Source organism: Pleurodeles waltl, chromosome 2_1, assembly GCF_031143425.1.
Source record: "Pleurodeles waltl isolate 20211129_DDA chromosome 2_1, aPleWal1.hap1.20221129, whole genome shotgun sequence".
Lineage (NCBI taxonomy): Eukaryota > Metazoa > Chordata > Amphibia > Caudata > Salamandridae > Pleurodeles > Pleurodeles waltl.
Genome location: NC_090438.1, coordinates 285,021,767 through 285,310,124, shown reverse-complemented (window position 1 = coordinate 285,310,124; position 288,358 = coordinate 285,021,767). Strand labels below are relative to the sequence as shown.

Here is a 288,358-nt window from a genome sequence, read left to right as displayed (position 1 = left end):
AAGCTGCTGGGCAGCATTTATCATATGACTAATAAGTTGCCAGTCTGCATGTGTCATAGCTTCCAACGATAGGGGGTGGACACCCAATATAACAGTGGTATAAGTATGAGGGATCAGATACCCCACTACTCCCTTAATGTGCCCCAAGATCTCCTTCCAATACATAGCTATAAGGGAACAGGACCTTTAAATATGACAAAAGTCTCCTCTCTCAGTTCCACACCTCCAGCAAAAGGGAGACATAGAAGGAGATATTTTGCGAATGCAGGGTGGCGTTTAGTACCACTGAACCATCAGCTTATAGGCTTTCTCCCATTGAGGGATACGGAGTGTTCTGGGGATATTATACCACTGTGTCTCCTACTGCTTGGCTGAGATGCTCTATGAGGTGCTATTCTGCCAACTAGCTTGGTAGGTTTGTGTGTTAAGGGGCGTAGAGTGCTGCAGAACTCAGTACATGTTCGATATCAGACCCCTAGAGCCAGTATAGGTCCTAGCAAGCTTTTCAAAGAGAGTGTAGTCCTAGGTGGCCCCTTGATGATTAGTGGGGCGTAGTTCCCAGTGGCACAATTGATAGTACGTCAGCTGTGTCGATTCAGGGAGGTTGAAGTACACCTTGCAGTGGTCGAAGGACTTGATTGTACCACCACAAATAGATCCCTTAGTATTCTACATACCCGGTTTCCCAGCTAGGAAATGCGTGGTGGCCCAGTGCTGGGGTGAACTCAGGGATACGGGCAACTGGAGGGTTAGGGGAGGGGAAAGTAGTAAGGCCTCTCTGGAATGCTGTCTTATCCCACATCTCCACTACTGTAAGTAGGCACTACATGGTTGAGCTTGCTTAGGGATCCAAGCTAGATGCCAGAGGGGGCGACAGGCCACTGCCCAGTCCATATGAAACCATTGTTTGTCACTCTTGCGAATGACCCATTCAGAGATAAAACGTAGATGGGCTGTCCATTAGTATTTTAGAAGGTTAGGGCATGCCAGGCCACCCCTATCCCTGGGCTTCATGAGCAGGGAATGAGGCAGTCTAGGTAACTTACCCCCCAGATAAAAACATGTATGTCTCCTTGTAGCTGCAGGATGTCGTCTTGCAGGATGGATGTGGGCAATGACTGAAAGAGGTAAAGAACCCCGGGGAATGTTCATTTTTATGACACTGATGCAGCCCAGCCAAGATACATATATATAGAGGTTTCCAGAGGCTCAAATTGTCCAATATGGACCGCTGAAGGGCCGACTACTTCTATTGCGTCCAAGTAGTCAGATGGGGTGTGAGATCAAGACCCTAGTACTTAATCATGCGTGAGCATACAGAAACTGTGCTAACCCTTGAAATGGAGTGAGAGCCTGCTGGGGTGTGGTGAGGTTGAGCGCAAAAGATTTAGTCATGTTGATTTTGAACCCCGAGACTCCTTTGAAGGCGGATAAGCTGTCAAAGATCACTGGCAGGGGGGTCGCTTGTTGGGTGATTGTGAGTAAGAGGTCATCTGCAAAGAGACCGATCTTGTGGGTTCAGCTGTGAAAAAGGATGCCATCTATGCCAGCTGGACAGTGATAGCCAGGGGCACAACCACTAAGGCAAAAAGGAAGGGTGATAGCGGGCACCCCTGTGGATGGGGATGTGTACTGACCATTAACACTAACAGAAGCCATTGTTGCTACAGAGGAGGCCATGATCTTGGCGATCTTACCTGGCCCCAGCCCAATCTTGCCCAGGACTGCTCGCAGAAATGATCATCTCACTTGGTCAAATACCTTCTCCGCGTCGAGCGACAGAAGGCACGCCAGAATGCTATGGCACTGGGATTTTCCACAAGCGAATATTATCCGCGCCCTGCCTGTTACAAATAAATCCCGCCTGGCCAGGTAGGGACCGCTTCAACCCAGTGGCCTTGAGTTTTGTAAAAAAAAATTCACCAGTGTTCAGGAGCACAATGGGATGATAGGAGGAGCAGCATGTGGGGTCTTTCCTGGGTTGGGTACGAGCGCAATCTCAGCTGTCGCCATGGTAGAAGTGAAGTCGGTGGCCTGAGTAAAGGAGTTAAAGAGCGCCAAGAAGTGGTCCTGCAAGTTAGGGAGAAACAGCCGCTAGAAGGTGACAGGGAGTCCATCAGGCCCCGGTGCTTCACCAAGGGGAAGGCCCAAAACTGCCTGGTGCAATTCCTCCAGAGTGATGGGAGCATCAATGAGTTCTGCGTGTTTAGGATTGATGGGATCCTAATCACAGTCCTGCAGGTAAGCGGTTATCAGGCTCTGGCAAATGTAATCTTGTGTTTATAGGGTCTGATGGTAATCATGGAATGCCCTTTGCTTGTGGCGTTCAGTGGTAATCCAAGTCACAGAGCCAGTCTGGAGTTTGGCTATGTGTGTCTTGGCTTGGTGCTGGTGGAGTCGATGAGCAAGCAGCATTCCCACATGTTTCCCCCCTCATAATATTTTTGCATCAGGGCTAAGAGAGAGCTCTTGACCTTGTTAGTCCTATGCACCCTTAACTGGCCATGCAGAATTGCCAGCTGGTGCTTGTTGCAGTTGCATCTAGTTGGGGCCACATAATCTTGCTTCTCCAGGGCCTTGATCTCGGCCGACAAGCCTACCTCTACCAGCCTAGCGCCCTGGCAATAACAATAATAGAAATCCCGCCCGTATGGTCACTTTGAACCCGTCCAAGAGTATGTGAAGAGGAGTATCTGGCAGACCATTGAGTTCAAAATAGTCCACAATGCCCTTACGGATGTCTGCCACATCTAACGGATCCCAAAGGAGGTGTGGGGGAAGTGCCAGCGTGGCAGCACTTTGGGGAAGCTCCAGCTCCACATGGGCTTGAGCAGAGATGGAAATATCCAATATGGCTGCAGTGTCAAAGGGCCTGATTTAGAGTTTGGAGGATGGGTTACTATGGCACAAATGTGATGGATATCTCGTTCACTGAATTACAATCTCTGTAGGCTATAATGGGAACCTAAAATGACTGACAGGATATCTCCCTCCACCACACTCTAAATCTGGCCCTAAGGGCCAGATGTACCACCATTTTATTTTGCTAGTTTCTTATTGCATTTTTTGCGACTCTCAATTAGAGATGTGCAAAATAAATTGTAATAATGTGTTTCAGACACAATTAGCAATTCCCAATGGGGCTGCAAATGACCTACCTCATCAATGTTCATGAGGTAGGTCGTATTATGCGAACCATTGGGAATGGCCAGCACTCACAGGGATGGGGGCATGCTGGGGACAGCAGACCACCATGTCTGTGACTGCTTTTTCAATAAAGCAGTTTTTAAAAAACAAAATGCAGCCCTTTTTCCTTAAAGATAAACGGGATGCATTTCAAAAAGAAAAACGAAAATGTTTATTTTTATTTTTTCAGAGTAGACAGTGGTCCTTGGGACCACTGACTGCTCTGAAAAAATATTTTCACTACCATTCACAGAGGGGAAGGGGTCCTGTAGAAACCCCTTCCCATTTGCCAATCGGTTAACACAAATTAGAAATTGGTGTTAACAGCAATTGTTTTGTGATCGCAATTCATAGTCACAAAATGATCATACATACCACTGGGACTCGCAATTAGGAAGGAATGCCCTCAGGACGCCGCTTTCTAAATGTGAGTCGCAATCCCTATTTTGCGAGTCAGTCGCTACATACCGACTCGCAAAATAGGGATGGTACATCGTAACAGGCCATTTTTCAGTTGCAAACGGTGATTTTTGCCTTTTGCAACTGTAAGCTGGCATCCTACATCGCCCTAAGGTCCATATTTATACTTTATTAGCGCTGCATTTGTGTAATTTTTTTACACAAAAGCGGAGCAAACTTACAAAATACAATTATATTTTGCAAGTTTGCTCCGTTTTTGTGTCAAAAAATGACGCAAATGTGGCGCTAAAAAAGTATGAATATGGGCCTAAGGGCCTGATGTAGGAAACATTGTGCATGTCGCAAACAGTGAAAATCACTGTTTGCGACGTGCAAAATGCACTTTGCAATGCACAAAACCCGTTTTGCGATTCGGTAACCTGGTTACTGAATCGCAAAAACTGGTGTGCGAGTCGCAATTGGGAAGGGGTGTCCCCTTCCTAATTGCGAGTCGCAGTGCAATGCAGGATTGCTTTGTGACCGCGAACGTGGTAGCAAAGGAATCGCAGTTCGTACCCATTTCTAATGGGTGCTAACCCATTCGCAAAAGGGGAGAGGACCCCAATGGGACCCCTTCCCCTTTGTGAATGGCCTTAAAAACATTTTTCCAGAGCAGGCAGTAGTCCTATGGACCACTGTCTGCTCTTAAAAAATGAAACGAAAACGTTTTTAGTTTTGTAATGCATCTCGTTTTCCTTTAAAAAAAATGGGCTGCATTACAAAAAAAATAAAAACTGCTTTATTTAAAAGCAGTCGCAGACCTGGTGGTCTGCTGTCTCCAGCAGGCCACCATCCCTGTGAGTGCTGCGATTCTCAAGAGGGTCGCAAATTGCGACCTACCTCATGAATATTCACGAGGTGGGCATTTGCGACCCCCTTGCGAGTCGCAAACAGTGTCAGGGACACTGTTGTGCATAAGGTTTGGCGACTCGCAAATTGCGAGTCGCTCTGGCTCACAATTTGCGAGTGGCAAAACCCAACGTACCTACATCTGGCCCTAAGTCTCTAAGTCGGGAGTGAGTGAGGAAGAAGTAGGCAATGCATGAATATGTGGCATACAGGTGCGAGTAGAATGGATAGCCACACACCTCCGGATATCTGTAGCACCATGCGTCTATCAATCCCAAATCCAAGATATCACTTTTAGTTGAGCAGACATTGCCCCTGTACCTGATATGAACAGCCTTCTTTCTCCTTAACCACCTTCAGGACATTAGTGCCATACCCTGCCTTGCACAAGATGCCAACTTCCAGAGTTTTAGTGGAAGCATATGTCCAATAGCATTGCAGATACTTCGGGTGAGCCTTGTGGCAGGTATCCACCCCCAAGAGGTGAGTCTCCTGAAGGAGAATGACATCTGTGTCTTGCTGTAAGAGGGACCGCCAGACTTGCTTGCTCTTGCTAGGTGAGTTTAACCCCCGGACATTTGAGGAAAGTAACTTAGTGTGCAAGACTGCCCCCATACATCAAAGGAGGTTGTGGCATGGGCAGTACCCAGAACTGACAGGAAACGTGGCAGGGAGTCGGGTGTAGGAAGTCAGGGGACAGAAGCGTGGGATTCCGTATGCTATCCCACCAAGAAGTGCTGGACCTGGAAAAAAGGGAGAAAATAACATAACCAACCTATCATGAGTCAACGTGCCTCAGCAGAGTCCTCTGCGTTCCGCTGAGATGAGCATGTTGATGCACAGATCCTGATAGAGGTGCCAGCCCCTGAGGTGGGAAGTGGGGTAGGTGGGTGGCAGGGAAGTAATCTTGTAGCTGCAGAGTGTAAAGTTGGAAGCAGCCCAAGATCCCCACAGGCCATCTAGTTCAAAAGATAGGGCCACACAGACCACCAGGCCCACCACATCTGAGATGATGACAGGCCACCCCATAGGTGCAGAGTCGCTGTCGGATCATGGGGGCCCAGCAAAGGAGTCAGTGAGAGAGGGGGTCCCTTTCTACATCTTGTAGGTGGGTAATGATGTCCCACTTGGCCTCTTGAGATCAGATTCTTTTTTTGCAGCGTGGCATGTTGGTGGTCCTGTACCATACTCCAGACAGGCCATTGGATGTCCCTGGGGGTCCTGCAGGGTGGCAAGGATCCCCCTTCAGTTGGATCATCTATGATCCCCAGCAATCGCTTGGCGTTGGTCAAGGAGCACATAGACCTCCATTTCCCCTCCCAGGAGAACAAGAAGGTGAAAGGGTGCTACCGTTGATGGCCAATGTTCAGTTCCCTCAATCAATCAACAATCAATTTGAAGTCATGCCTCTTACGCAGTGTGACTAGGGAGAGGTCCTGAATAGTATGGCCTCTAAATACCAAGTTCACTTTGCCCCTGGCAGGTCGCATAATAGATTCCTTCTCTGTAAAAAAGTGGACCTGTGTCAGGATATCTGGAGTTGAATTAGGTCGACCAGCCATGGGCGCTACCTGATGTGCCCTGTTGAGGGCCGGAGGTGAGGCATCATCATACCCCCTGGATAGCATGTAGAAGGTTGGCGGTGAAAGCCATGATATCATTACCGTCTGGTCCTCTGGGTATGCCTCGTATATAGATGCTGTTCTGGCAAGATAGGCCTTCTTGGCCGGTAGTACGACCTGTGTATACTCGAGTGCTGCCACTCTACACCAGAGCATCCTGATCTTCCGTGCACGCATGTAATGTCCACTCTAGGTCATCCACTTGGCCAACAATTTCAGAAACTTCTCTGTGAATGTCCTAAATGCACTACTTAAAGTCCATCCTAAACAAACCTATTTCAGAGAGTTTCTCCTTAAGAAAGTGGTCCCTATAGTCCTGGGATATAGACACCAGTGCTGAGCCGCCAGACGCTGCCGAGGACATGCTTTCCACAGGGGCTCCCTCAGCCGCAGACGGTTTGCTCCATAGCGAGACCACAGAAGGCTCCTTGGTGGATTTGAGGTGCTGCATAATGTACTGCTGAGATCTCTCAGGAGCTGGGTCCCATGTGCAAGGCCTATGCAGTGTCTGCAAACTGCGACAACCCAGATGGTGAATGCAGGGCCAATGTAGAAGTGCGTGACATGTCCCTAATCCAGGGACTCCAATGGGGGAGACCAAATCCAGGGCAGAAGGGGCCGTACTTCCCCCAGCCCCGTGCAAGTAGACCAACAATGGGCGGGGGGCGGGCAGGTAGATAAGGCAACAAAGAGTCAGTGGTCTTAGGGCATTCTCAATAGTCAAAGTAGCTTTTGAGTAGGGGTGTGCTTACAGCCCCTGGCCCTAATCTCCCTCTGCACCAAGTCATCAGCATTGTTCCCCTTGACAAGAGCCCCATTCTGCCTCCAGGCTGCTGCCCTGTTCCAGATGTGGCAGCGCGGCAACAGCGACTCCACAGGGGTTGGCTCACAATCCACTTGCAGACCCCCTGTGTGCACTGCACAGCATTCTCCTCAGGCCCACTGAGCCCCACAGGACTCACAGTTCAATGCCCCTGGGCAGTTGGATGTCCCCAGATGGTGACTCCACTGGGCCCCCGAGTCTCACAACAGTACCAATGGAGTGGGCCACTAATAAAGAGCTCCAGGTCTACATGTATGTCTGTGAGGCCTAGCAGGTCAGCAGTGGGCTAGTTGTGGGGCCCCAAAGGGCCTCCCCAGCAGAACAGGCATAGTACCAGCAGGGAGGGAAGGGACGTGAAGGTGAGCCCTCCCTGCTACAGCCGTACCTTGTGGGCCCGGTGTTGCAGTGTGTGGCCCTGCATCCAATAAGGCTCCTGGGGTGCTCTGTTCAGAGCCCCCCTGGGCAACTACAGTGTGACCGGCGATGACAGATGGCGCCACCCACAGGTCTTCTAAAGCAATCCAACAGGCCTTGGCAGCAAGGCACAAATCAAAATGGCGGCCCGACATGGCAAGCCAGTGCCACAGGTATCTGTGCTTAGCTGCGGGACAGCAGGCCATTGACTTTCTGGGTGGCTCCAGGAGGTCATCCCAGCAGGGCAGGCACAACCTCAATAGGCAGGAGCAGGTGATGAAGACAGGCACGCCTCACTGCCACTGCACACCCTGGGTATGATGATGTAAGGCGATGTCCCTCTCAGAAACCCTTTGGCCACATTCGCTGTTGAAGAGCCCCCAGGTCAGGACAGGCCTCCCCTATCACTTTCGTTGACTGGCTGATCAAACGGCAGCCTCACTGGGTGCATGAGGAGTACTGTGCAGCAAGGCAGGATGGCTACGTCGTCCTGGGCCATCAATCCTAGGCAACAACTGCCATCTCCCAGGCTCGGACTGCCATCATCAGCCGCTTCACATAGTCGCTGGAGCCGTCCCTGGGTGATTGCTGCAAGAGTGGTGGCCAGGGGCCTAGGAGTCACTGTGTAGGCCCACGGGGAACTGGAGCTGGATTTGCTGGAGTTGGATCTGGAGCTGAGGTAAGATGCGTTTCACTCCAGTCCCGTCCTGGCCACACACCCCACTCATTTTTCTAAACTTTCCTCTGCTCTCTGTTTAACTTGCCCTTGGCCCACATCAGGTAGGTCAGGTATGCTGCAAAGTGCAGGAGTAGTGACTCTGCGCTGGTTGTATGTGTGCCTATGAAGGGTACAGTACAGAGATAGAGCGGTACTGTGTAGTACATGTGAGATAAGTGCATTTGCTGAATGTATGCATGCCTGTGTCGAATACATGACATGAAAGATGTAGAGCTGTGCAGTGTGTGCGTAGTGAAAGCATATGCTGGGTGTATGTGTGTTTGAGTGAAGTACAAGACATAAAGGATAAAGTATTGTACAGTGCGCACCCAGTGAGTGTGTGTGCTGGCAGTGTGTATGTTTGTAAATAAAACACACTGGTTAAATATAGAATAGCTTTAGCGCTGAACAGTGCGTACAGATTGAGTATGTGTACTGAATGCATGTGTACATGTAATGGTACAATGCATGGAGCTACTAATGCTGGACAGTATGTATACTGTAAATGTACATTATATGGAGGGCCTGTGGTTCCATTTTGGGATGCCCTGGTCTGCCTGGTGAAGCCATGAGGAGAAGAATCCCCCCAGACAGAGTTGTGTATTGCTGCATTCATGTGAGCTGGGTGGGGCGCTCACTGGAGGGAAAAAGAAGAGACTCCCTTTACACTTCAAAGGACTGCTCTTTTATTCAGTGAGAGATGACAAGGAAGGGGCCTGGACACATCTCAGGAAGAGAGAGATAGGGCTGGTAAAGGAATCATAAAGTGTAGAGCTGGGGTTTGGGATTAACCTTTCGATGCACATATCACTGTGGCTGACATCCAGGAGTGAACTCTGATCCCTCCTATGAGTGGTGTTGTGGAACAATCATCTTTGTAGTCTTGTCTGCTGTGACAGACATCTTTCCTGAGGAAAGAAGAAAGAGAGAAGTGTCCACTTCATTAAAAGAAGAACCCCAACATAAAACTTCAAAGACTCAGACAGTAAATCACATTTGGTGTCTGGAAAAGGACTATACGAAGGGAGGGTTGAATCCACCAAAATATGTAGCAGCCAGATGGGCTGTGCGAGAAGGGGAAGCTCTGCAAGACTTCTGCGTGTGGCCAGGACTGGGGGCAAAGGCCTGCTAGTTCCCCTCCTGGGTGAGGAGACATCCCCCAGGACACCAAGATCACCTGGCCTGGAGCACTATCGTCTGCCTGATTGCCAAGTCAGTGAGGGAGAGGGGAGCATTGGAGGAGGCGAGGTCCAGTAAGGAGCCCTGCACAAGGCTTCCCTGAGTGAGGTGTGAGGCTGTGCACCAATCGGGCCATTGCCCGTGTGCAGAATTGGCTCTGCGGCCTCCATATGCCAGGAGCTCTGCTGCGCAGCATTAGCCCTGTATTATGGGGGTGGGGGGGGTCACTGGTGAACTGATCTTGGGCCAGAAGTACAGGATTTGTGACTGCCAAAATCGATGACCCTCTTATGCCAAGGCTTCAGGTCCTTACTGGGACGGATGGAATACTGCTGTGACCAGCGGGTTGAACCCACACGCTATGATCTGTAGCTGATGAATTACCCGAGGTTCACGGAGACATCACTGAGGGCATCATACACTTATTGGAGCTCTGGTCAGGAGCCAGAGGATCATGCTAGCACTCTCCCTTCTTCTAAGGGCTAGGGGGAAGAACAGCTTACCTTTGTGTCTGTAGGAGCAGCTCTGATCACTAGAACGAACCGGCAGTGCTCCTAAACAGAGAGAGACTGTGCCGCCAGTTGCTGCCATGTCCATTGTGAGCAGCCCAACTTTGCTGTACAGAATCTGGACACGTGAGCAGCCATTGTGAGGGCACTTGCTGCACTGCTGAACACTGCCATACTGCTGGACTCTACTTCCTTAGGTCTGATGTCCAGCTCTCTGAGATTTAGCTCATGGGCCATTCTCCTTTCTTCCTTGGCTAGTTTCTCCCTTGCCTAGGCTCTCTCTCAGCCTTCTTTTCCTAGACCTTTATGGCCAGTTTCTTTTCCTCCATCTTCAGTTTAGACATCTGCAGGCTAAACTCCCTTTCATCTGCCCTGTCTACCAGCTCCTCTGGGACAGGCCTTGTGAGGATACACTGCTTTCTACTCTGAGGGGGATTTCCAATTCAGGAGACAAGTTATGCCCCTCCCCTATATGCTGCACTTCAAGACCTGTTTCCAAGTCTTCTACTTGCTCCTTTGCATCATCCGCTCCCTGTGGGTTGTCCTCTACTGCCGCCAGTGATTGATGAATTTCTGCTCAGGGCCTCAGAGACCTCCGGTGCTCAGGTGTTTTGGTGTTCATCTTGGTTGGAAGTCTCCTCTCCTTACAGAATTCCTTGAGCGTAACCACAGTGGAGCTATCCAAGTTGGCAAGCTCAAATTCCATCCTTGTAGGTGTAGCCAGAGGCACAAACAGTCAGGTAAAGTGAGGGTAGCTTTGGAAAAATCAAAAAGGGCAATCAAGGAGAATTTAAAAGAACTCAAATGGTGCCAAATAAATGACCTGGGATTTTAGTGTTTACACAATTTCGCTGTAGCGCACAGCACATACACAAGTCCTGGATCTCACTGCTAAACATCAATGTAGGAAATTGGGTTACCGGGTGAGGGAGTGGAACCCTACTCAAGCAGAAACCATAATTCCTGTCAGGGTGAAGTCACAAGCAAACCTTAAATTAACCTGTGCTTAACCATCTGGTAGCTTTGCACAAAAACAGTCAGGCTTAACTTAGAGGCAATGTGTAAGTATTTATGCAGCATTTCAAGCAGTAATAACATGAGAACACAACACAAGAGAAAATCCACACCAAAAGTAGAGTACATTTTAATAAATTATTTGAGCCCAAACTACAGAAATCCAATTAGTAGGACCAGAGATATGCAATTTAAAAAGTTTAGGTAAAAATGGTGTCTAGAAGCACAAAGGGCCAACTGTGGTTATCTGGTCACGCCTGACCAGAACAAAGCCATGAGTTCAGGCCAAACATGATAGAGTGCAGGCCGGATAAATTGACCAAGCTAGGCCAGCTGAACAAAGTAACTTAAGTCCAGGTTGCGGAGCGGTGTGAGATCCCAAGTCGCGCATGCGTCACGCAGCACAAGTTTTGACAAAGCCGTGGGTTACGATGCAAGGTTCTGCATTGAGGATGCGTTGCACAGCAGTGGTTCCAAGGAGCTGAGGGGTTGTGATATGTGGTTAAGGTAGAGTCACGCAGTGGCATTTCAGAAGAGGTACAGGGTCCTGTGTTGGGAATACAGAGCTGTTAGGCGATGAGTTGCGCTGCATCAGGTCTGCTAGGACCCCAGCTAGGCTGTCAGAGCAACTTCAGGCCCACTTCCAAGGGTCCAGGGCTGGAGTGCCACCTCTTGAGGGTAAGACTAACAGCAGACAGACTCCAGATGCTGGGTTCAAGCCTTTTCTATCCCTGAAGCTCTGATCAGGATGCCAGCAAACTAGCCCTTGGAGTCATTCTGGGGTCCTGGGTGCAAGTTGAAGCTCCAGTCCCTTTCAGTCAGGCAGCAGAACAGCAGAGTAGCAAGGCAGTAGAGTAGAAGTCCTTCTTGCAGCAGAGCAGCACAGCAGTCCTTCTGAGTCTTCCACACGTCCAGAAGTGTAATGAAGAGTTGGGTCTGAGGTCCACTATTTATTCTTGGTGCCAGCTTTGAAGTAGGAGACATTTCTGGAGGATTCTACCCTCAGAGGTGCTTGGGTACCTTCCTGCCCTGGTCCTTGCTTGTCTGAGCGCACAAAAGAATAGCGCCAGGCCCTTTGTGAGTGTGCTGAGGCAGAGCCTTTGTGATGTGCAAATGTGGTAGGTGACAGCTCTGTCCCTATCAAGTCAGAGATGGCCCATCTAGCCAACACCTATTCCCCCTTTGTCTCACTGTCTGGGGGCAATACCCAAAGACCAACTTCCAGCTACACATAGGCCCTCATTACAACTTTGGCGGGCAGCAAGCGCCGCCAGCCAAGTTGTATCTGCTGCACGGCCGCCAATGCGGCCGCACTCCTGCGGTGGCCATTTTGAGATCCCCGCTGGGCAGGCGGCCGCAACACGGGAGCCGGCTCCAAATGGAGCCGGCGGTGTTGCGGCGGTGCGACGGGTGCAGTTGCACCGGTCGCTCTTTTCACTGTCTGCTATGCAGACAGTGAAAAGCTCCATGGGGCTGTGGCAGGGGGCCCCGCGATTCCCCTTTCCGCCAGCCTTTTCATGGCAGTTCATACCGCCATGAAAAGGCTGGCAGGAGGGGGACACGTAATCTCCTGGGCAGCCTGGGGGATTACAACCGCCGGGACCAAAGTGGCAGGAAACCGCCCGTCCCGGCGGTGCGACCCACCCCCAACCGGTTGGCGGTGCTTCCGACGAAACAGCCCTGTGGGTCTTTGACTGCCAGGGTTGTAATGAGGGCCATAGTCTTGTGACCCAGTATACAGACTGCAGGCAACAGATGGTTAGGACAGAAAATGACAACTTTTTAAATGTGGCATTTTCAGAATTGTGAGTTAAAATTCGACATCACTGTTAAAGAGGCTTTTAAAGAACACTTCTTTAGACATCAAACTCAAAATTCCTACTTGCTCCTAATTGAAAGTTATCACTTATTACATGTAATGAGGTAACCCAATGTTATCCTATGGGAGAGGCAGGCCTTGCAGTAGTGAAAAACGAAATTAAGAGTTTTTCAGTACCAGGACATGTGAAAGTTAAAAGTACATGTCCATGTCAAACTTTTTAAATACACTGCATCCTGGCCTATGGGCTGTTTAGGGCCTACCCCAGGGGTGACATATGTATTAAAAGGAAGGATTGGACCTGGCAACAAGTTTATTTTGCCAGGTCATAATGACAGTTTAAAACTGCACACACGGGCTGCAATGGCTGGCCTGAGACATGTTTCAAAAGGCTACTTAAGCACAATAAGTAATGCAGGCCCACTAGCAGCATTTAATTTACATGCCCTGAATACATGTAGTACCATTTTACTAGGGACTTACAAGTAAAGTAAACGTGCCCATTGGGTGTAGGCCAATGTTACCATGTTTTAGGGAGAGAGCACAATCACATTTACTTTAAGACTGGTTAGCAGTGGTAACATGTGCAGAGTCCTAAGGCCAGCAAAAACAAGATCAGCAAAAATAGGAGTTTGGAAGGTAAAAAATTGGAGGGTCCAACAGATGAGGTTGAAAGGGCTATTGTTTGTAGCAGTATAAATTGTGCAGTTGACAAAGCTTGCTTTCAAAGAATTTAAAAAGTCTGCTTATCCCAAAAGGTAACCAATGAGAAACAAGGCCAATCCAATTGAAAACATGTTTTCAGACTAAAAGAGTTAGGAGAAGCATGTTAGACAGGACCAGGAATCTCTTTTTCTTTGTATATGGTCTTGGTTGGAGTGCTGTGTTCTGTACCACAGGTTGCAGGTTCTGATGTGCAGATAGACAATATACTTTGGATTGGCTAAAAGATTTGAAGAGGCATACATGTATCCAACAATATATTTATTTAACATTAAGATGTGTTACGCTAATGCATTTCAGTTACAAGATTTTATATTACTTTATTGGTTGTAATTGCCATTGTGTATACAAGTCAGAAATATATACCCTATGGCAGTGTTTTCCAAACTGAGCGGGCGAGGGAAGATTTTTGGTGAGTCACAAAAGTCAAAGCAATAAATAAAGATGCCTTTACATTCTGTATTTATCTTGTCACATTTTCTGTGCTTCAAAGGCAGATGTCAAATGTCAAGCTATGTCTTCTGACAAATTGCTACTCATTTTTTAACATGGGGATTGGTGTTTAGAAACTCCTCTCATTTTGCAGTCAGAAAAGGAAAGTGAATTATGTGACAATCTCACTGAGGTACAGGAAATGTGAAGGAAAAGACTGAAGGATGCTAATTTACACTTCACGTGGTAATTTTATAATATAAATCTCCAGACTCTGATATAGATTTAATCTTGTGTTTGTTCATGTTGCTTGGCTGAAAGGGCTGCCATTGCTTATCCCATGCAGAAGCTATTGCGAACTTTCTCAGTCCTTTCTTCTATGTTGAATACACTATCAGCTTTAAATCTGCTCATTTTATCCTACTAGCCAACTATCTCAAACATCTGGGGCGCTTATCAATTCCCAAGCCACTGCAATCTGTCTTTTGGCCAACAATAAAGCTCGATTTATGAACTTTCTGCTCTCTGCCTTTGTCTTAGGGTGTGGAAATAGAGCTAGCAGACACGTTATCGACTTGGATAAGTCAGTTCTGCTGCTAATTTCAGGTTGGATGTGTGTGAAATTTGACAACCATCGTGTGAGGACCAGACATGTCCAGACCATATTTGAAATAATCCGGCCCCTGTGGCTCTACAGCGGGTAAACAAGAATCACTGGACAGGTAAATGTTGTCCACTTCCTTGAGAATATGATGGATCCTGTCTAATACATAGATTTTTGTATTTAGAGATATTCTACTGTTTTAACACCAGAGGAGGCACAGTTACTGATCTGTGATCTGTTTTCGACGTGTGTTTTCAAGGTATTTCATACAGTTTCATTTTAAAGCTGCTTTGTGCTCAGTGAATTCCATTGCAATCGCCAAAAGCGCCACTTGAAACCCGCCTTTAGGCGGGTGCTGTGATATGTAATTAATACCTGTTTGACTTGTCTTCCGCGTCGCCTTGTGTACTGCTTTTCTGAGCACGTGATGTAATATGCAAACTGACCTGCTTTCTCTCGCCATCCGGCCTTATCTACCTGCTGCTGTCTTACCTCGAGCACCGAACATTCCTTCCAGATGCCTTCGCTGTCAGAGGCGGTTCAAGGACAGGACAAAGTGGGCAATTGCCCTGGGAAAGAGAACTTTCTATCTGATATCTGTGTATTTCTCTATCTCGCCATTGAATGGATTAGTCAATACTGTTTGGCATTTCATTGTGGTGGACGAGTTAGCAGAAATTGAGTAATAACATACAAAGCAGTTCCGGACAAGGGAAGTAAACCTTTTCCGGTGCCTGCGAAATCCTTAACATGAAACTGTTTGCTATACGTACAGCCAGAATGTTATTCTAAACCCTCTAACCCACCCACCTGAATGCACGATCTGCGATACTCCAAAGTGTGCACGGGAGACTATAAAATATCTCTCATTCGTTCATTCATAATGAGTACACGGGTGGCAGCTCTGTACCTTTATCGGAGCTTCTATATTAAAGATCACAACTAGTAAATCTATCGTAATACCTATTTACATATGTTCATATAAAGTTCACAATATTTGTTTTTCACACTTGGAATAATGAAAGTCAATTGCTTGCATTATTTTATGTCATATCCAGGTTGGTCTGGTTGTCTTGGTTTTCTACATATGTACGCAGACAACAAAAACAAATAGTTTGTAGTACCAATATAAAAATGTGTGGCAATGCCTCTCGCCAGATAAAGTTTGTGTAAAAAAACGTGTGTGAAATAATTGTTTTTTTGCTAAACGTATGCATGTTAAAAAATCAAAAATAAAGATGAAACCATACACATGTACCCTGCACAGCTTTAGTCCAAAGGGTTAAAGATGTAAAGAACATTTCACTTTGTGCAATTTTCAATTTTTGAGAGACCATATTGAAGTGCAGTCACAGCTTGGCGACCTTAAGTGAGGGATCCCCTAAGTATGACTTGCTCGCATCCCTCACTGTCTCCGGTCTTCACAAAGTCTCCTGAAGATACTGGGAACTCGCTCACTAGCGCTCCTCATAGTCAGCCCAGCTTTCTTCTGAACCGTAGTTCTCCCTCCCCTGCTCTCAGTATTCGATTAGCATCACAGCCGCCCCCCCCTCTGGCAGTGCTTCTGTCCTGCCCCGATCTTATCTTGCAACACTAACCATGACAACACACTCGCAGTTTGCTTGAGAGTGATTTTTATTGGCCAGGAAGAGAGATCAGTGTGTTAACCGCCTGTTGCTGAGACTTAGGGGGTCATTTCGACCCCTGGCGGTCATGGGGGACCGCGGAAGCACCGCCAACAGGCTGGCGGTGCTTCCTGGGCTATTCTGACCGCGGCGGTAAAGCTGCGGTCAGAAAAGGGGAACCGGCGGTTTCCCGCCGGTTTTCCCCTGGCCCAGGGAATCCTCCATGGCGGCGCTGCTTGCAGATGGGGATTCCGACCCCCTTCCCGCCACCCTGTTTCTGGCGGTTCTTACTGCCAGGAACAGGATGGCGGGAACGGGTGTCGTGGTGCCCCTGGGGGCCCCTGCACTGCCCATGCCACTGGCATGGGCAGTGCAGGGGCCCCCTAACAGGGCCCCACAAAGATTTTCACTGTCTGCTTAGCAGACAGTGAAAATCGCGACGTGTGCCACTGCACCCGTCGCACCCCTGCAACTCCGCCGGCTCCATTCGGAGCCGGCATCCTTGTTGCAGGGCTTTCCCGCTGGGCCGGTGGGCGGGCTTTTGGCAGTCGCCCGCCGGCCCAGCGGGAAAGCCAGAATGGCCGCCGCGGTCTCCTGACCGCAGAGCGGTAATTCGGCGGTAACCGCATGGCAGGCCGCGACCGCCGCCCGCCGCGGTCACAATGACCGCCTTAGTCAGCGGTTTCAGTTCTAATGTGTCAAGTTAGTCTTTCATCCTCCACAGGTCAATAGCTTGAGCACTAGTGAGATGAGATAAAAATACATCTTAACACTGCAAGCATGTGGCACTCTGAGCTATATAAGTATACTGATATTTGTATTAAAATCTTACATAACTTACATGAAATATAGTTTTGAAGGTAGATAATATTACCCAGGCTCATGCACAGAAATAGTGAAGAAACTATTTTATATGTTTGTAATTGAATAGTCCCTCAAAAAGTCAACACTTTTTACATGAAATATAACTTCGGGCAATTATTAAATATTTAGTTTGTGATCCTACAAACATTTGTTTGGCAGGGGAGGAGGTTTTGTGCTGCCCCATAACATTGATTTTCAGGGTGATCTTGATAATCAAAGTGATATTACTTTTAAGGAAAAACATTTTTTTACAATTGTGATTCCATATTAGTATTTGATGCTGTTATCTGTCACATATAACTTCTGTTTCAATCTTTCATTAGGGTTATTTTTCAAAATGGTGTATCACTGAAAAAAGATCTCTAATGCAGAACCCACATTTAGGATAACCACCAATACAGATATAGAGTCATTATTAATTTATTCATAAACGGTAGAGAACACCAGGTAAACCCTGTGGAAGTGAAGGAAGAGCTACCTTACTTCAGGACCACAAATGAACAGGTATGCCTTTGTCCTTGCATTGGAACCTCAGCTTGCCAGGAAGCCAGATCTAAGCTTGTACATCAAAGCCTACGGCTGCAGAGCCAATGGAGGAGGACTGATGCAGGGCATGCGCACTGGTCCAAGAAGTGCCTAGTAGCTCCAGCTTTAAACTTCCTCATTTTTATGTTTTGCATCATACTTATCTCCTTTAAGCTAAAGCAGAATATACCCGTCTAGATCGGACGAGTGTTCGAGGTGTGGCATGGAGGGAGCAGACATCTTGCACATGCTCTGAAGTTGTCCTAACCTAGTGCAGTACTGGTGTGACATAGTTCAGCATTTAAGAGATGCATTGAGGGTTATGGTGGGGGTCTCCATGAAGCCCCACCACCTTGGTGTTACTCCTCACCCTAAAATTGGAAAAGATCAGTACAGATTTGCACTCTTGAGGTTCGTACTGGCAAAACGATGAGTTGCAAGCTGGTAGATGTCCATGGCTGGACCGACCCCTCAAGAATTGATTAGAGACATGGCTAGACGGGCGCTGGCTGAGGAGAGACGCATACAGAAGAGGCCTCTCTGGAACACCAGAACACACAGTCCTTAAACCCATGGCAATTGTAGATCACTATAGCACTATATGCAAGTGTGTGTGACCCATCTTGAGCACAAGGGGCCGTGTCGCCATTGTAGCATCTTCCCCAGTCCAGGTACATTCAAATGAATACACCACAGACGGAGCTCTGTATCATACGTCCTTATTCCTCAACATACTATCGCACTCTGCACACAGTGCATCATAACTTTCATAACCATACCTTAATACCTCCCATCAGATTACATAATTCCTGTCTAGAGTCCACCCAGGACCATGAGAGTCCTAGTGCCCATAATATCAAAGACACTACATTTCCCCCTTCGTTAAATAAAAAGTACAAACAACATTAGCATCATATTTCCTCATGCAGTCACCAAGGCACCCACACTGGTCTGCCAGTTCAGGTGGTTTGAGGTAGTTGAGATGCACTGTCATTGTGCATCGATGACATATGCTTAGATGTGTGATCTGGACATTCAGACAGGGTTGCCTCGCATGTGACCTTAGGAGGTGAAGAACATTGAGGTAAGTGTTTAAAGTGTTATAAGTCCTGTGTGTTGGATTTTCCAGGACGATGCACTGTCACAATGTGTCCTTTGCACCTCACGACCCTCGGAGGGTCAACAGCATATGATCATCTGTTTTCTGTTTGCGTTTCTGTTTAACCAGTATCCAGTTCTCTTTCTTAAAGACTTTTTCCTGGGAGTGTTGGCGCTGATTGGCATATGCTTTCATTTTGCACTTATGAGAACTATCTGTGACACAAAAGTTATCAGCATTCATTGATCCCTATGATGTCCATTGTGGTGGTTTGGTTCCCAGGGCTGGCCCAAATTGTAAGGTAGCAGGGTTCTCACCAGATGTAGAGTGAGGAGTTGATCGATAGGCATGAAGAGCTAGGCACAGAGCTTGGTTTAGATCGATTATCTACATCAATGCTCGCTGAATTACTCTCTTGAGGGTGCCCATAAATTGTTCAACAACACCACTGGCACGGGGTCAAGGAGGTGTGCTCTTTTGATGCTTGACATTAAATCGAACAAGAAACTCCTTGAATTATTTGCTGTTGAAATCTGCTGCAAAGATATCATTAAGTCGCTTGATGACTTTAGCATGGGTTGTTGATGTTAAGTCTTCCACCAAACGAAAACACAAGTGTCATCAATGACTACTGTGAGATGATGTCCATTTTCTAGAGGCCCAAAGAAGTCAACTGCAATTGTCTCGCAGGCGTGAGCAGGAACGTCAGATATTGTCAATGGATGCTGCGTCGACTGTCGTGGTTGGACTGTCGCTCCTTAGAGAGACTGCTGGTTAAGGGGTGACAGCACTTTTGTTTGTGGGAGACTGAGTCACTCCTACAACAAGTCACAACTGTCGGCTAAGCCCTCCCATTTCACAAGCAGTGCCTAACCGAAACTCAGACAGTAAAGGTGATTTCTGGCAACCTTACACATGGACTCTAGATGTGACTTCTCAAAGGAGTCATGGTGGAACGGAAGTTGCCCTTTTCTTGCGTTAGCAATAAATCTCATACACACATAGGCAATGAAGGGGATGCAGGAGAGTTTTCAATATATTTATTGAAAAGACTGCAATGTACAGTAAAATGTATGAATTGCAATGATTAGGATAACGAGCACTAATAAAAGTAAAATCGTGAAGATGAGACTTCTGAATATGAAAACCCCGACCATATAGCAATGAACCTAAGATATGACATCCCTAACAAAGGAAGCCTAACCTCTACCCTAATGAGAGCTAGGTGTGATAACCCCTAATTTGCCAGTACCATGTCCATAAGAAGCACCCCAGTGGCCCTCTTTACCTTGGATTGAGGTCTCTAGGTTAGACTCTGTGGAAAAGGCTGAGTTCTGCAGCAAGGTGACATGCAGCATACATGGCATCTGGAAGAAACCCCGCTAATGACCTTGTCTGTGTGAGGTGTATTTATACGGCTCATGTAGGAACCCTGACGCAGGTATGTATCTAAAAAACTGATTATGTATGCCAACTTGTGTCCACAATTACATAAACAATGTCTACAAGTGGGCATTATGTTCCTGTCAAATGTAAGAAAGAAAGGGACATGATGACAGTACCTACGTACATCATTGATAATGACTCCTTATCAGAATGGCACTGATAACAAAAAGCAAAACATTTCTTAAAAAATGTAAGCAGTTGTAAAGTGCTAAAAGACATAATGAAATAATCAGGATAAAAAAGAGCGTGCTAAGTAGGAAAAAGGTTACTAGGTAAAAAGGGCAAGAGGACTTCAAGACGATGACTAAGCTGTCTCCTGTGCCCAGTGGGGAACTAAAATGGATTCCTGAATTGCCGGAACAAGGATGCTAACTCACTAGCGAGGGTGCACGAGTCCAAATCTAAAAAATCTCTGAACTGAAAGCCTAAAATCTAGTTAATATCTAAGCTAAAAACATACAAAGGAGATATAGGGCCCCATTATGTCTCTGGTGGTTTTCAGACCGCCAGGGTCACGGTGGTGGTCTGACCGCCGCCAAAGCGGTGGTCCGACAACTTTGACGGTGGTCTGACCTCCACATTATGACTGAGGTGGTTACGCCACAGTCTAACCCCCAGCACCACCAGTTTCCCTCCAAAGGAAGGACTGACGGTCTGATTCCTTCAGGGCAGTGCGGCAAGTAAAGGGATCGAGACGGAGTGCAGGGGGCCCCATGGAGGCATGGAGCCGCTTCGCACTGTTCACTGTCTGCTTTACAGACAGCACCCTATGCACCACAGCATTGCGGCCGGCTCAATTATGAGTTGGCTTCAATGTTGTGGGCTGTTTTCCGCTGAGCCAGAGGGGGGAAACGCACTGACCCAGTGGGAGACTCCTAATTGGGCCCGTGGGAAGCCGGCAGCAGTCGTGGCCACCTGACTGTTGGAGTTTGGCAGACAGCCTTTTCCGTCTGCCAGACAGCCTTTTCCGTCTGCCAGACTTGTAATGACACCCATAATTTCAACTATGGCAAGCAAGGCAGGCCAAACATGAGCCAAATTAATAAGGCAATTTGGTTTCACATTTTATATTTTTGAAAAAAGTCAATGGTCGAATTTCAACAATATGTGTGGTCCTTTAGAAAGCCTCCAAAGTAATCAAACGTGAGAGCGTCCAGGAAGGACACCAAATTGGCAGATGAAAAACCAATCACAGGATTGGCAGAAGGATCCACGGAGCAGAAGTGCGCAGAAGCCTCAGATGAATGATCACCCACATAGGCGGCACTGTCCAGTGTGCCATACATCAAAGGAGCCAAGTAGTTCACAAACGGTGTCTCACAAATCAACCTCAGTCTCATGGGGCACGACCGTGAATGAACCATCATGGGGAACATTAACAGTTCCTTGTCCACAGGAGGCACTGGCTGTACAGCCAGACACACCATCGGCATGCATTCAAAGAGGCACCAGATGCAATGAAAGACAGGTTGCACGCACCCCAATACTGGCCAGAATGATAATGACCAATCATGTTCCAGTTCTTCCAGCAACGGAGTGCAAAAGTACTGCATCATGCGGTCATGACACAGCTGGGCTGGTGGTAGCTCCATTTCTCTGTTTAGCTGAGAAAGAAAAACTACTGCATATCAGGATAAGCAGTAGCAGTATTCTGCAAATCAGAGCCAAAGTTATAGGGAATCTGCCAAACACACTTGAAAAGAATGGAAAGCTGAAGAATGACTCCGAAGACGGTCTGGAAGGTGGAAGCAAATCCGAAACCAACCGCTTTAAAAAGTGTACAATCCCTGCTGTGCTTGAGGCATTAAAAATCCAGAAGATGAGCCCTCCAAAGTGCTTGGGGAAGTTGATAATTAATAAATATTGTATCTCGGGTGATGATCTCGTTATTTTGAGATTGTATGTCTCCTTGGCCCATGTCAACGCCACTTGTTTTTTAAACAATAGCGCATTTAGTCTGATCAACTTGTCAAAATTTACATTAGCAGTAGCAATGTGGGGCACATGTCTGCCACCCTTATCTCTTGTGTGTGGGGTGGAAATAAAACATGGTCGCAACAAGTTACCTTTTGAGAAACTGAAATTGCGTAGGCAATTCCGGCCTCATTCCACATTAACTCTGATTGCTCAGAACCACATAACTTCCATTCGAAAGCGTATGAAATGCTGGTCGAATCAAAGGGATGGGAGTACCCTTCAGAAAGCGTTCCAAATTCGTGACCTCTGCATTGCAAAAGCCGCGAAGTGACACCTGCTTGCAAATCATTGAATGACTAATAGTAGTCTCATTTTCGCTTCTGTTCAGAAAGACCTCTTCTTCGCCATTCATATATTTGGACTTAAAAGGCAACTCCCACTCTTCCTTAATATGGCTACCTCCTAGCCACTCATATCTGCCCACAGCAGAATGTGTGAACTGAAAAGTGTAAATCGGCACATTTATAACCCCCATCTACTAACCATCCTATTGATGGTGTTTCTGCTACAGTAAAAGGCAGCTTTTCTAACTTTTCAATGTTAAGCATGGTGTAACTTGCTTCATTTTTAGCCATTATCTGCTGCTCCCTGGACAAATTAAAAGCAGCAAACAATTCACTACTGTTTATGTATTTCCAAGGGATGAGGCCATTTTTCAGAATCTGCAATGTTCAACCCAACTGCATGATGGAACACAACTGACTTTGCCCGTGTTGTAAAACGGACATGTTATTCTGAATTATGTCAATCGCAGATGACACTATATTATTGAGTGTATATATTCAGTTGGACAGTGTGTTCATACCATTATCGACAACAGCTAAAGCCTTTTCCACATTTTGCTTATCTATCTGCCTTAAATGTGCAGCCGCTTCCATTTGAGAAATTTTCCAGATCTCATTGTATATGGCATACAGGAATCATTTAGAGCGGGATTTTCTTGGACCTAGCATGAAGTCCTGGATGTCTGCTTCCTGTGATAGGAGACTAATATGTTTTTTAACTGCTGCTAAAGTGTTAGTGTGTAATCATTGTGGGCACAGTTTGCCCACACTGTATGTAGTAACTATACCAGAGTGTTGACCCAAGACATAGTGACGGTCTGGCTGGCTAATCTTGAAACTCCCTGAGGAAATAACAAAACGTGCCTGACATCCATTTGTGTCCAAGGCCCTCAATAACCACCCGCCGGGACTTGAAAGTGTGGAATTAAAGGTATCATTCTGGACCCAAGCATCCAGTTCTTCTTTGGTGACATTTAAGTATTTTTGCCAGTTGGTGAATTTCGTAGGTGTGGGGCTACTGGGCGCATTCATCTCTTTTATTTTTGCTAAACCTAAGCAGGATGTTTATTGAACTGTGTCATTTAAAAATATAATTTATACAGGAAAAAGGCATGCTCTAAACAAAGCCTCCCTACTCTGAATTCACCAATCGTGTGTTCCCCATATACTTTTCACATCACTAGTGTTCTTCCAGTATTCATAACCTTCAATGGCAAGCGGGGAAACAAAGGAATCTGAATAGATTAATTTAGTGTTGGTTAGCAAAAGTTTCCACATTTTAGAAGGAGGTAATTTAAAATACTATGACTCTGCATTTGTAGTGTCATGCCCAGAGAAATATGTGAATTTATCTGCATATGTCTGATGGAGTTGAACAATGTTCACATTGTGTGCAACTAAATAATGCTCTAGGTCTGTTAGCTCGGTACAGAAAGTAATGGCCCTAGTGATGATACCAGCACATTTCCCTATAATTCGCTATGTTCATTTACATATCTTCACTTTCAAATACAGTGCAATCCTGCAGTTCAGACAGCATAGAATCAACTGTTTAAACATCCCAGTCCTCGGAAACAACACTAGGTGTAATCAGTCATTGAACTCTTAAAAGGAATTTGGATAACCTCAGTAGGCCTATATATATATAGCAAATGGTTCTATCTCCCAAACAACCCCGTCAGGAATTGCTACTGCTGAAATGTTAACAAGTTACAAGTCTCATTGGACTTTTTATGAGGAGAGATATGGTGTTAAAAACTTAATCCACTGGCTCAACAGCAGAATGTTCAGGAAGATAATGACCATTTATCAGGAGAAATAAACAGTCACAAAACCAATCCATAACAGAAAGGCAAGCAATGTCAGTAGTATCCAGAGATAAAATCATGGATAGAGCAAATAGGTAGACCATATAGCTATTCTTAAGCCATATGTACAGCTTACATGTCTTTGAAAAAGTTTCAGTTGCAGATGTAAATTAAGTTGAAGAAACGTCATCAAGGTTGATGAAGTAACCAGAAGCAGTATGTGCAAACACAGGAGCTGGTGCAGGCCTGGTGAATGGATCCATTTCCCGTGGAGGTTCATAGTAGACGATGTTGTCAGTTTGTGTTGCTTGGAGTAATAAACAGCCACATCTTGGACAGTTGTTGTTGGTGAAGTGGTAACACGAATTAGCAGATGCTCATTCTCTACCCCCCCCCATGCTCAAGGAGGCACTTGTAGCATTGTTGTACATGCTGGTATATTCAGAAGTGTTGTTTATTCTTTGAAGGGGTATATCCTGTTAGGTAGTGAGAGGGGACCAGGAACTACCCAAGGGACCTGTAGGTCTATTGTGCAGGATTGGCCACATGGTGTAATTTGATGTTGGCAATAGAGACAAATCTGTTCACTTTCGAACCTGTCAGTCGTGATATAATGATAGTTCGGGTGCCTTGAATTCCCAGGACTGGAACCGGTGCTCTGTAAGATGGGCCAAATTCCTTCTTCACAGCAATCTTCTCACGACCCGATCCCCAACTTTAGGAAACCTGCCTGTAGATATTGTTGGTAAATCCCTTATTCCTTATGTGGTGGCACTGGTGGATGAATTGTCATCACAAAAATGTTAAAGCTCCTGTAAGACAGTGACACATTCATTTATGTCAAATGGTGGGTCTGCAGCCACAATACCAGGGCCATCTAGATTTGGGACATATATAGTTATCCCAAAGAGGCCCTCATAAGGAGTGTGTCCCCTGAAGGACCATCTTGGCAGATTGTTCAGTGGTCTCTGGACCTCAGATAAGTGATGAAGCCAACTGCAGCCTGAACCTAATACCTTGCTGTTAAGGACTGCTTTAGGTCAGGATTCCTCCTCTCCACAACAGAATTACCCTCGCGATGATATGGGGAAGTGTATTGGAGTTCAACACCCATCATCCACATGATGTCCCTGAATGCCCTAGAGGCAAACGCCTCTGGTCCGACTGGAATGCTGCAACAGCATATGTAACAATAAAGACCAGCAAGTCGTTAATACCAGTTTGAGTGCCCGCTGACCGCTGTGGCCATACCCACTAGAATCTAGAACAAGAATCAACAGTAACTAAAATGTATTTGTATGCACCATCAGGTTGTAAGGGACCACAATGGTCCAGGTACACACATTCTAGTGGCCTATTGGACACTAAGAGGGATGTCTATGGTGGGCGTTTGATGTTGGAGCCCTTTAATTGCTGGCAAATGTCACAGCAAAGGACATATTGCTTGGTCTGTTTGTATAGATTGGTCACCAGAAGCATTTCTGTAAAAGTGACATTGTGGCCATCACACCAGCATGAGCAGATGCCACCCCCTCATGCGCTGCTTTGATGAGATCTAATCTCTGTTCTTGGTTCGGGATCACTTTATCTCCCACCTCAGGAATTGTTGCAAAGGCAATATTATGTGTACTGATATGGCAGGAATATTTTGCAGGATATGCTTTAGAAGAGGCTTGCCCTCAGCCAAAGCTTTCATGGCAGCCTGAATCTTATTATCCAATCTCGTATGAGAACGAGTCACTGCAGCAACAGAAGCCATAGCTACTATGGATTTGGCAGCTTCATCAGCCAAAGTATTTCCTACAACATGTACTCCTACATGTTGATGGCCCAGTGTATGTACTACATCAGCATCTGGTACCTTTTCCTTTAGATCAGCTACCCTCCGGCACAGAGTTCCCCCAACAGAGTTCTGAGTTTTAAGGAGAGCTGTGATAAACCCTAATCTGCCAGTACCATGTCCATAAGTAGCGCCCCCACTCCTTGTTACCTTGGAATGAGGTCTCTAGGTGAGACTCTGAGTTCTGCAGCAAGGTGACGTTCAGCATAGATGGCATCTGGAAGGACCCATCTAGTGACCTTGTCCATGTGAGGTGCATTTATACGGCTCATGTAGGATCCCTGACACAGGTGTGTACCTAAACAACAGATTATGTACGCAGACTTGTGCCCATAATTACATAAACAATGTCTAATAAGTGTGCATTATGTTCCTGTCAAATGTAAGAAAGAAAGGGACATGATAAGATGACCTACGTGCATCACTGATAATGACACCTTCTCAGAATGGCACTGATAATGAAAAGCAAAACATTTCTTATAAAATGTGAGCAGTTGCAAAGTGCTAAAAGAAATAATGAAATAAATAGGATAAAAAAGAGCGTGCTAAGTAGGTAAAAGGATACTAGGTAAAAAGTCAAACAGAGCGTGCTAAGTAGGTAAAAGGTTACTAGGTTAAAAGGGCAATAGGCATGCAAGCTGATGGCTAAAATGGATTCACCACAACCTGGGGGGATAAACAATTATGGTGGCATGCTTTTAGCTCTCTCTCAACTCATTCATATAGGCGAGGGAAACACACTCGGTCTGTTAGAGCTCTTTTGGTGGCTACAATGCCACAATGTCCTTTATGGGATAGCTCAATGACTTGCTGTCTCTGGCTCTCAGGAATGACAATTCTTGAGCCTCTCAATATGATACCATCTCAGGTGATGGATAGCTCATGCTGTACATTTCTGAATTTTTGTAATTCAACATCATCAGCAAAATATTGAATACATGTCTTCCAGGGTTGCATTGTAATGGGGTCTTTGAGGATGAGTATGTCTTTATCTAATTTGGTAACAGCAATAATCAGTTCAATGGATAGAGTTGCTGGCGTTCTCGACCTCACAATGAAGTTGTGATACTCTTCAGCCTCTTTGGATGTCGAACTGTGGCAATATAGCGGCACTCGTAAAAAGTAGTCTGCAGAGTTTTTGTCTTTCCTCAGATTGTGCACAACCACATAGTCATACTCTTGTATTCTCAACCCCCACCTCTCGATGTAAGGGGGCATCTTAGCTTTCGTGTTTCTAAAGAGTGAGCAATTCCCGGTGGTCTCTGTAATAGTGAAACATTTTCCATATAAAAATACATGCAAATGTTCACAGTCCCACACTATGACCATACTTGCCTTCTCCGGTTGAGAGTAGGCATGTTCTGTTCTGACAGGCTTCTATTGCCATAGGCCACAATGTGTCTCAGGGCATTCGGATGGCAATGTGGTAAGCAGGGATTGCCCCAGCCCCACCAGGCTCGCATCTACTGTGATCTCAGTATGTAACTTGGGGTCAAAATAGGCCATTTCAGTTGCATGGTCAATCTCATGTTTTTTATTCTTTGAAACTGTGATCGCTTTCAGGAGTCCACTGAAATGGGACTTTACGCTTTGTTAAGTCTCTCAATGGGACCCTCACTGTAGCAAAGTCACAAATGTACCTTGAGCAATAACTGTCTATGCCTAAGAAGGATCGTAGCATGGTTGCATCATGTGGGGGTATGTAGATGACAGTTTTTGCACCTTACTTGGGTCAGGATTAATTCCCCATCAGAGAATATGTGCCCAAAAAATGTAAGTTTGGTTTTGTGAAACTCACACTTTACCGCATTCAAAGTGAGACCTGCATCAGCAAGTAATTGGTACACTTGCGCAAGAGCCTTACCATGCTCCTTTTATGTTGCCCCAAATACCAGTATGTCATCACTGTAATTGAACACAGGAGTAACAGGTTGAATAAGTCGTTGAATAACATCCTGAAATATCTCCGCAGCTGAATTTACTCCAAAACCCAGTCTATTGTATCTGAACAAACCAACATGAGCCGAAAAAATAGTAATGTACCTACAGCTCTTTTCCAGGTTGGGTTGATGGTATCCCCAGATCTGGACGACAGATGATTTTGGCTCCATTCAGCTGCATGATCATATCTGCTATATGGGGACCAGGATGTCTCTCTCTCTCGATTGTTTTGTTGGCCTGGTGCATAGCAACATAAATGCGCACTGCACCTCCACTGTCCTCTTTTGGCACAACTATGGGTGACACCCATGGCATAGGACCGGTGGAGTGTTCAATGATGTCATTCTTCAGCAGTGTTTCTATTTCTTTCTTATTGGCTGTTTGTAAATCAAAAGCGACTCTGTGGTGTCGTTGGGCAACAGGGCGAATGTCCTCATTAATATGAAACAACAATGGGAAGGGACTCCCAATTTCAGCCTGAGTATGGATGTTGTAGTTGAGAAATATTAGTCCCATGTCAGCAGCAGTGGCAAATCTAAGATGCACTAGATGAATTTCCCAGAAGAACATGAACTAGTGCTTGCACTGACGTTGGTCTGTGTCACAAGGTTGCTGTAAATGACCCTTGACTCTGTAAAACGGTTGAGAAGCACGTGTATAACTTTGTGTTTGACAGAGCAAGGTGTGGCACAGCAGAAAGGCTGTTGAATTTTTCTACTGGCATTATGTTAATCAACGCACCACTGTCTATAACAAAGGTTATGGGACAACTGTTCACCTTTAATGTAATTTTAAGACAGTGTCCAAATTATTTTTGTCGCTTCATTTGGTGATTCTCTTTTGACCTTTGATCTTCTATGCAAGTAGCTAATCCTACATATGCATGTCGCTCCTTAGTTGATATCAACGCACATCCGTCTTCTTTGCTAGTGCTTGACAACAACATTCAAGAGCCTTAATATGATGAATTTCATCAATTTGAATGATCAACTGTGTTTGGTTTCTACTTGTCATAACTGATGTTGTCTTTTTGCATTGTGGGTATGGCAAGAATTCTTTTGGAACCTTCTGGTGTCCATTTTTAGGTTGAGCATAGCAGTGCACAAGCGCTACTTTCCAATGTGTTGTAATCTATTCTGTGGGCTTTAACCACGCCCATCTCCTGCCCATCACTTTCATTCATTCCTGGGCCAGCCTTTCAAAATTCCCTTCATTTAATTGGAAAATGCTTTATGTTTGTCCCACCTTGAGGTTGTTTTGTTATGCCTTGCAGACTGGCCCTAATACATGGATCAGTTCACTTCTGTCCATTTAATTAATTTCAGGTGCATTACTTTTTTCTTTTGATTCGTCTCACACTGCTGTCTTCCAGCACCTTCCCCCTGTGTTCCCTGTTCATGTCTGCCTGTCCCCACCACTCTTACCACGCAGTGATCCGAGGCTGGAATGACTGTCGGGAGAAACAGGAAGGAGGTGTACTGAAACTGTAATATTTTTACATTGTAGGAGCATTTGTTTGGCACACTTCTATGTACATACATGTTTTCCTGGTAAGCGCTGTATGGACTGTACTCATGCAATTGCTGGGTAATACTCCCTACCAGCTGTATGTGCTGGGCCCACATAGCTTTACTTCCCAAATAGTTTTACATTAGCATGATCATTTTTGTAACACTAATTTTCCTACTAAGCGTAGAATCTTGTTCCCCACATTGTTTGATGTTGGCTTGTGAATCTTTCCTTGCATGTGCATGCCACTAGTAATTTTACACTGACACTAAAATCTTTATTTGTACGTGTTTTCTTTACTGCTCCATAAATGCGAAGGCGCACAAATAGTTCTTTGTAAGTGCTGCATGCACCTTGCCAGGTCGTTTTGTGTTGGCATGCACACTTTTCCTTGCATGCACTTCATGCACTGTGCCAGGTAGTTTTCTGTTGGCAAGCACATCTTTCCTTGAATGTGCTGTTTAGGAAGCTGGCCTCTTGTGTGGTTAGCACCTATGGTGTTATCACCTTATACCAGGTCCAGGTATCCCCTATTGGTGAAGTGTTGGCAGTGCCTAGGAAGCCAGGGCTTTCTAGAGGGAGCTGTGGATGAGCAGCCAAGACTTATCTATGAGACATGCAAACCTTATGCAATACCAAAATAGTGACACAGCACTTACACACATGAAAGAACCACACAGTTTTACAAAAATAAAGGTACTTTATTAGGGTTACACAAATACTAGAATACTCAATAGGAAGTCCCCCAACTGGAGGTAAGTAAACACACTATTATATGGACACTAGCAATCAGTAAATAGCATAGAAAGCAATATGCATTGGTAAAAGCAATAGCAAATAGTCAGGGCCCTGGGGAGGGCCAAACCATATACTAAAAAAGTGTAATGTGAAAGGCAGTCCCTCACCCAAGGAGGTGGAATCAGTAAAAGGGAGCTGGAGGAACTAGAACCCCCAAGAGGTGAGTACCAGAGTGACCCCCAGCAACCAGGAGAGCAGAGGTAAGTACCTGGTATTCCCCAAAACCAAAAGGAGAACTTTGGAAAAGGACTATGCAAGACTCAACCAAGACTGGGAGAACCCAAAGGTGGATCCTAACAGAAGAGGGCCTGCAAAGGAAGAGGACCAAGTCCAGTTCGTGATGGAGTGTCTGGTTGTGGCAGGAGTCACTACCCACCCTTCTGTGCATGCAGGACCAGGTCGATGGTGGACAAAGAAGGTTAGCAGTGCAACACAGGAGTGATGCAAGTGATGTCCCACGACGGCAGTCAAGATGCAATTGGTTAATGGTGCTGGAAAACCACCAACAAGCCTTGGCAAATGCAAGAGAGAGAGAAGAAGGTTTGCAAGGCTGAAGAGGACTAGCAAGACCCAGGGGACTCGAACCAAGGAGGGGAATCCGGGGTGACCCTCAGCAGCTGGGAGAGTCACAAGAAGAGGAGGCAGCCCCCACAGGCAACCTACTGACAGGAGGCACAGGAGTCGCAGTAAGGCCTACTCAGCACGCATGAAGAGGAATCCCACGTCTCTGGAGCAGCAGGCAGAAGGCTGTGCTTTGCAGGAAGGAGTGCTGGGGTCTGAGGCTACACAGAGCCTGAAGACCCCTTGTAGGAGGAACAAACAAGCCTTGGTGGCTGCAAGATTCGCAGTGCACAGGAGTACTGTCCTGCAAGGAGAGGCAAGGGCTTACCTTCTCCCAAGTTGGACAGCTGGTAGAGAGGACTAAGGGGACCACTCAAGACCACCACCTGTGATGCAGGATCCACACAGTTCCGGAGGAGAGAAGATCCACGCAGCCGGTCATTGTAGTATTTGGTGCCTGCAGATGCAGAGGATTGACTCTTTTACTCCAAGGGAGATTCCTTCTTAAATCTTGTGCAGGCTGAAGGCTCACCGCCCTCAGGGGATGCACAGCCGGGGAAATGTTGCAGTTGCTGGAAAGAGCCGGAAAAACAATGTTGCAGATTGGAGTCGTCACTGTAGTTGCAGATTGTCGGATCCTGGAGGGTCCTGTTGCAGACCCAGTGGTGAGAAGATGATGTAAATGATGCAGAGGAGTCCTGCTGGAATCTTGTACGTCAAATCTGAGGACCCACCCAAGAGGGAGACCCTAAATCGCCCAGGAAGGAGGATTAGTCACCTAGCAGGGTGACCACCTATCAGGAGGGGGCTGTGATGTCACCTACCTTTCCTGGCCACTCAGATTCTCTCAGGGGCCTCTGCCCACATTGGATTCAAGATGGCAGAATCAAGTGGCTACCTGGAGGAGCACTGGGCATTAACTCTAGGGTGGTGATGGACAGGGGAGTAGTCACTCCCCTTTCCTTTATCCAGTTTTGAGCCAGAGTAGGGACCTGGGGTCCCAGGACTGGTGCAAACTGGTTTATGCAAGGAGGGCACCAAATGTGCTCTTCAAAGCATACCAGTGTCTTGGGGAGCTACCCCTCCCAAGCCATGTAACACCTATTTCCAAGGTAGAGGGTGTTACCCCCTCTCCCACGGGAAATCCTTTATTCTGCCTTCCTCTGCCTGAGCTGTTCAAGCAGCAGGAGGGCAGAAACCTGTCTGAGGGGTGGCAACAGTGCGAGCTGCCTGGAAAACCCCAGAAGATTGGTAAGGGCAATGCTGGGGGTCCTCTAAGAAGTCCCCAGAGTGTAGAAATCATGCAACCAATACTGGCAACGGTATCCGGGTATGATTCTGACATGTTTGATACCAAACCTGTGCCCAGTACACAGGTAAAATGGCTTCCCCGCACTTACGAAGTCCAGTGTAATGGAGCTGGAGTTCATAGGGGCACCTCTGCTCATGCAGGGGTGCCCTTACACACAGGTATCTGCACCGGCAGGGCCTACAATAGGAGTGACTTACAGTGACCTGTGCAGGGACCTGTAGTGAAAGGATGCATGCACCTTTTCACGCAGGCTGCAATGGCAGGCCTGCAGATACATTTTGCATGGGCTCCCATGGGTGGCACAATACATGCTGCAGCCCACAGGGAACCACTAGTGCCCCAATGCCCTGGGTACCTAAGTACCATATACTAGGGACTTATATGGGGGCACCAGTATGCCAATTGTGGGGTGTGCAAAGTCCTGAACAACCAAATTTAGAGGGAGAGAGCACAATCACTGGAATCCTGGTTAGCAGGATCCCAGTAAAAATAGTCAAAGTATACTGACAGCAGGCACAAAGTGGGGGTAACCATGCCAAAAAGAGGGTACTCTCCTACATGCTGTATACACGATACCAGGTAGTCAGCTGATTCTCTCCGTCACTGACAAACCTACAGCAACTTTCACAACGCGATGAAGGCAGCCACCTCCTGGATGAAGGACAGCTCGCTCGCAATGAACCGTCAAATCAACAGCGCCTCATCCTCCTGCTTGTGAAGATTTTCAAGTGGATCCCCGCAAAGTCCAGGAGAATGGTCACCCAGGCGCTCGTCGCCAGCAAGCTCGACTATGGCAACGCATTCTACACTGGTACCAACCACAAACTCCAAAAGATATTGCAGGGGATCCAGAAACCTCAGCCAGACTTATCCAGAACATTTCCGCCTCAACCACATCTCTGGTCACCTGAGAGACCATCACTAGCTCCGGATCTACAAAGGAAACCCCTTCAAGCTCCTCATGCAGGCATACTGGGCCCTCCATAACATAAGACCTGCATACCTCAGCCACTGGCTATCCTTCTACACCCCCTGAGACATCTCTGCTCCACCCACCTGGCCCTAGCCACTATCCCAAGGTTTTGCAAAACAATGGCTGGAGGAAGATCCTTCTCCTACCTCGCTGCACAGACCTGGAACTCTCGACCGCTACATCTCAGGCAATTACCCTCACTGCCTCAATTCAGGAATGACCTCAAGACCTGGGTCTTCGACTGAACTGCACATTCCCCCCCCCCAGCGCATTGAGACCCTAACGGGTGATTAGCTGCACTCTACAAGATCTACTGATTGATTGTTGGCATCTACAGCCTGCGAGGGCAGCTCGGAGGAGAGCCCAAGGAAGAGCCTGCTGGAGAGGCAGCGAGCGGTGATGGAGGGTAGGAAAGTGGCCTCTCTGCTGACCGCAGCAAACAACGAGTCTCAGCAGAGCCACCTCCTCCTCAAGCTCTCTGCTCTGGCGAGGGACCGATCTGCTCCTCCTCGCTGATGCTGAGGAACCAGCATGGGCAGAGCTGCCAATCACTGCTGACGTCACTGCTGGTGCCAGCCTTCAAGCGGAAGGGCGGGGGGATCAGTTACTGTCCGTCAGCAGTAGATAGTGACAGTCACATTTAGAAAATATAACATTTTGTTTGTATTTGTATAGCGCATTTTAATTCCAAATGGAATCGCAGCAGTGAAGACTTGTGTTTTATGTTCTCAGCGATGCAGATTTTATCAATCTCAGGAGGATAAAAATCTCAGAGGATACATACTTCTGACAATGATGGCGGGAGAAGATTCCTGCAGTGGAAGCATTAGTCACTCACTACCTGATTTTGGAAGGGAAGGCAGGTCACACAATCTGCCTTATTACAAGTGCGCTCCATCCAAATGCATTATATCCTACTAAAAATGCACTTGTGATGATATTTTTGTGATGGAGCACTTGTCCACCAACCTGTAAATCAGGTTAAGTTACCGAACCACAGCTGGATAATACATAACTTTTGAACATGGGTATGTGATCGTAAATAAACCATATAGAGATAAAACACACTCAGTGATAGCTGATCCGGATATGATATATTGTAGGGGATTATGAAGAGAAGAAAAAAAGATATGTCTTGGTAAAGTGAGCTGAACACAACCACAAGTTCAAGTAAGTTGAATTTATTTAATGACGTATTTATGTAAATAATCACCCCAGAGCACACAGACTTCCAACCGTCTCCATCCCGGTTGCCGCTCGTCCCTTGAGTCCGTTCCAAAACAGAACATTAACAATCCCTCCACGAGAGCTTACAGAATAGAAAGACTATTAAGAATAAACCTTACATTATCATAAAATAAACAATACATTAACACTAACGAATAGTACGAACACTACACTTGGCCTAAAGTTTTTTTATACAGTTTCCGCAAAAGTGCTTAAAGGCTCAGGCTTACCAATGCATAACTCTGGGCATTCGTGTTGAAAACCAAGTTGCAATCGTAAACCCTACGATGTGATGCATTTTTTTCTATTTACTAACCCCATTTTTCGAGTCAGAAAGGCCTTTCTTAATTGCAAAATGGGTTTTGCGAACCATTTCAAATCACAATTAATAAGGGGTGTGAAAAAGGCATACCATTCTAAATGTGAGTTGCAATGAAACGTATGAAAATTGAGGTAACTACTCATTGATCTGTTACCAACACCTCAAATGTCAAGCTACGAGAACAGATGTTGCCTAAATTATATTTAAATTAGGATACTAAATGGCAACATTTTCATTTTTTGCTGCAGGTAGAGGAAGAAGGTAAATGGAAGTGCTTTTGTTATATACAGGCCCACTGGAATTATGTGGCAGGAAAGGACCAAATTATAAGGCAGGGTTGACCAATTAATGTGGCAAGAAAAGTACAATTATGCATTTACTTCGCCAATAGCTCTAACTCTTGCCAATGTGAGACCTATTTCATTGCAAATGTTGTTTCTTCTTGTTGTGACACATTTGGTTTCTATTTCGCTTTGCAGACCGTTATGAAGTGGTTTTCTTTCCCGCAGCCTTAGCATGTCTGTCCTATAGCTGGACATTTACATTCATGGGGAAATGAAAAGCCAGATTGGAAGCATAACTTTTTCTTTTTCGGAGATGTCAACTTGTGTGCATCTGTTTTGCACTTTTGCTTGCTTTTCATGATCAACGCTGATTCATTATGCACTGTTCATTCTTCCATATCAGCAGCTTTTCCAGATGCTCATTCTTCTGCCCTTGCAACCACTAGCATTTGCTCTAACCTGAGTGGCTCTCTCAACATGCATCTTTTGAAGGAGTTTAAAAGGCAGCCATCAGTAACTCTTAGGCGCATGGCTACTTCAGCATTAAAGTTACACAATTTACAATGTTTGAGAACTGCAGCAAATCGCTCGACAAATTCATCCAGCGTTTCTCCAATATGGTTGTGCTTGGTTGAAAATGTACCTCTCGTTGTCAACATTTGGCATTGGATTGAACTCTGGATCCAGCACTTCTTTTATGTTTTGGTATGATGTTGCATCAGCTTGTGAGACATTCTTTAGTACTTCTTTCACTCCATCACCGGCAAGGTTTTTCAAATATTTAATTATTTTCTTATCTTCTTCTTCTCCTAGTGCATCCATGAAGTCATCGAATGTCTTGATCCATACAGTCCATCTGGCACCAATTTTCTGTTTCTTTACTATGTCAAACAAAGATGGTGGCTTCAGGAATGTAGCAGCGTCCCACTTTGTGCTCCCTTTTGTCACCATTGAGAGCATGTGCTGTTCAGGCAGCGTTCTTCTTGCAAAACAGGACTTGCAACCTCTTCACGCAACACCCTGCTGCTTGGGTCTTGTCATCTCGTCTGATTCGAGGTTGTGTGGTGCTTTCATCACCTGTGCTGGTAAGTTTGGTTCTGTTTTTCGTATTTGCTTTGACTACCTTCAGCATTAGCTTTGTATTCATGATGGCTCTTTGTTATGGCGCAAAGCAGTATCTATTTTTTCAGCCTTACCAGTGGATTTTGGTGGGATTTTAGAATGTTCTCTACAAGGCCTTCAACTTCTTCGATGGTTGTGTATGGGCTGGAGTTGGGCTTTGACTCCACATTTGCCAATTGTAGACCGCTTTTCATCATTCTGGGGTGCACGTGGCACCCACAAGCATTTTAAGGCACCTTTGAAAACTCTCAGGGAGAACAGCTTTTGTTTTGGGGCACGTATCCCCTACTCATCGCCAGTTGTAGTGTCTTCCCCAGCCCGGGAGCATACAAATGAATACGCCACCCACTGAACACTGTAATAGGTATCTTTATTCCTCAACATACTATTGCGCTTTGCACGCATTGCTTCATAACTTTCATAACCACACCTTAACACCTCCCATCAGATTTTATAATTCCTGTCAAGTGTCCACCCAGGACGGCAAGGGTCCTAGTGTGCATGATATCAGACACTACAGCTATATCTGTGTCAAGACCTGACGAGGGGAAGTATCATATGTTACTACTATTTTTTTCCCTCTTTATTGTATGGCAAAATGTGAAGTGGGGGTGAATTTTGTGATTGCTGATAGGACCCCAGCGCTAGATGTATGTAAAAATTAGTACATAGTCAGAGACGTGGCTTCAGGGGGTATTTGGGGTGTTACACCCCCCTCATGAATGTATTTTCTGGTAAATAATTAGGTACATGTGCTTTCAGTTGGGTGTGGTGAGATGCCTGTTGGATTTCACCAGGAATTTTTGCATAAGCAGAGACAAAAACGCACATACTCTCTCTGTCCTTTGAAAGTCTTCACAAATGTTGGTTGTGTTACAAAACATTGTGTTTTCTCTCACTTAGTACCCCTCCCAATCCACACTTGTTCCCCTTTTCACTGCCCCTTAAACCCTTCTTTTGCACCCTGCTTTTCGTATAATCTTTTTTAATATTACATGCGAACGTGATTGTTGAAAAATCTGAAGCTCAAACCCCCCCTAATCTTGCTGACCAAGCTGCGCCCCTGTACATAGTGTCTAAATATGACAATAGTTTTGTATGCGCCCTGTTAATGAAGATTGTTGTGATACGACTACCTTTTCCTCTAGTGTTGCAAGGTAGTCTCTTTCTAGCCTTGTTACCCCCACTTTTGGCCTTTTTGTGAGTATATGTCAGGGTGTTTTTACTGTCTCAATGGGATCCTGCTAGCCAGGGCCCAGTGCTCAAAGTGAAAACCCTATGTTGTCAGTATGTTTGATATGTGTCACTGGGATCCTGCTAGCCAGGACCCCAGTGCTCATACGTTTGTGGCATATATGTGTTCCCTGTGTGGTGCCTAAGTGTATCACTGAGGCTCTGCTAACCAGAACCTCAGTGTTTATGCTCTCTCTGCTTTTTAAATTGTCACTGCAGGCTAGTGACTAATTTTACCAATTCTGATTGGCACACTGGAACACCCTTATAATTCCCTAGTATATGGTACCTAGGTACCCAGGGTATTGGGGTTCCAGGAGATCCCTAAGGGCTGCAGCATTTCTTTTGCCACCCATAGGGAGCTCAGACAATTCTTACACAGGACTGCCACTGCAGCCTGAGTGAAATAACGTCCACGTTATTTCACAGCCATTTTACACTGCACTTAAGTAACTTATGAGTCACCTGTATGTCTAACCCTCACTTAGTGAAGGCTAGGTGCAAAGTTACTTAGTGTGAGGGCACCCTGGCACTAGCCAAGGTGCCCCCACATTGTTCAGGGCAATTTCCCCGGACTTTGTGAGTGCGGGGACACCAATACACGTGTGCACTACATATAGGTCAAAACCTATATGTAGCGTCACAATGGTAACTCCGAACATGGCCATGTAACATGTCTGGGATCATGGAATTGTCACCCCAATACCATTCTGGTACTGGGGGGACAATTCCATGCATCCCCGGGGCTCCAGCATAGAGCCCGGGTACTGCCAAACTAACTTTCCGGGGTTTTCTCTGCAGACAGGTTTCTGCCCCCTGGGGCCTGGGCAGTCCCAGGAAGGCAGAACAAAGGATTTCCTCTGAGAGAGGGTGTTACATCCTCTCCCTTTGGAAATAGGTGTGAAGGGCCTGAGAGGAGTAGCCTCTCCTGGCCTCTGGAAATGCATTGAAGGGCATAGATGTGCCCTCCTTGCATAAGCCAGTCTACACCGGTTCAGGGATCCCCCCCCTGCTCTGGCGCGAAACTGGGAAAAGGAAAGGGGAGTGAGCACTCCCCTGACCAGCACCTCCCAGGGGAGATGCCCAGAGCTCCTCCAGTGTGAAACCCAGACCTCTGCCATCTTGGATGCAGAGGTGTGAGGGCACAATGGACACCTCTGAGTGGCCAGTGCCAGCAGGTGACGTCAGAGACCCCTCCTGATAGGTGCTTACCTTTCTCTGTAGCCAATCCTCCTCTGTGGGCTATTTAGGGTGTCTCCTGTGGGTATCTCATCAGATAACGAATGCAAGAGCTCACCAGAGTTACTCTGCACTTCCCTCTTCGACTTCTACCAAGGATCGACTGCTGACTGCTCCAGGACGCCTGCAAAACCGCAACAAAGCAGCAAGAAGACTACCAGCAATATTGTAGCACCTCATCCTGCAGGCTTTCTCGACTGTTTTCTGGTGGTGCATGGTCTGAGGGCTGTCTGCCTTCACCCTGCACTGGAAGCCAAGAAGAAATCTCCTGTGGGTCGACGGAATCTTCCCCCTGCCAACGCAGGCACCAAACGTCTGCATCACCGGTCCTCTGGGTCCCCTCTCATCTTGACGAGCGCGGTCCCTGGAACACAGGAGCTGGATCCAAGTGTCCCAGACAGTCCAGTGGCCCTTCTGTCCAAATTTGGTGTAGGTAAGTCCTTGCCTCCCCACGCCAGACAGTAATCCTGTGTACTGCGTGAACTGCAGCTGCTCGGGCTTCTGTGCACTTTTGCAAGACTTCCTTCGTGCACAGCCTAGCCCAGGTCCCCAGCACTCTGTCCGGCATTGCCCAACTCGCTGAGTTGGACTCCCACTTCGTGGGACCCTCTTTTTTGTGCTGAGTCGACTGTCATGTTCGGATCTTCTGAATGCATGTTCAGGTGCGTCTGCGGGTGCTGCCTGCTTCTGCGTGGGCTCTCCGTATTGCTGAGCGCCCCCTCTGTCTCCTCCTCCAAGGGGCGACCTTCTGGTCCTTCCTGGGCCCTGGCAGCACCCAAAACCATCAACCGCGACTCCTGCAGCTAGCAAGGCTTGTTTGCGGTCGTTCTGCGTGGAAACAACTCTGCATCCTCCAGCACGCCGTGGGCCATCTTCTGACCAAAGGAGAAGTTCCTGGCACCTTCCGTTGTTGCAGAATCTTCGGCTTCTTCCACCTGGAGGCAGCCCTTTTGCACCTTCATGCAGGGTTTAGTGGGCTTCTGCCCCCCCGGACACTTGTGTGACTCTTGGACTTGGTCCCCTTCATTTATAGGTCCTCAGGACCAGGAATCCGTCTTCAGTGCTTTGCAGTCAGTTGTTGTCCTTGCAGAACCCCCTATCTCGACTTTACTGTCTTTCTGTGGTAGTAGGGTAACTTTACTCCTACTTTTCAGGGTCTTGGCTGGGGTATCTTGGACACCCTTAGTGTTTTCTTACACTCCCAGCGACCCTCTACACACTACACTAGGCCTGGGGTCCATTTCTGGTTCGCATTCCACTTTTGGAATATATGGTTTGTGTTGCCCCTAGGCCTATTGTCTCCTATTGCATTCTATTGTGTTCTACAGTGTTTGCACTACTTTTCTAACTGTTTACTTGCCTAATTTTGGTTTGTGTGTATATTTTGTGTATATTACTTACCTCCTAAGGGAGTATATCCTCTGAGATACTTTTGGGATATTGTCCCAAAAATAAAGTACCTCTATTTTCAGTAACTCTGAGTACTGTGTTTTCTTATGATATAGTGCTAAGTGATATAAGTGGTATAGTAGGAGCTTTGCATGTCTCCTAGTTCAGCCTAAACTGCTCTGTTATAGTTACCTCTATCAGCCTAAACTGCTAGAACACTTCTAATCTACTAATAAGGGATAACTGGACCTGGCACAAGGTGTGAGTACCACAAAGTACCCACTATAAGCCAGGCCAGCCTCCTACATCTAGTTCAACAAGCTGTTGCAAAAAGAAAATTAAGATTTGTTTAAAAATAGAGCTCCAGCAACAACATTCTTTTCCGTATCGCTTCAGCGCTGCGATCGGTAAAAAATACCCTGCAGTCAACTTCATCGGAGGTAGATACTTTCAGGCCAAGGATGCCCTTTCAGGAGGCACAAGCCCACAAAGTGCTTGTCTGCGCTATTTTTACAAACATGGGCAGTATCTTCACTTGCTTCGTGATGCTTGTGATACCCCTACCAGTCCTGACAACCTGTTCCTTCTCCACTCTTAACCCCTTCTGTGCCGCGGACGTAGTGGTTACGTCCCGCGGCACAGTGCTGCTGTGCCGAGGACGTAACCACTACGTCCTCGGCACACAGCCCAGAGGGAGCGCTCTCGCTCCCTCTGTGTGCTTCCCCCCACCCCCCCAAAGTCAGGGATGGAAGGGGAAGCCCTTCCCCTTCCACCCCCGACCCCCCCCACCCCCCCATAATGACGTCAGCGCGCGATCGCGCGCTGACTTCATTATGGGGATTTCGCCGCACAGGAAGCCATTTGCTTCCTGTGCGGCGAACGGAGAAGAGGTGAGTTCCTCTTCCCGGTGGGTGGGGGGTTTGGGCTAAAGAGGCACCGGGGGAAAGGAAAGGCTTTTCCTTTCCCCCGGTGTCTCTTTGAGCATTCCTGCTGCCCGATCGCATTGCGATCGGGCAGCAGGAATGCCCACTAGACACCAGGGATTTTTTTTTTTTATTGTTGTTACCTGTTTTTGGCATGCGGGGAGCGGCCCCTTGGGCAAGGGTCGCTCCCCTTGTGGGGGCAATTTGTTACGGCCATTTCTGCCCCCCTTGGGGGCAGATTGGCCTACTTTTTAGGCGGATCTGCCCCCAAGGGGGGCAGAAACCACTGGATCACCAGGGATTTTTATTTTCTGTGCATTTATGTTGGGGGGGGGTGCCCCCTTGGGCAAGGGGTGCCCCCCCCAAGGGGGCAGAGAACTGTTGGCCTTTTCTGCCCCCCTTGGGGGCATATCGGCCTATTTTTTTTAGGTCCATCTGCCCCCAAGGGGGGCAGAAGCCACTTAGGCACCAGGGATTGTGTGTGTAGTGAATGGGGGGGCGCCCCCTTGGGCAAGGGTCGCTCCCCTGTGGGGGGCATGTCCTTTAGGGCCATTTCTGCCCCCCTTGAGGGAAGATTGGCTACTTTTTAGCCAGATCTGCCCCCAAGGGGGGCAGAAAACACTAGATCACCAGGGTTTTTTATTTTTATGTGTATTTATGTGGGGGGGGTGCCCCCTTGGGCAAGGGGCGCCCCCCCCAAGGGGGCAGAGAACTGTTGGCCTTTTCTACCCCCCTTGGGGGCAAATCGGCCTATTTTTTTTAGGTCCATCTGCCCCCAAGGGGGGCAGAAGCCACTTAGGCACCAGGGATTGTGTGTGTAGTGGATGGGGGGGCGCCCCCTTGGGCAAGGGTCGCTCCTCTTTGGGGGGCATGTCTTTTAGGGCCATTTCTGCCCCCCTTGAGGGCAGATCAGCCTATTATTTTTAGGCTGATCTGCCCCCAAAGGGGGCAGAAACCACTAGAACGCCAGGGATGTTTTTTTATGTGTTTATTTTTGTGTGGGGGCGTCCCCTTGTGCACGGGCGCCCCCCCAAGGGGGGCATTGACCTGTTGGCCATTTCTGCCCCCCCTGGGGGCAGATGGGCCTATTTTTCTAGACCCACCTGCCCCCAAGGGGGGCAGAAGCCACGTAGACACCAGGGATAGTGTGTGTGTGTGTGTGTGTTAGTGGATGGGGGGGGGCTTGGGCAAGGGTCGCCCCCCACTTTGGGGGCACATGTACCCAGGCCATTTCTGCACCCCTTGGAGACAGATCAGCCTATTATTTTTAGGCTGATCTGCCCCCAAGGGGGGCAGAAACCACTAGAACGCCAGGGATTTTTTTTTATGTGTTTATTTTTGTGTGGGGGCGTCCCCTTGGGCACGGGCGCCCCCCCAAGGGGGGCATTGACCTGTTGGCCATTTCTGCCCCCCCTGGGGGCAGATGGGCCTATTTTTCTAGAACCACCTGCCCCCAAGGGGGGCAGAAGCCACGTAGACACCAGGGATAGTGTGTGTGTGTGTTAGTGGATGGGGGGGGGCTTGGGCAAGGGTCGCCCCCCACTTTGGGGGCACATGTACCCAGGCCATTTCTGCACCCCTTGGAGACAGATCAGCCTATTATTTTTAGGCTGATCTGCCCCCAAGGGGGGCAGAAACCACTAGAACGCCAGGGAATTTTTTTTTATTTGTTTATTTTTGTGGGGGGGGCGTCCCCTTGGTCACGGGGCGCCCCCCCAAGGGGGGCATTGACCTGTTGGCCATTTCTACACCCCCTGGGGGCAGATGGGCCTATTTTCTTAGGCCCACCTGCCCCCAAGGGGGCAGAAGCCACTTAGGCACCAGGGATAGTGTGTGTGTGTGTGTGTGTTAGTGGATGGGGGGGGGCTTGGGCAAGGGTCGCCCCCCACTTTGGGGGCACATGTACCCAGGCCATTTCTGCACCCCTTGGAGACAGATCAGCCTATTATTTTTAGGCTGATCTGCCCCCAAGGGGGGCAGAAACCACTAGAACGCCAGGGATTTTTTTTGATGTGTTTATTTTTGTGTGGGGGCGTCCCCTTGGGCACGGGCGCCCCCCCAAGGGGGGCATTGACCTGTTGGCCATTTCTGCCCCCCCTGGGGGCAGATGGGCCTATTTTTCTAGAACCACCTGCCCCCAAGGGGGGCAGAAGCCACGTAGACACCAGGGATAGTGTGTGTGTGTGTTAGTGGATGGGGGGGGGGCTTGGGCAAGGGTCGCCCCCCACTTTGGGGGCACATGTACCCAGGCCATTTCTGCACCCCTTGGAGACAGATCAGCCTATTATTTTTAGGCTGATCTGCCCCCAAGGGGGGCAGAAACCACTAGAACGCCAGGGAATTTTTTTTTATTTGTTTATTTTTGTGGGGGGGGCGTCCCCTTGGTCACGGGGCGCCCCCCCAAGGGGGGCATTGACCTGTTGGCCATTTCTACACCCCCTGGGGGCAGATGGGCCTATTTTCTTAGGCCCACCTGCCCCCAAGGGGGCAGAAGCCACTTAGGCACCAGGGATAGTGTTGTGTGTGTTTTTTTTGTTTGAGGGCTGTCCCCTTTGGCAAGGGTCGCTCTCCATGGGGACACAGTACTAAAGGTATTTTTTGGCTTCCTTGGGGCAGACAGGCCTATTTTTTTAGTAGGCCCATCTGCCCCTATGGCAGAATCCACTTAGGCACCAATTTCTAAAATGTTTGATGGTGGGGTGTTTGTCAACTGAAGAAGTCTTTGCATTTGTGATAAAAAATGTTTTCCTCCTTTTTGTTCTAGTTCAAAGCTTTTGCTTTATTTGCTGTGGCTCCTTGCGGTTTTGGCGGTGGTTGACCTGCAGTTTGCACAGTTGCATGTTTTAGGTAAGTAAAAACAATTTACTCCAAAGGAGTATTGTTGCCATGCATGAATGACATGTTTGTAGGGGGTGTACTAAATGCAGGATTGTGTGTGAAATTGTCCTTAGGTTTGTGCACAATGATATTTGTTTTGTCTTATTTCTAATTTGCCTTTCTTTCTTTCTTTTTAGTGGGATATCATTGGTGATTGCTGTGTAGTTGCTGGTGAATCAAGCTTTTTCAGGCAAGTGAGCGGTATAGTTTTTGAGTTTGTAACTCTTACTAACAAAGCTACACTTTGTTACTTGTCTTACACAGTGCTGGTTGTTGGTGGTGAATTTGTCCAGTTAATTTTAGCAGGAGAGATCATGGCTAGCCGCAGGATGACCGCTCAGCAGGTGGTTGGTATGCTTTTTGAGTCACAGTCTGATCATGACTATGAGACGGACTCTGCATCTGAGGCAGAGGAGGAAGTCAGAGATTCTGGCAGTGATGTTTCTGTTGGAGGGGAATCTTCTGATGATGAAGCCACACTCAGTGCAGATGAAGGTTCTGTTTTAGAGGAGGACATTGATGTGCCAATAGTGCAGCAACCTGGGGCTGAAAGGTTTCCCGTTAGAAGACCTGATGTCTGGGTTGCCCCAAACATGGAGCAGCCAGAGTTGCCTGCCTTTACTGGTCTCCCGGGGTGTAACGCCAATACAGAGAACTTTATGCCTATCAATTTCTTTGAGTTATTCATGGATGATGTGTTTTTGGAAGAGATTGTTGAGCAGACTAATTTGTATGCGGAGCAGCATTTGAGGGACAACGCTGCTAGACTTAGGCCACACTCTAGAGCTGCCCAGTGGATTCCCACAAATTTGGAGGAGCTAAAAAAGTTTTTGGGTTTGACTTTTTTGATGGGGTTGATAAGGAAGCCGTCACTGGCTTCTTATTGGTCTACTAGTCCCTTGATGGCAACAGCTATATTTCCAGCTACCATGAGTCGTAATCGGTATTTGCTTCTTCTTAGGATGCTGCATTTTGTTGACAATGCATTAGCCTTGCCACGAGATCACCCAGATTCTGACCGTCTTTTTAAGATTAGGCCTGTCCTTGATCATTTTGTAGATCGGTTTTCGGAGGTCTATGTTCCAGGCAAAGAGATAAGTGTGGACGAGTCTTTGGTCCTCTTCAAGGGTCGTTTGGTTTTTAGGCAGTACATTCCTAGCAAAAGGGCACGATATGGAATTAAATTGTATATGCTGTCTGAAAGTAGGACAGGATATGTGTATAGTTTCCGTGTGTACACTGGTAGGGATTCCAATATTGACCCCCCTGGTTGTCCTCCCACTTTTGGAGTTACTGAGAAAATAGTGTGGGATCTTGGTAGACGACTGTTCAACAAAGGTCACCATTTGTATGTAGATAACTTCTACACTGGTGTGCAGTTGTTCAAGGAATTGTTTAGAGTGGACACAGTTGCTTGTGGCACAATCCGTTCTAACCGGAAAGGCTATCCAAGGGAGCTTGTCTGTAAAAAACTTGAGAGGGGACAGTGCTGTGCCTTGCGGAACGAGGAGCTGCTAGCTTTGAAATTTTCAGACAAGAGGGATGTCTACATGCTAAGTACCATCCATGATGAGAGTACTTCCCCTGTGACTGTTTGAGGCCAGGTTGCTGAAGTGCGCAAACCTGTGTGCATTTTAGATTATAATAAGCACATGGGAGGTGTAGATAGAGTTGACCAGAGGTTGGAACCTTATACTGCTATTCGTAAGTCTTATGTTTGGTATAAGAAGTTAGCACTTCACCTCTTCCACTTAGCAACCTTCAATGCTTTTATTGTGTTTAGGGATAGGTCTCCAGACTCAAAGATGACATTTGTGAAATTTCAGGAGTCAGTGATAGAGAGCCTTATTGTGGTGGAACAGGCCAGAGTTCCTAGAGAAGCAGTGGTGGAGGATGTGGCTAGATTGAAAGATCGCCACTTTGCTGAGCACATTCCTCCCACACCCAAAAAAGACTTTCCAGCTAAGAAATGTAGAGTGTGTTTTCGAAGAGGTATCCGGAGGGAGTCTCGAATGTACTGCCCAGATTGTCCTTCAAAGCCTGGGCTGTGTGTCGGTGCTTGTTTTAAGAATTACCACACCCAGAAGAATTTCTGGGAACAACCATGAGTGTAAACTCATGTCTGTTTTGTATTTTCATGTGTTTAGTTTCATGGTTAGCATTTCTGTCATGTTGTTAGTTAGAGCTTTTGTGTTTGTTGTTTTGTAATTCTTTCTACTTAGTTAGGGGTTCCTCTGTTTAAAAAAAATAAAAAAAATATGATGCCATTGTGTGTGGAGTGGGGCTTGGCTGAGACTGTACATATTGACTTGATGTTGGCTACTGCAACACACTGCCAGCCAAACACCAGTCCACACACTCCCATCAGCTGGTGTGATTGTTGTATCAGGCATGTGGGCGTATGTAAGTGATGGGCCCTTGAGTGGCGCTGTCTGTCGATGTGAGTGTTGTAATGTGCTGGGCCCGTGGCTGGCGGTGTGAATGGCCTTGTGTGTGTCATGTATGAAAGTTGTGTGAATGGACTGTAAAGCGGTTGGTGCCTTGTCGCGGCTTTACAGCTCACGAGCTGTGAGTCATTGGTTCAGTTTTTTGCCTTTCAGTTACTAACAGTGCTTTTCATTTTTGTGAAAGCTCTTGTTAGTAAAATTTGATCCACTGAACCATCACTCACCCTCGTGCCAAATCCAACCAGTATGTGTGGTAAAAATGACCAAACCTGCTCCGCTGTAATCAGGCGTCGCAGCACACCTATGACACGCTAGGTGCCTCAGGTGGGACCCCGATGATGAAGCATGCCACCAACTTGGTTGGTGGGTGAGGGGTCTTTTTCACATAACCTAAGTGTGTTTCTTTTCAAAATTTTAGTGTTTGGCACATCACGGACGTATGTGGGCACATCAAAACGATATATTACAAAACTACCTGTGTTTGGGGGGGGAGAGGGCACCTATGTTTTTGGTCCTGTGTGCGGCCTTCATCTAGGGAAACCTACCAAACCCAGACATTTTTTAAAACTAGACACCCCAAGGAGTCTAGGGAGGAGTGGCTTGCGTGGATCCCCCAACATTTTCTTACCCAGACTCCTCTGTAAACCTCAAAATGTGCTTAAAAAAAGCATATTTTCCTGACTTTTCTTCGTACGATCACCACTCCAGCACAAAATTCCTACTCCCCAGTGTTCCCCTCAGTCTCCCAAATAAAATGACACCTCACGTATGTGGGTCCCCAAAGCAGAGTCAGTCTAAAGATGTATAAAAGAATATGTCCTTATAAACTCGCAGTACTATCCCCTGTATCTCTACAAGTTTTGGGCCTTATTCTGTTGGAGGCACCTGGCCCACCCACACAACTGAGGTATCATTTTTATCAGGAGACTTGGGGGAACGCTGGGTGGAAGGAAATTTGTGGCTCCACTCAGATTCCAGAACTTTCTGTCACCGAAATGTGTGAAAAATGCGTTTTTTTAGCCAAAATTTGAGGTTTGGAAAGGATTCTGGGTAACAGAACCTGGTCAGAGCCCCTCAAGTCACCCCATCTTGGATTCCCCTAGGTCTCTAGTTTTCAGAAATGCACAGGTTTGGTAGGTTTCCCTAGGTGCTGGCTGAGCTACAGGCCAAACACTACAGGTAGGCACTGTTTTCAATGAAAAAATGTGATGTGTCCACGCTGCGCTTTGGGGCGTTTCCTGTCGCGGGCGCTAGGCCTACCCACACAAGTGAGGTATCATTTTTATCGGGAGACGTGGGGGAACGCTGGGTGGAAGGAAATTTGTGGCCCCTCTCAGATTCCAGAACTTTCTGCCACAGAAATGTGAGGAACATGTGTTTTTTTAGCCAAATTTTGAGGTTTGCAAAGGATTCTGGGTAACAGAACCTGGTCCGAGCCACACAAATCACCCCATCTTGGATTCCCCTAGGTCTCTAGTTTTCAGAAATGCACAGGTTTGGTAGGTTTCCCTAGGTGGCGGCTGAGCTACAGGCCAAAATCTACAGGTAGGCACTTTGCTAAAAACAGGTCTGTTTTCTGTGATGTGTCCACGTTGCGCTTTGGGGCGTTTCCTTTCGCGGGCGCTAGGCCTACCCACACAAGTGAGGTATCATTTTTATCGGGAGACGTGGGGGAACGCTGGGTGGAAGGAAATTTGTGGCTCCTCTCAGATTCCAGAACTTTCTGCCACAGAAATGTGTGGAACATGTGTTTTTTTAGCCAATTTTTGAGCTTTGCAAAGGATTCTGGGTAACAGAACCTGGTCCGAGCCCCGCCAGTCACCCCTCCTTGGATTCCCCTAGGTCTCTAGTTTTCAGAAATGTACAGGTTTGGTAGGTTTCCCTAGGTGCCGGCTGAGCTAGAGGCCAAAATCTACAGGTAGTCACTTCGCAAAAAACACCTCTGTTTTCTTCCAAAATGTTGGTGGTGTCCACGTTGCGCTTTGGGGCGTTTCCTGTCGCGGGCGCTAGGCCTACCCACGCAAGTGAGGTATCATTTTTATCGGGAGACTTGGGGGAACGCTGGGTGGAAGGAAATTTGTGGCTCCTCCCAGATTCCAGAACTTTCTGCCACAGAAATGTGAGGAACATGTGTTTTTTTAGCCAATTTTTGAGCTTTGCAAAGGATTCTGGGTAACAGAACCTGGTCCGAGCCCCGCCAGTCACCCCTCCTTGGATTCCCCTAGGTCTCTAGTTTTCAGAAATGTACAGGTTTGGTAGGTTTCCCTAGGTGCCGGCTGAGCTAGAGGCCAAAATCTACAGGTAGTCACTTCGCAAAAAACACCTCTGTTTTCTTCCAAAATTTTGGTGGTGTCCACGTTGCGCTTTGGGGCGTTTCCTGTCGCGGGCGCTAGGCCTACCCACGCAAGTGAGGTATCATTTTTATCGGGAGACTTGGGGGAACGCTGGGTGGAAGGAAATTTGTGGCTCCTCCCAGATTCCAGAACTTTCTGCCACAGAAATGTGAGGAACATGTGTTTTTTTAGCCAATTTTTGAGCTTTGCAAAGGATTCTGGGTAACAGAACCTGGTCCGAGCCCCGCCAGTCACCCCTCCTTGGATTCCCCTAGGTCTCTAGTTTTCAGAAATGCACAGGTTTGGTAGGTTTCCCTAGGTGGCGGCTGAGCTAGAGGCCAAAATCTACAGGTAGGCACTTTGCTAAAAACAGGTCTGTTTTCTGTGATGTGTCCACGTTGCGCTTTGGGGCGTTTCCTGTCGCGGGCGCTAGGCCTACCCACACAAGTGAGGTATCATTTTTATCGGGAGACGTGGGGGAACGCTGGGTGGAAGGAAATTTGTGGCTCCTCTCGGATTCCAGAACTTTCTGCCACAGAAATGTGAGGAACATGTGTTTTTTTAGCCAATTTTTGAGCTTTGCAAAGGATTCTGGGTAACAGAACCTGGTCCGAGCCCCGCCAGTCACCCCTCCTTGGATTCCCCTAGGTCTCTAGTTTTCAGAAATGTACAGGTTTGGTAGGTTTCCCTAGGTGCCGGCTGAGCTAGAGGCCAAAATCTATAGGTAGTCACTTCGCAAAAAACACCTCTGTTTTCTTCCAAAATTTTGGTGGTGTCCACGTTGCGCTTTGGGGCGTTTCCTGTCGCGGGCGCTAGGCCTACCCACGCAAGTGAGGTATCATTTTTATCGGGAGACTTGGGGGAACGCTGGGTGGAAGGAAATTTGTGGCTCCTCCCAGATTCCAGAACTTTCTGCCACAGAAATGTGAGGAACATGTGTTTTTTTAGCCAATTTTTGAGCTTTGCAAAGGATTCTGGGTAACAGAACCTGGTCCGAGCCCCGCCAGTCACCCCTCCTTGGATTCCCCTAGGTCTCTAGTTTTCAGAAATGCACAGGTTTGGTAGGTTTCCCTAGGTGGCGGCTGAGCTAGAGGCCAAAATCTACAGGTAGGCACTTTGCTAAAAACAGGTCTGTTTTCTGTGATGTGTCCACGTTGCGCTTTGGGGCGTTTCCTGTCGCGGGCGCTAGGCCTACCCACACAAGTGAGGTATCATTTTTATCGGGAGACGTGGGGGAACGCTGGGTGGAAGGAAATTTGTGGCTCCTCTCGGATTCCAGAACTTTCTGCCACAGAAATGTGAGGAACATGTGTTTTTTTAGCCAATTTTTGAGCTTTGCAAAGGATTCTGGGTAACAGAACCTGGTCCGAGCCCCGCCAGTCACCCCTCCTTGGATTCCCCTAGGTCTCTAGTTTTCAGAAATGTACAGGTTTGGTAGGTTTCCCTAGGTGCCGGCTGAGCTAGAGGCCAAAATCTACAGGTAGTCACTTCGCAAAAAACACCTCTGTTTTCTTCCAAAATTTTGGTGGTGTCCACGTTGCGCTTTGGGGCGTTTCCTGTCGCGGGCGCTAGGCCTACCCACGCAAGTGAGGTATCATTTTTATCGGGAGACTTGGGGGAACGCTGGGTGGAAGGAAATTTGTGGCTCCTCCCAGATTCCAGAACTTTCTGCCACAGAAATGTGAGGAACATGTGTTTTTTTAGCCAATTTTTGAGCTTTGCAAAGGATTCTGGGTAACAGAACCTGGTCCGAGCCCCGCCAGTCACCCCTCCTTGGATTCCCCTAGGTCTCTAGTTTTCAGAAATGCACAGGTTTGGTAGGTTTCCCTAGGTGGCGGCTGAGCTAGAGGCCAAAATCTACAGGTAGGCACTTTGCTAAAAACAGGTCTGTTTTCTGTGATGTGTCCACGTTGCACTTTGGGGCGTTTCCTGTCGCGGGCGCTAGGCCTACCCACACAAGTGAGGTATCATTTTTATCGGGAGACGTGGGGGAACGCTGGGTGGAAGGAAATTTGTGGCTCCTCTCGGATTCCAGAACTTTCTGCCACAGAAATGTGAGGAACATGTGTTTTTTTAGCCAATTTTTGAGCTTTGCAAAGGATTCTGGGTAACAGAACCTGGTCCGAGCCCCGCCAGTCACCCCTCCTTGGATTCCCCTAGGTCTCTAGTTTTCAGAAATGTACAGGTTTGGTAGGTTTCCCTAGGTGCCGGCTGAGCTAGAGGCCAAAATCTACAGGTAGTCACTTCGCAAAAAACACCTCTGTTTTCTTCCAAAATTTTGGTGGTGTCCACGTTGCGCTTTGGGGCGTTTCCTGTCGCGGGCGCTAGGCCTACCCACGCAAGTGAGGTATCATTTTTATCGGGAGACTTGGGGGAACGCTGGGTGGAAGGAAATTTGTGGCTCCTCCCAGATTCCAGAACTTTCTGCCACAGAAATGTGAGGAACATGTGTTTTTTTAGCCAATTTTTGAGCTTTGCAAAGGATTCTGGGTAACAGAACCTGGTCCGAGCCCCGCCAGTCACCCCTCCTTGGATTCCCCTAGGTCTCTAGTTTTCAGAAATGCACAGGTTTGGTAGGTTTCCCTAGGTGGCGGCTGAGCTAGAGGCCAAAATCTACAGGTAGGCACTTTGCTAAAAACAGGTCTGTTTTCTGTGATGTGTCCACGTTGCGCTTTGGGGCGTTTCCTGTCGCGGGCGCTAGGCCTACCCACACAAGTGAGGTATCATTTTTATCGGGAGACGTGGGGGAACGCTGGGTGGAAGGAAATTTGTGGCTCCTCTCGGATTCCAGAACTTTCTGCCACAGAAATGTGAGGAACATGTGTTTTTTTAGCCAATTTTTGAGCTTTGCAAAGGATTCTGGGTAACAGAACCTGGTCCGAGCCCCACCAGTCACCCCTCCTTGGATTCCCCTAGGTCTCTAGTTTTCAGAAATGTACAGGTTTGGTAGGTTTCCCTAGGTGCCGGCTGAGCTAGAGGCCAAAATCTACAGGTAGTCACTTCGCAAAAAACACCTCTGTTTTCTTCCAAAATTTTGGTGGTGTCCACGTTGCGCTTTGGGGCGTTTCCTGTCGCGGGCGCTAGGCCTACCCACGCAAGTGAGGTATCATTTTTATCGGGAGACTTGGGGGAACGCTGGGTGGAAGGAAATTTGTGGCTCCTCCCAGATTCCAGAACTTTCTGCCACAGAAATGTGAGGAACATGTGTTTTTTTAGCCAATTTTTGAGCTTTGCAAAGGATTCTGGGTAACAGAACCTGGTCCGAGCCCCGCCAGTCACCTCTCCTTGGATTCCCCTAGGTCTCTAGTTTTCAGAAATGCACAGGTTTGGTAGGTTTCCCTAGGTGGCGGCTGAGCTAGTGGCCAAAATCTACAGGTAGGCACTTTGCTAAAAACAGGTCTGTTTTCTGTGATGTGTCCACGTTGCGCTTTGGGGCGTTTCCTGTCACGGGGGCTAGGCCTACCCACACAAGTGAGGTATCATTTTTATCGGGAGACGTGGGGGAACGCTGGGTGGAAGGACATTTGTGGCTCCTCTCAGATTCCAGCACTTTCTGCCACAGAAATGTGAGGAACATGTGTTTTTTTAGCCAATTTTTGAGCTTTGCAAAGGATTCTGGGTAACAGAACCTGGTCCGAGCCCCGCCAGTCACCCCTCCTTGGATTCCCCTAGGTCTCTAGTTTTCAGAAATGTACAGGTTTGGTAGGTTTCCCTAGGTGCCGGCTGAGCTAGAGGCCAAAATCTACAGGTAGTCACTTCGCAAAAAACACCTGTTTTCTTCCAAAATTTTGGTGGTGTCCACGTTGCGCTTTGGGGCGTTTCCTGTCGCGGGCGCTAGGCCTACCCACGCAAGTGAGGTATCATTTTTATCGGGAGACTTGGGGGAACGCTGGGTGGAAGGAAATTTGTGGCTCCTCCCAGATTCCAGAACTTTCTGCCACAGAAATGTGAGGAACATGTGTTTTTTTAGCCAATTTTTGAGCTTTGCAAAGGATTCTGGGTAACAGAACCTGGTCCGAGCCCCGCCAGTCACCCCTCCTTGGATTCCCCTAGGTCTCTAGTTTTCAGAAATGCACAGGTTTGGTAGGTTTCCCTAGGTGGCGGCTGAGCTAGAGGCCAAAATCTACAGGTAGGCACTTTGCTAAAAACAGGTCTGTTTTCTGTGATGTGTCCACGTTGCGCTTTGGGGCGTTTCCTGTCGCGGGCGCTAGGCCTACCCACACAAGTGAGGTATCATTTTTATCGGGAGACGTGGGGGAACGCTGGGTGGAAGGACATTTGTGGCTCCTCTCAGATTCCAGCACTTTCTGCCACAGAAATGTGAGGAACATGTGTTTTTTTAGCCAATTTTTGAGCTTTGCAAAGGATTCTGGGTAACAGAACCTGGTCCGAGCCACACAAATCACCCCATCTTGGATTCCCCTAGGTCTCTAGTTTTCAGAAATGCACAGGTTTGGTAGGTTTCCCTAGGTGGCGGCTGAGCTAGAGGCCAAAATCTACAGGTAGGCACTTTGCTAAAAACAGGTCTGTTTTCTGTGATGTGTCCACATTGCGCTTTGGGGTGTTTCCTGTCGCGGGCGCTAGGCCTACCCACACAAGTGAGGTATCATTTTTATCGGGAGACGTGGGGGAACGCTGGGTGGAAGGACATTTGTGGCTCCTCTCAGATTCCAGAACTTTCTGCCACAGAAATGTGAGGAACATGTGTTTTTTTAGCCAAATTTTGAGGTTTGCAAAGGATTCTGGGTAACAGAACCTGGTCCGAGCCACACAAATCACCCCATCTTGGATTCCCCTAGGTCTCTAGTTTTCAGAAATGCACAGGTTTGGTAGGTTTCCCTAGGTGGCGGCTGAGCTAGAGGCCAAAATCTACAGGTAGGCACTTTGCTAAAAACAGGTCTGTTTTCTGTGATGTGTCCACATTGCGCTTTGGGGCGTTTCCTGTCGCGGGCGCTAGGCCTACCCACACAAGTGAGGTATCATTTTTATCGGGAGACTTGGGGGAACATAGAATAGCAAAACAAGTGTTATTGCCCCTTGTCTTTCTCTACATTTTTCCCTTCCAAATGTAAGACAGTGTGTAAAAAAGACGTCTATTTGAGAAATGCCCTGTAATTCACATGCTAGTATGGGCACCCCGGAATTCAGAGATGTGCAAATAACCACTGCTTCTCAACACCTTATCTTGTGCCCATTTTGGAAATACAAAGGTTTTCTTGATAGCTATTTTTTACTCTTTATATTTCAGCAAATGAATTGCTGTATACCCGGCATAGAATGAAAACCCACTGCAGGGTGCAGGTCATTTATTGGCTCTGGGTACCTAGAGTTCTTGATGAACCTACAAGCCCTATATATCCCCGCAACCAGAAGAGTCCAGCAGACGTAACGGTATATTGCTTTCGAAAATCTGACATTGCAGGAAAAAGTTACAGAGTAAAACTTAGAGAAAAATTGATGTTTTTTTCACCTCAATTTCAATATTTTTCTTTTTCAGTTGCTATTTTCTGTAGGAAACCCTTGTAGGATCTACACAAATTACCCCTTGCTGAATTCAGAATTTTGTCTACTTTTCAGAAATGTTGCGGTTTATGGGATCCAGCGTTGGTTTCATGCCCATTTCTGTCACTGACTGGAAGGAGGCTGAAAGCACAAAAAATCGTAAAAATGGGGTATGTCCCAGTAAAATGCCAAAATTGGGTTGAAAAATTGGGTTTTCTGATTCAAGTCTGCCTGTTCCTGAAAGCTGGGAAGCTGGTGATTTTATCACCGCAAACCCTTTGTTGATGCCCTTTTCAGGGAAAAAACCACAAGCCTTCTTCTGCAGCCCATTTTTCCAATTTTTTTTAAAAAAATGAAATTTTCACTGTTTTTTGGCTAATTTCTTGGCCTCCTTCTGGGGAACCCACAAAGTCTGGGTACCTCTAGAATCCCTAGGATGTTGGAAAAAAAGGACGCAAATTTGGCATGGGTAGCTTATGTGAACAAAAAGTTACGAGGGCCTAAGCGCGAACTGCTCCAAATAGCCAAAAAAAGGCTCGGCACAGGAGGGGGAAAAGGCCTGGCAGCGAAGGGGTTAAGCAGTGGCACTTGGTCTGCTCGCCCTTGTTGTGCCCTCCGTGCAGCTGAATGGCTGTAGCGCCTGGCCTCCACCCCGCGAGACCTGCAGCTGTTTGTACGAGGTACGCAAGCTGCGTAAAGTGCGCGGCGGTGGGTGTAGCGGCTCCGCCGGCCGCCGGGGGCGCTGTGCTGACTCCTCTGAGTCCTCTTCCGCTCTTCCTCCAGACCCGTGCTCCCGTCCTCCCCGGAAGCTCCAGGCCCGGGATTCCCTGTTCGCCGCTCCCAGGATCCTGCGGAACAGGAAGCCGCGCAGAGCGCAGACATGGCGCTGAGCGGCGGAGCTGTCAGCCGCGGCCCGCCTCTCGGGCTTGCCCTGCTGTGGCTGGGCGTGTTGTGCCCGCCATGCAGCGCCCAGGACAGCGCTATGGAGGAGATAGTGACCGAGAAGGAGGCGGAAGCCAGCCACCGGCAGGACAGCGCCAGCCTGCTCATCTTCATCCTGCTGCTCACCCTCACCATCCTCACCATCTGGCTCTTCAAACATCGCAGGTTCAGGTTCCTGCACGAGACCGGCCTGGCCATGATCTATGGTTAGTAATCCTCTTAATGCCCGTGTATGTCTATTAAGTGCCCCCCCCCCCCCCCCACCGCACTGTTGTTAGTATGTGGTCATCAGCCAGTGTGTGCCGATATAGAACTACGTAGTACCCTTGACGTGAATATGGGCACCGTCGCAGTGTGTGCCGATACAGGATCCTGCAGTATCCACCCGCCCCAAATGTTTTCCAGTGTGTGGCCTTGAAAGTTGCTACGGGGGGGGGGGGGGGCGGCACTTTATAAGAACTGCCACACCGGTCAGGGTATGAGCTATGTTTACTGGGAAAGTGGAAACCAGTGTGGGAATTATTGTTAACATCCATTTTTTATATGCCACGTATATTGTATGCGCCCTATTAATGTCACAGTATAGTCCATGACTGTCATCCCAATGCTTGTTTTTATGAATGTTATGGTCTGTGGTTATTGACCCTCCCCCGGGCTTTACAGGTTGATATATATTCATTGCTATCTATGTTTGTGAGCTATGGCCAGTAGCAACTAATCAATGCTGATGTATGTTGTATGGTTGGTGCCCTCCATATGTCTGCCCCTGAATGCTGAATAGTAACTGTTCCCCCCACAAGTGAGCTTCTGGCTGGCATGTTTGGGTTCCCCTCAACTGTATGACACATGACCTATACTCATAAGTGTGCACTCACTAGTGTGTTCCTGTATATGTTATATTGCCAATGTTACACAAATGAGTGCCTCAGTGTAATGCACGGTTAGGCCCGACAACTGCTTTATTGGCAGTGTCCTCAAATGTGTCTTAGGGTGTGTGATTATTGTTTAGTACCCACAAACGTGACAGTACATGATCTGTGCACCTTAGCAACAATTGTGTGCAGGTAAATACTATATCACATGTGCACTATAGTTACTATATGCCACATGAATGGGACCTTCTCCAAAATGTGCAAGTCTTTCATCTATGGTTATGGCCTTCCCCATTGTTTTCCAGTATACTATTAGGATCTCCCGATGTGTTGCTGTCTGACAGATGGTTACACTCACCCTCCACCCCCACCTTAGTTAGCCCCAGGGTAGGATATATTTATTAATACTGTCTGCATCAACCGTTTTATACCCCTTTGCTGTGGTCAGCGCCAGTGGCTCTTCTTCAGTGTGTGCTTGCTCATTAGTACTTGCGATGTAGTCCTTATCTCTGAGGCACTTTGTGATCTTTGTTCAGATTGTGTACCAGCTTCGCAAAGCATTCCAGAGTATGGTGTATGGCTATGGCCTATCCTCCTTTCTGTCTGAGTGTCAGTATTGCTTCAGGAAAAGTACTGTCTGTGCTTAACATTATCTGTACTATAGTATGTATCTGTCTTGCTGCCCTCTTTGCCATTGTGCTATCTGTTTCCAGCCCTGGAATGATCATCTCTCCCTTGTAGTAGTCTCTGTGTGCTAGCGAGCCATATAGTATAAATCCTTTACATACATACTCGGTTCCATTTTACCATCTGTGGTGAGTATCTGTGCTGTCCTCCCTATCTGCGTGCTTTTACTATTTCCTTAGTTGGCTGTCTGTGTTGCTAACTTCCTGTACCATGGTTCTGTTGCACCAAATGTCACTTGACCGTACGGATGCTGAAGAGTGGTTTTACAATAAGTAAGTCGGATTGTTTCACATTCTCTCCAATTTCTACTATTAGACCAGTGCTTAATTTGTAAATAAAAACATGCTGGAGCCCAAAGCTCTCATGTGAAACACATGGCTGATGCAATTAAATGTGCGAGCACAAAATACTGAGACGGCGTAATCCTAAAATCATCTGGGCCTCTTTAAACCATTTACAGCCACTCCCTGCCCCTTCAGCTCGCTCTTGCAGCTTCATCCTTTTGTGGTGCTTTTTCACCCTTCCCTTCCTCTGTCTTTCCAATATGTGTCTTTTGCTTGAGGTAAATGCCTGATGTAGAAAAATAAGTGCCAGCCCCCCAGAATAAGTGCCGGTGTTCCCCACCGGCAACAATTAAGCACTGTATTAGACACTTAAGACATTGTGGTTATGCTCCGACTGAGACCTAACTTGCCTTCTCTTTGAAATCTCTTCTTGTGAAAGGAAGTTGATCGGAAATGCCAGGTGTTACTTAAAGAAAATAACTGTGTTCAAAATTGGCCCTATTGTGCCGTCCACAAGGTTGGCCTGTATAACATGCCTTCAGGCCTACCCTGTGTAGGTTGACTGCAGCAGGCTTTAGACCTGCTGCCAAACTGGTTAAAATAACCCCTTTTGACAGGCTTGAAACCCTGCTTTCAAATATGAAGTCACTCCTAAGTACACTATGTTGCCCAAATGTAGGGTGCCTGATTTTTAAAAGTGCGATATGTGCAAAATAAAATTTGGCATGTTCATCCAGTGTCTAGACCCAAAAGCTATTTTTACTGGCAGAACAGTTGCTGAATCCTAGGAAATGTCAAAGTACAGAAAAGTTTTCAATCTGTAACTTTTCACAGAAAACAGCCACAATAGTCATTCAAACCTTACTTATACTATTTTATGACAATTCCAATTTAATGGAAAAGTTATATTTTTAATCAATATTTACAAAAAGTAACTTTCGGTAAATTACCTTTTACCTACCTGAACGCTCAGTAGGCTAATTAGTCTACTGACATGTGGTCTGCCAGTGCTTGACCTTTAAATAGGGTGTGAAAGCTGCTACCAGAGCAGGGGCAATAGCTTGGGTGTTGGAGGTGGTTTTCTTCACTTGCAGGGTGGACAGGTCAGGTGTACCTAGGAACTTCATTAACTTGGAAAGAAGCAAAGTGAGTCCTGCAATTTCACATATAAATGTCACATGAGACACGGGGGAAGGCAATCCTTTGTTCCCAAAGCCTCCATCAGCCAAAACCTAGAGGGAGGTACGCTTCACACAAAATTATTTGTAGTGGACACACCTCTGGGTGGAGACACAAGCTCTGCACCACTGACGAAGGGTCTCCCCATCTTGAATTTTAGGAGTAGGTTCCACTGTGGGATGGTTTGCAGGAGGGCAAACAGAAAATGCTGAATAAATGGGTAGGATAATCCTGGGAACTTTTACCTTATTGGGTAGAGAAGAGCTAGAAGTCAACCCCACCCTCTGGCTACTGCCAGTCATAAATGTGGCACCTCATTGAACCCTCCTCAAAATACTTTCCACAGCTGAGGAAGATCAGAAAATGACTAAACCCTGCTTGCCCTGAACTGAGAGGAGGTCTGTAGGACTGTTACATGGGGCCAGAAGTAGCAAAGGGTTTTTCCCATTCTGTGTCAATGGGAAAATGTGTTCGTACATAGCCTATGGTTCCTACTAGGTTAGTAGGACTGTGTATATAGTAACAAGAACTTCAGAATATAGAGACTTACTCTACATATATAATCAGTAATTGTTTGGTTCAGCTAGCTCCTAGCACAACATCTAAACCCCTAAACTGACCAGGATGATAGGTGTTTTTGGTAACCTCGAACATGACACTCAGATTCCCAATGAATCTGTGGAAACAGATCTAACCCTTTCGTTTGATCACTCTTGCTTGCCCAGACTAAACACAAAAAAGATTTGAAAATGCATTTTCAACCTTTTATTGAAACAATTGCATTCTTGCAAAGAAAACATCTGCGATTTTTAGAATAAGCATTGTTAGAATGGTAAACAATTCAACCGTGTTAATTGTTAATAAAGTTGTCTCACTCCTTTCTGTATCTAATACTATACTAAAGAGCACAACAGAAGAAACCTACCAGATCAGTTGGGGTAGTCTAACCCCCATCCCTCAGCCTTACGGGTTAGGAAGCTGGTCTAAGTGTACAGACTATTTTCTTTTGCAGGATGGAGATCGGAATAAGCAGGGCTGTAGCTCAGTCTTAGTTCACAACGGTTCCATTATCATCTGGTGTGAAGTGCTCCTCTCAACGAGTATATCACCAATGCTGTTTATATAGTAAAACACACTCCCTATTGATTTGTGACGGAGGTGCAGAACAGCCACTTTGGTTTGTCTATCTAAAACAGGTTGTCTCCTAATGAGAACAGAAAAGGAAAACAAGGGCATCGCGTTCTGATTGTATTTTCCAGGAATTAATGTCCCGACTACAGGGCGGCAGTGCCTACAAGGAACAAATGTATGTACAGCACACTCTTGTGTTAGCAGAAAAGTATGTGAAAAGTCACTATTAGAAAGAGGTGTTAAGCTAGAAATGAAAATCTAATATGGACACCTAGCACGGACCATGCAACAACTGGACCTGCTCCCTTCTATAACCAGTACAAAGAAGTAGATTCCAAAGGTCAGTTGGGTCAGCTCCGGCATTGCTACAGGGACACAGCAAGTTGAAGAACCCTTTTTTTCCTGTGCTATACCAAGCCCTGTAGTTCTAAGAGCCCCCCTGAACCCTGGGAACCTTAGGTGAAGAGCTCAGGAAAAAGGGCCTTTTCCACTGTAAGGTTTTGTGACTTAGAAAAATTCTGACTTCCAGCTGCCATGGAAGCTGGACCAACCACCAGAGCTGATCCGTCAGACAGTACTTAGTTGGACTGATGGTACAGGTTTGTTTTGCTTTGAATGTCTCTGCAGCTACAAATCCATTTCAGCGGGCTCGCGGCAAGAAGGTATCGACTCTGAGGAGCCCTCTTCAGAGATATAGCCCACCGGCTTGTGCAACAGGAGAAATCTCAACTCCTTTTCAAAGACTAGGCCGCAGGTAGAAATCATGACTGAGCAAAGGCTCTGAAGGTATCTAACCAATGCGTCAGTGGGCATGAGTATGAAATTTGACTTTTCCAGCTGGACACTTTTCTGCCAGAATCAACAGCTTTATTGGAAGCTTGCTTAGTACCTATCCAACTTCATAGAGTCCTTCTGTACGCATCCTGCTGCCTTGCCTCACTGAGAGATTTTAACTTCCATTATGCAGACTAAGTCCGGAGGTAAAATCCTTGACCAGGCCGTCTTACTTGGTGTGTCTAACTTCATGATCCACTGCGGTCAACCTCAAGGTGCACCTGTGTCCTGGTCTACTGCGAACGTAGACTATAGTTAGTACTTCTTTTGCTCTGTTTTCACTTAAACTTTTAATAACTTATTGTTTTTTACTCCCCATGTTGGAGTCTTGTCGTTTTGGTGTCATTTTCTTTATTAAAATGCAGTCCATTTTTGTAATTCAGTTTAGGATTTATTTTCAGTGATTTAGTGGTTTGACTTTAATACTGTTTTGGTGCTACATTTATACTATACACATTGCCTTAAGTTAAGCTTATCTTCTCTGTGCCATAGCTACCAGTGGGTTGAGCTCAGGTTGATTTAATTACTTTTGTGGTTCACTCAGAAGAATTAGTATTACTATTCCTTGAGGGAATCACCCACCCCAAATAATAATCCCTCTTTGTTACGAAGGCATAATCATGATATTCATTCCCAGTAGTGTGTAAAAGGTCCAGTGATGTGAAAGTCTACATTTGTAGTATTCCACACCTGGCTGCATCACTCCATACCTTGAAACATATCAAATAGATATATCATCCTAAAATCTAACACCTCCTCTAAGACCCTGCCCACTTATGCCATTCATCCTTCTGGTCCTTGTATGTTAATTCACTTCTTTGTGTTACCAGTGATAAGTAACCTTTCTTTCCTCCCATGAAGCTACATCCTAATGCCATCTCTACCCTCATTCCACCTAAACTTTCCAGTATTTTTTGATCCCCTCAAGGTTATCAACTCCCCATTAGAGATAGCCTTGCTCTCCAGCAAAGTGGCCAGACCACCTGAAAAGCACTTTAAACGAAGCAAGTTCAACTAACATTGAATCTCCTAACCACTGCCTCGGCCACACATTTTGCTAACTCATTATAACAATGATGGAACTACTTAGGAACAGAAAATCCCAAACACTGCCCATTACAGCACAGAAACGAAGGCACCAACTCGAAAAATGATTACACAGTAGACACCACCCCATTTTGTAACCTTTAAAATTCTTAGGCGGATTGTGGGTCAGTGAGTATCAAGGAATCTGAGGAAGGCTTCTGTGCAAAACAGCCTTATAACTGCCCCCTAACCACCCACTAAAGCCTCTGACTGATCCATTCTCTCGGTATTTGACTTCACCCACCACCCTCAGTGGCTGCGTGGGGCTGTCACTTCCTCCCCAAAAACTTCTTCTTCCAACCTCCATCACGTCTTGTTTGGTTTATTGGCACGTGAACAAACTTGTCATTGGTATGTGAATACAGAGGTGATTGCCTGTTTGCTTAAGACTGCTCCATTGTATGCTTTGTCCTTTCTCACGTGGTGAAAGTACTAAGAAAGGATATAACACAGCAATGTGTGCTTGAGTTCCAGTTTTGTTTATTCTTCTTAATTGAAATGTCCTTCAGACCAAATGATGAAGCACATACTGCTGCAATTTGTCGAGACATCGACATTATTATACATTTAAAGTGACATAACTTTGATATCTGAAAAAGGGTATCAAGAGCATGCATCAAATCGTGCTTGCAAATAATGTAATGCGTATATGTTGATCTATGGAACAGTTAGTATTTTTGGAATTTTATGTTTAGGAAATGGATTTTGTAATGCAGAAATTCCACCAGGATTACCAAATTGCATAATTCTCAAGGGTTACCCTTGGAGTTCCTTAGCATTTCTGGGTGTGTCACCATACATAAATGTGTAGGTATTCACATAGGTTTTGGAGTTAGTTCCTCACCAAAAAACATACAAGAATTTGGTTCCCAGATAGCAGTGGAACCACTCATATTTATTGAGGCTGCAAAGAAAAGAGTTTCTCTATGTGTTAACAATAGTTGAACCGTAAAGGAAAGAAAGTTATAGGTGCTAATGCGTTTAACCAGGCTCACTTACATGAGATTGTCTTCTTCAGGTCATAACTGTTTCTGATTGCCATTTGGATTCTCTTCTACAGTGTCTACTGTTTAAAAAATATTTTGACAAACCTTTCCCACATCAACATTTGCTGTTTCGACCTTACTAGGAAGTGGATTACACTTGTGTTCTGCATCACGATGATTCAGGTGCTCATCTCCCCATTGAGTCGCTTAAAGTAGACCAATCCAGCATTGTTATGCATATATTGTTGTGGTTCTGAAAGCTACAGTGGGTACCCAGTTGTAGCAAAAGTTGCCATTGTTCCTTGCAACCAGTTTATGTGATCTTCTCCCCCGTATGAAACAACTCCTTGGATGCAGGAGATTTAAATATTTTGTCTATGATGAAATTGAAAATAAACAAAACTACCCTTCAAGCCATCTTGCATGATTTAAAGCATTGATGCTCAAAGTACTGCCTGGGGGCCGCAGGCGGCCCTTTTGACCATTTCATGTGCCACCCTGGTCAACAGAAGCAATGGGCTGCTGTTAACTCGACACACCATTAACATTAAAAAGGTGTTGGATAAACAGGCAAGCATTTATTTAAAGGTTAATTGGTGTAACAGAAAGGAAATAACTAGGGAGCCATGCATCACTTAACTTTTACCTTGCTGTTTAAACATATTCTGCAGCAAAAGTGTAAAAATATGACGGTCTCTTCAAAATTCAAAACGTGTGTTTAACTAATATAGAGAACCTTTTACCCTTAGTACAATTGATATATCAGTGCATTAAGAAGAATTAGTTTAAAAGTGAATTTAGAAACATTAATTCTCCCCCTGACAACAATGCCAGGAGTGAACTAAAGAGACCAGCTAGTAAATGTTATTTGCACACTTTGGGTGGCCTGGGATTCTAATATACCTGAACAACATTACAGTTCTTAAATTAAACACAGGAGAAGGTTTTGTACAGCACACATCCGGAAGTCTTGTATTTCGAGGTCCTCTTATGTGTGATAATGAAGGGAAACTGAAATAATATGATTGCCAAGGATCACAGAACTTGGTAAAGTGGGGAAGCTGTGATTAATCCTAGGTTTTCAGATTTTACATTGTTCAATTCAGCCACTAGATGTATACGCTTTGCTTCCCTCACACCAACCTTACCACCCCCCAACTCCCTTGCATGACCACCACTCCAATGACAATAATGTGGCCCTCGGGCACATCACAGACCAAATATTTTTGGCCCGTGGGAAAATGTTTGTGAATACCCATGATTTAAAGTTTAATTCTAGTTGTCTGTCACATATTCAAAGCTTTACTTGTGTAAATCAGTTCAGTAACTCCTCTTACCTATGTTACTGCTGTCTAAGTTTTGTAGGGATTAACCTTTTTCTAAGGATTAAATGTCATATGTTTGAGGAAGTCCTTCCTTCCAACTAGTTTTTTTTTCCCGCAAAAAAGTCAGTAATGCTTAATTCCTATCTGTGGACTTGTACTATTCTAGCAGCGTGCACGACTCCTGCGAAAACCTCTGTCATTATTTCCCATAATACATTACACTTTATTGTCAACACTACATTTCTCCAGTTCAAAAATAAATGAGTTGGTAAATTCATTGTTGTTTCTGAAGAGAGAGCTTTTGTGGCTGAATGCTAGATTGAGGACAATATTTCCAAATCTTTGTTGGTTTGAAAAAGGATCTTGCAACCCTCATAATTTAATTTATGTTGTTTTTAGTAAATTAAGTAAAAATAGTCACAAAAGTATAGTTAAAATGTTCGATTAACCTGAGGCTGTTAGTTCACATTTTGTTTATCTACAAGGTCTCTCAGCCATCCTGAAGTAACGGTAATGCAGTGTTCCAGCCCAACAGATTTTTTTGTGTATGGTCCCAAAGGTGCCTTATGTGTAGCTGCAAATCTCTTTATTGCGTTTAAGCAATGATAGGGTCTTTCTGGTTTCAAGTACCACTGATCCATACCTATCTCTTCTGTTTCTAACAGATTAAAGACGTAAAATATCCATTGCCACCTATTAAAGGGCTGGCATATTGCTTTAAATGAATGTCCGCTTCTAGCTTCACATATACAACCTAACCTAGTGCAGTGCCTAAGAGTTGTCCTCCACCCTATACTGTTTTATTAGCTATATATTTTCTGGATTAACTTTTCTTTCCTCTTCATTTGTGATTCTCGCCACTGCAGACACCAGTGTCCCTGATGGAAATTTAGATTTGACTGCATGCCGTATTGATATGACTTGGGGCATCTGCAAATAGTAGCACACGCCTTTATTCTGAAGGTAATTCATATTTGTTGAATATTTAAATGTCATCTTGGTAAAACTGGTTGCATCTCAGCTTCACTTTAATTTGTTCCATGATCTCTGGCAGATGAGACAGGACCTCTGCCCAGGAGAACAATAGAGACCCCTGCGGCAGATGGGGGCATCAATCAGCCCATGTCTGAGCTATGGGAGGCTAAGAGGCCTCTCATCGCATTCTGCATGCCACAACATCATCTTGAGTTATGACAGAAGCTCTACCTTTTGGACTGTTTCCCTGTGCACTGCATCTCCTCACAGTTAAACGGAGCCAGTTTTTTTCCAGCCACTTGGCTTATAGTCCTGATTGATGACAACTGCAACTGTTTGATCAAACGGCCCTTACATTGCATTAAATGAAAGTGACACATTTCTGTGGAAGGTCTCTATTCGTTTTTTTTGTTTGTTTGTTATGGTTGGACCCAGTACAGTAAGTGACATCGAACACGACTCAACAATAATTTGCAACATGGTTTACAAGTTTGGGTTTTACCGTCTGCAGATTATTTATTGATTCCAGATAAAATAAATGTTCTATCTTACATCAGTAAAAGTACACCTCTTGTTTAAATAAGGCCCTGCAGCCATGGAAGATTTTGGACGAAGCTTAACAACGTGTAACTTGTTTTATTTATGCAGTACATTACAGAATACATTATTTCATTGCCATCACAAGTCAGACACCCTATGAATTGGCATATATCTCAGATGGAAATCTCTCAGGTTATTTTTTTTTGCCTGTTCAGTTTAATTATTTATTGTGCGTAACCATTTTTTTCTACACGTACTGCTCCCCTTTCAACTTTTTACTGTCTTTATTCTGCCCTGGTACAACACTTTTTTTCCCTGCTGTGGTATTCTAATCTTCATGCTTCTGCTACCGGTTAATGTCTTGTAGTGATCCTGATGATATGGCTGAATACTTTCTTACATGTTTGATTCCAGCACTAGCAGTGTAAGTTTATATTTCAGTTGTCACATTTCCTGTCTGAGGGAACTGGACTTAGTTCAGCTGAGTCTGACATAGTAACGAGAAAAATCTGGTTTCCCCAGTCATGAATTGTTTCATTAGACTGGTAAGCTAACTCCTTGAGAAGAGCTTCTTCATCTCGTGGCGTGTTGTCAGTCTGTGTTCTGGAAAGTTCTGGGTCGCCTGGTAGTGACTTCCTATAGTCTTTCTCCACCTATTTAATCACAACAGTATTTTTTGTATCACCTACTTTTGGCTTTTGGTATAAAAATGGCAAGAGAAGATCAAGGCAGATAATCCAGAAATCAATGAGTGTTTCAGCAGGATCACATCCAAAGAGTACTGCAGATAAAACTCTCTCCCTTCCTTATGACCTTGTGCAGCCGCTATTAAACATTTTAGAAAGCTCAACTGCACCAGACAGTAGGATTGATTTAGCATGCAACTCGAATGCAATAGCGATTAAAACTGTAGAACAATATCTTAATTGCACAGAAAACAGCCCTTTGACCTCATTGATAGTAAAAATAGTGTAATGAGTTCCCTGATATTTTCTTTTTTATGTTCTTCTGTGGTGCATTCTCTATAATGCTTTGTTATAACATACTCCCCTTGGGAAGCTCTATCCGCTCGGCAGAATAAACAGTCCGTTCTTGAAGAGCTTCACCTATCTGGCTTTGAATGGTACTTTAAGTATTGCATAGTTCAACAGATTTACAGTGAGCTTCAGCAGTCCCCGTTAAATACAAACAGAGTGTGTGTGTGTGCTTAATGGCAAGCAAGGGCTAGGAAGGTGCTTCGTAATGAGCCACTGACCCAGCATTCCTTTGTATTGCCCATCCTGAATGGGCATGTCTCCACTTTTATTCTTGACCAACACTTATGGCATCATGTTTAGATTTGCAAAAAGAATCAGGAGACCTCAGTCTTTTACTTTTCACCTATGTTGAACATTTATCCACTAGAAGTGAACATAATCTTTTGGAGACCCTTGTACAGTTGAGTGTCTCAAGTATCCATTCTGTGTTGTGCCAGTATGGGGTGCCCCAGTTCTTCTCTGCCTTTAGTGAACAAATCCACTTGTTTTTCATGCGAGTTTCTTGACCTTCAGGAGATGCTTTGGTCTGGTCTCTGTGAACCATTTACACGTTTTGGGCTAACTGACTTGAATTTGAAGACGCCTCTTTTCCTGTCCTCAGCCATAGTTGGTTTGTAGTTTTGCAAACAACCCAGTTATTTGCACAACCAACTTTCCCCACACTGTCCATGTATCAAACATTCCCCACAATGTCCATACATACGTGATCTAAGGCATACTGCATTTTCTGTTTTTACCAAGATTTCACCTTGGGTATTATAGACAAGAAATTATCCTGTGACCCCTCTTGGAGTCGAAGGTGACTATAAATTACCTCTAGCACTGTTTCTTAGGGAAATATAGACGGCTGCCTGAATCGGCCCTAAGAAGGGTATACAGTGCTTAAGTACTTTCTCCTTTAATTTATGCACAACCACCTTGTATTCGTCTTCCAAATTAAATTCCATCACAAAAAAAGACTAATGTGGGTGTAAGCTCTGGGCCTGTGGAAATCTTTTCCCTTAGAGACATTTGGGCATGAATTGTATCTAGGAGAAATTTTGCAATGACATGCACACTTTTCTTGAAATTTAGGCCCTTATGCATCAACACATCTCATGGATCTGAGGAACTATGAAACAAAGATATCAGTGAAACTGCTTAATTTCTGTGGCTGTTGTACAGGAAATAAGTTCACAGTCATGTATACGTTAGCAGTTGTGTAAGAATTGGGGACTTCCTTTAGACTTTGGTGGGTGCAGGACACCTGGTTAAATGTGGTGTGTTTCCTATCCACCATGCTCTATTTAGATTTCAGGAAAGCACCAGATTTTTGATGGCAGTGCCTCTGCTGGCTTCACTGGTGGAAGCCTTGGACCAACCACCTGTCTGCCAGTGGGCTGCATGTCTGTGTAAGGAAGAATGTCTGCCCTATTGGGGCAGTCTTTCCACCCCACCTTTTTAGGTTTTGCTTGCACTGGGGTTGCGCTGTGCATGTGAAATCTCTTGTACTAAAAAAAGAAAAAGAAAACAAAAAATCTTAAAGGGGCTTAGAACCCACCCAATACTTACCTGAATGTACCATTCCTTGATTTCAATGTTGATTTAATTTTCATTCTTCTGATTGGCCAGCATGTCGTCTGCACCTCATCTTCTTTTGACTTCTTGCTCCGCTATGCTGTCCTTGCCATTGAGTGGGGCTGGATGTGTGAGTCCTATCACAATTCTGCTGGTTTCTTCATGTCTCATGCTGACTCGGTTAACATCTGGCAAGTGTATCAAGTAAATGACTAACCATTCCTTGTTGGTTGGTGCATTCTAACAAGTATGCCTGGAAATAACTTCACAATTTTGATTGAAAAACTGGCAACCAGTCAGTTATGCATTTTTCCACCTGAGAGAGCATATTGTTATTGCAAGCTTTTCAGAACTGATCTATACCAAGTTAGAGCTTTAGCTTTTGCAACATAAATGGAAAAAAAAAATCAAATCAAAAATAGATACATATGTAGACGGTCTTCGCATCAGCCCCCTTCATCCATTGTTTTGTTCAGCTGTCACTAATATTTTGCTTCTGCTCACCACAGCATAGGTCAGAGTATCAGTTTTTATTGATCAGTTAATTAAAAGCATTACAAATAAAGTAAGAGAAACACTGTGAGTTTAAAATTAATTTAAACAAACAAAAAAAAGAAAAAATGGCCAGTAAAAAAAAGTCTATGTATTGTCTCCATTTGCAACACGGGGGTGCTTACACACGGTTAGAACCCTCGTGTGCCTCGCTATCTGTTCCAGCTGCCTGAGTTAGCAGCCTCCGGAGAACTGTCACATATTTTGCACATCTTGCCAAAGCCCAGGGCGCGGAATGTGTAAAACAAAGGTTGGATACCTTTATACAAAATTGTGCTCCCTGAGCCCGTGCTACTGGAATTATTAGCTGTCTTCTTTCCGCTGCTAATTTGAGACAGCAGCACAGAAGGTGTAGCCAGCTTTCTTGATGGTAAGAACAGAGTCTACAGGCCCTCTTTTGCCTCTGTGCAGGTCAAGAAGGATTAAAGTCCTTAATTGGGAGGACTAATGTTCGCATATACAGGATTTGATGCATTTATTGCTTCTAGGAGGTGAGGTTGAGGGGCTCCGACCAAATAGGAATCGTTTAACACAGGTACTATTATAGGGGTTTTAATTATACATATGCCGGACTCCCGTGAGAGTTCCTTTGCCCTTTTATTTATTGATGTTTTCCAAACACTGTAGGCCCCTGTCTCTAACAGCTGAATGGAATCACTAGTTTCGAAAGTCTTCTGTGCTTTACTTAGTTGTGTGCGCCACGGGTTGCCAGGAGTCTCGAAAATCATTCTCAAGTGATGAGCAATAGTTCAAGATTATGGCTTGACAGTATCTGCTGTGACTTTAGGCCCATTTCCAATCCGAGCCTGGTGCGACGTGTATACTTTAGTTGCTGAATTTTCTTTAAGTATGCTCTGCAGTGGGCGTGTTCTGTGGTAGATTCTAAGTACCCCAGGAATGCCAGGTAGCCATATTACAGAGCGGGGAGTAATGTTGCCTTTGTTACTGTCAGTATTGGTGCAGCTGAAGCGCTTCTGAGTTGATTATTCAATTTGGCGAGCCCGTACGAGATGACAGCAGCTTTATGTCTAATTGCTTTTTTCTGTGCCCCTGCCGTGTTGTTTTCTGTAAACCACATCCCCAAGTAGTTATATTTCCTGGCTGTGCGGATGATCTGACTTCCCAGTTGCCAGGTTGTGAGTTTTTTGTTCTTGTACCTGCCAAATATAAGGACTTTAGTCTTTTCTTGGTTCACCTGCAACTGATTAGCCTTGTTGAAAGTGTTCAGGGCGTTTAGGGCTCGTCCAGTTTTTGTACAGTCCATTATCACGATATCATCCGCATACTTAATGATTTAGATTCTTTTAGGGCAGAACCAAACTACTAGCTTTCAGATATTTTTCCAAATCTGCAGTATACAAGTTAAACAGTAGTGGGGCCAAGACACATCCCTGCTTTAGTCCTCTGTTAGTTTCTATTTTCCTCAGTAATGACCCTGTAAGGACCCGGACCCAAGTACTGGAGCACAATGAAATGATGGCTTTTAAGAGATGTATTGGAATGCCCCATGATGACAGCTTCTTCCACAGGGTTTCACGGTCAACCCTGTCGAAAGGCCGAACTGTAGCCAACAAAGCAGCAAAATAGCGGCTGATGGCTGGCGTTAACTTCCTGGTACTGTAAGTATGCAAGTGCCACGATGTTGTCAACTGTTGAGGCCCCGATCTGAAGCCAGACTGAAAGAATGGCTGATTTGGCACTGTTCTACCCAGGCTTACAGTTGGTCCAACAGCAGTCGTGCGTCCATTTTTTGCCTCCACATCCAGGAGAACAATTAATTGATAATTTGCAGCTAGTGAGCAGTCCCCCTTTCTATAAATTAAGCGCAGTATAGAACCGCTCCAGGACTCCGGGACTGTGGTCAGATGGCACACGTTGTTAAAAATTTGTGACCGCTTCTCTGCCCAGTCTGATGGGGCACATTTGAATAGAGAAGCTGGTAGACCGTTAGGTCGTGGTGCTCCATCCTTCCTGGTCCTTTTTATGAAGTTCTCTGTCATTATAAAGGAAAAGGTAGACATAACCGTGGGAGAGGAATTATTGCTTTGGGTGCACTGAACGCTGTTGCTGGTGATGTCTGTCTGATTCTAGCTCAGTGGTTATATACAAAGTTGTAACACGTGAGGCCCATGCTGACTCTGGTACACCGTTGTCTCTTGCCTCATGGCCATTTCTTAGCTTATTTACGTAGTCCCAGAAGCAGCCATGATTTGGGTCTTTTAGGAACTGGAATAAGGTGCCCCATTCCTTCCCATCTTTTTCCCCCTTGTGCTCCCACATCAGTTTCTTGAAGGATCTTCTGCTGTTTGATACCTGTGCTGCAGTGTCTGGTGTGGGCTTTTGCTTGTGCCTGTGTAGGGCTCTGCGGAATGCCTGCCTTGTTTTAAGCACATTTTTGTCCATTTGTATTGATGTGTTTCTTTGGATCGAATGAGTTATTTGTGCACACCGGGAGTTGCCCAACAACAGTGTGTGTAGATCACCCACCGACTTCAGCCACCATTCAAGGTTCACGTTTGATTCCTGGGGCAAGGTTCTTAGCCATAGGATTACTTTAGATTAATCTTCTGGTCTCCATTTGATTCTTCTTACCAGGTGTACTTGCTCTGTGCCCGTTGAGGCCCCTACCGCTGCATGCTGCTCGGCTGCTTGAACTTGTAATTCAATTGTGCATTTCAAGGGATTGCGGTCGCTCTCCTCCCGCTCTGTGTTTTCGAAGTGGCTAAGTCTCTGCTTAAGCTTTTCCGAGAGGTACAGATAATCCAGGGTTGAGCCTCCCTTAAATGACGTAGGATGGAGGCACCCATTCCGATTATTCCCTTGCTCCTGTCTGGCTGACGATAGGCTAAAAGTTGTGAAGACATTTTGGACATTTTTGTCCAAAGGGCGGTCTGCTGTTTTTGCATCAAGCCTGTGTACATTGAAATTACCCATCATAACAATTTCGTGACCAGGGTGACTGGAGATGACTGTTTCCAAATTATTCAGGAGTTCAAGGATTGTTTACTGCCTTGGATTTCCTTGGGGCATTTATGTAGCAGTTAATTAGTATGAGATCCACATTTTGTTGGCCAATGTTCACACCACTGATTGTGATTACTTGGGCCATTTTGCTATTAATAGTAAGCTCAGTGGTTACCAGGCGGACCGCATATTTAATAAAGATGGATAATCCACCAGAAGGTCGACCAAAAATTGTGGGACACGTGGCTGACTGGAAAATTTCATAATAGCCTGGCAGTAGAAAAGGAGCACATTCCCAGGTTTCTTGCATACAGATAATGTCATTAAGGTTAAGGTAAGACATGGCCTCGCCATATATACTGATACTCCGGAGGCCTGCCACATTCCATGACAGAAATTACAGTGATTTCGGTGATCCTAAAGAGTGGTACTCTGTGGTCCCCTTAGTGCTAGGACCAGTACCTTGGTTCTTCCCGGTCCCTTTGCTTGCTTTGCAGGAATGTTTGGGTGACCATATGAACCTCTCTTCTGTTCTGCGCACAGACTATGGTTATGGTCTGCGGGGTCTCAATTGTATGGGTCCCATGATTCTGCCCCCCCCTCCCCCCCCCCCCCCCAACCTGAACCTCTTAGAACAGATTTCTTTTGAATGGGAGCAGTATTTAAGAGGATGAACAGATATTTATCGAGCTGGGGGGGATATATAGTTCAGTGCCCCAATCTGCGAAAGACTCCCTTGCGTCCCAGATTGCGGCCCTCTGTGCTGCATTTTTCATAGTTGTTTTTGTGATCTCGTTTGTTGCATTCAGAGCAGGGGGCTCAAACCTAACCCATTCCATGTCATCCGAGGTGATGTGCCTAACAGATGGAAATTGAGTAAATGGATGCAATAAGTTCCTCTAATTAGGATATCTATATGACCTTTTTGAGGTATATTGAGGGATGAACACCAGGTCCAGAGAGTCTTGCTCCACTGGGTCTGGTATAGACTATCTTACTGTCAGTGCTTCCGAACTGACCCAGTGAATGGAATCTTTATCAGTGGAGACTTGATGAATTGCGTTTACCACTGAACGGAGGACCTGCTCTCTAGCCCCCAAAAGGTAGATAGTGCCTGCTGTCTCTACAAGCTGAGATGGTTGTGCCCTCCTTGATAGTTGTTCTATAAGCTATATAGAGTGGAGTGCTCCCTTGCCCTTTCCTTACTGGAACAAGCTATTGTAGTCCTTTCTTAGATTGTTTGCGGGCAGGGCCTTGCATATGAATTCTTAGGTCCTTGGAGGGGTTCTGAGCCACTGGGCTAGTTAGTGAGGCGGTTGGGCTGCTTTTGCCTCTAGCTGAAGTCACGCATGACCCAATAGCTTCTCCTGCATCATGGTCCCTAAGGGCCAGCATTGTTGGCGCTACTATTTGATCTTGTGGTTGAACCGGTGTCAGTGGTTCCTGGTGAGGCAGGTATGGATGTTTGTGCCCAAGATGTGGCTTTCCCTTCCCTACGTTGAGGAGCCGTCGTCAGTTCCACCACATGATCTTGTTGCTGGGCTGTTGATAAAGTACGAGCCTGAAATATTGGAAAATACTTTGCAGTTCCAGTAGCTTCCGATACTTCTGACACGTTTATTTTATGCCTTTTGGCTGATCTCATTTGGCACCTTTTTGTTTTTTGGCTTGCTTTTTTTGTTTCTTCCTTGCTCTCCTTGTAAAGGCTGTGGGTAGATCATGGATGGGCTTGACGGGGGAAGTGCGTGAGATCATAGTTTCACCGACAAATGTAATTATGCCTTCGGCATTAGTTTCCAGTTTTTCGCACATGCAGTACTTAGTGTGTCTGTCTGGGCTGCGGAAGCTGACTGGAAATGAGCCGTCAGCCTCGGGAACTAGTTGCGATGGACTACTCAAATTTGCTCTTGCTGTGACGGTATTTTGACCTTTTGTGAGGGCTGGTTGGGCGAATTGACACCTTTGGGAAGGCAAGGTGGCTGTTGTAGCTTTCTTAGTTCTTGGTGTCTCCTGGACGACTTCGACTAGCTCACGCAGAATGTTTGGTAGGGCGCATAACTTTTCAAGGATCGGAAAGCAAGAACATTGAGCTCCCTTCATTGCAGAGATTCTCCATATTTGTTACCTTTGTTCTAATTTCAAGTAGATGTGTGCCTAGGGACTGAAACAAGTCCAGTTGCAGCTCCATCTTGTTTGACTGACAAAGAAGCGCCCTAGCCATAATATCCTGGGAGGCTCTGATGTCCGCCAGCTCTTGTGCGTTTGTGAAATACTCTGGAGTAGTTCTGGCTGATGGACCACCTCCAGTCTCAACCATGTCGGAGTGTTTCTTTGCTGTTACAGTTGTAGTAAGACAGAATGTTCTGTTGATCTGCTCCTCTAAGTTGTTGAGGAACTGCTTGGACAGTGTCCCTAGCTCCTGGTCTGTGAGACTGCCCTGGGTGTAGTTGGCAATTTTTTTTGGTTTACCACAGGGTGAGGATGATAGCTGTGGGGCATTCGCTGCCTCTGTCAGCTCCGATTGTACCAGGAACCACTCAAGTTTTCTGACTACTTGGGCGATTGTAGTCAGTTTTTGTGTTTCGCGGCCAATCGCAGAGGAAGGGCTTGTTGAAATGCTGATTGGCCATGTCTGCTGTGGTAATGAGGTCTTTGTTCAACAGCGTTGATGTTACGTCCCCTGGGGAATTGTGATACTGAGTGGTGCTGTCTGCTGTAGTGGAGAGGACACTGTTCAAGGATGGCAATAATGCAGCTGACCAGCTGTTGACGCAGGACATGAGAGGGATCTATGGGCACTGTTCTTCCCCACCCACCCCCCCACCCCGTTTAAATATCTCTGCTGAGTTCGTGCCATGTGCATGGATTTTCTCCTCTTTGATAGACTGGCTGTCTGATTCCTCCTCTGCCTAGTACGGCCGTACGTATGCTCTTCCCCACTCTGGACTCCCTGTTGCTGTTCTACAGAGGAATACGACTATAGAGTCCTTTCCTTCGATTCGGACCTGTGTTTGCAACTGGGGGTGTGGGGTGACTCCTCTTCTTCGAGCGCCCTATCTGCCATTGGATTAATGGATCGCCCCCCTGGTACGTTTTGTTTGCAGGGTCAAGCAGTCCCCATCCTCTGCCGACGCGTGTTGTATTTCCTTTTTTGCATCGCCCTCGGGGGCTGCAAGGGCCGCAGGGGCTGCTGTGGAGCTTAATGCACTTTGTAAACTTGGGGACCCTCCCCACTCCTTACGTGCTGCGGGCGTCACTGCAGTGGACCCACTGACCGATCTTCTGACTCGTCCCACTGTGCGTGTTGCTTCTGGTGCACGGAGTGCTTTGCCCAATGTGGCTTAATGTTCTGGGTGCCGCCTCTCCTCCACGCCCGTAGACTGTAGCTAGCACTGGGTGACCGGGTTGGACAATGGAGGCAGTGGAGGGGCACGAGCACGCCGCCTAGAGCGCTGGGAATGCTTGATGCAACAGTCCAGCTGATGGTGAAGCAAGGGAAGGACAAGGTGAGGCAGGTAATGGAGGAGTTGCAAAGAGCATACGTCAGTGGGTCAACCCTCTTTAGCCATTGCTCTCATGTACTGTGAGTAATGGTATTTTCCTGATCATATGTGAATGTCTCCCTATACAAACGTACACTTAGGTGCCAGGGTTTCTGAGCCAGTACTTAGCAAATGCTTTTGTCCTTCTGTTCTTTATCCTTTTTTGTAGGTCTGGCTTAAAAGCGTAGTTGTGTTTTTCTTTTTTTTTTTTTTTCTTTAACCTTGTGAGGTCAATAGCAAAAATAGCTTTAAGAAGCAATACTGAGATATGGCATTTGGCTCAGCTCACATGTTGAGCTCCCTTCCTACAGCATTTGATTGACAAGTGATGCTTTCTTCAGTGGAAAGAGGTGTTGTATTGCACTTTATGCCTTGTAAATCTTGTTCTCAGCCTGAGTTGATTATGTTAACAAGCTAAATTTGCATTTTTCACGTGCTGTTGGTGAGATCTGTTCATTATTAAAAGGTACGACCAAGGCAGTAGGCCTCACCCATTTATTTTAAAAGCATATGCTAAACCCAATATGCCTGTAAGGGTGGATTGTTGTTTCATGGTGGTAAAGCCTCTGACAAGACCTGGGGGTACACTATTTACATTGTGATGATGCTTGCTAGACCCTTGTAGCATAGGTTGTTTTGCAAATTGTACATGTTTGTAGTATTGTGTATACTATTTATCTGTGTGTGTATTAAAGTACTTTATGGATTTGATATGGCAGTGTTGGCTCTCTGCTAGGCTTCTGTAATCAAAAGTTCATAAAAAAGACAAAAACATACAAATAGAGGTACTTTTGATCATGTCTCTTCAGACATTGGTCTTCTTGAGTATCATTCACATTTTTTTTTTCATGCATGACAGCATGTAGCCTGGGGGCAATAGATCAGCCCTCTTCAGCAATTGGCTGTATTTCTGGTGAGTGATGGCATTTAATTGGATCACTTGTGACTATTCACCTGAAATTAAGTATTCTTCAGTGCCGTGGTTGGTGGGCCTCTCCTTTTAATTTTCGTTGTTCTCTTTTTATAGGCTTCCTTCCATTATTTTTCTTCCCCATCTTTCATTACTTCATTAGCATGCTTTGCAGCTTCCCAGGTAGGGCTACTGAACTGTTCACTTGCCACTCTTTTCATCTGCAGTCTGCCTCATCCTATGCAGGAACCACTTCTAAGCTAGACATCCATCTTGGAATAGTATTGTCTATAGAATATAATTAACCATTAAAGGTAATGGTCACATTTCTTCTAAGTGTGGCAGCCATGTTGAAAGTTTAAAGCACTGATACACTATGCACAATAACACTACATGATGATGACTGACCACTGCTGTGTTTAATTTTTTTACTTATGTTTTCTTTGCAAGTACATACCTGCTACATTTTACCACTTTTAATGGTCAAACTCCCACCCTTAACTTCATATCATAAGTCTGTTGCCATTTTTTCCAATTTTTTTTTGTTTTACATTTTATAGGTCATCTTTGGAGGACTACGTGGTACTCTTTGCCTGCTCCTCCAGCACGTAGTAAGGGTATTGTGGAACAATGGTAGGAAGGGAAGCAGGAACTATCGTCTGTGAATGTTTTTGCAGTTTTAGATTACATTTTCAGGATCTCCTGGTCAGTGCCATCAGAAGCTACTCTTATATTGCTCACTGGACGAGTACATCCCATTTGCTATTCTTTAAACTACACTATCTATTGTGCTATCACTCTTTATAATTTGTGTTACTAATTTTCCTACTAATTTACTATTTTTAATAATGTACTCATACACTTTTATTAGTGCACTTTACTTTTAACAAATATTAAAAATTACATTGGACTGGAGGGAAAAAAGTTAACTATGCGAATACAATAATTGCGAGGTAATTAAAATATTAGTATAATTATTGTAGCAGTTAAAGTTCAAAGGGCATTAATTTGGAAACAGAAACGATTTTATCAGCCATTTTATCTGGATCACGTCTGATCAGTAAGCCAGGTGTATATTGGGTTTGAAGTTATCTTGTTTGACAAACATCTGATAAAGATCAGTCAGCATAATTTGCACTTTGAATGCTTCATCAAAGCTTTTGTATGGTGTTCGTTAGTCATCTTGTTAAATTTGCCTGTGTAATTTTTTTAGAGTTTTTAACAGGTACCATACATAAAGTCATGTGTACGGTCATCATGAAAAGTCAAGCCTCAGACCATGAAGTACTGTCACAACAGCATAACAATTGCAATGCTAATTTCTGTAGGTTTATCTTTTACAAATATACGCATCTTCTCCAAAGCACTAGAAAAAGCCCATTGTAAGATAAGAAGGAAGGGGGTAACCAAACTAAAAGCAGCATGGCAAAGCAGATACTTCTGGCTGACATTGTGATTACAAACAGGCAAGCACTCTGAAGAGCAGCTGTGGTCTGGTGACAGGAAAGAACTACTGCCAGGCATGTTCATCATGTGAACAGCAGCCAAGGTGCAGGGGAAAGGAGCAGTCAATTGCACTTGCTTTAAGCAGTATGCCTGTGTCACAGAAGGAACATACAATTCAAAATACAAAGGTATGGAATTGATTAAAATATCTACTTGTGTATGGGCGAGGTTGCTTCATAAATCTACGTGTCCTGTAAAAAAAAAAAAAAAACAATTGTCTCTTCGGTGCTAGGGGACTTAACAAATACTTCACAAATATTTTCTATGATTAGGTTTCCTGGCCTACTTCTGTAAATTCTTATGAATTCACGGAAGCCCAAAATCTGCTCTAATGCAATGACCTATACCATGGTTGACCTTTTCTGACTTTCTTTAAGAATTGGGCCCCTAATTATGCCTGGCGTTAACCCAGGCATCTTGTTTTTATAAAAATGTTCTCTATCAGCTAACTTTACTGTGAGTGACCGCATTCTGCTTTTACATAAGGAGCATATCGGCACACAAAGAAGTGTTATTCAGTTTCAGGACTACCGTGGCAATGTGAGCTTCAGAAAACTAAAAAATATTTTGCTTTTTGCCAATGTTTGTTAAAATAGTGAGGGCCCTGCAGCTCTCACAACAGTAAAGGTTTACAAAACGCATGTCAAAAGGAGTCACGCATTGGCAAAACCAAAGGGCTGACCTCCAATGTCAGACATACTGGCTTAGCCAATGCTTGTTTATTTTCATGTTTCCCATAATCTTGTTGAACCAATTATACTAATTTCCCTTCATGAATATTGTTTGGAAATACTAGCATGCGTCAACACATTTTACTGAATGATACTTCATAGAAATGGTACCTAAAATTTCACAGTAGTTTTAGCAAAGCATTGTTTTACTAGTTGCATTTATTCTGTGAACATTGTGTTTTCAGAACAAAGAATCATCAATCTTGCTTTCAAGCTTCTGTAAATATTTGCATCTAGTTGGAGAACATTCAGGGAGCATTATACATAGTCTCATATTGTTAAACTTTGCAAAAGTGTGTACACTCTTTTATACTGGAGCCACTGTCAGTAGTACAGTCTGAGCTTACATTATTTCCTTAGAGCGCTCAAACTAGTAATAAAGGCTTTGCATTAATGAACCATAAATAGAAGTGTGAACAGCATTGATGTGGACACAAATATTAACTTAATTTCATAAAACACCCTTCCCCGATCCATAATGTGGTATTGTAAACTGTCAGCCAAAGGTTTTGTGCTGTAGGGGTTTGGGCCTACTGGTCACAAGGCCAAAATAATCATAAAAACTTGTTGTCCTTGACCCCAAACAATATGTGTTGGACATTGAGCTGAAATAAGAGAGGATTAATTTGCATGCAATGCATGCATTATGCACAGAATTGGACGTTATGTAATTTTAACCAGTATGTATAAAACACCTGGGGTATCTTGGCTCTAGTAATCCCTTAGAGAAAAACAGACATTGAGATCATAAAGCCTTAAGGGTGCAACTCAGACAATAAGTTAAGAGAACAACAATCAAAGACTGCTAGCTCAAACAATTTTACATAGGCATAACTCCTAAATATTTGTATTTTATGATCACATTGGAGCTACAACAGACATAAATGCATACCTTTAAATGGACTTTTTAAGTCTCTTTGGCGGCTGGCGTGCACAGGTGTGATAAATACATTATTCCCATTCTATTAAATACGTGTTCTAAGTTTTTCTAGGTTTGCAATTGGAGCTTTATATATTTAGTCCTTATGATTTTGTGTTCTTCTATCCGATTCTTTCGCTCTGGGTAGTTCTTCCACCTCCATGGATTTCTTCATTTCTTGTGCACTCTGAAGAAGTTGGTGTCCGCATTGTGGTGGTTTCACTGAAACCAGATGCTTTCTGAATTGGTTTTTGAAAATCACAGTATTGTTGGAGTTTATTGGAATTATATGCAGCATGTTATAGTTTATTAACCAGAGCTTTATACAAATGGACACTATATGCAAGGAAGACCGTGGTTTACTGTGATTTTTAGATGAAATAATGAAGACTTATGAGGTTATATTGAAGTGGAAAGGACGCTGAGACAAGTTTAATATCTGTGTTAGTTTTTGTTTACATGTAATATGTGGCTGGTCTTCGACCCCAGTGTTTGATGTTTTAAGTAGCACATTTGGAGTGACGCCATGACTCATATGAATGAAGTATGTCTGTGATATGATTGCATGTGAGTATTGATTTTTAGTGCACGTAGGTTTGGTGTGAACTGCTTAGAGAGTGTCATCTTAAACACAGTTTGTCTTTATTTTCTATGTGTTAAAAAAAAAAAAACCTCTATAAAACTATATGTGTAATTTGAGATGTATGTTCTGATAAAGTGAGACTTTGAAACATTTTCATGAATTAATAAATATGTTTTTCTTAAAAAGTCCAGTTATACCTATGTAAAATTGTTTGAGCGGGCAGTCTTTGATTGTTGTTCTGTTTGCGTTTCCCGGATTCTGACGCTCTGCATTCTTCTGTTTCTTATGCAACACATGTGTTCTTTAAAAGCTACGTTTTTAAACTATACCTAAACTTTTTCAGTTCAGTAATGGAACTGAAATGTGATGGAAGGTAATTCCAGGCACACGGGGCAAGTACCTTTACGGACCCCAGGTACAGTGCTACTTCTGATTCTTGATGTGCAAAATCTCGGCACCCGCCGAGAGATTAGCTGCGGAAGAGCTTAGTTCACTCCTTGGAGCATATCTCGCCACTTGACTAGTCAAGTAGTCCGGAACCATTCCATGCAAGGCCTTGAAGACTAGACAGCAGGTTTTAAACAGAGTGTGCTGTTTCAATGGTAACCAGTGGACCTGTTTCAGAAGGGGTAAGGAGTGTGTTCTGCGAGAGTTGATAAACACTAGCCTGGCTGCTGCATTTTGAAGTAGTTGTAATCTTTCTATGTTGCAGTTCGGAAGGCTAGGATAAGATACCATTTCCATGGTCTTGTGTACCGCTAATGGCTGCTGCCATGATGGTCTTCATTGCTTCAGTAGAAAGAAACTAGCAGAATTTTGAGACCACAGCATTTATTTGCAGTATTATTAAGGGTTGTTGGCATACTACTATTCCTAGACTTTTTGCTGCTGACTTAGGTACCAGTATTGGTCCCATCTCACTGGGCCAGTAGTGGTTGGGCCAAGACATAGAACTGCCATTAACCCCTTCGCTGCCAGGCCTTTTCCCCCTCAGGTGCCAAGCCTTTTTTTGGCTGTTTGGGGCAGTTCGCGCTTAGGCCCTCATAACATTTTCTCCACATAAGCTACCCACGCCAAATTTGCTTCCTTTTTTTCAACATTCGAGAGGTACATAGACTTTGTGGGTTTCCTTGAAGGAGACCAAGAAATTAGCCAAAATACAGCGGAAATTCCGTTTGATTTTTTTTTTTTTAAATGAGGAAAAATGGCTGCAGAAGGCGGCTTGTGTTTTGTTTTTTTTTTTCCCCGAAAATGGCATCAACAAAGGATTTGCTGTGCTAAAATCACCATCTTCCCAGCTTTCAGGAACAGGCAGACTTGAATCAGAAAACCCAATTTTTCAACACAGTTTTGCCATTTTACTGGGACATACCCCATTTTTACTATTTGTCCTTTCAGCCTCCTTCCAGTTAGTGACAGAAATGGGTGTGAAACCATTAAACCATTGCTGGATCCCAGAAAGCTACACATTTCTAAAAAGTAGACAAAATTCTGAATTCAGCAAGGGGTAATTTGTGTAGATCCTACAAGGGTTTCCTACAGAAAGTAACAGCTGAAATAAAACAATATTGAAATTGAGGTGAACAAAACAACAATTTCTCTCCACGTTTCACTCTAACTTTTTCCTGCGATGTCAGATGTTTGAAAGCAATATACTGTTACGTCTGCTGGACTCTTCTGGTTGCGGGGATGTATAGGGCTTGTAGGTTCATCAAGAACCCTATGTACCCAGAGCCAATAAATGATCTGCACTTTGCAATGGGTTTTTATTCTATACCGGGTGTACAGCAATTCATTTGAAAAATTGGTATCAAGAAAACATTTGTATTTCCAAAATGGGCACAAGATAAGCTGTTAATAAGCAGTGGTTATTTGCACTTCTCTCGATTCCGGGGTGCCCATACTCACATGTGAATTACAGGGCATTTCTCAAATAGATGTCTTTTTTACATTTGGAAGGAAAAAATGTAGAGAAAGACAAGGGGCAATAACAATTGTTTTGCTATTCTGTGTTCCCCCAAGTCTCCCGATTAAAAATGGTACCTCACTTGTCTCACTTGGGTAGGCCTAATGCTCGCGACAGGAAACGCAACATGGACACATCACATTTTTACATTGAAATCTAACGTGTTTTTTGTAAAGTCCAAGCTGTAGATGTTGGCCTTTAACTCAACCTTCCAAACCTGTGCATTTTTTAAAACTAGACACCTAGGGGAATCCAAGATGGGGTGACTTGTGGAGGTCTTGCCAGGTTCTGTTACCTAAAATCCTTTGCAAACCTCAACATTTGGCCAAAAAAACACATTTTCCTCACATTTTGGTGACAGAAAGTTCTGGAATCTGGGAGGAGGCACAAAGTTCCTTCCACCCAGCGTTCCCCCAAGCCGCCTGATAAAAATGGTACCTCACTTGGTTAGGTAGGAATTGTGCTTGCGACAGGAAATGCCCCAAAACACTATCTTAACACATCAAAATTATCAAATACAAAACAACCTCTTTTTGCAGGGGGGGGGGGGATAGGGGGAGGCACCTGTGTTTCTGGTCCCTGTCTCCGCAGCCATTCAGGGAAACTTTACAAACCCAGACATTTTTCAAAACTAGACAACCGTGGGAATCCAGGGAGGTGTGACTTGCTTGGATCCCCCAGTGTTTTCTTACCCGGAATCCTCAGCAAAAGCTCAAATTTAGCTAAAAAATCACATTTTCTCCACATTTCTGTGTGGGATCACTGCACTGGCAAAAATTTCCTAACACCCAACATTCCCCTCAGTCTCCTGGTAAAAATGATACCTCACTTGTGTAGGTGGGCCAAGTGCCCGTCACAGTGAAGAGCCAAAGACATGTTGAAACTGAGGGGGAACCAAAGCGGGTCTAAAAGGGCAGTTGGAAAAAAACATTTTTAGGCTGACAAGTGGGGCAGAATTGTTATCGATATAGATGAGACAATGCTGGGTGGTAGGAATTTTGTGGGTTCCTGCAGATTTCGGAAGGTTCCATCCCAAAAATTGCGAAAAAATGTGTGATTTCCAGCAAAGTTGGGGGTTTGCAGGGCATTGTGGGTAAAAACAAATGGTGCGGGTGCATGTGAAACACACCACCCTAGAATCATCCAGATGCTTAGTTTTCAGATGTGTCTAGGTCTTGTGAATTTTTCTACATGGCAGCGTCCCAAAATCCAAAAAGTGCAGCCCTCACCATTCCAAGTGGGATGATTTTGAGAGTTAGCCAAGCTCTCATGGCCCAAATGTAAAACCAAAATAATCAAATGTCCTCTTGCTTGCCGTGGGATAAGATGTGTTAGTGTGCGGGGGAGAGCTGAAAGACTGTTACCCCCTTTAGTTGGGTGGGGGCACCCCACATTTTGTTTTTTTAAATTCCCTGGCATCTAGTAGACTTTCTGTCCCCACGGGTGTGGATTGGGGGTAATTACCCTATCTGTCCACTGGTGGGCAAAACAACTGTGGCCCCATTTTTTTGGGGTGGGAGTATGGCCATACCCCCACCCTCTCATTTTGGAAAACAAAATCTTCCCTGGTGGGCTTTCTGCCCCCCTTGGGGACAGATGGGCCTTCCAAATATAGGCCGGTCTGCTCCCAAGGGGGGCAGATATGGCCAACAGTAATGTGCCCCCATGGGGAGCAACCCTTGCCCGAGGGGTTCCCCCCCCCCAAACAAAACACCCACCAATCACTGGTGCTTAGTGGTTTCTGCCCTAATAAAAATAGGCTGATCTGCCCCCAAGGGGGGGGGGGGCAGAAATGTCCTAACTACAATTTGCCCCCAATGGGAGCGACCGTTGTGTGCAATCGACACAAAACATTTAAAAATCCCTGGTGTCTAGTGGTTTCTGCTCCCTTTGGGGGCAGATTGGCTTAATAAAAATAGGCCGATCAGTCCCCAAGGGGGGGCAGAAATGTCCTAACTACAATTTGCCCCCCATGGGAGCGACCCTTGCCTAAGGGATCCCTCCCCATTTATAAAACCTGGAGGCAGATTGGCCTCATAAAAATAGGCTGTTCTGCCCCCTGGGGGAGGAGGGGGCAGAAATGGCCTAAAAAGAATTTGGTCCCCTGGGAAACGTCCCTTGCCCAAGGGCGTTCCCCTCCTGTCAATAACATACAAAAAAAAAAAAAAATCCCTTGTGTCTAGTGGGCATTTCTGCTGCCTGATCGCATCAGCAGAAATGCTGAGAAAGGCATCAAAGGAAAGGCATTTCCTTTCCTCTAATGTCTTTCTCTACCCCTCCACATGATGGGAGGAGAAATGCAAAAGCATTTCTCCTCCGATCCGCGCTGGAGAGGGGCAGGCCTCTGATGAGGTCAGCGCGCGATCGCACGCTGACATCATCAGACGCCACAGAGGGGCAGAGGGGCAGGGGTGGAAGGGGAAGCGATTCCCCTTCCATCCCTGCAGTTGTGGCGGCGAGGCTCATGGGGGGACCGCTATGAGCCATTCCAAGGACGTAGCGGTTACGTCCTTGGTGCCTCAGCGCCGCAGGCAAGGACGTAACGGTTATGTGCTTGGTGGCGAATGGGTTAAACACTATTTACATTTTCTCTGCTTTCAGTTTTAGAAATTTGCTCTTCTTCCAACGACTAATAAAGCACATCATGTCATGAAATAGAGTCTGAGATGTAGTTTGGTCCTTCAGACATAGTAAGATCTGAGAGTTGTCATTCTAATTAAGAATCTGACACCCTCTATTAATCAGTTCCTTTATCAAGGTTCAATTGTAAATGTTCACTAGATGAGGAGAAAGGTATGAGCCTTGTTGTACTCCACAATCAGCTTTAAAACCCCTGCTGCTCTAAATGAAGTTAATTGTACTGCCTGTGTTCTGTTATATATTGTTGCGTTCTGGTATTACAAAAAGTGGTATGACAGAGTGTAATGTTTAATGTAAAGTAATCCTTTGTGCACCCCAATGAAGGGCAAACGCTACACACAGATAGCCCACAAGATTACAGTTTGACTGAAACAATCTTTTGGCCTGGTCTAGTATGTGATTGACAGTATCTCATGCCACTGACTGAACTACTCTGAGCCAAAGCAGCGAATGACTTAAAGAGGCTGACTCAAAGCTCAGGCAGTGTATATTATAGTTTATATTTTTGGAAAAACAAAAGGTCTTGGTCTACACCATACCTATAGTGCTGACATTTCATTTTATAAAATGCAGGAGGGAATAAGGGCAAATCTGATTAAAATGTCTGGTGCCACATCGGTTATGAAACTGCAAAATATCTCCCATTCGGAAGTTTACTTTGAAAATGTGTCTGCATCTGAGAAAGATTGTCACAACTAACAGCACTGTCAACACTGATTTAAAGTGTTCACTCAAACCTGTCATTCAAGGGTGTGACCAGGATCTTTAGTTCTGCTGTCTGCTTGATAACCTGTCAGTGGCATAACTGCTCTGTTCAACCTCTGAGGATTACTGGAAGTCTGCTCAGTTGGCATGGGACCGATGCTTTGTGTGGATTGTGAGTATTGTAATGAGTAAATGTGGTGATTAGTCCTGATTGACTGAAAAATACATATAGGCGTTTTTTTCAGAGAAACATGTTGCATGATGCCTCCAATCCTAGGATGTGCTGATAATGAAACATCTTGCCATGGTGTCACCAGTGAGATGCAATTCTTTGAGAAAAATTCACAAGTTTTCAAGCTGCATGAGTGCGGTTACAGACGTGGTTCACACCTTTTGGCTTCAATCAAAGCGGCAGCAGTTCCAATGTAACTCTTTGTAAAATTGGTCACCGTTGTTCAGAGGGTGTAACCTGAAGGCCCCCCTTTTCTTTTTCCAGAGACTGGCGTCTTTATTTTTTCCTCCGCTCTCTCCTGCTCTCTCTCTCTCTCTTTTTTTAGGCCAAGGAGAGGGTGCTTTGGTTATTTGATCCTCACCCCCTGTTTTGGGGACCTGACGCTTACCAGGCTATAGTCTTCTTCTCAGCCTGCATACTGGCTGTTAGAAATGGGTCTCTAGTTGGCAGTGATAGGGTGCACCTGTCCAAGTAGGGTCAGGCATATCTCAGAGGCAGTGTGTAAAGTATTTGTACACACACACACGGTAACACAGCGAAAGACGACACCAGTTTAGAATAATAGCCAATATTTATCTGAGTAAAACACAACCAAAACGACAAAAATACAATATACACAAGCAAAAATACGAATTTACAAAGATTAAACTTCAATATAGTGCTTAGAAACACCATAGCTCCAACTGGGGCTATCACAATGTCTTGACAGAGGCATTCCCAACAGTCCGACGCCACTTGCAAGGGAGTGCAGGCCGGTCACATTGTCACACAGACCCCAGGTACAGTACCTTTTGAAAACAATGAAACAAAGAGGTTGCACGGAGTTGGGGAGGTGAGGTGTTGCTGGAGCCGTGGGTTCATTACTGCGTCCGGGGAGGTGAGGCATCTGTTTTTTACTGCTAGGCAGGGGAGGTGATACGTTGGTTCCTTATGGTTGAAGTGGCGGTGGCGATGTGTCGATCCCTCAAGATCCAGCGGGGTCGATGAATCTAGCAGGTCAAGTTGTGAGGCGTAGACCTCGCGGTGTCGTGATTACACCACAGGGCCACATGTGCTGCGTCGGAATCGGGTGTCCCAGGCGTCTGGGACACGGCACTCAGGACTCACACTGTGGCTGGACTTCGGAGGCGCTTCAGCGGTGTTGTGCTTGCGACGTGGTCGCAGTCGTTGCACTCAGCAGGGACCACAGCTCCGGTGCAGGCAGTGGCTTGGAGTTGGTTAGCGGCGCTGGTTTTGAAGTCTCTCTGGAGTCAATGAGCTTGTTTCTTCTTGCTTACACCAGAACTCACTCAGAAGGGCCCAGGACCTTGATTTGGCTCCACTTTGCGAGTCAGGACTCTCAGCAGGAAAGCCCAGGTGCTGGCAGATGAAGTCATTGATGTCCCTGAGACTTCTAACAGGAGGCAAGCTCAGTCCAAAACTTTGGAGAAACCTTTAGTAGCAGGATGTAGAAAGCATAGTCCAGTCCTTTCACTCCCAGGACACAAGCAACAGGCCAGCACAGCAAAGCAAGAGGCAGAGTGACAGTCCCTCCTGCAGCATCTAGCTCTTTTCCTGGCAGAATGTCCTCAGTCGAGAAGGCTCATAAAGTTGTTGTCTCAGAAGCTAGTACTTACACTCATTTCTGCCTTTGAAGTAGACAAAAATCAAAGGAAACTCTTTGTAGTGCACAAAACCCTGCCTTTCGTGCCCTGGCTCCAGACACATTCCAGGGGGTTGAAGACTGCTTTGTATGAGGACATCCCAATTGTGGGGCAAGTGTCTGCTCCTCCCACTACTCTAGCCCATGAAGCCATTCAGGGTATGCAGGGCACACATTAGCTCCCTTTGCATGACTGTCTAGAGTGAATTCACAAACAGCCCAACTGTCATCCTGACCCAGACGTGCATTCCACAGACAGGCAGAGGCACAAAATGGTCAAGAAAAAAAAATGTTTGCTTTCTAAAAGTGACATTTTCAAGCTTATAACTTAAAAAACAACTTCACCAAAACATGTATTATTAAATTGTGAGTTCAGAGACTCCAAACTCCGTATCTCTATCTCCTCACAATGGAAAATTACACTTAAAACGTATTTCAAGGCAATCCCCATTGTAACCTATGGGAGAGATAGGCCTTGCAATAGTGAAACCCGAATTTAGCAGCATTTCACTATCAGGACATGTAAAACGCACCAGTACATGTCCTACCCTTTAAACCTACTGCACCCTGTCTCTGGGGCTTCCTTGAGTCTAACTTAGGGGTGACGTCCATGTAGTAAAAGGGAAGGTTTGGGCCTGGCAAGTGGGTGCTCTTGCCATTTTGAACTGGCATTTCAAAACTGCACACACAAACACTGCAGTGGCAGGTCTGAGATATGTTTACAGGGCAACTCATTTGGGTAGCACAATCAGTGCTGCAGGCCTTTTAGTAGCATTTGATGTACAGGTCCTGGCACACATAGTGCACTTTACTAGGGACTCACTAGTAAATCCAATATACCACTCTTGGAGAAACCAATCGCCAATACCAGTTTACACTGGGAGAACTTGGACTTAAGCACTAGTGAGCAGTGGTAAAGTGCCCAGAGTCCTAAAGCCAACAGAAGCAGGTCAGAAACAAATAGGAGGAAGAAGGCAAAATGTTTATGGATAACCATGCAAAAAGGGCCATTTCCAACACTCGCACAACAGGAACCCATGCACATACTGCTTCTTTTGGAGAGTCTAAAATGATGCTCAGTTAATGTAAAAATACATTTGCGGTTTAATTGACACAGTTTGATGTAAATAGATGTCCCTACATTTGAGCCCAGACACACGTTTTAGCTATCAACATTAATTCATTAAGTCAAAACATATACGTGAATCCTGTTGTTGCAATAGTAATTGAACCCAAGAAACATACTTTAGGGTGTTTCCTATGAGTACATTTGAAAAGGCAAAAGTGTAAGGGATTTGTTACTGAAAGGTTGAGGTTCAAAAGGATTGTGGGCTGTCACTAGGCAAATAGACTGATTTTAAGCCTGGGATGGTTTGACCCCACTCAGTAGGAAGGCAGCTACATTGTGAAAAGGAATTATGCCTCAGGTGGTGGTTTTTCAACACTTGCTGTAATGATTAGGTCCAGTATAACTTCAAATTTACAAATACAGTTGTGAACCCTGAAGCACACCTTGTGAAATTAGAATTTACGAAGAGAGGACTCGTCCCATTTTTAATGAATAGGGTACCATGAATTTAAAATCAAGAAATGCGAACAGTAAGCAGATCCCGTGTTATTGGACACCAGGACGCTCCACTGGATTAAGTAGCGGAATCCAATTGTAGTAAGCTAAGAGATAGGACAAGTCTAAGGTAATACAGCTCTTCTTGTCTACCGCATAATGTATAGCATGAGTTGTACTAAAATTCCTGGTGAGTAGGAATTGAGAGTACAGTGCATGTCCATGCCTGCAGGCTGTATAAATGACAATATTTTGTTTGGCAGAATATAGAACACTATACAGGGAGTGCAGAATTATTAGGCAAGTTGTATTTTTGAGGATTAATTTTATTATTGAACAACAACCATGTTCTCAATGAACCCAAAAAACTCATCAATATCAAAGCTGAATATTTTTGGAAGTAGTTTTTAGTTTGTTTTTAGTTTTAGCTATGTTAGGGGGATATCTGTGTGTGCAGGTGACTATTACTGTGCATAATTATTAGGCAACTTAACAAAAAAAAATATATACCCATTTCAATTATTTATTATTACCAGTGAAACCAATATAACATCTCAACATTCACAAATATACATTTCTGACATTCAAAAACAAAACAAAAACAAATCAGTGACCAATATAGCCACCTTTCTTTGCAAGGACACTCAAAAGCCTGCCATCCATGGATTCTGTCAGTGTTTTGATCTGTTCACCATCAACATTGCGTGCAGCAGCAACCACAGCCTCCCAGACACTGTTCAGAGAGGTGTACTGTTTTCCCTCCTTGTAAATCTCACATTTGATGATGGACCACAGGTTCTCAATGGGGTTCAGATCAGGTGAACAAGGAGGCCATGTCATTAGATTTCCTTCTTTTATACCCTTTCTTGCCAGCCACGCTGTGGAGTACTTGGACGCGTGTGATGGAGCATTGTCCTGCATGAAAATCATGTTTTTCTTGAAGGATGCAGACTTCTTCCTGTACCACTGCTTGAAGAAGGTGTCTTCCAGGAACTGGCAGTAGGACTGGGAGTTGAGCTTGACTCCATCCTCAACCCGAAAAGGCCCCACAAGCTCATCTTTGATGATACCAGCCCAAACCAGTACTCCACCTCCACCTTGCTGGCGTCTGAGTCGGACTGGAGCTCTCTGCCCTTTACCAATCCAGCCACGGGCCCATCCATCTGGCCCATCAAGACTCACTCTCATTTCATCAGTCCATAAAACCTTAGAAAAATCAGTCTTGAGATATTTCTTGGCCCAGTCTTGACGTTTCAGCTTGTGTGTCTTGTTCAGTGGTGGTCGTCTTTCAGCCTTTCTTACCTTGGCCATGTCTCTGAGTATTGCACACCTTGTGCTTTTGGGCACTCCAGTGATGTTGCAGCTCTGAAATATGGCCAAACTGGTGGCAAGTGGCATCGTGGCAGCTGCACGCTTGACTTTTCTCAGTTCATGGGCAGTTATTTTGCGCCTTGGTTTTTCCACACGCTTCTTGCGACCCTGTTGACTATTTTGAATGAAACGCTTGATTGTTCGATGATCACGCTTCAGAAGCTTTGCAATTTTAAGAGTGCTGCATCCCTCTGCAAGATATCTCACTATTTTTGACTTTTCTGAGCCTGTCAAGTCCTTCTTTTGACCCATTTTGCCAAAGGAAAGGAAGTTGCCTAATAATTATGCACACCTGATATAGGGTGTTGATGTCATTAGACCACACCCCTTCTCATTACAGAGATGCACATCACCTAATATGCTTAATTGGTAGTAGGCTTTCAAGCCTATACAGCTTGGAGTAAGACAACATGCATAAAGAGGATGATGTGGTCAAAATACTCATTTGCCTAATAATTCTGCACTCCCTGTACGTTTCCCAGCAAGAGCTGGAAATGGCAGTTTACTCTTTTCATCTGCTTTCAGTGCTTGAAAGAAACGCAAAACATATAATGTCTTTTTTTGGACTATAAATGAGCAAGGTATGTTACCCATTTTGGGCTGTGATGGCTGCCAAGGAGAGAAATTATTGGATTTTTGCTTGTCACTTCTCAAACAGTTTATTAGTTTGGCCATCACTGAGTAATGTCCGCTGAAATACCAGAGGTGCAGTCGTACAGGTACCTGGTTTTGATCATAGGTCTTTGTGCTGCCTTAGTCTGAGCAGAATCTTTTGGGGTCCAGAATAAGTGGATGCAGTCTCCAAACCCTCCTTATTGTCCTGGTAGAGCAGCATCTCACGCCTAACTAGCTAGGTTGAATTTTTGTCGTATCTCATAGTGTGTAACAAAAAACCTATATACTAAATGCCTCTGACTAATGAGCTTGCTGTCCTCCTCCTGACTAACCCATAGCCATTACAAGATCCTGGAGACTGAGGTGCTGATCCCCAAGTTGCATACATCACACTAATTCTACAAAAACATATCGAAACACTATTTGCCATTCATTCTACAACTGCCCTTTCTGTGGCTATGGATGTAGGAGGCTGGCCTGGTTTGTAGTGGGTATATATGGTACTTACACCTTATACCAGGTCCAGTTATCCCTTATTAGTGAAATGTAGGCAGTGTTTTTAGAAGCCAGGCTCTCTAGAGGTAACTGTGGATGAGTAGCCAAGGCTTATCTATGAGACATGTAAAGCTCATGCAATACCTCTGTAGTCACACAGGTCAGAATCTGGCACTGGCTCATGTGACATTCTGCAAAACTTACACTACATGGTACAATCCCATTCTCGGTAAAAGTCCTCCTCACCGCTAGGGCCCAGATTCCCACTATTACTGTCCCAATCTTTCAATGACTTTACGCAGGTATAGGCTCGTGTTCAGTTAGTTGTATGTTAACATTATTTTAAGGATGCAGCTCAGTTTAAAAGTTTATAGCTCCTTTAGTATCAAACAGTTGTTAGAGGACGCAGCAGATTGGCCTGCATGCATTTGTGTTTCTTATCCAGTTGCACAGGATAAGCCCCATGGTGTACGGACAAGTTGCACTCGACGGTCCCGAAAGTGTGGCAGATGCGGTTACACCCTCCCCTTTTGCAGTATGCAGCGTTGCAAGCAAGGTTTGGGGAGGCAGACTCCGCAGCAAGGCCAAGCACAGCAGTGATCGCCCTGCAGGAGGTACTCAGGGTAGACAGTTGCAGCCACCAGGCCAAATCTTCTTGTAGTGATATTTAGGATATACGAGCAGTGACAGCCCCTTTACATAGGGATGCATATGTGCACTTCTCTCTTCCCCCATTTGTAGATTGTTTCAGGGTTGGGTTGCATAGAAGAATAAAGATAAGACAGTATTGTACTTTTATAGAATGGAACTCACACTTTCGAGTTACAGCGAAGTGTCTCAAAGGAAGGTAGCTGATAGATGCTTGTTCATTTTACTCGAGCTCCCAGCTGCCTTATGGTAGAACACCTGATCATGCTGTGAAAGTGGGACCAACGTATCAAACTTTAATTTCCAACCACCACTTTCACCTGTAGTGTCTCTCCAGCATTCAAACAGTAAATTACAGTTGCTCCCTGCATAGTATAATAAAAGGAAAGGTTAATAAAATAAGTTAGAGTCCCCTTAAATGGCCCCACCTCTGCCTCAGATATTATTATATCTGTTTTAGAACAAATACATATTTCTCCTTCATTCATAAATTAGCGTGGTTCAAGCACTTAATAATGTTAAGTCTGGCTCTGCTAATACATTTTCCACACAGGCAGATGTGATTGTCGTCATGCACATTTGAAGTTGCCGGTGGGGCTGCTTGAGAAAGTGTGTGAATGGACTATGACTGCAACAGTTTATTTGCCCTCTACAAATGAGACAGCCTGAAAACTACGCTGTATAGAATGAAACATTTAACTGCCTAAATTCTTTTTTGTTGGCTGTGGTTCTTGTGGAATAACTGTATCTACCCCAGGGTAAGTCTCAAATTCCCGTGAGCTGCCTCAGCTACTTGTGACAGGTACAGAAAGGTTTCAGAGTGTCCCACATAGCATGATGGTTTTCATCTAGGGTGATGGTGCTGATCTGGCATTGATCCGAATCCTCACTGATGGTTGTGGTGCCATCTCTTTATAGACTGCAGTATGGATCAATTTATCTTGGCTTATTGTTGTCTGATTGCACGTTCCTTTGATTTACAAAATAGGTGCAGTCATAACCTTGCCAGTTCTTGCATGGTTGTGTTTGGATTCTTCAAATGTTTTTTTTCCTTTGAGGCCATTCCACTTGTAAGGTCTGTGATGTTGGGGGTGATTACTTTTTGGAAATTCTTCGGAACATTGTGCTGGCTAGCTCAGTAAGTTGGAAACTGTAACCAGCATGCCAACTTCATTATTTCAATGAATTTCTTGGATTGTTTGAACTCAGTGACTGTAGAGTGCAAGGGCTTTTGTGGGGCTATGAAGATGATTTGGACTTGTTTACTGTGGACACCCTTGTATTTACTGTATTTTAGACTCCTAGCTATCAGGTTCTTACAGTACTGTTTACTCATGGGAAGGATGTATTTAAACTTGTTGAGATTTGCTCATATACAGAATATGCTGAATGGCTGCTTGCCTTGTTACTGTGAATATAATTCTACCATTTTGCCATTTTCACCTTTTTGAGCCTGCGCTTGTGTACGTTGCGAGAACCGTGTAATTCTATTTATTGATGTTTATGTGATGCTACTGATGTTCCATTTTGAGGCAAAAATGGTGAGCTGTTCTTCCAAACATCAACACTAAGAACAGGTTATCACAGATGTGTTCCTTCAGTAAGGCTGAATAGCATTTTCTTTTCAGGGCGCTCCTCTCTAGTGCAATTCCTTTGAATTTCATTCCAGTGGCCTGGGTTCAAGAACAAGGGGTGATTTAGTTTACTTACAGGTTAGTACGTCAAGGAAATTTCGTTTGTCATCTGAAATGTTGCTTTTCTTTTGGCTTTGTCCGAAATTTCAGGAGACCAGGTGTCGCTGGAATAATCAGGGGTAGTTGCAGTGAGTCAGGTTTGTAGTGAAATTAGGTTCCTAGGTTACTGCACTTGTTATGACCCATCTTGCTATGTATACATCAGAGCAATAAATGTATCTAGACCAGATTACTGAAAATCGTGTATTTCTTTTGTCATCTTCGGCTGGTTCAAAGCAAAGCAGCAAGTTTGGGCTATGAGACAAAAGACAGATCGCAATGTCTGTTTAGCCTCCGCTGTTAGCAAATGGGCCAGGATATCCAGTCTGACATTTCCCTGCTGTCTTCACTCAGGAACCTGCTGTTGTGTCGTCCTTAAATCCATTAAATCAGAAATGTGTTTTATAGCAGCGTTCATAAATCCCACGCATGCACTCAGACGTGGAGTTCGATCTCGGGCAGTGCAGAGAGCTCTGCTCTTTAACTACCATTTTAAGCGCAGGCAAAACCTAACATCCACCCAGTTATTATCTAAACTTTTAAAACCCTCTTGTTGACACAGTGCGGTACACATTGTTCCATTAATGAGCTGGGTGGCCCTCTGTTTCACACCTTTTGAGGATTTAATGCACTTCATTTCTTACCCAACTGTGCCTTCCACGCCAGACATGTCATGGCCATGATTAACTTTACTTGCAGTCATTTCAGAAACATCTTAATTTCCAGAAATGTGTTGGGGCGTATAAACAGTATAAACTGTGGTGTAATTTTCTGAACGCAGATGGAATAACTTCCAGAATTGTTTTCAATTCCCCGGAGGGGGAGGAATAGCCAGTAACCCCGGTTTGTGAGATGCTTTTCTTTTTGGAGGGCTCCCTGCATTGCTGGCAGTAAGGCAGTGTATGCCACTTCAGTCTGATGTTTTTAGTGATAAGCAGTGTGTTTAAAAATATTATAAAGTAGCATCTGCTTAAAAGTCAGGCTCTCAGCTTGTGTTGACCCATGCTTTCTTGCGAAATTACCAAGCATATCCCAGTTATCAATATCCTATACGTTTGTTTATACATATGTTGTATTTCAATTAACATTATTAAAAAAATAAAAAAGGTTTCAAACCCCATCTGTTTTTAGTAACACCATGGTATTTTGTGTGCCTCTTTTCGTTGTTGCTTCCTTCATGCGAAAATAATAAATATCGTTTTATCACTGTTCCTTGATTCTGAGTGCCTTAGCATAGGGCAACTATGGCACCATTGTAAGTCTAGACAAAAATAATTGAATCTTACTAATATGTCCAGCATAGCCTACCTAACGTGGTTGGGTCTTCCTAAAGTTATCCCTTCATCTCACGTATATTACCCTATAGCTAGAAGTAGTAAACAAGCGCTGGCAAAGCCAGTAAATCTGGACTCTACAAGGCCGACCTGTTGGGTTTGCCAATGTTTTTTGCCAATCGCGTTGAAATACATCCACGAGGACACGTGCATGGCTGAAAAAATTACAAAGACCTTGTAGCTGTTGATGTGCACTCATGCCAAGTGACACTTGAGTACTCGGGCATCATTTGGGCACGCATCGTAACACATAGTAGCCATTTTTAATGTACGGTTCCCACATGACCGGACTCCCATGTTATAACGATAAAAATAACTGGAGAAGGAAAAGTTAAAACCAAGTGTGCTTGAAGCCAGGCCACAGTACAAACAAAAATAAATAAATGTAAGTATTAAAAACATTTGCCACAGGGAGCAGGAAATGGGGTGAGAGGGAGTGCGGTGAGTGTCAGTCTGTTTGGGGGAGGAAGAGGATAAAGTAGGGGGTGAGTTGCAGAGCAAGAAAACACTTATGCTTCCAAGGGACAGACTCCTGCACCTGGGGAAAAAAGGTGAAATCGGGAGCAGACAACTGAGACAGAGAACAAAGCAATCCAATCATGAACAAAGCCCACACTGCGTATGTTATGTATCGGAAACAGTTGGTTTTGTAGAAGACAGTTATAGTTGTCTGCAGTTGAGACCTAAAACAATCATTGGTAAGCCAGTGGGTCTCACCTTTCCAAATTACTGGCTTTGCTAGTGCATTTTGCTGATGAACACCAGTATCTGCAAAAAAAAGAAAAAAAAAAGAAACCTATGAAAAAGCGTGATGATTTGTATGTTCGCATGTGTCAAGTTGTGTATGCATCAGTGCACTACAGCAGTCCAGCGTGAGGAAGTGTGTACATGTGTCATCAGATATGGACACGTGTACGGCATGATGCACCACCATTTTCTTTATTTTTTTATTTACAATTCCAGGGTGGTGGATGCCAACCCTTGGGTGGTTTAAAAATAAAAAGCAATTTAAACTGGTTTAGGGATGAATTTGCTAAAAGGAGCAGCTCAGCAGCAATTGACTTCAGGGTCTCACAACATTTAAAATGGAACATTTTTTTTAAAGAACGCAATAGGAGTGGAGAGGGGTGCAGTGGAAGAGTGTTTGCAGCAGAAATCAATTTGGGGGCGATACAGTAGGAAGCAGGGAGGGAGGAGTGGAGGTGCTTGAGGGGGGGGGAAATACAAAAACTACGGAGTGGTGGCAGAAGTGGTGAGCAAGCTGTAGGTCAGGGAAGGAGGGAACATCGTGGAACATGTGGGGCAGGTACTTGAAGGGGTAAGCAGTACACGAGGAGGGAGCAAGAAAACCTTTGCACTCTGATGAAATACTAAAAGAAAAAAAAACGACAAAAGTGGTTTTCTGAATGTTAGCAGTAGAAGGATGCAAGCCATCCAGTTAAAAGAATGGTATAGAGGGACAAAAACAAGAAGAGGTTTGAAAGCCATTAAATAAGAAGCAAGCCAACATCTGATCGTCAGTGATTGCTAAGCAGTAGGCTGGCCCAAAGACTCCTGAAGGTTTGCTTTAAACTACAATAGTTCTTAGGTCTTGAGACGTAGGAAAGAAAGATTATCACTGCAGATCAAGCAATTAATTTGGTTTTGAATCAAATGGTGTGATGTCTCACAGAGAAGGATCTTGAAATGAAAAGAAGTTGATTGGAAGCTATGTTGTGGTAATAGGCCTACTGCAAGGCTTTCTTTTTTCCCATCTTAATTGAAATGTTTGGGGTGTAAAGCTGCAAAGATAATTTCTTGAGGCACCATCATTGTGCATTTTCAGTATCTTCTAAAAAAGTTTCAGAAAAGTGCCTGTCCTGGAGCACCGGGGACACAGATAAACACTCGACTGTAATGTGGAATTGAGGATTCACATTTTATGTATGTATAGTGGTATGCCTAGTGTCAGGCAAATATTAATATTTCCTTTATTTCCTTAATAGTATTTATATTAAAGAACGTAAAGTATGGATTTTTTTTATGCGTGGAACAAAAAAAGTTACTGCGCCATTGTAAAATATTTTCCTATATTTTGTAAAGTTGTTGCATAAATATCCCATTTTTTTGCATAGCTGTTAACTTTGTTACTAATTTGAAGTAAATATATGTTACAGTGCAGCTTTATGAATCTAATTGGACTTAATATCACTGTTGATGTTTTTATAAATACTACTTTTAGTGAACATCAAAGAACTGAAGTGTCATGCTGCTATTACTCAGTTTTCAGAGTGGAAAGCAAAGCCTCTTTTTCACAAGTGCTGAGTTAACTTGTTGCTCCTTTTCATGTTAGTCCTGTAAAGATCTCTAGATGGTTTAGATGCTTGTGTTTCTCAAAAGCGTTTAAATTATGTAGTCAGTTAATTATGTGGACAAGATGTTTTAATTTCTTAATAATTATTAAATCTACAGATGTTCAGTTTGTTTAGCAAATTAAGCCCCACGTACCTCTTGTGATCTTATTTGTCCCGAAAAATTAAAAGCATATTGGACTTTGCATGCATCTTCAGTTCTTTCAGATGTAAATGTAACAAGAACATTCAAATAGTAGCTGGTACCCATCTACATTAATAGTCCTCTTCAGGCTTAAAACCCTTTTGATTTCAGTGTCCAGTGAAACAGGCCAGCTGTTCTAATGTAGTCTGAATTGGGTTAAAGTAATTCTTTTGTTTCTCTTCGATGTGGCCGAGTTCTTCAGTACTCTAAGATATTAGGCCATTTGGAATTTTTGGCTGTGGAGGTGCAGTTCTCCCTGGTTGCAATCAGTTGGCTTATGGGTGTCTTATCAAACTGGAGACAGAGGGTAAAATTGGGTACCAACCTAGTCGCTACTATATATCAGACTTGTGATGACCCACAGTGCTATCTCTTATTCCCAGTGATTTTTAATTAACATTCAACTTTTATTCGCAATTGTGGGAAAATGAGCTAGCAAACAATGGTATGCTGACAACACACGTGTATTATGGTCGGCACAAACTCTGACATATCCAACTGTCTTGCGGCAGGTCGGAATTGGATGGTTACAGTTCAGTGGTAAGAGGACAACAAATATTTCTGCCATTTGCATTAGTGTAGCAATCTTATGGTGGTATTCCCTTCTGCCATTATGAGATAGTTTAAACCACTAGGGCTATTGGTTTTCAAGGATCAGTGTCCCTGGTTCTTACAGCTAATTGACTTCCATCAGTAAGGCAGAAGGAAGACTAAAATATATGCTTTCTTCATAGATGATGCCTATATATGCCCCTGTATATACAAAATGGCACCAAATCAAACCCTAACAAGCATTGGCATGGCCAACAGATCTTGCCTTTGGGACCTTATAAGTATTTAGCCATGCAGTACATTGCATTGGCAGATGGAATGTACCATAGCTGACATTGTGCAACCACTGGTGACCACCTAGAAGGGTCACCCAAACATATCAAAAGTGTTCAGACAGTCATAGTGTAATATGGATGTTACATTGGCATGAATCTTGTTCATAATTACACTGAGAGATCAATAAAACATCTACAGTCATCATGTAAACCCAATAAAAACCTCAAACATAAACTTTGTGTTTGTGCATTCCTTCATATACTTGGCATTATACTGTAATGCTCAGAACAGCCCCTAGAGGGCTCCGCAATTAAAATAGCATTTGGAAGAAACATGTAACCATATAGTCTGCCCAGAGAGGGCATAACCACTTGAAAACATATGGCAGAAAACACTGCAGTGTAACCATATATTCAGCCCATAGAGTGTGTAATCCATTATATATTTCCAGGCCTAACAGGCCTAATAGAATATTATTACAAACCAGGCCCTTAAAACACAAACTACCCCCAGCTGTAAAACAAACGTTCCAGCCATGAGACAGCTTAAAAAGACACTGAAGGGTGGGAGAGGTTATTATCTTGGGGTCCCAGAAATGACTTAGACAGAAAGAACACATTGTGCTGATGATGGTCCCATTGTTTTAGGAAAACCACATGGTGAGTTATGGGCAAAAATGTTTTGTAAAAGGAATGCCTCGCAAAGCATTATGGAGCGTGTTTCCGAGTGCAGCGAATATTGTAGTATCTTGACTGTAATTCTCAACACAGCCCCTATAGGACAGCACAATAAAAATAGCATTCGGAAGAAGCATGGTCATGTAACCATATAGTCAGGTCCTAGAGGGCACAACCAATTGAAAACTTAATGGCAGAAAGTAATGCAGTTTAACCATATATTTAGCCCCTAAAGGGCGTAGTGCATTTTCAGGCCTATCAGGCCTACTGGAATATTATTACCAACAAGGTCCTTAAAACACAAACTACTCCCAGCTGTAAAACAAACGTTCCAGCCTCAAGAAAGCTTAAAAAGACATTGAATGGTGGGAGAGGTTATTATTTTGGGCCCCCCAACCTAATGTGGGGATCCAAAGATGACCTAGACAGAATGCGCACATCATGCTGAACGCTTTGACTTTGGTCCCAGTGTGCTAGGACCACCACAGGTTGAGTTATGGACAAAAATGTTTGGTAAGAGAAATGCCCCGCAAAGGATTATGGGGAGAGTTTCCCTGAGTGCAGTGAATATTGTATCGGCACTCGAGCTGTGCAGGGAGAGCTGTGTTGAGGATTTCTGTATTTTTTCCTATTTAAAATGCACCAGTTTGTATATCAAATATGCCAATTGGGGATAAAAATCATAATCACAATTATATAGGGAGCACTAGCACTCTAGCACTGGTCAGCAGTGATAAAGTGCCCAGAGTATCAAAACCAGCAAAAACGAAATCCAGCAGACAGTCAAAGATACAGGAAGCAGAGGCATAAAGAAATGTGAAACCACGCCAAGGGTGCCAGGTCTAACTGTGTGTGATATCAGCCGCCCAGTTTCAGCTAATGCAAGATTTTACATTAACAATTGAACACCATTAAATTGATTGAGTGGTTAGCAAACAAGGGGTGTGAACTGTTGACATGTTGCTGGGCAAGGATGTGTGTTTGCACCATTACTATGTAATCTACATATTTCAAACATCCTTTCAGTGATATAAGAGGCCAAACCATCTTTGTAAAAATCATATTCCTCATCTTATGTTGAATTTCACTGTCTTTGACTGCTTTTCCTATTTACGGTCCAGAGAATAATTTCGAGCTCAGCCTCAGGAAAACCATTCTATGAGTTTTGGGCGAAATGTGACAGATTGATGTAATGCATGCTTAATATAAATCCATAATTGTGGTTTAAATTATTAATGGACCACTTGGATGCTTTTCTGGTGGTTTCTAGCAATTTTTGAGAGGGATGTCTTCTGTAGAAAGAGTACTCTTGTAGCTCAAAGCAGCTCCACTTGAATGGATTCAGTCAAGCTGAGTTCCTGTTCTTGCACGTAGCTGTCCAGGCATTCGTCATGGTAGTTTGTGAAATGACAAACGTTAAATCCAGCATCCTGTTAGGTAAATTAAGGAACATTTTCATTGCAAATGCTAGTGGTGTAATCATGTGTTTTTAGATAAGTCCAATGAATCGCTTAAAACCTTCTGAGTGAACTTAATGATGACTTCTATGTCAAAACGAACACATCAGGGACCACTGAAAATGATGGGTAATTTGGTTTGACGAGTGTAATTACAAGATGAACCAAATACCTACATGAAGGATGTACACTAATTACTTGAGTGGCTGTGGTATTCAAGTCCCTGTATGTATTTTGAAGGCCCAGAAACCTGACAGTAGCTTAGTATGTCCGGGTATGCAAAGTTTCCTGTGTTGAATGTGGTGTTTGCCTTGTCGGACAATATGGAGGAGCACAGGATGTGTGGAATATTCCCCTCAGAAACAAAGCTATACAAGTAGATGAGATAGCTGTCACCATTGTGACAGAGTAGTAACCCCGCCGACAAACTCTAAATCAGGCCTTTAGCCTTCAAATTTGTTTTTGGATATGTACCTTAAACCTCAAATCAGCACAGTACTTATGAATAGGCAAATCAACTAAGAAACATTATTCCCATGTTGCCCAAACATGAAGCCTTAGTGGTAGAAGCAGAAGTCTACTTGGCTTGTAATAGAGCCTATTGTTCAGCTGTAGTCAGACTACAGGTGGTGCAAGTGCCACTGTCTGTTTGACTTGTCTACTCAAGGGAGATACCTCCACTGGTTAGTAGTAAAGAACAAAATAAAGTTCCCCTGACCAACTTACAAGTTTGAAGAGAGGAATGGCACAAGAGATTTATGATCATTGTGTAGTTTCACATGAGTCAGTGCACCACTTCACTTGCAGGAATCGCTCATTGTGACATTTGTCATGGCTTTCCATCAGTCTCGCTTGGTAATTTTCAGGTTGTCTGCCCGATTTCCACCATGTGTCTTTCTATAAATTCAGAAAACTCCAGCATTCATCCCGCCATCATGCATAAATGGGCATACAGGACAGCATGCCAGCAAAGAGTAGCCAACCGGTGCGGTTTTCTTACCCAGTTTGGCTTTCGGTTTTTCTCTCAAATGACATGGATAAGTGCTAAGCACAAAGTAATAGGCCACAGATCAGTGTACCTTTATTAATCTTGTGCATCAAGCTTCCCAGAGAAGGAATCCAGTTTGATTTGCCCAGGGTACCAACAGCAAACCCGATTCTTTTCTATAACTTTTTTCTCAACGTGTGCTTATTGTAATGTAATTTGTTAACTACAAACAACTGGTGAGAGGTCCACGTTTTTTTTTATTAACCCCTTTGCTGCCAGGCCTTTTCCCCCTCAGGTGCTAGGCCTTTTTTTGGCTATTTGGGTCAGTTTGCGCTTAGGCCCTCATAACTTTTTGTCCACAAAAGCTACCCACGCCAAATTTGTGTCCTTTTTGCCCAACATCCTGGGGATTCTATAGCTACCCAGAGTTTGTGGGTTCCCCTGAAGGAGAGCAAGAAAATATCCAAAATACAGGGGACATTTAATTTATTAAAAGAAATGGGGAAAAAAGGCTACAGAAGAAGGTTTGTGTTTTGTTTTGTTTTTCTCCCTGAAAATGGCATCAACAAAGGGTTTGCGGTGCTAAAATCACAATCTTCCCAGCTTTCAGGAACAGGCAGACTTGAATCACAAAACCCAATTTTTCAACACAATTTTGGCATTTTACTTGGACATACCCCATTTTTACTATTTTTTTGTGCTTTCAGCCTTCTTCCAGTTAGTGACAGAAATGGGTGTGAAACCAATGCTGGATGCCAGAAAGCTAAACATTTCTGAAAAGTAGACAAAATTCTGAATTCAGCAAGGGGGTAATTTGTGTAGATCCTACAAGGTTTTCCTGCTGAAAATAACAGCTGAAATAAAAACATATTGAAATTGAGGGGGAAAACAGCCATTTTTCTCCACATTTTACTCTGTAAATGTTTCCTGCCATGTCAGATTTTTTAAATGTAGTAAGTTGGCTCTGTATATACTATTTCAAAGTAAGAAAGAGTGTGCACAGAGTCCAAGGGTTCCCTTAGTGGTAAGATAATGGCAAAATTAAATCATTCTAATGCTTTATTTTGTGGTAGTGTGGTCGAGCAGTAGGCTTATCAGAGGGTAGTGTTAAGCATTTGTTGTACACACACACAGGCAATAAATGAGGAACACACGCTCAAAGACTTACTCCAGGCCAATAGGTTTTTATATTGAAAGATATCTTTTCTTAGTTTATTGTAAGAACCACAGGCTCCAGATTTGCAGTAAACACTTTAAATGCAAGGTACTTCACTTAGATACTTTAGGAACTTTGAATAAAAGCAATATCATATACAGTCTTTGTAAAAATGGCAATAAGCTATTTCAAAGTGGACACTGCAAAAAGTCAACAGTTCCTGGGGGAGGTAAGTAAAGGTTAGATTAGGAGGTAATTAAAACACTTACAAGTCTCAGTTCTGGGGCATAGGCAGCCCACTGTTGGGGGTTCAAGGCAACCCTGAAGTTACCACACCAGCAGCTCAGGGCTGGTCAGGTGCAGAGGTCAAAGAGGTGCCCAAAACACATAGGCGCCTATGGAGAACAGGGGTGCTCTGGTTCCAGTCTGCCAGCAGGGAAGTACCTGTGCCCTTGGGGGGCAGACCAGGGGGGTTTTGTAGAGCACTGGGGGGACACAAGTAGGCACACAAAACACACCCTCAGCGGCACAGGGGCAGCCAGGTGCAGTGTGCAAAGCGGGCGTCGGGGTTTAGGTAGGAAACAATGGAGGGACCGGGACGTCACTCTAGGGGTGCAGGCAGACACAGGGGGGCTTCTCGGGACAGCCACCACCAGGGCTAGGCAGAGGGTCGCCTGGGGGGGTCACTCCTACGATGAGGTTCGGTTCCTTCAGGTCCTGGGGGCTGCAGGTGCAGTGCTGGTTCCAAGCGTTGGGTCCCTTGTTACAGGCAGTCACAGTCAGAGGAAGCCTCGATTCTCTCTGCAGGCATCGCTGTGGGGGTTCAGGGGGGTCGTCTCAGTTACTCACGGGCTCACAGTTGCCAGGGAGTCCTCCCTGAGGTGTTGGTTCTCTGAATCTCGAGCCGGGGGCATCGCGTGCAGCGTGAGCAGTCTCATGCTTCCGGCGGGAAACGTGCAGTCTTTGGAAGTTGCTTCTTTGTTGCAAAGAAGTAGCTGGTTTTGAGCAGGACTGCTGCTCATGGGAGTTTCTTGGTCCTTTAGTCGAGGGCAGTCTTCAGAGGTCGCTGGTCCCTGTCGGATGCGTCGCTGGTTGCAGGTTTTCGAAGTTGGAGACAGGCCGGTAGGGCTGGGGCCAAAGCAGTTGTCATCTTACTCCTTCTCTGCAGGCTTGTAGGTCAGCAGTCCTTCTTGTTCCTTCAGGTTGCAGGAATCTAGTTTCCTAGGTTCTGGGGTGCCCCTAAATACTGAATTTAGGGGTGTGTTTAGGTCTGGGAGGGCAGTAGCCTGTCCTTGAGGGTGGCTACACCCTCTTTGTGCCTCCTCCCTGTGAGGAGGGGGCACATCCAAACTCAAGGTGGAGGATTTCACAAGGCAGGGGTCACCTCAGATCAGGACACCTTAGGGGCTGTCCTGACTGGTGGGTGACTCCTCCTTGTTTTTCTCATTATCTCCTCAAGCCTTGCTGCCAAAAGTGGGGGCCGTGGCCGGAGGGGCGGGCATCTCCACTAGCTGGGATGCCCTGGGGCGCTGTAACAAAAGGGGTGAGCCTTTGAGGTTTTGTTCCTGGCCACAGATTGACAAAGGCACTCTCCCCATGTGGCCAGCAACATCTGTGGCAGGCTGGCAGAAACTGGTCAGCCTACACTAGAAGTCGGATTGGTATTCAGGGGTCATCTCTAAGATGCCCTCTGGGTGTATGTTACAATACATTGCACACTGGCATCAGTGTGCATTTATTGTGCTGAGAAGTTTGATACCAAACTTCCCAGTTTTCAGTGTAGCCATTATGGAACTGTGGAGTTTGTGTTTGACAAACTCCCAGATCATATACTCTTTTGGCTACCCTGCACTTACAATGTCTAAAGTTTTGCTTAGACACTGTAGGGGCATAGTGCTCATGCACATATGCCCTTACCTGTGGTATAGTGCACCCTGCCTTAGGGCTGTGAGGCCTGCTAGAGGGGTGACTTACCTATGCCACAGGCAGTGTGAGGTTGACATGGCACTCTGAGGGGAGTGTCATGCCGAATTAGTCATTTTCTCCCCACCAGCACACACAAGCTGTGAGGCAGTGTGCATGTGCTGAGTGAGGGGTCCCCAGGGTGCCATAAGACATGCTGCAGCCCTTAGAGACATTCCCTGGCATCAGGGCCCTTGGTACCAGGGGTACCAGTTACAAGGGACTTACCTGAGTGCCAGGGCTGTGCCAGTTGTGGAAACAAAGGTACAGTTTAGGGAAACAACAATGGTGCTGGTGCCTGGTTAGCAGGGCCCCAGCACACTTTCAATCAAAACTTAGCATCAGCAAAGGCAAAAGGTTAGGGGGTAACCATGACAAGGAGGCATTTCCTTACATTGAAGCAATATACCGTTACATCTGCTGGACTCTTCTGGTTGTGGGGATATATAGGGCTTGTAGGTTCATCAACAACCCTACGTACCCAGAGCAAATAAATGAGCTGCACCTTGCAATGGGTTTTCATTCTATACCGGGTATACAGCAATTCATTTGCTGAAATATAAAGAGTGAAAAATAGGTGTCAAGAAAACCTTTGTATTTCCAAAATGGGCACAAGATAAGGTGTTGAGAAGCAGTGGTTATTTGCACATCTATGAATTCCGGGATGCCCATACTAGCATGTGAATTACAAGACATTTCTCAAATAGACTTTTTTTTACACACTGTCTTCCATTTGGAAGGGAAAAATGTAGAGAAAGACAAGGGGCATTAACACTTGTGATATTCTGTGTTCCCCCAAGTCTCTCAATAAAAATGGTACCTCACTTGTGGGGGTAGGCCTAATGCTCGCGGCAGGAAACACAACATGGACACATCACATTTTTACATTGAAATCTGATGTGTTTTTTGCAAAGTGCCTACCTGTGGATTTTGGCCTCTAGCTCAGCCGGCACCTAGGGAAACCTACCAAACCTGTGCATTTTCTAAACCTAGACACCTAGGGGAATCTAGGCTGGGGTGACTTGTGGGGCTCTCAGCAGGTTCTGTTACCCAGAATCCTTTGCAAACCTCAAAATTTGGCCAAAAATGCTTTTTCCTCACAGTTCGGTGACTTAAAGTTCTGGAATCTGAGAGCACCCACAAATTTCCTTCCAACCAGCGTTCCACCAAGTCTCCCGATTAAAATGGTATCTCACTTGTGTGGGTAGGCCTAGTGCACGCGAAAGGAAATGCCTCAAAACTCTATGTGGACACATCAAAATGATCAAATACTAAACTACCTTTTTTTGCGGGGGCCTGCATTTTTGGTCCTGGGTTCAGCAGCCTTATGGGGAAACCCACCAAACCCAAACACTTCTGAAAACTAGACACCAGAGGGAATCCAGGGAGGTGTGACTTGCGTGGATCCCCCAATGCTTTCTTGAATCCTCAGCAAACCTCAAATGCAGCTAAAACAAAATCACGTTCCCCTCAGTCTCCTTGTAAAAATGGTACCTCACTTGTGTAGATGGGCCAAGTGCCTGTGACAGGGAAGAGCCAAAAACATGTTGAAATGGAGGGGGAATCAAAGCTGGTCACAAAGGGCAGTTTGGGGAAAAAATATATTTTTAGGCTGACAAATGCTGCAGAATTTTTATTGGTAGGAATTTTGCGGATTCCTGCAGATTCCGAAAGTTATCATCACAAAAATGTGGGAAAAATTTGTGATTTCCAGCAAAGTTGGAGGCTTGCAGGGCATTGTGGGTAAGAAAGTGGTGCGGGGTGCATGTGAGGCACACCACTCTGGACTCACCCAGATGTTTAGTTATCAGATGTGTCTAAGTCTTGTGGATTTTTCTACATGGCAACGTCCCAAAGTCCAAAAAGTGCAACCCTCACCATTTCAAATGGGACGATTTTGAGAGTTAGCCAAGCTCTTATGGCCCAAATGTAAAATCAAAAACCAAACTAATAAAATGTCCTCTTGCTTGCAGTGGGATAAGATCTTTTAGTGTGCGGAGGGAGAGGCTGAAAGACTGTTACCCCCTTCAGTTGGGGTGGGGACATAAACATGCCCATACTGGTTAGTAGCCACCACAACACTATTTTTTTTTTTTTTTTATTCCCTGGCATCTAGTAGACTTTCTGCTTAAGGGGTCGCTCCCCATATGTAAAAACATAAATGAAATTAAAAAGATATATATATCCCTGGTATCTAGGAGTTTCTGCACCCCCCCCCCTCTTCCCCCGGGGGCAGATTGGCCTGATTATAATAGGCTGATCTGCCCCGGGGGTGGGAATAAAAAAGGCCTAAAAATATTTTGCCCCCCTGGGGGGAGCGGCCCTTGCCCAAGGAGCCGCTCCCCTTATGCGCAGGTACTAAAACAAAAACAAACAAAAAAACATCCCTGGTGTCTAGTGGTTTTTGTCCCCTTCTTGGGGGCAGATTGGCCTTATAAAAATAGGCCGAAATACAATTTCCCCCCCAGGTGAGTGACCCTTGCTTAAGGGGTTTCTCCCCATACATAAAAACATAAAGTAAATAACAAAATATATATATCCCTGGTGTCTGGGGGTTTCTGCCTCCCTGGGGCCAGATCTGCCTTATTAGAATAGGCCGAAAGGCCTAAAAATATTTTGCCCCCCTGAGGAACGTCCCTTGCCCAAGGGGTCGCTCCTCTTATTCAATTACATAAAAAAAATAAACCCCCTGGTGTCTAGTGGCCATTTCTGCTGCCCAATCGCATTGCGGTCAGGCAGCAGAAATACTTGCAGAGACATGAAAGGAAAGGCCTTTCCTTTCGTGCCTCTTCCTGACGCCTCCTCCGGAGTGGAAGAGAAATGCTGAGCATTTCTTTTCTGCATCGCGCTGGAAGCATGCTTCCAGTGCAGTAGGAGGTGACCTCTGATGAGGTCAGCACTCAATTGCGTGCTGATGTCATCAGATGTCACTGGGGGGGGGGGTAAGGGTGGAAGCGGGAGCTATTCCTCTTCCATCCTTGAATGGTGGTGTGGGAGGGAGGGCCACAGGGAGGAGCACTAGCACTCCCCCTGTGGTCCAGGTGCAGGACGAGCTGGTCTCGTCCCTGGCACATGGGAACTGTGTGCGAGGATGAGACCAGCTCGTCCCAGGCACCCTACGGGTTAATGCTGATATTTACATTTGGCTCGAATTCAATAGAAAGTTATATATTTACTCAGTACACTCAGTTCCAAATGTTAATTATTTCTGCTCCTCTCAGTGCTTGTTGAGCAATCTGTTGTGCAAGAACTGGAAAACAACTTGGTGTTCTGCCTCTGCTATAATTTAGGTTTGAGTCTACTCATTGTAATATTTGTATATCTTGGCTTGTGTTTAAAAATGTGTTTTAGCAAAGCATATAAAGCTTTCCAACCGGAAGTAACATCAGTGAAATAACTCAGTAACTTTTGTGTGTGGGTCATGATTGACAGCTTTTTAAGTGTGTCATTACTAGGAATTCGAAAATATGACACATCTACGTCAGTAATAAAATGCTATTTCTTACAAGAATAGATTTGTTAATGGGGCCCTTAGTGTTGTGGAGGGGAATAGTTGAACCCAAAAAAGATTATAATATAAGCCACCTGAGAGCTCTCCTATATGAGTGACTTTTTCTGTCCTTTAAATAGAATTTCTCTTAACCTCTTGCCATTTCTTGCTGTTTCGATTGCTCCTTGGAGGCCCTAAATCTTTAGTAAATGTACTGCAAGGGAGGGTCAACTACCCTTAGACTAACAGGACATATAAAGGGAATTGAAATTTAATATGGTGTCTTTGGTTCTTAAGTAGATAACAGTATGTCATGCCTGCAAAGGGAAGATTTATATTCAGCACTTGGACCTAATGGGAAAATATGACTTGGTACCAGGTACATTAATTATATGGCTAGCTACAGGTCAATCACCACTGTACAGAGCCATAAGCCTGATCCACCACCAACTGTTGCTTTACATGACTATTGACCTATTTTTTTATTTTATTTTTAAGTGTTTTAGGGTTTGTGGACCATAACTGCTCCTGTGGGCTGCAGTATTTGTTGGCTTATTTTGACCTCACAGGAGGTCTATGCGAAAAGGACCTCTTGCTGTAGGTTTGCAAACCTGTGGCTAACATTTACTGACCTGAGGACCATCTTGGGACCCATGGATCGTGCTACAAAGTCTGCAAACCTGTTGTGTTTGCACTAACCTGGTAATCCAGATCCAATAGGAGCAATACCAATATCCTCACTTCCCCTTACCCACTTACAGCCACGTAAAGCATACAGTGCTGTTCAGCAGTACAGAAAAGAGAAAGGGACAAGACAAACTAACAGAGATACTGGATATCTTTGCTCAACATTTTCTTACACTTGGGATTAACCTCCTCTATAGGTGGAGTGATGTCCAAAGCAAGAGATTCATTGTCAGTAGTTTATTATTTAAGTTCCCAGTCACTATTCCTTTTATGATATACCATACGCCTTGGAAAAATCTCTGTATTTGCAACTTTATAGGTGGTTGAAACTCTGGGACTTGCCAGAGCTGAAGTAGAAATTAAATCTCTTTAAAGAATCCAAAGTAACACCTGTACTACAACTCTTGTTTCTCTCCTGCAGCTTGAGTACAAGAGAAGAAAATGAGCTACAACTAATGCTCACTGTTGTCTACAATATAAACAACCAGAGAATCAAGATAACAAAAATACGAAAAATGATATTTATTACATATGTATATACAACAACATGAGAACGCAATAATCAAAATTAGATATAAAAATATTTACATATTCACAAGGAAAGACACAAACACATATATAATGAATAAACAGAGACACAATGTTACACAAGACAAGACACAACAGATAATAGAGACATAACATAGGCAAAAGAAAATCCAAATTGTCCAAGGTATAATAAGATGTAAATTAAATGTACACTTCTTCTATCTAGAGCCTTAATCGTGTTCATACTAATGACATGTTATGACTCAATTCATAGTCCATTGTAACAACTGTAGGAACTAAGCCTACGCGCGTTTCGGCGGTAACCATCCAATTTGTAAAACCGCCTTCGTCAGGGCAGTTCCTTTTCAATATTAGGTAACTAATGTCGCAGGTCTTTTAGATTCTTGTCCTTCCCACCCGAATCCATCCAGATGACAATGTTGGTGCGTTCCCTCGGAGAGAGAGCGCACAAAGGGACTGATTCTCTAACTTCAACTTCTGATCCCCAGTGGCTCCTTATGCGGGCACACAGCCAGATTCACAGATCTATCCCTGTTTTCAGAACAGACCACCCGGACATTCTTCAAAATAACCGAATTCCTAAGGGAGTAGATACCCATAACTTCCATCAGTCTTCCATCTTCTGATGTGCCGGTTTCTTATCTGGCGACTATTAATCAAGTACGCCCGATTCTCTCTTGCAGCTGCCATCAGTGATTCTTAAATTAAGTCTATACTCTCTGAATGATTCTTAATGTAGCAAATTAATCAGCGTAATACCATAAGCAAGTCAAAAGAAAATATAAATGTCTGCACAAGTCAAGATTCTACTTGTTCCTTTCGTAAAATAGTAACTGCAAATCTTGACTTCCTAGTAAGCAACGCTCTGAAACACAAGGAACGTATACTTTAAGATGGCCAACACCATTTCAAATCTTGTGAGAATCCCGTGGAACCCTAGGGCTTGTAGTCTGTCTTTACTGTGTGTTTCACATACTGTGCGCGTTGCAAATGCTAAATGTCGGGCCAAGCATTACCCATGCTTTGCAAGCACTGATGACCTTTTCTAATGCAAAAGGCCTGTGCAACCAAGAAGTTTGGAGAAGCACATCTCCTGGTTTCTGACAGAAACGAGCACCAATATATATGTAATTGAAGCGTCACTATGTGTTTTTTTAAATTGATATATATACATATATATTTATATACACGCATAAATACATATTTGTTTTAAACAATTTGTATTTTGTGGGGTGTCTATGTCCTGCCCACCTGAGTCAGCTGTTAGTCTCCTGTTTTTTACTGTTCAATTTATTTTCAGGATTAGGGGTCTTTAATAGAATTAAAACTTTCTGTTACGATAGCGAGGAAAGTTTTCATTCTGTGTTAGGACCGGAGGCAAGGATTATGCTAGTTCAGTGCTCATCAACTACTAGTTGAGCCATATCGAAAACTGGCTTGAAATAGTATCTTTTGAACATAGGGTCCGAAGACCAGTCAGCTGCATTCATGATGTCCTCCAAGCGGGCTCATAGACTGAACGCCTTAGAAGCCATGGCTCTGCGTGTGGAATGCACACTCAAAAGAGACAAATCGATTCCAACTTCTTGCATCACCCATCAAATCCAGTGGACAATGGTGGGTGAGGATAGGTTGTTTCCTTAGAGCAATGAGAAGCTGACGCTCCCCTGGAGGTCGAAATTCCGAATACATTTCCTTGTACCCCACATAGCTTTGGGAAGTCTGAGAAGGCAGGATAAGAAATCACTCTTGTTACATTTCGTTCTTCTGCTTACTGTGAAGGATACTCCAGATGGAGAAAAGTCCTGCTTGACCTATTTAAGGGACGGACATCTGAGACCCTTTTGCAGGATATGAGGCAGAGAAGCATAGCCATCTTAGCTTAAAGCTCCTTTCTGGACAAATACTGGTTGGGTTGCCAGGACAAAAATTAAGTTCAGTTACTTGATTGACACCCCGAAGGGATGAATAACACTGTTCTGATGGAAAGGAAAGTCTGATTCCCTGAAGGAGACGAGACCCAACCGGGTGTTCTCCCTAACGAGAGCCAACCAGTTTAGAACGTCCAGCTGAAATAGCTGATCTGAAAGTATTTATTGAGTGATATGCTAGGCCCTCCGTAGCTAGGCAGGCTAGAAAATTAAGGAAATGTACTATATCACTGCTCACGGGATCGAGACCCTGTACCAAACACCAATGGGTCCATGGAGCCCATGCTGATCTGAAACATTGCTGGGAGCACAGGCTTTGGATAAAAGCTTGTGTTGAATGGCCTTGGACTGACCATCGTCCCCTGAAATCTGCCACGCCATCAGAGAGAGAGATCCATCCAGAACCACCTGATGTGGCATATGGTTTGGGTTGAGGAGAAACTATAAAAATAGTGGGAGTCTGATTGGAGAATCCCAAGAAAGTCCCAGAGGAACTGTAAACCAAATTTGAGACTTCCAAATGGGCGTAATCAGGACCAGATTGGCCTGTTGGTGTTGGACTTGAGCGGATATTCGACTGATCATCGCAAATGGGGGAAAGGCAGATCTGCTCTCTTGACTCCAGACCTGGAAAAAAAGTGTCCGTGGCCACGGCCGGGGGATCTGGTCTCCAACTGAAAAACCAGGTAGTTGGTGGTCCAGTCTGGATGCAAATAGTTCTACCGAGAATGGACCCCACAAATTCTGTAGATCCCAAAAAAACATCTGGATGGAGTTTCCACAAACTGGAATCTCTGAAGTGTCTGGAATGGAAATCTGCAATTTGGTTCTCCTGACCAGGAAGTTATTGAGCTGTGACCGATATTTGACAATCCAGGCAATACTGCAAAAAAACTGGTTGCCAATTCGGAAAGGGTCTTCGATTGGGTGACTCCCAGGTGATTGATATAGCACACTGCTGAAACATTGTCCATTTTCAGGAGTACAAATGACTGAATCGAGTCCTTGGTCGAGCACTTGACTGCAAAAGAGCTAGCAAAAAGCTCAAAAGCTTTATATGTAACTTTCGTTCGTCCGGAGGCCACAATGCACCGGTGGAAAAATCTCCACACAGCACGCCCCACCTAATCTGCTTTTATGATTGAGGTCTGCAGCCGAGCCAAAAATTGCTCTCCCTTTCTAGACCTCCATGTGTGACAGCCATTGGATCTCTTCCCGTGCTTCTTCCGATAGGGACAGTGTCTGGGAGTACGTCAGACCTCTGTGAAGATGTGCAACCTTTAGACGTTGTAGCGCTTGGTAGTGGAGAGCACCCAGGAAAGATAGCCTAGGTGGAGGAAGAGAAGCCCCACCAAGCAAACTACCTGCCGAAACAAAACACGTTATTTAGCCAGGGTGTGTCGCAATTCGTGACCTATTTTTGTCACTTTGTGTGATGGAAGACTTAGAGTGGTAGAGAACCAGCAGGGGTTTGTACTCGTTTATGGCAAAACTGAACTGCTGGAGAAGGTTGACAGCCACCTGTAATTGGAGGGACAGCTTTCAGGGACCCTGAGCCAATAGAAGCATGTTGTCAAGGTATATAAATAGGCATACCCCTTGAGAGGTTCCACGACGGGTTTGTGGACCTTTGTGAAGCACCATGGTGCTGAGGATAGTCCGAACAGCGGGGTGGTGGATTTGAAAGTTTGTTGTTGCCAGGCGAATTGGAGAAAACGCCTGTGAGGCGGGGAAATAGGAATAGTCAAGTAGGCGTCATTTAAATCGTGACGCACTAGCCAGTTGAGCAGGCGCAAGCCATCGTAAAGATAGTGAATCCCTTCCATTTTGAAATGGTGGTAAACCATCCATTCGTTGAATTTGTGTAGATTGATGACTGGTCGTTAACCCCCATCGGCTTTGTTGACTAAGAATAAATTGCTGATCAAACCACAAGGATGCTGCTTTGAAGGACAACTAGTGCTTTTGGCTAACAAAACCGCAACCTTGGAGTCCACCAAAGTGGCTTAGTGAGACCAGAAATGAATGGGACATGGAAGGCAGTCCTGTCTGGGGGTGCATTAAAACTCTATTTGGAAGCATCTGATCGTATGTAAGACCTACGCATCCATTGTGATTGATTCCCAGGCCTGGGTAAAATTCACCAGGCGGCTTCCTACTTTCAGAAGGAATGAAGATATAACACTTAGCAGAATAGGAGGCAGTGGTTGCACCTCTACCACCTTGACCTATGAAACGCCGCCCTCTTTTTGGGTAGAAATTTGTGAAATGGGTCTGATCCTGGAATTGTCCTTTTTGGGAGCCTTGTCCCTGAAAAGAGTTCTGTGCGTGGGCATGGCCAGCCAAGCGGCCCCTGCCTCGACTGGCCCCGTGGAAAATATAGGAGGAAAATACCTTTTTAATAGACGATTGTGCCTTGTCCAATGATGTGCATGTGTTCACAAACTTTCCCAATTCCTTAATGAAAGGCTTTCCGAACAGTCCCCTTTAAGCAACAGCCCCCTCTTCAGAATTAACCAGGTCTCCAAACTTAGGGTCTACCTTTATTATCAAAGAGAGGCAGTGCTCAGTAGAAAGGGCACAATGTGAATTGCCAAGGAAAATAATAGCGTGTTTCTCCCAACCTGAGAGAATCCCTGGGGAAATTAAGGAACCCCTAGATTTAACATCCTTGGCCATGTCTAAGATTTTAGTTAAAGGGCCCAGGATATCCAGGAGATTGTCCTGGCACGCCGTCCAGGAGCTATCAATTCCCTTTTTTGGGTCTTTAATACATTTCTGGAAAAACATGGACATTCTAGGGTCCAGCTCTGGTGTCAGGGCAACCTTATCCGCTAAAGAAGATTGGGGGCACTCAGCTCTGAGGCAATTACTGGATTCTTTCTCCAATGGTTTTTGAATGCAACCCGCCACATAATTCGCCACTTTATCAGATGGGGCCCATTCGGAAGACAGAGGATGAGAATCTCATCAGGATCCAGCACGTCACACACTTCTAGTCGAGCATGTGGAGGTGGGGGTTGGTAAGAAGGAAGCCAAGGTCTGGAAGACTGGCATAGTTAGGTTCATCTTCTAGCTTTGGAAAAACAAGAGTTCATGTCCTTCAGCAAAGTAGCACACTGCACGTTAGAAAAACACATGCTAACTAAGGCCTAATGATTTATTAGCAGAACTTTAACACATAACCTTTTATTATTAGTGCAAAATCATATTCTAACATAACATTTCATCGTTATTAATAAGTTTCATTAGTCATTGTATATATTGCCAGCCACTCCCCATGGGCACATTTCAAGCGCACATTTAGCAAAATACATTAATACATTTTCTATGCGGCATTATTATACATTAGTTCGTAAACATTTCATGTTAATTTCTAAGTGGATAAGCTGCACTCTCTGTTACCTTTGTTTAAATTGCTCTTCTGACCTTTCTCTTCCCCTCACACATTCCTGTTTTCTTAGCCTCTCTTCTCTCCTCTTTCTTTTGACTCTCCTCTCTCTGTCTCCTCACACTTCTTCCTCTTTTTGGCTTAAAAAATTCTCCTTTCTAATGCACCACCTCATTGAGTCATCTTTGTTCCCTTCTATCCTGTCACTTCCTTTTTCTGTCTCTCACTTTCATGCTCCTGGGCATTCTTACACATATATGGCGTTCAAAAGTCCTGTAATGTGAATGGTGCACTCATGTAATGTTCAACTTCCATTTGTCTCATTGCATTGTAACACATTCTGTTATGTCTTTTTATGCAACATCACACTGCATTCTGGGCAGTGTAGGTTGACTCGCTGGATTACTAATTTAAATGGGCAATGTCCACAGGCTGCTGAGTAAAAAGCAGTGTGTATGACTGGCAAAAGTTCTCTGACTTTGGCAGAGACACCCACCAGCTATGATAAAGGAAGTAACTCACTAGTATTTACTACATCATGATTCCCTGCATGACATAAGTGTAAGTTTAGATGCAATGAAATGGAACCACTGACTAAAGATGCGAAGAGGACCACAAGAGTATAAAATCATACCGGACATTCTACCCGCTGAATACGTCAATCATGAGGACCAATAAACTACGTGAGAACCGTTATGGGGTGAGAAATTTAATGAAGTCATTGAAACCCTATTGGAGGGAGATAGTGGGGTACAAACCCCAGACCAATGAAAATGAGGGGACTGTACAACGGAAAAGGGATAAAAACCCTTGACACAAGGAAGTAAATCAGAATAGGAGACTAGGAGATAGAGGAGAGGGAGATGCTATTGCGATTTGCTATGACCCAGACACTTTGTCACTCTGCTTAGAGACTTTGCTGTTCTTAAAACCATCCTTGCCCTTATATTGCCCATTTACACTTTACCCCCTTTTGAGGGAAGTGCCCTTTTACCTGGCTGCCGAATTCCTGGCTGATGGCGAATCAACTGATGTCCTGAGGACGAAGACCGAACCTGAATGCTGACCCAATACGGAGGTTAACTATATGACAATGAAATAGTAATTTTCTGTTTGCTTTTCCTTTCTAGGTGCCAACTGCTTCTTTTGACAGAGACCATAGTTAGATGTTTTCTAAATTGGTGTTGCTAAATTGTTTTGCATGAAGCCCAACATGCCAATGCTAATTCAAGGTTAGATGAGGGGTTCACTAAACTGACGCAAATAGACAAATGACTGAATCTATGCTTTGTTGAATAATGTGATGATGATTCTCTGCCAAGGATAACCTATGTTGACGTTGTGCTATATTCTAATATTCATGATTCTTGCTTTGATGAAATCTTATCAGAGTTGCCATATTGTGACTATGCTAATGTGTTTCTTGGTTTTGAGATTAATAGACTTACTAGTAGAATTGTAATCAATAGGGCATAAACTTTATATAATAGTACTAAACTGGTGTGGTTATTCATGACTGCAATGTCATGGTGGTTTCTGAATTTTATTAATGTCTCTTACTAATCTGAATTTTCTTGTTATGGTAAATGTTGAAGACGTTATTGACATATTGATTGACATGCTGATTGGTTATCTCGTCCTAAGGTGTCTTCAATCAGGGTCAAAAGATTCATTGGCCTAAAACGAGTCCCAGAGTGAGTAAATTAGTCATAAAGGGACGCGTTATTACTCCTTTATGATATATGGGCAAAGCCCTTGTGGTGAGGGGGGCTGGGTGTTAGACTAGCTAAATGTTTGTGGGCGAAGTTTCACTGATAGAGGGTCTGAGCCCGGGACATTTCACCCCTGGTGCATGAATAATATATATAAAGTGGGGTTCCCGCCTGAGAGTGTGTTCCTCAAGGGCAAAATAGCCTATCAGAATTACAGACCCCGGGTTGGGGCGTAAGGAAAAATATATTGTTTGTAATTTAATAATGATACAGAACCCATGTGGCTAACGGGTGTTTAATATGATTAAATATGGCCTGGATGGACAACACAGACCTCAAAAACCTGAGGTGTTTATCTCCAGGTGGGGAGGCTCCAAGTTTGCTGATGCGCAGCTTCGCTTCTGATGTGAGGGATTAGAAACTGCATCTTCTCAGTGAGAGCATCTTTAGCACACACCACTCAGTAATGCAGTAGGCCAGATAACGCCGATAAAAAGATAAGCCGCGAAGGAGCCGGATTGTTCCTGCCACTAAAACAATTACAAACTATCCACAGTATACAGTTTAAGCACAAGAATATAGGTTTTTCTGTCAAAAAACAGTACATATAGTATAAATAGCATTAAACCAAATAACGAGAAAAGTAGAGTGAACTTATCTTCGCTGCAAGCAGCGAAAAAGGAGGAGGAGAAAAAGATGATGGACTATGTTCTGGACTATTAGTAGGTGATTGGCTACGTTATTCAGCCATTCTTTCCATTGGTTGTTACTTTTTTTCTACTCTGATTCCCAAGGTTTCATGGGAATAATAGTTTATTGTTGTAAATGGCTGCTATTCAATAAAGTGAAGACAAGATAGCATAATCCTTGCTTCCGGAACTGACATAGAATTCTATTTAGCCATCTTTTCTGTATTGAGGAGCACAGAATCGTTTGGAAGTGAAAATGGTAAATATTACTTTTTTGACCACTCCTTGCCAGATAAGCATAAAACTTTCATGGACAAGCACAGAGTCGGTGAACGTTTTTTAGTGAAAGGTTTCGTAAAAGTTATTTAAATGGCTCCAAACTTATTAAGACAGTAAACGAGGATTGGCAAATCCAATCCTTGTCTTGCCTTTGCAAGAGCTATTGGCTTTGCCAATGTCTTTTAGCCATGTTGCAGAGCAGCGCAGCATGGCTAAAAGTTAGGCAGTGCGTAAGGGAGTGAGGGAATGGGCAATATGGACGAGGGAGGGAGGGAGGGAGGAAAAAAGCAACTGACGACAGGAGGGTAAAAACCACGACATGACACAGCCAGCGCTGTCTGCCTCTTGGCACGTAAGGCGGATGAGGATGGCCAACATGGACAGTGGTGGAAGGGAATGGGCATCATGGACAGTGGGAGTGAAGAAACAAGCAACAAAGGACAACAAGAGATCAAGAAATTGCTATGACGTAGCCAGTTGGCATCTGGGGAAACCAGCACAGACAATAAGAGGGTGGAAGCAACACAGACAACCAGAGGGAGGTAGGGAAGAATCAACATGGGCAACAGGAGGATGGGTGTTGGGAAGGATCACAGATTAAAAAAGAAATTGGTAGGTCTTTCAAAAGGCTACTCATCCATTGGCATTTAACATATCTATTTGATTGTTTTGATGGCATCACAACATAACATAGATCCATTAGCTTCTAACCCCAGCCAAACTGCATCATAAAGTTACACCTTGATCGACTGTGAAAAATTGACATTACGCAAACCTCATCTTGTGAGTACACTAAGTCACCAATCTTAAACTACATTGCTCAAACATTCTAGCTCATGTGTGGTGCTATATACAAAACAATTATGGACATCATCATGCATGTGTCTGTAGAAGGCACTGGGACAAGTGACATTGACAATTGGGTTCTCGGCAACAAAACAGTCCCGTAGCTGGTGTTTACTGATAAGCACTTGGGGAGCGCAGTGTGCACATTAAAATTGAGCTACCATGCCTTCTTTCTGAAATGGGCGAGTTATACAGACACATTGTGCATCATGGGCATAAAAGAGGGAGTAGCTTGACTCGAAGCAACGAAAGAGCAGCTAGAACAAAAGGCTGAATAGGGGAAAGTATAAGCTGACCCAAAAAAATGTGTTTGTCAGCAAATGACCATATCAAAGGTATTCAAACACTTATTTTATACCTGTTGCTGTAATGGAAAAATGTGTTGCAACACTTAGTGACATCAACAAAACACTGTAGTTTTTTTATTGCCTGGAGGACATAGAAAGGCACAATGCGATCATACCTTGATCATCAATAAGACTCAAAGAGAGGTCCTGCATTGAGACCTGACTGCTGTGGTTAGTGCATTGATGATGTTATTTACTGAAAACTGTAATATTGCTGTACAGAAAAAAAGAGCTGTTTAGCATTAATGACTTTCACGGTTCAGTTTGCTATAGGTGCTGAAATTACACTGAGACCAATTTGCTCCTATAATGGTGTAGACATCTATTACGTTTAAATTAAAAAACATACCACCCTATGTTACTAAGTACTAGAAGTATGAACACACATAAAGAAACAGGGCTACAGGTTGTAGACTGGATGAAGCTCATCCCTCAGAGCACAAACGAGGGTGAGAGAAAAGAAGCAAAATGGACAACAGGACGTTGCGAAGCAAGAAGCTGCATGGGGCATCGGGGTTGGGAGAGAAGAAGAAAAACTGAAGAAGCACACAGAAAACGAGGAAGAAGAAAGATGCATGTAGGAGGCTGGACTGGCTTGTAGTGAGTACCAAGGGGTACTTGCACCTTGCACCAGGCCCAGTTATCCCTTATTAGTGTATAGGGTGTTATCAGCTTAGGCTGATAGATAATGGTAGCTTAGCAGAGCAGCTTAGGCTGAACTAGGAGACGTGTGAAGCTACTACAGTACCACTTAGTGTCATATGCACAATATCATAAGAAAACACAATACACAGTTATACTAAAAATAAAGGTACTTTATTTTTATGACAATATGCCAAAGTATCTTAGAGTGTACCCTCAGTGAGAGGATAGGAAATATACACAAGATATATATACACAATAGCAAAAATATGCAGTATAGTCTTAGAAAACAGTGCAAACAATGTATAGTTACAATAGGATGCAATGGGGAAACATAGGGATAGGGGCAACACAAACCATATACTCCAAAAGTGGAATGTGAACCACGAATGGACCCCAAACCTATGTGACCTTGTAGAGGGTCACTGGGACTATTAGAAAATAGTGAGAGTTAGAAAAATAACCCTCCCCAAGACCCTGAAAAGTGAGTGCAAAGTGCACTAAAGTTCCCCTAAGGACAAAATAGTTGTGTTAGAGGGAAAATGCAAGGAAAACACAAATCAGCAATGCAACAACGATGGATTCCTGACTGAGGGTACCTGTGGAACAAGGGGACCAAGTCCAAAAGTCACAAGCAACTCGGAGATGGGCAGATGCCCAAGAAATGCCAGCGGTTGGTGCAAAGAAGCTCTTACTAGGCTGAAGAACTGTGAATACTGCAGGAACGACAAGGGCTAGAGACTTGCCCTTTGGAGGATGGATCCCCCACGCCTTGGAGAGTCGTGCAGAAGTGTTTTCACGCCGGATGGACGCCAACAAGCCTTGCTACACGCAAATCGTGCGTTTGGAGTTTTTGGACGCTGCTGGGGCCCAGGAGGGACCAGGAGGTCGCAAATTGGACCTGCAGAGAGAGGGGACGTCGAGCAAGACAAAGAGCCCTCACTGAAGCAGGTAGCACCTGAAGAAGTGCCAGAAACAGGCACTACGAGGATGCGTGAAACAGTGCTCGCCGAAGTTGCACAAAGGAGTCCCACGTCGCCGGAGACCAACTTAGAAAGTCGTGCAATGCAGGTTAGAGTGCCGTGGACCCAGGCTTGGCTGTGCACGAAGGATTTCTGCCGGAAGTGCACAGGGGCCGGAGTAGCTTGCAAAGTCGCGGTTCCCAGCAATGCAGCCCAGCGAGGTGAGGCAAGGACTTACCTCCACCAAACTTGGGCTGAAGAGTCACTGGACTGTGGGGGTCACTTGGACGGTGTCGCTGGATTCGAGGGACCTCGCTCGTCGTGCTGAGAGGAGACCCAAGGGACCGGTAATGCAGCTTTTTGGTGCCTGCGGTTGCAGGGGGAAGATTCCGTCGACCCACGGGAGATTTCTTCGGAGCTTCTGGTGCAGAGAGGAGGCAGGCTACCCCCACAGCATGCACAAGCAGGAAAACAGTCGAGAAGGCGGCAGGATCAGCGTTACAGAGTTGCAGTAGTCGTCTTTGCTACTATGTTGCAGGTTTGCAGGCTTCCAGCGCGGTCAGCGGTCGTTTCCTTATCAGAAGGTGAAGAGGGAGATGCAGAGGAACTCGGCTGAGCTCATGCATTCGTTATCTGAAGTTTCCCCAGAGACAGAGACCCTAAATAGCCAGAAAAGAGGGTTTGGCTACCTAGGAGAGAGGAAAGGCTACTAACACCTGAAGGAGCCTATCAGCAGGAGTCTCTGACATCACCTGGTGGCACTGGCCACTCAGAGCAGTCCAGTGTGCCAGCAGCACCTCTGTTTCCAAGATGGCAGAGGTCTGGAGCACACTGGAGGAGCTCTGGACACCTCCCAGGGGAGGTGCAGGTCAGGGGAGTGGTCACTCCCCTTTCCTTTGTCCAGTTTCGCGCCAGAGCAGGGGCTAAGGGGTCCCTGAACCGGTGTAGACTGGCTTATGCAGAATTGGGCACCTCTGTGCCCAACAAAGCATTTCCAGAGGCTGGGGGAGGCTACTCCTCCCCTGCCTTCACACCATTTTCCAAAGGGAGAGGGTGTCACACCCTCTCTCAGAGGAAGTTCTTTGTTCTGCCATCCTGGGCCAGGCCTGGCTGGACCCCAGGAGGGCAGCTGCCTGTCTGAGGGGTTGGCAGCAGCTGCAGTGAAACCCCAGGAAGGGCAGTTTGGCAGTACCAGGGTCTGTGCTACAGACCACTGGGATCATGGGATTGTGCCAACTATGCCAGGATGGCATAGAGGGGGCAATTCCATGATCATAGACATGTTACATGGCCATATTCGGAGTTACCATTGTGAAGCTACATATAGGTAGTGACCTATATGTAGTGCACGCGTGTAATGGTGTCCCCGCACTCACAAAGTTCAGGGAATTGGCTCTGAACAATGTGGGGGCACCTTGGCTAGTGCCAGGGTGCCCTCACACTAAGTAACTTTGCACCCAACCTTTACCAGGTAAAGGTTCGACATATAGGTGACTTATAAGTTACTTAAGTGCAGTGTAAAATGGCTGTGAAATAACGTGGACGTTATTTCACTCAGGCTGCAGTGGCAGGCCTGTGTAAGAATTGTCAGAGCTCCCTATGGGTGGCAAAAGAAATGCTGCAGCCCATAGGGATCTCCTGGAACCCCAATACCCTGGGTACCTCAGTACCATATACTAGGGAATTAGAAGGGTGTTCCAGTAAGCCAATGTGAATTGGTAAAATTGGTCACTAGCCTGTTAGTGACAATTTAAAAGTAATGAGAGAGCATAACCACTGAGGTTCTGGTTAGCAGAGCCTCAGTGAGACAGTTAGGCACCACACAGGGAACATATACATGCACACCTATGAGCACTGGGGCCCTGTGTGACAGGGTCCCAGTGACACATACATATAGGCCACAAACCTATGAGCACTGGGGTCCTGACCAGCAGGATCCCAGTGACACATAACAAACATACTGAAAACATAGTGTTTTCACTATGAGCACTGAGGCCTGGTTATCAGGATCCCAGTGAGACAGTGAAAACAGTGACAAACACCCTGACATATACTCACAAACAGGCCAAAAGTGGGGGTAACAAGGCTAGAAAGAGGCTACTTTCTCACACAACCCCCCCCCCCCCCCAAACGAAGGACAATAAGGCTAACCTTGGCCAGTTGAGACTTTATTGTCTAAGTGGTGATAAGTAGAGAGTAGCTCTGCAATAGACTGGTTACTCCCTTTATCATCCACTATATGGTTACTTCCCTGTGGGGATGTAAACCACCCTGTTTGAAGTTTTTTAGCTAAGTAACAATGTGAAGATGTATTTTCAGAGTTTCTATCAGTAAGTTTTAGTTTAGAGCAGTGGGAATTGTCCACTGAACCTATTTGTAGTGATGGAAATGCCAGACAGGGATGCTGTCTCAGAAAAGCCATAGCTGGGCAAAAACTTTGTCCATATGGCTGGAAGAGAGAACAGGGATGCTGTTTCTCTTGGGTTGGAGCAGGGCAGGGATGCTGTCCTATCAGCTCCACACTAGGGCAGGGATGCTGTCCTAAGTGTTGTGAGGCAGTGCAGAGTTTCTGCACTAAAGTTTCTCTGGGAGGGTTGGAGGGATGCTCCATGTTAACTAAAATGGTGCTCTTTTTCTCACCAATGTTAGTTATCCCACAGAGAGGTACTTCCACCTCAGGGAGTACAGTTTTGCCAACTGATGATTCCCTTGGAACAGGTGCCACCACAGGAGAGGTTTCTCCCACCACAGGAATGGTATCCTGAATGGTAGGGTGGTTAGGGGATACTGTGATACCCTTTTTACCTGTTGATGGAGAGGGTTCCTGAGTTTTCAGGCCTTCTCTCCTTTGCTTTTTCATTTCAGTAGAAATGAGAGGGAACAATTCCTCAGGGATGCCCAGCATGGCTGCATGGGCATAAAACTCTACATCAGCCCAACCTGAGGCCTCTAGGTCATTACCTAAGAGACAGTCTACAGGTAAGCTAGGTGATACCACCACCTGCTTAGGGCCAGTAACTCCACCCCAACTAAACTGAATTATAGCTAAGGGAAGAAACTTAGTGGAGTTATGGACATCAATAATCTTATACTGTTGTCCAATGATGTGTTGATCAGGGTTCACTAGGTTTTCAGTCACCAAAGTGAAACTGGCACCTGTGTCCCTGTAGGCCAAGGCCTCAACACCATTTATTGAAACTGTCTGCCTGTACTTATCCATTGTAAGGGGACAAGCAGCCAGTGTGGCAAGGCCAATGCCACTAGGTGTGACAGAAACTGTCTTGGGACTGATTACATCAGTTTCCACTATGGACCCATAAGTGAACCCAACTACACCCTTTGCTTGACTGTTGCCAGCAGTCCCACCACTAGTACCACTACTGCTAGGGGCACTAGAGCTTGATGTATTAGTGGTGGTAGGCTCAGGAGGTTTACCTGGACAGGACTTATCCCCTGGCCTATGGCCTCTGTTTTTACACACAAAGCACCAAGGCTTTTTAATGTGTGCAGGTTGGGAAGAAGAGGAAGAATTTGTTTTATCCCCACCCTCTGAAGAGTGTTTAAGATTTGAAGTGGGATCTTTGGTTTTACCCTTATCCCCATGCTTATCTTGAGATTTTTCACCATCTTTCTTCTTATTGCCATCTTTGTCACCCCCTGTATGAACTTTTCTGTTCACCCTTGTTCTGACCCATTTGTCTGCCTTCTTTCCCAATTCTTGGGGAGAGGTCAGATCAGAGTCTACCAGGTACTGGTGCAACAAATCAGACACACAATTATTAAGTATATGCTCTCTCAGGATTGTGTTATACAGGCTTTCATAATCAGTAACTTTACTGCCATGTAACCACCCCTCCAAGGCTTTCACTGCCTGGTCAATGAAATCAACCCAGTCTTGTGAAGACTCCTTTTTGGTCTCTCTGAACTTTATCCTGTACTGTTCAGTGGTTAAGCCATAACCATCCAGGAGTGCATTCTTAAAAACTGTAAAATTATTGGCATCATTTTCTTTCACAGTAAGGAGCCTATCCCTACCTTTTCCACTAAATGATAGCCATAGGATAGCAGCCCACTGCTTTTGAGGGACATCCTGTACAGCACAGGCCCTCTCAAGTGCAGCAAACCACTTGTTAATGTCATCCCCCTCCTTATAAGGGGGAACTATCTTGTGCAGATTCCTGGAATCATGCTCTTTTGCAGGATGACTATGGGGATTACTGCTGCTGCCACCATGGGTATCTAAACCCAACTTCTGTCTTTCCTTCTCTAATTCTAAAGACTGTCTATCCAAATCCAGCTGTTGCTTCTTGAGCTTCAGTCTGGTTTGTTCCACTCTCAATCTATTGAGCTCCCTTTCTAACAATCTGTCATCAGGGTGGGTGGGAGGGACATTTCTAGATACAGAGGTATGATGGGAATGAACAGAAGGAGACCTGTCCCTTACAGAGGGCACCCTAACAGCTTGGCTACCAGCATAATGTGAGATCACATCCTCAGTATGGTGTGATTCAACCTCTGTACCAACTATGCTAGACTGTCTAGTAATGGGCAGGCTGAGAAGTTTATTTCCTGAACCTTTTCCTGGGGGAGTCCCTGGATCAGATTGAGAACCATTAGCTACTTTTTCTACAGATTGGGCACTTATGGCCTTATCCTGTACTCTAAGCATATTAATTAACAGTTCTAAGGAAGGATTCTTCCCTACACTCAAACCTCTCTCTATGCAGAGACTCCTTGCTCCTTTCCAGCTAAGGTGATCATATGCAAGTTTGGACAGTTCAACATTTTGGCCTGTGCCAGACATTTTTAGAGAGAGTTGAAGTGATAGAAAAAGAGAAAAAGTTTTCAGAACTTTTTGGAAAGACAGAAAAAACTTTTAAAACTTTTAAGAACTTTTAGAAAGTTTAGAAGTACTTTTCAGCACTTAGAAAAGAGTGAAAAGAGGAAATGCAAAACTTTTTGGCTATGTGTATATACACTGACCTTGTTTTGTATATTTTTCTCTTATGAAAAGTACAATGACAAGAGTGGTAAGTAGTCTCAAAGCACTTATCCCACCGCTGCACAACCAATGTAGGAGGCTGGACTGGCTTGTAGTGAGTACCAAGGGGTACTTGCACCTTGCACCAGGCCCAGTTATCCCTTATTAGTGTATAGGGTGTCTAGCAGCTTAGGCTGATAGATAATGGTAGCTTAGCAGAGCAGCTTAGGCTGAACTAGGAGACGTGTGAAGCTACTACAGTACCACTTAGTGTCATATGCACAATATCATAAGAAAACACAATACACAGTTATACTAAAAATAAAGGTACTTTATTTTTATGACAATATGCCAAAGTATCTTAGAGTGTACCCTCAGTGAGAGGATAGGAAATATACACAAGATATATATACACAATAGCAAAAATATGCAGTATAGTCTTAGAAAACAGTGCAAACTATGTATAGTTACAATAGGATGCAATGGGGAAACATAGGGATAGGGGCAACACAAACCATATACTCCAAAAGTGGAATGTGAACCACGAATGGACCCCAAACCTATGTGACCTTGTAGAGGGTCACTGGGACTATTAGAAAATAGTGAGAGTTAGAAAAATAACCCTCCCCAAGACCCTGAAAAGTGAGTGCAAAGTGCACTAAAGTTCCCCTAAGGACAAAATAGTTGTGTTAGAGGGAAAATGCAAGGAAAACACAAATCAGCAATGCAACAACGATGGATTCCTGACTGAGGGTACCTGTGGAACAAGGGGACCAAGTCCAAAAGTCACAAGCAACTCGGAGATGGGCAGATGCCCAAGAAATGCCAGCGGTTGGTGCAAAGAAGCTCTTACTAGGCTGAAGAACTGTGAATACTGCAGGAACGACAAGGGCTAGAGACTTCCCCTTTGGAGGATGGATCCCCCACGCCTTGGAGAGTCGTGCAGAAGTGTTTTCCCGCCGGATGGACGCCAACAAGCCTTGCTACACGCAAATCGTGCGTTTGGAGTTTTTGGACGCTGCTGGGGCCCAGGAGGGACCAGGAGGTCGCAAATTGGACCTGCAGAGAGAGGGGACGTCGAGCAAGACAAAGAGCCCTCACTGAAGCAGGTAGCACCTGGAGAAGTGCCAGAAACAGGCACTACGAGGATGCGTGAAACAGTGCTCGCCGAAGTTGCACAAAGGAGTCCCACGTCGCCGGAGACCAACTTAGAAAGTCGTGCAATGCAGGTTAGAGTGCCGTGGACCCAGGCTTGGCTGTGCACGAAGGATTTCTGCCGGAAGTGCACAGGGGCCGGAGTAGCTTGCAAAGTCGCGGTTCCCAGCAATGCAGCCCAGCGAGGTGAGGCAAGGACTTACCTCCACCAAACTTGGGCTGAAGAGTCACTGGACTGTGGGGGTCACTTGGACGGTGTCGCTGGATTCGAGGGACCTCGCTCGTCGTGCTGAGAGGAGACCCAAGGGACCGGTAATGCAGCTTTTTGGTGCCTGCGGTTGCAGGGGGAAGATTCCGTCGACCCACGGGAGATTTCTTCGGAGCTTCTGGTGCAGAGAGGAGGCAGGCTACCCCCACAGCATGCACAAGCAGGAAAACAGTCGAGAAGGCGGCAGGATCAGCGTTACAGAGTTGCAGTAGTCGTCTTTGCTACTATGTTGCAGGTTTGCAGGCTTCCAGCGCGGTCAGCGGTTGTTTCCTTATCAGAAGGTGAAGAGGGAGATGCAGAGGAACTCGGCTGAGCTCATGCATTCGTTATCTGAAGTTTCCCCAGAGACAGAGACCCTAAATAGCCAGAAAAGAGGGTTTGGCTACCTAGGAGAGAGGAAAGGCTACTAACACCTGAAGGAGCCTATCAGCAGGAGTCTCTGACATCACCTGGTGGCACTGGCCACTCAGAGCAGTCCAGTGTGCCAGCAGCACCTCTGTTTCCAAGATGGCAGAGGTCTGGAGCACACTGGAGGAGCTCTGGACACCTCCCAGGGGAGGTGCAGGTCAGGGGAGTGGTCACTCCCCTTTCCTTTGTCCAGTTTCGCGCCAGAGCAGGGGCTAAGGGGTCCCTGAACCGGTGTAGACTGGCTTATGCAGAATTGGGCACCTCTGTGCCCAACAAAGCATTTCCAGAGGCTGGGGGAGGCTACTCCTCCCCTGCCTTCACACCATTTTCCAAAGGGAGAGGGTGTCACACCCTCTCTCAGAGGAAGTTCTTTGTTCTGCCATCCTGGGCCAGGCCTGGCTGGACCCCAGGAGGGCAGCTGCCTGTCTGAGGGGTTGGCAGCAGCAGCAGCTGCAGTGAAACCCCAGGAAGGGCAGTTTGGCAGTACCAGGGTCTGTGCTACAGACCACTGGGATCATGGGATTGTGCCAACTATGCCAGGATGGCATAGAGGGGGCAATTCCATGATCATAGACATGTTACATGGCCATATTCGGAGTTACCATTGTGAAGCTACATATAGGTAGTGACCTATATGTAGTGCACGCGTGTAATGGTGTCCCCGCACTCACAAAGTTCAGGGAATTGGCTCTGAACAATGTGGGGGCACCTTGGCTAGTGCCAGGGTGCCCTCACACTAAGTAACTTTGCACCCAACCTTTACCAGGTAAAGGTTCGACATATAGGTGACTTATAAGTTACTTAAGTGCAGTGTAAAATGGCTGTGAAATAACGTGGACGTTATTTCACTCAGGCTGCAGTGGCAGGCCTGTGTAAGAATTGTCAGAGCTCCCTATGGGTGGCAAAAGAAATGCTGCAGCCCATAGGGATCTCCTGGAACCCCAATACCCTGGGTACCTCAGTACCATATACTAGGGAATTAGAAGGGTGTTCCAGTAAGCCAATGTGAATTGGTAAAATTGGTCACTAGCCTGTTAGTGACAATTTAAAAGTAATGAGAGAGCATAACCACTGAGGTTCTGGTTAGCAGAGCCTCAGTGAGACAGTTAGGCACCACACAGGGAACATATACATGCACACCTATGAGCACTGGGGCCCTGTGTGACAGGGTCCCAGTGACACATACATATAGGCCACAAACCTATGAGCACTGGGGTCCTGACCAGCAGGATCCCAGTGACACATAACAAACATACTGAAAACATAGTGTTTTCACTATGAGCACTGAGGCCTGGTTATCAGGATCCCAGTGAGACAGTGAAAACAGTGACAAACACCCTGACATATACTCACAAACAGGCCAAAAGTGGGGGTAACAAGGCTAGAAAGAGGCTACTTTCTCACAATGCAGCAGCAACCCGACAGCAAAATGTAGAATAAGAAAGTAAATAAGTCCCTCAATCATAGCGTGAGCAGCAGAAGGACACTGATCAAGATGAAGCAATCAATACCTGATCCATGCTCTACACGAAAGAAGTGAATCTGGCACGCTGGCCATTTAAGAGGCAGCAAACAAGAGTGACAATGAAGCTGAGCCCCTTGCAGTATGTTATAACTATCACATGTGGCAGAGTATGTGTGTTGTCTTAAGCAAGACTTAAAAATGCCTTTTCAATAGAAATTCTGATCTATCCATGAGTACACAGGAAATATCATATGTTTATATAAATAAATAAATATATATACACGCACGTATGTTCAGATGCTGTTTCCATTCAAAAGGCATTATTCTTATTTGATTGCAAAAACTTTTGGTATGTCAAAGGGTGGGGGAGGGGAAGTTCTCTCATAGGAAATTCTGCTCATGCCTACAGCTTGAATAGGTGAACAGATTTACACCAGACATAGAATGCAATTAGAACTTTACCTATAAAGAGTGCTTCTGTTGGTTTGGTATAAATCAGTAGTTTTTGAGAAATTAGCACTTAAAAAAGTGCACTGGGATTTAAAGGTTTAATACTTATTTTTGCTGTTTTAACTTGCGATTCATGACAGGTCAATCACATTTTTTAAATTCTGCAAAAGGTTATTGGCTGGATTAGGACTGACATTTTTTACCTGCCATCTTGAAACCTGTAAGAAGGCTGCAAGTTGCAAGTTTGCGCTGTGGAAAGACATTTTCACATAGTAGGCTAACCCCAAGGTGACTGGCCACATGATAGTGATAAGAGGTACCCAGATGCTTGGAAAATATAAGGCACTCGAGAGAGAGAGAAAGGTTCTGAAAATCGTGCCAGGCTCTTGAAATGCAGAAGAATTGCAAGTGGGTATTTCTCCCAACATTTTGTGGTTCTTGTGAGTTTCAGACACTGACAAAACAACAAGAAAAAGCAGAGCCAAACACTGAGTGCCTGGACTTGCATGTCTGGGAGGCGGAAGCATCCTTTGCACATCCCCTGTTGCCTAAGGATGTAGTGGTTTGAGCACAGGGCCTGGCTGAAAACATGCCTAGTGGGCGTTACCTTCCCAACAATTGGTAATGCGTGGTTGGGCACCCATGCCAAATTGGTCACAAACATTGGCCTGTGGCCAGGCCCTGTGCCCACTCCCTAATCACAGAGATGAAGGCTTTGCATATCGGATTTAAAAACACATGGTAAATTGGTTGCGTACCTGGCTGTTCAAATACTCACCCCTCCCTCCCACAGAGGGAATTGCGCTCAATTACAGCTGACAGGCTGTGTGCTCAGCGTCCACTGTACACACCCCAAGGTCCTGTACAGTGGGGCTTTGTAGGAAGTTGTCTCTGTATATACTAATGCTCTATTTTGTGGTAGTGTGGTCGAGCAGTAGGCTTATCAGATGGTAGTGTTAAGCATTTGTTGTACACACACAGGCAATAAATGAGAACACACGCTCAAAGACTTAACTCCAGGCCAATAGACTTTTATAAATAAAAATATTATTTTCTTAATTTATTTTAGAACCACAAGATTCAAAATTCAGGTAAGTACATAAATTGTAAGTTATTTGGCATGGTAAATATGGAACTTTGATTTAAAAAAGTAACATACACACTTTTTGCAAAAATGGCTATGTGCTATTTTAAAAGTGGACACTGCAAAAATCAACAGTTCCTGGGGGAGGTAAGTATTGATTAGTTTTTCAGGTAAGTAAAGCACTTACAAGTTCAGTCTGTGGGGCATAGGCAGCCCACCGTTGGGCTTTCAAGTTAACCCCAAACACCTAGCACCAGCAACACAGGTTCCGGGCAGGTGCAGAGGTCAAAGTAGTGGCCAAATAGCATAGACTCCTATGGGGAATAGGGGTGCTCTGGTTCCAGTCTGCTAGCAGGTAAGTACCTGCATCCTTGGGGAGCAGACCAGGGGGGGTTTTGTATAGCACTGGGGGGGGGGTCACAAACAGGTACACAAAATACACCCTCAGCGGCACTGGAGTGGCCGGGTGCAGTGTGTGAAGTAGGTGTCGGGATTCAGATAGGAATACATGGAGAGACCCGGGGGTAACACTGGCGATGCAGGCAGGGCACCGGGGTTGGTTTCTCTCGGGCCTGGGGGCTGCGGGCTGCTGGTGCAGTGCATCTTCCAGGCATCGGGTTCCTTTGTTACCGGGCAGTCGGGGTCAGGGGTAGCCTCTGGATCCTCTCTGCAGGCGTCGCTGTGGGGGTGCAGGGAGGTCGACTCGAAGTGTCCACGTCGTTGGAGTTGCCTGGGGGTCCTATTTGCAGTGTTGGTTCTTCTGGACACGAGCCGGAGGCGTCGGGTGCAGAGTGTTGGGGACTCACGCTTCCGGAGTGAGGCTGGAGTCCCTTTAAAGATGGTTTCTTTGTTGTTGTTTGGACAGAGCCGCTGTCCATGGGAGTTGCTTGGTCCTTTGGGTGCAGGTCAGTCGTCTGAGTCCTCAGAGGTCGCTGGTCCCACTGGACGCGTCGCTGTGCAGGTTCTTTGAGTCGGGAGACAGGCCGGTAGGGCTGGGGCCAAGTCAGTAGTTGTCTCTGCGGGACTTTCAGGTTAGCAGTCCTTCTTCTTGTTTCAGGTTGCAGGAATCTCCTTTCCTGGGTTCAGAGTCGCCGCTAAATACTGAATTTAGGGATGTGTTTAGATCTGGGGGGCAGCAGCCAATGGCTTCTGTCCTTTGAGGATGGCCAAACCCTCTTTGTGCCTCCTCCCTGTGGGTGGGGGACACATCCCTAATCCTATTGGGGGAATCCTGTGAAATAAGATGGAGGATTTCTTAAGGCAGGGGTCACCTAGGCTCAGGACACCTTAGAGGCTGTCCTGACTGGAGGGTGACTCCTCCTTGTTATTCTCATTATCTCCTCAGGACTTGCCGCCAAAAGTGGGGGCTGTGTCCTGAGGGGCGGGCATCTTCACTAGCTGGAGCGCCCTGGAGCGCTGTAACACCAGGCTTGAGCCTTTGAGGCTCACCACCATGTGTTACAGTTCCTGCAGAGGGCAGGTGTGAGCCACCTGTACCCAGTACAGGCTTTGTTGCTGGCTACAGAGTGACAAAGGCACTCGCCCCATGTGGCCAGAAACCCATCCGGATGTGGAAGGCTGGCAGAAACTGGTCAGCCTAGCACTAATAGTTGGGCTGGTATACAGGGGTCATCTCTAAGATGCTCTCTGTGCGCATTTCATAATGGATCCCACACTGGCATTAGTGTGGATTTATTGTGCTGAGACGTTTGATACCAAACTTCCCAGTATTCAGTGTAGCCATTATGGAACTGTGGAGTTCGTGTTTGGCAAACTCCCTTGTCCATACCATATACTCTTTTATGGCTATTCTGCACTTACAATGTCTAAGAATTGGATTAGACTCTCTAGGGGGCTCATGCAACTATGCCCTCAACTGTGGTATAATGCACCCTGCCTTAGGGCTGTAAGGCCTGCTAGAAGGGTGACTTACCTGTGCCAAAGGCAGTGGGTTGTGGGCATGGCACTCTGAGGGGAGTGCCATGTCGACTTAGACTTTCTCTCCCCACCATCACACACGAGCAGTGAGGCAGTGTTAATGTGCTGAGTGACGGGTCCCCAGGGTGGCATAATACATCCTGCAGCCCTTAGAGACCTTCCCTGATCACAAGGCCCGTGGTACCAGGAGTACCATTTAAGAGGGACTTATCTGTGTGCCAGGGCTCTGCCAATTGTGGAGACAAAGGTACAGTTTAGGGAAAGAACACTGGTGCTGGGGCCTGGTTTGGAGGGTCCCAGTACACTTTCAATCATAACTAGCATCAACAAAGGGCAAAAGGTTAGGGGGTTACTATGCCAGCAGAGGCATTTTCCTACAGGTTTGAAAGTCAAGCACATTTAAAGAAAAAAAAAAAAGCAATTCATTGAACAACTGCAGTTAAAAAATGAACTATGGTTCTGACTCAAATATGTAAAACCACTGAATTTTACCGGTTATTGATAACGCAGAACGTAACTCCTGCCACCCACCTGCATATAGCATTATTCCAAGATGGTACAAACATACAAAAATAAATAGACAATAGCATGATGGGCAGCACAAGTTTTTATGTATGTTGAATACATAGTTAACCATAATTACCTTATTTCACTGGGTTTACGGTTTTGAGCCAGAGCATTGGCTCACTTTTTTACTGTTTTTTTTCAGTGAATATATATATATATATATATATACATATATATATATATATATATATATGTGTGTATATATATACACACCACATTTGCTACAAAATTTGCAGCATAGTTTGAATAATGTCTAGATTTCACAAAAAATGCTGTTTATAGTTGCATTTGTTGAAAATAATACCGCAATGGACTGTGCTGCATAATTAGAACGTTTTGCTGCATAATTTAGATAAGCTTTTGTTCCTTCTTCCTGCATAATTGTAGTAGCCCCGACAATGGTAAAGCTGCGTAGAGTGCTCTGGGGCATTTCTTTATGATGTTGAAATCCATATTTCATAGAGAACCGTGATTTTTTTTTGCGCAAATTTAAAGGTTCCCTGTAAAATATATTTTTTATTCCATTGTATTTTTTGCAATAAAAACATCCAGACATATATGGAAGATACGTAATCGGTAATTCTGCAATATGGTCCAACATGACCTTCAAAGTGTTCTGGTGACATAAGTGACAAGGCCTTGTAGTTTGTAAATGTCACCAGAAATCTGCAATGGCAATATAAGACCATATTTTACATGGTATCCGTTGTATTTATTTCTGTATTACTGGGGTAGATACTTTGAAAAATCAAGAAATCTAAATTCAGCTACCAATGTGCATTGATAGAAATTAGAATATTTTGATTTTGGTTACCTTTCTTGAACAAATTGCTGATAAAACTAGCCCATTGGGATGTCAGATGATTTATGAGATTCTTTGGCGGCAGTGTTTCATAATTGCGTATTTACTGCATTTATCACATGTTTTCCCAAATTTGCGGATTTCGCGAAAGATTATAAAGACATTTAACATGTTTAGCTCACTCGTATTTCCAGATTTGTGCTGGTTCATCAAAGGTGAGGGAACAATTAAAAGGGGGCAAAGTGTTCATTTACTAATAACTGATCACATTTGACAAATCCACTTTAAACCTGGAAATCTTTTAGCATGTTCAGTCTTCTATAGAAAAGTCAAGTTTTCTGCTGATAAATCAAAGGGGAGCAAATTTGAAGGGAGGTTGTCAATAAATCTTTGATCTGGTGATAACTTTGGTGCCTTATCAAAGATCAGTACAAAATTTCGCAAATCCTAATCTTGTTTTGCTTACTTTAGATATATTGAGCTTAATTCGGATCCATCAAGAAGAGGCACAGCTAAGGGGGATTGTCAAAAAAAGCTTTTGTATACTAATAAATCTGGCATTGGTTAATGAATTGGCATGATATTTGACAGGCTGTTAGCTAGTTATTCCTGCTGCAGGAATCTCTGGTCTCATCTTGATATGATGAGGGAGGAGCAGATGGCAGATTTGGGGTGGAAACAAAAACCAAACTTTGATTTGCTTATGTCTTTGCTCGACAGGGTGTATCATAAATCCGAATTACGCGCTCTAGGGGCCCCCAGAGCAGTGCTGTCTAATGTAATGCAGATGTGCGTGGTCTGGATGGTGCCCTGCATTGTCTCATTGCAACACACTGAATCTACTTCAGGGCCCCGTTTAAGGGAAGCCACCTCCGCTCGTGCCCACCCGGGCAGTTGGGTCTGATACAGGACACCCATCTGCAGGATCAGTGTTGGGTGCTGGCGACGTGCGTTAAATGGGGGGAATGTCATCTAGCCTGCCGGCGGCGGAGGAGAGAACCTAAGCAGCATCCTTTCTTAAAAAGGTTTTTAGACCCTGTTTTGGGAGTTTCCGGCCCAGATTTTTGTACTGTTGACCTAAAATTAAAGATGGCAGCAGATTCAAATTAAAGTTAGTAAACGGTCTGTGAACCTGGATCTGAGGAGTTTCCTCTGACTAACTGTTCAGATATATCTACCTTTTAACCCTTTCTAATGCATCAACACATTTTTGTAATGTTAATTTCTCAAACTACTGAACAGATTTACATCGAAGGCACTTCTGAGTAAAGTTCTAGTTTCATGCCAAGTTCAGTGTTCTTCTGTTCATGTTTCTTTTTGTAACAGAGATCAAACTGTCCTACAGAAGATGAAATTGGAAATGCTGCTTTTTTTAACACACTATTAAGTGTTCTATCCTTGAAAGATTTGTATGAAACTACAAACATCAAGATTAAGTTAACTGATGTATGTGGCTTCCAAGCATTGTGCAGATCTGTAAAACTGTGGCAAAGTATTTAGCAAATAAATGATTTTTGTCTACTCTCTCACATTTAATGACCTCTTCCCCTCCCTCCACCACCTTTGGTTCTGCATGAAATGTGAGAATCCTGTACTGGTAGTATAGTATATTGTTGACCCTCCCTGTCCATTGTGCCACACCCTTTGACGACTCTACACAAACTTAAAAATAGCAGGAGTAAATTAATCAAGCTAAGTATGTGCCGATTTTGTTCAAATTCGTCAAACCGTTCTAGCGTTAAAGGCAAATCAAAAATACAGCTTTTCTGCTGTCAGAATAGCTTTTTAATTTGATGTCTTCACACCCAGACAGATAAAATGTTTAAAATGTGTATTTCTCGTAAACTGTTGAATGGATTTATAGCAGGCCAAGCAAATCACTTTCTTGAGTCAACTTCTGAATTCATGCCAAGTTTGGTGTAATTCCTTTCAGCCATTTTTTCTGTATTGTGGAGCAGAGAATTTCCAGGGCGGCTGTAATGGGAAATATTAATTTTTGTACCCTACCCTGTCCCATTTTGGGTCCATGTGACCGATCTGCCTGAAACTTTCCATGTTAAACCCGAACTAGTTTGTTGTAAACTGTTGTGCAGATTCAGCAGATATAGCCAAAGAAAGTTATTAAGGAAATTATAAAAGCTCTTTTAGTGTCAGCTCTGACCTTTTAATAAAACCCATTCTAAGATTTACGACATGCTCGCTCATTCACAGAGACAAAATCAAAACACACTTCAAGAAATTGTTTGCAAAGCCAATATGCCTTCACCCGGTGTCATGAGCGAGACCTGTTGGCTTTCCAGTGCCGGTTTTCCTAGTATCATCATTTCATACAGTACTGAAATCACCTGTATGAAAACATTTGTTGAAAATACAAACAATTGAAATTGGTTGGATCTTGAACTGCCCTGTTTGTAAAAATAGGCTGTGTAGCAAAAAGAAAATCTGGTAATAAGTCAAGCCTTCCATTTTCCCAAACTCAAAATCCTGTTTGTTATACCTATCAGCCTTAGGGTGGTCTCCCCCAAACATTTTCTTCACTCCTGTTTTGCTGAATTTGTTTTTGTTGGCCTCAGGACTCTGCACACTTTACCACTGCCAAACAGTGCTAAGGTGCTTGTGCTCTCTTAAATATGGTAAAATGATCTTGCATACAATTGGCACATTTAATTTACTTGTAACTCCCTAATAATGTGGTGCTAAATGTATGAAGTGCGCGGAGAGTTAAATGCTACTAGTGGGCCTGCTGCACTGATTGTACCACTCACTTGACTTGGGCCTGCCATTGCACCCTGTGTGTGCAGTCTTAAACTACCATTTTGACCTGGTAAAATAAACCTTTTTCTTGGCCTAGACCTTCCTTTTTAATATATGTCTGTCACTCCTAGGGTAGGACCTAAACAGCCAATTGGGCAGTGTGTATTGTATTTAATTCCTGGGTGCCAAGGACGAGCTGTTTACACCCTCGGCCACAGTTGCCCGGTGCAAAGGATGAGACCAGCTCATCCTGCTATGGGCCCTAGCGCTCCCCCCTATGGCCATGCACCCTCCTCCCCTGGGCAGGGATGGAATGGGAATCGCTTCCCCTTCCACCCCTGGACCCTCCTGTGGCAACTGATGAAGTCAGCGCGCAATTGCGTGCTGACGTCATTCGAAGCCTCCCCCTCCACGTTGAAAGCTCAACTTCCAGCGCAAATCGGACAAGAAATGCAAAAGCATTTCTCCTCCGATCACGTGGAGGGGGCGAGAGGCATGAAAGTAGAGGAAAGGCCTTTCCTCTCCTTTCCTGTCTCTCTCAGCATTTCTGCTGCGCATTGCGATCGGGCAGCAGAAATACCACTAGACACCAGAGAATTTTTATTTTTTTAGGTAATTGAATCAGGGGAATGGCCCCTTGGGCAGGGTTCGCTCCCCAGGGGGGGCAAATTAATTTAAGGCCATTTCTTCCCCTGGGAAGGGGGAGAAACCCCTAGACATATATATACATATATATACATATATATATATATATATATATATATATATATATATATATATATATATATATATACACATATATATATATATATATATATATATATATATATAATTTTTTTTTTTCTTATGCGGGGAGCGACCCCTTAGGCAAGGTGGACAAATAGTTATGAGGGCCTAAGCGCGAACTTCCCAAAATAGCCAAAAAAAGGCCTGCCAGCGAAGGGGTTAAAAAGTTCGACATGTACTTTTAACTTTTACATTTCTTGGTAATGGAAAAATTGTATGTTCGGTTTTCAGTAGTGCAAGACCTACCACTCCCATAGGATCACATTTATTTACCTTATTACATTTAATAAGTGATAACTTTTGATTAGGAGCAGGTATGAAACTCATGTTTGGTATTTGAGGAACTCTAAACTAAAACTGTCTTTAATGGTAAAGTCCAATTTTAAGCCGCAATTTTGAAAATACTGCTTTTAGAAAATTGTAATTTTCTTCTATGAATTATTTTGTGCCTGCAGCCTGTTACTTACTCACATGACTAGATGTAGTTGGCAGTTAGCTTTTGTGTATTCCTTGCAGACAGCATCACACTAGAGGGTCTTTGTGCTGGCAGGTTGGGCAGTCCCCTACCACACTAGCACTTCAAAGACTCTGGCTTGGTTCATTCACAAATGACTTCACATTAGCCTATTGTGTCCCCTGACAGAGTGGGGCCAGAACAGGGAGGCAGAAAATGCCAGACACCTCTGTAGGGGGAAATACTAGATGTTTTTCCCACTTCAAAACTAGCACAGGTATAAATATTGGACCCTCTGACCCAGCTTTTAAGATATCTTCTAAACCTGTTGAGGAGTCAGCAGAAGGACTGCTCTGCCATCCTGCTGCTCTGCTGCAAGGAGGACTACTCAATTGCTTTGCTCCCTATGTGCTTCTTTGCAAGGACTGCCCTGCTGCTCTGTTGCAAGAGGGACTGCTCTGCTGCCCTACTTTCTGAGGAAGGAGGATTGCACCTACAACATAATCCCCAGATAACCGGAGTGGCCCCAAAGGCTAGTTAGTTAGCCTCCTTTTCCGACTACAGGGACATGAAAGGCTCCTCTGCGCCAACTCAACCCAATGTATCTTGATGCAGGAACACTCATCGCAACTCTAGTTTGGGGGCCTCGCAAGCACCAGCCCAACTGGCCCAGCTCAATGCATCATGGATCAGCACCGTTGCATTTCAGTGCAAGTCCTCACAGCACCAGCGGCTATTTTGACCTTGACGCAATGTGGTGCATTGTGCTACCGGACTCTAAGCTCCTATTGACTGCTCCATCAACTCCGCATGATGCATCTCGACACAGGACCTCACATCAAAGGTCCTGTTGACTGCTCCTCGCGCAGGCCAACTCAAGGGCTTTGCATCTTGACACACAAGTTAACCTTAACAGTGTCCTGAACGCAGTCCTGTATCCGGCCCGCACTCTATTGCGGGTGGCCTGACTTTGTGACCTGGACCCAGTCCACCATGACCAGATAACTGTAGTTGGCGCTTCTAAGTGCTATTTTTCTTCAGAACCTTTAAAATTGCATATCTCCGATTCTACTAATTGGATTTTGTCCTTTTGGCCTTAAATTATTTAGTAAAGCCTGACTCCTTTTGTGCCAAGCCACCAGATGGTTGACCACAGGTTTATTTAGTGGCTTTTTGTGGTTCACTCTGGCAGGAATTGCCCGAGTGGGGTTTCATCCCATCAGCCTAATTTCTCCACTGTTTATAATGTAAACTGTTAAATATTTATTTTTATTTTTTAAACAATTTTTACTGGGTTTTTCTGAATTACTTTGTGGAAACATCAAACAATGGTGCACAAATATTATGTTCACTCTAAGCATTAGGCCGGATTGCTGACTGCATTTTAACAATCAGAGATATAATGGCTCGTCTCAAGTGACTTTCAATGCATCTCATGTATTGCAGTGTTGTCATGGTGGTGTGTGATCCCTGTGCCTGGCAGAGTAGCCACACCAGCCCTGCTCAGCTTGAGGTGTGTCAGAAATTGCATGAGAAAGGAGATAAGTAAGGGCAGCCTATGGGGACTGGGTGGTGTATCGACAGCTGGGGTGCTCGTGGAAGTCCGTGGCTGAGGCACGTGTTTATCTGATCTGAGCCACGGGGCAGCATGAGGTGTTAAGGCCTGCGAGTGGGGAGGCCTGTGTCGGAGAGTTAACGGAGTGGGATAAAAGAAGGGGGAAGTGAAACTCGAGAACTAGGGGTGAAGAGACCTGGACAACTATTGAGCGACTATGGTGCCTGAGGATGGAATTGATCACTCAGTGGTAGTGGACAAATAGTGGAGAAAGCAAGGAATTCAGGGTGGGAGAGGGTAGAAAAATGTGAGTGGGTAGGGGTGCTGCTGCTGGTACATGGTTCAGTGTGGTTGGGAGCTAGATGGGGAGTCCTGTGCAATAAGGTGCTGGTACTGCAACCCCATCACATCCCATGCTGCCGCTAAGGGGTTGTTGCTGGATTCTTCGGGCCTCCTCCCTCTGTCGGGCTGAGATCTCTGCCGCTCCCCATTAGGATACTGCTGAATGCGTCGGGGTTGTGGGGCCTTCCAGTGTATGGTCAGGAGACGCTTGGCCAGCAGGAGAGCCAGGTGGCATAGCCTGCCTGAAACTTATGGTGCTTCCGCCTAGGGTAAATACCCAGCACTATGGCCTCGCTGGATTTCAAGGTCCTTACCTTGGTCACTGTGGCCAAGGTGGTGTGGACACCATCCCACAACAGAAACTGTCTGGGGCAGGACCAGAGCATGTGTCAGAGGTCTTTTGCTGGCGCAGAGCATCGCGGACATGTAAGGTGGGCCATGGGTAACATTCTATTCAGATGGAAGGGAGTGAGGTATGCCTGATGCAGAAGCATAAACTGGATATTCTTAAAGTGAGCGTTCCAAGAGACTGTCTTGGGAAACTTCAGGGCCCTAGCCCTTTCTTGTGAAATCTTATAATGTAACCACTGTTCGGTTTCTTGTTGACAATCTTGAAGTTTGCATAGGTAATGGAAACTAAAAGGAAAGAAGGTTCTGAAGGTCGCTTCCACATACTAACAAGTGAAGATAGCCTGCTTGATGAATGTAGACATACTTATTGATACTTGGGAAGCTCTTTATTCCATAGATTAATGAACATAAACTTGTAGAATATAAACTTCTGTGATTTATGAAGCGTTTGTCTTGCAAAATTAATGATCACATAGACATAGTCAGAAAATATAGAGTATGAGGACTCTATGTAGGTTTCTTGTTCAGCAACGTTTATTCTTGTGTTTAAATGTTGTTCACATCTTGTATGACACAATGTAGTTCAGGCTTGACTATACTGGAGGGCTTGGGGCAGGTGATGTCTTTGTATGTCTTTTAATAATAATTTATTCCCCTACTCATCTTTTGGAGCAAGGATGTTGAGGTTTCATAAACTGTTGATTGTTCAGAAAATACCAGCCATTGATAATTGTCCAAATGGTTGATTGTGGATTACATCACAACTTCAGCATCTCACTTTTGTTGTCTGATAGTATTTAAAGTTATTTGAATCTTGCTGCCTTCTCTGCTTTCCGAACACAAGAATGGGCCTAAGAACCTTTGGGATCGTACACCTCCAAATTATTTTTTTCAAATACTGATAAGTTCTTCTGGGCCAAAGTTAGGACTTGCCTCCGTAACAGCAAAAATAAAGTAGGTGTTGGTTTAAGTTGTTCTTGAATATTGCTGTCCACAGCATTAATGAGTTTGCCAAATTCTGCACCAGTGCTCCTCTTCCCAAATGCGCATATTGTGGAAGTAAACTTTATAACTTGGGGCGGCTCGGCTGTGTTTGTAAAATTCACCCCAAATATTTCAGATATTTTTTGTCCCACTTCAACAGGGCAGAAATCTGAATCAATTCTTTTTTCACTGGTCTGGATCTTTGGTCAGATGTCTGTCTTGTCCAGACTGTCTGTAAAACACAGTGCTATCTAAATTCCATTTACTTTGTGTAATAAGTGCTAGATGGCATCATCTGGGTGCTCAGTTACAAGTGTAAAAGTATATTTCTAGGCAGAACAAACCTCTGGTAGTTTTCGGTAATAGCCTCAAGCTTTTCACTTTCCCTAAATGTGTTTGTACAAGCTTTGGCGATCATCCAGTGGATATGGTTTTAACTACCTTTTGCTTTGAACTTGTATACAAAAATGTTACTTATTTTTCACCCTTACCTGTATAGTTTGCTTGATCCATACTTCTATGTTGGCAAGGATTGTTTCGAATTCCCCCTTACTAAAGTCAATTCACAGTGTTTTGGGCTCTTTTCCTTATGTTCATTTATCAAAGTCCTAATCTTAAACTGTTACTTATTTTGCTCTTTCATCCTAATTTATCCCAGTGCATTTGCTAATAATGTCCCCTTGATAGCTGACCTCAGGGCTCCTGTTTACTATTAATATTTGCAAATGTTTCACTAAGGGTATTAATAAATGCGATCTTTACCTATATATCTCGTTCCGAATTAGTACATGGTTTGTGAAGCGTAGGATTTTTTCCTAGCATGTTATTCCCTCATTCTTGTAAAAATGAGGCTTATACAATAGTAACTGTATCAGAGGTCAGGAACATAAAGAAATTCTTGTTGGTTGGATGCATAAAGAAACAGATGGTGTATGGAAGATTTTTATGAATGTGCAATTTTTGGGTCACATTATTTTGAGACTAATGATTTTTATGATGAATTCTATTTTTGAGTACTAATGATATTCCTGATGAATTCTGGTCGGAACTGATGAATTAGTGATTTTGCACTTAAAAGGAATTTGCTGAAGCATTTTTAAGTGTGTTTAGTTGGTATTTAAGTTGTGCCACATTTTTACTGAGACACCGTTTTTAGGCTTAAGCCTGCGAATGCATGCGTCTCACTTGCGAGACTCTATTGTGTACGATGAAGAGATTGGAGCCTGTCTGTCGCTTGCCATTTGTTGGCGTGCTTCGCACTCTGCTTTACAGGCTCATAATTTGTCACTGCATGCCTGGCATCATTCCATTCCTCTGTGTGAAACGGGGACCAAGCAGTGATTGATTTAACTTAATCAGTACCCGTCCGCTGATCCTGCTGTGATTGGGGTACTATTTTGTTCTTTTTTTAAATTCTAGTGCCCTGCAAGCAGACGTTGTGTGACTGTGAAAAATCATGCCCAGCGGGACAAACAAAATTGCTAAGTTTAATTTTTCATAGCAAACTTTATTTATTTTTTGTCAAATTGCCTCTCCTTACTTTGCACTTAATTATTTTATGTTTTTCTTGTGGGCGCTGTTCTCAAAAGATGACGATTATCTTGTTCTAAATACTGCAAAGCAACATTGTTTTTTCTTATGTGTAATTTCTGAAATGATGCTTTAACACATAATCATGCAGTATACCCTTATCCACCTCACTACAATCCAGACTACCCCACCTCAATCCACCCCACCTCACACCAGTCCAACCCCACTCAATCCAAACCACTCACCCACTCCAATCTGTCCCACTACAATCCACGCCACCTCGCCCGACGCCAATCCTCTGCAAACCACCCCACTCCTCCCACTCTACCCCACTCAAGTTCGCCCCACTCCAATCCAAAACAATCTACACCACTCCAAAACAATCTGCCCCACTGCACTCTAAAACAATCTGCCCCACTCCAATCTGCCCCATACCAATCCAAAACAATATGCCCCACTCCAATCCAAAACAATATGCCCCACTCCAATCCAAAACAACATGCCCCACTCCCATCTGCCCACTTCAATCCAAAACAATTTGCCCAACACCGATCTGCCCAGTCCAGAACAATCTGCCCCACTGCAGTCTGCTGCACTCCAATCCAAACAATCTGCCCCAATTTAATTCAAAACAATCTGCTCCACTCCAATCCAAAGTAATCTATCTCACTTCAAACCGCCACACTCCAATCTATCCCAGTCCAATGTAAAACAATCTGCCCCACTCCAACCCAAAACAATACGCCACACTCCAGTCCACCTCACCCCAATCCAGTCCACCCCACTCCAATCTAATCCACCCCACCGAATCCACCCCACCGAATCCACCCCACCAAATCCACCTGACTCCAATCCACCCCTGTCCAGTCCACCCTATCCCACCCTAATCCACTCAGTACAATCCACCCCACCCCAATCATCCCACCCCAGTCTGATCCACTCCTTCACTGCATGCCACTCCAGCCCACCCCACTCAACCCCAGTCCAATTCACCCCACTCAACCCCAATCCAATCCACCACACCCTATCCTAGTTCAACCCACCACACTCCAGTCCAATCCATCCAGCCTACCCCACTCCAATCCACCTCAATCCAATCCCATTCAATCCACCCCATACCACTCCATCCCTCCCCACACCACTCCATCCCACCCCACACCACTCCACCACTCCAACCCACCCCACTCCAATGCAGTACACCCCAATTCAACCCACCCCAATGCAATCCAGTCCATCCCGCTGTAATCCAAACCATCCGCTCCACCCTCCCACCCACCCCATTTCAATCCACTTCACCCCACCCAAATCCATCCCACCCCACTCCAAATCACCCCACTCACTCCAAATCACCCCACTCCAGTCCATCACACTCTAATCCACCCCACCCCACTCTATTCCAATCCACCCCAGGCCAGTGCGTCCATCCCACTCCAGTCCATCCTGCTCACCCCACTCAATCCAATCCACCCCAATCCGCCCCACTACACCCCATTTCTATCCACTCCAATCGAATATACACCACCCCATCTCACCCTACTCCAGTCCACCCCAACACATCATCCCACTCTACCCATGTCAGATCCACCCACTCTTCTCCAATTCAGTACATGCCACTACTTCAAATCACTCCAACCCACTCCACCCTATTCCACCTCACTTCACTCTACGAAACTCACTGCCACTGAACTCTACTCCTCTCTACCCAACAACACTCTAACCCCCACACCACTCTACGACACTCCAACAAATCCACTGTACAATACTCTACCCCCCCCCCCACAGCAGCCACACTGGTGTACAACATGGCAAAACACATCAGCAAAGCCAATAGCTCTTGTGTAGGCGAGACTTATTAGAGCAATGTTGCTTCAACTGCTCCTTCTCATTCCCCCTCCCAGTCAGTGTCCTCCTGTGTCTTCTTTCACCATTGTCTCCACAGTCTTTGCAGGGCACACGATTCGGTGACATAACTTATTTTCCCTCAAGTGCAAGTAGTGTGAATTAAATGTTCTTCATGTGCTGAATGTAACAATTCCAGGGTTCTTCTGCTGTAGCTTCCTGATGTGGGTCTGGTAGAAAACATTTATGTATGGGCTATGGTTTAACTAATGTAACTTAATATGTTGTGCATCTCTGGACAACAACAAGGTAGAAGCTGCTGGAGACTTCTGTAAAGGAGGGTTAGTTCTATTTGCATTGTAATTGTGTGCCCTTCTTTGATTTGCTTAGAGTATGGTTATAGCAGTTTTTGCTTCATTATTAATGCTTGAACTGTGTATAAAACCCACTGGTTTTTGAGAGTGAGCCAGAGAGATTTTCCCAAACACGCTGCAGCTAGGGAGTCGGTCTGTTAGTTTCTCAGTTGATTTTGCGGTTCATTCGGGATTTTCAATTATTCAGATTTCTGATGTGTACTCTGCATTTATGTCTTCATGATATTGAACTACTATTCTTTATCTCTGGCGTTTTGAGATTTCAAAATAAACCGCTTTAACTTTCTCCTGATTTAGAAATTAGTTAATGAGTGGTCCAAATCACTTATTCCTCTGCTAATTTTGTTGGGCTTAATGTTGAGGGAAGTGATGACTCACTGCAAGATCGAGGCTGCCGAAGTGGAACTGCCTGAGGGTACATTTGGGATGATCTATATTTTAAGGTGCATTAAGATATTGGGGTTTTGCTCCTACAACCTGCTTATGTGAAAAGCTGCAGCATCTCAATAAGTGAGTGGTATATTCCCCTATTGCCACCATCGTGTTTTTATTTAGGCATCAGATATCATGTACACGTGACCATCTGCATGATTTCTCCAACCACAAACTGAAGTAGGGTATATAATAGCAAATGCCATTGGAAAATGCATTCAGCCTAGCATTTAATCCCTGCAATGCTCATTTGGTCTGTGGAACTCTCTCTAACGGCCGTTAATCACCACAAACAACTCCTCATTGTCCCTTATTTGCTTCCATAATACAAAAAGCCCTAAACACTCTTTCTTTGCTTGGAATTGCTGTAGGTATTTGTTTGTCTTCAGTCTCTCATGGTCTTCTCAGTTTTTATTACCTTTATTTTCATTTTCGAGAGAAAAAGTACACGAGTGCAAGATAGTGGAGGAGATTAGGAAGGAAAAGTACTATTAAATACATAAAATGTTGCGTACGCTTACAATAATAGATGTGCTCTTTTGTTATCTTATTTACGTTTTGGGTACCATGTGAAAACTTAGTTTGTAAGTCATGTAGAGGATCTCTCTGTATGTGGCTGGGTTGTGTATTTATTTGTTCATGTATATTACAAAAGCTATGAGTCAGCTAGACCTTCAGATGTCTGGGCAGGCCTGGTCTCATCGAATTAGTTTAGCATTGAATGGTATCTTTCAACAAAGTTCTTGAAAGGCAGCATGGTCTGTTGCAGTAAATCTTTCTATTGCACCTTGATTCCAGAATTTGGACTATCATAATTGTTGTGGAGGTTTTACTGTGGATTTCCACATTTGTGCAATGGTGAGCCTGGTTGCAAGGACACCTACTCATAAGCTATTATCTCAGTACCAAAATATATAAACCCGTTATGTGTTTAAGAAAGTGTGTGTCTGTGTTCTCGAGGTATGTTTGTTTTGGGAGGGGTAAACGTCTTTGTAACAATGTGCAGGATGGATGACTGAAGACCTCGCCTCAATTTGAAAAGCTAAAAGTCTGTGTCCCTATAGTATGATGTTGTTTACTTCTTTAAAGATTTACACACTTATTTAAAGTAAGCATGCAGATTGTAGTTTTGTGATAGGGTTATGGCATGTCAGCATTCTCTGCTCATCTGGTGCACTTCTGCAACTAGGACAAGAGTGGTTTCCTTGTTTTTGTTAATTCCCCTTGTCCCTTTAAAGGAGAGGCTGCATGGTAGTATGACAAACTAAGGAGAAAAAGATGAGGTCTGGTCGTCTCCTGTTTTGTTGAATCTAGGCAACATTCATCCTTAATGAAAACTCCATTGTGGCTAACTGTTTAACAAACTACTGTTTTAGCTGGTTGATTCGGATTATCCCACTTTAATGAGAGTTTGTTTCCTTTTCATTGGTGTTGTCCTGAAAAAATACCATACGAGGGCATTAATGATAAGTTGTCACGTATTTGAATGTGTTGTATATCTCCACAATGCAAGATAATTTGAAAGATAGATAACTAAAAATAGCTTTTGTTGTATTCTCCATCATAAGCTGTTAGGGTTACACAGCTGCTCTATACTTTATTATTTCCTTGCCCCTGCCTGAAGCGGGGTGGGGGTGCGGGGGGGGGGCTAATATTTGCTCCCTGCTGTTTAGCCTTCATGCAGCTGACCAAGGCAGAGATTTCACAAACATCCGGACTTGTCCCCCTAAATTGGGACGAAAGCAGTATATAGCTGTTCTTCAGTATGCAGATGATGCCATCGTTATAGGAAGAACCAAAATAACAGTGAGTGAGATGCTCACTCTTCACATTAGAAAGGTACAATCAGTAACACAATTATTGTATTCGGTCATGGTAAAAATAAATCTAGCCTCTGGTCTTCAGACAACCTTATTGGTTTTTTTTTAATAATCAAAGGTTGTTGAATTTTGAACAAGAGACAAGCAAGTAATGCTTTAAGGTAATCCGAAAATATAAACTGATGAAAGATGTATCTCCGGAAAAAGTTGTAAAATTGAATAAAAATCCTTTAAAAAAAATAAAATAAAAAATGGTTAAGGAATTTTGTTAACTCAACTTACAGTGCCGACCCTTATGTACACAAAATGAGTGGTTCAAGTATACATTATGTCAGAGTTTCCGAAGCTGTGGGTCGCAACCCACTGGGGGATCAGAAGCCAATTTTTGATGGGTGGGGAAAGTCAGAGCAAAAAATAAAGATGTTGTTATATTCTATGTTGTCACATTTGCATATGCGTCAAAGACACAGGTCAAATGTCACGCTATGTCGACAAATTGCTGCTGATTCTTTGTACATGGAGGTTGGTGTTTACTTTTCTTTCTCTGAATGCAAAGTGAGAAGAGTTTTCAAACTGACTCATGTGACAATCCTGCTGGAGTACAGGGAGTGTGAAAGGAAGGACTGTAGAATGTAATTTTTTAACACACAACAAAATATAAATACCTACAAATAAGATGTATGCATTCAGTGGTTAGGCCATAAAAAATGAAGCCTCTTCATGATGGGAACAATAGTAAATTTTCCTGTACCCATTCATCCACAGCTTACTCAGCTCCCCAGTACTATGATGACATGTTTTGCCAGAAGGAGGCCAATAACTATCTTTAATGCCAGTGCCACAGGGGGTGACCCAATTTCTCTGCAATTCCCCTCACCAGTTACTTGCAATTAAAGACCAAACACTAACCAACCAACCAAGATTGCTAACAGGGTATTTTGCACATGGCCAGTGTCACGAATCACTGGCCAGCCACAGACCGTGAGCAGAATGATCAGGTTAATGAAGTTAAAACCATAGATGGAAGTGCTTTAAAATCAGGTCCAATAACTCATGCTGCTTCATCTATGTGGCTCACTATTCAGGAAACCATACTGAGAAAATTAAATTTGATTTGATTCAAGTACTGCAATTGTAAAGAACAATGTTTTCATAGTCATTCTGGGTTACAGACAGAAAGTGTTGCAGCATCATCCCATGAGGTGATGGGTTCCCACATTCGTTCGTGCTTTTAAGACCTAGTAGATGTTTTTGATAAACAGGCTTCTACTCTTCCACCAATTTGCCCATACAATTGTCAAATTGATCTGATCCCAGGGGACTGCATACCATGTAGTAGAGTTTATGCACTCACAGAAAAAGAAAACAACCATCTTAGGGAATATCTTGATGAAATGTTAAAGCTAGGATTCATCAGACCATCCCGTTCCCCAGCCTCTTCCTCTTTGTTCTTCGTACTGAAGAAAGGGTGTGTTACGCGCCTGCATTGACTATAGAGCTATAAATAATATCACTGTAAAAAATTAATATCCCCTGCCCCTCACTTCCACTCCAATAGAGCAAGTGAAGGATGTTCATGTCCTTACCAAACTAGACCTAAGAGGGGGCCTATCATTTGATGAGATTCAGAGAAGCGGATGGGTGGAACACAGCCTTTCATATGAAATTCGGTTTGTATGAATACCTAATTATGCCCTTTGAACTATGCAGCGCCCCTTCTGCCTTTCAGTTTTTATAAATTAGGTTTTGCAGGTGTTTTTGGATCTTAGTGTAGTGGCTTACTTTGAATATCCTAATGTACTCATCATCCATGACTAAACATGAGAAACATGTCAGAGTAGTCTTGCAACAGTTATGAGACTATAAGCTCTTTGTGAAATTGGAGAAATGTGAGTTTCTTGCGTCGGAATTTACCTTTTTGGGGTTTGTTCTCTCCTCCTGAGGTGTTAGTATGGACCCACAAAAGGCAACCGCTATTTTAGTATAGAGTTTCCTAGGATTCGCTAGCTTTTATCGGCGGTTTGTCGACCATTTTTCCACCTTGGTATTCCCAGTAACTCGGTTGCTAAAAAAACTAAAACAAAAACAACAAAGGTTTTTTTTTTTAAGGGACTGAGACTACAGAACAGGCTTTCCAGACATTAAAAAAGCCTTTGTAAATGCCCCTGTTCTACCGCACCCAGACAGCACACAACCATTTATAGTTGAGGCTGATGCAGCCCAGGTAGCAGTTGGAGGGGTTTTGTTGCAAAGAAATAAGGAGCCCGGAGAACTCCATCTAGTGGCCTTTTCTCTCACAAGCTAAGCCTAGCAGAAATCAATTATACAGTTGGTGACAAGGAACTTTTAGCTATTAAGAAAGGCTTCGAGGAGTGGCGGCAATATTTACTAGGTGCATTGCATACAGTCACTGTCCTCACTGATCATCGTATTCTTAAGTTTCTGAAGTCAGCTGAGGCGTAATCCATGAAACAGTTGCGCTGGACCCAATTATGTTTTACTGCTTATGATTTTGTTATTAAGTTCCAAGCTGGAAGGCAACATGGAAAAGCATATGCTTTGTCACGCTTAAGTCATGAAGTAGAAGAACAGGAATCTGAAAACCCTGCCATCATTCCCTCTGACTGAATCCTAGAAACTGTGATTTCAGAGCAATCCTTTATAGAAGAGGTAACTGCAGCACAACATAGTAGGGAAGCACAAGAGATCCCACAAAAGCAAGAAAACAAGGTAAATAACGTGTTATGCACAGAATGGTCTATTTGTTCCTATTAGGTTTACAGCAACAAGCATTATACTGATATCATAACAACATATCAGCAGGGCATCCAGGAGAGAAATCAGCACTAGACTTGGTTAGACAAACCAGTAACACCTACGAGACCTCCAGTTGTAATGGTGAAAATGAACCTGAATATGAAGTGGAAGCAAGTCTGGACTCTAAATAGGTATGCCATAGACTACATTGTTTAATTCATTGGAAAGGATATGGACCAGAGGACCGCACTAGGAACCTGCTTGTCATGTGCTTGCTCCCCTCGCCTTGTTGGTCTATTTCTTCGACATTACCCAGGTAAACCCACATCTGTGGGGAGGATCCTGGGAGAGATGTACTATCAGGCATGCCGTCTCACAGTCTAGGTAGCGTGCCGGTTGAGGCTCCTTTAAGGTGGAGCGTGTAGCCTTTTAAGCTGCTCACTGCACCTGGATGTCCGCTCGTCATCAGTTCCTTAGTCTCCTCCCACTGCGCTTTCCTATCGCTTCCCTCTGCATCCAGTTGGTGTCTTTCTTGCTGCCATGCTTTTCCCTCATTGTCCTTGTTTCTCCGTCCTTCCTCGTCTGGTGTCGTCGCTCCCTGAAGTCATGTTGGGTACGTCTTTGGCATCTTGTTTGTCAGGGTTTCTTCAGGCTGACTTATCTGATCTCTGGAGCTCCTTCAAACCTGTAACAGAGATAAAAGGACTATGATTAAAGCGGCAAATGTTCTGGATGGTAACAAAAGACCTTATGTTATATATAAAAAACTAATACTTACATCATGGCATTTTTGTGAATTAAATAGTGACTTCTCTGTTTGATGTCTGCAGAGGATAAGGAAAAAAAATGCTACAATTAGACTGATTGTTTATTTGAACCTTGTTGATTATTGAAACCACATCTTGACACCATGACAGACGGCTCCATAACAAGCTTTCATGTACCATATCCAAGTATCATACCGCTTCACCTGCCCTTACCAGCTCTCAGAAATTAGTTACTTACGACATATTTCCCAGGGATGCTGTCACCCGTGATGACCACAGCGGGCGGTCTGTCCACGAATGCCTAGGCCATCCTCACCAAAAGGTCCTCCAAGATCCTCCCATCGAAGGGTGCCCCCCTCCCCTCCTCTGCCCTCCAGGGGTGCCAGACTCACTCAAACTTGCAGGGACATCTCCTAGATCTATATACCTGCTCCTCTGCCTGCATGCACCAACTAAAATTCGATTCTCAATCCCACATAGTTGGAAGGTCTGGACTTCCCCTGCCCTTGCCAGTGTCCCTCATCATGATCACCAGGGCAACATAGCTGAAGAGCAGGGCATACCTCTCCAATTCTGCTCCCCTCTCTCCTCCTCCCCCCCCCCCCCCCCCAAATACCCAACACTACCAGCTGAGGCAGAAGCTTTAAATAGGTCTCCATTACCTCAGTCAGTTACGACCTCACTCGCTCCCAGTATCGCTGCATCAGTGGTCCTTCTCATAATCTATGGAGCAGTGTGCCTCTCCAGCCATCCCCCTCAGACAGAAGTCAGTCTATACAATAGTTCCCTCGTAAACTACACTCTGTGAAATAGCTTTAGCTGGATATGGCGAAAACCCGCTATAATCATCACCTCACGTGGGTAGCGGCTGCCCTTACCCCAGGCGTTGTCCTCCAGTACACCCAGGTCTCTTTCCTAGTGATTTCTAGGAGAGGCCAAGACCGGGAGGATATGAGCAAAAATTGTGGTGTACACTAAGGAGATGCATGCATGGGAGACAGTAGCACCCTGTATTCTAATGGGGACTCCTCTGGAAGTTCTTCCAGCAGTGAACCTTAGCTCTTATGAATGTGCTGCATCTTAAGTATCTGAAACACTGACTGCCCGGCATTTCGTATTCGGCCTGTAGTTCGGGAAGGGTAATCAACCTGCTGCCCACCCCTTATATGTCTCCCACTACTGAGATGCCCAACACGTCCCACTTCTTGTAGCCCTCTATATTCCTGAACCCTCGCAGTGCCTCAGTCTTCCATAGTGGAGCCGCCAGCCTAACTCACCCCTTGAATCCCATGAGCTTCTCAGCTCTTTGCCAGATGTCAGTCACTAGTGCGATTGGTGGCTGAAGACCCCAAGTCACCCACCCGCAGGTACCCCACTGCGTCCATAGCTGCCCTATGTGCTAGAAGGGAGGTCTCACTCTGATCTGAGAAAAATCTGTCATTTGCTTCAACCCGATGGACAACCCAGTAATGCAGCCTAAGATTAGGCAAATCAGTGCCCCCACCCCAGGCCTTCCTAGTAAGTGTTAGGGCTATGTGGGGTGGCGGGGGTAGGGGGGGGGGGTGGAGGCACATTCCCAAGCAGCATTCTTGTGACCTCGTCTGCCTGCCTGAAAAACCTGTTCGGCACAGCATAGGGTATGTTCTGGAGGACATACAGAAACTTGGGGAGGTATATCATTTTGAACAACGCTGCCCTACCTAGTAACAACAGCAGGAGGCTGCACCAGTGACCCACATCTTGCTTGTATGCGGCTAAAATCTTTCCTGGGTTAGCCTGGAAGAAATGCTTCTGTCAGATGTGGCGTGTATACCCAAGTACTTAAAACCCTATGGTTCCCACCAGACTGGGAAGTCTCCCCTCGGGGGCACCACTACATCTGAGGATATGCCACTGATTTACTCCAGTGAATGTGCACCCCATTTTACTCCACATTAACTCGTAAGATCTCCAATATACACTGAAGGGACTGGTTGGGCTCCGCTAAGAACAGTAGAATGTCATCTATGTGGAGGGATATTGCGTCCTCCCAAGTTGGGTTCCAGCACAGGGCTCTGATCTGGGCATCTCTTTGAATCTGTTTCGCAAGGGGCTCGAGAGCCACTGTGAACAATTGCGAGAAAAGCATGCGTCCCTGCCTTGTGCCTCACCTAACCCATATGTCCTTCGACAGCACGCCGTTCACCCTCACTCGTGAGATTAGGTCATGGTTAATAAATTTGACCCATCACAGAAACGAACCACTGAATCCCATCTTTTCTAGTATTGCCCACAACTACAACCATCATGTGTGAAAAGCATTCTCTCCATCCAGTGACAATATAATTGCGGGCACCCCTAACTTCCCAGTGCGCACCAGACCTCCAAATCCACATCTGAGTTTGTGGGGCATCGCCCTGTGTGGCATAAAGCCGGACTGGCCTGTTTTCACCAAAGCCCGACAATCCTTATCCACCCTCAGTAACATATGAGCTATATATGTCTCGCATGTCCACCCGACGAATGTTGTTATAGCGGGAGAAACCCTCAAGATCATCCAGTTTCACCACCACCAATGCATTTTCCGCCTTCAACTTGTCAAGGTGGTCCTGATCTTTCCACAGTGTTGGTGTAATTTGTGTGAGGGTGCTTTCTGCAGCACCTACTCTCTCCACCAACATCCTACGGTCGGTCCATGATCCTGGGTGACAATGTGGATTTTAAGTTCCAGGGAAGATTTGTTATCCATGATGGCTGCTAAAATAGCTGCTGTATGGGTCCCCAGATTCTGATCTGCTGCATCCAGAGGCCAATCCCCTATACTGCCCTGCAGGTGCTGTAGCTCCTCTTGGCGCTCCTATTTTGCCCATTTAAGCGGCCCGTGTCTTCATGTGCTGGTATTGCGGTAGATCCCCACCATCCAGGAACCCAGGCCCTCCAGACTCCTCAGTCGGACTCCAAATAGTTTCTGTGCTGTACTGTCTATCTTGCCCTTCCACTTATGGGGCAGAGCAGGCAGCATGGCGCAGCCCTCCCCAGGAGCCTGCCATACCCCCATGCCGGCCACAGCCAGCACCCCAGCGATGTCCTCTGGGGAAGCAACAGAGAACACACACTAGCACCAAGCGAAGCACCACTGTGGCCAGGCACGAGCACCCCAACCCACCCGTCTCTCTGTCACTCACTGTCAGAAAGTCACTCTCCAGTAATCATACTCCAAAGCACACTGGAGGGCTTCTCTCACCACTGTCTCTGCCTATCTGCCCCACTACACTGCCGTCATTGCCAGTCGCTAGAGGGCCATTCTAAGCCCATGCTGCCCCTCTCCTCATTGTGTGAGGGTCTCTACTGCACGTGCCAGCAGCTGCCTCTTCACTGCTTTCAGGCATCAGCATTCCTGGCTGTCACTGTCCTATTTTCTCAGACATTGCTGGGGCATCAGCCTGCTACTTACTCCTCACGCTCCCGCCGTCACAACCAGGGTGGGGGAGAGCTGCATCAGAGACCCTGGGCTCCTCTCCTCTGAGTGAGGGACTGCTACTGCCAGGCTGTACTTAACTCTTCCTTAGCCCAGCAGACACAGCCTGTGATTGCCTCTGCACCATCAGTGGCCAGCCTGAGCTGCATGGGCGCCTGCCCGACCTCGGCTTGTGGTACTGCGGCAGCTCTTCATCTAATGCCCTTACACCGTTCCTCGGTCGCCCGCTGTCATCTTGGATCAGTGGGCAGCAACTCAGCTGTGGCTCTTTTCACCACTGTGGTGACCTCCTGGATGGGGTGCCCACTCTCCAGTGTCACTTTAGCCTTCAGGAAGGTCCAGAGTACCATTGCAGCCCAAAGACGAAAGATTAATGTGCCTGTGGGCTACCGCTGTTAGAGCTCTATGGAGACCCGCTTGCCTCCTTGCGGCTCCAGGCCACGCCCTCCATTTTGCAGATTCCAAAAAGATCCCCTACCTTAAGGCCGGTTAATCTTGCTGAGAGGGCTAGCCAGGAACCCTCCCAGAATGGGGCCTCCAGTGTGAACTTGCTATTCCTGCTTTAATGACCCCCTCCAGTATATCAGGGTTACACTGGCAATAGTTGAGGGAGCCCACTAACAAATCTTGCTCCAGTTTGTGAGCTGAGACATCCTTGCACCTTAAAAAACAATCATTAATCATTATGTGCTGGGAGGCCCAATAGTATAATTGTGTATCGCGGAGGCTGATCCCTCTTTGAACACATCTGTTGTATGGAGTCCTAGGCTTTTAGGCCTACCAGATTACATATCCAGTATGGGCACAGACAGAAGCTAAGAACTGTGGGGGGATGCCAATAGATTCATTTTACAGAGTACAACAGTCTTGAAAGTGTAATTTTGAATAGTGCTGATCTTTTGAGCATTATAATGAGAAGTGTGTTCCACCTCTGTAGGTCTAGCTACATCTCTTCTTACAGAATGACCATGTTTAGATTCCAGCACAGCTGAAGATGTGTTGGAATATGAACACCCAGATTCTTAAAGTGGTATGTTTGTACCTGTAGCTTGATTTGCCAATTGGTTCCCAGGTTCCTACTTGAACCAGGATTATAGTGGACGTGCACCAGTTGACTATTTCCTGGTGCATCTCTATAGTATTTCCAACAGCCTCTGTCCTTTCCATCTCCCTAGAAGAGAAGCATGCTGTCTGCATATAGTGAAACTCAGTCCTCTGTTTTTCTGCCCACCTGGAAGCTATGTACAGGGCTCACTTGCCCAATCTATTCTGCTCAGGGATGTATTGCTTGCGCAAACAGTACTGTAAAAGAGGGCATCTCTGTGGGAAGAGGGTACATTTGTCATTCACCTGAGTTGAGGAAAAATGATTTAGGGTTTGCATATAAGAAAGGAATCCAGGGCAGAAGTTCATCTTTTGCAGGGCCTGCATGAGACATTGCCAACTAATTGTATCAAAAGCTTTTGAAGCCATTTTGCTCTTGATGTATTTTAATAAATTTGTTAACTGGGGGTTTTCCAGAAGTTTAGCGTCTTAGTTAACAAGAGCGAAGGGACAATATGCAAACCCACTTTTATGATCTTTCTGAATTTTTATAGGACTGGTGTGGTAGCACCTCTGAAAGCTGTTTGCTAAATAAATACAAGCAGTTTGTGTTGCTTCAGTAAAAATATACAAGAGGTAACGTATAATGGGGATGCAAACGCTCTTGAAGAATTCAAGAGAAAATCCATTTGTGCCACAGGGTTTTCATCATTGTATCATGTGTATTGCATTGTGACTGTTATGAGAATTTGAGATCTAGTTCTCTAGTCTTGACAGAACTTTAGTCAGGAGATGCCAGAATATGGTATTGGCTGATCCTCTGATGAGGCAAGCTGCAGAGAAAGTCTTGTTGGAGTTACACACACCTCTGTTATGGCAGTGGAGCGCGTTACCTGGTGGCCCTCTTAGCCGTATATAGACAGTAAGATCCTGAAGTCTGTCTTTTGATTGACAAGCAAGTACAACAACCTACCTCCTAGACAATCTTATTATTGATTAGTTCTGCACTTAAAATTAAGTACATGGGGTTATGGATTAATAAATCTAGGAGTCAAGTACCTTGCCTTGAATATCAGAAAATGTGTTTTCTACTTTAAAATGTGGCTGGCTTTAAGAGATTACAGTCAATAATACATAGCCCAAATGCAAGGGGCCTTCTGTACAATTTGGGAGTTAAGTTAATTCCTTCATTGACCTGGTATAGAAACCTGGTAGAATTGAATCTTGGCCTGATTGGGACCAATTTTCTGTTTTCTATTTTTCATTTGGGCTGCATCAATCAATTTTTAAAGCCATAAACTTGCTTGGAATTGAATGTACTGTTACTGTTGCAACCTTTGAGCAGTAAAGCACGTTTTTTGAAAGTGTGTTTTATACAGGCTGCTGCCTTTCTCAAAAGCACTCAACTATTTCTAGGGGTCTAATTCTACAAAATATGTACGCCAACCACCCAGAGATTGGATTATTGTAATCTTGCACTGAACGATTTGAGGGCAAAGAACAAATGGGACAGTAATGCTTAATATTCTCAGGATTTTCGCCAACAGTTTGTCTCATTTCGGTGTGAGCTCAAGTATCTTTTCTAACACCTAACATTTTGGTAACAGGCAAAATTGTTTGCATTTTGTGATATCAACTCAAAGAAAGTGAAGATGTATCTGGCTGATCTTCTTGCCTTGCCTGGCCTTTGACTGATATTGTAGTAACCAGTATTGGTAAATCCAATAGGGCGAGGTTAATGTGCTTATGTGTGTAGTGTTAAAACATTAGAGTGAGACACAAGAGAAAGCCAGCAGGTCGGTGAGGGAAGGGTCATAGTTGTAACTATAGTCCCTCATGCGGTTTAGTGCAAAGACTGCAGTGGAGGTTCCAGTCCATAATTTCCCTGCAATATTTCAACTGTGTTGTTTTACATATATAAATTGTGAGTCCAATTTAGTCATAAAGAGCTGGTTCTATAAACCAGTACATAATCTTTTAATAAAAGTAAAACGTATTGTTCCTTGAAACTGAATGGCTATTACTCATGCGGGAGACATGAAATCCAAAGTGGACAACAACTTGATCCATGACAGATATAGGGTTAGTTCTTAGGCTGCATCTAGAGTAAAGTACCCAATAAAAAGTGTACATATTGGAAGACTTGAAGATGCTAAACTATACATATAGCACATATTTAGCAGGACATTCAGGGTTACTACGCTCGAATCGCATCAACTGGCGTGTTCCCCGCTGGTGTCCTGGGGCCTCAGTACTAGTGGACCCAAAACTGGATAACCAAGTACTCCTCTTCAGCACTCGACTCTCTCAAGGTAGTGAAACAGAGCAGTCCAAGGCTTACTCGAGGAGGTGGGTTTAGACATTCAGGGTACAGTGCACATCGTACTACTATCTAATAAGATCAATGTCCAGTCAGTGCTCTACTTAAAAAAAAAAAAAAAACACTTTAATACACATAAGAGAAATATACTACACATAAAACTAGAATAAACAGTAAACACCAGACATCTCTCCAACCCTCTGGGCCAGAGTTCTGACCCCAAACAGTATTAGCGCCTAGACGCTAAGCACTGAAAAACACAGTTAGCTTGTAGACACAGTTAGCATTGCATATTACAGACCCTGTTGCACAGGGCTGTTCTCATTTGCTAGACCCATGATACTAATCCTTGTATTGTAATGATGTAGTTTCAGCATATTATGTGAAGTCAGACTATCCAGATCAACCCCAGAACCCACCACACAAAGCACAGAAATGCCCTCCTGTCCTTAGCAATTACACTGCTCTAGTGGCGTCATGGATCTGATCACAGATGCCTGATGTCTTGGCACTGCTTACGGGAGTCCCACTAGTCTAGTAGACACTGGCTAGCTGTAGGAGGGTAATGCCTAGCCAGAGTGCCAGTACACCCTGGTACCCCAGATGTCACAAAGAGCGACGTAGAAGGGCTGTACCACAGGACACTCTCCACCAGCTACAGATTGTAACTCAAAGTATTGCACAAGCTCCCGCAGTGCAGGGGAAGGGTCTGGGCAAGGTTATCTTGCCTTCAAGGACTGGAACCAAGCTTTCCCTCTTCCCTTTGCTCCTTCACAGCAGAATCTATGTGTCACAGTGAAAACTATCTCAAGTGCAGACACAGTGAGCAAGCTTCCTTGCCTTTACACCATAGGCCCGCAGCTGGCTTCTGTAGATGCTTGTTAGAATACCAGTCTTGAACAACCGCTGACCACTCCGGCCAGGCTTTTATTACTTCTCATTGACAGGCTGACCCAGTCAAAGGGTCTGCTGCTTTTGAATCCTGGGCATATGTATCCTGCTCACTGCATGTGCACGACATGAAAGGATGAGTTACTGTCCTTCAGGAAAAGCTCTTGGTATCAGCCCGGGCTATTCCCCAGAGAGGAATTTTAATTAACTCCAGACCAGGAGGCACTGACCATCACCGAACAGAAAGGGGGGAGGGTCTCTCTTAGCAGAATTAGTGCAGCTGAACACAGATAAGATCAAGTGTCTATCTCCAGCCCACCAGGCTTCTCCAGTGAATTTGGAGGGGCATGGTGGAGCTGGAATGTCCAGCTGAACAGCTCAGCACACATTAAACACAATGGTTCACCTCACCATTCTCTCCAAGGGAACCTACTGGCTCTCAAATGCAGATCCCAGGTAGACAAAGGCAGTAGGACCACAGGCAAAGAAGACTGCACTGACTTGATCAGGAGGGTTGCTAGTCGCCCCCTACCAAGGGTACAAGGATACAGGTATCCCTGACTATCGATTCACTGCTGCCACCACTGTCAGCCTACCACCGCCTTGGTAGAGTGGGCAGTAGCCACTCTCTGTGAAATAGGGGTGTAGTATTCATGCCTCCCTCAACCTCACAGCTAAGCTATAGGTGTCAGTCCATGTAAACAGGGAGATCCTCAGTGGACATTTATGATTGTAATGTTCACTGAGGTAGGGATCTATAAACAGTACAGCAACATTTAAGTGGCTTACCTGTAAAGCAGGGGAAGCACGCTTTCCAGAGACATGCAGAAGACTTACTGTCCCAGCAAAGGTATACTAAAGTGCTTAGTCAGCAGAAAAACCTAGTGTAAAGTGCCATGCTAGTATATGACACAAATATGCTAAAGTGATGACCTGGCTGAAATGCCTAAAGTAAAGTGCTTGTGCTGAAATTCAAGGTGAACTTAAAGTACACATGCGAGGAGAACTGTAAGCACGGCACGGATCAGAGGAGAAGAACTTTTGCAAAAGTCAAATGAAGTCTAACCATACTTTCAGTTCAAGGAAGTGACAGGTGTACATGAAGCTCTGTACCTGTATTTGGTTCCCTTGGGTTCCCTACCATTAATATAATTTATTTTGATTCAGCTCTCCTCAACATAAATTCCTGATTTTCTCCTCTGTTTTTTTTGGAAATGTGTTGGATAACATAGTAAGTTAGACCTTCTCTGTTTTCATCTTGTACCTCTCAGATGTGTTTAGCCACTGTTAGGAATGCAGTTTCTGATTGACTGGGTTATGCGCATAATCCAGGCAGAATCCACTACTCTAATCCGGGCAAGTAAGTTACACACCAAAGATAACCTGTACTCGCCCCCTGGTAGCTTGGCGCAGAGCAGTCAGGCTTATCTCCAGAGGTCATGTGTAAAGCGTTTGCGCAACCAGTGACACAATAAATACAGCACAAAAGAGACTCCACACATGAATATATAAAAATATGTTTCTACATTGTAAACATATATCTTAGATCAGAAACATCATGGATAACAAATATTGTGCAGGTGTAACACTTATTGCAATGGAACTTAGTATTCTAATAATGCAAGAGGCAAACTGGCATACAACATTCCAACATGACATGAAAAGGTAACAGTTGTAAGAGTGTGCACCATCACATGAGTGCTAATACTGTAATGGTGGAAATCCTAAATATCGTGCATATGAAACAATTACTGAAATAGGGTACGGTGTCCTGTTTGTGTAGGTATCAAGACGATATGTATAATAGCCCGAAATGCAGTACTTATGGTAAAGGAAAGACACACATCAAGGATCAATCACTAGAATAGGTCCATAATTCACCAGGTGTTGTCATTAGGTAACCCCGAATGGTGAGCCCACAAAAACATAGGGGCCCGCTCCTCTACTAAGTGGGCTATGATACTGCTGAGAGCCTTGTGAAATTAGAGAAGTAGGGAACTCGAGCACTGTGGCGCCTACTACCTATAATAGGGCAGTGTGTTTTCCCAAATGTTACTAGGGGCAGTTGTTACGATATAATGGAGGTACTGGAGCCCCCTCAGGAATCGCATGCGTAGCATGGGGGCTGCAGGATTGTAGACACCCTCCGTTGCTGCACAGCAATCGAGGCGATCGAAACACGGGTGATCAGGGGCACGGGAAGCACTCACACTCCCATTAGTGGTTATAGGGTAACTGCCCAGCGAAACCTCAAAGGTTTTCCCAGGGTGAGGCGAGTTCTCTTGGCACAGCTGGGGGCCTCTACCAAAGCTTAACCCTGCACAACGACTGCTTCAAGGTGCAATGAAAACACCTTGCCCCATTTCTGCAAGCCTGGAGTCTTTCTGGGCAACACAGATCAACATTTCTCACTCCCCTGTTATGTGGGCACCCACCTGACCCATAGACCCAGAATAGGAAGAGCGCTGGATTTATTTGCAGCTTCCCCCGGCCCCACTAACAAGTCGTACCTTTCGGGGAAACATTGGGGAAGCTCTGCAGGCCACTGATGACTCCCTCAGATGGCCTGTGCAGCGTTCATGGGTGTAAAAGCCCTTGTTGTCACACGGCTACTCCTGGTTTTCTTGGGGACGCTCCCCGCAGCAGCCAGTGGCTCTTCGGCTCACGCTCGCACTTGCTGTGTGGCATGAGTTGTTTCAAGGTTAAGTCTGTCCCGGTGCAGCCCTTCCCCTTTGGGACAAAGCAAAACTGTTCCCTTGCACGGATTGTGGCTTCTCCTTTGTTGGCGGGGCCGTGCTGGGGGGGGGGGGGTATGGTGGGGTGGGGAGGGGGAGCGGGTGTGGGGGGTGGCGGGGGGGGGAGGGGGCAGCAAAGTCCAGTGTTTACACAGTGAGGAGTGAGCATGCCGGCTCAGAAGTCGTACTCTTTCCTGTGGTGCTAAACACACGCTGGCACAATGTAACAGCCCACCACACACATACTGGTCTGGGTCACCCTCGGGCAAGCATAAAGAACTCCACATGCGCTACTTGCAGCCTGAGAAAGGGAGAAAGAAAATAGGCTTACCATGTTCTGTGATTGACGAAGCAGGCAAGGGGCTATGGTCAGTGCTCCCCATGCATTAGAAGGACACATGGCAGGCCACCAAGCCCTGGGAGAACACTTGGATGGGGCACTAGCGGTGCGGTAGCCCAGCTCACCAAAGCACGTAGTGGCGGTTCCTCCTAGCTATACCGCAGGGCCAGTGAAGTCCAAGTAAGGGAGCAGCAGGGTAAGAAGCAGAAAAGCAATCGTGAGTCCTTTATACCATCCATTAGCAGGTAGCAGGACAACAACAGAAGAGCAGTTGAGATGAGTCATTTGGTACAGCACAGCAGTCCTTCTGACAGAGGTTCCGTCCCACCTACAAGAGTGCTCTAAAATCATAGGGTCAGAGCCCCTGTACTTATACTCCAAAATGTATTTTTTCAGGGAGTGACTTCACAGGGACCCTTGCAAGTGTAACACAACCCCTTTCAACCCAGCTCTGGTTCCAGACATCAGTAGGGGCGTACAGTCAGCCCATTGTATGAGGACAGGACACAGCCTATTAACATGTAAGGTGTAAATGACCCTCCCTCTTCCCAGCCCAAAATAACTATCAATATGCAGGCGCCTCTTCTGTCACACCCAGCCTGTTCTGTGTTGTGGCTGTCGGGAAAGTATGCACAAAGTGTAGCTGTCACTGTGCCCTAGACGTGGATTGGTGTTGGGCTGCAAAACACTAGAGTTATAAACACAGAAAAGAAATGCCCACTTTCTAAAAGTGGAATTTCTAAAATAGAAATTTAAAATCCACCTACACAAGTAAGGAGGATTTCTCACTACCATTCCAAACATACCAAGTATGCCCATGATATTCCTTTCAGATCAGAAATTACATTTAAAAATATATGAGGGAATTCTCAACTCTAACCTATGAGATGAGCAGTCCTCACAGTAGTAGAAAATGAAATAAATGTTCAATACTAGGACATGAAAAAACATATAAATACATGTCCTACCTTTCACATGCAAAGCACATTGCCTTTAGAGCTATCTAGGCCTACCTTAGGGGTGACTTAGGTGTAGTACAAAAGGGAGTTTAGGCCTTGGCAAGTAGTTTGAGCTGCCAAGTCAATGTGGCAGTAAACTGTGCATGCAGGCACTGCAGTGGCAGGCCTGAGACAAGTTTGAAAGGCTACTTCTGTGGGTGGCGTAGCCAGTATTGCAGGTCCACTAGTAGCTTTTAATTTACAGGCCCTGGGTATATGGTATACCACTATACAAGAATGAATGAATTAATTTAAACGCAAGATTTGCACGGCTACTCAGCAGAGTGTTCTGGCACACAAACCTAGAGATCAGGAGAAGATAACAATTTAAACCTGATTAAAAAGCCAAGTCAGCGTTTCAACTGTTTATTAAAGACTGATTGACTAGAGACAGCCCCCAATTCTACTGGGAGCTAATTCCAGGCACTAGCCTCTAGAAATGTTGCAGGTCTGCCACCTGTTCTAGTCTTCTGCTCTCTGGGCATCACTGGCAATAGCTTATTGGCCGATCTCAGATTTCAGGAGGGGTAGTTAAAGCTGACCCTGGCTTTCAGATATTTGGCCGTAGATTAGTAAAGGGCCCCATGCGTCAACACCAGTGCCTTGAACACTGTTCTTTTCCTGATTGGCAGCCAGTGCAAATCCCGCAGGTATGAGGAAATATGCAGTCTCAAAAGAAGGTGTGCTGGGGTGTTTTGCACCATCTGCAACCTCTCCAGGAGATATTCTGGCTGCCTGAGATAGAGCACATTGCCGCAATCCCATCTTGATGTTATCATATACTGAATAACTGGTTTATTTTAACCGAAAAAGACAGTAGATGTTGAAATTCTTTCAGTGAGTGCAAAACCCCATACGTGTGCCCACCACTGATGTTATTTGTGGCTTATATGACAACCGATTGTCAAATTTCACCCCTAAGTTCTTCACAGTGCCATCCTGTGGGCCAGAAGGAGAGGCATTTTCAGGCCAGAAGGTTTGCCAGCTGTTAGGTGGGATATCACCAAAAAAGAGAATTTCTGTCTTCTCAGCGTTACTCTTAAGCTGATGTGTTGCCATCCAATGAAAAACTGCAGTTAGACAAACTTTAATCAAGTTCCCAGGGAGCTCCTTGCCTTTATCACAACTGGGTGTCAGTATATGATATGACTTTGGTTTCCAGGGATTCAGCTAGCTGAGCAAAAGGGATAAGATATACATTAAATAGGGTAGCGCTCAGCGCAGAACCCTGAGGGACACCCACTGATAGCTCCCAAGGTTCATATGAATAAGGGGGAATCCAAAACTGCTGGCTGCATCCCTCAAGGAAAGAGGAGAGTCAATTGAGGGCCTGACCCACTATGCTAAGAGACTGCAGACCCTCTAGGAGACTGGAATGGGAAACTGTATCAAAGGCTGCTGATAGGTCTAACATTATCAGCACCACCCTTCCCGACCATCTAGTGTACCTTTGATGTATTCACTGAACTTAAGGAGCACGATCTCAGTACTGTAATTGGGTCTAAACCCTGACTGACTAGGAGGAGTTACAGGTAAATTAAATATGCCAAGCATACTCAGTCTTAATATATTTATTACAACATATGTTTTGCCACAACTGCATTTCAGTGTATTAGCCACATATGTAGTTTCATTTGTAATGTGGTCATTCATTTTTCTTCTCTGCCCATTCTCCAGTTCATGTAAAGACTTGTTCACACCATACTCGTATGCTTTGCTTTTTAAATTTTTACGAAAACCATTGTGCCCACTGCTGAGCCAACCACATGTATTCAATTTTATGTTTGACGTGTCGCTTGTTGTGAGTAAATCACCTAAAGATGCACCTTTTCTGTAGGTTATTTGTGGTTGTTCCTAATGAAACCTCCTTGAGATGTTTATCCGATCTTCAAAATGTTCATATCTCCTTAAAAAAAATCATTACACTGGGGCATATTATGATCCATTATGTATATGATGCAGTCTCCCTTGTCACTAGATTTTGCTTAATACAATACTTAAGGAGGTTATCTTTATTTTTCTCTTGTGCCCTCCTTAATGCATCATCCAGCACTATTATTGGATAGCCTCTTAGTCTGAATCTCTCAAACATTTTAATGGCTTGTGCCTCAAAAACCACATCTTTGGTAGCCATTAGATAGTTGTATTGCCAGGGATTACGGTTGATGTCCTTGAAGAAATCTGTAGTGTCCCTTAAATACAATGGTAATGTCAGGACAAAAGGAATTAGGAAGGTGTCCACGAACCTAGAAATGTTTTGTAGGTAATGAGCCAATAGAATTAACATTTCTACTGCCTGTTGGATTTTCAGAATTCCTGTGGGCTTATACACATTTGTATATGTTTATTCCTAATTTATTTCACTTTTAAGTGCATTTGTTTTAGTGTAGGGTTTTTAACCTCCACCCTCCCAACTTATATTTTTTCATACATTTAATTATAAATCTGTAATATTTTATTCCATTTTAGAAACATATTGTCTTGTTATATAGTTTCTTTAATAGGTGGGGGAGGTTGGACCTTCCTAAACTCTGCTTTTTTAATCCATTTATTGGTGAACTCCTAAGCCTCTATATAATTATTATATCTATATATACACACACATACAATTGACTTCTTTAAAATAAAGTTCTTTTATTCCTTTTTTGTCTGTTGTTGTGTATTTTTTAACTTCATCCTCAAACATTTTTCATGTTAACGTTTATCTTTTAGCTGTTGTAATTATTTCTAATTCTTGAACTAACTTGCAAAGTAAAGTCCCATGCAATGTAATAGCTTCCAATGTAAACGTGTGAACACTTAACTACTAATCTAATAAATCACTTTGTTGTGTGGGTACACCAGACAGAAAGCTTTGTGCTCTGACACCACACATGCCCCATCTTCACATTCATTGTTGCTTACGTACCACTCAGATTAATGCTTCTTTTTGCATAGCCCAATAGTTGCAATATAATGCTGTGAAGCATGGCATTTCCATCATCTATACCTCCATGTTATGGCCCAGTTCTTTCTGGTGCTTCATTTTCTTGGAAGGAATCATCAAGTTTATAATACTGGAGTTATATTCTTGGCTGCAGTAGATCGCCTAGGGCTACATAACAGAAACTGAGTCAGGAATCTTCCAGACCAGTGCCACTGTACAGCTGCTCTCGCTTGACAAAGGGATTGGCTATTTAATTCTCCCTCAGAAGCCTGTACTTGCCTCTCTGCCACTTTGGAATGATGTGCAGCTACTTGCCCAAAGAATTCTGATGTAAGCCAGTCTTCAACAACTCTTGCACAAGCCCTCCTGTCCTGCCCTCCACAACTTACTCTTACTTTGCACTTATATCTGGTAAAGAAAGCTGTGGCATGCACTTTGAACACTGGCGAAATGATTGAAGCAGGAACCCCAGAGCTGAAATATAACTCTGGCCGTGCTGGAGCAAAATTCACTTCCATTCATTTGCTAGAGTTGCCAAAGAAATTGAGCACCAAACTTGTGCAGACACCTTTTCTATCTTGTGCTGGAGTACAGCTGCTTGGGCAGAAGAAGCTGGTCACAGCCCTATCCAAGTCTGTTCTGCCACCTCCTATTTACAGTTGGCTCTCTCCAAAGACTTCATAAGCCTCTGCACCGTCTTGTGAAGGGGTGCGCAAGAGTGGGCAGGGGTACTGAGAGAGAGGAAGAAACCCTCTGCACCTTTAGAGCAGTATGAGAATTGTGGGCTGCCGAAAAAATATTAATTGTGATCCATTTGGCTTTTGACACTGGCATGCCAATTAACTGTGTGCACTCATTGATGACCATATTTCGCTTTCTGATTGAAACCCACTACTTCACCTCCCACCTTCTGCCAGCCTCAGAAGTCACAGCCAATAATGCATGACCAACCCTACTTATATTAACATAATACATTCAGTAGATCCCACAGTAACCTTCTCATCATACTTTGTAAGCCAGTCTCTTTTGAAGCACAAACCCCAAGAGTAAAACCAATGTGAGAGTTATTACCCTCATACACAGCTACCAGTATCGTCCTCTTATGCTCCTTGGCTGAGAACTGGTTGCTCATTATGGTGCTGGTGCTTTCAATATTGTGCTTAGGGGAGTGTCAGGGGAAGCACAAGGGGAGGTGGCTGCTACCACGCCGGCTCACCCAGGGGAGCATGGCAGAGCGCGGCATATGGCGGTTTGGTGGCCGATTCCTCTGTTATAGTACTGATTGACTGTGGTGCAGGTTCTTGATGCTCTAGTTTCAGACCCCACTCTTCCCACCCCAAACACACACAGCAGCTGCGGGTGGATCGGGGAAGTTTTTCTCCTAGTGTGTAGATTTTGGCCATCCACAGGAAAAGTTGCTTTGGGCTGGAAACTACATAACAGCCGAGTGGTGAAGTTGGTGAGTAGTTGTACTGAGTTCGTGGACATGGGAAAAGCCTGTGGATCAAAAGCTGCTGTTGTGGAGTTTCTGAGGTGATGGCAGCACCCGGGTAAGTAAAAAAAAACAACTTTATTTTGTTTACTGGGAATAGTGTAGGATAAGCTACATTCAGGATCAAATGGCTCCCAGTAAGGATTCAAGGGCCTGTGGAGTGAGGAAGGGGAGGAAAGCAAGAGTGGTGTTAAACCCAAATTCCTCTAGTTTTGTATTGAGGAATGCTGGGAAGTGCTTTGAATAGTGGTTCAGGGCTGGGAAAGACTCTGTAGTGGATTGTGATGGACCTCAAAAGGCATCCCCCTGGCGAAATCTATTAAGGAGTTTGCAGGGAAGCACTGTAGAGGCATGCCGCCCAGAAAGAGAATTAGAAATCTATCTTCCCCCCGATGAGCCCCTCCTCGTTGTTGTTAGATGCAAATAAGACAGAGTTACTTATGTCCAGATCTTTTACGTTACAAGGCATAGGTCAGCCGGAGCCAAGACTGTCTTCATCACCTTGCCTGCAATTGGGGTTCGGGGATGTAAGTCTTTAAGAAGAAGTTTCAAGGTGGTAGGGTCAAGCAACTTTGAATCTGGAAGAGTCTGTTATCAGAGAATCACAGTCGAAGGCTTAAAAAGTTATTGGTGTCAGTACTGGTGGTGAGCAGGGGGTGTCCCCATTAAGTCATATGAACCTAGGGAATGATGATACCCATCCCATGCTAGCTTCTAACTTTGCTGTTGACCCATACCCCTTGTCATCGATGCTGGACGTAATGGTGCTAATGCAAAAAAAACCTGCAGGGCATCCTTAAAGCAGTGGCTGTGAACTCAAACTTTGAAGTCGCATAAGGTATATCTGCATGGTCGTATGCCCAAGTTGGTGAGACTGGTCGAGCAATGTGGGGTTTTGCAGGGCAGGTTGGGGAGGTAGGTGCAGGGCATGAGGAGTGTGAGACTATTCAATCTATGGAAAAGGCCCCAACTGTAGAAGGGCAGCCTTCGGACTATATCTCCAAAGTTTCAGTGTTAATTAAAAGAAGGTGTAACCGATATGGTTAAGGCTATCGCACTGGCCTTGGTTTCTCATGGAGGAAGAATCATCGTAGGAAAGGAGAACAGGGGGTGATATGCCAAGGTGGGAAAAAGAGACCATGGTGTTAAGCAACAGTCTCCTTCCATAATTAAAAGTCCACCTGAGGTAATAGGTAGAACCCAAGCTAAAAGTAAGCAGTCCATCCCTCACAAGGCCTTTCTCACAAAATTAGTTTGTAAACAAAAGGTGAGGCATTCCCCTTCTTGGGCCTGGCGTGAAGATCGGGATGGCAGAAGTCAGGAGAGGGAAAAAGAGAATAAAGAAGGCCTAGCAAACTTGAAGATGGGCAGTAAGGGGGAGTAAAGTACTGGAGGAACCCCTAGGGGATAGAAAGGTACACATCAATGGGGTTAGATTTGTTCCCATATTTGATTCTTGCTAAATAGGGAGGGCAAGGATGTCACAAATATTTTGCTGTATTCTGTACTAGTGAGAGACACTCTTTTTATAGCAGAAAGTGAATTAAAGCTTTAGGGAGGGAACATTTGGGGGATCACAGTGTGGGAACAGTTTAAATACCAAGGGTTGGGTGTTTTGAATTGCCATGGTAGCCTGGAGGCCAATTAAGTAAAAAGGGTTTTGCATGAGGATTATGCGTGCTACAGTCACATCCAGGAAAATAGTGAAGGCAGAATTCAAGTCACTTAGCCCCAGGAGGAAGGATATATGTATGGAGTAGTCGCTTCAGACAGAACAGGTATTGCTGCCCGTATTGGGAAGAGTCGGAGGGTGAATAGAGAAATCTAAGTATTGTGGATTAGAGCCGGGTACCTCTGCACGGCATCAAATTGTTTAATCTTTGAGTATTCAAGGAGAACAATGTAATGAGGTTTCAGGGGTTTAAAGAATTAGTAAAGCAGTGCTCTATTTTATGTTTCCTGGAGATTTGGCTGTGCAGAGAGCACTGCAAATAGGCGGTTTTCTGGGATTTAATTAGAAGGCAGTAGGAAACGTCTCCGGTCGGCCCTCAGGAGATTAACATTACTAGCCTCCAAAATCGCCTCTGGTGTTTGGCAGGTTAAAAAATGATGCAAGTGAATTTTGGCCTGCTGCATGCAATTGGCGAATGGAGATCGAGAAGAGCAATGAATTATTGTTTCTAAAATATATATATGCATGCACAAAGTACCTTTCACTATAAGGAGAATATTGAATTCTTTAATGAAGATGTGCTCAATTTAGTTGCTTTGTAACCGGATAAGCTGATAATCCTGATGGAAGACTTCAATCACAAATTGCTTTCTGAGACAGTGGATAGGAAATATGAGGACTGCTTAGCCACCTTCATTATACAACATGTTTGTGCGCCATCAAATGCGGCATCAGGGAGAGATGTTGCCTTGTTGGATTTCCTCTTATTAAATGGCTTGGTGAGTCTAAAGTGACAAATGCTGGAAGATGCCCCTGCTAGGAAATTGTTTCTGTACGGCAATCAGAACTATTCAATTGATTGTCTCTGTTTCCACTATAGGCCTTTGCCCTAATTGAGAAATTTGAGGTCCTTCAGTCGGAGGGGAGTGATCATTACACGTTATGTACAAAATTGAAAATGGGTATGGTACCTAGACAAACATGGGACTTAACTTTAAAGGTAGGTTGCTCTAAACGCATAAGAACGAGACTGTCGGAGAAACATGTAGACTTACTGAAGGCTCTCCAGCTCAACACTTGAGGAGTGAAGTCAGGGAAGGCTGCCGTGGATCCTTTAGTATGTTATGAAGAAATAACAAAGAAGGTGGTTGCGTGTCTTAAAAGAGAATTTACATTTTTTAATTCTACCCAAAGTAAAAATAAATCTATGAAGTACGCCAGGAGTGAATGGTACGATAAAGAATGTAGAAAATTAAAAAGAAATACCCGGAAACTTAAAAGACACTTAAGAAACCTAAGAAATAAAATTGGGGAGTTGCGCCTCCTTAGCTTGAAGAAAGAATTGAAAAATCTGGTGGCAAGGAAGAAATAGGAACAAAACACAAAGTGCTGGGCAGCTATGATGGAGGCCATTGAGACAAATAACTTAAAGAAGTTTTGAAAGTTGGTGCAGAGCGGGACAGGAAACCCCCAGGGACAGTCATCAGGCCATGTGAGCGAAGCTGCATGGATTAAATATTTAGAGGAGATCTATAATAGCAATGCCACTATTGGCCAGGGCCTTACTCGATTCCTTGTTAAAAGGTAGACGAATGAGAAGTTCTCTGTGTCAATAATTAATAAAACTATTGAGATGCTAAAGCTCACAAGAGCCGCCGGCTTTGATAATGTACCGGCAGTAATAGTAAAAACAAAGGCTTCATGGTGGTCCAGTCTGTTCTATAGCCTTTTTCAGGGGATACGCTCATTGGGAAGATTCCCGGGTAGCTTGAAGGGAGCAGTGTTTAAACCTATCTACAAAAAAGGGAAGCATGTCCTACCAAAGGAGTGCCGGCAAATCAATTTGCTGGATGGAAGTAGAAAGGTCTAAAAAATTTTGTTGGGGATGTCAAAAGAGTGGGCTGTAGTAAACAATATTATACCTCAGGAACAGGGTGGTCTTAAGGAACTGCTCAATGATTGGCCACTGCTTTTGCCTGTGGGCCATTGCAAAGAAAGCCATAGAGCTGGGAAGTGTGTTTAAATGCTGTTTTGTTAATTTTAGCTCTGCTTTTGACTCCATTGATTATTGTTGTGGGGTGTGTTAAAGGAATATGGGAACCCTGTTGATCTGGTTTTAATTTTGCAGGAACTACACAGGGCCAGTTGGGCCCAAGTTGAATTGTATAGTGAAGGATCACTTTCAAAGCGAATCAAAATAAGAAATGGTCTTAGGCAAAGCTGCGTGTTAGCACCAACACTGTTTTCTCTGCTTCTTGCTGATCTCCATAAGGTCAGCCCAAAAAAGAATGGTAAATACAATAGCTGTCTTTTGTATGCAGATGACTTAGTGGTTTTTGATCTGACAGGAATTGGGCTCCAAACAAAATTAGATGTTTTCGGGGATTTCGGCAGGGGGACAAAATGAAAACTAAACCGGTAAAAAACTATAGTGCTCCAGATAGGGAGGCAAAGAGGAAGTATGAGTTGGGTAATTAAGAAGGTTAAAATAGAGAGAGTCACTAAATATAAATGTTTATGGTTCTCCCATAGTTTAGGCTGGAAGGATCATTTGGTCGTGACACCAGTCAAAGCACTTACGACGGTATGGGGGTCTAAAGAAATTCGATAACCGAAATGGGGGGTTTGAGGGTCGGGGGGCAGGGGTCCTTCGTGCCGCCCAGTGTTAAAGGCCTACCAAGCCATGATAAGGCCCCAGTTTTAGTATGTTGCCAAGGTGGTCAGTATTAGGGGTGAAAAGATTTGGGACCTTGAGGAAGGAAGGTGCCTAAAAACTTTACTCTTCCCCCCTCCCTCCCTTTTTATGTTGCAGGCAGTTACAGTGGAAATGGGCCTACTACGGTGGACGTCCCTAGCACAGGCAGAGGTAATAACATTTTGGTCAAGAATAGACAGTATGGAATGACCTAAAATCTCTCTGTTATGCAAAAAAGAGATAATGGACAGTGAACTGCATTGGGCCTGCAAAGTTAGAGCTAGGATCGAAACATGCTTGAGAACTAAAAATAAGTGTTGTAGAGGGCATCGACCAGTAAGAGGGTGAGTAAGACAGAGTTAAATAAAAGTTATAAGGCAGGTTTCAAGGGATTTGGATCTCACTTATCTGGGGAAAAAGCAACCGGTCACATTTATTAAGCTCATGGACGAATAGAGAGACCTTCCCCTATTCAGAGGGACTGCTGAATATTAAGATGCGCTGCAGTCTGCTTGAATTTAGATGTGGATTAAATCAAGTTGTAATATCAGGGGATTCTTCTAAACGAAGGGAAAATATGTCAATGTGGTTTCAAAGTACAAGGAAACTCAGTGCATGTCTTTGTGGATTGCCTGTGGTTTTTAGCCCAAATAAAGATCTTTTAAAGTCTATTTTGTGTAAAATATGATATTAGTGGTAGGGTCAGGATATTAAATTATTGGTTGAAATGAGATATTTTGCTGTGACGTGTGCCTTGAAGTGATTTTTTATGTCTGTGGATAACCAGCCTCAGTCAAATGGTGATAAGCTAATCAATTAGAGTGGAGCCCTTCTAAGAAACTGATGTGTTTTAGAATGCATAGATTGTATATTTAATATGTCTAGATCTTGCTGTTTTAAATTCATGGTCATTTTCATTATTTTATTGGATTTGTGCTTGATTCGATTTTTGAAATTGTTCTAAAACTATGGTCTAAATAAACATACGTCTACTGACTGACTACCAGTGTCCCAATTTCACTGCAATCCAACCAGTCCTCAACGCATAAATCCTACTCATGAGCATCAGCCCATCCCTTGTACGTAACAACAAACCCTTATATATTACGGCCTTATTGTCTGCCAAAATTTAGGTTTCTTCCAAAACTACCCAGCTTTGAATTAAAACTCGCCCTTCTCAATAGGGGCTTCAGACTTGTATCAGCGAACATTCCAGTATGAAGGGCTTCTATTTCAACGTCTGTACCTCCCCTCAACTGAGTAGGCTATTGTTGCAGTTTTCCATAAACGCATCCTTCAACTTTTAAATTATTTTTTTAATCGAATTTTTCAGGCAAGGCAAAAGCCAAACGGTGTACAATCCAGTGTGTACTCAAAATTCTTAGTACAATGTTTCCAGTACATGGCTTCTGAATTTACTGTGCTGTCTACATGCGCTACTAGGGGGGAAGAATGGGAGAAAAAGAAAGGGGAGGAAAGGAGAGCCACCCAGCAAAGGGAAACAATTACAATTTCTGCAGCGGGATCTTCACATTGTGCACTCAGATTCACGTCCGAAGTCACCTCGCAGTACAATCTAACTTGATTCTCTAAGGAGCCTTACTTGCAGTGGTAGGAAGTTCTGTCTGGTTACTCTGCCCCAGCACTAAAGCAGCTACAGGTTGTCCCTCCCGTGCCAGGCCTCTAAGAAACAATTGTAAGAGGGACCATATATCTTTGGGGTGGGATTTCGCTAGCATTAACTCCTAGTAGGCAGTCAATGGCTCCTGGCAGTAAGCCTCAACCTGAAGCCGTCCAGCTCTCTGTTGCGTCTGGCGCCAACACCAGTGCATCGCCACCTGGTGTTTGCAGTCAGTTTGTTCACATCAGGGGTTAGAGGGGACATCCTTTACATAACCTAATAGTGCAATGCATAGTGAGCGCTCAAGTGTATACCCAGTGAAGAGCGTCAAACACAGTGTGTCAGAAGTGCTGCACTCCAGGGCAGTCCCACACAAGGTTTAAAAAAGTCAGCGCAAGGCACAGCTCAGTGTACACAGCGCACATCTTCAATCAAGTCCATTCTGTGCATCTTTACTGGGGTGCGGTATAATCTATGTAGGAATTTGAAATGTACCAATCTCAATCTGTAATTGGAACACAATTGAACAGGATTGAGTGCAACTGTACAGGGATGTTGCCAGATCGTTGCCCCATGGCCGCCAGGCACACGCAGTCTCCTGCATAAAGTCTTGTGACCAATATATGCGGGGATGGGTTCGTAAGGGTCGCCTCAAGTACCTGAAAGGTAGCTGGCAAAGATTTGTGAATCGTCTGTACGGCAGCACACAGCTGGTGATACGTGAATTGATCCAGTAGCCGCATCAGGTCCCTGCAGGGCCTGTTGTGGTGGGATGAATGTGCCTTCTGGTTACACTGCACCCAGGAAAGTCAGCTGCAGATTGTGCAGCTGATTGTTGGTCCCAACATCAAGGGTAATGGGAAAGGAGGGGTGTTCAATAAGTGGTGCAGGACACATCCCTTAACTTTAAGATCCTCATAGACAAAACATTTGATCCTTTCCCACGTTAAACTTGGTTACTACCATGCATGAGGCCATGGTTTGGTGTATAATCCAAATTACCTGCACCAGCCTGTTCCACCTGACCATTTGAAAATCATTCAGCTATGCTGATATCTCCAGAAAGTATTAGTCAAAGCTAAAACTGACCTGAAACAAGCCACCTTTCAAGAAAGCCATCTGTTTTTCAAATAGAAGTCTGCTTGGGAAGTAGAGCGAGAGAACATCCCTAAAAACGAAGAGGTAAGATTTCATTAGACATGCCTAAACTAAAGCGCCAGTCATTCCCCAAAATCTTTGTCCTAACCGTAACGAAAACTACTTTGTCGCAAGTGCTCTACAGAACCTACTTTATCCCTTGTCCAAAGCCATATGAAACAGCTTCCACAAAAAACTCCCACCACTGCTTCACCCCATCCCACTGTCTGATCCGTGCCACCATCTGGCAGCTCAAGGTTCCAACAGCTAGAGCAAACTTCTTGATTTTCACCTTATTTTTGACTGCTTCCATACATCTGCTCCAGGCACAGCATAATAATAGCCCTCATTGCCATTTATTTTGACATCTTTAACTTACCCACACAGACTATATATAATCTTCTAAAGCTTGTCAGCCTTCAAGACAGTCCTTCGTAATGCACTCATTCATAGCACCAAGTCTCAAATGTATTTAATTTTTTTGTTTTTGTAGGTTTCTAGTGTGTGAACTAGGCCTCCGAGGGCACTTAATAATAATCAGTATTATGGTTCAAGAAACAAACAGCAGTCTTACAATCTAATACATACATTTGGAAATATATCAAGTAGAATTAGAGTTGCAGCTTTGCAGGGAAGATCAGAAGAAGAGCGTTGTGACTGTGATGCATTATCAGCTAAAATGTCCAAAGTTCAACTCGTTCCTCTTTCATCTAAAGGTTACCTGCAAGAATCGCACGTCTTGCTCCAAATGATTGATACATAAACACAGCTTCTCTGGTCCATACATTTTCCACATAGCCAAACTGATTTTCTTTATATTTTGGAAGAAAACCAAAGTTCAACATTTGATCTGCCAAAAGGTACTAAGGGTGTCCGAAAGGAAAAACGTTGTGTGGAAGAAAAGGTGTGAGTGGGGAGGGAAGGAGTAACCTCATTCACAATTGAAGCAGACTCCTGAGAGAAAATTCAGTGTTACTGTACAGTGTGAGACAGTGAATGACTTACTATTGATTAAGTCACTTGTGATTCCACACCTTGCCTCACTCAGAAGTGGAATAAAGGGGGTGTTGATGTGCCTTGTGGCACTCATATTTTTTATTTGAGTACATCATGTACGTTTTACTAGTAGGATTGTTTTCAACGGTTCATGTCTAGGTTATAGAAGCTTCTATTGGCGAAGTCTAAATGGATAGTACTTTGACAGACCTGTAGTCATAGGCGCTGCAGGCTTTATGTTTCTAATATGTGGTCTTTTCTGTTTTTCTTCAGGTCTCCTGGTCGGTGTGGTGCTTCGATATGGAATTCATGTTCCCAGTGATGTCAACAATGTAACCTTGAGCTGCCAGGTCCAGACAAGTCCAGCCACACTGTTAGTTAATGTTAGTGGAAAGTTTTATGAATATACCCTGAAAGGAGTAATCAGTTCAAATGAACTTAACAATGTCCAGGATAATGAAATGCTGAGAAAGGTAAGTCCTGCTGCATCCATGAAGTACAAAACATAGTTTTTATAGATTAGGTGTTGCATTAGTCCATTGCACATATCTCCCCATTAGCTGGTTTACTGTCTTCACTTGTGCATTCTCAGTTCTTCATTAATTAAATTTCAATCCCCATCCCTACCCTTTTGAAGAGAGTCCTGCTACTTTCAAGCACCATTCTCTCAAAAACTGTCAAAAATCCGCCCTTTTCACATGAGGATTTGATCACTGCTCCTGTGGTCCTAGTTCATTGTTTTAATTCCCACTTTGTCTCTACATCCTATACTACAATTCTCTCTCGTTCATCACTAGAATGGTGAACACCTCACCAACCATTTTGTCTTTAGCTTCCTTGTCCTTTTTGGTTAGGCTGGTTTCAATAACATATTTCTTTCTGTGTATTCATTGACTCATTTCTAAACTCAAACAATGAGTATCTTTCGTGCAGCACCATGTATATTAATTAGTAAATATAGCCACATTCTTTGTTTACAGGTGATATTTAACCCTGAAGTGTTCTTCAATATCTTATTGCCACCTATCATATTTCATGCAGGATACAGATTAAAACGAGTGAGTACAGTGGTTTTTGCATTTACTGATGCTGTGCTATATTTTACTTTGTTGTCTAGATATGCACAGATGTGTTTAATTTGCTAATATTGTGCCCAGTTGTATTTTGCTAATATACCAAACTGTGTTTTGTTTATTTTTGTCGTGTCCAGTTGTTCATAGATCTCTCACTTTATGCCCTGGTATACTTTGTCTTGAAATGTGGTGTTAGCTTTGTAGTTGGTTTGTTAATATTGCACTCAATTGTACGTATTGTGTCTTATGATTTGTTAATGTTGTAGACCGGTAACCTCTAGTTGATTTTCTAAAGCTTACCCAGTCCACTTGATTTGTCTATTACCATTACGTGGCACATTGGCTCCTCTGTTGGCAATGTCTTTCTTTAGGAAGTCATGAACTGGTGGAAGCTCCTCTTGTTTCAGGGTCAGCCAAGTTCTAGTACTTGATTACTGCAAAAATGAGAATTTATAGTCAACTGTAATTCCAAACACATTGGTATGCATGGCACTGTAAGCAGCATCATGTTTAAATATGGCATTGAATAGGAGGCAGTTTGCCTGACTTCTCCTTCCAATGTTGGATACAGTACATTCAAAATCCTTTAAACAACGCTTTCAGAAAGGTTTTTCAGGAACCCGAAAAATATTGGTGTGATTCATAGCCACATTAGATGTATTAGGCACTGTATAAATGCTTTTTCACCATGATTTGATATTGTTGGTCACCCCCCCAAATGTGATTGGATACCAAATATTGTGCCCACTTGAATTCAGATTGAGGCTTGTGTCAAGTTGTACATTATTCGCCATACAAATCATTGTCCTAAACCTATCTCTCATTAATATCAAAGTTAAACCTACCTGCAGTTAATTGCAAACAAACAATAAAAGTAGCTTCAATCTAACAACTAGCTAAAGATTCAACAGTATCTCTATCCTACATGTGCTGGTTGCTGAACCTATTTAAATGTATTTGTGCATATGTTTTGCAACACTCTTTTGTTTGTGCCTCTAATGCAATGTACCTTTTTCAGGGACATTTCTTCAGAAACCTTGGCTCCATCCTAGCTTATGCTTTTTTCGGGACACTTACCTCATGTTTTATAATAGGGTAAGTATTGCGTGTTTTGAAGACAGAATAAGACACATTTGATTTCCTAAAAAGATTTGACATTTGTGTTTTATTGTCCCGACTCACAGGGATAGTTTACTTACAGTACAAATGGTAACGATTAAATAGTACTTTTTCTCCCCTATGTATTCAGCAGAATAGTATGTATCTTGCAACTTGCATCTTCTAAAACATCTGGTCTCTTGTAACAACTCGACATCAGTGGGAGCCTTGAGGCTTGAATTTGGTCTTGCGGCTGTGGTCCGGAGGGCTTACTGCCTAGTACACAATGTGGAATCCACCCCAAGACACCTAGCGTTCATAGAAATTTTTAGCATACTAAGAGAAAAATCTAAATTCTTTAGAAACTATATTCTTGATGTGAAATTGCTTGAGCTTGACCCTGAAATTATTCCATTGTTACCGTCCACTATTTTAAAAAAAGACCTTGAAAGAAGCGACATGGTGCAAAGGTTTTTCCCTGGATTTTGAGTCCTGTCATTTAAAGAGGAGACTCATCACATTAACTAATTCAGCGATTTCTAAACACTCTCAACCATACTTAGCTTGGAATCTCCTACAAGGGGTGAGGCCCTTTTACATTCTGTTGTATTAGATAGAACGCCTTAGAGATCTAACCTCCAAATGGGATAGATCCTCGAGCACCTGTGATCTTTGCCAGTTGGGGGTGCAGAACCTTAAGCATGTACTATTTATCTGTCCCGCTTTAGCTACATTGAGGAAGAAATGGCTGAAACCCCTCTACTTGAATTTTAATATTCACTTGGCCGGAGAAGCCTTGGAATTATTGTATAATCCACCTAATGAATTATTCTGTTTTAGGATTTTAAAGTTTTTTTTTTAGAAATGTGTAAATCTATATTGAGTTTTCCATGCATTGGTGGTTGTAAGATGAATTAACCTAAGTGAATTATTTTTGTAATTTAGAGGCACTCTATACGAATCTTATTGTGAAATAAGTAAGAGGGGTTTTTACAGCGTAGCAGACCATGATAATGTTTTTATAATTTATGGTTGATGGGCAGAGGGCTGGTTGTTTTGCACTCCACAGATTACCTTTTACTATGGATCTTAAGTATGTGTGTTTTATCTGCTCTTTATGGAGGGAAATAGCATCATGTGTTTGGGAAAGTAATAAGATTGGCTCCCCCTAGGGTACCACTCTTTTGCACTGTATGATACACTTTATAGGAAGGACATCGTGAAATGAGTTTACGAGGTTCTGTTTTAATATTATTTTATATAGAAGTTAATTCTTCTGGTTTGTTGCATTTTATATACCGAAGGTATTGTAAAATTGACTGTGCATATATGCTCTGTGGGAAGTATTGCGAATGTATCATATTTTATAGGTAATCAATGTTTTCACTCAGTCTTTATATAGGCTTTTTTTCTTGATTGTTGTATGATATTTTGTTTTATCTATGCATGTGGGCCTTCTTTGAGGTCCAATTCATGAAATAAATAAATTGAAATTGTATCTTGCACAAGAGGTTGATGTCCTAATTCGTGGTGTGATTGATTGGGCTAGAGTGGAGCACGGCAGGGTGGCAGCCACACTACTCCGACAAGAAAAACAATGACACAAGTTATTGGTTTGAAATGGGTGCCGTCATTGTTTCGTGCATTATTACCCCCATTTACTGGCAGCATGATGCAAGCCATCCCTTACTACTCACTGGGGTCACTGCTTCTTATTACTTCGTTCTGATATTTTTCAATCATGTTAAAAATGCAGTGGAGGAGGCTGGAGAACCAGTCTCCTTAGGTCTTTCCTCTTGTGTCCTTGCAAAAGACAGTTGCTTCAAATAAGGTTGTTGGCTATTTTAGTTTTCTTATGGCATGCAGCAGCCGGACTCTCAAAATGATTGCTCCTTTAGGAACTAGGTGTCTATAGTTGGACAACGTACATAGCTGCTTTTCAAAATCCATAATCCACTTACAATTCTTCCAAGCCATTTTTTGTTTACAAGCTAGTGAGTGAGATAGTTATTAGAGTAATGTATACCACGTTTATGGCATGTTGTTGCTAGGACTGAAAGAAATGGAAAATAAAGCAACAAACACTGCTAAAAATATAAGTGTGATTAGGATCCTTATTGAAATTTCACTAGCTCACATTCTGTCGAAAGAGCAAAGGGCAGGTGGTCCCACAGCTCTGGAGATAGGACCTAAAATGCCCCCTCCCTAAGGCAAAGGCGTGAGAAGAGGCATGGCAGAGGACATTTGTGCAAATGCACTAGGCCCCATGCCCATGACAGCAAACTATGTACCTTGAAATGAATCCGCTGTACCATAGGTAGGTAGCCAGTGGAGCCTACAGTGAGTGTTAACAATACGGTAAAATTTAAGCAAATTAAATACCAGCCTGACTGCCATATCCTGAACCAGCTACGGACAGTGGTTCATCATGTGCTGTTTCGGGCTGAGACTGTGTATGGAAGTAACTCAACTCAAAACATTATGTCCTTTAGGAGTGAAATTGTAATTGTATGTTCGATGGCATGTGTAGCTGCAGATACACATGCTGTGCACAGTCCGCCATCTGGTGTTGGGCTCGGAGTGTTACAAGTTGTTTTTCTTCGAAGAAGTCTTTTCGAGTCACGAGACCGAGGGACTCCTCCCATTTCGATTCCATTGCGCATGGGCGTCGACTCCATCTTAGATTGTTTTTTTTCCGCCATTGGGTTCGGACGTGTTCCTTTTCGCTCCGTGTTTCGGGTCGGAAAGTTAGTTAGAATCTCGGAAAAAAACATCGGTATTGTTGCGTTCGGTATCGGGTTAGTTAGAACAAATCGACACCGAATTTTGAAGAGCTCCGGTGGCCCTTCGGGGTAATTTCGATCCCCCGTCGGGGCCTGGTCGGCCCGACCACGTGCGACTTCAAGGCTGATGGAACGGACTCCATTCCGCTTCTGTCCAAAATGCCATAACAAGTATCCGTATACAGATCAGCATCTGGTCTGTAACTTGTGCTTGTCCCCCGAGCACAAGGAGGATACTTGTGAAGCCTGTCGAGCATTTCGGTCGAGGAAGACGCTGAGAGACCGAAGAGCCAGGAGATTACAAATGGCGTCCACGCCGACAGGTCAACAATAGTTCGAGGAGGAAGAAGAAGCTTTCTCCATCCACGAGTCGGATTCAGAGGAACTCGACGCCGAAGAAGCAACAACCGTGAGTAAGACGTCGAAAATCAGGACTCAAGAAAAGTCCACAAAAGCCCAGGGGACGCCACCGCCAACAGGCCATGGCTTAACCCAAAAACTAGGTGACCGACCCAAGGCACCAAAAAAGGGCATGCTGGTGTCGAAGTCATCCGACTCCGGTCGAGATACCGCCACACAGCAACCTCGGAGCCGAGACAGCGGCTCCGAGAAACTTCGGCACAGAGACAGCGGCACCGAAGAGATTCGGCACCGAGACACCTCGCCGAAACAAAAGAAAGTTTCTTCGGAGCCTAAAAAGACTTCCGAAAAGGTTTCGGTCCCGAAACATCCAGCCTCGGAGCTGAAAATTAGTTCCTATACAGAGGAACAAGGATTAACCACCCAATTACATAGATTTGGAGAGGAGCTTCAAGCTGTAGAGCCTGACTACACGCAAAGAAGGCTTCATATTCATGAGGACACAGGGAAGATAACCACTCTTCCCCCAATCAAGATAAAAAGGAAACTTGCCTTTCAACAAGGGGACAAGCCACCACAAGCAAAGGTGGCAAGGAAAACAACCCCACCACCACCAACACATGCATCACCAGCAACAACTCCACCACTGATGCAATCACCAGCTCATACCACAATGAGTCAGGATGATCCCTATGCATGGGACCTTTACGATGCTCCAGTGTCTGACAACAGCCCAGACTCCTATCCTTCAAAACCGTCACCACCTGAGGACAGTACATCCTACACACAGGTGGTCGCAAGGGCAGCCGAATTTCACAACGTCACCTTACATTCGGAACCTATTGAGGATGACTTTCTCTTTAACACCCTATCCTCCACCCATAGCCAGTACCAAAGCCTTCCCATGCTCCCAGGAATGCTAAGACATTCAAAACAAATATTTCAAGATCCAGTTAAAGGCAGAGCCATAACTCCAAGGGTGGAGAAAAAATACAAGCCACCGCCAACAGATCCAATCTATATTACAACACAACTAACACCAGACTCAGTAGTTGTCGGGGCAGCTCGTAAGAGAGCCAACTCTCATACCTTAGGAGACGCACCACCTCCAGACAAGGAGAGCCGCAAATTTAATGCTGCGGGGAAAAGGGTTGCAGCACAAGCAGCAAATCAATGGCGTATTGCCAATTCACAGGCACTTTTGGCAAGATACGACAGAGCTCATTGGGATGAAATGCAACATTTCATCGAACACTTACCCAAGGAGTTCCGAAAAAGAGCACAACAGGTGGTGGAAGAGGGACAAAGTATCTCAAATAATCAGATACGGTCTTCCATGGATGCAGCGGGATACAGCTGCAAGGACAATAAACACGGCAGTCACAATACGAAGGCACGCATGGCTGCGCACTTCAGGGTTCAAACTGGAAATCCAACAAGCTGTGCTCAATATGCCATTTAATGAACAGCAATTGTTTGGGCCGGAAGTAGACACTGCCATCGAGAAACTTAAAAAAGACACTGATACAGCCAAAGCCATGGGCGCACTCTACTCCCCGCAGAGCAGAGGCACATTTAGAAAAACACCTTTTCGGGGAGGCTTTCGAGGTCAATCCACAGAAACCACAGCCGCACAAACAAGACCTACTTACCAGGGTCAATATCAGAGGGGAGGTTTTCGGGGGCAGTATAGAGGGGGCCAATTCCCAAAAAATCAAGGAAAATTCCAAGGCCCAAAAACTCCTCAAAATAAACAGTGACTCACAAGTCACACAACCCCATCACATAACACCTGTGGGGGGAAGACTAAGCCAATTTTACAAACTTTGGGAGGAAATAACAACAGACACTTGGGTCTTAGCAATTATCCAGCATGGTTATTGTATAGAATTTCTCAAATTCCCTCCAAACATCCCACCGAAAACGCACAATATGTCAAAACAACATATAGATTCTAGGACTAGAAGTTCAAGGATTGCTACAGAAGGACGCAATAGAATTAGTACCAAACCTACAAAAAAACACAGGAGTTTACTCACTGTACTTTCTAATACCCAAAAAGGACAAAACTCTGAGACCAATACTAGATCTCAGAACACTAAATACCTACATCAAATCAGACCACTTTCACATGGTCACGTTACAAAACGTAATCCCACTGCTCAAACAGCAAGACTACATGACAACATTAGATCTAAAAGATGCGTATTTCCATATACCAATACATCCTTCACACAGGAAATACCTAAGGTTCGTATTCCAAGGAATACATTACCAATTCAAAGTGTTGCCATTCGGAATAACAACTGCGCCAAGAGTTTTTACAAAATGCCTGGCAGTAGTAGCTGCACATATCAGAAGGCAGCAAATACATGTGTTCCCGTACTTAGACGACTGGTTAATCAAAACCAACACGCTAAGACAGTGTTCACAGCACATAAAATATGTCATACAGACCCTTCACAAGCTAGGTTTCTCCATCAACTACGTGAAGTCACACCTTTTGCCATGTCAAACACAGCAATACTTAGGAGCGACAATCAACACAGCAAAAGGGATTGCCACTCCAAGTCCACAAAGGGTTCAAACATTTCACAAGGTAATACAAGCCATGTATCCAACACAAAGGATACAAGTCAGAATGATAATGAAACTCCTAGGCATGATGTCTTCATGCATAGCCATTGTCCCAAACGCAAGATTGCACATGTGGCCATTACAACAGTGCCTAGCATCACAATGGTCACAAGCACAGGGTCAACTTCTAGATCTGGTGTTGATAGACCGCCAAACATACATCTCGCTTCTATGGTGGAACAGTACAAATTTAAACCAAGGGCGGCCTTTCCAAGACCCAGTGCCACAATACGTCATAATGACAGATGCTTCTATGACAGGGTGGGGAGCACACCTATATCAACACAGCATCCAAGGACAATGGGACATACATCAAAGGCAGTTTCACATAAATCACTTCGAACTGTTAGCAGTATTTCTGGCGCTCAAAGCATTTCAACCCATAATAGCCCAAAAATACATTCTTGTCAAAACAGACAACATGACAACAATGTATTATCTAAACAAACAAGGAGGGACACACTCGACACAGTTGTGCCTCCTAACACAAAAAATATGGCATTGGGCGATTCACAACCACATTCGCCTAATAGCACAATTTATTCCAGGGATTCAGAACCAGTTGGCAGACAATCTATCTCGAGATCACCAACAAACCCACGAATGGGAAATTCACCCCCAAATACTAAACAATTACTTTCAAATTTGGGGGACACCTCAAATAGATCTATTTGCAACAAAGGAAAACTCAAAATGCCAAAACTTCGCATCCAGGTACCCACAAGATCAATCCCAAGGCAATGCTCTATGGATGAATTGGTCAGGGATATTTGCTTACGCTTTTCCCCCTCTCCCTCTCCTTCCATATCTAGTAAACAAGTTGAGTCAAAACAAACTCAAACTCATACTAATAGCACCAACATGGGCAAGGCAACCTTGGTACACAACACTACTAGACCTTTCAGTAGTACCTCATGTCAAACTACCCAACAGACCAGATCTGTTAACACAACACAAACAACAGATCAGACATCCAAATCCAGCATCTTTGAATCTAGCAATATGGCTCCTGAAATCCTAGAATTCGGACACTTAAGCCTCACACAAGAATGTATGGAGGTCATAAAACAAGCTAGGAAACCTACCACTAGACACTGCTATGCAAATAAGTGGAAAAGATTTGTGTATTACTGCCAAAATAATCAAATTCAGCCATTACACGCATCTCCAAAAGATATAGTAGGATATTTACAACATTTGCAACAATCAAATCTAGCTTTCTCTTCCATAAAGATACATCTCACCGCAGTATCAGCTTACCTGCAAATTACTCATTCAACTTCACTATTTAGAATACCAGTCATTAAAGCGTTTATGGAAGGCCTAAGGAGAATCATACCACCAAGAACACCACCTGTTCCTTCATGGAACCTCAACATTGTCTTAACAAGACTCATGGGTCCACCTTTCGAGCCCATGCATTCTTGTGAAATGCAATACCTAACGTGGAAAGTTGCAGTTTTGATTGCCATCACATCTCTAAGAAGAGTGAGTGAGATTCAAGCATTTACCATACAAGAACCATTTATTCAAATACATAAAAATAAAGTAGTTCTAAGGACAAATCCAACATTTTTACCAAAGGTTATCTCACCGTTCCACTTAAATCAAACAATAGAATTACCAGTGTTCTTCCCACAGCCAGATTCTGTAGCTGAAAGAGCACTACATACACTAGATATCAAAAGAGCACTAATGTACTACATTGACAGGACAAAACTAATTAGAAAAACGAAACAACTATTTATTGCCTTTCAAAAACCTCATACAGGAAATCCAATTTCAAAACAAGGCATTGCTAGGTGGATAGTTAAGTGTATTCAAACCTGCTATCTTAAAGCAAAGAGAGAGCTGCCTATTACACCAAAGGCACACTCAACCAGAAAGAAAGGTGCTACCATGGCCTTTATAGGAAATATTCCAATGAACAAAATATGTAAGGCAGCAACATGGTCTACGCCTCATACATTTACCAAGCTCTACTGTGTAGATGTGTTAACTACACAACAAGCCACAGTAGGTCAGGCTGTACTAAGAACATTATTTCAAACTACTTCAACTCCTACAGGCTGAACCACCGCTTTTGGGGAGATAACTGCTTACTAGTCTATGCACAGCATGTGTATCTGCAGCTACACATGCCATCGAACGGAAAATGTCACTTACCCAGTGTACATCTGTTCGTGGCATTAGTCGCTGCAGATTCACATGCGCCCACCCGCCTTCCCAGGGAGCCTGTAGCTGTTTAGAAGTAGATCTTGAACATTTGTACATTTGTAAATATATTACTTTAACCTTTATTATGTACATACGTATTCATTCCATTGCATGGGCACCATTACTAGCATACACAACTCCTACCTCACCCTCTGCGGGGAAAACAATCTAAGATGGAGTCGACGCCCATGCGCAATGGAATCGAAATGGGAGGAGTCCCTCGGTCTCGTGACTCGAAAAGACTTCTTCGAAGAAAAACAACTTGTAACACTCCGAGCCCAACACCAGATGGCGAACTGTGCACAGCATGTGAATCTGCAGCAACTAATGCCACGAACAGATGTACACTGGGTAAGTGAAATTTTCCTTATATAGCGCTTACTACACCTAGCAAGGCGTTGCAACGCTTTTCGGCAAGTCACATGCTACTCCCAAATAAGATAAATAGTGGCTTCGTATATGGAACTATGTTTTTAATTTTAGCGGAGGACAAGAGTCTGTTTTTTTTTTTTTTATTGAATAGGATAGTGAAGGGATAGAGGAGGGAAGGTTCTAGAAAGTGTTACTTGGGAGAGCATAGTAGTAGGATGAGGTTTGGGCTGAGTCAAAGGAGATATAGAGGAGGGAAGAGTCCAAAAAAGGGTTATGGAGATCATAGAAGTAAAGTGAGATTTGGAATGAGTCAAAGGCGGGATACACAAGGGAATTAATTGAGAGATCACAGTAGTAGAATGAAGTTTGGGATGAGTCAGAGAGTGGAGGTAGAGGTTACATTGAGAGAGACAGAGTAGTACATTGGATAGAGTCAAAGGTTTTTTCTCTTCTACAGTAGGAGTAAAACAATAATTATATAGATACATAACTCCATAGAAAGGATAAACATGTATAAGGAAAATAATACATCGAGATATAAAGTTGTATTGTATGGATAGATAGTTAGAAACCCACACTCAAGTGTTGCCATATGTGAAGCTAATGTATGTGTATTTTTATACATGTGTCGTATTTGTTATATTTGTACTTTTTCCTCAGTATTTCAGTAGCGAAGCACTTACAGATACAGTTGGGATGATCATATAGATATATATATTGTGATAGATAAAATGAAACCGAGACCCATAAGCATCCAATCAGATAACCTATGGAAAAAAATGCAGTGACCTATATACACATTAAGCATAAATAATATATTTATATGTGTGTGTGTGTATGTGTGTGTGTGTATATATATATATACACACATTCACTTAAAAAACAAAAGGTACAGAGACCTTATAGAAATTCACCAGTTATAGTATTACCTCAAGTAAATATAATTCATTCCCTAAGGTAACTATAACTCACACCCCCGCCATGCACAGGTACTGCAGATGTTACAGTGACTTTATCAATGATGTTATCAAAGATTTCATGAGTGCTGTATTTTGTGGGGTAATTAGCAGTGCATGTCGAGGGCGTGAGTTAGAGTTACTCAAGGTAACTCCAACTGGTGAATTTCTGTGGTTTTGTATGTTTAAAATGTGAGCCTAACTATAACGTCCCTGTAACTTTTTTTTTTTAAGTTAATTTCTATCTTTTTAATTCTGTTTCCTAACTATAACATCCCTATAACCTTTGTTTTTTTGCAGTGAATTTATTTGTTTTTTTTTAAGAATAGTAATTTTTATTACTATATGTTAATCCAACCACTGCCGCATACGCCCTTCGGCCGTGCGAGGCAGCGGTTGGCCACATGGCCAACCCCCTGTAAGCACCCAACTTTGCACGATGCACAAAGGAGGTTTCCTACCAGACCCTGCGGCAAAGCCCCCTAACCACCCAGCCCCATGTTGTGCACAGCCCTTTGGCCAAACGCAGCGTAAGTCGTCCTCAGCCTCTCTGTGTGTCAGAATAGGTGTGAAAGGGTATACTTGGGGGTGAGAGTGGTTGTGAGGGTCTCGGTCTGGTTGTAAGAGTGCATACATCAGTGTTTTAGTGGGTATGGCAGTGTTTTTGCAGGTCTCTAAGTGGGTGCATGAGGCAGTCAGTGGGTCTGTGAGTGAGTGAGTGTGTGAGTCTGATTGGGGCTGTGTCTGTGTGCACGAGGGCCCGAGTGGGTTTGTCAGTCGATGCGTAAGGGTCTGAGTGCACGTGTGAGTGGGAGAAAAAGATTGAATGAGAGGGAGGGAGATAATTTGTTTAGGTTTTAATGTATGATCTACTTAGAATGAGATAGATACATTTTTTATTTTAAATTGTATAGAACTATCATGTTATCAATTTAAATAATTTGTGATTTTAAATGGAAAGAGAGTCCAGCTGGACTCGAACTTTGACTGCTCAGTGTGAAGGTCTACCAACCGTCACAACCTTCACACTGAGCTACTGCTTTTTTCTTTTTTTCTTAGCCCTTTATGGGCTATCTGTGACCACGATGGAGCCTTCAAGGGCTCCCCTGCAGTCCCTACTGATTTATTTATTTATTATTATTTTTTTAATCAAAAAAACCTTTATGGGATATCTTGCACCTCATGGTGCCAGTGCTTCAGCAAGCAGGGAGCTGCTTTGACAGCAACTCCGTGCTTGCTGAAGCATTTCATCTCTGTCCCCTGCATGCGTGCAAAGGACAGAGATGAAAGCTTTGATTTTGACAACGGAACCTGCTCTACAGGTCCCGCTGTCAAAACCCAAAGTGTTCGCTATGGCTTGGCTGCGGCTGGAAATCTGCAGCCAAGCCACAGCAAACAGCTATGTCCGGGGGTGGGCACCACAGGACATAGCAGGTGCCGGCCCTAGGGGTCGCAGTACCCAGGGCCATCAGTGGCTCCTAGAGGGAGCCCGCGCAGCCTCCCTCCACCAAGGGCATAGCCCTAGGGGGTGGTGGTTGCTGGACTTTGAGTGTGCCGAAGGGACCCCCTTTATTTTTGGGTATATTTCCCCTGAGGGGTGTGGCCCCCAGGGCAGCGGGAGGCCATGCGTCCCCCTACATATCAATAACATTTTGCCCCAGGGAGGTGGTGGTCCCCAGGGCATAAAACACAGCCCTGGAGAGGTGGCGGTCAACAGAGCAGTGGTGGGGAAGGGGGACACCCACCCCCACCCCCACCCCCCTGCATATCAATTTTGGCTATATATATTATATGTATGCCATAAGTAATATATACATTTGTTAAGTAGACCTAAAGAATATTTTTAAACAATAGGCGGTATATATGTTTGTAAAAAGAAATGTACATATCCAAATACATACATATAATCAAATATACTTGCAATCCTCAAATATCTTTTCTCAATGTTTAATAGGTCAATTATGTACGGCTGCGTGATGGTGATGAAGGTGACTGGAACACTGGGAGGTGATTTTTACTTTACAGACTGCTTGTTCTTTGGTGCCATTGTGTCTGCCACTGATCCAGGTATACTACATATTCTTCTGTTATACTTTGCTTAATAATGTTATTCAGTTTTAAACGTTCAACCTAAAGTGTATTTGTACGTTGAAGATGTGGTAGATGTTTATGCGTAGCAGCAATATTTCGCAGAGGCATGTGCATTTTTTAGCACACCCAAGATACATTTTGCCCAGCTCGAGATCCTGCAAATATTCAGTTGCAATGTGCCACAATGTATGTAGAAGAAATTATGATAATTTTATTGTATTTTTAGCCAAACACTGTTTGGCTCCAAGTGATCATGGTGAATCATTTTCTTTATCAAAGACAACCCAACCAACAATAGCTATCTTAGTTTTGTTCACTCTTATCTCCAGGTGCTTTCCCATTCTAAGTTTTGTGAATACATTGCCACCTAATGGTGGTATCAAAAGCTGGGAATTTAGACCATGACGCACTAGTCCCATGCCTAAATGCAATCATTGTACGCAGCATACCCACTTTTATGTGTGCTTTTACCAGTTACTTTTTTATACTAACTGATGTGGCATTGGCTTCTCTACTGTGCTGTGATTTTCTAAAGCAGACTTTGGTGTGACACCCTTTTGCATTTCTCAAATCTTTTTTGTTATTTTTCTCCTCTTTCCTGTTCGTCTTCAGGCCAAGTGTGTTAGTTTACTGGCTTGCAAATGTTGACTTGAAGAACACTGGTGTCTCTTGTGAATATTGTTTTGGGAGCAGTCTAAGTGCATCTGCAGGGTTTTCTAGAGCCTCTTGTAGTACCTATGGCACCGTGTCCTCAAGATTCAGCAAACTCTGGAATCTCTATATCTCCTCTCAGACAGAGGTTTTTTTACATGCCAGACAGGCCAGGCTCATCTGGCTCACCAGACCCAGAGCAGCGGAATCTTTAGCTCTGACTTCTTCCTTAGGTGCTGTGAAGGTGAAATTAAAATCTAGGCCCTACTTTAAGATTCCCCAGCCTCCATTGCAGATAGTGCTTCCTCCAACTGCAGTGCACCTTTCGCTGACCCAGGCCTAGCTCCCATATTTTAACCAACACTGATCTAGGTCCATGAGCCACTCTAGAATACTCAAGTGGGATTGGGGATGTTCTGATGGATTCAATTCATGGTCTTATTCTCACGTGAGGTACCAGGACACCAAATAGGAGACCGTTACAATAGTCCAGAAACACCTGCACTCAACCAAGTGTTGCCATGTGGTCGTAGCCAATTGTTTGGTAGTGATGTATATATAGACCCTGTTACCCCTGGCCAAGGAAGGAGGGCGTTTATGTTATAACTGCTCAACTGTTCCTTCATCAAAATCCTACCCTGACCACTTAGCTGAAGGTTCCTCGAGCAGGTTGAGAATTGGAAGACTGGTTTCTGTGACCTGAAAGTCTGAAATGTTTTGCAAAGTAAGAAGTGTCCTGCACGAAACCAGAGACTATTACCCGGAATCAGCTAACTGGTAGCCAAAAGAGACATAGCAAGATGCTGAGATGGATCAAGGGTGCCCAGGATAAAATCAGTCTCATACCAGACAACTGAAGCCCCACCCTTGCAAAGCTGATTCTCTTTTTAAGTGACAAGTGTAGAGAACACTCACGTTGTTTGGACAGGGAGGATTGAGCCTGTGACTGATGCTACATAAACTGCTATCACTGCTGGTGCAACTACTCTGAGAGACCACAGAGGCATGTACAAGAAGCCATAGCCAAGCAAGCAAGAAAGCTGCAACAAGGTATGCCCCCCTCAACCAGAGTCCTTCACACTGTGAATAAAGGCTTATAGTTTAAGACTTTCGAGTTACATAAAATGATCAGCTGTGTAGCCTCCTGATTGCAATAAAGCCATAAGTAGCATTACAGAACTATAGGACAGACCCTACAGTCAGAGCCATAGACAGAAGCAGAATCATTTGAAATATTATGAAGCATTACCAGTCTATATAAATTAGTTGCTGGTATATTCTTAATATCACAGCAGATTTATTTGGGTATCACTGTGTTAGGAATAAAGTATTGTTATTATTCATTCAGGATAAAGCACTGGCTGGAAAATCAATTTATTAAGAGTTATTTCTGAACCAATGACTACCCCACACCACCTCCCTGAGTAAGCCTTGAATTGCTCACCTTGCAAACCTGAGATTTAAGTGTAAAAGGGGTGTACTTGGTGCTCAGATTTTGGCTCGGATAGCAGGTCTGCCCCAGGACATCAGAGATAAACAGACCCAATTCCCACCATTGGAGTCCAGTAACCCCTCTGTGCCCCTGCAACTCTGAACTGGCTGCAACAATAATATAAACCAAAGAAGAGTATGCCAAAGCAACTGATAAAATTCCACTAACCTTAAACAGCTGTCTGTCTGGGAATCTAATATGCCACGCTTTGGAACCCCCACAGTGCCCCTTGCCTTCCATTATCCCCAAAGGGACCACTTTTGGATCTAGCACTTCTGAGGTTTGTGCGAGGCTTGTGAGTAGGGCGTGAAATGTGTTCCAGTAGGTGGTTATGGCGGGGCAGGGCCATATGACATGGGGAAAAGGACCCAGCAATCTCATTACATTCTAAACAGCTGTCTGACTCGACCCACCCCATTTCTCACCTGTCTTGCTTTTAGTATACATGGTGTAAGTAATTAAACTGTATGAGCCTAAGTTTAGAAGGGTTGGACAACAATTGTGAGGCCATTTTACCTTCACACCAGTTATCGTAATCAAGTTCCCCTACGTTGTCAGCCCAGCTCTTGTGTAGTTTTTGTAGAGGGTTCCAGAACATTGACCAGGAGGGACCTGTAGAGGCAGACCATATCCTTCCAACCCAACGGGCCCATTGCCAGCATAGCCCCCAGTTGGTTGTAGTCTGGGACATCTCCTAAAGCCTCCCTGTGGGACTTCATAGCATGCTGTATTTGCGAGTACTTAAAGAACAGAGTTGCAGAGAACAAGCTTTGTGTTGAGTTGATTTAAGGACACTATGTGACTAATGTCCCACAGGTCGCCGAGTGCAGAGGTCCCAATCAGGTTCCATTCCTGAAAGCCCTTCAACTGAGCTACCTGCTTTAGCACGTCTCTGTCCACAGTGTTTGAGCAATAGACAACCCCAGCCATTTGTTAGTGAAAAAGGCAGCCTGAGAAGACAGTAATTGGTTCCCTCGAGACCTAAGGGAGAGAGACATGAGGACGGCTACCAAAGAGCAGGTCATGTACACCCCATTGTTCTGCGATTGACAACTCGAGGAGTCATGCAGCTCTCCAAATAGCCAGTCCCCTAGTGGGACCACCTGAGCAGCCCAGTAATATAAGTGGAGGATCTTTGCAGCCAGTCTGCCTTCATAGACTGATGCTCTACATTTGGTATAGGCTACTTTGGGACTTTTCCAGCCCAAAAAAACTTATAGACCCATATTGGAGCTCTGCAAAGAAGGTAGTGGTGAGTATATATGGCTGGTTTGGGAGAACTTGGAGGAAGTAAGGGAGTACTAGCATTTTATAAAGCGCCTCTTCAAAATAGATCTATGTTCAGATCCCAGACTGCGGATCACAGTTGATAGCGATACCCACAAATCAGAATGCACCCTGAGCAATCTGCAGATTGGAGTCCGGCATGGGTTTGGGGTATGAACCAGTTAAATATAGTGACATTTACCCCATTTGAGCTATAGTCTGGATGCACCCCCATATATGGCAAGCATTTGGATCAGGCTAAGGTGTCTGTGCAAACTGTTTATATAGTAGCATGTCATCGACGTACAGTGCTATCCTGTCCTCGTGGTCAGTTGCTCAGTGAAAACCCTGCAGTTGTGCATCTGCTTTGATCCACACTACCAAAGGCTCCATCACCAGGGCAAAGAGAAGGGTTGAGATGGGGCAGCTTTGTCTTGGGACCTTATTGAATGGTGGAAGGAGCTGAAACCATCCCAGTTATGCTCACCTTTGCACACAGGGAATCAGAGAGGGCCTCAACCAGAGTTAGGAATCTTGGGGCGAGGTTCATTCAGCCCAGAATGTGAAAGGGAAAGGGCTAATGAAACATGTTGAATGCTTCCTCATAGGCAGCCACAAGCAGGGCCCCTGGACCCAGCTGTCGGTTGAGCTCTGAGTGCAACCTGGAGCCTACACAGGCAGTGGCAGGTGCTTCTGCCAGGCATGAAACCATTCTGATACTTATGATCCAGCAATGTGATAACATTAGAAAGTCTAGAAGCCGTCATTTTGGCCCAGTATTTTCATTCTTCATTTAACAGGGAAAAAAGTCTGTATGACAAACGTAGGTCAGGTGGTTTGCCTGGCTTGAGTATTGTGATAGTAGTGACCCTAAGGTCCAGCATAAGGCGCCTGTACAGCCTATTTGCAAGAAGAGGTGCAGTAGGTGTGGTGCTAAAAGGAAAGAGTACCTCTTGTTTAATTCACTGGTAAGCCCTTCACTCCTGGTGTTTTACCTTCAGTGGGTGGGGGGCATTCTGACTGCCTGAAGCTCCTCTAGAGTCAGAGCAGCGTCCAATTCGGCTTGCTAACTCATGAGAGTGGGTAAATGGCTAGGTCTTCTGCTATCAGGTAGAACTGTTCTGGTAGTGGTGTGCGTATGTGGTTATAAAGAGTGCGATAACAGCTTGCTAAGGTCTCCGCAATCTCTGCGGAGACACTGGTCAGCCACTCCTCTGGCGTTTGAATCACTTGATGAAACATGGTCCTTCCTGGCACTGGGACATCCATTAAATTAGTTTTCCTGCCTTATTGCCTTACTCCTCTAATTTGAATTGATATGGTGCCCCAGCAACTTTTGCTTTGTCAAGGAATTTGCGTCTCGTGGAGCTCTTCTAACTGTTGCATAGACTTAAGAGGTGAAGTTGACGTAATAGAAAGTTCAAGATTAAGGATCTTGGTTTCTAACAAGGTGATTTTCTTTTCCTTCCTCTATTACCAGTCATGTAGTGCCGCAAATGCTCTACCATGGACCACTCTTGAAGTTTCCTAGAGGTTCACCCAGAACTCCACCAAGTTTTAATTTAAGTCATAGTAGTACCCTATGATTGCTTAGAGAAGGCCAACTAGTGATTCCTACCTGAGTCACAAAGCATTGAACCACTAGATCGCATGCGTCCTGGGCTCAGCCGCCCTGAGCTGTACCTCCACTAGTGCATGGTCCGAAATACCTTGCAGAAGAATACAAGTTCTTGAGACCATTGGCAGGGAGTCTGTTGGTATAAAGAGGTATTCAAGCCTAGGATGACTTTTGTGTGAAGTATAGCAAAATAGTAGTGTATGCCATCGCCCATGGGTGCCCTCTACACCACACCACACCAGTCCTAGGATGGCTGCCCATCTGCTCAAGGCCACGTTTCTTGTGGACAAGGTGGCCGATGTTGTGTCTGGGGAACTGTCCATAATCACATTAAAGTCCCCTCCCAAGAGTAGTGTATTGGACTGGGTTTGATGCAAAATGTGAGACATCCCCGAAGCATAGTAGTGATCAGGCCTGGGAGCACAAATATGCTGCCTAAGACCGATGGCTGGCCCTCCAGCATTACATATTGACCCTGCTACCACTCTGGGCCCTCTAGTGACGATGGCATGGACCCTGGTATAAGTTTAGTGGCCAAGAAAAAAGGGCATCTTGTGCCCAGCAAATGAGTTTCCAGGAAAAAGATAGCGTGGCACCATCCTTTTCATATACCAAAGCACCACCCCTTCTTAATCTTGTCTAGTAGCCCATTGACATTCCAGGTTAGTACCTTGAGTTGTGTGCACATCTTGGTGATTGGGTAGAATCTATTGGGAGTGGGTTGCCCTTGATGTAAGAACAGTGATAGTGTGTAGCTTGTAAACAAGAGAACCAAACAGAACATGCAAAAATGAAATGAACCTCCCAAACATCTCCCCACCCTACACGTCCCACCTGGAAGCATCTGAATGCCCAACATAGAAAGCACCCACTAAAACAACTTGGTAACCTCAGGGGAGTACCTATATAGTCACTGATTGTTGCTCTCATTAGTTGCAGAAGGAGTGGCATTAGTCTCTTCTGGATTCAGGTGGGGTTGGGAGGGATGCTGACTCAGTGTCTGATGAGTTCTATACGCAGGAGGCATCGTGAGAATTCAGTTCTCTCTCCAAACTCCACCTCCAGCTTCCCATTTGGGAACATCTGCACTGACTTGAACTGGACCTTGCAGAGCGCCACTGCAGCCCCTTTCCCGGTTCTTCAGTGCCAACTGTGGCATCCCAACTTGGGGTTTCGGCAGATGCTCCTCTACCCAGTCCCATTCTCTGTCAGGGTGGTCGAAGAAGAGGACTTTACCTTGGAAAAATACATTGAGCTTGGCTTGAAATAGGATCATATATTTGAGGTTCATTGCTCGGAGCCTGTGCTTGTTTTTCTTTGCTCGTGAACCATTCTGGTGTAATCTGGGAAAATGAGAACCTTATTGGATTTGTAAGGAGTTTCACCTAGAGCCTGTGAGATGCATAGGATCAAGTTCCTGTCTTGGTAGTTGAGAAATCGGGCAGTAATGGTATGGGGAGGGATCCTAGGGGGCCTATACCATGCAAGCACCCAGTGGGCCTGCTCACTGAGGAAATATGTATATATTTGATCTCTAGAGAGCAAGCCCTTAGCCAATTCTCCAAGAACCTCTAGGTTAGTCCCTTTGGTTCCCTCTGGGAATCCCACAAAGTGCAGGTTGTTGCAACGGGAGTGGTCTTCCCAGTCTTCAATGCCATCTAACCCTTATGCTCTGTAATTCTTTTCACTGTTTGTTGCAGCTTAGTTACCATGTCCTTCAGGGTGGAGATACTGCTTTCACCCAGCCTGTTGTGTTGCAACAGTCGTGCCAGAGGAGCAAGACATCAGCACCCACCTCACAGATCTTGGCCTCTAGGTTTTCATTGCTTATGATGGTACCAGTCTTAGACGCCACTTCTGATGCAGTGCCATCCGTCTGGGGCTCTGGGCGGCCTCCACACTGCATGAGTGACTTGTCCATCTTACTCTGCCTGGGCTCTGTCCTCCGGCAGGTATGGATACGGCAGCTGGGCTCCTCAGGCTGTCACAGGGCAGACGTCTTTTCCTTTGGGCAGGAGGGGCCTTCCCAGGTGTGTGCAGTCTTCAAGTTGTCTGCCTAGCCTCAAAATGCAGCTCTGTAGTCCCCTGCCATCCTCACTGTTGGTGACAGGGCCACAACAGCAATTCACTGGCCCCCTTAGCTCCTTGGGAAGTGGCTTGTCCTCATGTTCCCCAGAGGGAGTGTGGGGTGGGGGGGGGGCAGCAAGACAGCAGAGGAAATATCGAGTGTCACACAGTCCTGCAGGGCTTTGTTCTCACCCGTAGTCCTCTGACTCTAGGAGGGAGAAAACCACAAGAGATGGCACAACATCTGCATGCATAGCATAGTGCCAACAATCCCAGATACAGACCTCTCCAGCAGGAGGGGGAAGACATTGTCCAGCCAGCCAGTCAGAGCCCCTTGGAACCTCGGGGGGGCATCGCAGGAAGACTGCCTACCTCCACGTCCCTTTGGCTCGGTGTCAGCTAAGGCCCCGTGGCACCAGACAGCACTGGACCGTGGAATTTTTGGCTAACGTATGGCTGTGCTGGTCCTGGTCGGGCCATTGTAGGTTTGAGCCATCGGCCAGTCAGTTTCAGTCCCTCTGAGGCGCTGATAATGTGGTTTGTGGCAGGATTATGGGCGCTGGAAGATAGCTCTAGCAAGATGTGACCGATATCTTGCACGTGGGCATACTTTAATAGTGTAGTGTACAATATTTGTCAGTTGAAAAGGAGCCTCTCACCGTAGTTTGTATTTTCATTTCCGCTTTAGGGAGCTATATGAGAATCGCAGAAATCCTACAGCAGCAGCTCTGTTGATATGCAGCTTAACTGGAAACCTCAAAGCTCTCCCATCCTAGGGAGTAGGGCCACAGCCTTCTCAAGGCCAATTTAAGACAGCTGTTCACACGCATTCATTAGGGTGCAAAGGTACAAGGTATTGACTTCAGTAGAGTTTACCGTTAAGGATTTTATTCCGACTTAAGTTGAAAAAAAAATGGAGCTACTGTTAGTGGTGCTTTCTTTCACTGCTGTTGCATTGAGTACAAGTCACTAATCAATCAGTTTTCCTTCCTGTTCTCTGCACGGTGCCTCAGGTTGAAAGGGAGGCTTTTCAGCATCTTCACTTACCATTGGCCGAGACCCTTTCTGATGCACTGGTTTGCCCTCATTGCTCAAGAATCTGATATGCTCATAAATGAATATTTCATGCTTTGTGCTTTGTGTGCAAGGTTTTGAATGCTGACCCACTGTTGTCCTCATGAGTATCATGTCCTTGTAGATATTTAGAATTACACTATGCCGTGACAGTAGCATCTGAATTACTCGTCTTTCCACAGGTTATGGTACAGTGTTACATTGAGTAAACTGATCGTGACCTCCAAGTAGTTTAGAACAACTAGCCCTCAAAATAGATCATGATGTTAGACATAGTGGTGAGTGACATCCTGTTTAATGCTGGAGTAATTCAAGTAAGGAAAGGAGGGATCCAGGTTCCAATAGTTAGACACTTTCACATATCTCTATGCCACTGGCTAGTTTCATTGATCTTGTTTTGTCACTTCTTCACACGTTTATAATCGATCCAGTTGAGATGTTATCTGAAAAAAAATCTTGAAAGGTCCATATTTAAGTTACCTAAACAAAATGTAAATTTGACTACAAAACTCACAAAAACAAAGAACATGAGATAAAGGGATCAGAATGTATAAAATGAAAAATGTAAATCTTTCAAAATGCAAACTTTGAAAAGGGCATTCATTGTAACCCTGTGGCAAATGCAAAGTCTGACAAAATTGTCAGTGTCTTCCATTCAGTTTACTGTAGCCTTGGTACACACTGTGGCTGACACTTGAGTGGCCAGAGCCACGTAAAAACTAGTTGTTGGTCCCACTGAAATGTGCTGCCTTTGGACACAGACACATTTTAGGTAGTCAAAAACACTTCTGAGTGAAAAGCTGTATCATGAGGTTGGATGTGTCAGTGAATCTCTATACTTAGTGCCAAAACGCTCAGAGCAGGGAAACATTGATGGTATCTGTTTTAGTATTGTTTATAGCCTGTCCTGGTCCTCCTGAGATAAATGAAAGTCTGCAGATCCTCATATGTGTTATTTTCAGACTGCAGTAAACCAAGCCATTTCAAATTGCAAGAGGCTTCCTGAAACTCCATTTTCCGGTTTACATGAAGATACTCAGTTCAAATTGTTCACTAGAATTCTCCAAAGCATAGCTACAAAACCTTTCTCTGCCCTCAAAATTCGCTCCATCCACCCATAGTATGGAATTAACTCGGGGCAAGCAAGAGGTCCAGTTTTAATTGGTCCACTGGAATTCATACAAGCAGGCAACAGCTTCTTCTTACTTGGAACCTTGAGCCATAGCATGAAGGTTCCACATGAGGCAAATAGGCTTCTCAGGCAGTACCCTGGGTTCCTTTGCTTAAGGGAGTCAAGTGCATACTGCAGCCATTTCCTTCTGTCCTACAGCCTATATCTGCACTTATGGCAATAAAATATGATGTCTCTATAGAGAAAATGTGGCTCAAGCTTTTATAGCAAGCCACTGCAGAGGTCAAAATAGTAGATGCCCGTCCTGAGCAGCAAATAAAATGGGATTAACATGAGGAATAGATGTGTTTTTTTTTTTAATTTTTTTATTTTTATTTAAATAATCTATATATTTTTTTTCAAATCACTTGCATTCAATACATTGAGTCAGTTTCTCATGATGTCTCATTGCTGTTTCTCAGTGTAAATTATAACCTTACTCTGTCCCGCTTCAGCAGAATGAGGGTGCTATCTTGTGTGAGATTTTGGACAGGAGAAGTGAACACCACGGAGAAAATGACAGATTTAGACACTCTGCCCAAAAACACAGTAAATCTTATAGAACTAATTAAGTTATCTGCTGGGACTGTAATGAAAATTAGAACAGACCCTAACATGTTCTACAGCATATGTGGTATAAAACATAAAATATAAGAAGTGTATTTATCCACTGGGCAGACTTGGGGCGTTTGCAATGTAAACATTTGAAGACTAACAGATTGATAAACCAAAACAACCTTACCAGATCATAGTTTTAGTTTGTCACCCACCCACACCAAAAGGAAACACAAAATATAGTCTACTGGTAAGCTTAGAAACCCTTTTTTGTAGTAGTATTGACTAAAACACCATAGGTTTCAAATACAGTTTTAAAGATTGGCTTATGAATTAATTCATCCGTAGACTTTCCTGCAGCATTGATAAGCAATATTGAGGCACATGCCCCTTAGTAAAGGTGTGCTCTTTCAGTGCCCTTGATGCACTGAAGATAAGTGTGTGTGCTTCTGTAAATAGTGAACTTATACTTCCGGTCCAGCAGAAACCAAAAGCCCATAACGAATCCTTAGCTAGGAGAAACGCCAATTGTAATTATTATAAAAGAAAAAAGCATCCATCAAAGTTCCTTTAGCAAATAACGCAACACCATCAGAATGTTTTTATCACATGCTTAGGTGCTCCTGTACCAAAATGGAGAATTCTGGCTTTATAGAATGCTGACTAATAATATTAGGGTCCAGCAGAAACAGAAATGCCCATAATGGATCCTTTGCAGGGAGAAACACCACTTGTGATGCTGACTAATAGCATTAGGGTGCTCATAATACGCAGGACCATTAGCTTTGTTTTTATTGCTCAGGATAGTTTCTATAGATCACTTCATTGGCAGCAAATTAAAGCCTGTATATGTTTTTAGACTCCATGCTTAACATGCAAGTGCATTCATGATATGGCTGTATCTGTCTGGGGGAATAGCCCTCTGTGCCTTTGTCTGTTCACTGTGCTCTGGTGATCAGTGTCTCTTGAAAATTCCCAAACCTCAATTTGTGGCTATGATGATCAATGTGTATTAGTTCTTATTCTAGTTATGAAATAACCCCTGACTTTTTATTGAGTGACTGTCTACTTTAATTAATTCAAGAGGGCCATCAAAACCAATATTTGTCTTCATTGGTAAAGTATCTAGAGTCAATTTAGTCTGTGGTGTGTGCATATCGAATAAAAAAAGTAAAGTTTATAAGGTTGCAAGGAAAGTGCAACATCTAATAATGTTAGCAAAAAACAGTTCTCATCTGTAAAGATGGTAGCTTAAATCAGTCATTGCCCTATGCAGAATCTGCTTCTAGAATTCCACAGTAAGCGTCAACCAGTAATTAGTTCAGGCCTTTCAGTCACATAGTTGTGTTGTTTTTCTGCTGCATTAGAGGTTAGCCAGTGGTCCTTACTGGCAGATTAACCGTGAGAGTTAAATTGGCTTTGCTGTGTTGATTTTATTACACAAAACATTTTCTGTTTCTGCAGTTTAAAAATAATGTGTAAGCACATTAAAAAAAAAAAGAAATCTGGTTCTAGTGATAACATGTGCCTTTTTGAGTAAAGGTTTGAAGCACATTTGTAATTGGTTAAAATCTTTTTTTTATTATTGAACCTAAATTCTTACATTAGAATAAATTTATTCTGTGTCATAAGCAGAGTAAGCCAGCATATGTCATATGTTAGTAACAATTATTCAGGTTCCTTAGGGCTGTAAGAATTGTTTGAGTTAACTGATGGTTTCACTTTTTATTCAGAGTACGGATTTGCCCAACATTTCCTACACCTATCTCAAAAGAACATTTGTTTTCCCTTGTACAATCTAAATGGTATTTTCTAATCTGTATTCTCAATTCTTCTATTTGTCAGTGACCGTCCTTGCGATATTCCATGAACTTCAAGTTGATGTAGAGCTGTACGCGCTTCTTTTTGGTGAAAGTGTCCTCAATGATGCAGTTGCCATAGTACTGTCTTCGTAAGTGTTGTACATTTCCAAAGTTTTCTTGTATTTGTTAAGTGTTCCAACCAACGTAGAAGAATCATTTTCATTTTAAATATATGTTGTGCAGTTGTTTTAAGTCAAAGCACACCAATCACACGTTTACCTAACTTAGTAGCTTGTTTGTACACAGAAACTTAGCATCTAGATTTTTAAGTATTTACTTGGACCTAAGCCATTACTAAACAGCCATTTGAACAATCACTCACACTACGTACCACAAACATTTACCATTATGATCAAAGATGTTTCTGGAGAAGCATTCTTACTTTGAGAATACATTCTAGCATGCTTTGGTATGTCACAAATACTAATTGTTGTAAATTTGGGATGCTGCAGCCCTCAGTCAGACAAACATCATTTTCATATTCTTATCTTATATTTCTCAGTGCACGATTCACAAAGATTGTAGCAAAACCTGCAAAAGTGGGGAAAAAAATAATAATGCATGTATGTGTGTATATATATATATATATATATATACATATATATATATATATATATATACATACATACATGCATTATGTGTTGTTCCTACGAGTTTCAGAGATTTTCTTAGGAAATTCACAAAAATACCAAGGATTCGGCTTGGAAATCTACACAAATTGTCAGTGTATAGTCTTACTGGCCTGTAATTACTTATGAAAATTGTCTGCTTCTAAATCGCTTTCCTCCTGGAAACCATTTCCTTTGCGCCTACAGAAAAATCAGGGGATGTAGCTTATGCTTTGCCCTCTTGGAAACACACTTACTCCTCCCTCATATTGGAGTAACTTTACATGTTTTCTTTGATGTAAAGCCATTTCTTCAGGACCTGAGGAAATCATGGGCAATTAAACAATCCATTTGACAAATATTGCCCATGTTCTTGGAACCTCAGAATCCACATAAAACTGCATGTTCACTGAATGCAAGTACCTTTTTAAGTTTTGGGGGTAGTGAGGTTGAACTGTAAGTGCTAACGTACAGGGTGAACTGGGAAAGAATGGTTTGGTTCAGATAGTGCATGTACCACTCATAATAAGTGTAATATAAAAGACGTATTATTTCATATAAAAGAGATAAGACTGTACTTACATTACCTAAAAAAATGTAGTACCTTCTGAAAGTTTAATATCTAATTGCAGAGGGTAGGTATGATATCTGCTGGTTTTCCAGTGAATTAAAGAAAGAACACTTGGCCACAAGACAAATCCGACTATAAATCACAGGCTAACTACTCTAACAAAGATCAAGATTCATTCAAACCTGTTTTTAAACATTATACGTTTGCTTACTTTGCTGTTTAATGTACCTTTGTGTCCACGCAGCTTAATGCTGTTAAACACCTGCAGAGAGAGCTTTTTTCATCATAGATGCAGGAGGTTAGCTTGGGGGTGGGTGTTTTGATCTAATGCAGGAGAGAGAGAGAGGGGCCGAGATATCCAGCTGGTGCCTCAATTAAAAAATTTGCAGCCAGATCACCTGGAATCAATGCTGGCTTCCCTGCTTGTCCAAATTATGTGATTAATGGCAAATCGTTTATTTCACAGAGCTTCCTTTTTCTTTGGAACACTTTTAAATACTTAAATTTAGTAAGTGCCCTGTACAAGCACCTCTTATGTTTGATTTAACGTACTATACTGTTGCTCAATGTATAATAAGAATCTAGTCTATGTTTAGGGTTTACATGACTACTAACTTTCCTCTTATTTCACTAATGGCATTGTCGTTGGGTCGGCAGCAGGAAAACTTTCACTTTAAAAATGTCTGTTTATGAAGTAACATAATCTGGTGTACTAAGGTGAAACACTTCCCAGTGTTAAGAAAATACATGTGTTTTGCATTTTGAAGAGATTGTATCATGTCTTTACAACATGTTTGCTTCACGATAAACATGCCAAGCGTTTCCATGACTTAGCTTGTGCATGGACTCTTAGAGCCATTCCATACCATTAACTAGGCTTGCTTTATTGATTTGCTGATGAGCCCACCTCTATTTGCAACTCAGGCTTTGTACACGAGGCCCTAGGTAGCTTGTTGCATTGGTTTTTCATTTTTCCACTTTGTTGGTGTCCTGGCTGTGGTGTGCCAAGTGTTAGCAGAAATGGTGAGTTTGTGAGGGAGATGGCAAGGGATGACATTCGTGGTAGTTTTATAGATGAAAAATGTAGTTTTGAAGATGGTGTGGCCTGGCAAGGGGAGCCTTTGGATTCCTATCAGGGTTGAGGTGAAGTGGACTTATTTTTTCAGTCCCTTAATCAGGTATTTTGGATGCTCCTAAAATTGAACAGTGGAGAGTCTATGGGCACATCAGTGTCACAAAAGATCATGATCTCATGCAGAGTCACCGAGGGCTTCATATAGTCATCTTCAGTATACACATAGGCGCTTTGTGCTCTACTCACAGATAACTGCATCAAGATGCACCAATATGCCTGTAATACACAACTCTACTTGAAAGTCTCCGTTGAGTCAGACATCTAATCCTCAAACACTGCTGGCACCTTATCCATATTGGGATGTCCTGCACCTACCTGAAGCTCAAACCATCGAAGACAGAACTAATGTTGTTTGCCATGCACAACAAACAAGATACAGTACAAACCTGGTTCAATGGGGCATAAACCTTGACAGCTTTGAACCCCAGTATTCTCTAAATGCAATACACTTAGATTGATCCCGTACACATTGACCCAAGGAACACATTGCCAGAAAAGCAAAGAAAGCCTGGTAGCAGCTTCCTCTTCTAAAGAAAGTCAGACCGTTTCTTCCAGAAATCGACTTTATAACTGCTGTTCAAGCCTTCATACTCAAGCATATTGATGTTGGTAATGCCTTACTCAGTGGCAGCATGACTCATCAAGGGCCTGAGAAGATATGATCACACAACCCTCTATCTTGATGGAACTCCATTGGCTCCCCTTGCCAACCCGCACCATCTTCAATACCAGCAGTATAATTTACAAAGCCATCACAACCAGCATCCCCTCTTACCTTGCATCTCTGGTGTTTCTCGGCTAACCCACAGCTGGACACCATCAGGGTGCAGGCTAAGAAGTATAAATAAAAGGTAAACAAGCAAGACAACAGGCCTTTTCCATCTATGTACCCAGGATCTAGAAGAACATCCCACTACCACGAAGACTCCCTCAGTGCTGCTCCAGTTTAGGAAAAAGTAGAAACCTCACTATTAGACCTGACATTGTTGGTGTGGTAGGCCCCCAGACATTGTGCCTTCACACTCTTATTTTTTGCTGAACTTATTTTTGTTAGCATCAGGTCTCTGCACTTTCCCCTTGCTAACCAGTGGCGAAGTGCCTGTACTTTCTCCTTTCAACATGGTAAAATTGATATGCACCCAATCAACACACTATTTACTTACAACTCCTAAGTAAATGGTACAACGTGTACCCAGGGTTTTAAATAAAATGTGACAAGTGGGCTGCAGCACACATTGCAATTCCCACTAAAGTAACACTGTAAAACATCTCAGCCCTGCCATAGCAGCCTTTAGCGTAGTTTTAAACTGCTATTTCAACCTGTCATAATAAATATTTTGCCAGACCTAAACCTCCATTTTTTTTAAATGCTTACAATTCACCACTAAGGTAGGCCACAAAGACTCATAGGGCAGGGTGCATGCTATGAAGAAAAAAAAAAAGTAGAGTATACATGTTTAGGTTTTACATGTCCTGAGAGTGAAAAGGCTATCTCTGCTACAGACTAACGTTGGGTTGCATTGTTACACTTAATAAGTGATAATTTCCGTTTGAGAACAGATATAGAAATGCTTCTTCCACTCACTTGTAATTTTAAATCCTCTTTACTTTGTAAAGTCGGATTTTAAATTACTGTTCTTACAATGGCACCTTTAGAAAGTTGTAGTATACACAAAAGTGATGGATGGAATGCTTAAATTAATCTCATCCTCTGGTAATTACTCAGGCAGCATCCCCTTCCTTTGATATTGTGCACATCATACCACCTCAGTTTGTACACAGCCATATGCAAATCAGTCTTGACCCGCTCAAATGTGAACAGTCCAGTCCGAACTGCCAGGCCAAGCCCTCCCTGAACCGGAACACAAGCAACCCAGGTCCATTATTGGGGATCATCAGCTGGGTATAGCTTGGTTCCAGTGGGACAGTGTGCACAGGGCCGACATCTGGTGTTTAACTACAGATTCCTCACTTCATGAAACTTGCCAGAGTATCATCCAAAAAGAGCATGCTAGATAAGTAATTTACTAATTTGTTTACTATCATTTGGCACGTTTACAAAAAGAGCATAGCTTTATGTGGAGCAAGTAAATGCTGCAACTGTGAAATAAACTTATGTTACTATATGTGAAGGTATGAAGTAATTTGTAAATTGTATGCTTTTTCTGTGTGCTGTGATTCTCTTCAAGAGTAGTTACTGGAAACTGGTGTTCTGCCGTTTTTCCCTCTGTAACTCTTAATCCATTCTGTCCGTAGTGTTGAGGTGACATAAGTGTTCATGCTGTCTGAATTATTTTACTACATTGTACATTCAAGCCCCTGCTGGTTGGTTGTTTAGTGCAGTATGGCACAACCTATAGTAATTTTACAGCAGGTGTCTAGGTCATGGAGTTGCACGTTTGATCACCTACACGTTAATGAGTTTAATAGCTTTTTTCGAATTAAGAACATTAACTGACCTTCTGAGAGATGAGTAGCATCCATAAAAACAGAAGTGACAATCACACGGGCTGTTGGACACTGCTGTTGTTTGGCTGTTGCCAAAATCTAGGATGTATAGTGAAAACAACACCTATACATGTGTTACCAGAAAGGCTTGACTGTGCTGTGTATTTGGCCCTATCTATTAGTGGAGCCAATTTTTCAATGAAATCACATATTTCTTGCCTGTTGAGTTTATACCTCCGATATGGAATTAATTTGTTACAGGGAGTTATTTGCTCCGTCTGGCTAATGCCAGGTCAACTACTTGCATTTAAGGCTGTAGGACCGCACTGCTGCTAGTTTAGAGCTAGTGTCCTCCAGTTTATCGCTATTAAGTCAGTCTGAAAATGCCGGATGCTTTGGATGCTTCCAAACTGGGCCCCTGCTAGTTTATGGTCTGTATCTGCTGCTTAGGACAGGCACTGTATTGAGGTAGAGCTGCTTCACTGGAGGTGTTCTCATTACTCATTGGTAACACCATAAAAGGCCCTAAACCCCATTATTACCAGTCTGGTCCATGAGGACCAGTGTGGGTTTATCCCGGGACGCAACACAGGGATGGATCTTAGGCGCTTGTTGCATGTTATGCACGAGGTCGAGTGTTGTAGAGACTAAATGGCCTTGCTCTCTATTGACCTGGAAAAGGCCTTTGATACAGTTGCCTGGGGTTACTTGCTTGAGGTCCTGTGGGGGCATGGGATTCGGACCCCAGTTCTGGTGCTGAATTTGTCTGCTCTGCACCGAGCCCAGCACCAGAGTGCGGGTGAGATAGTGCCACTCGGAGGGCTGGTTTCTGTCCCCTATCCAAGCTGCTTTTCACGTTTACACTGAAGCCCTTGGCGTTTTGGGCTAGGTATGAGCTGCAGGACTGGGGCATAAAGTTGGGTGACGTCAGGCATATTACATCATTATACGTGGATGACGCTCTGCTTTACCTTAGCTCCCCTGGGAATCCCTTGAGATTCTGTCTGGCTGGAGATTAGAGGCATTTGGGAGAAGCAGGTGTTGGGGACATGGTTGATGCTGAGCAGCTCCTGGTTATATTGACGGAGGGCTGGGGGGACCCTGATCGTGTTTGTGGTTAGGCAGACTGCTCGTATCTGGCAGAAGGTAGTCACATTTGTGGTAAGGCACACACCATTCACAGGGTGTTGCCGGTTTGGATACTGGTGTCTGTCCAACAGATTGACAAAAATATGTTATTCTAGGCGTGTAGAGATGGGGGAGAGAGCTTTGAGTTTCAGGGGAGCTTGTACCCCAATGAGCACTTTATTTTGTTTGAAGATGGAGGGGCAGACTTGGCACTGTGGCCAGGCCACTTTCTGCACGATGCTGGCTTGGCAGAGTTGTCCAGGCAGACCTGGACCACCTTTCTGGCGGTGCGGGTGGCGTCTGACACTCTGGTACCCTACTGCCCTGTGGCTCGGGTGAGCATCTGATCTCCTTTGTATATAATGCTTTGAGAGCGGAATGCAGCTGGTTGCGAGCCTTGGCAGCCTGGAAGGAGTACTTGGGGCCACCCATTGAGGACGTGAACTGGGCTTGCGTCTGTGCCCTCACGCAAACTGTATTTGGTAGTGCCCAATTTAAGCTGGTCCATTACAACTTTTTGCATCACACTTACCTTATACCCTTGATTCTTTGGCGGATGTCTCAGTCCCGGTCTGACAAATGCCCACGATGTGGAGGGGGCTAACCTCTTCACCTGGCCTGGGGGTACAACGCAGTGCAGGATTTTTGGAGTCAGATGGTGCAGGGCACAGTAATTCCACAGTGTTGTTTATTGAGGAATTTCACGAGGCCCGAAGGTCTCAAGATGGTGTATAAATTCTTGCTAAATGAAGTAGGGACTGGGAGATTTTCTGGTCCAGTGCACAGTCTCCCTGGGATAAACCTATAATATCAATATAAGTGCACTGTTCCACACTAGAGAAAGATAAGGCAACCTATGTTTGTACTGAGTATACTCAGGAGAGCCCTCAAGCACCCACTTGGGTGACTGGTATCATCATAGGGCTTACTCCTCGCCAGACTGGTGCTGCAATGTCCCTGAAGAGTTTTACGCTCAGATCCGTTAACAAATTGGATATGTATGTTGGAGAGACTGTAAACGTTTAGAAACTGTCTTAATAAATAACATGACATTACAATATACACATGTTTAATAGAATGAGTAACAGATGAAGTTAAAAGTAGGAACTCTACGATGCAATAAGCTACTGTGATTCAAACAGAACACTAAGCAGTACGTTTTCAATAACATACAAATTCACTGGCCAATAATGGTTGTCATTTTAAACTGAATTGTAGTTATTTATCCCAGCCAGTCTCTGCAAATTTCCATTTAGATCAAAAAGATAATGCAAGTAAGAGGAGACGTCAATTAGTCAGAGCCTTGGACCTGACAAAAAGCACATAAACCGTAAGCCAAGATTCCCAGTGGCATTGGCCAATGGCTGTGTTTCATTGTGGGAGTCCCTGTTACATCCTTTCTAACTCTTTTTTTCTGTATCAATGATGTGGTTTTTGAAATAATTGTTTACTTAAATCATGGTTGTCCGTTGCATATCAAGTGGGCCAGATCTAGTCCAGAATTTCAGGATATCCAATGTATGGTAAGTTTGCAAACAGTGACATAGAATGGTGCTCATTTACATAGTTTTTGTAATCCTGGAATTAAGGCCAGCCATCTTGGACCTATGTTGAATACCCTCAATTTAAATCTATATCATGCATCTGTTAATGAACAGTATTTTTATTGTGTATATGTTTCATAGTTTTGTGTCTGTGTCCAGGGCCATAGTTTAACTTGAATCACTTTGGGATTCGGATGGTGTATCAGACATGGAGTGGCTTTAGAGCCCTGTGTGTAGATTTGGGAATAGAAATCATTTAATAAGACATACCATTTTTATGCTGATTTTTTGAGTGAGTGATTGATTGGGCATTCAGTGTTTAATCTAATCTTAATAGACATTCTGCCATTTTTATCTCCAGATCAATTGTGGCATACCAGCCAGCAGGAGAAAATAGCCAGTCACTGGACGTATCCGCAATGTTTAAATCTATTGGGATTTTCCTGGGTATCTTCAGTGGATCCTTTGCGATGGGAGCAACTACTGGCGTAGTTACTGCTTTAATATCCTTTTAAAGCATTTTACAAAACGCACACATCTTTAATACCAAATTTTTGGCTTCATTTATTCGTTGTTCAGAATAATCAGTTATTGTAAGGTATTTGGGAAGTATTCAGTGGGGTCAGATTAATGGTAAGCTATGAACCTTAACAGTCAGTCACGTCACAAAGTTTACAAAACTGCAAGAGTTTCCATTACTCGAGACAGGTTTGTTCTTCTTGATGTCCTGGAGCACCTTTCTTTTGGCTGAGGCGTGCGGTTTTACAGGTAGGTGTTCACATGCATGACAAGGAAATTAAGTTTAAGTCGTAACTCAGTTTGTCCACATTGTTCTATCACCTACGTGATTACAACCAATAGTATAGTATTTTTGAAGCTAGTACTTAAGGCTTTACCTAACTCATATTTGAAGGAGCCCACTGTGAATATTCATTGCCAATTGCCAGTCCAGAAATATCACCATTAAAGCTAAAAACCTTTGTGTTAATGGTTGTCTCTTTCAAGGGAAATGATGCCATTCATTATGCGTTCTATGTCTTTATTAAGTTTACCCCAACCAAGACCATATATAAAGATTAGCCTAAGTCTAGACCACATGCTGTTTTCTGTACACACTGGGCACTGCTTCTAACACTGGCTGACCTAGCGTGCATACATAAAGGCCAACCACCTCAAATCAAATGTGTAGTTTGCCTTAGTCTCCTAATTTTTTATTTAGAAATTGGAATTTCATTTTGCTGTCCGCCTGCAGTCATTGTTGGAAGTAGAATGAAATGTTTTCTCTGCCTTCTGGCACAGCTCAACTGGCACTTCAGTATTAGGCTTTCAAGAAGGTGATGACACCTTGCAAGGAATACACAGGTGGGAAGTTTTAGCAAGATAATGATTGTTTTATTTCCATTGCTTCATACAGTTCAGAACTTCCACATCTGAGGAAATTAATGTGAGATGTCTGTAAGTTACACACAGGTGCTTGAAGGTGGAGGGTTTGGAGACAGTAAAGAGTCCTTCTCTGCATATTTTGCATGGACAGAGTGGATGCTAATTGCAGGCTCCAATTATGGGTCCCAAATCAGCTTGTCAGTATCAGTGTCTGCTGTAGACTTTTTAGCTTCCTCGTGTCATCTTGCTGGAGATCAGATCAGGATATCAAAAAGGTCATTGATACAGAGGAGGCAACAGTCTGAGCAGCATAGAAAACACTTGCAGACTGGACACGCTCTGCTTAATTGGTGGCAGTTTTTCAGATTACAGTTGTAAATTGGACTTGACTTTCTGTTTTCATGTCGTTTAGATACACATTCAGAAAGCTCTTTTCCACACACATACTTATATTTCTTCTGTAAATTCATGAGTAAGTCACATCTAAGTCAAAGTCCAGCATTCATGCTAAAACAGCTCGGTGAACTAGGCCCTCAGTGAGCCTGCATGCACACCTGTTTAGATAAGAAGTTTTTTCCCAGGATCTTTTACAACCAATCTTGTGGTCAGTAGAAGCAATTCCTCGTACAAAGATGGCCTTAAGCTCAGCAGGTATGATCAGTTTTGTACATGAACCAGCACCAGGTGGATCATTTTCTTAAGGTCTCAAACAGTGGTCAGGAGCTAGTTTTCACAGCCTGAGGATCCTAGTGCAGTTTAACTGCCACATACTTTGAAACTCTGTTAGTAATATTGCTTTTGAGTAGTCCAGAACTTCCTGAAGGATATCACCAGAAAATGGCCATGATATGTTTTTTTATTTATCAGAATCAAAGAAAAGAAGTAACATCACCAAAAAAGAAGCATGTTGCCCACTGTTGGACCTAGCAATAAAGTGCATACGTTCTTTACAAATACAACAGATTTTTCAACAACATCATTACTTAGCCCCTACTCACAGCGTATATCCAACACTTAAAGTGCATGTGCAAGTCCACTCATATCGACAATCATTCAATAAAAAGAGGAAGCACATATGTGCATTACAAATATAAATTATTTTTCAACGTCGTTGTCCTACTCCTAATCACAACATATATCTAACAGTAAAAGTGCATTTATGCTGTTAAAGTGCATTTAAACCTCTCATTGAGAACCATTCAATAAAAAAGGATAGATCACCGAGGGGTAAATACGAGTTTAACTAATAAAATCACAGACCTCTTTTTCATTAGCAAGATCACTCCCATGGAGTTCTAGGCTAATATCTAGCATATAAAGTGCAACTATGTCATTAAAGTGCCCTTAATCATTAACCTCTTTTTCATTAGCAAAATCACTCCAACAGAGTTCTAGGCAAATACCTAACATATAACTATATATAACTGCCATTAATCACAAGCACCTTATTCAGCATAAGCCATTGATGGTTTTATACTTCACTTGCTAAATCCATCTTGGATTACTGAATGGGAAGAATCTGGAGACATCCAATCCCCCATGTTGTCAAGCACCTTGGAAATATCCCCGCTCTTCTTGCGTATGCCTCTTCAAAGATTTTAGTCCTCATTATTTTTTTCAGCCCATAGCTTAATAGTGTGGAAGTTGGTTGATCTCCTGTGTTGCAGAATTAGCGAATGTGCCACTGCAATTTCTTTTGAAATGTACCACTGAGAATACTTACTAATCCTATCAATTGAAAGGGAAGAACCACATAGAGCCAATATGAGTTTGGGTGGTACATAAACCTGCACTGTTCTCCTCATTTCAGGAAACACCTCAATCAAAAATTGCTACAACCTAGGACATACAAAGAAAGTATATCCCCAATCACCTCTGTCAATTACATCACACCAGAAACTTTGATTAGGTTGAGGTGGATAAATTCTATGGAGCCAATACGGTGTATTGTACGCAAACCACCTTGAAATAAATGCCATCTATTTATAATTAGCTGCTTCAAGAGATTTATGTCCCAGCTCACAAATATACTGCTATTCACCTGTAGTTAGTCTACATCCTGTTTCTCCATAAACTCTCTCTAAACAATCCTGTACCGCTACTTGACTAACATATTTTCGAAGAAACCTATACCAATTTCCCACTCTTGTAAGTTAATTCTTGTGAAACAAGTGCACTAACGAACAGGTTTTCGCCTTCATTTCCCGATAATTTTCTTTAAAAAAAGGACCCAAACTATTGCTTCTAAATCACTGGGTTACTTGGTCCCAAGTTGTTAAAATCATACCAGTATACAAATTCCCCCTACACCCCTCCCCCCCCAAAAAAAAACTTATCTTTCCATTGGCATATCAATGGATTCGCTACAACCAGTCCCCAAATTACACTATCCTGTAATTGGGTATACACATGACAAGTTGGAACCTCCCAGAACTTAAAAAATGCTTGCAAACTCTGTTCTAGCACGCCCAAAATCTTATAGCTGGACTTTTTAGGTAACTGCGCCATCTTCAAAAACACAGGCAATTTGAATTCACTTCTTTGACCAAGAGGTTTAAAAAAAAAAAAAAAAAAGGAAAAAAGCAGTCAAATCCAGTAGCTGTTATTGAAAGCTGAATCAAATTGTTCCGAAGGGCTGCCTGATAGTAGGCCCTAAAATGAGGAAATGCCAGTCCCCATTGCTCAACCTCTAATTCTAATATTGCCTTCTTTACCCTACGCTTTTTTGCCATAAAAGTTATCGAAAAATAATGTCAAGTTCTTTAAAATATAAGTTAGGTATCCGTAAAGGAAGATTTATAAAAAGGAATAAAGGCAATGGCAGAATCGACATTTTGAATAAAGCGACTCTCCCAATTAACAGGAGTTGTAAAAAAAAAAGGTCCACCTCTCAAGCAACACTTAAATCTTATTAAAAGTTGCACTGTAGTTTAGTTGGAAACGTATTGAGAAATTATTAGTAAGCTATATTCCTGAAAATGGTATGGGCCACTAAGGTAGCGATTGTGAAGTGACTGGAAGATCTGATTTAGGTGTATTAAATAATATTTCAGTTACTGCTTCATTCTTCTTGTAGCCTTCTATACTTGTAAAACCCTTAATTTCATCAGTCAGTCAATGTATATTCACACTATCTCCCTTTAGATATTGTATAAAGGCATCAGTGAACAGCTTCCATTTAGACATTACATCCAGAGGCAGCATAATCAGATCGTTTCAAACCCTTATCACCAATGGCTCTATAGAAAATGTAAAAGAATGGAGGACAAAGGGCACACCATTTGGGTGGCACAATTGATCTTAACTATCCCTGCCTCTTAGAGTTAACAATAACCTTCGCCTCTGCCCCCTCATACGGATTCTTCAACATATTTAAAAATTGAGCTGGAAACCCAAACGTCATTAAAATAAAAAAAATAAAAAGCACCTGCCAATTCACCAAATCAGATGCTTTTTCCGCATCCATCATTAACTTTGCTGCTTTCTGCTTATTGACATGAAAAATAATCTATTGTTTGCACCAAAACCCATGTATTTGCTGCCATTAATCTTTGGGGCAAAATCCACTCTGGTCTCTGTCTCACCGCTTGGGTTCCTAAAGCAACCTGATCAGCCCAAATTTTCATAAGCAGCTTATAGTCTGCATTTAGCAAATGTATTGGGCGATGCAAGTTGGCATCTGTTGCATTTTTACCTTTTTTTAAGCTTCTCCTTCAGGAGTTGGGAAGTTGTAAAGCACCCTGAAAATGCAGGAACTGCTGGCAGCTGAACTCAAACAATGCATCCATCCCAAGCTGGCTGGCCGAGCTCCCGCATGATGCACACATGGAGGAGGGATCACAGGAAACGCATGCTAGCAGCAAGCCACATGGGCTCCGCCTGCTGCCTCATTGATAATGGCCATGATATGTGATGCCTTTTAAAGTTTTTTTTTTTTTTTTTTTTTTTTTTTTTTTTACTTCATTTCTTTCATAGTCTACCATTTTAGAGCCTTGTAGACCACATATGTTTTTGTATTTTATGGCTCCTTGTCTGAAAGTTATGCTAAAAGGGGAATAAAACCTGTTAAGGAACTTAAGGATTGACAAGCAGAAAAGCACCAATATTGTTCTGGTTATTCATTTCAGTAGCATTTAGAGTCACTCAAATGAACGCCTGTTTTCCCCCTTTAAAAATAAATTCGTCCTGGGAAGTTCATAGTTTTATGTTTGTATTTATGTGAAAAAATCAGTAAAACCCCTACAAATAATGAGCCTTATTTTTTATCTGATTAAATAATGAGCAGGATCAAGTGGATGATGTGGCATAAAGAGATATGTGACATTTAGATTTAGTAAGAAAAAAACGTTTTGCATTTGTTACAGGTGATGTATTTCTCATGGATTTTGTATTTAATTTGTAGGCGTGGTGGCGGTCCTGTTTTGTGGCATAACACAAGCTCATTATACATACAATAATCTATCGCCAGATTCTCAGCGCAGGACCAAACAGGTAAACATAGTATGATTAACATTTTTTTTTAATTAATTTATTTTTACGCACTAGTTTACTTTGGAATAATGATATATTGCATTGATATTTCATAATTTGTTTAAACATATGTTTGAATTGTCTGAAAATTGGCTCAGAAGAAACAACTTTGACCGTATTTCAGGACTTGGTCCTAAGCCTCAAAAATAAAATTGACAAAGTATCTTGTCAAGATGTCGTTGCCTAGCCAACTTTAGAATGGCAAGATTATGCAACATTGTCTATGATGACAGCGTCTTCTGATTAATGAAAAGTACCTTGAGCTACAAAACAATATAGTCACAGTTACCACGGTGAACTCATCAGACAAGATTACAATAGTCACAGCCCCATGTAGGATAACCAGTAATGACAAACTTAGTTGATCCTAAATGGCCTTATCAATATAAAAGTCTGTCATTTGATTAGAGAAAGAGCCAACGTAGCAGCATGCAGCCTGTCAATAAAGGAATCTGCATCAGAAATATGTATCCGCAACTCACAATCTCAATCCCTGCCCTCGGAAAGTGTAGATTTTTTTTTTTTTGTAATGCCTCAAAAACATTTTAGTAGGTATACATTTCTTCACAGAACATCACCTTGTCATTTTCATCATAAATTAATGTACAGCTTCCACACATGGACAAGTTCTTCTTCAAATTCCGTCTACCGTCCCATACCAGATATGGTGACTGAATTATCAAAGTTGTCCAAAATTTTACAATTATGCCAAAATATCACTGTTTTGCCAAAATATCAATTTTTTCCCAAGACCTTCATTATGCGGGTTTGGACACTTTATCCCCAATGTGGCCATTTTTTTCACAGGGTGGCCACAATGAGGCAAAGTGTACTCCCAGTCTGTTTATTCCTGGGACCCACCAGATAGAAGTGGAGGCCCAAATACCAGGGGTTTCCCCATGAAGGAGCACTCTACCAGTGGAGGACATCAGACCACACACACAGTCTCACACACATGCACAAAGCAGATTCATGTCTACATATCAGACCCATCCCCTAAAGTAAGTGAGGCACCTGTCTCTGATCCTATTCCCCTGCCTCCTCTCGCACATCTAGCTCACTTTCACTCTTTTCTGCAGTCTCAGACTCGAGCAGTTCTGGCTGCTACTAGTAGTCTTCTTTCACACTCATGTGTTCAGACATACAGTTGGACAGCACATTTATTGGAAAAACAAACTTTATCTGGCACTTAGTGATTGATTGTATTGCAAACCCCACTGGTGTGTGTGTTTGTGTGTGCATGCATGCCCCCTAACGGGCTGCTGCTCTCTCCGTTTGGAACTGAGCAGTGTTTCCTCCTACAGTTGGCAGTCTAGGAGGTGGCATCATTCAACACCAGAAGGTCTGTGTGACTCTCATGGCTGAGCTTCTAACCTGTAAGCTACTTACAGACTGCTGGTGAGTAACTTGTATCTCAGGTGCTACATGGTGGAACCCCGTTCCCGTGTGTTAGTGTTGCACATGATTGGTTAGTCTATCTGTAATTTATGATGCATTATAATTGAAATGGAGTGGCACACAAACCTGGAAACAAATGTCTTTGAACTGCTAAAAAATGGGCATTGAGTCACAGGAATTGTTTCTCCCAAGGTTTTTTTTTATTTTAAACAAATCAAATTACTTCTGTCTTGAACATTGTAGCTGGTTGCTGTCACACACTGGTCAAATTTAGCTAAACATGAGAGAAGAGCCTCCTTCTAGTTTAAACATCGATGTGACGTGTTATTTTTATTAGCATACAGTTTATTTAAAAAAATAAAAACACACACACAAAAGGAGAGTTCTCTTTTGCATTGGTTTCAACAGTCTAAACTGTGAAGAATGAATCGATCTTCATAGGGCTTCCATGTGCCCCAGTATCAGTTCCAGTGAAAACATCACTCAGCATCCCTTTCAGTGAGAAATTACACCTCTCCCTGTGCATGGAAGGAACAACCATGATTGCCTTCTTCCATCCGGGACTATTTAGAAGCTTAAAACTTTCTCACCAAAAGACAACTTCATCCTGGCTGTGGAAGTTCTCTTCATTTCCAGAATTGCAGTATGGGAAGATGATCCATGAGGAGCCAATTTGCATTTTCTTCTCATTGATCATCTTTCCAAACAGACTCTCATTTGAAGCCTTTTCGCCATGCAGTGGTGGACTTTGAGAAATTCGACCACGTCACTCCAGAACTGAAACCCATGCAGCTGCGTCCAGCTGAGGCTTGCACTCAAGAGCCTGCATTACTTACAAAGCCTTCATACCTCTCCAATAAACTACTGTCTGTCAACTAAAAAGCTCTCCAAAACAAGCCTTCTGGATTCTTCTGTCTTGAAAAAAAGTTGATTTCGAACCACTTAGCTCAGGAGATCGGAATGGTGCTGGCATTCTCCTCCTTTAAAAACTGCGTGACTGCTCACTTCTTCCTGAAATATCTGTAACTACTCGATTTTATATCTGCCTCCTCCGGTTCCATCTCCGTCTCCATAATCTTGAAATGCATTGATCCGTGTCTCTTCTTAAATCGCTCATTTCGGTCCAATCCCTTATCCTCCTCATCCTCCCTATCTCTACTTTCTGTTTGTCAGTTTCACTGTTTAATGTATTTATCCTTATCTGTGTGTGCATACCCATTCTTACATGTCGGATGCAGTTGGACAGAATGTGCTCTCTCTATACTATCTTGCATGCATGCACCATTTGTATAGTGCTAAACTTCGAAAAAGGCAGCTGAACGAGGTACAGGGTCAAAGCCAAGAATACTTACCATCACGAGGCAATGAGAGAAGCCGGGTGCTGAGTTGAACAGTTAATTCGTTGTGATAAAGTGCTCTACTTCGGATCTACCTTAAAACCTAACTAAATCAAAATTTGCAGCTGATGTGCAGGGTGTGGTGGGGCGGTTCTTCCAATTGTGAAATCCGTTGTACATTGTTTCCACAAGAAGACCATTTTTATAAGTAACTTTTCTCACATTTTTTTTCTTATACTTCCATTTCTTATTCTTTTTAGGAAGGCAGCAAACTGCTTTTTTTGGGTTGATGGCTGAATTGGCGTTTCTAGTAGATGACACATACTCACAGTGGGCTTTGGCTGACCTGCTGTTTCCAGCAGATTACATATACTCAGTGGGCTTTGGCTGAGCTGGTGTTTCAGTAGATTACATATACTCACAGTGGGCTTTGGCTGACCTGTTTCCAGTAGATTACATATACTCACAGTGGACTTTGGCTGAGCTGGTGTTTCCAGTCGATTACATATACTCACAGTGGACTTTGGCTGAGCTGGTGTTTCCAGCAGATTACATATACTCACAGTGGGCTTTCGCTGACCTGTTTCCAGTAGATTGCATATAATCACAGTGGGCTTTGGCTGACCTGGTGTTTCCTGTAGATTACATATACTCACAGTGGGCTTTGGCTGACCTGGTGTTTCCAGTAGATTACATATACTCACAGTGGGCTTTGGCTAAAATGGTGTTTCCAGTAGATTGCATATACTCACAGTAGGCTTTGTCTAAGATGGTGTTTCCAGTAGAGTACATATACTCACAGTGGCTTTGGCTGACCTGGTGTTTCATTTAGATTACATATACTCACAGTGATTGTGAACAGGTGGCTTTGTGGTCTGTCTTCCTTCTCTGTTATGGCTCGGTGTCTTTCCTCCCTATTCTTTTGTTTGTTTCGCACAAGATCATTTTGGTCTCAGTGTTTTGATTGGTTGATGTATCCACCCCTTGCTGTCAGACCTTGCAGTGCACGTAGTAATTGCTCACCCCAGGCCTCCTCGTTCCCCACCCTCCTCTTCTTATTCCCCGCTTTCCACATACTTAAGCGCATTTTTGCAGTTTATGCCAAGAAGGCATTTTTGCAAGCATGTTACTCAAATTGATGCCCCTCTACCGCCATAGAATGTGATGAGGGCCCCCTAAGCGTCCGATATCTCACTGATACCCATTGGCATTGAGATGCATAAGGGCTCCCGGATGGGTTTTGCGGGCCCATGAAGGGCAAGGGGACTCCTGCACTTCACTGGCTTGCATTACACCCCTGGATAAGCCTTCTGCAGCTGAAAATCATCTTTCAGCAGAAAACTTCCCACCGACGCTGAATGGATTGAGTAAATAGCCAATATGATCGATTGTTTCCCCCTGATGCTATCTTCCCCTTGTGATGCATCTTCCACAAATTCCTAGTGCAGGTTACTGTTAAGCAGCTGACTCCTAACAGTTCCTGAATGGGTCACTACAGAGTAACGGAGACCTCTGTGGCATTTTTTGTTGTACTCCTAGGCCACTGTCGCCAGTTGTGGTTTCCTCTATCTAAAGCAGACAAATTGTGCTGCGGCCATTTTATAATCGGTATAGTATATGTTGCTTCATTTGGTTCGCCCTCTGCAGCTGTTTGATGTACCAGAGGACTCTTTCTCATAACAAGCCAACATTTCAAAAGTGGATAATGGAATATTTTGAAAACAATCAGGGGAATGTATTTTCCCCATTGACTTGTATTGAGCAGAGGCAATTGCTGGTGGGACGCAGCTCGTTGTGCCATTTTGTGCTTCAGAAATCTGGAATATTCCGCTTAAATCGCTTTTTTGGCACGTATGTTCTCGCTCTTTCTACTCCCTCTGTGATCGCTTTCTCTCCATCTTCCCTCCCTCACACTCTTTCCTTCTCTCTTGGAGCCTCCTTGTGCCTGTTGTAATTAACCTCGCGACAGATGTACCAGGAGCAGCCCTGGGCTTTTAAATGCGGCCTCCAGCCGACTGGGTAAATGCGCGGTTAAATCAAAGGCTGGTTCCGCTCGGCACGTTTCCGCCCCCACCCCGGGCGTCTGTACCCCTTTTACCCCAGTTGATTTATGCTCCACACAAACTTGAATCAAGTGTGTAGATACATTCTTCTACTCCTGTAGGAGTGCTCAATTCTGGTTCGCTAGTCAGTGTCGGTTTAAACCACAAGCACAGAATCCAGCCCCAGGGAACCTGCTTGGGAGAGGGCAGCCATTTGCGTTAAGGCAAGTGGCCCGTCACTGTGGGTCTCTATGGCGCCCGCATCTGCATGGGGTTTGACTGTCTCTCACTTCAGAGGGTCTGCGCCTTCATCGTCTTTTCTGTCCAGCAAAAAGCATCAGCAGGCCAATAGGACTCACCTCGAAGTCTTTTGGCTTTGCCGGTGCTTGTTCTTTTCTCTCACCAACTTTGTTCTAAGATAGCAACAATATCTTTAGCGTTTCCTGTCCTATTTACGTCACTTGAATCCGGTACATTCTGCTCACCGCTAGCGTTTAGTGTGTGTTGACTTTTTAGCAGCACCTGGAAATATTTTCTGAAAGTGATGGTCTGATTATAGAGGGGAAAAAATAACTTGTTCAAAATATGTTGATGCTACTCGGCGTTGAGTGCAATTAAAATCAACGTGCCCTGCGCAGCGTGTTTAAATGTGACAGTTTTGTATACTTCACGCATGTGACTCGCATACACAAAATGCATAACTAAAAATACGTCCTGCTAAGCTGAACACCGCACAGCTCACTCCACAGTTCCCTACAGTTAGAATTGTTTAAATACCAGACGTAGACATAGCACATACTGAACTGTAGCATCTGTACACCGTTTACAGCATTGTTCATGTGTTATTAAACGTTTAATATTTGATAATAGCTTGCTTTAGGCATATCCCGCACGTGATTACAAAGCATAGTTCAAAAGAGTGTATATGTAAATATATACACACACACACACACTCTCTCTCTCTACATATATGTGTGTTTTGAGGTTGGGATTATACATTATTCCTTTGGCCTACATCTCCATGAACAGACTCCAAGAGTAGGTGACTTTTAAGGCCATAATAAGTTTAATAATATAAATATTTACAGTGGCAACATCCGTATGAAGGTAATCTTTGTTTTTCATTAATGCACTGTGATACAGAGAGTCCGTCATTAATTACCTACCTTCCTTTCTTACCTTTCCATCTGTATCCATGCTCATAATGGTCTTTTTTTGGTCTTTTCAGATTTGTTTAGGTACACCACTCATGATCTTTTGAAGTTCTAGGCTAGTGAAATGCTTTCATCTCACGTGCTTCTCTTTTGTTTTTTTACAATATCCCATACACACATTAATTGTTGGATCAACTGTTGCATTGTATTGCTGTTAGTTGATGTGACTTGATTTGGTTAGAGGTCGTAGTGTTTGCGAGGGAGACTAGACCATTACAAGTATTATAGATCTGGACACCATGGAAATACTGTGGCTAGGAGTGAGTATGCAAAAGGGTACAATGAATGGTCCTGCCTTAAAATCACGTGTCTCTTTTTCAACATGGTCTATGTTAAAATGGAGAATGCCTCTTAAGCTACAGTAATACAAGGTGTGTTGACTGCATTCTTTTTTTTCTCCTTTTAGTTATTTGAACTGTTGAATTTCTTGGCAGAAAACTTCATCTTTTCCTATATGGGGTTGGCACTGTTCACTTTCCAGAATCACGTCTTTAACCCGATTTTCATCGTTGGAGCTTTCGTATCCTTTAAAAAGTTTTAAGCCATACTGTGAAGACAAACACCTAGCTCTAGGTTTCAACATGTTAGTATACCACTGTTAGACCTGACAGCCTTAGGGTGGGCACCCCCAACTTTTTGACACTGTTATTGTTGGTTTTAGGACTCTGCGCACTTTACCACTGCCAGCCAGTGCTAAAGTGCATATACTGTCTCCCTTAAAACATGGTGACATTGGCTCATACCCAAGTGGCATATTTAATTTACTTGTAAGTCCCTAATAAAATGCACTGCATATGCCCAGGGCCTGTAAATTAAATGCTACTAGTGGACCTGCAGCACTGATTGTGCCACCTACATAAGTAGCCCCTTAACCATGTCTCAGGCCTGCCATTGCAAGGCCTGTGTGTGCAGTTTCACAGCCACTTTGACTTGGAATTTAAAAGTACTTGTCAAGCCTGAAACTCCCCTTTTTCTACACATAAGTCACCCCTAAGGTAGGCCCTGGATAACCCACAGGGAAGGATGCTATGTAGGTAAAAGGCAGGACATATACCTGTGTGTTTTATATGTCCTGGTTGTGGAAAACTCCTAAAATCGTTTTCCACTGCTGTGAGGCCTGCTCCTTTCAGAGGCTAACGTTAGGGCTGCCCTCATATACTGTTTGAGTGGTAGGTTGTTATCAGAAAGGGGTATTCAGGTCATATTTAGTGTGGCCAGAATAGTTATACAAAATCCTGCTGACTAGTGAGATTGGATTTTACATTACTATTTTAGAAATGGCACTTTTAGAAAGTGAGCATTTCTCTGTACTTAAAATCATTCTGTGCCTTACAGCTTGTCTCTGTCCACGTCTGGGCTGGTGGACAGCTCCCTTGTGCATTTCACCCAGACAACCACAAACACAGGATGCTCAGTCACACCTGCACACATCTGCATACTGAATGGGTCTTCCTGGGCTAGAAGGGTGGCGGGCCTGACACATTTCAAAGGACAGTGTCATGCCCTTACACAATGGACTGCAAAACCTCTTACTGGGACCCTGGCAGACAGGAGTGTACTGAAAGGGGACCTTGTGCACTTCAAAACCACTCTTTGAAGTCTCCCCCACTTCAAAGGCACTTTTGGGCATATAAACTGGATCCCTAGCCTACAAATTTTAGACACTTCTTGGGAAAGAACCTGCCAAGAGAAGCTGCCTGGCTGCCCAAAGGACTCACCTGGACTGCTTTGCTGTAAAGGACTGCTGCCTTGCTGTTGCCTTGCCTTGCTGGCCTCTGGCTCTGCTGAGAAGTGCTCTCCAAGGTCTTGGATTGACCTTGCCTCCGGTTCCTGAAGTCTCAGGGCCAAAAAGACTTTGTCTCTGCAAAGAAACTCCTTGTGCGCCGAAAATCGATGCACAGCCTGCCGGAATCGACACACAGACTACCTAGCGGTGAGAAAATCACCGCATTGCGGAACCAGAACGACGCCCCGCTTCCCGAGTGGAGATCGACGCAGTGCCAGCGTTGTGACCAGAACTTCGCCGCACAGCCCACCGGATCAACGCATCGCTGAGCCAGAAGGACACAGCCAGACTTCTTGCATGAGGAATCAACACAGCACCTGCCATGCAACAGAAACTCAGACGCTTCGCCCACCATATCGACGCAGCACCTGTGACTTCGTATAGCACACCCAGGATTTCCATGTATCATCCCTGGGCGTCAAAAGACCCAGCATCGCAAAGAGGATTCAAGCCTGCGTGCTGGAATTCCACGCAAAGTCCTTGTTGCATGGAAAAGAATCAATGCATCGTCTGTGTACGCCCAGAAATCTTACGCACACCTACCTTTTTCCATGCATCTCCTCCTCTGCGGTCTTCGTGCGTGTAATTTTGACGCAACCCAGGTGCTTAGTGCTTGCAGGAGACAATTGTTGCTTTTAATAACTTGACTCTTCTTATCATTACAAAAGTGATATTTCAACTAGTACTTATCAAATCTTGATAGTTTTGACCTTAATTCACTCAGATAAACCCCTTATGTTTTTCTAAACCTGTGTGGTGTATTTTTTGTGGTATTTCACTGTTATTGCATGATTTATTGCACAAATACTTTACACATTGCCTTCCAAGTTAATCCTGACTGCTCAGTGCCAAGCTACCAGAGGGTGGGCACATGATAACTTGGATTGTGTGTGACTTACCCTGACTAGGATAGTGGTCCCTACTTGGACAAGGGTGTACCTCTGCGAACTAGAGACCCCATTTCTAACATTGGTGATCAGCGATGAGGATAGGACTCGTATTTGTGCAGTAACATACAATAGCTACGTGTACACTACCTATCCACAGTTGAAGGTCAATTTGATTTCTTCTCTTTTCCTGCAATTTTGTTTTTCTGCTTGACATTTTAACCAAATCCTCAAACATGTCTCTGGCTGGGTCTCAAGTAGGAGCTGGAGAGTTCGACCTAGCCAAGCTGGAGACATGCACTGTCAGCCAGCTGAAAGGATTCTGCAAGGGGATGGTAGTTCCTACCTGGGGTGCCTCCAGGAAGGAGGAGTACTAAAAGGCGTTGAGGGCCTGGGCAGAAGCCCGTTCACAAGAGAATATTGAGGTGGAGGAGCCAGAGGATGGCCCTTCAGAGGATTTGCCACCTGCAGTTGGGGATGTTACCTCTGGAATTATGCTTCCTGGTAAACCAGTGAGAAATGTCTCTAGCCATGGCCTGACCGCAGAGGAAAGGAGGGAGGAGAGAGAATTTCAATTGCAAATGGCAAGGTTAAACACGGAGGCAGAGGAAAGAAAGGAAAGCTCAGAGAGAGGCAGAGGAGAGCTGAGGTTGCAGCTGAGAGAGTCTTGGCGTAAAATAAACTTCTTCTGGCTCACAAACTGAGTCTCAAAGAGCTGGACCTCAAGTCTAGGCACTCTGAGTCCAGCAGTGACAGTGGCAGCATACATGCAGGACCTGCTGGAGACAAGAAGGTTCGTATACCAAAAAATGTGGTGCCAAGTTATGTGGCGGGAGATGACCTCGATAAATGGTTGGCTTATGAAGTTGCACTAAGGGCTCATGGAGTTCCAGAAGAGCAACGGGGGGCAGGCTTGTGCGGATATGTGCCTGTACTTGGGAGGGACACACTCCTTACATTAGACCCAAAGGATCAGAACACATACTTGCCTGTGAAAACCATTTTTTTGCCAAATATGGACTGACCCCCTGAGAAGTACCGTCAGAGGTTCAGGGACAGCACCAAACTCTTCACACAGACTTGGGTAGATTTTTTTGATTTTTCAAGTAAGACAATGAAGGGATGGGTGCGGGAAAATAAAGTAGATGACTATATGGGATTGTATAATTTGATCCTGAGAGAGCATATGCTCAGTGTTTGCTTTACAGAGTTGCGCCGGCACCTAGTTGACAGTAAGCTGACTGATCCTAGGAAGCTTGCTGAGGAGGCGGACCTCTGGGTTAGCACCAGAGTGTCCAAAAAGGTATCTTTGGGGGGGGGGGGTGTAAGACACCCACAAAGGTGGGCAGGGTTCCCACCAGAAGAAAGGAGTTCTCAAAAGGCCCCCAAAACAATACCCAGTGGGGTGGTGGTAACCAGTCCCATCCTGAATCTGAGAAGAGGCCAGGCTTCTTTGATAAGAAGAAAGGGAAGTTTGTACCCAAAAGCTTAGAGTGCACCAAGCATGGTCACTTCAAGGGCGACTCCAAGTGTCCCATGCGGGCACAGCCCCCCACTGGAGGGCAGACAACTGGGTTGGCTAGCGTAGTGCGCGGGGAAGAGGTAGTCCCAGATAGTTTTGGGGAACAGATAGAGGTAACCCTAGTGTCCCTAGGAGATGAGGAAATGGTGCCAAAAACCGACATGCCTGCCAACACTTCCAAGTATAGGCAGTGGGTCACCATTAATAGGCAAAGGGTGGAGGCTCTGCGTGACATAGGAGCCAGCATGACTACTGTCAGGGGTCTGCTGGTGTCAGCAGAGCAGGCCATCCCTAATACATTCCACCAGGTCATAGTCACTGACAAAAGTGAGAGTCAGCTACTTCTGGCTCTTGTTCCCTTTGAGTGGGGAGGGAGTCTCTGGTACTCTAAAAGTAGCTTTGAGTCCTTCGATGCCTGTAGATTGTCTGTTAGGCAACAACCTTAAGCATACTACCTGGAAGGAGATGGAGCTCAGGTCTCACCTGGAGATGTTAGGGTTGTCTGAGAGGGTCTGCATGACCACACAGTCCATGGCTGCCCCGGGAGGGAGTCAATGGCGCCTGGAACAATGGCCTAAACAGCTGTCAAGAAGAAGGGCAAGGGGTGCGGGAAACTGGTCCCAGAAGTTCCCACGGTGGTTGACAGGGTCCCAGAGGAGGAGGTCCGTGAGCCAACTGGGGAGTACATTGTCGCATTGGATAAGCCACCTGAGCTTGCTGGCTGGCAAGTTGAGGGTGGGCCAACTAGGGAGGAATTCTGCAAAGTGCAGAAAGAGTGCCCCACTCTTGAGGTTTTGAGCGACAGGCCACGGCCCAGGCAGCAGGTGAAGCCTCTGGCAATCACCATATCTATTGGGAGAATGATCTCCTTTACAGTGAGCCCAAGGTGCCGGTACCTGGGGCAGCACATGTGCTGGTGGTCCCCCAGTGCTACCGGGCCTACTGGGTTTGGCTCATGACATCCCCCTGGCAGGACATTTGGGGCAAGATAAGACCTTCCCCAGGCTTGTCACCCCCTTTTATTGGCCGCGAATGCGGGTAGCCTCCGATGCTTTCTGTAGGTCCTGCCCAACCTGCCAGGTTAGGGGGAAGACAGGAAAAAGGATAAAGGCCCTCCTGATCCCACTCCTTGTCATTGGCACCCCCCTTTGAAAGGGTGGGCATCGATGTCGTTGGTCCCTTGGACCCCAAAATTGCCCTAGGCAACAGGTTTATCCTGATTTTGGTGGAACATGCCACCCACTATCCAGAGGCAATCCCTCTAAGGACAGTGAGTGCACCGGTGGTGACCAGAGCTCTTATGGGGATATTTACCCATGTGGGGTTTCCAAAAGAGGTTGTGTTTGACAGAGGCACAAACTTCATGTCAGCGTACATGAAGTCCATGTGGGATGAGTGTGGGGTGACCTACCGGTTTACCACCTCTTACCGTCCTTAATCGAATGGGCTTGTGGAGAGGTTCAACAAGACCCTAAAAGGCATGATCACAGGCCTACCTGAGGCCATGAGGTGCAAGTGGGACATCCTCTTGTCATGCCTTCTGTTTGCTTAGAGAGGTGCACTAGAAAGGGGTGGGGTTCAGCCCCTTTGAACTTCTCTATGGATACCCGGTCAGGGGACTCCTAAGCATAGTGAAAGAGGGGTGGCAGAAAGCTCCCAGGAATCCCCCAACCCCACCCTCCAGGATGTGGTCGGTTACATGCTGGCCCTCTGCAACCGGATGCAACACTTCTGGAAACAGGCCAAGAGCAACCTCAAGGCCAGCCAAGAGGTGAAGCAATGGGATGACCAGAAGGCCACCCTGGTAGAATTCTCACCTGGGGACAAAGTATGGCTAATGGAGCCAGTAGAGCCTAGAGCTCTCCAGGACCGCTGGTGTGGCCCATTTGAGATCAAGGAGCAGAAGGGGGGCACTTATTTAGTGGACATCAAGCCCCCTAAGGGTGCTCCATCAAAACAGACTGAAGCCTCATTTTGAGAGGTCTGAAGTCAGCATGCACCTGGTAACAGATGAAGGTATGGAAGAGGAGAGAGCGCCTCTCCCTGACCTCCTCTCTGCCAAAGAAGGTGATTGGTCAGTGGAGGGTGTTAATCTCTCTGACTCCCTGACCCCAGATCAGAGGGGAGACTGCTACGAGTTATTGGAGCAGTTCTCTTCCCTATTTTCCCTCACCCCTGGGCTCACGCACTTGTGTTTCCACGATATTGACACGGGACACAGTCCCCCTGTAAAGAATACAATGTACAGAGTGCCAGATAAGGTGAGGTCCAGCATCAAGGAGGAACTTGCCAAGATGCTGGCTCTTAGGGTGATAGAAAAGTCCAACAGTCCCTGGTCCAGCCCAGTGGTGTTGGTTCTGAAGGCTGCCGCTCCCGGTGCCAAGCCAGAGCTTAGGTTCTGCGTGGACTATTGGGGTCTCAACTCTGTCACAAAGACAGATGCTCACCCCATCCCCCGAGCTGATGGGCTCGTAGACAGGCTAGGTGCTGCTAAGTTCCTCAGTACCAGTTCAGAGTAATGCCCTTTGGACTGAAACATGTCCCGCAACCTTCCAACGGTTAGTTAATGGGGTCCTAGCTGTCAAGAATGCCTTCTGCGCAGCCTACCTACACAACATCACCGTCTGTTGTTCCAGCTGGGAGGAACAGCTGCTCCACCTCAACGAGGTGCTTCAGGCCCTGCAACAGGCAGGCCTTACCATCACGGCCAGCAAGTGCCAGATTGGGCTTGGTTCCGTGGTGTACTTGGGACACCTAGTAGGTGGTGGCAAGGTGCAGCCCCTCCAAGCCAAGATTGAAACAGTCAAGGCCTGGCAAACACCTAGAACCCGGACAGAGATGAGAGGCTTCTTAGGTCTCAACGGATACTACCGAAGATTTGTTAAGGGTTATGTCACCATAGTTGCTCCCTTAACAGAACTCACATCCAAAAAGCAACCTAGGTTGGTGAATTGGACAGAGGCTTGTCAGAAAGCCTTTGACTCCCTAAAGGAAGCCATGTGCACGGCACCCGTGCTCAAGGCACCTGACTACTCCAGAGAATTCATCTTATCGACTGACGCTTCGGGGGGGGGGGGACACACATGTTAGACCCGACAGCCTTAGGGTGGTCACCCCCAGGTTTTTGCTGGCCTCCCTCCACCTTTTGGTGGTTTTAGGACTCTGCACACTTTACCACTGCCAACCAGTGCTAAAGTGCATATGCTCTCTCTCTTAAAACATGGTGACATTGGCTTCTACCCAATTGGCATATTTAATTTACTTGTACGTCCCTAGTAAAGTGCACTGCACATACCCAGGGCCTGTAAATTAAATGCTATTAGTGGGCCTGCAGCACTGATTGTGCCACCCACATAAGTAGCCCCTTATCCATGTCTCAGGCCTGCCATTGCAAGGCTTGTGTGTGCAGTTTCACTGCCACTTCGACGTGGCATTTAAAACTACTTGCCAAGGCTGAAACTCCCCTTTTTATACACATAAGTCATCCCTAAGGTAGGCCCTGGATAACCCACAAGGCAGGGTGCTATCTAGGTAAAAGGCAGAACATATACCTGTGTGTTTTATATGTCCTGGTTGTGGAAAATTCCTATATTAATTTTCCACTGCTGTGAAGCCTGCTCCTTTCATAGGCTAACATTAGGGCTACCTGGATATACTGTTTTAGTTGTTGGTTCTGATCAGAAAGGGGTAGACAAGTCAATTTAGAATGGCCAGAATGGTAATACAAAATCCTGCTGACTGGTGAGGTTGGATTTTACATTACTATTTTAGAAATACCACTTTTAGAATGTGAGCATTTCTCTGCACTTAAAATCCTTCTGTGCCTTACAGCCTGTCTCCAATCCATGTCTAGGCTGGGCTGGTTGACAGCTCCCTTGTGCATTTCACCCAGACAACCACAACCGCAGAATGATCAGTCACACCTGCACACATCTGCATACTGAATGGGTCTTCCTGGGCTGGAAGGGTGGCGGGCCTGACACTTACATTTCAAAGGATAGTGGCCTGCCCTCACACTGTAGACTGCCAAACCCCCTACTGGGACCCTGGCAGACAGGATTGTACTAAAAGGGGACCTTGTGCACTCCAAAACCACTCTTTGAAGTCTCCCCCACTTCAAAGGCACTTTTGGGTATATAAACAGGATAAACTGGATCCCTGACACTTCCTGGGAAAGACACTCTGCACCAGAACCTGCAACCTTCTGAGAGAAGCTGCCTGGCTTCCCAAAGGACTCACCTGGACTGCTTTGTTGTATAGGACTGCTGCCTTGCTGGCCTCTGGCTCTGCTGAGAAGTGCTGTCAAAGGGCTTGGATTGAGCTTGCCTCCTGTCTTGAAGTCTCAGGGCCAAAAAGACTTAATCTCTGCAAAGAAACTCCTTGTGTGGTGAAAATCGATGCACAGCCTGCTGGAATTCATGCACAGCCTGCCCAGCGGTGAGAAAATCACTGCATCGCTGAACCAGAACAACGCAGCCCGGCTCCCTCAGTGGAGATCGATGCAGTGCCAGCGTTGCGACCGAAACTTCAACGCACAGGCCACCGGATCGATGCAGCCCGACTTGCTGCGTGAGTAATTGACGCAGCGTGCGATAGAACTCGGACGCTTTGCCCACCGGATCGAAGCAGCACATGTGACTTCGTCCAGCACGCCCAGGATTTCCACGCATCGTCCCTGGGTGTCAAAAGACTCCGCATCGCAAAGAGGATTCAAGCCTGCGCAGCACAATTCGACGCAAAGCCCTTGTTGCGTGGAAAAGAATCACTGCATCGTCTCTGGGCCTGGAAATCCCACGCACACCTACTTTTTTCCATGCATCTCCTCCTCTGCAGTCTTCGTGCGTGTTATTTTGACGCAAACCAGGTACATTGTGCTTGGAAGAGACAATTGTTGCATTTAAGAACTTAAGAGACTTCTTATCATTACAAGAGTAATATTTCGACTGGTACTTAATCTTGATAGTTTTGACCTTAATTCACTCAGATAAATACCTTACGTTTTTCTAAACCTGTGTGGTGTATTTTTTGTGGTGTTTTCACTGTCATTGTGTGATTTTTTTTTTTTTTTTTTTTGTACGAATACTGAAAAATAAAACGTGGCCATGTCAGCCAATTTGTTTATTTGTTGTGACTGACGACAGCTTTAGCTCTTTCATGGCTGAAGGGCTGTTGCATCTTCAGGAAGCATAGAAGGCTGTGCAGCTGATTTAATCAGGTCAGACTTAGGGCCTGATTTAGAATTTGGCAAAGGAGTTACTCCGTCACAAACATGATGGATATCCCGTCTGCCACATTACAAGTTCTATAGGCTCTAATGGAATTGTGGTACAGCAAACAGGATATCTGTCACATTTGTGACTCCGTAACCCCCTCCACCAAACTCTAAATGAGGCCCTTAGTTTAGTTTTCCAATTGTTGAAATTTAATCTTACCCTGTTTCATCCAAATGTGTGGCAGAGCACTGACCAGGTACAGAGCCTAGCAGCAACATCAGGATATTTTGTGGACTGTTCAAGTGCCTGCCCCAAAACGTCAGATGCACTGACTAGACAGATACTGATTATTTGTCTTTTTTTTTAAAATAAATTGTTTTTCTGGCTTCTGCTTTTTTGGGCACACATGCCCACTACAGGATGTAGAGAAATTTAATTTTTGAGTTACCTTTTACTGTACCCCCTTTTCACAAACCATAGTAGCTACTGCAGCTGCAATTGATGAAAGAAATGATGCAGCCATCTTTTGAAAGAGATACTCTGCACTATGGCAGGTGCGAATATGGTGAAAATCTGAATTTTCCATGAAAAAAGCCATGCCATGGAAACAACGTTTTTTTAGGTTTGTGTGGGAAGAGAAAACTTGACTTATGGAGATGACCTTCAGAGGACAGGAAGCAGAGGACAGGAAGCAGTGATAAAAACAGAAAATGTAATTTAAATGCAGTGATAATTTTTTTGTTGACAATAGTCGTAGGCAGTTGAAATAGAAAACCAACATGCCTCGCATCTATACAGTGGGACAGAATGCACACAAACTCAGTGGTCATGTTGGAATGTTTAAAGTTGGTATCACATTACCTGGCTGTAACATTGTGTGACATTGTGTAGGTGGTTTTCCCTCAGCTCTACAGTTCTTCCTGAAGTCTAGCATATGCAGCATTCCCACATTGTCCCACCATCTCACACACACGCGCACTCGTCCTCATTTAGTCTTCCCTCCCTGAAACAAATCAGACCTCTCTTACACACTCATTCCATTTTCAAGTGGACATCCAGTGTAAGTCAATTCTCTGGCACGGACTTTGTGTAGAATTTCAATTTAACAAATGTGATGTCCTGTAGAAGAGCAAAGGGGATATTTTTTTGCTCGACAAAAAAACTGTATATACCCCCTTTTCTGAAATGTCTTCACACTATGTACGGGACTATAAGAAACTTGGTTGCTGGGACTACCTGAATACAGAGCACACATTTAGATCAGGAGAAAGCTGGAATAATTGTGGCCTGTGTTTGTGTTGTCATTTTTAGCTATGTAACACCAAATCGATATTAGTACCTCCATGTGTGCCGGCGATGGTCATTGGTGTGTAGGAAACAGAACGTTGCCCACAAGCCTAGTCAATGACTGTTTCTTCCTCCAGCAGGAGTTTATTGCTGATTGTGATCTTATTCTGTTACATTGTTATGTTAACATAACATGTTATATTCATTTTAAGGCTTGAAAACCTGCAGCTGGGTCAGAAGTCTAATCTGAATTATATAGCCAAGGGATTTAACAGAAGGGGACTTAAATTCAAAAATAAATAACAGCTTCCCTTAATTTTTAAAGAAGGGTGAACCTTGAAAAGTCATGTAAGTGATGTTAAGATTCTTGGAAGCTGTTACTGTCCGTGTTAAAATAGCTTCCTCAACATCTTCATCCAATTACAATTTGAAAGCTAATTATTAGTATACATATGATACTCAAACAGATTTGGTTTTGGCAGTTTTATGAATGCTGCCATTGTGTAGATGATACGTGCATAGTTGGTCTTGATTTCAAACACTTGTTTTAGCTCTGGGTAGAGACAACTATGCCTCATTATCAGAATTCTTAATTTGTTCACATACACCTAAGCTTTCGTCCATCCTTTCACACCTGTTCATACATCCCAAAAAAGGCCCCACGAGCAATACATTATTCCTCTCAGTTCCAATCTACAGATCAATGCTCTTGTATAACACAATATTAGTTACCTAGTATGTTCTCACTGTAAATAGCTATTTTAGATACCTTTTGCTTTTTTCAATTGAAGGGTGTTTGTAACTGTTCTCATAGATGTTTTAGCTTTTTCTAGTTTGGGCTCCAAGTCTAGAAAGACAAGATCTTGTTCTGCTTGCATTCAGTGTTGCCTTTTTCTGCCACCAAGACAATTGATTTCAAGTGTAAGAAACCCCGTAATTTACCATTAAACCCATGAAGGATGGTTGAGATTTTTTCTTTCTTAAAAGACTTGTTCCTGTGGTAATTTTCTGTGTTTATGGGATTATCCTTCACCTTCAGTTCTAGCAAATCTTGGATCCATGTTGAGATGAAGTTTGCCAGATCGTCTCCTTCATTCATCTGGTAAGGCCTGTCACTTTTATTTTGTTGCATCTTAGGGCTTTGCCCAACTTTGCACACCTGTTTTCTAAGGCCTTGTTACCTGTAACAGGGTGTCCACCTTTTACTCCAAATTGGATAGGGATGGAGTCACTTGCAAATACTACTTGGAAAGTTGTTCTCTCTATGCTCAAAACTGATGGAGTCCTGGATAATAATGTCAGATGGCTGCTGGAGATCTTTTGTATATTTGGTACATTTGCTGACTTCAGGAGTAGTTGAGTGAAATCTGTTCAAGACAGAAACTGGGAGGTTCTCATATTTTGGTACATATGTCAATACGGATGAAACGTGATTTTACAACATAATTTAGAGGTACTTCTTGACTCCTTTTTTAAAGGTACTAGGTAGCACGATCTCTACTGTGAAGTCCAGTACTTTTCGCAATGATTGAGCTCCCCAGGTACCATTCCACATCCTTGCCATTCCTAAAAGTTTGCTATTGCTAAGCATGAAAGGTCTTTTAGGATCCTATGGAATACTTTATGTAGCCGGCTGTTTGAGGGAGGGATCTCTCTCTCTCTCTCTCTCTCTCTCTCTGATCTGTCTAACTACTACCTGATGGTACAGCTGATAGTGGTTAATTAGTGGGCGTTTATGGTAGAGGATGAGCCTTCATTGTGAATAGATAGATATAGGATGGATGAGCCGGGATACCTGCATTATAAATATAAGGAAAGATGGAACACTCCTTTGTCTTTTCCAACGGCTTTTGATATAAGGCATGGATAATACCCAAAACAGACATTGGTTGGAAGGGGGAAAACTCACAGGAGAAACCCCACTGTGGGACGGGAAATCTATGAAAGAAATTAGATGCCTTTCAGAGTTTAAGGAGTGGGATTTTGTGGGCTTCTTCAGACTGAGAAGTGTAGAGCGTAAGGGTGCAATTTTGTCTTTTTCTGCGATGAGTCTGGATCTTCACTTGTACAGGGCAACATTTTTCAAATATCACCAATTGCACTGCACTGGGAAAGGGTCACCCCTTTTGCGCACCTTTGGGAAATCGCCTGCAAGCTGCACACCTAATATCTAAAATGGTCCAGTGAAGTATAAAATGCTGACAAGTAATGCTGTACATTCTTTGGCAAAATTGAATGCCAAGCTGGAAATGGATTTTGAGAATCTTGATGATTAAGACTAGGAGTCTCTGCTATATCTCAGAGAGGTGACTAGGAGTGCAGGTGGTTTTAGGCTCATTCAGTTAGAAATTTTGCATATAATTTACTACTCCATAGCTGTGTTTGAGTGAAAATGAACATTTGTAAAAAAAAAAAAAACACATTGTGTGGCTTACGGTGGGTGTCTTTAAGTGCTGTCAGCATTAAAACCCAGACCTGTAGAATCCGTGTACTAACACCTGCCAGGCCTTGCTCTCAAGATGGTTATATGAACCTGGAGTGTGCCGCATCCGAAGCTGACTTCCTAAGACCAGAATGAGCTTGGCTTCTAATACCGACATACACTGGCATTTTTTTCCTGCTTTAAAAAAAAAAGTAATTGTAACTAATTCAAGAATTTCAGTTTTATCCCGGAAGACAAGCAGTTGCATGGACGTCAACTCTTCCTACGTTGGAGAAAGACACACATGTTCCTGCCTACAAAAATATTCCTCAATTCTGTACGTGTCATTAGGAGGATGTAATGCTCCATCTTTGTGCTGCAGGCGTACATGTTGGCTGTTCCCAAATGATGGGTTGCATGCTTTATTTAGTGTTACACACAAAGTCTTGTTGCTTGGACAGAACTTCAACTGAACACATAAAATGAACCAAGACTACTGCTCCCAGAATGTAATCATATGTTAAATGAAAGTTTCTGCCTTACATCTAAGTTTCCCAGACGCACAAAAATGTTTGGTAAGAGAGAGGTTTTAACATGGATGATGAGTTGGTCACTGAGTGCCCTCAAAACAAACGACATGATGCTCCCATATGCTACATAGATTTTTTTATTTAAATTCCCGACATCTGGTAATATATCCTCAGCAACACCGAGCCCCTACCTTATCCTTCCACTGCCCTGCCCCAGTGTACTCTCTCTGCTTTTCACCCAGTAACTGAGTAAGAGTCAAAAAGCGTGAATTAGAAAACAAAAGCGCCTAGCCAGCAAATGGATTTGTGCACTTCTGGATTCCTGAGGCTGTTCCATGCGGCCACATGGGCTTTGCTTCTGTGAATAATGCTTTGTTTTTGCAGTCTCTAAGATTTTGCGAGTATGTTATCATGCCCCTACTGAAGAAATCCTGAGCTGACCCCTCTAATGTACCCGGCCTAAACATAATCAGAGAAATGGCAGGTACTAGGCAGCTCTTAGAGCACCTGGAAGTAAACCACATCCTGCAGGACCATCATTCTGGGTTTGGATGAGTCATGGGCACTGAAACTGCCTTTGGTATCATTACAGAGGAACTGTAGCTCACCTTGGGTCTAGTTTTCCTCAACCTCTCAGCGGCCTCTCAAAATGAAGCCAACAAGTTAGGATGAGGTCAGTGAGATCCTAGTTACATGCTGTTACTTGCTTATCACACAGGGTTCCCTGTCATGTCTGCTCTTCATTATATGCATATAGACACTTGAACAAAAAAGGCATAAACATGTTTTTCTTCAGTGGTATGCTGACTGCTCCCCAATTCGTTTCCAGCTGGAAAATACCCTGAAAATTCTGAATAATATGACTACCTGTCTCATCGTCCACTTAATGAAAGAGAGATCTTAAACTTTAAGGGGACAGAAAATTAGATCATGGTGCAAGGGGGACCAGTATCCAGCTCACCACTAAAGTTGACCTCCTAGCTAAGTTATGCACCACACAAAAAGCCGGGAATGCGAGACTCTGAAATGTCTTTTCCTACCTCTTCCAGGATCAGTGCATTGATAAAAGTTGGTTCTCTGCTTCCTCCAATGAATCCTCTCATTACTCCATCCTGACTATTGGGTGGAGCTTACAAGAATAACTGTGATGGCTTGCCTAGACTACTGCAGTATTGTTTGCACCAGACTCCTAAAGAAGCTCAGGCTTCAGATTTTCTCGAGAAGGCCACATTATGTTTAAAGTTACAAGTCCAGGAAAACACAAAACATTTTAAAATGTTTCATGGGTTCCCAGGTCAAAGTCCTCTGTACTGCCCACAAGGCCCGCTGATGTAAAGGCCCTGGTCCCAATAGGACCCTTTGCTCAGTAATGGCATACCACGCCACCTTCAAATGACTGACCCACAGAGGAAGCTCCTTGAGAGTCCACTGAAGCCTCCGGGCTGAGCCAAATTACATACCTTTTATTGAATGTCATGGGACGGTCTCTCACCGATCTTACTGTTCTCTTTTAAGGCAAGGAATGATGAAGCCTGACCTTTGCGCAAAAGAGAACAATCTCCCATGGCGCACACATGTTTTTAAAATGTTATGAAGTCTGCAGTATGAGTTATTTACCCTTAAACCTAGAGGCAAATCATTGGTGGGCTGTTCCATTAAACCCAACTATAGCCTTCTCCACACTGAGGCACCCAAGAGGGTCCTGTAGCACTGTTCAGCAAGACCCACCTCCCTCACATTAAATGTTGTGCAAGGGAGGCTTTGGCATGGTCAGTGGCCTTGCTTCTTGGCACATTGCAGAAAATCCTATATTTAATACTTTATGCAAGTCTTGAGTGTGATGGTCTTTTTTGCAGTCTAAATAAATACATTCACTTGTCTCACATGATTAACTGCCCGTAGCGCATCCGTGTGAAATTGCATTGAAATTGTAGTCTCCAATTTGTTTTTTATTAAAGGGGAAGTAAAACATTGCAGATTGGTCTTACCCTACTCATGTTTCCAAGGAGAAAAATGAATGCTTAGTATTGCACCTGTGTATTCCTAGTTATTTATGAAAGAAAAGAACTGCAGTCAATTTTCCTTAATAAAGTTGTGAATGTAGCTTGCTGTGTTCTTGGGAAGAGCTGCAAATATCTACCCACTGTCCTTCCTGCTCAATTTGGGTAGAAGAAACAAGATCAGATCCAGTTTACAACACATGATGATGTTTGCAGGTATGTGGCATCTTCTACAGTGATGTAGCCATGGCAATCTCTAAATTAATAACCATATATATTTTCTCCTGAACTTTGCATTTATTCAAGTTTGTATTCAAGGGCAAATTTGTAGTTACATAATGTACTTAGTGCCTGGACTCCGCATCAATGTGTGTTCACGTGTCCATGGTGCTCAGAAGTTGATTGTAAACTAACATACTTTACAGCCACATGGCCATAATCACATCTACTGTGCTTTAAATACATGTGTGCTACTTATAGTTAATGTGCTACTAGCCTGAGGAACGATGTAGGTTAATAAATATTAAAGCTACTGCATTTTAACTGTTGCTGCATAATCACATCTGGTTAATTTAATTAGCATTTGTTCAGCCTCCATTTGATATATACAGATACACTAAAGTTGTAGATCTTTCCCATTGTGAACTTATGGATACCACTGTCGCAAAGTGTTAGGACGGAAAGCTGCTACTAAAGCTGTTTATACAGTGCAGTCTCATTTATATGTAGCTCGTAGACAGCCTCCTCCATCACTGTGCCTATGCACACCTTTGTCAGCTTCCTTTATTTTGCCAAATGGTGTGGCGTGGAACTTGCTCCTCTTGTTAAGGATACTTTGGTCTATTTGGATCTCTTTATGCTGTTTTTAACCCCCATGCTCTTCTTCCTTCAGAATTATTAAATTAAACTGCAACACTAGGTTTACCTATGAGCGCCATTTCATCTGGGTCTTCTATTTGTTGACTACTAATCCAGTACCTGCTCTGTGTGCTGCCATGAGTGGAAGTTTCTTCTGCAAATGCCTGACTTACATGCAGAGCAAGGCTGCACCAATACCTTAAGAGACATTGAGACTCCTCAGTAAAAAGAGTCAGTAGGACAACACATGGTCTCAGTCACTGGGCACTGAGTGTGTGTTCTGTTGGTGAAGCAGTAAGACGTCCTGGTAATAGGCCCTTTCCCCAAAGTTTACAAGTGAGGTGAGTATTCCTATGGAAATTTAAAGCACCAAGCCACTAGACCTTCACCCGTTCCCTGTTACTAGTCCACTTGCTCCAAACCGACCATGGGTGTAAGCTTCATAAGCTGCCATTTCACAGAAAGTGTGAGCCTCTCCTTTTAGTGTATGCTTCAGATCACTAATTAACACTAACAGGTTGAGCACAGTTTTTTCCTGTGGGCAGTCTCTGTCACTTTGCTAGACTGCAAACAAACAAAACAGTGTGATGGGAGGAATGCTCAACTTAGACTCCGTAGCCGACAATCAGTCTAGCTGGGTTTCATTCCATTGTTTTTTGCCCATTCTTTCACTGTAGAGAGACCAGCTGTATGCATATAAGTCTTGGTCCCTCTCTAATAGGAGTAGTCCAGTCTGAACTGACCTGACAGGCTCGGTCCCCTCCAAATGGCAGTGTAAGCAACCCCAGACCATTTTTGTCCTATTGGACTTAATCTGTGTGGCACAACTTCAGTCCTATGTCACAGTGTGAACAAGACCCATGTCTTACCCATCAGACTGCAACAAACAACAAAGTGAAAGAAGGAATTAATATCAGCCACTGGTGATTGCTTAGGTTGTTTTCTGATCCAGACAGTGCAGGTAGGGCAGTCTCCTGACTCCTCCACTGCCTCATGGTTCAGCCCATCACCTACTATCTGTAGGTAGCAGTTAAGAGTACAAGTGCCAGTACCTGAGTAAGTGAAGTCTTGTGCAAGGACAAAATATAGAGCAGAGACCTCGCCTGCAGGGCTTTGGTTCACAATTGGCTGTTTTCCCATAGAATAGGAAAAAAAAGTGGAATCAATGAGAGAAACTAGCCTCCACCACACCGGCTGTTGTGGGCACCTGGCAATTCCAGCCCTCTCAAGAGGGTGTCCCGACACTAGAGGCAAACTGCACCAAGAAGTACGGGACCCATTTACCATATTTGTGAGCCCATGTCTGCAGGAGCAAGAGTTAGCACTGGTTGCCCAAGGACAGCTGCAGTGCGCTCAGCAGCTGGGTCCTATGGTCTCTTTCCTCAGGACTGTCTCCTTTTGCTGGTCCTGCTCTTAAGGAATTGTAGATTCCATTTCAGAAAGACTGGATTCATGTGAGCCTTATAACTAGGAGCAGCTGGGTCAGCAGTTATGTTGTCCTTGATACTCAGCACATACTCTTTCCTGGAGGATCCAGTGAGGAAGTTGAGGCTAGGGAAATCCCCCTGCGTACCAGTTTCAAGTTTGTTCAAGTTTGTTGTAGCTGCAGCCTAATGCGCAGCAGCTCAAGTTTACTCAGGCTCCACTCTCGTGACCAGAAGACCTGTTCAAAGCACCAGTCCTGATTCATATGCCGTTCCCAGATACAGGCAGTGCTGCTCCTGCTGGGAGAATGGGGGTGACAATTAGACAATTCCCCCAATAAAGCACTAACCATCTCCAGACCGCGTTCTCACAAGACATCTCATTCAGTTAACTAGGCACAGACGTGGAGATACAGGTACTAGTGGCTATACGACTGGCAACCAAGCAGGTGCTGCCATGTGGTCTTGGTCAACGCTTTGGAAGCACTCTCTATTGGACTTGCAGGAGAAAGAGAGCACCAATACCTTGATGGATGCAGTGGCTGGTCTTTTATATTTCAGACTGCTGTGGCAGCCTTGCAGGTGGAAACTTAAGACCTACCTCATGGCGACTGGAGAGACTTGTGAAGACATTTCCCATGTAGAACAAAGACGTGAAGAGACATCCCTGACATGCCTAATGTTCTTGTTCCCTTTTGTAAGGTATCCAGATGCCCCCTAGTCCTCATCAGTTTGTTTCACTGACCTTTTGATCCAGTGACTTCATGTAGCATGAAGTTTGTTTTGTGATGGACTGCTTTTTTGGTTGCTATAGTAACAGCCAGGTGACTAAGTGAGCTACAATGCCTCAGAGCATTTTAGAGTGTTCACAGGGACAGGGTAGTTCTCTGGCTGCAGCCACCCTTCATACCTAAAGTACTAATGGAATTGGTTCTAAATGAAGACATGTTTTCCTGGATTCCTTTCCACATTGACAAGCATCCTCAGCAGAGGAGACCATGCAATCTGGAGATCGAGCATGCCTTTTGCTTTTATTTGGCCAAAACCGGAGATGTGTTCATCAGATCAGCTTTGTGTGAGATCTGGGGGAATGATGCTGGCCAAGTATCAGCTGCGGCCACCGTTGCCAGATGTGTAATGTTGAAACATTGTATGAAGCTCAGTTTTCATCCAGTGTTAGGGCAGGTTCCACCAGGGCTAAGACTGCATTTCTGGTTCTGGTTAACCATGGATACAATATTTCCCATCACAGAGGAGTAGTCTGTTACTTTACCACTGCCCCTTTTTTAGCTCATTGCCACAGATTATCACCTGTAGGAATTCTCAGTGCTTGATCTTGTCACCTTTGTTATTCATTTTGTACATACATTCCCTGCATAACTTGCTATTCTAGGCTGGCGCCAGATACTTTGACCTGATCTTTGGCTGGTCTCAGTCAATGAGACTGCTAACCGGGGTCCATACCCTATTTTTACAAGACTGTCTCTCTAACTTCAACTAATGGCCAATTATACCACTTTGATTGGAATCCTGGCACGCAGCTATCAGAGATGTATGCCAAATAGCTAAATGGGAGATTCTGCATCCTTGAGTTGTTACTTAGCACTTGAAGTTTTTTCCTAGAGTGAAGCAAAGTTTGGCCACCTGGTTGTGTCAGCTTTCTGACACTGCTCTTCTCTTCTCTTTCTCTTCTGCTGTGGAGTCAACCTTATGATGAGAATGTGAAAGACCCCTGATGTAAGAGTAAGATAAAGTCACCTTTACAGTTATGCCATTATTCTTAGTCCATACAGTTTCCAATTCCAGTTTTCAAACCTCTCAGCCGCCTGTCAGACAAATGAAACAGATTGGCTCCTATTTTATTTTTTTAGTGGAATTAGCGAAGGCATGCATATGTGTAGGAACATGCTCCTTATGCCATGCCTATGTATAAAGTCCTGTATGTGCAGCTACAGATGCTGGTTCGGGCCCAGTCCTCAAGCTGAAAATAGAAAGTGATTTATGGACTAAGAGTAACAGATTCACCATATGTCTGGCTTTATCCTATTTTTATGAATAGATGACTAAAATGCTTCCTATAAGCAGGCAAACAGTCTGCCTGCTGTTATGCTACTAGGTATTAATGCTATGCTACTAGGTATTAATGTGCCGAATTGGACAGTGTGTCCAGCTTTTAAAGCGGTTTGCTTTAAGTATATTTGCATGTACCAAAAGTTTTTATTTTTACTTTACTGTATTTTTTAAGTTCAGCATATCAGCAGCAACAACTGGCGTAGCCAGCACTGATCACAGCATTTGAGGGGTGATAGAATATTAAAGTCGATAATAGAATACAAATGCATACAGGCCAATATTTAAGTTTCAAACACCTTTGATGGTGAAATTGTGTTGGTTCTACATGGTGTATTCTAGAGGAGATTATGAAAGCTTTGCATTTTGTATTTACTTAATGCAGAATTAAAAGTGCCCTTTCTGCAGGTATACGTACTCTGACCTTTCCTCCTGTACATCATTTTGAATGGGAAGAGAAATGGATATTGCAGTCTGCTTCTGGTATTCTCTGTATGGAACAACTCCTTACTTGACATTGCCAGGTCATTTTACCAGGGATGATGTATCCATTGTAGGAACGTCATCGTGAAGAGCTTGGACACTGAAAAAGTTATACACAAGTTTCCTTTCACGCTTCTCTTTCTCCCAGGTCTACGAGGAGCCATGGCGTTTGCCTTGTCCATTCGAGACACTGCCACCTACGCACGACAGATGATGTTCAGCACAACACTTTTAATTGTATTTTTCACTGTTTGGGTTTTCGGTGGTGGTACTACAGCAATGTTGTCTTGTCTGCATATCAGGTGAGATGTGAGCAGCTTGTATTTATTTTAATGTTAAAAGGAAATTTTAATTTAGGTGCGTCATCTAGTGAACAACTCTATTACCTTTCATTATTTGTAATTTAGCCCTGAAACCACTAGTTTAATTGATCATATTTTATTTGTTGAAAAGCTCTTCCAGAAAGATGTTGCTGAGATTTTGCTCCAGAAAAGAAAAAGTTAAATTTGTATTGGACAACGTTTTAATTTAAAACATTTGTCCAATACACAGTAAACACAATAAACAGTCATTGGCAAAGCACGTATGAGTGCCTTTTTGACTTACTTGCTTTGCCAATGTTTTATACTGAGGATGTGCAACATCAGCAAAAATAAATTATTTTTTGCAATAGGGCAGCATCAGGGGAAAAAAGTAAGAGCTTGATGTGTGTGCATGCGTGTTAGGATGCTATGACAACCCAGTATGATGACCTGTGTATTTGTCACCACACATGCATGCTACCGGCATTATGGATTCACCATTTTAATTATTTTTTATTTACCATTCCAAGATAGCATATATTGTAAATTTTGATGCGGTCTACAAAAGGTCTTTCAACAGCAGAGAGCTCAAAGCTGGCAAAACCTGGGCACATCTTATTCCAAGGTGGCCACATAATGTAGATGGTCTGAAAATCTGACATTTGAAAACTTTGGTAAAATATAGAACTTGAACACATTCTAACATTCTTTCCTGGAATGCTATCCTCCTGTTGAAGCACCCATCACATCACTAGTTCATTTCACACTTGTCTCTGACAGTCAGCAATTTGAGACCTTCAGACACAATAAACTGTGTTCTCATGGCCAAATACATGAAGCAGGTAACCGTCACTTGATAGGAAAGCTATTAGCTCTATTTAATTCCTTTCTAGCTTCAGGTATTTGTCCATGACCATGGAAACTACCATAATCAAGCTCTTCCAAAGAAGCTCCCATTATCAGAAGAGGATCCTAGCAACTTTCTCAATCTCCCTTCTTCTGTATCTAGTGTTCAGCCAAGTACAGATGCATAAGAAGCACCAACCTGGTGGAATTATTGGTGCTGGATGATTTTATGAGACTGATAGACAAGGGTGGTATGAATACCATACTCCCTGCAAATTTGTCCTCAAGACTGGTCGAAGTCGGGGTGACAGACCATCCTTACTTAGACTGCTCCTTTCTGACATTAAAGATTGTATTCCAACACTTAATACCCCTTTTAACTCACTGCCAAAGGATACCACTGTTGGGGATTCTTAGTTTTCTTCTTGCCAGCTTCAGTCTGTACATATATCCTCAACCGAATTGGTTATCCTTGGCTGGGGCCAGATTCTACATTAATGCTGAGCATTACTAGCTGATCTTTGGCTTGTCCCAGTCAATAAGTCTGCAAACAGGGAAGTCTATCTTTACATAACTGTCCCTCACTAACTCAGTGATGGGTATTGGTCAACTTTTTAAAATTAAACCTACTGAAAACTGATCTTCTCATATCTAATGAAACTGCTTGCGTTGGAATCCCTCAGCATGCCCGCAGTCATGGGCATTCTGACATCCCCAGCCAAGGCCATTCACAGTTTAGGAGTACAGGTATATGCCCTCTTGTACTTGCCAACACAGCTGTCTAAAGTATACCTCTTCCTCCAGATTAAGACAGGAACTTCTTCCTCCAGATTAAGACCTTGATGTGCATTTTGTCAGACTTGCAATTTATTATATATTACATGAACTCTTAATGCTCTGATCCAGTCTGAGGTATGTTGCAGTGCAATACACTGTATTGTATTTTATAGTAATTGTATTTATATAGAGTTTGCTGCCCTAGACGTGAAGTGAAAGTAATTTATGTGGGACTGCACGCTGCTCTGAAGACAAAGCTTTGTATACTTCGCTATTGGGAATGGTTGTTTGTCCCCAAGCAAATCATTCCCTTCATTCACACCAGTTTCTTTGGGATAAATTAAATGAATAGGAGTTAGTTGTGATCATTAGTGGGTGTGGGAGGCAAGTGGTATATGTGAACTGATGCACATGGTAGGATTAATAGATGAGCTAGAAGAGATTAGATATTGTTAGATTTCAAAGAGGAGAGGTGATCATGTAAATAAATTGTCGGCAATTAACAGAAATAGAGGGATTAAGGCAAACAAACGTGAAAGATTGCGTTGTGCTCAGATCGGAGGCATGCTGAGTATGTAAAGGAAGAAGAAACAACAATCCAGTTTTAAATCTGGGTCAGTTTTTCATACTGGATTTTAGTCATATAGAGGATAATTCTGAGGTTGTGTGCAGTTTGAGGATGCAAAACTAGAAAAAAACACTATTTTCATGTGAAGATTGTGCTATTTTTATTATTTTTAAACCAAATTTTATTGATCTTATTGAGATGGCAAAACCGAACATACAGTGCAGTCATTGTAAACCTGTTGCCCATTACCATTGGCTCAATTATGTGTATGTTAGGATTAATAAGAACATTTCCACCATATCTTTGCATGTTTTTGGAGTCAGTCCATTGCCTCGTAGATGGGTTATTTGGTTTACAAATACTGGTCCATTGTGCACTCCCATTTGGTGGTGGTGGACAATTGTCTCAAATTCCAGTGTTTAGCAATGTCCCTTTTAGCAATTAGGACACCAATTCCCATTAGGGTCAGTCCCCCCCAGTTCATTTAGAAATCCCAACAAAGCAATAGGTGTTGATAGGTCAACGGGACATTGAAATACCCTCAATAGTATTGCAAATATTTCTCATCAGTATGAGGTGATAACTGGGCACTCCCAGACCACGTGAAAGAAAGTCCTCCGTGGTTCAGGACAGAGGAGGCACTCCGGCATGAGATGCCGTCCCATTTGCCAGAGCCTCTGGGGCAACAGATAGGTGGCATGCAAGAAGTTCAGCAGGACAAGACAGAAGTTAGACGCAATGGCCAGCACCACAGGTGGTAATAGGCGGGGGGCATAGGCAATCAGAGCCTCTCTTCAGTAATCATCGTCTCATGGGCCCATCCATGTACTCCATTTTTCTTTTAGTTGTGCCAGGGTGGTCTGGAGGATTTGCCCCCCATGATTTATGAATGTGGGCTAATCCCCCCTTTCTCCAGTGGGCCCATGAGAATTTGTGCTTCTAGGGGGTTCAGTGATGACTGTAATGGAGTCTCAGTGGTTTGCAAATGCATGACGCAATTGTAAATATTTATGGAATTTGGTCCTGTGTAATTTATACAGCTATTGTAGGTCATGGAAGGGCATTATTTGCGTGCCTTGCCAGATGCCTCCTACTCGTGTGATGCTGACAAGGTTCCATTTAGAGAAATCTTCAGTATTGTTAATTAACACTGCAGTCAGGCTAACAATCTCTCTGTTGCTACGCTACTGCTAGGCTATTTGATCAGCTCAAAGGTTGGAAGCGAAAAGTAATGGCTAGACGTATATGTCAAGAAATATCGCGCACTTTAGGTTGCCCTCACAGGAAGCAGTAACCTTAAGATCATAGCAGCTTGCGAAAATACATGGGCAAATAATGTACACATTGAAAAGAAGATTCTACAAATGCTGAAGCGGATGTCTTCTCAATCAATCAGTAAATTTATAAAGCGTGCTATGTACCCGTTAGGGTTTCAAGGTGCTGAGGGGGGGGTAGCTGCTATCGGTCGAATAGCCATGTCTTGAGGAGTCTCCTGAAGGTGAGGAGGTCCTGGGTCTGGCGCAGGGAGGTGGGGAGTGAGTTCCAGGTCTTGGCGGCGAGGTAGGCGAAGGATCTGCCGCCTGCGGTCTTGTGCTGGATTCGGGGAACGATGCCGAGGGAAAGGTTGGCAGAGCGGAGTTGGCTTGAGGGGACGTAGGAGTTGAGTCTGTTGTTCAGGTAGGCGGGTCCGGCGTTGTGTAGAGCTTTGTGCGCGTGGGTGAGAAGTTTAAAGGTGATCCTCTTGTCCACGGGGAGCCAGTGGAGGTCCTTCAGGTGGTGGGAGATGTGGCATCGGCGGGGTATGTCGAGGATCAAGCGGGCAGATGCATTGGAGTCGTTGGATGTCTTTCGTTGGGATGCCTGTGTAGAGTGCGTTGCCGTAGTCAAGTCTGCTACTGACGAGGGCTTGGGTCACCGTTTTTCTGGTTTCCGTTGGGATCCACTTGTAGATTCTGCGGAGCATGCAGAGGGTGTTGAAGCAGGAGGAGGAGACTGCGTTGACCTGTTTGGACTGTTGATGATCATCCTCAAGTCTGGCTCACAATATTAATTGCAAAGCAACATGGGATGCGTTTGGATGCCTCTGGTTATATAAGCACAAGATGAAAGACTAAGACCGCTTCCTAGACAGTGAAAGTGTATTGCCTGCATTCCAGTGGCTGGAGCTGCGGACACGGGTTTGAGGAGGATGCTGAGAGAACTCCCTTTGCAAATTCAGTGAAGACTTTGTTAGCAAAGCTTTGCTGATAAGACGTACTAAAGTACCTCCTTTTGGTATATGGCAAGGGTACGGGGTGGGACAGTAGATTCTTTAGTGTCGGTTGAGGGGGTGCAATCTACAAGACTTTTTTCTTCTGTAATCACACTTTTAGTACAGAAACCTCACACCACTTTGTGCCACAGTTGTGTGTGCTTCAGGCTTTATCCATGCTCTGAGGGGCATCACTACTCAAAGGCAGTGTCTGGAAAGGAGGACCACCTCAAGCCAGTTATGAAGCATGAGACAGTGGATGTGCTTGCAGGGAGAGTCCAGTAGAAATTCTGTTTTTATACTATAGGCAAATTGTTTAATGCACAATGGGACAGAGAACGTTCGAGACAAAGAATTCTGTTCAAAGCCATTTCTCTACCAACAAAAGAGAACGCATCTAGGTAGTGCATTGTACTGGTAGGTGTATATTTTGCTTTCTTATGAGGCTCGGGTACACTTTTTGAGATAAAAACTCCAGGTACAACACTCAAGATTTGTCAGTTTTAGAGATATAAAACTCAGTGCAGGGAAACGAACACTAGGCGCTAACCACAAACCGGGACCTTCCAAATCCATGTTGCTACCCCAGGGTTCAAATCAGTAAAAGATTCAGATGAATTACTACTGCTCTCAAGAAGTTTCTTCAAGGTTGGGATAACCACAGCACCTCCTACAGCTCCTTCACTTCCTCTTAAGGGTGTTCCCATACTCACAAGTTGGCCCTTCATAAAGTACAATCAAAGCCACTCTGCATGTGTGAGCAAACCTGGGGAGCAGCAGAACTGAATAAGTGACCACAAACACAGCTCCAAGGGTCGTTAGACAGAGCACTTCCGGTGTCGGAGCCCAAGGTTCTAGCACTCAGCAGCCACTTGTGCAACCCACTCAGCTAACTCGGAGAGAACCTCATGATTAAAACTATACTGAACAGCAATGCATGCTTTACTCACAATCTCTTTCAACATCTCCTTGGCTCTCATTAAGACCACTATTTGAATGCAGCCATCCTAGATATTTTTTTTCCCTTTTCCACTGCAAGGAAATGCCTCTCTTTGCAGATAACAGCACACTTGCTGTGACCCTTAATAGTATATATTTGATTAGCTTATATCCAGTTGGCATAGGTTACCATGCTCATCGCTCAACCGTAAATGGCACCAGGGGTACCCAGGGCCTGCAAGTTAGTGTTCCCCAGGGGCTGCAACACATATTCTACCACCATGAGGTTTACAAAGTAAAACATGTCTCCTAGCCTACCACTCTAGACTGGTAGAGCAGTTTTAAATCTGCTAACTCGACTTGGCCATTTCAGCTAATGACAATGTCCAGACCTCCCTCAATACTATACATGTCACCCCTAAAGTAGGCTTAAGGCAGGGTGTTGTATATTAAAAAGTAGGACTTGTAGTTTTATATGTCCTAACAGTAACAACCCCAAATTGTTGTTTTTCACCGTGGAAAGAATAGTAGCCCCTAGTCTCAAGTTCAGGGTTACATGCTGACAACTCAGCTGTGCTAAATCCTTAATGGAACTACTAACATTGGTTCTTCAATGTATCAAAATAATTTTTACATTAAACCTGACTTGATGACCAAATCGAATTTAATCTAACTGTTGAGTAAAAGGCAACTTTAGAAAGTTGCCACACTGTTGCCTAAGTTTTCCAGTGGCATTTTGCAGACGCTAGCCACAAGACAGCCTTCTTCCCTCCTATGGAGAGGTATTAATGAATACTAGGAAAGAACGCAATAGAGGCCTGCTTTTGGAAGAGGTGTTACTTCTACATGGCAGGAAGCCCAACTAGGGTGTGAGCCTGAAAGACAAGATTCAGAGGGGAAACCACATTTGAAGAGCAGATGGTGGACACACATGAGAGAGGCTGCTCTTTTGTTCTGATAGAAGGTTGTCGTTTGGGACAGAGAGAGAGAGAGAGAAAAAGTTGGCAAACTATTTTTCCAGTGGGCGTGTAGCCCTCAGGTAGCCACACATCTAGGGCTACCAAGCTCCACACATGAGAGAAGGGTTCTGACATTTTAGGAGTGCGCAGAATATTGTACTCTTGGATAGCTAGATGTCACACATTGCAGGGAGTCCTTATCAAGTGGTGCATTAGCTGTTTGTCACTGCAACCCCCAAAGGCAAGTTGTGGGCTTGAAATTGGCACCTCTGGCACCCAGACCAGATTATGTCTGTGCTGGTGAGGGGACCGAAGAAGGACTGTGCTGCTGTTCTCTGGACCCAGCAAGGAGAGGCTACACCAAAGGCTGGACTGCACCTGCTGATCCTTGGGCTCGCAAAGAGAGGACTGTTTCTGTGGTGCCCTGCTTCAAGAAAGTCATCCCTGGGCCCCAGACAGAAAAGGTGAACTTCAAGAGTCAGTTGACTGACTTCCTATTACAGCTCTAGGGTCACAAAAGCTGAAGAAGCTGCCTTGCTGAGTTGGGTACAACTTCTGAGTTTCTGGACTACCGAGTCTGCTGGTCCCTGGTGAGTCGTCAAAGTGCAGTTTGATCATCCAAGATGGACTTTAGCTGCAGTTGGTTTTGCTGTAACTGGTGGCTTGTAGATCAGTGGCAACTGTTTTTGGCTGGACTTCAAGGGATGTTGACCTCTGTGGCCAAAGCCGCCCCATCGGGTTCATGGACAAAGGGGTAGCCCCAAGAAGACCCTTGTCAATTGATTCAGCATCTACAGTATCCACAGCATCTTCAGCTTCCTGTATTGCTTGCATCAGGACTATACTATTGATGTCTATGATGATTCGCCTATAGAGGCTGAAACTGCACTAGAGACTGCTTTGACTGCAAGATAACTGTCCTGCTAAGCACTACTGGCCCCTGTGACTTACCCCCCTCCTGAGTTGGTTGTCCAAAGCAGGCCAGAGTAACTGAACACAACTTTATAAAATTTTCAAAGTGATAACAAACTGCGATAGTTGCCAGTGCTTGTTTGCAATTGGAGTGAAAAAGCAGTGCTTTATGATTTGCTTAATAATTCGTATCTCCAGAACTCTCTGGTGAATTTTGTTCATTTTGGTGTCTAAAAATTCATAAGAATATGATCTATTTTTATAAATTGGTGTCAGATTTCTTTTGTGTTGCATTTCGTTCGTATTAGATTGATTTGGTACTCCTAAATGCTTTACACATGTTCCTTTGTTTAAGCCTGACTGCTTGAGGCCACGCTATCCAGGGTTAAGCTAAGGTTTCACAAACAAGCCTGACTTGACCCAAGATAGGTTTGTGAATTTATTACACTTGTCTTATGCTGTATGTTACGTTAAATTATTTGGCTTTAAGTGATCATCGTACCTTTATAAATACATACATGTATTTTTTTTATAACTGGGATACAATATGACATATAAGTTATTTTTTCATAGGATAGAACATTGGAATGTTGAGAGCTCCATTGAAGACAATGGGGTGGTTCCAGGCTTATAATGGCTGGTATAAGGTATAGCTTCTGCTACAACATTCCAATGTTTGTCTTAATGTTTCTCCCTTTTTAATTTAGAACATTAGATGGTGGAATAGCCTTTTTGCCTCAGGCTATACCTGTTGTAAAGGCCCTCACCATTGTAATAGGCCCGAGCGGCAGGGTCTTTAATATACAGTAAAGCTCTCTACAGCGGGCAATAATGGATTTCATGTATCCATTCAAACATGTCATGAGGCACAGAATGAATTTGCAGGGGTGATGCGAGACACATTATGTCTAAGGTGGTTGGAAGATTTTGGTACCTGGACTGGGAGTACCACTTTCTTCTGGAGTTAAATTGATGCAGTACGGAATCCTCCATAAAGTATATCACTCTAGGATGAATTTATTAACGTTTGGTAGAGCAAGTAGAAATGTGCGTCTGGTTGTAATCGGAGGCTACTTACGTTCACGTATTATGGACATGCACCAAGATTCAGGTATATTCTAGACACAAAGACATAGTCACCAGAAATCCTGTTATCTGTGTCCCAGAGTGATGTTCCTGGGTATATAAGGTGAGGTATTGCCCCATTAAAGCACACTAAAATACTGAGGGATTTGGTTTGTTTGCTCTGAGAAAGGACATTACTAGATTGTTGGATAGTTGGAAAGTGGTCATAGTCAACACCTCGTTTTCTGATATGAACTGGTATACGGTTGCTTAAAATTCAAAAAAGCCTAGAACCCTTGAAGGCAATACTACTCTTTGAACTGAAGTAGACAGGAAGTGCGCCAATGTCTGCATCGCTTGGTTATGGATACAAACCTTGCTCATAGAAATGTGGTGCAATTGTATGCATTTTTAATTTTTCAAGGAATTGCTGTTATTGTAATTTCCAGAGATTTTTTTCCCGAGTTTTATTTTTGCAACAATAAACTGTGCATTCTATGATGGAATAGATGACCTGCTGCTGGTCAGGATTTCTTTTTCGCTATGGAAATGGAAAATCAGTAACAATTGTTTAGAAGAACAACATTTTATTTACATTTTAAATAATAAATAGTAACTTTGAAATGGTTGTGGCAACAATAAAATGTATCACACCGAAATGCTATTATTACCTAAAATCACAGTGAGTTACAGCATTGATATTACACTTTGACTTTCAGTTTCAAAATCAAGGTGTCAATGTCATTAAAAGCACAGTCAATGATATCAAAATCACTCTAAAAGTAATAACTTTGAATTCCTGCTTCTAATGGTAATATTGAATTTAAAAAGATGGTAACAACTTGCAAATCACGATGTTTAACATTGAATTTGCTCTGCCAATGATCACATTGAATTTACAAAGTCAATAACAACTTTGAAATCATGCTGCCAGTATATCGCATTACATTTGTACTGTTAGTTAACATGCTTTTGTAAGGCGGTTACCGAACTGTAAATGTCTGTTCTGCTGCTTCGGAACACCTATTGTCTGGGAGCCCCGAGTATTGTAGCCTGCCCATTGTGTCAAAAATAATCTAACTCTCTTCAGTGAAGCCAAAGAGTAGAACTGTTAGTCCTCCGTCAGAGCCAATCAGATGAAGAGTGGTGGTGTGCGAAACTCGCGTAATTTCCTGTAGCCTAATTATGGAAAATTGAGTCTGATTATGCAAAATGTATCTTACACTCCAAAAATTACCTTAACGATATTTGTGTAAATATTCAACTTGAAAGTTACATTTTGAGTTGATTTCCGGTAGCTCGCATTCTAAACACTGTTGCTTGCATTTGGATTCATAGTTTTGTGCTCAAAAGTTAGCCAAAAGGTCCTCTCGGGTAAAGAATGTATCTGAATTGTTTGAACTGCAGTTCCTTTAACATGGCCGGTTAACACACTCAAAACTTTCTGCTCACATTCTGATTTGTAGTTTTATGCTCAAAAATTGCCCGAATAGTTCCCTCATGTAAAAAATCTACCTTTAGATGTTTGTTGACTGCCTGCTTTAAAGGAACTGCCGCTCGCATTTGAAACAATGCCGCTCACGCTCGGAAATGACCCGAATGGTACAGCTCTCATTACAGTTTTTCCCCGAATGGGAGTCTTATTATCCAACGTGGTGTGATGGCGTAATGACATTAATTTTGCTCAGTTATTTGTTGCACGAAATTATGCCATTGTAATACAAATTGCACCCAGACCTAATGGTGAGTGGGTCCCGAATGTGACTTGAAGTATGCATCTACAGTGACCCATAACATCGTTCAGAAAATTAGAAGTTGCCATGACAGCTGTCCCATGGTGACAGGTACCCTGAAGATGCCATTTATGTTTCCTAAATCACTTGGTGCTAGCCAGGAGCAGGAAACCAGACACTCTTCTGAAGCGATAGCAGAGAATTGAAAAGGAAAATGGCTTTTCTTTTTCTTCACTGGTACCCAGGAATATGCGTCCAATCAGATCCCTTTGTGACCTCTCTAGGATCATAATGCGCCATGTAAGTGCTCCACTGCACTATGGTACCAGTAGTTAGTGAAGCATAGCTGGACGATTAAGTGTTCAAATTATGTGGTTCCAGTTACATTAAGCATCATTCTCTTGCTCATATGAAATACCGTGGAAACCTGTGCCAGATGTCCGTGCTTATTGTTCAAGAGCCATGGCAGCATTGATATTTTAATCAAGGCATTAATCAGCCATGGATGGTCAGGCACTGCCTTGTGTATTGTACCGCATTCCTTCTGCCTGCATCTCTCCTGAATGAGCCGTTTAGTCAACATCACAACCTCTTTGTGTTGAAACGTGACGTGCCCTACCTGCCTTGTTTGGTAATCTGTTTCCAATGATTGGTCTATATCTATGCTTTGTTACTCTTCGATAAACTTCTGTTAACTTCCACGCTAGCTCGGCTGTTACTGTTGACTTTGGCTGCTCAACCAGGGATCTGATGCAGTATCATCAGCAATTTATAAGAGATTTCTGAAATGTCCACAAGGTGGTAGCAATTCCCTGGACATAGGACCGAGTCAGTTGCCTAAGACTATTGAACTTAACTATCCAGCAAATATTCTTAACATGTATTTTCATTTTTCTTGAAAATATTTTAAATTTTTAGTGTTCTGCAGAAATTGCCTTGATACCTACCCTCTTTTCTTCATTCGACTTTTGTAAAAGTAGTTTTTTTTTTTTTAAAATAAATGTCCTTGCCCTGTAGTAGGTAACCTCTGTACACTTAAGACATTAGAGACGAGTCTCACAACGTGTTAATGTGTTTATTATTAAAGAAATGCACTTTGTTTATGAATTTACAGTAACCTGTTATAGCTTGTACTAAACATTTGAATATAGAATAAAACTCCAGTTTGCTGTGCTATATGCTCTTAACATAAAGGTGCTCCCAGAATGTACTTTGCTCCATGAAACATTCTTTGTGATGCAAAAACAGTCCTGTGTCTGATCATTAAACATGTTAGACATGCTCGTAAAAAAAAAAAAAAAAAATAGGAGTGGGTGATAAATTCTGCTCCGCTGGCGGGATTGGTGGAATCTGGTCACCCTGTGTTACGCTTGTAACTCTGAGTTCCGACCAAGTTCCACCAACACATAAAATGCACTAAATTTGAACTTGTGGGGCACTGTTGTGAGGTGGTAGAGCACGTGCACACGTGCCACAATGATTCAGGAGAGTTGCCTATATCTGCACCCATTCTGGCCTTTAGTGGTTCCTTCTGCACGTAAGATCTGTTGCAGGGGAAGACATTATGCACACATGGAAATAGTATATTCTCGTTGTGCATTGTGGATTTGGAACCGCCCCCTACACTGCATGTTGGTGTATCTGACTATATTTCTTCTTTTTTATCAGGTGCACAAATTCAGTTTTAAATTTTTTTTTTGAAGGATGGGCTTTTTAATAACTGTTCCTTAAAATGTTCTTTACCTCTACCTGAAGAACCTGCTTGTGTCTGCAGGCCCCTGTTCCTCCACTAAGGTAGATAATGGGACCAATCCTTTGTCTTATACCGATACAACCTCCTGCCCCCCTACAATATTTAAGTTTATAAATACAGGCATTGTTTGAAGTCTCTGTCTCCCCTGTCATACAAACTGTGCACTGTAGATATGTGAATAGACCTGTGTAAATTAGGTACAATGTTATAGCACTAATAAGAGTGCCAGCGATTGCGTGAGCAGTAACCGTTGCTGACCTTCAGGAGCCATAGTGAAAATGTGTTAGTTGGGTGCATGAGCAGGCCAAAAGCTGAGGTGAGGGTGGTATGGGCCCAGATTGTGTATGGATGTGTACACATGCATGTGTTTGTCAGCTTAACATTGTGCTCCTCCCTAATAAATAGTGTTGCTCCCTGGAATCTATGCGTGGTGTCAATGGTACTCTCCTGCTCCCATCATAATGTGTTCATCTCTGGCACAAATGTGTCTGTTCATGACATGATAGTGCCAGTGGCATAATAATGCCCACCCTTGACTATTTTGGGCGTTCTTACTTTAGTTGTGGCATAATAGAAGCCGTCATTGACATAATAAGAGCATGATTTGCATACTTTTCCAAATACCTAACTTTATGGTCGCCGCCCCTTGCATAATAACAGCCAGGAATGATATATGACGGGCAGCCTTGGCACAATGGTGGGCATTATTGGCTTTTTTCCGGGTCCTCTGTATTATTGTGATACCTCTTTATTCGAAGCAGTAACTGTCCATGCGAGGGATCTGTTCATGTTAGCACTGGATGAAAATTACAAGCTTAAATTTGGGGACTGTTTATTGCCTATAATACAAAACAGATATTTTAAAGGCAACATTATGTTTTTAGGAAAAGATTTTCCTTCTAGAATTATTTTTTTTCTTCTAAAAATGCAAAGTGTTATTTGACAGAAAAAATGATGTAATTTCAGAAATCGATATGGTGCTGCAGACGACAGGTTGCAATTCCAGAACACATTTAAAGTTGACAGTTGAATGATTAGTCAAGCTGAGTTGGGGAGACATATTACTGTATTCCTCATTTGTGCCATAGGTAGCATGATGCTTTGGCGTACTTCATTAAAGTGGTTGAGGCATTTGATTTAGATAAGCATTTTAACTGCATTTCTGCTAGTAACCTTGCCAGAAATGCTTGGATGCCATAATCCTGTTTGGATGATCACAGTGTAATGTTCACATGTGGTTACTATTTTACAGTGATAACATTTGCTAATAGCTCAGGGGGACTTTCCTTCAGCAGAAGTAGCTCTCACTACAGAAAAGGGCGGAGACCCCGTGTCGGAAGTGATACTTAGAGATTTGGTTTGTGGTGGGATGCCTAATCTCAGTGTATTCTACTGCCATTTGAGAATAAAGTTTCTTGTCGGAACATAACTAGTAGCTGAGAATTCATTTTTTTAATGGATTAAGCTTGAGTTTTATTTGCGTTTTCCAAACTTGCATTTGACTTAAACAGTGTTTGAGGTAATTGAATGGTTGGTGATTGGCTGCGTATTGATTGTAGGTAATAGCCAATGAGTTATTGAGGTCATTCATTTTTCAGGGTGCAGAGTGAAAAGTATGCAAACTAAGATGGAGGCCATGGACTATCAAAAGCTGTGTGCAATAGAGGGGGTATTAAAAGGGCTCTTCGATTTTGATCATCTGTATGTGAAAAGTCAGGCAAGATTCAAACCAGTTTTCATCGTAGCCTTCTGTCCCTATCCTCCTGAATGCTGTTTTAAGAATGATCATGTGATCAACAGGGTCAGTGCCACAGATAGGTCTAGCATGCTCTGGAGTTAAGTTGTTTGCTACAAATTTGTCGAGGATTTTGGCAACAGGATTGGATTATCAGTTTTCACTTAGGTCGTGATCCGCTTTTTTTTTAGGGTTGGTCCTACAATTTTTGGGGGGTGGTTTTACTAACCTTCCAGCTAACTACGAATTAACTATGGCATGCCATATAGCAATCAGTCTGGTTTGTTGAGCTAATTATCTTCTGTTAGGTGTGCGTGGTTATGTTAGACCAACTAGTTCACTTATTTTTTGCGGAGTTTCCTAATAAAGTTAATACATTTGTGAGGACTGGTGGGAGGGGGGAGTGGCTGCACCCTTTCTCCTGATGGTCCTGGATTTTTACCTTTCGTACTGATGGTTTATGTCTCATTGATCCACAGTGTACATCTTTGTCTATCTATAAAAGAAAGAGACTATTCAAGAGATGTTCATTTGTTTTAACTAGTTTCATGTTTTGTTTTTCACAGAGTTGGTGTTGATTCTGACCAAGACCAAATGGTAATTATTCATTTTTTAAACTATTTCTGTTTGTCCAAAGAGTGATAAAGTAGCAGTCGGTCAGTGTTCAAAATTACACACAATGTACTAAGCCCTAGTTTTTATGGTTTATGGAGGTCAGTCTGTTTCCAGAGGTTGTAGCTGTCCCTTTGCTACCCTGTTCCTTATTGTAAATATTTTATGATAGAAAGAAGACTTACTTGGGTGAATTACTGGCTGCATTTAACTTAAAACTGAAGGACGCCTGATAGAGGATACATACAATACACTTCCACTGATAGACAATTCGTGTCCAGCTCAAAGCAAATCCTACACAGACTGGGACTGACGAGCTTGGTGACTTGTTTCCAGGAAAGACGGTTATCGCCCTCCAGACCTACACAGAAAACGCAGTGACACCCCACTTGCCCCGCTGTTATACTGTAGACCCCCAAAACACCTCAAAGACATAATTACAGACGTTTCTACAGCCCCACTGGAAATTAAAAGCTCCTGACCGAATTGATTACGAAGGAAGACAAAAGGCTGCTGGTGGCTTAGCTATAGATCCTGAAGACAAAAGTGCACCTGGGAGAGACCCCTCAGCACTAAGGCGACACTGGGCCGACTACATGGGGGATTGTTGAAATAGCTGCTGACCGCCGGTCCAACAGTGCTTCTCCGATAGCAGTCACAAATCCATCTACTTCACATGCGCCCATCACTTTTGTCTTACCCAAGTTAGAGCTAAATGCAATTCGAACAATGCATTTATTTTTTCCAAATTATTTATATTAGGTTTTACATACAACAATAGGCTCCTCCAGTTTTCATTTCTATTATACCATCATTGCCCATGCGAAAATGCCCATAGAATTACCTGCAGCTATAACTTTCCCCCAGCGCAAAGATTGTTCCTACCTCTTTACAAGTTTTCTCTGGACAGGCAATACATGCAGGCGATGCTTGAAGACATCTTCTATGGCTCTGCTCAGCAGTAGCGAAATATTGGAAAGTAGCGTGTGCCTAGCTACAGCACATGGTATGTGTGACTGTACAATCACTCTTCGAATGCCCTGTTGGGTTACGCGTCTTGAGTTCCATACGCTTCACAGAAGATTTGCCTCAATGGCTCCGGGGTTGGCAAATAAGATTGTGGCACAACAAAGGATGAGGGTACCCTCACTGCCCTTCAGAAGATCTGGCTGTTTGACCCGGCATACTGCAGTGACAGTGTAGATAATTATTCAGCAATGGTACATCCCGTGGCTAGGCCACAATTCTTTCGGGGATGGTCCTAGTCAGTTGTTGCAAAAAAAAAAAAAATATATTGACTCATCTCACACGTAATTTTTGTGTTTTAAATTTATTAACTATACTGTACTTTGTTATGGCAACAGTGCCTCATGACTGAGTGAAACTAATAACGTTACTGTACTGTACGAAATCCTGCACGCAACAAACATGAAACTGGCTGCTAAATTATTCAGGCGATGAAACCTTCATCTTATTATTGTTTTGGGACCAAACCTGCCACAATATAGGATTGTGGTTTATACACGCTAAATAACCTAACTTTGTTTGCATGAACTTTGTTTACGGGGATGACTGAATACCCACAACAGATGTGATCTATTATTATAAATAAAGTTAAAAAATAAACTCCCCGGCCCTTGTAATGTAGAGCTGCATAATCATTCTCATTTAAATTTCCAGCACGACCTGTTCTCCTCAGAAAGAATTGATACTGTGAGGCAACTGCCAGTGCAAGCAATGCTGAGAGATGCAGGCTGCGGACTTCTGAAATGAACAGCGCTTCTTTTCTGTTCTTTTGCACATATAGCCTGTCAGGCTCTTTATCATTCATGTGCTTTTTCGTTTGCAGTATGTTGGAGTTCCATACTGAAATGTTATCTCATATATTATTTAAGGGAAAAAAGAACGATTTCTGAAATTCGATCACATCACCCAGACCTCACCTTCCCAGGTTGACTTCCCAGTAAAATCACTCTGCTGTCAAGACATCCTCCCTATCTTACAAAGTATTCTCCTACAGTGTCTGACAGACAGGCTCTTACTTCCGGGAGGCATTCTGGCCCTGCTTAATGAAGTGACTCTACAGTGTAGACTCCCACTTTGGAAACACAGTGAACATTCAGTCAGGGGCAACACTCTGAAAATCCGGAACATGCTTCTTATTAATTTCAGCCTGATCATATTCTTCACGTTCTTTCATACAAATCTTTAAAACGTCTTTATCAATGAGATTGCTCACACACATCTGACCCAAGTCATTTCACATCATCAATGACCTATGTGTACCCAGGTAACTCTGACTGCCTTTCTTACATGCTTGACGCAGTTTTGTTGGAATGTTTATATCCACTGCCATATCCTTCTGGCTTATACCAGACCTTCCCCTATCTTGCTTAAAAACATTAAATAGCTCTTAATTTACGTGCTGTGGCAAGGTACATTGTCCCTAACTCTAGGACAGGCCTACGCAAGAAATCATCCACACTGTTTTTTACCAAGAGTTACTCTTAATTCATCTCACTAAATGTTTGGTCTGCTGTTACACTTCAAAAGTCCTCAGACTGAGCCGCTGCCACAAACTGTACCATGTCACCCTGCTGTTTAACTGAGTGTTACACTTGTTCTCTTTATTCACCTCTGTGTGTTATTGATATATCTGTATAGATTCACCGCTCTGATGAAAGTTAGGTTATAGTATGTAAATTCTTAAACTAAATCACTGACTTCCATGCCACAATTTGGCAACAAGCACACACCTGCGTAACACACATAGTGCAGTGCTCAGAGATTGGACCTTTACTGATGCCTTCTGCTCAGTCCCGCCACACTGGAAGCAAGGTCTGACGTTTTGACCTTCATTTTGCTCCCGTCCCCATCCCAGAAAAGCCTGCAGGATTTGACCTTCTCCAGCAGCTCTCTTATATCTGTACACGCATTGAGATGTGTTTAAAATGTAATGGTATCACACAAATCTGGCCGAACAGTTACCTCTTTATTGCTACTTGGATACCTGTGTGGTATAGTCCAAAGACACCCTCCACTCTACCTCTTTGAAGCTAGGCCTTGACTATTCATCCACATCCATATGAAGAGTCAGGGATGCTTAGTGAGGAAAACTTTCCTCAGCAGACCTAGCACTTGTGGGACTGGTGACCTGGGATCCCTAGAATTCTTACTTTTAGAGTGCCTGGTGCTCCCTGCATCATTGAGTGATTGAAAGTTCCTGGCACTCATGCCCAGCGGGTTCTGGGTGTAGATGGGCTAACTGGATGAAGTGTATGGCCGAAGGGCAGTGCTTGCGCTCACTGGAGCATGGGCGTGGCCAAAGGCTATGCTTAGCAGGCACTAGGGACCAGAGGAGGGGCTGCAGCTCTGCACGTTCTTTCTCCCACCTGCACATGGTCGTTGGTGATTATGCATAAAACAGGGCCAAAGCTCACACAATGCACCAGCTGCAAATTGTCTTCATTCTTGCCCGGTGGACAATGGTGATATGGAAACTGAGCACAGAGCGTTGTCAATAGACTGTACTCTGACTTCTGGTCTGTTAGATAGGGCCTATATCCACATCAGCACGCTGTAGTGGCAGAGACCGGTCTCAGGCTTCCACCCAAACCAGGTAATTAGCAGCATCTTAATAGTTCAGTAGAGTTTCTGCAGGGGGCTTCAAGGTTAGTCTTAGTCATAAGCAAGTGAGTCTCTCTCCGTTTTACACCCTGGATTCATCAGCAGCAGCATTAGGGTCCATGCAAGCTCAGGTCCAAACAGTGTTCTGTGAGCTGCAGGCCAGTTCCATCTTATAAAAACCTAAGCAGTTGGGCAATTGCCCACTGTCCATCAAATCAGCGTATATTCGCAAGTTCAAATTTCAGCCAGTCAGTCTGGGCCAGGGAAGGTCATCTTCGCAAAGTGTGTTGTACTGGTCACTGCCTACATGAAGATGATCAGTTACATCTTCTAGGGATTGCTTTGATGGGAGTCCTTGTTTATTCCTTTGAGATATATTTTGATCCTTACCAGATGAAGCAGTGGCCAGTCATGAGACTGTCTCCTGTTTCAAGCACTTATTCTCCATCTTGCAGGTGCCATTCTTGCGAATGTTGACTGGTAACCCCAACAACTGGAACCTTCACAATTTTTCTGGAGCTTTTTCTGTATGAATTTGTCAGTGTTTGCAAGGAGTTTAGCAGTCAGGCTGCATGAAATGTTTGGGGAACATTAGTTTCAAATAAATAAGCAGAAAGGGCTCTCCGTCTCCTCCACGCTGCAGTATATACTCCTATGAAGTGCGTATATGCACCTCAAAAACTACACTTTTACTATTACTAGGGTGTGAGTCTATGGAGAGGTGTATAGGGTGCAGAGACCATTGGAGGGGCTCCTCATTTCAGGGCACACCAAAGGGTATCCCTGAGAAGCACCAGATCTGCAGACTAAGGGGCCTCTGTGGATTAGGAGCTCCACAAATTGTTCTAGAAAGCAAGAAGGCAGCAGAACTTTGGGACAAAAGCAAACATTGGCAAGAAGGGGCCAGCTGCTGTAGTGGTTCTTGACTTGCGTCCCTAGAGGGACTTTGACGATGCAAAGGTTTCTGCACCCTACCTCTCCCTGTAATACTTGGAGTAAGATAATTAAAGATGTACATATTGGTATCTGAATCAAGAAGCATGGTTTACAAAGTGGTTAATTTATCTAACATCTTGAATTGGACCTTTCCCTAAGGAAAAAAAGACATTTCCTAACCCCTTAGAGTATGTTCAGAACCATAGTGAGGATGCAGTGTGCTCGCCAGAGCTTCACGTGCCACAGCAGGTTTCATGGCAATGTAAAAGCTGGCTGATGAAACAACGGTGGTCGCTCCTTCATGAATTGGCGATTTGAGTCACTAGATGGTGCAAAAACAGTCTTGGGCAATCAGATGGGAATTTAGATTCAAACTGGATCGTTGTGGACCAGTTCGCTAACCCAGTTGTCAGTATATTGTGCTGCTGTGAACATTTCAGAATCCCGCACAACTGATTCACAGTGACTTACAAGATGCTTACAAAATGCCTTCCCGTCTAGCCACAGTGCAAGTTGAATAGAAAATCCTCCAGCGGTTTGTGAATATTTTGCGGTAGAACTCATTTTATGTGAAATTAAATAGAAAGACACGTTTTGTAACGTCTTATAACTCTCCCATATGTCTGTACTCCTCTTTACCGCCCCCAAACACTGTGGCCAGTGGGCTTGAAACTATATACTGCCAAGCCTGCGTGCTTGGATACCTCTTTCATTCAGGATAAACAAAGGGAGCCTAAACTACTAGCAAACAAAAAAGCACTTTGTCGGGTGGCTAATACTGCCCTGCTGGTACTAATGCTGTCACCAGCTCCGTAATGGAATCAAGGTCCTCGAGAACACTCGTCTGAGTCTGGTTGCTGAATGTATAGATTAAGCCTCACGTGCACTGGTGAGTCTGTGAACTGTGATGTTGGATATGGTATTCGGGATGTTCATGCCCTTGAATGATTGTAGCTCATCTGTTTTATCCATCGACAGGGCGTGCCAGAATGTGAGCAGAGATGTACAAGAACAGAAAGTGCGTGGCTGTTTAGACGCTGGTACAACTTCGACTCAAAGTATCCTTTCAAGAAAATGTTCACAAACTGAATGTGGAAGTGATCGTGCACGTATGTGGTATTGAGCAGGCCTGTTTTTGACATGTTTCCTCTACCTGCAAGTCGATTAACTTTGTGCAGGAAACTTGTATTTGAGATATCAATTAACATTTAGTAGTGCTCTGTGCTGGTCCAAAAAAGACAACCGACAAGTCGTCTGACTTAGTTTGAAACATCCAATACCTCTTTAAACAAGCTTTGGCAAAGCCAATTGGTCTCGCCTTTAAAATGCACAGCAGACGTCTTGGCATTAGCAAGGTTTGTTTGCTTTCGTAAACTGTGGCAAAAAGCATTTATAGATGGTCGTCCGTGCATGCATGTAGATGCATGAACGGCCATCTTGGAATTGTTTTTGTCAAACTAATAAAAAAAAATCAATGCAAGCTGGCCACCCATGTGCCTAAGTGATCATGCAGAGTGGCCACCTTTCGCTATTTGTTAAAATGTATTTTTATTTGACTGATCCGGGACAACTGACGGACAGTTTTGAACCTTAAATTAAGGAAAGAATGAGCAAGATACCTGTCAAGTATGCAGAAGCAAATGTAATGTGCAGCTGCCTACCTCGCAGAAAGAATTTAAATAAAGAAAACAAAAAGTAAAGCGTGAAGTGAGAGAGTGAGGGGACAGCAGATGACTACGAGGGGGGCATGTTAAGCAGGTAAAAAGCCTTGGTTGTTTGTGGGGGGGATGGGGGCGCAGATGCAGAAACGGTAAAAATAAGGAAAGTTGTGCGTCCCCTGGAGAGCTACAATAGGAAGAAAGTTTAATCCTCAAGTGCTCAGTGGAAGAATACGAATCATTCAGTCAGAAACAGTATAAAGAAGAAGTGCTCCAGAGGTGGGCACAAACAGGAAAAGAGAGGAAAACCATTGAATAAGGAGCAGGGAACTGAAGTAGGCAAGAAAGCATCTACTCAGGAGCACGGTGCTAAACCAAAACCCGCTCTGTTTTTTTTATAGTAGACAGTGGATGGGCAATAACAGATGGCCAAAGTTGTGCGTAGGAGAGACCAGAAAGTATTTTCTGTCTTTGATTGGATAGGTCCAGTGCTTCAATGCCTAAAGACCGTTACCTTAGCTATGCAACATTTCCTAACCAGATTGCACGTTGAGTTCACAGCCATCTTCAGCAGCTGCAACAGTTTATACCTATTCTAAACAACTATTATTTTTCAGATTTATTTTGCTAATTCAAGCGCACACTGAAGTCCCTGTTTACCACTTCAACAATGGCCACCCCAGCACAGACTTCTTTTAGTTATAGAGAAGTTTGGCTCTCCGAAGAAGGCCAGGCTGGGAAAGCAAATTTCAGCTTTCATGGCAAGAGATTTAAAAAAAAAAAAAATTGTACTGTATGCCGTTTTGTAATTATACACCATACAGTTTTGAAAACGTGTGTATTTCCTTAAAGCGTGTATCATAGCTACCTGAAACCATTATTGACTCACAGCGGACCTCCACTTACAAATACACTCCCGAGTTGCTGTGGACCGTTGGCAAGATGCTTAACAAGCCCTCAGGCCTACGAGGTAAGTTAAACCATTAATGTTTACTTCCCAGTTATCTTTGTATACTTGTAAAAAAAAAAAAATTTTGAATTATCTTTAACTGGTTCTTTTCCTAATATGCAATTCAATTTTCAGTACTTCTACAGCCCTGTCTTTCTTACTGAAAAGTAAAATAAGGAGCTGGAAAAAGTGTGGTGTAAATCCGGTTTTTAAAAGAGAAAGCACAGGAAATTGGACGTTAAAAAAAAAAAAATGATGTGGATTCAGTCAAAGTAAGGGAGTTGGAATTGAGTGGCTGACCGTGAAATAAAAAAATAAAATAAAAATAAAACTGCACCCTGCCCTAATTTTTCCAAACTAAGAGTATGTTCCTACCAAAATTGGATGGAGCATCTTTTCACTACACAGGTACCTATTTCTTTCAAAATAAATGTCTAGAATCATGTATAAAGATTGCTAGAGATAATTAACCTCCACTCCCTGGTTTCAATAAATTAAACCACTGCCTTCCCAATATTGTAAACCTTTTTCTGTGTGGTGGAGATAAGTTGTCTCTGCACAGTACATGCAGCAACTTTCTTGATTCAGTTTTCGTGGACCGTTGCTACTTGCTTTTTGAAATCCCGGGAGTTGACGCTCCTCCCATCACCTCACATCATCTTCTAGGTTCCCCACTTTTGGTGCTGGACAAAGACTCTGAGTTTGGACTCTCTTGGTTCCATTTCTGGGAAGCAATCTAAACAAAAATTGTCATGTGTGACAGTAAAGAATTGGCTGCTTTGCTACAAAGATGTGTTTGATATATTTGTGTCCACCTCGGGATTTTCCAGGAAAATTGTTGGACAGAAACTAAAGTTGGGTTGCTCATCTGCCAAGGAGATTTCCCGGCTGCTCTTTAGACATTGCTCCTTTTTCTTCCGCTCCAGCAGAACAAAAGACTTTCAGTGAAAAAGTAGCTTACTATTGAGCAGCGCCCTTGGGAGTGACCCTAGGGTGTCTTTACAGCCTAACAATTAGATCTGATGAGAGGTCCTTAAAAAGCCTGGAACCAGCTTCCATCCAGATGGACCCGTATGGCCTAACAACTGGGAACTCCCCATTGTGCTTACCGGGCCTAACTCTAGGTCTGTCCCAAGGAGCCCTGGCATACTTCAAACCGTAAACTCTGATGCCTTTGCCAACCAATGATCTCATGTCACCTCCTTGTTTCTGCTAGATATTCAAAACATCGCAAACTCACAGAGGTCATAGCAGATCCTTTCCAAAATATGTTTTATGACCAGATGAGCATACAGATTGAAAAACCCAAAAGGAGTCTTTGAACCTCTCAGGTAAATAAAAATGCATACTCTGTAGAGTCGTCTTTAGTGCTGTGAGCTGCAGGTCTGCTCCTGTGGATGTTTCTCCTGGTTCCACTGTTAATACCCCCAGAATCATATGTGCATCCAGTGGGCCAGATTCTCAGCTATTCTGTGCCTTTGACTCGTGATGTTTGGTACCAGACAAGACTGACCTCTATCTATTTCCTGACTGGGATTGCCACTAACAATTTTCAATATTTAAGGAAGATGTACTTCTCATTGGTGTTGAAGAGCATGTTATTGGTCCCACAGCTCTGCTGTCAGAGGTAAATGGTCTAGGAGGATAGCTTCATGGGTACTGTGCTAGGTGTTCTGTTCCCTCTTCTTCCTTCTTAGTAATTGGGGTTATCAGCTTTTTTTAGTGGCATTTACCTTGTTGGACTCGGCTAGTTTATTATTTGGTAAACCCATAATGCCTAAATTGGCCTGTCTAATTCTTCAGCTACTTTGATTTTCCAACAAACTGTGTCATTTTCACATACTCTGAATATTACACACCATCCCTGCCCTTATAAGCCCTAAATGCAACCACAGCACGTTTTAGCTCAGAAGGGGAGAGAGAAATTGAAGACTGTAGGATACTGTAAGAATTGGGTTACTGATTGAGGAGGTGAAACCCTTTTCAAGGAGCAACCACAATCCTTGTCAGGGTAAGGCACATGCAAACCCCAAATTAACCTGCGCGGAACCCCCTGATAACTTGGCGCAGAGCAGTCAGGGTTAACTTAGTCAATGTATAAAGTCTTTCAAACAGTAAAACAGTGCAAACACCACACAAAAAGATCCCACACCAGATTATATGAATAGAGTCAAATCTAATAAATAAAACAAGACCAAAACAACAAAAATCCAACCAGTAGAACTGGAGTTATGAATTCTTAAAGAATAAAGTCTAAAATAGCACCTAAAAGCACAAAGCTCTAATTGTGACTGTCTGGTTGGGGCAGAATCAAAACTTCAGGCCAACCGCAATGGATCACAGGTTGGATACAATCGCAGATTAGTCCACCTAAAGTTTTACCTTCTCAAGTTTTGTGCCAAGAGTCCTGTTCGCATAGGAGAGGGTCGCCGGGAGCAAGGAGAATGTCCTGGGCAGCAGTTGACATGGAGCAAAGAGCAGACCAGGCATCGAGGACGGGCAGGCGGTTCACGTTGGCAGTTCTCTGTGGGCGATCGATGCTTGCTGTGTGAAAACGGTGGCTCACACTGAATTTCAGTGTGAGCGCCACAGTCTTGGTGTGAACGGGCCCGTTAGCAGTTGTGAAGAGCCCCAGAGCTTGGTTTTAAGAGCGCTGAGCCACACCTAGGTTCCAGGACCTGAGGGGCACTACTTGGGGGGGGGGCAGGATCTCACTGCAGATGTGTCCAGGAGCAGTTTGGGAAGCCTTTTATGTCCCCGAGGCTAAGATCAGGAGGCCAGCACACTAGCCCGTTAAGTCCCTCTGGGGTCCTGGGTTCAACATGAAGTTGCAGGATCAGTTTTCTACCCCAGGTGTGAGGGAGTCAGGTGAGCACAGCAGGGCAGCAGTCCCCTTAGAGTATAGTCCAGAAGGGTGGCAGCCCTTGTAGTAGCACTGCAGTCCTCCTTCCTGGCAGAGTATTCACAGGTCCAGAAGTGTACTGAAGAGTTGGTGTCTGAGGTCTTTCTTTTTTAACCTGATTCCCTGATTCTGGGAGGTTGGAGAAACTTTTAGATTGTGGTTTTCAAAGTGCATGGGATTTCCTGCCTCATCTGCCGTGGCTCCAAGCATGCTGAAGAGACAATGAAGGGTTATTAGGCCCTTTGTGTGATGGCAGAGCACAGGCTATTCATTTATGAGTGGGCTTGTGCTCAGCTCTGCCTCCTCCATCCTGCCAGCAGATGACCCATTCAGGCACACCAAATCACTCTATTGTGTGACTGGGAGGAATTCACAAAGTCTTTCAGTTACACCCAGTCATGTGCCCAAGGCCAGGGCATAGGCACTCAAGGTCTAAGGGCCGAAAAATGCAAACTTTCTAAAAGTGGCATTTTTATAATTGTGATCAAATCAAAAACACGACTTTACCATTAAATACGTTTCTTCACCACAATTCAAAAGACACCAAACATGACAAGGCCACCAGCTCCCGATTGGAAATTGCAACTTATTAAATGTAATACTGAATCCACAATTTTACTCTCTGGGAGAGGTACGCCTTGCAGTAGTAAAAAACAAATGTAAGATTGTTTTGCTACGGGACATGTAAAACTAAACAATGCATGTCCTAATTTGTGAATGTATTTCACCCTGCCCTCTGGCCTTTCCAGAGACTAATAGGAAGGGTTCAAGCCTGATAACTAGTTTAATTTGCCAGGTCGGAATGGCAATTTAAAACGGCATACACAGCTTCAATGGCAGGAGTTAGACATGTTTACAGTGCGACTTAAGTGGGTGGGACATTTAGTGCTGCAAGTAGTATTTAATTTACTGGCCCTTGGTACATGTAGTACCACTTTACTATAGACATACAAGTATTAAATATGCCAGTTAGTTTTAAGTCAATTCTACTATGTTTTAAGGAGATAGCACAAGCACTTTAGCACTGATTAGTTGTGGCAAAGTTCACAGAGACCTAAGGCCAAAAAAAACAAATTCACCAAAAAGTGGCGGTTAACGGCAGAAATTCTGGGAATTACCCTACAGAAAGAGCCATGTCCAACAGATACTGTCTTTCTAACTGAATAAAATGTACTTAGAGGTATCCTACAACCCTATTGCCTTCAGACTTAAATTATAGATCACGGAAGAATATCTGGTAATTCTCCCACGAAACCACAAAACCTTTGGTAAAATAAAATAAAAAAAGGTGTGTTTTTTATGGGAGGATTACCAGATATTCTGCTGTGACCAATAATTTGAGTCTGTATACAATAAGACTGTAGGACACATTTAAGTATAGTGTACACGCCATCCACTTGGGTATCAGTTGCAGCCTCTTCCACTCTATCAGCACGTTGTTGCATTAGACGTGTACGTCTGGTCTAACAACTTATGTTAATCAGGACCCTGCAAGACACAGAAGTGAGTAAGGGCCACATTGTCTCTCGAAAGATTAAGGTAGTAGATCATAGGAATATCTCTCTTGCTATGCCATGGTGGTTGTGAGAGCACTGAATCCTATGGCCTAAAGTATTCACGAACTACAAAATGCATACATAATGCAGCACTTTACATGGTGCCTGTCTGCCTGCCTTTGGCACTTAGATGCAGCCCCAAACATTACTAATTTCTGTTTTATGACCATTAAAGCTAGACCAGAGTAATAGTCATCCAAAGAAATTTTAAGAATCAGATTTCCCCATGTATTAGATTCTGAAATCTCATCACCTCTGACTTAGACTAAATTGACAATAATTACCACTCTGTGGCACCAGAGTGCAGCATGATCTAAGTACACAGTAAGAACTGAAAATCAGATTATGGAAGTAAATTCAATATTTTGGTGCTGAAAGCCCTTCTTTCCTCTATACAGAGCAAGATGTTGGTCCACTTAACTACTTTAGAATTGGTCTTTTCTTCAGGTTGTCAGCCTATCACCTGTCTGGAATTCATAGTATTTAGACAGCCATTTTCAGCATATACCTCACGTCAATGGGAGGATTAGATGTCCATGTAGTTTAGGATATGGGGAAGTTCAGCTATGTACACCTTTACTTTTGCCCTCCTATACCCGCATGTGATTATAGAGCTACAAAATAACACAGGGTGAACATGATTTTTCACCCAATGCGACAGTCAGTTCCACATCTCGAATCTCATGGAGCTCAGCATATGCTTCATGTTTACTTATTTTTTATAGCAAACAAAGTGAAAAACGAAGGCCGATTGTAATAAATGCTTCCAAAATGTTTTAAAGAGAACGGAATAAGGCTAATGACAGTAAGCAATTGCTTTACAAAATTACCATGCTTTTTACTTTTTCCTGAATGGAAGGAGAACTGGATTGTCTCTTAGTGATTTGTGAATTAAGTTCCAAAGAGTTATTTCTTCAAACGCAAACCTACAATACCCAGATAAGTAAAGCATAAAAGGTGGTGTGGGGCAGTGGCCTAACTCAAAATGATGTGCCTCTACCCCATGTCATAGGATCAGGGCTCCCCTGACGTAAGACTCCAATATCTCACAGGTATCCGTAGGCTTTAGTCTGAAAGAGGGCCCCTTTGAAAGGACATGTCTTCCCGCACACAGGTGTTCTGAGGAAGGGGGGGGGGGGGGAAGAAGTAGTTAGTGTAGTTCGTTTGAATTGCGAAGGGGACTTGGTTGAAAGTACATATGAGGTGGTTAGAAACCTAACAAGGTACGGTTTTATAAAAATTAATTGTTAGTAAGTCTCACTATTTTTATCTGGCCTCGCTTTTGCTCGAGGAGTAGTATTGGGTCTTCACAATAGGCTTCATACGGTCTGAGTCACTGGAATTATAGGGACATCCAGCTGTTGTATTTTACTGGCATGATGGCCCAGTCAGTTCAATTGTTGTTGCTGAAACACATGGAGATCTGAAAGTTTTAATCATGGCAAGATGGATTTTCCATAGGTAACTTGTAGTTGCTTCAGCATGATTCGATTTGCACTTTTAACTATGGTATAGTGGAGATATTTTTATAGTTCGTACAGCCCCTAATGAGACATTGAAGCACTTTAAGTAGGGCACTGGAGCAGTTCAGTTTAGAGATAATTAACTCTTAGATGTTTGCCCAAAGGCCAGATTGCTTGTGTCAAGAGGAAGTTCCTAGGGTAAGTAGGGAGTTGATGCTAGCATAGTAGGTTTGAATTTGTAAGTAATTAATAGGTTAGTAATCGCATCAATTCTTATGATTTTCTACACGTGTTCTGGATCAATTACTTTGGTTACACGAGCAGTTCAGAGAAACATTTTTTTTGTTTTTGTTTTAAGTGTGAGGTTTCCACTGGTGCGTCCAGCTGTAGCATCCTCCTAGTCTGTTCATTTCTGGACCTTCCATGTGTTTATACTTCTACTGGACTTACATTCTCAATTCAGCTGACGAACTCGCAAGACATTTCTGCTGGTCTCTAGAAGAATACATGACTACAGTTCGGTGGACCGAAAAGAATGGTCTCGCTCAGGCTGTGGTGAGACTGTTGATGGGTGTCGGTCATGTGACAATCGTAGATATAGACCTTTCTACCTGCACTCCTGAGATAGTAGTGTCCTCGGGTGCTTGGTATCCTTTCAAGGTCTGTTCAGGTCCTTATATGTGGGTCCTTCACTTCTCTTCTTCCCCCTCTACTCTTGGGTATATGGTGCATTTGTTTGTAAGTGTGCTGTCTGAAGTTTCTTCCATGGTAGTAAATTCCTGCAGCAATGACTCTTCTCAGGTAGTAACCTCCGAGAGTCCCAGGGAGGCCTCGTTCTTGGTTTGCTGAAGTCTGCCTCATTATGTTCAGTACCTATCCAGCCAGCTCCGACTCAGCCTTCCTGCTCTCTACCTTCAGGGTATACAGACTGGAAATAAGCCTGCAAAGGTGACCATTACTCTAGTGGGTTTTAACATTTTGTTTTTTTAATGTTTACTCATGATTTGGATCATATTTAAAATCCTGCTCCTCACTTTGGATAAAGCAGCCAGTATATTAGAATAGTCCTGAAGGAGCTCACCAGGAATGATGAGCGCATGTGATGTCAGGAATGAGATTATTTTGCTGAACTCCTCAAAGCTGTGGGATCTTTAAGGAGCATGCCAACTGTATGGTGACCAGGGCTTCCCCTTCAGTGAGGGCAATGTGACCAGAACCAATGCCCAGCTGTGACCTGCCGGTCAGGGACCTGCTTTGCTGACCCAGATGAGAGACCTACGTAGAAGGTCTACACAGATGTGGAGAACAGATCCCAGGACATTATAAAGAACCAACTTCGTTAACAGCTGTTGATCACTGGAGCAGGCTCTCTGGATTATGTAATTTGCTCCCCTGCACCAACCCCATTACCGCCCTTCCTGATGCTTATACCATTTTCACTCCAGCTCCTTCCTGGGAATCATGAACTAAATACCTGACATATGTAGCTGATTTCCATTAACCTTTTGTTTTCCTACATTAATGTCCTTTACCGTTATTGGGAACTTTGGGGCCCTGGACAGGGAGTGAAATTACTTTGCTAGAGAGTGCCCCTTTTCACTATTAACTGAGCCTATGAGTTACCTTGTGAAGACCCTGTTAGGTATTCAAGGTTCAGCAATCTGGTACAGAGAGTTGTACTAAGTACATTGTGGCATTCGTTGACTGGTATATAAAGCCAGTGGTACAATAATGCTAGAAAGGACAGCGAAGCTGGCATCGACCAAGCTCTACGATTCACCCATAAGGTATAGCCCTTTTGAGAGACTGTATCTAGAACACCTGTGTGCATTTGTGGTTTGTTTTGCTTATGCGTTAAACTGTGCTAAAATCTCTCAAATATAACTAAAATCAGATACTTTTTAAGGAAGTCTCTTTCTTGTGATACTATCTCAAGCAATGCATAGACACCACCTTTAGAAGCCCTTCCCAGCCAATGCAGAGTCAAGTATACAATTGAAATGTTGGCCTAAAATTGCAGAGCTGCAGTACTTGTAAGTTGTGCGATATTAGTGGTAAATTACAGTGTTTCCGAGGGTAATAGTTAGTGTGTGTGTGTGTCTCCAGCCTTATTATTTTAAAAATAATAGCAGCCATAGTTCTGCAGAAGTGCTTTGATTCTCTCCTGTAGTAGGTGGGTCATCTCAGTCTGAGGCCTGAAGGGCCCGATCCAGACCAGGATATCCACTTAAGATCAATTTACATCCCATGAATATCAAATGATGCAAATTGCATAGCAAGATGCAATCCAGAAAGACTGGCATGGACCCAGTCTCTTGCACCTACGTTGACACGCTTCTTATAACTCCATTAGTGTAGTAGAAGACGAGGGTGCTAACACTATAAGGGAAAGTGGCTCTAGCAGAGTAATTTTTGCTTTTTATTTCTTTTTGGTTTTATTTTTATCTGCGCCTGTGACTTTGTGGAAGAGAATGAGATGGTGTCTTTGCTTATTTTTCCTGACAGAATCAGGAACAGTTGAAGGATGATGATTCCGACCTCATCTTGAATGATGGAGATATCAGTTTGACGTACGGAGACTCCACGGTGAGCACAGATCCCACCCATGGTGGCATCACAAGAAGAGGAGCGGGAAACTCCTCAGAAGATGCGCTTGATAGGGAGCTCACCTTCGGGGACCACGAACTTGTCATTCGGGGTACGCGCCTCGTTCTTCCCATGGATGATTCTGAACCCCCATTACATCTACATGATGGGGTGCGACGTGGCCCGGTGTAAGGACTGTCTCTTGAGCCACTTTAAATATTAGCATTTGTGTATTATAAAAATGAAGAACTATTGTGCAGCCTGAAATGTAACGCATGTCTCAGAATGTTTAAGCCGTGTAAATATTATTTATATGGCCGTGGAAACATTATTCATATGCATTCATTGTGAGGCAGCTTTCGCTGAACAATATATGACCTTATTTTTAAAGTGACTGCACTACGTAGAGTGGAGCTGTTTTACAATACAAATTGCTGTCAATTAGTGCTACCATGGGCTGTATGATGCCCTTACATCCACATAGCAAATATTGGCTGATTTATGTTAAATATTAATTTTCTTTTTATATTGGAATTAGCCTAATGTGCCAAATGCATATTTGTCTTAGTCCTGCTGTGAAAAAATGACATGGTACAGAAGCTGCCTGGGTTGACAACCCGATATTAACCTAATTACATCCCGAGAGATGCTGGAGAGTGTATGGTTGTACCTCTTGTCTCCCATCTTTCTAATGTTAGCTGTGACCGTTTTGTATCCTACTTTGATTGTGTGCATATTTTTCTGATGTCAAGTCTGTTGTCCTTTAAATCTGTTGTAACTTGAATAATTTATTAACTAAATCTTTCTCATGTAAAAATAGGTTGGGAATTAAGTAGCAATCCAGATTTTTTTGTATCCGATTTAAGATGTCCTTTGAGCTACTGTAAATGTTTGATATTTCAGTCTTTGTCCTCCTACATTGCCCAGCGTTTAGTAAGCAAAACTACAAATCTGGTGTTTTGAATTGAGCTTAATGCTCTGCTCCATGGCAGGATGTAACAAACTTTGGCTATAACAAACTTTGTCAATACCAACGCTTTTAGCTCGTCTGTAATACTTAAAAGAGACACGTGGTGGCCCCATTAGTCAATGTTTTCCGAACTGCAGCTACTTTATCTACGACGTAACACGGTCAGTTACACAATGTACACAACTGCGATATGCCGTGGTTTAGTAGCAATGACTTCCTTACCTTGCCAACAACCAAAGTTGTCTGTAGCCATATGCTACAAAAAAGCAGCATAGCATGGTTTGTATATTTTGTGCATCTAACTCTATTTTGCCTACCTAATAACCCACCCGATTCTAGTGCGGTTCGTCTTAATGTGACATTGGGATACAGGGCAGGCCTCATGTGGAGCCAAGAATCCAGTGACGTAACTGTGTGAGAAGTCTACGACACTTTAACTTGTAAATAGCTTTTTTATTTATATTTCCCATGGATTTATGTGCCCGCCTCACCCGGTGTGTTCAGCATGTGTTCCTCCTAAACCAGTATGCGATAGTAGGAACTACAACAGCCTGGGAGCTAGTTTGTAGCAGTCCTCGAGATGAGCACTGTATGATGGATTAGAAATAGTTTTACATCCTAAATTAGGTGCAGTATCCTAGTCCTCCTCTACCCATGACTGCCCACTTTCTATGAACGTGGGGTTTTGAAGCAGAGAACCTCGTATTCAAGAAGGGTTCTCGTGTGCAATCTGTTACTGCATAATTGTTACCCCCCCCATATTAGGGCTGTAATACATAACACCAGTGAAGTAATACGATGTACATTCAATCAGTAAAAACAGGGGGTATCATATAAATATATGGGTTTTGCTTAAGCAATGTTTGTTTACCTGACGAAAGGCTTGTCCAGATTCTGGGATTGCTATGCTCCTTTTTGTTCAGATTTTCTGCCCTTGTTCCCACACATTCAATTGAAGAGTCCATACATGCAGTGCTCTCAGTTTACCATTAGTAAGTTAACAGCATCTCCTCTGCAGCTGTGCACCCATGTTGTCTTTTAATGAATCTACTTTAACCTTTCCACTGCATTCTTAAATTCCCTAAAGCTCAGATCACTGACAAGCGAAAGCAAAACCCGAGATGAACAATGTAGATTGTGTGTTTATCTTTAAAAGTTCTGAAAGCAGTACTTTTTTTTTTTTTTTTTTACTCAATACTAAAACAACATTGTAGGTTTGTGTAGTTGTGATCATTGCACTTTATTTGAGAGCTCTGTCGCATGCAGCATATTTGTTGTCTCATGCTCCAATATTATGTCTGGTACCTCTTCTGTTAACTGGCCAAGTTTTTATTTCGTTTTAAATTATATATACATATCAGAATGAAGAAAAAGCACAGAACAATTTCCTCTCAACACTGTTGTGTTGAATTGTGCACTGTTAGGTAGAATTACAAATGGCTCCGAGCTCAGTGAACATTTAATTTAAATTATGGTTCTCTCCCTTCTTGACTCCTGTCGTCAAATTTGGAAAAGGCACCAGAAGGAACTGCATTTGCATATTAGATCAGAAGAGGCTATACCTTTTGCAAAGTGCTAGCCTGCTGTTTGTGCTTTTCTGTTCTTTACAAGAAAAAGTATGTTTCTACAATTTTTTCGCCAAACAGTTCGGTGAAATCCTGCTAAAACCTTGCTTACACCTCATAAATGTTGTTAAAAAAAGTATCAAGACAACGGTATCCTGTAGGTTTCTTGCATTGCATTTCTGTCCTTTTATGTTAATTGAAACAAAGAACTATATGTAGCAGAATAGTTGTAAATATATTTTCCATGCAACAGTCATACTTCTTTTCTTATTTAAAATTTAGATGACGCATCAAGACAGAATCTCCTTCAAACATTAAACTCACGAGCTTGCAATTTGTGTTAAAGTAAAACAAAAATAAATAAGATAAATAGATCGTACATTTTTTTATTTTCTGATACCACATGCGAGGGATTTGCTGCAAGTTGTCCGCTCTGGGTGCAACTTCAGTAGATTGGGTTTCCTGCATGCTTCTATTTTCTATGTCCCACATCTGCCTTCTGAATGTAACTTTTGTTAATCTCATACTTTTCTGCACTCCCTCGTGTAGGTATCAATCGGTTTAAAATATTGTAAATAAGGCTACAACTCCTTTCCTTTGCATCACGTGACATTTGTCACACACTTTTCTGGTAAGAGTAACTTTTTAATTTGTTTTCACTGAGCCTTGAGTTCTGCATTTGGAATGATGATTGTGATTAAACTAGTGAAAATACAAAGCTTTCAACGTTACAATGCGAAAACAGGTTCTGTCGTTACAAGACGGTATGTAATGAATGTAGCTTGAAACCCTTACATGGCACCAAATGTTTGCAAGCCAGTACAACCATAATTGTTTGGTAAAAAGTAGCATGACAAATCTGGAGTATTTAAAGTGACTCAGGCTTTTGTTTGAAGAAGTTATAGATATGGATAAATATTTTATATCACATATGGATAAAGTTGTATGTGTAAATACATTTTGGGACAATACATTTTGCATTCATTTGCCCATGTGACCGATTTTTACACTGTTAATTGATTTCTCTTTGGTAGTTTGGAACAAGACGGGAACATGACATCCTGTGTACATGTCACTGAGAAAGCACAACATGGCTGTCCTAGTTGTTTTCTGTAATCTCCGTCCATACCACTTGTTCCCATTTTTTTTCCTGAATTGAGAAATACACATGGAATAAATATTATATGAAATTGCTATCTCACTTAGCTGGTACCTTTGTGCGTCTTTCCTGTGGGTTTATTGATTTACAGTTGTATTGTTCAGTTTGTTTTTATTATACTTCTAAGTGTGTATCTAAGATTTTTCCAATTGTATTAAAACCTCACAGAGACACTTTAAAGAACTCATGAGCTAATGTGCAATCTTCCATTGCAGTTATCTTACTGCACTAAACCTTGCCCATTTAAGCCTTGTGCATTTAGAGAGACAGGCTCCTTTTGTAAGTTTGTTCTCCGGTTAATACTATCAAAAACCCCTGGGTGTTTAACAATGGCTAATCGTGCCCCTTGTTATGAATAGAGCTGGTGTGTTAAAAGCTTGCAATCTCCAAATATGTCTTATAAAAATGTTAACTGTTGTAGCCAAATAGACATAATCTGTTCAAGAAATAAAGATCCATGTTGATCCTCATTAAAAATGTAAACACTGCGCCTAAAGAGAGAGCCTGTTTACTATATGTGGCCTTTTCAAGATATCTTTTATAGCGTGCCACATTACAAGAAAAAGATATAGTAATCCAAACACTCGATCATTTTTAGTAGTTGACCATCTGAATCCAAAAGGGGAAGCTGCTGTCCAGTACAGATTTGCATGCCATAATGGTCTCTGCGCCTTCTTTCCTGTCCATTTGCTATAAATTGTTAATTGTGTAGTAAGTGTTGGTTAATGTTTGCTGTTATTTGGAAAAGCTATATGGACCTTATATTGGTCTTCATTCTACCTCTTACAAAAGGCTTATCTAGACAAATCGCTCCCACCTCCTTCAGTTTACTTATTAATTCTACCTTTTCAGGTTCTTTCACGTGGCCGTCTGTTAACGATTGACCTAATTGCATTAATTTCCTTTTACAATGACAAGGTAATCACTAATATTTTCACAGAGTATAGAGTAACTGGCCAGACAATCTCTTATATTTCTCAAATGGGGCAATGCCACTTAAAATAGGAAGTATTTTCCATCATGCCAGAGTAGAAACTTATTTTTGTGGTGAAAAAAAATGGGGATACCTCACACATACAAAGGTTGAGAACTCACACAGGCACTGAATTGTTTGGTGGTTTGTTGGTGACTTTCCCATGAAATTGTTCTTCTCATGGAAAGTTCTTGCCTCTTATGCAATGATAACCTTTAAGGCACCTTTCTTTGTGCGTCATAACTTCAGCCAATGTCCTTGCCAAGCTATAGTTCGCTACTTTGTGAGATCAATTTGCACAGGTTTCTAGAGTTCTTGTCTGGTGCTGGAGATGATAAAATGCATTATGAAATGTCCAGGAAAAAGGAAAGTATTGTGCGCAAACCTATTTTATGATAAGAGGCACTTTCTTTATTTCATGCTTTACCTGCTTCTGTTGTGTGATTAAATTATGCTTTTCCTAAATTAATGTTAACGTGCTTTAATTGTTTATTGATGTAACTTGAGAAAGCAAGTAGCATACCTCCTCTAACTCTAACCTGTACAAAACACATTGGATAAACTTAGCGAACCTATTGTTGCATTTTCAGGTGAATCTCCGTTATTTTCAATATACTGCTGTCACACTTCTGTTTACTTTGTATGATCATCGATGATGTTAAGAATTTGTTATGCTAAAACTGTAATACACGAGATGCCCATTGATGTATATACAGGAAACCCAAACCTCTTCATAACCAAAGGATTGCTTGCAGTGAATCTAAAATTTTTTGATTCACCCCAAATTGAATCGAATTTAAGTTTGCATAAATAATTGAGAAATGAACTCTTCCTATGTTTGAAGGCAGCAAATAATTTGCAGCAGTGAATTCCTCCGAAGTTTTTGTTGTGTGTATGGTACTTAATATTCATTACACCTACCAGCTGACAGTTCTGGCCGTCATTGTTGTCATTTGTTATGTAGTAGCTAGAGTTTATATATCCTGCTATGCAGGAATTCCACTAAGATTGCATTGTTTATAACATGTCTGTCTCTTAATTTCATATTTAAAATGTGTTATTATTTTTCAACATGCTGACTTCTGGGGCTTTTGGTTTACTAAATTCTTTACACTGAATATTTTTTTTACATTTTCGAGGATGTATACATTAAATAATTTAATTAAAAGTGTGTGTTTTCTCTTGTGTACAGTTGAAAGACTGACAAACACATTAGTGAATTAAAATATTGCAGAAGAGTGCTAGTATTTCAGTGGCTCATGCTACTATGTTTACCTTTTATTCCCACGAATGCTATGTACCGCAGATGTATGCATCTTAATCAGTATTAGAACATTGGAAGGTTGGCAGCTCCATTGTAAACAATGGAGTGCTCCGGGCTTTTACTGGCCGGTAAAAGCCTGCAGTGCCAACGTTCCATTCTTCTTTGTTCACAGCAGCAGCTGTGAACAGAGCCTCATGGAGCCTGAGGGGATTTTAATCCCCACCGGTTCCGTGAAGCCTTTGTTTTATTTAGGAGAACATTCTGCCCTCTAATGGCAGAATGTTGTAATATAGCCTTAGAACCCGCCGTAGCGGGCTCTACCGGCTATTAAAGACCCTCTCCCTTGTTAAAGGCCCTCGCCTTCGGCTTGGGCCTTTAACACGGGAGCGGGCCTTTAATAGCCGGTAGAGCCCGCTACGGCGGGTTCTAAGGCTATATTACAACATTGGAATGTTGGGCGCTCCATTGGAGACAGTGGAGTGCTCAGGGCTTTTACCGGCTCTTTAAGGACTTTGTTTTATTTATAAGAACATTCTGCCCTCTAGTGGCAGAATGTTCTAATAGCCTTAGAACCTGCCGCAGCTTGCTCTACCGCCCATTAAAGGCCCTCGACGTAACGCAGAGTGGGCCTTTAATGGCCGGTAGAGCCCGCTACAGCAGGTTCTAAGGCTATATTGGAGATGGCATGCAATTAATTTCCATAAAGAGTCTGCAAGTTTCCCAGGTTTAAAATAGAACCAGACAAATTAATTGGAAGAGTAACCCCATGACAACGAATCAAGTGTTTCAGAATGCAGTCCATACCTGCTGGTGCATCCCCTTTTCTTCAGGTCTTACATAATAGAGAACCAACCATTGAAATGTATCAAAGGAAGTAAGACATTGAGCTTGTGCCCAATGTTCTACTGACGGTATTGACGTAGAGCCAGGGAAGTTGGGTTAAGTCCATTAAAATATATGACTTCCTCATGGCACAGTAATGGCTGGTACACTTCCCCAGCAGAATGTTCTGAACATACTGTACTCCTTCCATTGAGAGCAATAGTGGTCTGCTTTTGACCTCTTCTTAAAGGCTTTCTTTCCTCTCAGACCTATCATTCAGGGATCAAGCACTGGTGTAGTCCTTGGCATGTGCCTTAGAGCAGTAATAGAATATTGAAATGTTGATATGTATCCATATTTTAGGTAGCATATGCTACCTAATTCAGCATTCCAGTGCACATACACTGCCTTAGAACTTTAATAAGAATATCCCACCATCAATGGGTGGAATGTTCAAATAGCATTCTAGGATCATAGGCATTCTGCAAAGAGCTCTTTTGGTTGTTACATGCTTCATATGTTCTAGGTGCCTGACCATAACCTTGAGGTATACATGTGGCAGAGGGTAAATAATGACAAGTGCGTGGTGTTTGAATTATTAACTCCCATAGATGAAGGCCTCTAATTTCTTGTTTTTTTTCTGTTGTGCATTGGCAGGTTCTGTTGTAAACACTTGGATTTCAGTCTCTTCTATTTCACTCATGCTGTGTGTTTAAATTCCTCTGTTTCCTTTATAGATTGTTTGAACACAGAAATGCTTGCATTGCATGCACCTGCTCTTTAGGATTGCTTGTTCTAACTAAAATATATTGGATAAATGTGATAATTGGGCTGACTCATATACATCGGTGATTGTTGTGTTCTTGCTAAGTTAACCATAGCATCAATGTCTGCGAGCTTATCATTGTTTTCATTATATGAAGGAAAATAATAACAAAGATAAGGTCTTTTTCAACTAATCTCCTGAACAGATAGTATAAAAACTCAGCTCACAGACTATAGGTGAGACTAAATTCGTCTCGGGGATATTGCAGATGAGATCACACCAGAATGCAGCACCCACTTTAGTTGAATGCAAAAACGAGCAGAGTGGCCTTCAAAGGTGGCTGTTTTTTGTTCCAGAGCTTCACAGAGACAGTAGGGAATACCACCTTTACTATTTCCGAATGGTACAGCAGTTCCTTGCTGTTTTCAAAACAGGTATGCTGTGTGCACCATCCCTGAAACTCAGAAGTATGTCTATTAAGTGATTCAGCTAAAGCTAGCATAGCACCTAGAAGTAGCAGCACAAGGGTCTTGGGACTAAGGATTTCAATAAACATTTTAGAATTCTTTGTTATTCTGGTTATCTATAACCAAATATAAGTTGGAACCACTAATGCTGGAACCACGCATGCCTAAACAACGCAGTCGGAACAACTACCACGTTGTTACCACAAATGCCTTTACCACAAATGCTTTAACACCGATTTTTTTGTTGTAAAGGTATTCCTGGTAAATGCATGTGTGGTTCCAGCATGCGACCCCCCACCCCTAAAACAATTGTACCTCTACCCCTAAAAAAATTCTACCCCTACCCACTACCTGACCCCAAACCTTAAAACGTAAACTACCCCCGCCCCTAACACTACTGCGACCCTCCACCCCCCCTAAAAACACCCCACCCCTAAAACTACTGTGGCCCCCCACACCCTAAAACCGAAACTCTACCCCATCCCTGCCCCTATAACAACCGTGACCCCCACACACCCCTAAAACCTGAACTACCCCGACCCACCCCTAAAACTACCCCTAACAACTAAAAATACCCCGACCCGCCACCCCTTAAACTACTGCGACCCCCACCCCCTAAAACCTAACCTACCCAACCCTCCACCCGCCCCTAAAACTACACCTAAAAACAAAAAATTCCCTGATCCTCCAGCCCCGCCCTTAAAACTACTGCGAGCCCCACCCCCTAAAACCTAAACTATTGCCCCTAAAAACAAAAAATACCGTGACCCCCCCACCCTGCTCCTAAAACTACAGCTACCCTCCCACCCCCTAAATCCTAAACTACCCCAACCCCACCCCTAAAACTACTGTGTTCCCCCAAAACCTAAACTACCCGCCCCCCCCCACCCGCCGCTAAAAACAAACAAAAAAATGCCCTGATCCCCTGCCCCTAAAACTGCAGCGACCCACCCAAAACCTAAACTACCCCGACCATCCACCCTGCCCCTAAAAACTTAAAAATACCCTAACCCCCACCCCTGAAACTACTACAAGCCCCCCACCCCCTAAAACCTAAACCACCCGGATCCCCCCACGCCATAAAACGAAAAATACCCAACCCCCACCCCTAAAAAGGCCGTACCCCACTTACCTGACTGCACCTTCCTCAGAAGCAGATTGCCTTCTTCTGTGCCTTAACCACACGTGTGTTGTTCAGCACATGCGTGGTTAAAGCACAGAAGAACAAAGTCATGGTTATTGAAAGCATTATTCTGCTTTCGTTGTTCACGACTTTGTTCTTCCAGAGTGGTGGTTCGGGATGTTTCCCTCCATAACCCGCTTTGCTGCCTTACTGTTGATATTGTGTGTGGTTACCATCCACATTTTATGCACTGGGCTAGGATTTTAAAATAAAACATTTTGAAAAACATATCCTTCTTCTTAGTGCAGTTTTGAGGATCTGGAGTTCTATGGTTGTGCCTGAATTTATATTATGGGTAAGATCGTTGCCAGAAAGTACTTCCTGCACAACATGTGGGTTGTGGATGGGTTACAGTCCAAACTGGATTTCTGATTTATGTTAGCACTTTGACTAATTCCTTTGGGGGGGAGGGGTGCAGGGGTAGAAAGCTAAGCACTCTCGGGACCCAGGAGAAAGTTTCATTTGGGGGCCCAATCTAGGTCACAGAGAATCTTGATCTTTGAGTAGTAGTTGATTACACTGTCATGAAATCAATTATTACAGTTTAAGGGGGACATCCATTGTAATATTGGTTATATTATCTATCAAAATAAATAGGTGTCCCTCTGTATACTGTAGGTCTGCCGACCTTAGCCCACAGGTTTCTAGATTTTTTTTTTTTATCTTAAAAAATGGTGCAACCTGTTGTGATAGCTATAAATTACCGGCACCGTTAGACAATATCTCCTTAATAGAGGTGTTCCTAACACTGGGAGTGCAGTTGTATGTGTTGTGAATGCATATGCTGCTTATGCCGTTTAAATATTTCACTACTGGGTGGCGTTTGTTAATGCAGGTTCAAACACTGGGAAACTTCATACATATAGAACTGCACTCGTGCTACAAATTTATCAGGTTTATCTTCACTTAGAAGTCCTGTTGACTTACCAAAACTGGTTCGGCAGTCATTTATTGGATGTACCACAGAATATTAGAATGCGTCTCTCTAAGCGATGAAGGAGCCATAAGGCCTGTAATGGCTAGGTATACACCATATCCTGATGCAGCAAATCTGTTAGTTGTAGAAATCGTATGACTATTGAACCAAGTATTAGCTGTTTTTTTGGTTACTTAGACAATACCTACTGCAGACAGTTGCCTGGGCAGCTCCTATAGAAAATTCCAACAAGCACAGATTGCCATACGGGCAGTCAGTCCACAGACTAGAAACACTATTATAAGTAAGATGCCCGTAAAATAAGATGAAATTCCATTAGTGATTGCTCATAAGGCCAACCAGCTGTGAGCGGTCAATCCTCAACACAAGCATAGAGTTGTGATTATGTGTCTTCCCCTTGGAATGCTGTAACTTGTAAAGGTGCCAACACCTGGGGATTGTGTTTTCGTGTATCTGTACTACTGCACTTGGCACATCCTTATTAGTGGTGCTGTCATATGTGCTGAGACAGGTGCCACAAGGTTTATGGAGCTTCACCTGCTTTTGACTTAATGGGAAGTTTTGAAACAGTTTCTTTGATTATTTTGAGTAACATTAGCAGAGACGCCGTCACTTAAGCATTGTGCCTGGAATTGACCGCAGGTCCCATCAAGATCATGACCAGGAGCTGCTGAAGATTTTCACTAGTATTGACATCTGTAGGCCGTGACACCTTAGAATCTCAAGGTGACAAATCGCATCTCTAAACTAAAAGGGAGACTGAGGGTTCCAGCCATGCCAGAATGTAAAAAGAAATACAGTGAGAGAGAAAACGGGACTGGATCTCCTTCAAATCAGGTAGTCATTTTTGAGGTGATAAAATTACAAAAAACTGGATTGGTATCAGTAGGCAGATAGTCATTCTTCCTGTTCTTTTCTGCACCTTGACTGTAAAGGAGCTGAAAAAAGTGGATGAACAGAGTACTGCAGAAAAGACAAGAATGTTAAGCCTAAAAGTGGATCAGTATGTGAAGCTGAGTTTAGAGTAAAAAGGGGAAGGGAAACATTTGGACTCAAAGACTCACTTTTAGATGAAAAAGTTGCTGGACTAACTAAAAAAAATGCCCTGCAAACTACAGGTACTCCTGCGGAACGGGCCTTGGGCCATAGCCCGTCTTGAGAGCGCAGCAGAAATAACAATAGTTTACCAGAGTTTCCGGTATTTTATCCAACTGAAGAATTTATTCAGGTTAAAACACCAGGTGGACACTTAAACAGTCTATATAGGGTTTATAATGGAAAGATACACATTGGGCATACCATGCAAAATTCTGGATGTGTTTATGTAATGTTTATCTTATTCTGGCAGAGGATGACTGTCTTCTAGTCTTTATTAGGGATGCACCTCAAGGTGAGACAGTAATGATTTAAGCATTTTCTTCCTTTGTACCTGAAGACCACACCAAAAAAATAAGCAAGCATGTGGGTCTACTACGGCTCCAGCTTTGTATGATTATCAAGTAGGATGGGCCAAATTTAGATGTTGGTGGTAATGGTCTCGCCATCTGTTTTCTGCATGCCACCATAACAGTACACCTGTCATACTTAGATATTCACTGTTCCATAAACTTTAACCTGCCTGAGTCGAGACGACTCCACCATGGAATCCCATCTGCCGCCACAGTGCCATAGGAAAGAGTGACTGACTGCGGGACTTCAACCACACTTAACGCCAAGCAGATTTGGATGTACCATATCGCCAAGCAAAAAGTGGCAGTCTGACTTCCACTTCTGACTTGGCGGATTGAGGGGGTGAGAGGGGAAGGGAGGGGTGAAAACTCACCTTTTTTCCCGATTGGACAGGACCCTCCGTCGCTGCTGCCACAGGACCCCAGAGAGAAAACGACCCCCACGTCGCTGGACACGAAGGTAGGCAACCCGCATTGGCTGTGTACATTGTGTGGGGGGGAAGATCACTGCACATGGGCACAAGACTACTGCAGACATGTACATGTCATAGTAATTTTCTTAATTTACTATGACATGCATATATCAGGGACACAGGTGGTGGGGACACACTGGTACACAATACATATCGAGCACATACACAACTGTCATTATGGTGTCATTATGGCGTCAGTATTCATTGCCCTATGAATGCTGGCACCACAGTGACGTTACATTCACACTTGTCAACTGTGCCGATGTGTGCAAGAAGACATGTACCTGTCATGTTGTGCTTTAGTTGTGCATGTGAGTTAGTATGTTTTATATATATATATTTATATATATATATATGTTCAATGGCATGTTTGGATGAAAGGCAAGCCAGGATTCATAGCCATAAAGAAACTGGCAATATTTTAACTGCACCTTGTAAGGAAATGGCTACTTGTTGCAGTTACCCCCCACTTTTTGCCTGATGCTGATGCAGACTTGCCTGAGAAGTGTGCTGGGACCCTCCTAACCAGGCCCCAGCACCATTGTTCTTTCATCTAAAATGTACCATTGTTTCCACAATTGGCACACCCCTGGCGCACAGATAAGTCCCTTGTAAAAGGTACCAGTGGTACCAAGGGCCCTGTGACCAGGGAAGGTTCCTAAGGGTTGCAGCATATGTTGTGCCACTGTAAGGGACCCCTCACCTAACACACGCACACTGCCATTGTAGATTGTGTGTGTTGGTGGGGAGAAAAAGACAAAGTCAACATGGCATCCCCCTCAGGATGCCATGCCCACAAAATACTGCCTGTGGCATAGGTAAGTCACCCCTCTAGAAGGCCTTACAACCCTAAGGCAGGGTACACTATACCACAGGTGAGGGCATAGCTGCATGAGCAATATGCCCCCACAGTGTCTAAGTCTATTCTTAGACATTGTAAGTACAGTGTGGCCATATTAAGTACATGGTCTGGGAGTTTGTCAAAAACGAACTCCACAGCTCCATAATGGCTACACTGAATACTGGGAAGTTTGGTATCAAACTTCTCAGAATGATAAACCCACACTGATGCCAGTGTTGGATTTATTAAAAAATGCACACAGAAGACATCTTGGAGATGCCCCCTGTATTTTACCCAATCCTTCAGTGCAGGACTGACTGGTCTGTGCCAGCCTGCTGCTGAGAGATGAGTTTCAGACCCCCTGGGTTGAGAGCCTTTGTTCTCTCTGAGGCCAGAAACAAAGCCTGCACTAGGTGGAGATGCTTAACACCCCCCCCCCCCCCTGCAGGAACTGTAACACCTAGCAGTGAGCCTCAAAGGCTCAAGCTTCGTGTTACAATGCCCCAGGGCACTCCAGCTAGTGGAGATGCCCGCCCCCTGGGCACAGCCCCCACTTTTGGCGGCAAGTCCAGGGGAGATAATCCCCCACCAGTCAGGACAGCTCCTAAGGTGTCCTGAGCTGAGGTGACCCCTGCCTTTAGAAATCCTCCATCTTGATTTTGGAGGATTCCCCCAATAGAAATAGGGATGTGCCCCCCTCCCCTCAGGGAGGAGGCACAAGGAGGGTGTAGCCACCCTCAAGGACAGTAGCCATTGGCTACTCTTCCCCCCCCCCCCCCCCCCAGACCTAAACACCCCCCCCCCCCCTAAATTTAGTATTTAGGAGCACCCCAGAATCCAGGAAATCAGATTCCTGCAACCTGAAGAAAGAAGGACTGCTGACCTGCAAGCCTGCAGAGGAGGAGGAAGACGACAACTGATTTGGCCTCAGCCCTACCGGCCTGTCTCCGACTTCGAAAACCTGCTCCAGCGACGCATCCGACAGGGACCAGCGAGCTCTGAAGCCTCAGAGGACTGCCCTGAACTACAGGACCAAGAAACTCCCATGAACAGCGGCCCCTGTTCAAAACCTGCAACTTCTTTGAATCAAATTAGCAACTTCCAAAGACTTCACGTTTCCCGCCGGAAGCCTGAGACTTCACACTGTGCACCGACGCCCCCGACTCGACCTGCAGAAAAAAAACACCTCAGGGAGGACTCCCCGGCGACTGCGAGCCTGTGAGTAACCAGAGACGACCCCCCTGAGCCCCCACAGCGACGCCTGCAGAGAGAATCCAGAGGCTCCCCCTGACCGCGACTGCCTGTAATAAGGGACCCGACGCCTGGAACCAACACTGCACCCGCAGCCCCCAGGACCTGAAGGAACCGAACTTCAGTGCAAGAGCGACCCCCCAGGCGGCCCCCTGCCTAGCCCAGGTGTTGGCTGTCCCAAGAAGCCCCCCAACTGTGCCTGCCTGCAACGCTAGAGTGACCCCCGGGTCTCTCCATTGTTTTCGATCTAAAACCAGACGCCTGCTTTGCTCACTGCACCCGGCCGCCCCTGTGCCGCTGAGGGTGTACTTTGTGTGCCTTCTCGTGTCCCCCCTCCCCGGTGCTCTACAAAACCCCCCTGGTCTGCCCCCGAGGACGAAAGGACTTACCTGCTGGCAGACTGGAACCAGTGCACCCCTGTTATCTACAGGCGCCTATGTGTTTTGGGCACCTCTTTGATCTCTGCACCTGACCGGCCCTGAGCTGCTGGTGTGGTAACTTTGGGGTTGCCTTGAACCCCCCAACGGTGGGCTGCCCATGCCCCAAACTTGAGACTTGTAAGTGTTTTACTTACCTTCAAAACTAACCTTTACTTACCTCCCCCAGGAACTGTTGAGTTTTGTACTGTCCACTTTGAAAATAGCTTATTGCCATTTTTACAAAGACTGTATGTGATATTGCTTTCATTCAAAGTTCCTAAAATATCTAAGTGAAGTACCTTACATTTTAAGTATTAACTGTAAATCTTGAACCCGTGGTTCTTAAAATGAACTAAGAAAAAATATTTTTCAATATAAAAAACCTATTGGCCTGGAGTAAGTCTGAGTGTGTGTCCCTCATTTATTGCCTGTGTGTGTACAACAAATGCTTAACACTAACCTCTGATAAGCCTACTGCTCGACCACACTACCACAAAATAGAGCATTAGAATTATCTATTGTTGCCACTATTGTACCTCTAAGGGGAACCCTTGGACTCTGTGCACACTATTTCTTACTTTGAAATAGTATATACAGAGCCAACTTCCTACACACCTCTTCCTAAACCAAAGAGGAAATTAGCCTTTCAGGAGGAATTGGACACTACACAGCCACCAGCTAAAGTGCCAAAAACAAAGGAGAGACCTCCACCTCCTCAATTTTCTCTTCCTCAGTCTCCTTCTCACCCTCCACACCTACATATCTCTCCTCCTACCAGTCCTACACCTATGCAGTCACCACCACACATTTGATTCGCAGTAGGACAATGTGGATCCATGGGATCTTTATGATCCAGACCCCATTCCAGACAATAACCCAGATTGCTATTCCTCTAAGCCTACACCACCAGAGGATAGTACAGGCTACAATCAAGTGATAACTAGGGCGGCAGCATATCATAATGTCACCATGCACACTGAACCATTAGAGGACGATTTTTTGTTTAATACACTCTCCTCCATGCATTCAACATATCAGTAGCTCCCTATGCTCCCCAGCATGCTAAAACATGCTGACCAAATATTTAGCGAGCCTATAAAAACAAGAATAATTACTCCTAGAGTAGAAAAGAAATATAAGCCACCTCCTTCCAATCCTGTCTATATTACTCAGCAACTACCTCCAGACTCAATTAGTGGTACGCGCTGCCAGGAAGAGGGCAAACTCGGAGTCGTCAAGTGATGCACCCCCACCAGACAAAGAGCGTAAGAAGTTTGACGTTGCAGGGAAGAGGGTAGCATCTCAGGCAGCCAACCAATGGAGAATAGCCAATTCACAGGCGCTATTGGCTAGATATGACAGTGCCCATTGGGACGAGATGAAAGATATAATCCAGTATCTTCCCAAAGAACAGCAAAAGAGGGCACAGCAGATAGTGGAGGAAGGGCAAGCCATCACCAACAATCAGATTAGGTCTGCCCTAGACTCAGCAGATACAGGGGCTAGAAGCATCAACACTGCTGTAACCATCAGGAGGCATGCATGGCTTAGGTCCTCAGGATTCAAACCTGAAATCCAACAGACAGTGTTGAAAGTGCTATTCAACAAGAAGCAGCTTTTCGGCCCAGAGGTCAACACTGCTATAGAAAAAATGCATAAGGATTCAGACACCGCAAAAGCCATGGGTGCACTATACACCACACAATACAGGGGATCTTTTCGCAAACCCCATTTTAGAGGTGGATTTAGAGCTCAAACTGCAGAGGCATCCACATCACAGCCAAAGCCGGCCCACCAACCTCAACACCAACAAGGTGGTTTTAAAAGCACATATGGAGGCCAATACCCCAGAGGCAGGGGAAAATATCAAACACCAAAACAAGCCTCACAACAAGGTAAACAGTGACTTGTGCAATTCCTTTCCAATCCACAACTCGCCTGTGGGAGGAAGACTGCAAAAGTTGCACAACAATTGGCTAAACATTACCACAGACAACTTGGTATTATCAATTATCCGCAATGGCTATTGCCTGGAATTGATACAAACTCCACCAAACATTCCACCAAAACCACACAATCTATCCACAGACCATATCGCTCTGTTACAGGAAGAAGTCAAATCTCTATCACTCAAACAAGCAATAGAAGCTGTGCCACAAAATCAAGTAGGGACGCGAGTTTACTCACTGTATTTCCTCATTCCCAAAGAGGATGGCACCCTAAGGCCAATATTAGATCTCAGGACCCTCAATCTTTACATCCTGTCAGAACACTTTCATATGGTAACCCTACTGGATGTTATCCCACTACTTCAAAAACACGATTTCATGGCAACATTAGACCTCAAAGATGTGTATTTTTATATACCCATCCATCCTGCACACAGAAAATATCTCAGGTTTGTCATTCAAGGAAAGCACTATCAGTTCAAAGTGTTACCCTTTGGAATAACAACAGCTCCAAGGGTATTCACAAAGTGCCTAGCGGTAGTCGCAGCCTACCTAAGAAGACAACGCATACATGTCTTTCGATATCTAGACGATTGGCTGATAAAAGCAAACAGTCATACGCGGTGTCAAAACCATGCGCATTATGTAATATAAACCCTGCACACGCTAGGGTTCTCAATAAATTATGTATATATATACATAAATACTCAAAAAGCGCTTGCAAGTCCAAATACGCAGAGAATACAAGTATTCCAGAATATAATAGCACAAATACAGGCAGGTCAACAGTACACTGTCAAATATGTCATGAAAATATTAGGGATGATGGCATCATGTATTGCAATTGTTCCACATGCAAGACTAAACATGCGGCCCTTGCAACAGTGCCTTGCACAACAATGGTCACAAGCACAGGGTCAACTTCAAGATCTAGTGTTGATAGACTGCCAAACATACATGTCCCTTCAGTGGTGGACTCCACAAATCTAAACAAAGGGCGGCCATTTCAAGACCCTGTGTCTCAGACCATAATTACAACAGATGCATCAATGATTGGCTGGGGAGCTCACCTCAACAATCACAACATTCAAGGACATTGGGATGCCCAACACAAACAGTTACACATAAATCACTTACAGTTGTTATCTGTCTTCCTAGCACTCAAAGCTTTTCAGCCTCTCCTCATTCATAAGAATGTCCTGATAAAAAAAGACAACATGACCACCATGTATTACCTAAACAAACAGGGAGAGACACATTCGTCCCAACTCTCCCTCCGAACTCAAAAACTTTGGAAATGGGCAATACTCAACCAAATTCACCTGGTAACGCAATACATTCCAGGGATATACAACCAATTAGCAGATGTTCTCAGCAGAAATCATCAACAGACACACGAGTGGGAGATTCACCCTCAAGTACTTCAAAAATACTTTTAACAATGGGGAACACCAGACATAGATCTGTTCGCCACCAGTGAAAACGCAAAATGCCAAAACTTAGCATCCAGATACCCACATCCCATATCCATGGGCAATGCTCTATGGATCAATTGGTCAGGGATATATGCTTACGCTTCCCCCCCCCCCCCCCCCACCCACTCATTCCATTTCTAGTCAACAAATTGCATCAAAACACGCTCAATCTGATACTCATAGCACCAATGTGGGAACGGCAGCCGTGGTACACAACACTATTAGACCTGTCTAGTACCACACTCCCAAACAGACCAGACCTATTAACACAAAACAAAGGGCAGATCAGGCACCCAAATCTCAACACACTCAATCTGGTGATTTGGCTCCTGAGGTCATAGAATTTGGGTATTTACAACTACCAACAGACTGTATGGAAGTAATTAAGCAAGCAAGAAAACCCACTACTAGACAGTGCTATGCGAACAAATGGAAAAGATTTGTATATTACTGTCAATCTAAACAAATTGCCCCTCTTTCACCATCATTACAAGATATTGTATGCTATATACTTTGTTTACAAAAATCTAATTTGGCATTCTCTTCCATAAAAATACATCTCACTGCAATTTCTGCATATTTGCAAAATATACAGCACAGCTCTTTATTTAGAGTACCTGTTATCAAAGCCTTCATGGAAGGCTTAAAACGCATCATTCCACCCAGAACACCTCCAGTTCCTTTGTGGAATTTAAACATAGTGCTTACGCGACTTATGGGCCCACCATTTGAACCTATACACTCATGTCAAATACAGTTCTTAACATGGAAGGTTGCCTTCCTAGTCGCAATTGCATCATTGCGAATAGTTAGTGAATTTCAAGCTTTCACTATTGAGGAACTGTTACTACAAGTACACAAGCATAAAGTCGTACTATGAACTAACCCTAAATTTCTTCCTAAAGTAGTATCACCTTTTCATATCAAACAAACAGTGGAACTACCAGTTTTCTTCCCACAGCCAGATTCTGTGGCAGAAAGAGCTCTACATACATTAGACATTAAAAGAGCTCTAATGTACTACATAGATAGAACAAAACCATTCAGGAAAACTGAACAGCTATTTGTAGCTTTTCAAAAACCTCATACTGGTAACCCTATTTCAAAAACAAGGTTTAGCAAGATGCAGATAGTAAGATGCATTCAAACATGCTACCTTAAAGCTAAAAGACAACTCTTAGTTGCTCCTAAAGCACATTCCACAAGGAAGAAAGCTGCTACAATGGCCTTCTTAGGGAACATACCAATGGCTGAAATTTGTAAGGCAGCCACTTGGTCAACACCACATACATTTACTAAACACTATTGTGTAGATGTTTTAGCAGCACAGCAAGCCACAGTAGGTGAAGCTGTACTAAGAACATTATTTCAAACAACTTCAACTCCTATAGGCTAACCACCGCTTTTATGGGAGGACTAACTGCTTTGTAGTCTATGCATAGCATGTGTATCTGCAGCTACACATGCCATCGAACGACAAATGTCACTTACCCAGTGTACATCTGTTCGTGGCATGTTCTGCTGCAGAATCACATGCACCCTCCCACCTCCCCGGAAGCCTGTAGTCGTTTAAGTTAAACAACACTTGTACACACATATATATATATATATATTTATTTAACATTCCATTAGCATGGACATCTCATTTCTTTATACTCTTATCACTCCTACCTTACCCTCTGCGGGAAAACAATCTAACATGGAGTCGATGCTCATGCGCAATGGAGCTGAAGAGGAGGAGTCACTTGATCCTGTGACTCGAAAACTCTTCTTCGAAGAAAAACAACTTGTAACACTCTGAGCCCAACACTAGATGGCAGAAGTATGCATGGCATGTGAATCTGCAGCGGAACATGCCACGAACAGATGTACACTGGGTAAGTGACATTTT

General features: G+C 43.9%; 1 protein-coding gene across 1 annotated transcript; it reads left to right on the top strand.

Annotated features, from left to right (window-relative positions):
- The first annotated feature begins 54,614 nt into the window (after window positions 1–54,614).
- Window positions 54,615–272,234, top strand: SLC9A6 (solute carrier family 9 member A6). The gene is made up of 16 exons (XM_069212484.1): window positions 54,615–54,959; window positions 173,487–173,686; window positions 174,194–174,271; window positions 175,305–175,381; window positions 186,664–186,776; window positions 198,540–198,645; window positions 206,352–206,493; window positions 206,653–206,758; window positions 211,776–211,864; window positions 218,301–218,414; window positions 233,646–233,757; window positions 238,525–238,678; window positions 252,783–252,813; window positions 258,370–258,449; window positions 259,914–260,019; window positions 268,425–272,234. The coding sequence occupies exons 1-16, from the start codon at window positions 54,692–54,694 to the stop codon at window positions 268,695–268,697; spliced, it is 2,049 nt and encodes a 682-aa protein (XP_069068585.1). The 5' UTR covers window positions 54,615–54,691; the 3' UTR covers window positions 268,698–272,234.
- The last annotated feature ends 16,124 nt before the right edge of the window (window positions 272,235–288,358 follow it).

Bases quoted from the DNA above. Each gene is read 5' to 3' on its own strand.
- SLC9A6 (XM_069212484.1), top strand. From the start codon at position 54,692: ATGGCGCTGAGCGGCGGAGCTGTCAGCCGCGGCCCGCCTCTCGGGCTT. The intron at 258,450-259,913 runs GTATCCTTTCAA...CGTGTATCATAG, and splicing joins TGGTACAACTTCGACTCAAA to CTACCTGAAACCATTATTGA. The intron at 260,020-268,424 runs GTAAGTTAAACC...TTTTCCTGACAG, and splicing joins CAAGCCCTCAGGCCTACGAG to AATCAGGAACAGTTGAAGGA.